This window comes from Copadichromis virginalis, linkage group LG3 (genome assembly GCF_057382275.1).
Source record: "Copadichromis virginalis isolate Kocher_CV1m ecotype Utaka linkage group LG3, C_Virginalis_male_GT1.1, whole genome shotgun sequence".
NCBI lineage: Eukaryota > Metazoa > Chordata > Actinopteri > Cichliformes > Cichlidae > Copadichromis > Copadichromis virginalis.
This window is the reverse complement of record NC_140620.1, coordinates 56,089,431-56,302,762: the sequence shown is the minus strand read 5'-3', so window position 1 is coordinate 56,302,762 and position 213,332 is coordinate 56,089,431. Positions and strand designations below refer to the sequence as shown.

The 213,332-nt window shown below is 39.5% G+C and overlaps 3 protein-coding genes and 3 pseudogenes across 12 annotated transcripts; 5 read left to right on the top strand and 1 right to left on the bottom strand.

The window, feature by feature from the left end:
* The first annotated feature begins 2,439 nt into the window (after window positions 1–2,439).
* On the top strand, window positions 2,440–97,445 carry afap1 (actin filament associated protein 1). 5 transcript variants are annotated; one of them, XM_085451762.1, is made up of 18 exons: window positions 2,440–2,564; window positions 56,096–56,224; window positions 57,064–57,146; window positions 74,686–74,794; window positions 74,943–75,154; window positions 75,244–75,423; window positions 79,490–79,576; window positions 80,668–80,743; window positions 85,222–85,374; window positions 85,899–86,110; window positions 86,614–86,759; window positions 87,063–87,177; window positions 87,949–88,188; window positions 88,906–89,035; window positions 89,770–89,934; window positions 90,015–90,205; window positions 93,501–93,668; window positions 94,478–97,445. In XM_085451762.1, exons 1-18 carry the CDS (start codon window positions 2,540–2,542, stop codon window positions 94,502–94,504), a joined length of 2,448 nt encoding a protein of 815 aa, XP_085307888.1. In that variant the 5' UTR covers window positions 2,440–2,539; the 3' UTR covers window positions 94,505–97,445. The 5 variants fall into 5 exon arrangements, with proteins under 5 accessions (XP_085307888.1, XP_085307887.1, XP_085307885.1 ...); XM_085451761.1 differs by lacking the exon at window positions 2,440–2,564 and adding an exon at window positions 44,024–44,272 and having other exon boundaries at window positions 80,671–80,743; XM_085451759.1 differs by lacking the exon at window positions 2,440–2,564 and adding an exon at window positions 44,024–44,272.
* A 1,404-nt stretch (window positions 97,446–98,849) lies between these two features.
* LOC146715348 (PC-esterase domain-containing protein 1A-like) lies at window positions 98,850–102,773 on the bottom strand. Of its 3 annotated transcripts, none has more exons than XM_085451756.1 (7): window positions 102,442–102,773; window positions 102,088–102,169; window positions 101,193–101,272; window positions 100,731–100,963; window positions 100,369–100,519; window positions 99,512–99,776; window positions 98,850–99,377 (listed from the first exon to the last, which is right to left on the bottom strand). In XM_085451756.1, exons 1-7 carry the CDS (start codon window positions 102,442–102,444, stop codon window positions 99,241–99,243), a joined length of 951 nt encoding a protein of 316 aa, XP_085307882.1. In that variant the 5' UTR covers window positions 102,445–102,773; the 3' UTR covers window positions 98,850–99,240. The 3 variants fall into 3 exon arrangements, with proteins under 3 accessions (XP_085307882.1, XP_085307883.1, XP_085307884.1); XM_085451757.1 differs by having other exon boundaries at window positions 99,488–99,581; XM_085451758.1 differs by lacking the exon at window positions 98,850–99,377 and having other exon boundaries at window positions 99,502–99,581; window positions 99,670–99,776.
* A 10,834-nt stretch (window positions 102,774–113,607) lies between these two features.
* Window positions 113,608–113,716, top strand: LOC146715347 (5S ribosomal RNA; annotated as a pseudogene).
* Window positions 113,717–115,164: 1,448 nt separating this feature from the next.
* On the top strand, window positions 115,165–115,283 carry LOC146715346 (5S ribosomal RNA; annotated as a pseudogene).
* A 1,169-nt stretch (window positions 115,284–116,452) lies between these two features.
* Window positions 116,453–116,571, top strand: LOC146715345 (5S ribosomal RNA; annotated as a pseudogene).
* A 1,666-nt stretch (window positions 116,572–118,237) lies between these two features.
* LOC146715344 (kinesin-like protein KIF2C) lies at window positions 118,238–136,255 on the top strand. 4 transcript variants are annotated; one of them, XM_085451751.1, is made up of 23 exons: window positions 118,238–118,358; window positions 118,540–118,620; window positions 118,726–118,814; window positions 118,903–119,004; window positions 129,890–129,938; window positions 130,019–130,054; window positions 130,810–130,956; window positions 131,241–131,363; window positions 132,454–132,551; window positions 132,674–132,769; window positions 132,874–132,928; window positions 133,048–133,210; window positions 133,377–133,467; window positions 133,619–133,682; window positions 133,759–133,850; window positions 133,952–134,094; window positions 134,230–134,443; window positions 134,549–134,659; window positions 134,746–134,813; window positions 134,922–135,000; window positions 135,082–135,162; window positions 135,294–135,387; window positions 136,043–136,255. In XM_085451751.1, exons 2-23 carry the CDS (start codon window positions 118,560–118,562, stop codon window positions 136,102–136,104), a joined length of 2,118 nt encoding a protein of 705 aa, XP_085307877.1. In that variant the 5' UTR covers window positions 118,238–118,358; window positions 118,540–118,559; the 3' UTR covers window positions 136,105–136,255. The 4 variants fall into 4 exon arrangements, with proteins under 4 accessions (XP_085307877.1, XP_085307878.1, XP_085307880.1 ...); XM_085451752.1 differs by lacking the exon at window positions 130,019–130,054 and having other exon boundaries at window positions 118,239–118,358; XM_085451753.1 differs by lacking the exons at window positions 118,238–118,358; window positions 118,540–118,620; window positions 118,726–118,814; window positions 118,903–119,004; window positions 130,019–130,054 and adding an exon at window positions 124,011–124,078.
* Window positions 136,256–213,332: the final 77,077 nt, after the last annotated feature.

Here is a 213,332-nt window from a genome sequence, read left to right as displayed (position 1 = left end):
AGAGTCTGCACTGTGAACTTGCAAGGTTGACAGCAACCTCGCCTAAAACATGTAAAGCATTTCCTGTAACGAAAGAAAAACTCCCTGATAAGAGAGCAACAGTAGTTCTTTATCATTTTGAGCCTATCTCTCTACTCTGTTACATATTGCACATGTACCTACGTGTGGTACTGTGTGAGAGTGTGTGTGTGGCAATTGTGATCGCATGTGGGAGCCTGTCTTGGCAGCCTCCCTAGATGCTGCCTAGCCCCTAACTACAAAAAAAAGAAAAAAAGAAAATCTCAGCTGCTGTGGCTCTAGCTGCTGGCGCTGCACACCCAGAGCTCGGCCAGGGGGCCCTCGCTGCAGCGCTCCACCAGGCGAGTGAGTTCCTCCGGACATCGTGGGCCTCTGGCTGTTCCCGCTAACGCCAACCGTTGTCTGGCAGAGGGTCGTCTGTGTCATGTATGTCTATGTGTCAGGTCAAGTCTTAGACTCCCCTTAGAACATTTCAGGATCCTCCAGGTGTTGGGCCGCACTCCCTGCCAGTGCCTCAAGCCCCCACCCACTGGTGCATTGGTGGTTCCCCAGTGTCCTGTGCTGGATGCTCAGGTGTGTTTGGTATGGATACCAAAATTTGTAGTATCGCACAGCACTACATCAACACTCAGTAACTCTGTAAGTCTACATGGCCTCCCATTCATAGTTGCTTCCACTTTGCAATAATACCACTTTTTGTTGGAATTTTCGTAGAACATCAAGGAGGAAAGAAAGAAATTCCCAAACTGTTACAATACCATGGTCAAATTCAACAAGCTCTTTCTAAACTTCTTAGGGTTCATGAATTTATTGTCAAAGAATTGTGGTTTCATTAATATTTAATATCCCTTCTAGTTAAATCCAAACTGGAAGTGCAGTGCCTTTAGGGGAGATCCAGAGATCTGTTGCATCAATAAATAATTTCCTTAGAGACTTAATTAGAAAATGAGCTTGTTCTATTTAACATAAACTATCCAGCCAATCACTACAAGTCGTTTTCTCCGTCCTTAGTGTTCAGCCTCACATTCAACTCACTATATGCTCTTTCTTTTGTCTTTGCCACTTCTCTCTTTGCTGTATGACTTGTCTTCGAGTACTCCTGTCTACTTTCTCGGACAATCCTACTTTTGCTTTGCTAAGATATTACTTTGAATGCCTGCATTTCTTCATTCCACCATCAAATTTTCTTGTCTTCTTTTTTCTGTTCAGAGGATTTTCTTTCTTGACAGTTTCCCCCACCATTTCTGCTGTACTTTCCCAGTCATTTGGCAATTCTTCACTTTTTACTCAGCTCCTCCCTGAACTCTGTGCAACATCTTTCCTTCAACTTCAACCATTTAATCGCTGCCTTCACTCTCCTCCTCTTCTTGACTTTGAAAGTCATGCTACAGATTAACTTCCAGTGCGCTCTAGCTACATTCTCCCCTTTGATTTCCAACTCACAATTCCATCTGACGCTCTCTTCGACTCCACAAACCTATTCACATGTTCTTCTTTCAAGATGACTCCTACTCTATTTCTCTTCCTATCTACACCATGATGTAAGGCAAAGGAACGTAGTTAAAGCTATGACTGTAAAAAAAAAAGACTATAAATGGCAAATAACTATAAATATTGTCTCTTTTTCTTACGTTTAAAAAAAATAATATTATAGAATTATTTTCCCCTTTAAAAATTGTCTCATTTCCAGACATGGACCTGAGAGGTGATGATGAATAAAAAAAACTGTCAGAAACACAAGCTTTATAAAATACATGGTATTGTTTTGCTAAAGGTTGAATAATTTTCCTAAACCTATTTTTTGTTTTTGAGATGAAGCCTCACAGAGTTAAATACTTTCTAGTTATTTATCTATGTGTTAAGATTAAACATTAACTGAGCATTTTTTTATTTTTTTTTTACTATTTAATTTGTAAAAATGTGTATACACACACACACACACACACACACACGTAGGAAAATATTTAGTATACACATCCAGAAATGCATACACTATTATATATTGTACATATATTTATTAGTTTCAGGTTGGCCATTCTTGTATTTTGCTCGTTTGTGTTGTTGTGTTTGCACATCTCTGTTGCTTGTGGGGCTCGCACACAAGAATTTCACTCGCATGTGCTGTGCCAGTGTGCCTGCACATGTGATGTGACAATAAAAGTGATTTGATTGATTTATGAGCTCTATAGCTTCATAGTTTGTGTGGGCAAAGAGCAGCAGATTTTTTTTAGGTTTTTTTTTTTAGGTGTGCTTTGGTGCTCCAGTGTGCTGCGACTGTATATGCCAAACAGCTTTCACTTGCTTTCACACACTGGCTACACAACACGTTCTACAGGCCCACGTGGCCACGAGACCCGCCTCCCGCGATACAGCCTGCGATTGGACGGCGCTCCTATCACTCACTTCCTGTCAGAACAGGGTGGAGGAGACGGAGAGGGGGTGCTTGACGGATGCACCCGCCCTTCCTTTATTGTGACCGGCTGGAGAGGAGTTATCAGTTATCCATGTTGTCCGTTGTAACATGGATAAGGAGAAAAACGACAAAGGTAAGCTGCTGGATTCAAACGACCTCTGGTCGTAGACTTTATTTAACGAGTTGCTCCCAGTTCGTCTGGGTGTGTTGCTGAATTCATTCAAACAATTGATGGAAGCTGTGTGCTGGGCTTTATTTACTGCCTACATTTTTAAATAACGCTTTAATGACACTAAATTCCTATTGGTTCGTTTGTGATATTTACTGTCCCCAACTCTCTGCAGTTGTACCTTTTAGTAGTCTTTTGGTGCGTGCGTGCGTGCGTGCGTGCGTGTGTGTGTGATACTGTGTAGTGACTACGCTGTCTTCAGTTGCATCTACTCTGATATTTTCATTTCATTTTCCTATTTAGACATTTTAGTGTATTTTCTTTAAAGTATTTTTTACGTGTTTTGTGTTATTGGTAAATATTAGAGGACATTAGAATAAAGCTACAAAGGGCCATGTGGTAACACAGACGAAGGCAGGAAAAGGAGGAGGCAGGGAGAAAGAGGTGTGATTAATTGGTAGACCTTGGGTGTGTGATGCCTGTGTTTGGATACTGCAGGCTGCTCTCAGCATCAGCAGCCCTGCAGGAGGAGGAGGAGGAAGGAGGGGGTGAAGAGGGGACCAGCTGGGAGCATGGATCTCTGTCAGCTTTCCCAGCTGTGACTTCCAGACAAGTGGTCGTCATTGAAATGAAAAGAGCAAAGAGAGGCCAGTTAACAGACTGATTCATTAAATTAAGATTTCTCAACATGAAAAAAACGCTCGGGAGAAAGTCGTTTAAGGCAACGTTACTGTTTTTTAATCCACTTTTGATCGATTAGAATGATATATCCAAAGAAAAACAAGTTCATGTTTATCAATGTATTTATGGTTATATGCCATCTAGAATCCAAACATATCAGAGGTGATTTCCATATTCGTTTTAAATTTTGAACACATTTGTTTCAAGAGGGTTAAGACATTTTGCTAGTGTTGCCTCGTGTCTTAAAGAGAGGCACAGGCATCAGCTGATCTGGCAACCCCCACCCGGATGCAGTTATTCAAATACAACAGAGCAATTAGACAGACGAAACATGAGATGAAGAATAATTAGGATGGAACAATTAATAGGATTAAAAAAGTCAGCTTGCACCGGAGATGACTTCTAATAAAAATGATCCCTTTAGTCACCTTTGAAAATGTTGAAATTGTAGTGATCAGTTACTCAGCCAGTTTGAAGAAACCCCAAATCAGCTGTTTTGTATATTAATGTTCATTTAATGAAGTCCTCTAAAATTTTTACTTTTTTACAATTGTTTACTTTGTTCCTCAACAAACAAATCTTTATGATGACCGATTCAAAGATATACTTCAAATGAGAAGCACTGATTCTTTGTCTTTGTGTATGAAAAGTTGTAACCATTTTACACACGTTCATGTTCACATTACATTACATTTGAACAGTCACCACATGGTTTAAGTTTTAAGAATTTCACAATTTTTAACTTATTTCTTTACTTCTAATCTGGCGTGTCTTTATCATTCTGTGACATTAACCGAGGGAGAAAGAACGTCAGAACAAATGACAGAGAGAGGAGAATATTTCCAGATATTATTACATCCAAAGAACCATGATAGACATAAAAGGCCCCGAGTAGTTGCTGTGAACAGGGGTTGTGGCCAGTAATTCCTTGCCTATTCTGTCATTTCCATGTTAATTTCTATGTTTACCATTAAAAGCCCCCCTATTATTTATAATACTATTAATTCCACAGCTCAAAATCCTATTTAGTAGTAATTTGTTAGTAATTGAGTTATTTAGGTTTGTGAGTTATAAGTAGATCAGTGTTTACAAATAACAGAAATCATATTAAATAACAACCAGTATAAATAGCTGATGATTATATGAGCAGCACCATATACAGGATGGGGCCATTGCCATCTACAAGCTGTGTACTTTAGACTGCTTTTCCAGTCTGTGTATAACTGACAGTTTGGTACCCATTTGATATTCAAATAGACACATATGCTGTGGTACCTAAAATATCAGTAACCCAGTAACCTTTCAGATAGCAGGCATCATGCTGGCCTACACAGACATTTCTGACTTCTGTTTTGTTTGTGGGTTAATCATGTACAGTTATTCCCAGACTCCTTCTTGCTTTTTTTAAACCCCTGTTTGTATCTCTATCTGTCTGATTTTTGTTGTGTCCTGGATTAGTTCAAAGGACAGACCAGCTTCCCCACAGCCAGTTACTGTGTGACAACAGACAAAGGCAGGCAAACAATCTGTAAACATCCTGTAGACTGAATGGAGCTTTGAGCCAACAATGTAACCTGCACATGCGGAGGAAAGGTGAGAGGTGAGATTTGTAGCACACACTTTGTAGTTTCACTGGAGAGTTTTAGAATTCCTACAACAAATGTTACTAATAACTGGAAAAAGCTATTGTATAATGGCAGAAAGAACCTTAGTGAACTGGTATACCAGTTCTCACCACTTGTTATGACTAAAACAAAGCAGTGTCTGAGAAACTTGTCAAAGTTTGCCTTAAGTCAGTGAGGTGTTTACAGTTAATGATTTAAATTTGTTTTGTTGCTTCAGTTGAACATGTTCTAGGGCTTAAAATATAGTCATTAAAGAATAGGAGTAAGGCTTCAGTCTTAGAAACCAGTCAGCAACTACCAGTCGCTAGGAAAAAAATGTCTTCTCTGTTGTTGGTAGTCGCTAAGTGAAACTAGTCACAACCCTTACTCACGCAAGTTGTGAGTGAGGGTTGAGGCAACTGAGAAGGAATCTGTAATTGCTCACCTTTATGTGAGCAATTTCACATTGCAACTGTCAGCAGTCACTCACCAAACAGCTGGGGGCAGCAGCTGGTCTCCAAGCCTGTGAATGAATCTTCACCCAGTTTGGTTCAGGCACAAGGTCACGATTTACTTACTGGTTGGGTTAGGCATTAAACCCTACATCGTTAGAGTTTAAAGACCAAATCATTCTTCATTTACTTACATAGTTATAAATGCAGCTGCCTGTAAGCTGCAAGGATTGATAAACATTGTTCAGCTTTCCTCTTTTGTCCATTGTCCAGACTGCTGAGGCTATAGCTTAACAGAAACCTGACTCTGGCATGAAAGCCATGACGACAACAACAGAAAACAAATGAAAGAAATAGTAGTCACCAGTATTGACGGTGTATGTGTGAACGAGTGAACAGTATTCTGCCAGACTGGTGAAAAAAAATAAGTTCCAGTGGGACAGAGGAAGAGCAAATATTGATCATTCAGAAACACAGGGCCCAGGTGTCTCCATTTACCCTGATGCTATGTTCCCCCAACTACTGGAACAGCCTGAAGAAACACACATAAACAGGACAGAGCAAGAGGAAGTAGTGTAAGGACTCTTGACTGATGACTAATTAAGTATTACCTTAATCCAACGTAGTGTTTTTGTTGGTTTTTAAAATTCCTTTACATGCAAGTTCAAAGAACCCATTAGTCCTTCGCTGGATGAGGTACAAATACTGCCACGTCTTCAACGTCCTAATGCAGATTTTGTCATTCTGCTGTTATCTCTCAGCAGCCCCTATCTGAATCATTCAGAGGCTTAATTATAGCTTGAACTATTCCTTTGCTCACTTCTAAGAATGCAAACTTAAAAAGTCGAGTATAGCAAAATTCCAACGAGGAAAAGTTCAATGTAATATACATCATCTTTGGCATATCTTTTCAAACACTGTGGTTCATATATTTATTCCTATTTACACTCACTGGTTTTGAGTCTTAATTACCTCAGCTCTGTTAATGCTGTTGGTTCTGCTAGTGACATCATCACTATTGGACATCTGGGTCTGTTTGGGTTTGTGTGTTGAGGTGTAACAATGCAAGATATAATTCAAGCATGCACGATACATATTTATCTTGTTACAGGACTCAAACCACTGCTTTATTTATTTATTTTGGGTTTCCTTGATCAGGTAAAAGTCATTTTCTAACTAATCGGTGTGCCCTCCTTGTTTAACTTTGAACAGCTGTGTTTCTTTTGACCTCTCTTCTTCTTCTTCTTCTTCATCCTCAGCACAATTTCCTTTGTCCTCTCTTTTGTCCATTTCCTCCTTTTGTTGGTTCTCTCTCTCTTAAACCCCCCAACCCCCACCTTTGGTATGTGTACCGTACTGTGCTTAGCTTTAGGCCAACATTTCCAGTCTGCTCCCTATCCTCCAGTGTCTCTCTCAGTTTGTATAAATCTCTGTCTTCAATCCTGCCTGCAGGTGGGGACTCTACACTCATAGTTAAAAGTCAGGAGGAAAAAAAGAAAAGATGAAATATTTGCTCTGCAGTGTGTGTCTGTGTGTAGTGAATTACAACCTGCTAATGGCCTCAACAAACAAAGAGTCAATTATAGTCAATGACTGGATCTTGAATCTGAATCTGAAAAAGTTGCTAACAAGCTCTTAGAGCAGAACAATACGTCTAAATAATTGTTTCCAACACGAGGAGGCATCCACAGAGCACAGCTGCCTTCCTGCCTCACTCTCTCCTGATGTCTGCTTCTTCTGGCCTGTCAGTGCTTGTGAGAAGACTGAAAAGAAATGAAAGAAATGCATGATTGTAATGCCTGTGCTGCGCAGATAGACTGCCTAATTTCAAGTCGGGACACGGCCGGGATCTGCAGCTCACAAGTAATGTGTTTGGATAATTCAGTGTCTGTCAGTATGAGCCCAGAAAGCCATCATTCCTTTTCATTGCTTAGGTGGTGGTTGCTGGTGGAGGTTTGTAGCAAAACTGAAACATCTATTTATTTGACAACCAGATGTTTTCCAGATATTCAATTTCAATTCTATTTGTGGAGGAAGAGTGGTGTATGTTCACAGCATTGTACAGCGCCATGAAAAAGTATTTGTTCCTTCCTGAGAGCCATAGTTGCCTATATTCTTCACCTTATCCCTGCATGAATGATTCAAGCAACCCATCTGCAATCACACTTAAACAGGCACATACACAAATGCTTACATCAACATTTGTTCCAAATGCACTCATTTACGTGACCACGCACATAAACTGAAATCCTATATTTTCCAACAACTCTTTAAGTAGCGATAAAGAAATATAGAAAATAAAAATGACATTGGTGAAATAGCAGCAAAGTGTGTGGCACCTGAGATGATCATCTTCTAGGTGAGCGATTGAAGCAACTATGAGTGAGATTGCAGATCTATGACCTGGTAGTAAATACCAGAGCCATTTACCAAGAGGCTCTGGTGAATCTGAGCCCTAGAATATCAGGTTAATTAGTGATGGGCCATGAATGTGAGGCTGATAAAGTGCTTGGAGTGTATACACTAAAGCACTATTAGGAATATAAGGTGAAGTCTGATGTATAGTGTTTTGTCAGTTCAGTTCAATTCATTTCAATTCAATTTTTATTCTTACAGCACCAAATCACAGCAACAGTCACCTCAAGGCGCTTTATATTGTAAGGTAGAAGCTACAATTATACATACAGAGAAAAACCCAACAATCATATGACCCCCTACGAGCAAGCACTTTGGCGACAGTGGGAAGGAAAAACGTCTGGCAGAACCAGGCTCAGGGAGGGGCGGGGCCATCTGCTGCGACCTGTTGGGGAGAGAGAAGGAAGACAGAATAAAAGACATGCTGTGGAAGAGAGACAGAGATTAATAACAAGTATGATTCAGTGCAGAGAGGTCTATGGACACATAGTGAGTGAAGAAGAAATACTCAATGCAGCATAACTAAGGGAGGATTCAGGGTCACCTGATCCAGCCCTGACTCAGTTTTAAGCCTAATCTTAAAAGTAGAGATAGTGTCTGTCTGCTGAAAACTCTGCCTCCCATCCTTCTTTTAAATACTCTAGGAACAACAAGTAGGCCTGCAGTGTGAGAGCAAAGTGCCCTAATAGGGTGATATGGTACTACAAGGTCATTAAGATAAGATGGGCCCTGATTATTTAAGACCTTGTAGGATTCTGAATTCTGGATTTAACAGGGAGTCACTGAAGGGAAGCCAATATAGGAGAAATCTGCTCTGTCAGGACTCTTGTTACAGCATTTTGGATTAACTGAAGTCTTTTAAGGGAGTTTTTAGGACATCCTGATAATAATGAATTACAGTATTCCACCCTAGCAGTAATAAACGCACAAACTAGTGTTTCAGCTTTACTCTGAGACAGGATATTTCTAATTTTAGAGATAGAAAAGTGCTATATAATGGCCAGTTCATTGCATATTTGTTTTGGTGTTATTCATATCCGTATTAAATTATAAAGTTCAGTGTGAAGTTTTCTATGTTTGGTGAATAACTCTAACAAAATGTGATGTAAGTGCAACAGCTGGTTGAACCAACATGAATAAATGCTACAATCATCATTTTTGATTTAACTTGCCGTATTTAATTTACTAGAACAGTAAGTCCATTAATAAAGTAGCTTTTATAAATTTTATTTTAAATCGCTGAGCTCTTTTTAATCCTGTCTTTTAAAGATTTCAGTATATTAATGAATTAATTGATTATTTTAAAGATGTTGTTCCCTTTAAGGGTCACCACAGTGGATCATCTGTCACCCTGTGCTTTGCATCTTCCTTTGTAACACCAAATCTTCCTTTACTACAACCATGAATCCTCTCTGTGGTCTTCCTCTTTTCCTGCTGTCTGGGAGCTCTATATTTAGCATCCTTTGTCCTGTATTTAGGCAGTATAGCCACTATCCCTCCTCTAAATCACCCCAGTCTCGCCTTTTAACTTTGTCTGTAAACTGCTCAACCTGAGTTGTCTCTCTGATGTTGTTTCTCATGCCATGTTCATTTTGTTTACTACCAGTGGAAATTGAAGAAGTCACTTGGATAAGTGACAAAATGTTTCTACCACTGAAAACACTACGTTTGAAATTTTTTTTTCTGAGTTTTCCTGATTTTCTTACCTGGATGTTTGAGAATGCAGCTTTCTTTACAAACTCAGTGATGCTGAAAAAACTGTTCATGTATTTATTACATCTAGATTCAACTAGTGCAATTCAGTATTTGATAAAGCATATATCTAAGGTTGGATCGGGTGACTGTGAACCCTCCCTTCGTAATGCTGCAATAAGTTGAGGCTGCTTCTCATGATATACTGAGCATTTCGTCTTCACTCACATTTTTTTAACTCTATGTGTTTGTACAACACTTTGCATTTAATCATTGGATATGATTACTTTCTAGCTTCTATCATGTCCAATCAGTTGCAGCAGATGGCTGCCCTTCCCAGAGCCTGGTTCTGCCAGCAGTTTGTTCCTGTTAAAAGGGAGTTTTTCCTTCCCAGTGTCTCCAAATGCTTGCTCATAGGTGGTTGTCTGATCGTTGGACTTCTTTCTCTATTATTGTAGGGTCTCTAGCCTACAATATAAAGAGCCTTGATGTAGCTGTCAGTGCTTTTACTACAGCTCTGCACATCACCCCTGTTCTTGTACCAGTACGCGTCTCCCTCATTTCTTAGAAATCCTCTCACTCTCCAAGTTTGTATTAAACAGTCTGAATAAGAAGTCTTCTGCACTCTCTCCAGGACAACTCCATACATCCACAGGTATCTGGTCTAACTGCTTTAACACTCTTCATCCTCTTCATAGCTGCCCTCACTTCATTCTTACTAATCCTCTGAGAAGTGAATATAGTAAAAGCATTTATATCTATACATGACCTATGTTTATGATTTATAAAAAATGTAGATGTTCTTGTGCAAGATTTTTAATCCCAAAGAATCTTTCAAATGCCGTATGAAGATAAATAGTAGCTTCAGGTGATAAAGACTGTCTAAGTCAACATTTGCTCAAGTGTAATAGAGTTGCATGTATGTGTAATAAGTCAGCATGTCAGTGAACCAGGTTAGGGGGAGTTCTTCTCCATTAATATGTCAGATGCTATCCAGATTGTGCTGCAGGGTACGTACACGAAAAGCATTAGTGAGAAACACTGGAAAGGGGAGGGTTTCATCCTATGTGTTTGTGTAAAAGCAGAATATGTGAAGAGTTTTAACAGATGAAAAACTGCTGGTGTGAGTCACAGTCTTAGGGGGTATGAGCTGAGTGTTGAGGTGTCTATGACTGTGTAGTCTTCCCACAGTTCAGCAAGGTTGGCACACAGGAGTGCCTTTGTCTTAATCTTCCTCTGTCTTTCTCATCCACTCTATAAAATCTGCCCATCAGAAGTCCTCACAGACTACCAAGATTTCCATTCAGTCTCTTTGCCTGTGACCTCTTTTCACGTTTACTTCTACTCCACTTAAGTCTTATGTTGTGAATTTTTTTAGGTGCTGTGTATAGTATTTTAGAGATAATGCATATGAATAGGGTATAAAAAAAGAAGAGTCCATCCAAAACAGACTAATATTTAGACAAGCTTGATAAATCTCTACAGTATTATGGTAATTTTGGGCTCTTGATGATTTCTTTGAGCTTTGAACCATTGTGGAATAGTTGTGCAGCATATACTAATGACTTTAATGCATGCATAAATGTAAAGACTTTTAAAAACAAGAATTAGGCAAACAAGTTAAAATAAATTTTATGAAATAGAAATAGACATAAATCCCAACTAATATTTGGTAAAATGTCCTTGTACTCTACAGTTCCAATTATGAGAAACCGTTGCCGTTGGCAACCATCACTTGCTAGTCAGGAAAGGTTTCTTAATCAAGTACTAGATCACGCTTTCCTTTGGGATCAAATACTTAATTCACTCTATGGCAGGCAAATCAGTTTATAACTTTTATTTAATGTGTGTGTTATTTTTTAAATTGGTTGATATTCTATTTCCATTTGATATTCAATTTCTCCACATTATATGATAGAGGGCCACCAGAAAAAAAGTTTTTTCTTCTTTTCCAGAATTCTAAAAAAACTCAGAGTTCTGAGATTAAACTCAGAGTTCTGAGATTAAAGTCAGAATTCTGAGATTAAAGTCAGAGTTCTGACTGTTTCTTCAGAATTCTGAGTTTTTTCTCAGAATTCTGACTTTTGCATTGCACTTCTCACAAGAGGAAGTCTGTGGCTAATAATGCTGGCAAATGTGAGGCAGAGAGAAAAGCAAAGTTAGCACAAGGAATACATGTTGCAAAAGGAACACAAAACCGGGACCATGACATGCTGAGGTGTCATCGTTACTGGTGATGACCATACCCGTAATCTTAACCATATGCTATTAGAATATCCTTGTTTTACATTGTTCTCCCAAGTCTTTTTAGTGAAGGGACAAGGCCTAGATTTGTGGCTAATACTGATAATGGCTTTAGACCTCCGAGGGTTAATGAATCTTCTTGTACACAAACCTTCCCTTACTAGAAAATCCAGGAAGGACATGTAAAGGGCATCTAGCACATGACTAAAACTTTCTGTTTTGAACTGTTTTTCAACCAAAATGAGATCTTTTAAAAATGCAGTTCCAATTGCTGTACAAAGAATAAATGGGTAGGATCAGCTTTGTTATTAGAGTCTGATCACAGATAAAGGCTGTTTATTAAAAGCCTGCAGGGGGAAGACTATGGAAAAAAGTAACTCTAGTCCCCCACAGAGAATGTAGACTAAGCCTCAACTCAGACTGAGAGTCAAAGAGACAGAGAGTATGGATGCACACACAAATCTTAGCTCATACCTATCTCCTTTGCATTCCTTTAGACCACATGCAGATGGAACAAGACATGTCTTTCCTGAGGCTGGAGTGTACTGACTGGATGGAATGTGATCCAGCAGATTCATGTCATCCAGTTCACTTCTACATGGGGATGAAATGCAGGAGATTCTCATGAGAACACAGACTATATTTAAAAAGAATGCACATAGAGCGTGCCTTGATTTTGGTGTGGGGACGTGTGTGTGTGTGTGTTACGCCCCCCTGCAGCCCCTAATCTCATTGCAGTGCCATTTTTTTTTACTGTTATTATTATTTTTTTAAATATAAGTGACCCTGGGGCTAGAGAAGAAGGCCACAGCGCCTCGTCTAGCTCCTCAGTCTGACACACAAAGTTTCAGGATGTATAAAACTGAAATCAGTTAGATAATTTAAACAGAAGCTCTTTATTTACTCACGATCGCCCTTTCAGGATTCTTCCGCTATTTTAATTAACCCGAGAAAGGCAGCAATCAGTTTGCTAAATGTTTCTGGACAAAAAAAGATACCAGCATGTGGTTAACTTAGTTTAACATGAGCCTCACCAGGAATCTTGATTTTTCTTGGGCCCTGTCATGCCCTATAAAGCAGAGGTCCTTATGCTTTTTCAGCTCAGGACCAAACAGGTTTTTCATTTATCTTCCAAAATATGAGACTCAAATGCAAAGAGCCTCCAAGATATCTTTAAAAAAACAAACAGTGGGGAGCTTTTTTTGTCCAGGTCTGGGACACACTGAGGTTACAGACAGTAATGAATTACTTAATTCCTTATAAAACACACAAGATTCATTTCAGTTCATATCAATAATATAAAATGGTATCAAACACACACATAATGCAACATTTTCAAAGACATTCGGTTATTTCTTCTTCTTTTTTCCTGGAGTCTGTTGCTTCCGTAGCTTCTCTGGAAACTGATGCGTTCCTTGAACAGTAGATGCTGATCAGTACTGTTAGTGTTGTATTCCTCCTTTTGCAGAGGTCGATTCCCACTGCAAAATCAGGTGAATTTGTCATTTAATAAATGATTTTTCACAGACAGCCTTCTTAAATTCAAAACTGAATACTGCAGAACTAAATACCTTTTGAATGACTTAAGTCCCAACCCAGTTTTACTCTGTTGCAATCACCACAAGGTCGACAGGAATACACAGACACACAGGGTTATCATTTTTACATTCAGACGTTGTTACTGTGCTCCTCATTTCGATTACTGATTCAGAAAGAAAACAACATGCTAATAAGAAAGTGAGAAATCGTATTAAAAGTGCAAGAAACAAAACAAAACCAATAAAACACTGCCACTGCAAAGTGATTAGGGGCTGCAGAAGGGCCTAACAGTGTGTGTGTGTGTGTGTGTGTGTGTGTGTGTGTGTGTGTGTGTGTGTGTGTGTGTGTGTGTGTGTGTGTGTGTAGTGGGACTAACAGTAGGCAGGGAGATGACGTAGGAAAAGGGAAAATTTCAGTCAAAGAAGTGTTACAATTGCTGTAGGTCGAAATATCACTTCCTACTGTGATGACTCACTAATTACATTTCACCAGTTGTTTAAATAAATGAGTCAGCCCTCTCTCTATCAGTGGTTTCACTGTTTTTGTTTGATGTAGTAAGCATCACTAAAAACACTAAATAGTAGTGCAGTGCTTTTATTGGCAAATAAGGTATGAATTTGAAACAGATGTAGAGTAAAGCGTATAATTGCTGTAGTAGGTATTTCATTTGATAAATATTCAATAAAATTAGAAATAGAATTTATGCGAAAAATTATTTTTAATTGCAACATTAGTGTGATCTGCCGTTGGTGTGGTCTGCTCTGCCTCCTGAAAGATATCTTTTTGTTCATGCCACTGCCTCCAAACCATACATCATTGCAGCAGATCTCACTACCATCTTGTAAACCTTCCCTTTCATTCTTCTGCTGTCCTTCTGTCTTAAATCACCTCCAACAACGATCTCTACCTACTCCACCCTGCATGTTTAGTCTTCTTTGCTTCTTTTATACACCATCCAATATGGATGGCTACGCACAGGTATTTGAAACTCACCTATCTGCTTATTTCCACTGCTCTTTAGATTGCATTAGTTATTGTTAAAATACGCTGATTGTGACTTTGTTTATGACTTAGTGCATTGTTAGGATTTTCCCTTCCCACTGACGCATTATTGCAATTGTGCTGTCACTTGGGCTTTGTTTTTTGATCTTACTAACATTTTGCACATATAAAACGTATCTGCCCAGCCGATAATCTATATTGCACATAAAAGATGTAAATGCTGTAGAGTTAAGGTCATCCTGCATCTAACAGTAAGATGCAATTAACGTGATAAAACAGTATTAAACATGTAGTCGGTTTTTTATTTTTTTTTAAAGAAGGATCATGGTTTGTATTTTTGTTGACACCAATTTCTCTTTTTAAACTTGCTGAATTGTTTCATTTTTTAAGGATTTACGAATACATTGTGGTTTGGGCTAAATGGTACTTGTTTAAACAATAACTTTGCACACTGAAAATTGACAAGCTGAAAGTGGCAGACACCTCTCACTAATGTCCTAGCAAGCATTCACCAGGCTGTATCAGCTTCTTTTTGTGTAAATGCACAATTGCAATGGCATGCCTACTACTAACTGTAACACTACTGAGTCTGTTAACTTTAGTGGCAAAGTAAACTGGTTACTAGACTGCTGTAGAGAAGTGCACTGCAAGGTCAGAATACATATTTGCAGTGGGAGAGGAAGTCCTGAAATAACAAAAATTACCAAGAAATGATGATGATCATCTTGAACAAATAATGACGTATATCATTAAATACACCATTAAATACACATCCTTTCCAATTATTTGTTCATTTAATTCAATTCAGTTTTATTTTTGTAGCACCAAATTGCAACAACACTCATCTCAAAGTATGCATTGTAAAGATCTATGTATGTAACATGAACAGCGGTGAACCATGTAGTTTTCACTGCATATAGAGTGTCTGAAAAAGTAGCAGGTTCAGATGAAAGAGCAGTCCATCGCAGTGGGCCATACGTGTAAATGAGAAAAGTGTGTGTGATTGTCCAAGGTCTGATCCTGACCTGGTCTCTCTACCATCTCAGAGAGAGACCCCCAGATGTGTTGGGTGCCCATTAGAAACAGATGTGACGAGGGAATGAAGCACACACAATCAAACAAGTGTTTCTACTGTATCATTCAATACTCCCTCAAAAAAGATTTTTTAGAGCTTATCAATTCTCAAGGCCATTATTTGTAAGTACATAGTTCTTTTTTTTCTCCCTCTTTCTTTCAACACTTTGTATTGGCCATGTGTGTCTTTTTGGCAAATTTAGTAGATGTTAATTGGCAGGACCTGGCATTTCTTTCCATTGTGTGTGTGTGTGTGTGTGTGTGTGTGTGTGTGTGTGTGTGTGTGTGTGTATGCATATGTTTCTGTCTTTCGACTACTATTGGTATATGTGTGTCTTTAGCTGGCAGGCCTGTTGAAGTCATTACTTATACGAGGCCCGCGTGCTAACTGCGAGGCTGAAAGTCAATTTCACGCAAAGTTTCCATTCTGTTATTATTGTAACCCACTGCATTCCTCCTCTCTCTTCATGCAAATGTCAGCTATTTTGGGGCTCCCTTCACCATATTTACCCTGAAAATCAGTGTATCACCCCCTAACAAAATAAATAAAAAAATAAGAGGTAGAAGAAAGAGAAAGCAGGAAAAAAATCATTGGATACACCTGGGAAGGGCAGCTGTGGTATTCCCATCTTGTTTTTTGTAGTGTGTGCTTAGTATTTCTGAAAATACACTGCTCAAAAGAATGCATCCGATCTCAAATCAAGATATAGATAGAAAAACAGCTAATGTACCACCGAAAACGTGATCACCAGCGTCTACTCCCCGGACTTTCAATTTGTGACTGTTGCAGGCTCATATTTCTGCTGTGGGAGTTTAGTGTCATACTGCTAACTGCTGTTTACATACTACCTGATGCTAGCATAGTGCAGATATTGGGCACATGTATGAGAGAGCACATAACTGGAGGCTGCTTACATTATAGCTGTGGACTTACTCATTCAAGGACAGGGCTCTCTAAATTTCACCAGTGTTCAACCAGGGGAGCAATACAGGGTTAGGGTTAGAGCACAAAAGCACTAACTCTCCTTGGTCAGTCTGACCATATGTCCCTGCTTCTAGCATACACCCCAGTCAGGAAAAGGGCTCCCACTAATTAAGATTACAAAAACATGGCCTGAAGCTAACTCTCACCAGCTGCAGGAATGTTTCCAAAAAACAAATTGTATAGTTTTTAACCACTAGAGGACTACACAGCTGCAGATTTGGGCTACACCAAATTCTCCGTGGAGTCAATGTGAAGAGAGGCATATTTGAGGATAAGCCAGCTTACAGCCTGAGGACAGAGGACCACCTAAACAGCAAAAACAACACACAGGTATGGTGAAGGATCCACCACATCACTGGCTACAAGTCTGGCAACCTTTCAGCTACTGAGGGCAACGCCTTGCTGGCAAAAGAGTTAAAGCTGTTCTTTGCCCACTTTGAGGCTGTCTCAGCACCACTCCATCACCCACACCAGTCTGAAGCTCCAACACATTTATGATGAAGGAGTGTGCAGTAAGCCGAATACTGAGCACAGAGAACACTAGGAAAGCTCCTGGACCTGATAGTGAGGCTGGATGGGTGCTGAAAGACTGTGCAGACCATCTGGCTAGGGAATTGACCATGGTTGTCAACCATTCGCTCACTCTTGTCACAGTCCACCATTCCACTCTTCTTAAAGTCCTCTGTCATTATCTCCCTGCCACAAAAGTCCACTGTAAACAGATTAAATGATGACCATCCAAGTGGCACTCACATCCTTTGTCATGAAGTGCTTTGAGTAAAGTCACATCATTGCCAGCAAGTTCTTGAGCGATCCTTGGACAAACATCAGTTTGTCTGTAGCACCAGCAAATCTAAAGAGGATGCTGTTGCCTCTCTCCATTCTGCTCTGGTCCACCTGGAGCACCAAGAGGTGTATACAAGGCTGCTCTTTGTGGATTGTAGCTCAGTCTTTAACACGACCCTTCCACCATAGACTGGTGTCCATGATCAGAGCCTCTATGCTGTCCTTTGAGCCCGCCATTCCTAGCCACTGGCTGGATTTCTTGATTTCTTCATCCACTTCCTCTAAATGTTGGTAATACATCCCATATTGTCCATAATAGTAATAGCATGTGTTTTTTTTTTTGGAGCAGTTCATTTTAGGGGGGGTATCTTCCTTATGTATTCGCAGATGCTCAGTGCTTCATCTTGAATTGTGGTATGGACACTCACTAATCCTTAAGTAGGCTCTCTTTGCTTTGTTTATAGTGCCTCAGGGTAGGGCTGTTCGATATAACGATATATATTGGATGACGATATAAAAACGTCTATCGTTTCATTTTACGCTATCGTTTGTTTCGTGGTGTCGCAAAATAAACTGTTTACGGCAATATTTTTTTCACCGTTTTGATGGTCACTGTAGTGGCTATGTTCATTTGTTAAAGTTCTCTCTTTCTCTTATATTTAATATAACCAAACTCTGGACGGACAAGAGCCTGTGTTTATGCGTTGTCGTTAGCAACAACGACAGTAATACGGAGCCCCGCAAGTGACATGGGAGGAAAAAAAATTAAGACAAACTTTTGCGTGTCCGCTTGTTTATTTTCCACATAAACCTTTCAAAATAAAGCTCAAGATCCTGTTGAGACTTTTCAAAATAAAATGAATCACGTGAAAGAGTATGCAGAGTGTTTACGGATGAAAACCAAAAAAGAGCCATCAGGTGCTAAGAAATAAAGCTTGGACTCAAACGTTAGAACAGGCTTTTCCCCGCAGCACACCGTGTAATAAATACTCACAAAGAAAACGACGGCCGTTACAACTTATGTCTAAAAATGTATAGTTTCATGCATCGGTTAAAACATTCGACTCCAGGTACACGACGCCCAGCTGAAAACACTTCACGCAAGTCGAGCTGCCCAAGATTCACAGAATTTACAGAAAATGTTAATTTTTGTGATTTATATTGTTATCGGGACGATAGATGTCTTATATCGGGATATGAGATTTTGGTCATATCGCACAGCCCTACCTCAGGGTGCTTTAGGTGGCGACCTCCATGCATTATGAGGAGTTTTCGCATGTCAACATCACTATCTCCCTCTGTGGCTACCTTAATATTCCAGCTAGGTATCCGGTGAATTGTAGGGTATATGTATTGATGACTTCTTATTTCTACCATTCAGCTGGCCTCTCAGTACCTGTCTTACCTTTTGGAGGTATTTGGCGGTGGCAGTGGTCTTTGTGCATCTTTATGACCGCTCCCATTGGCCTATGACAGTCCTATAGATCTCCTTTTCTGCCTTCTGCCAACTCCATCCCTTCAGTCTGGATCACCCTCTCTTTGCACCTATTAGGTCACACTTATCCAGTCCTGATGTCCTCGCTGTAGATCCAGGTGAGTTGGATAAATGAGTTAATGTGTCAAGCTGTTCTCTTGACGTAAGAGGACCTTCTGTAAGAGGGCTACAGATGCAGTGGAGGAAGCACACTTGGAGGCAGGAATTTTAATCACCTGATATGTAATTTATTTACAAATGCTGACAACAAGGCTGCTCAGGTTGGTGGTATGGACAACAACAGACTAAAAGTATACAAAAAAAACTTAAAACAGCTGAGAAGAAACTCAGAAATTAATTGAAACAAAAAACAAAGCTATGCCCATGGCAACTGGGCTATTAGCCAGCACTTGAGTGTTACAGTGCCACCTTAAACTCTCCCTCGGGACTTCAGCTAAGGCTTATAAAGCTTAAACCGCTCCCCAGATTAAAGAATGCAAGGATTTATCAATGAACTCACTTAATAGATATTTTTACACAAAGCATGACAATATTTTATTTACCACATCTGAGGCTTTTACAAATAACCACAAGTACACAAGATTGTTTACAATGTTTAAAAGAGTGATCATGACCATCATTAGATAACTGTCATAGCTGTGTTATGTTAAAGTGGTTATTGAGCCATTAAATTCATAAACAATGGTTTTAAAGCCTGTATTTGCAATGCAACAGTTTTCATTAGCAACTGAGTGAAACCAGAGTACCACTAAGCCGAGGGCAGTTAGAAATGTCATAATGCCAGTGTCTGTGAAGGTTCTCAGTCATCCAGGTCATCACAGTCTAAGGCAGTGGTTCCCAAACTTTTTTTGCTGAGCCCCCCCGTTTTACACGATAAATGTTTGCGCCCCCCGCGTGCACACGCACGCACACATCCTCCAACCACACACCCATATTTTGCTCCATTGCGTTTTATTTCACACCTCAAACATTTAGTAAACAATTAAGCAAATACAAGTAATCTGCAATAAATTACAGGTAGTAATAAAATAAACTACTAACTCTTTTATGTTACGTCCACACCTACACGGGTATTTCTGAAAACGCAGCTGTTTCGTCCACACGTAAACGGCATTTCGAATCACCGAAAACAGATTTTTTTAAAACTCCTTTTTTGCATTTACGTGTGGACGAGGAATACAGAGTTCGTCACGCAACGTCAAAGGTATGTGCCTTTTTCACGTCATGCTGTACATCAGGTTATTGTTTATATGAGATGAATTGCAGAATGGCAGATAGAGACAAAATACTGTTAATCTGACTATCTGCAGGTTTTACACGCTTACATACACACGCAGTTACTGTCCCTCCATTTGCAAAGGCAGAGGCGTCATGGTGTAATTATTTTACGTGTAGTTTTTTTTCCTGTGTAATAATATTCAACATTGCTATCTAGAGCTGGGCGATATAAGATTTTTTTCATATCACGATATGTTTTTTTCATTTCAGACGATAACGATATCTATCACGATATAAGCCAAATAACTATATTTGTAAGATTTAAATGTGCCGTTGCTCACAAGTAAAATGTGAAATAATCAGCAGCTTGTTTTTATTTAAATATTTATTTCCCATAATAAGTTCAACAGGGTAGATGTACTTAAGGAACATGAGACTTTTTCAGATAAATAAAGGCAAATATTGCAAACTACACAAAAGGCAGCCGCTAAAGCGTTTAAGTTTCAAAATAGAACAAACGAAACAGACTACTAAATTGTCGATTCCACTTAGAAACAAAATATTAATTCTAAAAATAAATCTTAGTTTGTTTTACAGAAGAACAGACAAAACTGACTAACTTTTGTCAATATCAAATAAACTGAGAACTAAAAGGAAATTCTCAATCTCTCCTTGTTGTATAGCTTAGCTTTTCAAACAGTTTTAACAGTTACTTTAATCTGACAAAAGCCGAATGACGAATTAGCGATTCCAGTCAGAGACTGAGGCTACGTCCACACGTACACGGGTATTTTTGAAAACGGAGATTTTCCGTTTTCGGTTTAAAAAATAATCCCGTCCACACATAAAGGCAGAAATGAAGGAAAACGCTGCTATGAACATGCCAAAGCAGCAGGTGGCGCTAGATTCCTAACTGTGCAGAAATGTTGGCCAATCAGAAGTCTAGAAGCCTCGGTGGGAAAAAGTAAACAAAGCTGGGGCATAGAAGCAGAACAGAGTCGTATGTGTGGAGGGACAGTAACTGTGTGTATATGTAAGCATTTAAACACTGCAGAGAGTAGAATTAACAGTAACAGTATTGTAGAAATTCATTTCACTGAAACAATAATGTGGCGCACAGTGTGACGTCAAAAAATGCGCACACCTTTGACGCTGCGTTTTCTCCGTTTTTCTAGTCCACACGTAAATGCAAAAACGGAGTTTTCAAAAATATCCACCCTGGCTGGAGTTTTTGAAAATCTTCGTTTTCAGTGACCAAAAACGCCGTTTACGTGTGGACGAAAGGTGCAAACGCATAGAAAAATCTGCGTTTTCAAAAATACCCAGGTACGTGTGGACGTAGCGCATGCACCAGTTTATTGTATTTCCAGACTTGCTTTCGGCACAATTTACAGTTTACGCTACTCTGTTTTTGTCAGACTTGAAATAGCCGAAATACCTTCACACTACGGAACTTCTCTGGCTCTTCCGTTCGACAATCTCTCCGGCATTGGAACCATCATCTGTTTTCTCTTCGGTAACCTTCGGTCACGCTCGGTTGATTTTTCTAGTCGGCACACTCATTTCCTCCATTACCTGGGCGGTACGGTGGCTGGCTGCTTCCCAAACAAATACACATGTGCGGCTTGGCACTTGTGCTGTACGTAACAAGTCACGTGACGTGACACTGCGGCTGTGATTGGTTCGGCTCTGCGCTACTTAATTTGGATTGGCTGTTCTTTTTTTTCTTTTTTTTCTTTTTTTTTTAAGAGGACAAGAGCGGCGAGGTCTATCGCGATAGTTTAATTTTTCTATCGAGAAAAAGTTATATCGCGATACATATCGTTATCGTTCTATCGCCCAGCTCTAGCGCTATCAATACATTTTTCAAAAAATGCCTCTCTGTGCAAAATAGGTTTAAAAAAATAAACAGCTGTGGGATACTGTTTGTCTGAGATTTAGACAGGGGGAACAAATCGTGGCAGGCTTAGCCTGATATTATTTGTATCCCACTGTAACTTTACTGTATAAAGTACCCGTCGTGAGGACCAAAAAACTGTGGAGCAACGAGGCTGTGGAGGAGCTTCGCACGTGTTTGGAGACCACAGACTGGGACACAATGAAGGCTGCTTCTAACAGCTTGGACGAGTTTACGGACACTGTCACCTCCTATATCCACTTCTGTGAGGACAGCATTGTGCCATCACACACCAGGGTGAGTTATAACAATGACAAACCCTGGTTTACCCCTAAACTCAAAAAGCTGTGGCTGGAAAAGAGTAAGGCGTTCAGAAGCGGAGACAGGGACTGCTACAGAGAGGCCAAGTACAGGTTCACTAAGGAAGTGGACATTGCCAAACATCAGCACTCTGAGAAGATGCAGCAGCAGATCTCAGAGAATGACTCGGCCTCTGTGTGGAAAGGTTTTAGGAATATCACAAACTACAAGCCTAAAACCCCCCACTCCACTGATGACTTGCTCTTAGCCAACACCCTTAACGACTTCTACTGTCGTTTTGACGAGCCATCAGGCAGCCTTCACACCTCCAACGACCCCAACAATAGAGGCACTTTGGACACTCATTCCCCCACCTCTCCCCCCTCCATAGAGCCATCACCACCTTCAAACTGTTCACCTGCAACACCCGCCCCCTCACCCCACACAAAAGAGGATTTCACACCACCTCCTCCGACCACAACTCTTCATATTCATGAAGCAGATGTGAGGAAGCAGTTTAGGAGTCTGAATGCTCGGAAAGCTCCCGGCCCAGACGGTGTGTCTCCTGCCACCCTCAGACACTGTGCAAACGAGCTGGCCCCAGTGTTTTCTGGCATCTTCAACTCCTCACTGCAGGCATGTCATGTGCCTGCCTGCTTCAAGTCCTCTACCATAATCCCTGTCCCCAAGAAACCTAGGATCACTGGACTAAATGACTACAGACCCGTGGCTCTGACATCTGTGGTCATGAAGTCTTTTGAGCGCCTGGTTCTCTCCCATCTCAAGACCCTCACGGCCCCCCTCCTGGACCCCCTGCAGTTTGCATATAGAGCCAACAGGTCTGTAGACGACGCCATCAACATGGCCCTACACTTCATCCCGCAGCATCTGGACTCCCCAGGAACCTACGCCAGGATCCTGTTTGTGGACTTCAGCTCTGCCTTCAACACCATCCTTCCAGACCATCTCCGAGGCAAGCTTTCCCAGATGAATGTGCCTGATCCCATCTGCCGGTGGATCACTGACTTCCTGACGGACAGGAAGCAGCACGTGAGGCTGGGAAAGAATGTCTCGGACTCCCGGACCATCAGCACCGGCTCCCCTCAGGGCTGTGTTCTTTCTCGTCTGCTCTTCTCCCTGTACACCAACTGCTGCACCTCCACCCACCAGTCTGTCAAGCTAATCAAGTTCGCAGATGACACCACCGTCATTGGGCTCATCTCTGACGGGGATGAGTCTGCCTACAGGAGGGAGGTTGAACGTCTGGTGTCTTGGTGCAGCCACAACAACCTGGTGCTGAATGCCCAGAAGACAGTGGAGATTATTGTGGACTTCAGGAAGCACACAGCCCCACTCCCCCCCATCATCCTGACTGACACCCCCATCACCTCTGTGGACTCATTCCGCTTCCTGGGTACCACCATCACCCAGGACCTGAAGTGGGAGCCCACCATCACCTCCGTCATCAAGAAAGCCCAGCAGAGGATGTACTTCCTGAGGCAGCTGAAGAAATTCAACCTGCCAACACGGACGATGATGCAATTCTACACTGCAATCATCGAGTCCATCCTCACCTCCTCCATCACCGTGTGGTACGCTGGAGCCACTATCAGGGACAAACAGAGACTGCAGCGTGTTGTGCGCTCTGCTGAGAAGGTGATTGGCTGCAGACTCCCATCTCTGCAGGACCTGTACACCTCCAGGACACTGGGGCGTGCAGCTCGGATCTCAGCTGACCCTTCTCACCCTGGACACAGTCTGTTTGACCTGCTCCCCTCAGGCAGGAGGCTCCGGTCCATTCGCACCAGAACCTCTCGCCACAAGAACAGTTTCTTCCCCTCTGCTGTTGGACACATGAACAATAACCACATGACTGTCCCCGCCACTAACACATGACCCTACGCTGTGTCACTGCATCATTTCATGTCTGGCACTGATCACCACCTGCACTCATGTATATATCTTTCAACGTAGCACTCTTAATTCTTATTCTCATGTATATATGTTTGGCACTGATCACCACCTGCACTCATGTATATATCTTTCTACGTAGCACTCATAATTCTTATTCTCATGTATATATCTCATGTATATCTCATGCACATATCTTTCTTTCTACATAGCACTTTAATTCTTATTGTCTGCACTGAAGCACCGCAGCAATTTCCTAATGTTGTAAACCTCAACATCTGGCAATAAACCCATTCTGATTCTGATTCTGATAGTATAGTATGTATATCTCCAAAATGTCAGGAGTAGTTAGTCATTACAAGAAGTGTTTGTGAACTAAAAATCACGAATGTGGGATACTGTTTACCAGAACCAAATTCCTTGTATGTGTCTGCACATATACTTGGCCAATAAACACGATTCTGATTCTGATACTGTTTGTCCGTTATTTAAACAGCCCAGCGCTGCTCCCTACAAAGGTAAAACCAATTCTGCAGGGGAGACCTACCTTGGCACTTGTGCAGGTGAAACCAAAGGGAAGATATGCTTCACCATATTTTCTAGTCTTTGGCTTAGAATGAAGTTGGTTTGGAAACATATTCGGCGATGCTTCATCTCCTGCTTTGCGTTTCTGTAGGCGCCCGTGCTAGCAGTGTCCAAGCGTTTTGTCCCCCCCCCCCCCTTTCATCCCGCGCCCCCCCTGCCATGGCTCTGCGCCCCCGCTAGGGGGCGGGCCCCACACTTTGGGAAGGTCTGGTCTAAGGAATTTGGAAAGACAAGCATTTGGACTTGTTAAAGTTTCTTCTTTAAGGCCATTTGACCTTAGTAAATCACATGATAGGTTGGGGTTAGGTTTCACAATGGGTTCACCCAAAACCTTGGTTGATTGTGACCCACACCCATTTTCACACCTTGACTCTGTGATTAGGTAGAGGAATTAATAGGGGGTCTACGACCTCCTTGGGGACACTCCCATAGGGCTTAAATCTAGGACTCTCCACCAATGACTCTTAGAACTGAAGAGGTTTCTTGGATGAGAGGTGAAAAGTCCCAACACTTTTCTTTCCTATTCATAATGTCAGTGTTTGCAAAGTGATGATCTTGTAATGGTGCCCATTTAAACTGAGATGCAGCCACTTACTTAGGAACATATGATAAAACAGTATACATAATCAAGACCAAGAATCTCTAAATTTAAGTAAATGAAATGATTTGGGGCAATCAGCTAAATTCCATTAAATGGTAATGAGATGGCAAGAATTTGCAGCAGATATAATGTGAAATGGTCTCATCTCCTTTCACGTACCCATGTTCTTTCACCCTTAGCTGGAGAAACGGTCTTGGGTTGTTTAGACTACCATTCTGCATCCTTGTGATTATGTGGTTTTTAAAAGCTGCAGTGCGGTCTTTGTCATGCACTCTGTCCTTCTGTCTATGGCAAGACATATGAAAGTCATCACCATTTTCATTACCTCATCATCTTCTCTCTAATACTCCTTTTGCCTCTCATTAGGTTGTAAATCTGAGGCTGAGCTCTCAGGATTTACTGCATAATTTGCGTCTTCAAAAATATGTGTTTCCTTTGGCGGTGTGTCTTCACCTCAAATTCTTGCCAAGGAGGAAAATAACAAAATCTTTTCAATGTTTGGACTTGTTTTCTCAGTGTTGGCTTTTCAAATGGAGTTACCATGGTGTTAAAATCACCTACTGAAAGTAACCTGCCAGGCTGTCTCATAGTGAACCTTGCGTGTCACGTCATTATCTTAAACCCTTCCTATCCTTTGAACCTACAAGACATCTAGCTATGTTAGTTCGTAAATATGTACTCTGTGAAATGTTATATCCTCCATGGTAATTATCTATTGCACTGGATTTATTGCAAGCATTGGCGGAGCAGCAATGGAATCAATTTTCAAAATAAAAACTGTCTGTTTTTCCAACATATTCAACTCGTATTGAAAGAGGTTCTGTCAGAAAGACATATTTTGTTTGTGCCAATGCAATATGCCATCCACCAGTTCTCCACCATTCATAAGGGTTGGGTAGTGGATCTGTGAGTTAAACAAGTTGGCTTGGACAGCTTGACACCCCTGTCCATAGAGCATAACAGGGCATATCCACAGGAAGGCATACTGATCAGATGCCTAAACTACTGTTTGTGTCTGTGTCACAAAGAAGATGGTGATTTATAATTGATTACTTTGCTACTTTATTGTTAATACAGATAACTGAAATATTTTACTATGAGAATGTATGTTTTTTCACTACAGTTCACCCAAGCATGGTGCATTTGGTTAAACTCTTGAATCAGCTATTTATGAAACTTGTTTTTGTTTTGTACTTTAGAACTAAAGGAGACTACAGCGAGGCCTCTAATAGCAAGAATATAGGCATTTAAGCTTTTAATCAGATAGAGTTGTCCTTACATGGTTTCGGCTCCTTTGTGGGGTTTTTAAGCTACTTTCTTTGATACTTCTAGAACATGTGGTTCCTGCGCAGTTATGTACGTGTTTTATATTACACTGGTTTCCAGTTTATGCCATGTTTGAGATTAGATCTAAACTTCAAACTAATGTTTGTTTTCTTACTATTTCTTGGAAAAGACCAACAGGAGAGTGTGTACAGAAAGAAAAAAAGGCTAAATGTCTGTGAGAGGTTTGTGTGCTCCCACCATATCTGTCGACTGCCTAAAAACGTGATTTCTAAAGGGGTTTTTTTGTTTTGTTTTTGTTTTGTTTTAAGTTTTTTTTCAGTTGCACATTAACTGACTTAATGGTGCAGTGTGCACAAAAACAAAGCTCATGGAAAATGCATTTTGAAACCAGTTTCTACAGTGCTGAAAATTCACTCTTTTGGCATTTGTATAAACATGGGGAAAAAACATCTTGAAGCTGCTGGTCAAAGACAGAATTGGGGTTCATCTTCTTTGGAAAATAAATGTGTTATAATCTCTATGAGAATCAGAAAAAAAGTCAGTTTGCTGATCTGGAGCATGCAGCTTTGTGTTAATACAATGCCAAAATCTTTGGTACATGCCAACAAATTCAGCCCAAAGGTCAAACCATGGAATGCTAAGAGAAATTACAAAAAACCCAAGAGCTGCATTTCAGACTCTACAGGCCTCGCTTGACATGTTAAAAGTACAATTAGAAAAAGTTGCATCTGAACAAACGCACAGATGAGGCCAATGTTAAGTTGTTTGCCCATACATATTTGTAAAAACCAAAAAAGTCAAATGTGAGGACATCCGTCCCATATCTAAAGGTTTGAATTAAATTAGGTCATGCATCAGGACAATGATCCCATACACAACACCAAACCTGTAGTGGGATGGCTTAAAAAGAAAGATTCAATGAAGTTGACGTGCCCTATGAAGTTTGTGCTGTAATGAGCCTGTTTTTTTCTTGCCAAAAGAATATTAGCTGGAGTATTATTTTATAACCTGTCAGCCCCTCTTTCCAATCCAAATATGGTCACATCTGATCTGGATTTTATTAGCAAGTACTAGCATACTTCTGCTGTTACCTTTAGGGGTTTCCTCAGTGGGTGATCTGCCTCCATCTCAGCCTATCCATAGCATCCTTTTCTGTCACACTGCATGTCTCCCTAACTACATCATCTGTGATCTTCCTCTTTTCCTCATTCCTGGCTAGGCCTGTGCAATATGACCAAAATCTCATATCCTGATATAAGACATCCATCGTCCCGATAATGATATAAATCACAAAAATTTAACATTTTCTGTAAATTCTGTGAATCTCGGGCAGCTCAACTTGTGTGAAGTGTTTCCAGCTGGGCGTCGAGTGTTTTAACCCATGCATGAAACGATACATTTTTAGACATAAGTTGTAACGGCCACCGTTTTCTTTGTGAGTATTTATTACACGGCGTGCTGCGGGGAAAAGCCTGTTCTAACGTTTGAGTCTAAGCTTTATTTTTTTAGCACCTGACGGCTCTTTTTTGCTTCTCATCCGTAAATACTCTGCATACTCTTTCACGTGATTCAGTTTATTTTGAAAAGTCTCAACAGGATCTTGAGCTTTACTGTGAAAGGTTTATGTAGAAAATAAACAAGCGGACACGCGATGGTTTTACCGTCACTATTGCTAACGACAACGCATAAACACAGGTGCTTGTCCATCCGTAGTGTGGTTATATTAAATATAAGAGAAAGAGAGAACTTTAAGAAATTAATGTAGCCACTGTCACTACCCGATCCGTACCGGAAACCCGATCGGTACCACGCATGTGCAAAAGGCCACTAGTTCCGCTCGAAGCATTTTACGATAGTTACGGGTCAGAGTATCTGTTAAGATGTTAAGAATAATAAGTATCTCTTAAAATGTTTGCAATAATGAAACATTTCAATATAATGTAGACAAAAATGAAAAATAAAAAGATAGTTACAGATCAGGACTCGCCGATCCTTACTGCGCATGTGCAGTACCTTTTTGCGATGGGGATATTGAATCAACAGAACATTTATTTTGTGATTGTATATTCTGTAAAGCCCTGTGGATCGATGTGCACTACTGGCTTTTCCCAAAGATTCCAAACTTACTTGAATTTTCTAAAAATGATTTTATCTTTGGATCTCTAAGAAAAGAAAAGAAGCTTGAAAATGTTTTAAATGTAGTAATTATTATGGGTAAATTCTTCATTCACAAATGTTGTTTTCTGAAAACAAAGCCGTCCTTTTATACTCTTCACAAAGAACTCTGCCTCTTCTTCTCATCTATAAAGTTTATGCACAAAAAACAAGCTCTGGATCTGTATCATATGATTAATGAAATAAATCTGTTAGAAAAACCCCTAAGGTATAATCTCTTTTATGTCTTTTAGTTATCTTTTGTTTTGTTTTTGTTTGTTTGTTTTCTTTGCTTTTGCTTGGGGTTTTATTTATTTATTTGTTTGTTGTTGTTTGTACTTCCTGTTCATATAGAAGATATCTTTTATATGTTGGAATACAGCTTGTTCTGATACTATTTCAAGTTGGAAAAAAAATCTTTGTAGAGATTGCCATATTTGTTGTACATTATATTTTTGTGCAATAAAAAAACCCAAAACATAACTGTCGCAATGTTGGCAAAGAGAGGAAGTGACGTAAGATTTGCACATGTGGTACTGATCGGGTTTCTTGTACGGATCGGGTAGTGACAGCCACTACGGTGACCATCAAAACGATGAAAAAATATAAACAGTTTATTTTGCGACACCACGAAACAAACGATAGCATAAAATGAAATGATAGACGTTTTTATATCGTCATCCGATATATATCGTTATATCGAACAGCCCTCTTCCTGGCAGCTCCATCTTTAACATCCTTTGGCCAGTATATCCATTATCCCTCCTCTGCATATGTCCACATCATCTAAACATGTTTCTCTAATCCTGCCCATCATGGTTTTCTCAGAGAAAACCTCAACACCTTCAGCTCTGCCTTGTGTGTTTTTTTCAGCATCACCCTGTTGAAATGTACCTCTTCCTTCTCACTCTTGCTGCTGTCCGTCTGTCACAAATCACTCCTAACACTTTCAATACTGCTGGCTCCTTGAACTAGCTTCAACAACTCTTTTGCAAAGCTTCATGATATAGCGTATAACCTTTATCCTCTGTATTTGCTGCATTCTTCATAGCTGTCCTTCATAAAGTACTCAACACACTATTCTACATTTGTTCATTATATTTAATTTTTTTCCAAAAATTTATCTTTTATCATTATCCTATATGTAGGGTTAGGGTAAGGTTAGAGTTAGCATCTATGATGACTTAGACCTTAAAGGGTTAAAGTGTGTCTAATAACATATACTTTAATTTACAAATTAGAAGCATCATTGTACATGTCATATTTATCTTACAATGTTAATAGTCAGAATGTGGGTAATTTTATTAAATTTGAATGGTATCATTTGGTATCATGACCTATTGGTATGAAAAATGCTTATGTGCTTGTATGAACTCTGGAACCTGGTTTCCAGACAGGAAATACAACTGGAATTTGGCTAAATGCTGGCTGGCTGGATGGAGCCTGCTCTGATTATTTAGACCCCAACAGAATGCCCTCTAGCTCGCACACAGAATTACTTTGGTTGGTTTCGAGCTGTTCAATTTTCTACCTGCATGCCAATCAGTGCTGTTTGCCAGCATAATGAGTAATCCTGGGTATAAAGGTCAATATGTCCTGCACGGGTTTCATATCTCTCTCTCCAATCTCCAAACACACACACACACACACACACAATTATTTCCAGCAACGTCTGCACTATAAATACCATATGACAGTAAGCTGAAGAAGCATGATGAAACCTAACTCTGCTCTGTGTCCCACCTGCTCCACCCTTAATTCTCCTCTTGCACTCAGTGGAAAGAAATGAAGTCATTTCACTTCATTCCATCTCTGGGATCACCCACCACATTGTTGGAGCATATGGCTTTTATATTGGACTGGTGTGATTCCTTGTGCATGATGGATAGTGTTGCATGTATGCTGCACTGTAAAAAAAATCTCTTCAATTTAGATGACAGATTTTTTTTTAATAATCCAAATTAGCATCAAGGGAAAAGCAAATTTGTTCAATGTAAGGCCTTAATAACAATATAAGGACTGGTTCCTTTGGAGCAGGAAGTTTTTGTTTCCTGCTGTCCCCAAGTGCTTGCTCATAGGGTGTTGTCGTTGATTGTTGGGGGTTTTTTCTCTTATTGGAGGGTCTTTAATTTATGACATAAAGTTGCTGTGATTTGGCACTATACAAGGAAAACCAAATTTAATGCTGGGGCCCACACTGGATTGCCCACTGTGCGCTGTGTGAGCAAATGGTAAGTGGACTGAGCTTACTGCACTTTTGGCCGTACTATAAGTTTTTAAATCATGTTAGTGGCATTTAAAATAAAATAAAGTGTTAAATTAAAATGAGTTCTTCATTCACACTTAAGTTTTTATTCAAAAGAAAGATGGATATTTAGATTATATTTACAGAACGGAATTAATTCTAATAGCCACACTGTTTCAATAATGCAAATAATCCAAACTTTAGGGGAGCCCAATCCATGACTGATGGTGTTCTTGTGTGCATTGGCAGTGTGTTTAGGATCATAGTCACACTGAAAAATGACACCATTGTCAATCAGGTGCTTTCCAGATGGCATTCCATGGAGAATGATGATGGTATTTTTTTCTAAACTATAACACTCTACTGTGTTTTACAGACAATTATAGATGCTCCCTGTTCAACCTCCCCCCGATCTCCTTCATAGATAGTAACCAAAAATGTCAAATTTGGATACATCGCTCCATAACCCCCTTTGCTGCTGATTTTTAGTCCAGTTCTTCTGTAATTTGGCATAACTCGGCCTTTCCTCCCTGTTTCCATTCCTTAAGAACTGTTTCTGCCTGTTTTTAAGGAGATGACTTTCAGATACAGTTTAAATGTCTAGATAATATTAGGCCTGCCACTTGTTCTGTTGCAGATCAAGCCAAGATATAATAATAATAATGGATTGGATTTATATAGCGCTTTACAATACCACTATTCATTCACTCTCACATTCACACACTGGTGGAGGCAGCTACAGTTGTAGCCACAGCTGCCCTGGGGCAGACTGACAGAAGCGAGGCTGCCATATCATGCCATCGGCCCCTCTGGCCAACACCAGTAGGCAAGTAGGATAAAATGTCTTGCCCAAGGACACAACGACCAGGACAGAGAGCCCGGGGATCGAACCGGCGACCTTCCGGTTACAGATACGATTCCCAACCCCCTGAGCCACGGTCGCCCAAATGTGCCCAATATGCCACGTTTCAGCTAATATTTCCTGGGAATCACCTTGTTGACGCAAAAATATTATTTTATTCCAGTCAAACTCAGTTATCAGTTAAGTTTTTTGTATATTCAGCTAAAGAAATTGCAAGAAATTATTTGTTTTTGTGACAAACTGCTATTAACAAATTGCCTTATGATACAAATTAAAATGGGTTATTTGCTCAACTGTTTGTTATGTGTTGACAAAATCTTCATCTCTTAATTTAAGAGATGAACTTTCCCTTTTTCATCTTTGAATGACACACAGCTCGGTGTTATGTGGCTTAGGAAAAAAATCCTCTGAAAATGTTCGAGACTGGACTGGAAATTACTGAAAAAGCAGGCAATCCCCAAGCAAAAGTGTGGAAAACTATTGCTCAAGACTGCAAATTAGAAGACAGTCTGGCTTTTGGGAAGCAAAATATAAAGAAACAAGAACTGGCCTAAGACTTTTGCACAACACTGTACCTAGCCTTGAATAAACTCATACTTCGTCTTCTTTTTTTTTTTTTGCCTGTCCCATTTGGTTCTTTAGCCGTCAGAATTGTTGTCTGAAGACCAACAAGGATACCCAGTGGATTTACTTTGCCAAATGGATCATCACGGCCTTGCCGTATTGGTCCATTTGATCGACCTTTGTTGTTATTATTTATTTTATTTTATTTTCAGTTGTTACAGACGGGACAGACATGACTGAGGGATAGGAAAGGGAGAAAGAAAGAGGAAGGAAAAGAAAAACAGAAGGGAAGAGGGACAGTGAGAAAGGGCACTTAAAAAATCTCCTGGATCACCTGTTGAGAGAAAAAGAAGAGAAAACAAGCAAAAAAAAAAAAAAACCAGAGCAACATACTAAACACAACACCATCACGTTAATCTAGCTAAATGTAAACAGCAGTAAATACTAAATATTGAATGTTGTTGTGTAGCAAGCAGGACCGACAATGTTCTTGTTCCCGAGATCCAGGCTCCAGACATCCAGAGGCCCCAGAGTGCGAGAGCCCAAGGAGGACCACCGGAGGGGCATCCGTGCCACCCTCCTGGGAAGAGCCCCAGATGAGGGGTCACCCAGTAGCCACGGAGCAGAAGCCAGAGGGGGCTGCAGTGGCGTGCCCGCCGGCTCTGCCGGCAGCCAGTTGTGCCAGAGTGAACCGAGCCGCAGGCCCAGAGGCCGGAGGCCCGAGGGCCCCCTTTGCCCCGGAAGAGGCCTGACCGGGCAACAGGCACCAGGCCCTGCCAAGTAGTCACCGGGAGTGAGCTGGTACATACCTGAGCGCCCAGCCCCGGACACCAAGAACCACCAACCCACCGACCCCTGAGGGCATCAGTTACCGGCCGCCCCGATGGCCAGCAGAGAACAGGGGTGTGTGAAAACCCCAAACCTCCCTCCTCTCGCTCATGTGTAGTGTTGCTGCGTGTTGTTCTAAGGTGCATTTAAAACACGGGAGAGCATACTTCTTGTCATAAGTCGTATTACTTCTGTAGATCACAGAATGCATGTAATAAATGCACATGTACAGCAGAAAACCTAAAACTCAGAAATCAAGTATGTTTGGCGTCCAGGCCTGAGCAGGAAGCCCCATCCACTCTTCGTTCCAGGTCATCCTTCACTGAACCATCTGGCCTTTCAGAATTCATGTGTGAACACAAACGTGTGTGTGTGTGTGTGTGTGTGTGTGTGTGTGTGTGTGTGTGTGTGTGTGTGTGTGTGTAGACATACAAGTACATCTGCTGCCATTTGCAACAACCGCCAGATTTTTATTGTGTGCGTTTCCATGTGTATTTGGTTAGCTCCATTAAAAATATATGAGCAAGTAGACAAACAGCCCAACAGAAAGGGGATTATGGGTGGAGGATGCTGACTCACAATGACCACATTTACATCAACATTAAACAAGCAAAACGTGTGAATATTATGATTTCTCAGAACAGTTCAGTAGAGGAAATCCAGTCTGATCTGACAACTGGCTGAAGGGGTGCCACTATACGACATTTTATAATGTCACGAAACATTCAGATGCAAATACCACAATGTCTGTTATCATAATGTGATGTCTGCTGACATTTTCAGTAATTCTGTCTTTATCTCTTAATGAGGTCTTAATTATGAGGTTTTCTCTTGTGTGCACTGCCTGTTCAAATCTTTCAGAGCAACGTTAATCTGGGTTTTGACTCAATAATTCATTCACCTCTGATTCATCTTTTTGAGCTGAGTCTTGGTGGGTGCTCTAGTGCTCATAGGTCCTGTTGAATGGATCACTTCCAGTTCAAATGTTACTTTCACACAGATGGCTCTTAAATTATCTCCAAGCACATTTTCCTATGATGCAAAAATATAGTTGATTCATTAACTGCAAGCCAGCCTTTCCCTGAGGAAAACAGCCATAAACTACAACATTTCATCTCCATTTGTAATGGATGAAATTAATTATTCCACTAAAAACTTTGGTCACTGCCAAGTGTATCTACTATTCCCGTGGCCAAACAATATTCAGAGAAGATAATACCAAATGTCTGGTCTTGACAGTGTAATCTAACTGTAATGCTTGACCATGCAGGTTGAATTTATGCTCTCTTTCAGATTGTAGAAACATGTACTTTGACACCAACAGTTACCTACAGTGCTGAAACTGGGACTTCTCTGAGAAATTGCGGATACTACAGGCAGTGCTTGTGATTGCAGATCTATCGATATATCTATCAACCCTATTTTAAAGAATCTCATTGACCTTCCTGTAAACTCTGGATGGAAAAGAGAAGAACAACAGAGTTAGCAAAGAGTTAACTAAACAGAAAAGACGGAACAATTTTTCTTTGTTTACTGGTAAGTTAACACTTCCAGCTGGACCTGAACCTTGTGGACATTACTTCCATCTGTTTTTATGCAGGGGCTGGAGCTTTTGGAAAACCACCAACTACATTTAAAAGCAGGTACCTAAAACACTTAGATTTTTAAAATGATATATTTTCTTATTTTTATTACCTATTACAAAACAGGGTAATAGAGCTTGTTATTACAGTGATAGATAATATAGACAATCACAGTAAATCTTAACCTACGTTTGTGTGATAATTTACTAATAAGTTAATCAGCGGATTGTTTGGAGCTTAATGAGACATTTTATCCGTATATATGTGAAAACCATTTGTGCACATAGATATCTGAATCAGAGAGAGACAGAGCAACGGGAAAGCTCTATTTATGCACATACAGTACCTAAACTGCTAGATGTTTTGAGGGAGGTCCATACTGTTAAAGGACCTGGTCCATTCTTGACCTAGTTTTCCTGCCAGCAGCAGTACCCTTGTTCAGTCTGGATGAAGGCCATGGCTCCATACACTGCTGTAGAAATATCAGATTCAAGGATCACCTTCTTTAAAAGCTTTCTTACCCTGTGTATGTGCACTATTTCAAAGTTAGTCCAATTTCAGCTCATTTCAATCTTATTTATATAATGCCAAATCCCAAAAAACAGTTACCTAAAGACACTTTATTTTGTAAAGGTAAAGACCCTCAATAACACAAAGAAAACCCCAACAATCATATGGCCCCCAATGAGCAAGCGTGTTAGTGACAGTGGGAAGGAAAAACTCAATTTTAATATGAAGAAACCTACAGCAGAATCGGGCTCAGGGAAGGGCGGCCTTCTGCCCCAACCGGTTGGGGATGAGTAGATATGGAGAGGACAAACACATCCCATGGAAAGCAGCCAGAAATAATTAAATGCAGAGAGGTGTATAAACACATAGTGGAAAAGGTGACTAAAGAAGAAATACTCAATCTATAATAGAAATCCCCTAGCAGCCTAAACCTATTGCAGCATAACTAAGGGAGGATTCAGGGTCACCTGATCCAGCCCTAACTATATGCTTTATCATGAAGTAAAGTTTTATGCCTAATATTAAAAGTAGTAATGGGGTGATACAGTACTATAAGGTGATCAAGATGAGATTGGACTTGATTATTCAAGACCTTGTATGTGATGAGCAAGGCTTTAAATTCAGTTCTGTATTTAACAGAGAGTCAATGAAAGGAAGCCAACATAGGAGAAATATGCTGTCTCTTTCTAGTCCCTGTCAATACTCTTGCTGAACATTTCGGATCAACTGAAGACTTTTCAGGGAGTTTTTAGGACATCCTGATAATAACAAATTATGGTAGTCCAGCCTGGAAGTAATAAATGCATGAACTAGTTTTTCATTATCACTCTGAGACAGGATGTTTCTAATTTTGGAGATATTGCCCAAATGGAAGAAAGCGACTGCTTTCTTCCATATTTGTTTAATATGTGCATTGAATGACATATCCTGGTCAAAAATTAGACCAAGGTTCCTTCTGTTACTGGAGGCCAAGGTAATGCCATCCAGTGTAAGAATCTGGTTAGAAACCGTATTTCTAAGATTTTCAGGGTTGAGTACAATAACCTCAGTTTTATCTGAATTTAGAAGCAGAAAATTAGAGGTGAACCAGGTCTTTATGTCTTTAAGACATTCCTACAGTTTAACTAATTGGTGTGTGTTATCTGGCTTCATGGATAGATAGAGTTGGGTGTCATCTGCATAGCAGTGAAAATGTATGCTATGTCTTCTAATGATACTGGAAGCATGTATAATGTAAACAGAATTGGTCCTAACACAGAATCATGTGGAACTCCATAATTAACCTTAGTGTGTGAAGAGGACTCTCCATTTACATGAACAAATTGCAGTCTATTAGATGGATATGATACAAACTGCTGCTCCATCCAAAGTGGGATGGATGCCGTCTCTCCCATCAAGACCAGGTTTCTGCCAGAAGGTTGCCCAATTATGTGTAAAGCCCACATCACTCAGACAGCCAGCAATTTCATTTAAAGGAGAATGTGTGGCTAAGCATGTCACTCCTGGGCCCACTGGGGAGGGGACCAGAGAAAACTACAGAGTCTGACATTGTTTTGGCAACACCGTTGGTTGCACACCTTTTGGAGCCACGGCATATATTTCAAATGAGAAAAATCACACTACACCCCACCAAACAAAAATGTAACAAAAAGCAGAGCAAGAATAAGGGACTTGGCTCGGTTTGCCCCTTTTTGCTTTCTTCTGACCACTACTCATGCTAGGACCTTCATCTGGGTCTGGATTTTCTCCACGAGCCAGGTCAGATTAACTACTTTTTCAAACATTTGTCTATTGCTTTTACGCGCTGCGTTGTCTCACTCACAGCATGACTATTATGTAGTTTCTTCTTTGTCTTCTTCTGTTTTACTGGCAGTTGGCTACCCATTTAATTAGAGCAGGTAGTTGTACTGCCCTCTAGTGGAAGAGAATGCTCTGCCTGTTACTCATGCCGGTCGCTTAGGGTACTAATCAGGTGGAACCAGATAATCTTCCACGGCACACCTGATCATTTCTCACGGCACATCTATGTGCCGCGGCACAGTGATTGGGAAACACTGGTGAAGGGGTTATAGTTGGTGTCACAGATAAGCGTCGAGTAGTGAAGCTCATCCCTTAGTCAATTTCAGTTCACAGAGACCTGAATCGATTTGATTAAGTTCTTAAAATGTATAGTAAACTAATTTTAAAAAATTAAGTGACATTTCCTAAAATATACAAGTGTACACCTTTAAGGCTGAACTGCAAATATTTCCTAGTTGTCATTTGTCTCAGGTGATAGCAATAAGAATGTCGAGAGTTAAACACTCAGTTTTGGAACCTTGCCATTTATCTTCATATTTTGGGTATTTTATTATTTTGTATTTATTTATTTGTTAACAGATTAATCATTTTAAAGCAGAAAAGAAAAGGCAACAGAAAAAGACCAGACAAGGTTGACAGGTAATCCTGGATGCTGCGCCAGTTAAATAAACAGTCGTGGTTGTGCTGATGGATATTGATCTTGGGAACTGCCAATAGGGGTTGACTGCGTCATGGAGATCACTCAGAGATCTAAAGATATTTTTGGTTTTAATATCCTTTGGCTCATGTTTAGATTATTGGCATACACTGATGCAGTGCATAATGGAAATATTTGTTTTATCCGTGACCTATGCAGTGGTGCTAAATCAGCATTATGTAGGCCAATTAAAAGTTCATACCAAAGAGTACACCACACATAAACACCATATATAAAGTTGTAAAAAAATATTGAATAAATTCAATATTATATTGTATAATATTCTGACACATCTAGCAGTTTAAAGGAATTTAACATTTTTCAGTTCCGTGATGTGCATCATGTTTCCGTTTAGTTGTCCAAAATGTTCACTGGCTCTACTCTAAAGACATGATCCTTACGTAGCTATTCCGAGAGCTTTAGACCATATCCCAAGAGTTGTTATGATTGGATTGGCTATGTCAGAGTATGGTTGCCAAGGGCTGAAATAGCTTCCTTTTTTTGTGTTAACAATAATGATTTAAACTGGAAAAAAAAGAGTACTGTTGTATTTAGCCACACTGTAATGGATCTTTTCACAAACCCACACACCTACACAACCGTATGCATTAACTGTATAGGTTGACTGTAATGATGAGCTACACTCAAGTGTTGCCTTGAGTGCCACACACACACACACACACACACAGCTCACTGACTGCAATGAGAATGATGATGATAATGGGACTTCCAGACCTGGACATTAGAGCTGGCTAACTTCTCAAATGTGACGCACTGCCACCAGAGATTTATAATGCCTTGACGTCAGCATTCCTCATACACTTCCCGTTAAGAAAGGTGAGCCTGCGTGAGTGTGTGTATGAAACAATACCATTTACAGTGCTGTCCCAGCAATGTGAAGCCTAGTTGATACTGATTTACGTCTTCAAGCCGTGTTTTATTTTCAAGTACTTTCAGGCCTCAAGAAAGTAGTTACCCCTGGCCCATGGTTTGTTATGGCAATAATGTGAAACATCTGATCATTTTATGAATGCTTGCATGTACATAATCATGTAAATGAAAGTGATTGTGCCTGCTACTGGATGCATTGTGAAAGCGGCATGGCTTGTTTGATGGGGATATTGATGCACTGTGTCTGTTGTAACACAGGCAGCAGGAGGTCTGGGATCCATAGGAATTTCTCCATTCCTAACCCACAATCAAGCACAATGGATTTGAAACAGGAAAGAAATGTGTGGTTTTCATTGTGTTTTAAACTTTATCTAAAGTCTTAAGACCAATAATTCTTGATTAACTAGCATATAAAAATGAGATATTCTACATGTCTGGTTGGCAAGAAATAGTGAATATATTCCAAGTTGATTCCATTAGTTGCTGCTGTGGTCGTTTTCTTTGCTTTCTATGCCTGTGAGTGAAAATTGCTTAAAGATTCTGCAATAAAAGGAAAAACTCAGATGACTCACATAGCTGAATTTTCTTAAATATCAAAGTAGTAAGAAAAGTCCAGAAAGCAGTGCAGTCTGAGTCACCCAAGTTTATACACGAGGTTAGTGTGTAGAAATCACTGTTGCTGTTGAAGTTTCTATAAAGTTTGAACATGTTCAAAACAAAGTTAGAGTGTGGGTGCACCCACAGTGCCCCCACGGCATGTTTGCTAGGAAGGAACACACACATTTTCATGAACAATAAAATGCATAACAGCCTACCCTGACAAGTCTTTCCATTCTATTTTGGTCAAAAGAGGTGTGTGTGTGTGTGTGTGTGTGTGTGTGTGTGTGTGTGTGTGTGTGTGTGTGTGAGAGGAGGGGCTATGGCTGGGCATGTCTTAGTGCACACTGAGAGGTGCTCAGGTTGGCTGCTGTTTTGACAAGCATATCTTGAATACTTACCTTTTATCAAGTAAAGGGGGAAACACCCAGACTCAAAACAGCCAAACCACAGACACACACACACACATGTACGCACACACACACACGTATACACACACACATGGATGACCTTGCTCAGAGAGAGTTAGACCACTTTCCTTAACTCTTAGCCCTCTGATACTGCTGAAGCAACACTGATACATAAATGATCATCCTGCTATTGAGTCAACTTTGAGAAAGTTTCTCTGGTAATTCCTGTTTTTAGTGTACATTCATGATTTGAACTGTAATGATCTGGAGTATTCAGAATATCTATGGCAGCCAAGACATTGTTCATTTTTATTTGCAGTGAAGACACACTGTGGAAGAACAGTGGATGAAATTATATACAAAAATTGAAATGGGGCACTTATAGCAATTAATTGCAGATAATCTGCAGTCCCCTTCCTTCCTCATTGGTTTACGTTTTACAAAACCAGCTGGCATCAAATTGTTGGTGATTTTTTTTTACCACCAAAGAGTTACCAAGAGTTCATTTCCTTTGCCTTCTTCAAATTCAGTAAAGCAAAGAATTTCTTGACATTGTCCAAAATAACATTTTGGCTTGTTAAATATAATCCATATATAACGCCTGATAATTATGAGCAGATGTCTGATGAGTTCAGGAAGGCAGTTAAAGTGGGGGAATCCCTGGCTGTTTTTAGTAAGGATCCACAGGGGTCTCTAGCTGATGTACAGAGCTCACAAGATCTTATTTTTGTTGCAATTACCTTGCTAGTCAGTCTGCACTTTTCCTTATCAAAAAGCTTCACAATGGCATATACAATCACACCAAGTCATTCATTTAGTCCCAGTATAAGTGTTTGACTGAGTCTGGCATGATCATCCATCCTCTGGTTTGTCATAAGACCCTGACAGCACCACACTCCACCAGTGGCTTTCCACATTGCAAAGACAAGGCGAGCCTTGTCCCAAAGCCAAACCATGTGTCTTAATTCAATAACTAGAATGGGGGATGGGTTGGGGAACTGGTATGTATTCCAAGTCAGATGTCTATCTTGCGACTCTGGATTTGTCACTTGGGCTATTTGATTTAGTTTCTGAACATGTGCAGTAGGTGGAATATTTTCATTATTGTACAAATAGAGGTGGCTTGTTGCTGTTGCTTACAGTATATATATTTTCTCCCTTTTTTTCCAGGAGTTTATGATGTAATGAAAACATTTATGGATAAAATATGGTATATGAAATATTCAAAGTTAATGACTTCTGTCTGATGCCATGAATGGGTGGAGTGAGGTGAAAAGCATTCGGGATATACATTTCTAATAGTAATGCAAATGGACTTGTGCTGTGGAGTACTGTCACTAGTTATAGATTTTGATAAACCTCTATGGCATTAGCTGCCGACAGTAATAAAACTTTAACCCAAAAAAGGTACTGCATACTTAGATCATATGTGTTTGTGATTGGTTACTGGCTGTGGCTACTCGCCAGGTGAAATTGTGGGTCCTGCACATAAAAACTCTTCGTGATTGCTTTTCTGCTAGGAGGTTGCTACAGTCACTTGTAGTTTGCATGGAAGATGCCGTCTTGTCTGTAGACACTTGCTATTCACTCTCGAACTATAGTTATATTTCAATGATGTTGATGCAAACAAAGAAAAGTTGTGAAACACATTTCAAAAGGTACAACTTTTACTCTGAAGGTAAACATTCTCAGTTTCTCATATGCATTGCACATTTTGCAGTTTCACTATAATTTGGCGAGTCATTTGTAATGGTTTGACTGTCAAGCGCTGGACCTGCTAGTGACAAAGTAATCAAAAGGAGGTTTTCAGTGCAGTACTGTATACGTCATTGTGCCTATTTTCATGCTAGTGAGACCACGCAACCATCTGCAACCACTTGCTGGCTGTGGCTCAGGGAGTAGAGCAGGTCATCTGCTTATTGGCTGGTGGTTTGATCTCTGGCTACTCGGACCTGCAGTCTTTGGTAATGGATGCACTGGAGAGCAGCTTTTGTGAATGTTAGATAGAAAGCACTTAGGAACAGATAAATGTGCTTGTATGAATGAGTGAATCAGGCATGCTGTATAAAGCACTTTGAGTGCTCAGGTAGAGTAGAAAAGCCCTATATAAGAATCAGTTCCTATACCATTTATTCCCCTACCACTCAAAGAGTGGTTGCTAGGCCTGCATGAATGGGGCTTTAGAAATCAATTTTTACAACGACTGCCAGCAACCAGTTGCAACCAGTCAGGGAATACACAATTTTCCCTCATGTTCGGTACCAGATGGTTTCTAGGCTTATCTGATTGACCTCTTAACCTGCAAAATCCTCTGATCATTAAGCAGAGAAAGTGGATGTCTGATAGTCTAACTGGTCAAAACATCAACGTTTCATCATCAGCTTTAACATTTACGTGTTTGTGCATGTGTGTTTTCTCTCACTAGGGTGTCTGAATAACTTGACGGGTTGATGACTGACTTGGATAGGGAAGTGTCCAAGTTATTACAGTATCTCAATCTCTATTAGATTTAATAAAAGTAAGTGGGAAGAAGACTGATGTCACTATTGACTTTTAAAGAAACAGAGCCAAGTTAACTTTCATCTGGTATGCAGTTTCAGTGGGATCACACTTGCGCATACACATTACACAAAAGAAAAGTGTGTTTGAGACTCTAGACTTGAGTGAAGAATATACAGTCTGGTGCTTTTTCACTGTAACCCGTCAATCCTTTCATCACTTATTGCTACTCACCACAGGCTGCCTCTCCATCTCATATCTCACCCTCATAAGAGTCTCATAACTCAACCCGAAATCCTCCCACTAGATTTGTCCACTGCAGTTAACTGACTTTAGGGTCATCTAGTCTGCATACTGCCTTACAGTGCACCAACATACCTCCTGTGTTTTAAGCTCAAAAGAGTTTGGCACTAGCGAAGTTAGTTGCAATGGAGGTAAAATCCAAAGGGTTTTATGTTCACGTTAGCCTGCTGTTCATTTTGACCGGTGTGTCCAAAGCAATTGTCTCTGATAACACTGTTTTTGTGTGTGTGTGGCCTTTTGCTGTCTGTTGTGTTGAACTTGAGGCTCTATTGCCTGAGGAAAATTGGCAGCAAAACTGTGTGCGAGTGGAGAAGTTTTTTTTTTTTTAAAAAGCAACTCATATTTCTGAAAAGAAAGTTTTAGTCATAACTCAAACAAAGAGAAAATCTTCTGGTAACTTTTATATCAACAGTGGATCAAATCACTATGTGCACTGTGTAAGGGATCATCAGCTGGGAATCCAAAAGATATTATCACCCTGCTCTCGATTTTTAAATAATGGTGTTTATAATAATAGCGCTTGTTATACTTGTTTGTGATACAAAATGCTGTTGTGACCCTAAACAAATCAAGCCAATGCCAAAGTATCAAAAATTGCATTTTGTCTAGAGCCCATGTGGAGCTGAGATGTCACATTATGTGTCTTATTCTTTAGGGAAATGCACGTCAACAGCCTCTGCCAGTCTGTGGTTCTTCTTGAACTCGTGAGACCAAAAGGTGATCCGGCACATTATTCTTTCTCTCCACACTGCACACTGTTCCCTTCCTCACAGTCTCAAGTTCCACGCTGAAAAAGGGCAGGGTAGAGCAAGTCTTTCCTTCCCCCCTTCCTCCTCCCCTGATGGCAGATGGGATATTGAACTCAGACTGGCTCTTGTTTGCCCCTGGGGACTAGGACGTAGGGATCAGCAGCTTATGGTAATGCAGTGTACTGTAATTAGCGAAGGCATCCAATTCTCAAGCAAGTTTGTGGGTTTTTTTCCCTCAAAAATGAAAGAATTTGCACATACATGATTTACTACTGCAAAGAACCAACATGAAAGAGATTTCAAATCATTTTTTGTACACAGTGTGGCTCTAAAGGTGTTGACATGCGCACCAAACAAAACATTTCTGTGCTGTGGAGTGACTGCACCAGGAAACAAAATGCTGTGTAATCAACACCCCCGGCCCAGTTACACTGGGATTTCTGGAATTCTCACATTAAAAAGTCACCCTCACTCCACAAGTAAAACAATGTGGAGTGTTGCTTACCATCTGCAACTTCTGGGCCACAAGAGTCAGCAGCTGTTGAGATACATTTTCACACAATCCTAGTAATAGTTTGTATATATTCAGAGCAGATGAAATAAGCTCAATGAAAGTGCGATCAAAGCATATGTAAAACACACACATATGCTTTCAATGACACGTGTCTTTGACTCGATTAAAAAACGGAAAGAAAAGAAGCGTATTAAATTAATAAATTGCAGCATATTAAAGACAGTACTGGCATCTAAATTATATCAATCTGCCTTCATTCTGAAGTCACATAATTTCGAATAAAACAGAATAGGCCAGAATGGAGATTATAAAGAAAAGCAAAGGGGAAATCTCATAAATCCAGCAGAGCTATCAGTGCAGGAAGATTGGGAGCGAGCGAGCGAAAGAGAGCGAGAGAAGGGGGCGCGTAGAGAGGGGAGGTTAAGGAGAGGGGAGGAGAGAAGGCACAGGGAGGGAGTAGGAGAAAGATCCGGGGAAAAACTTTGAAAGGGAAAAAAAGACGTTTCAGTGGCCGCCGGTTAGCTAGGAAAAGGACAGTCGGAGGTAGAAAGAGGAGGCATAGAAGACAACTGCGTGCCTGTGTGGATTTTTACCGCTGCCAGGAAGCCGCTGGGCACGCGCCTGCTCGGGACGGGGGATTATAGATGAGCTTGACTTTAAGATGAGGAGCGAGCCCATTCTTTTCACTTCCAGCAGGGGTGAGTGGCTTACGCTGTCCTTTTTTTCCCGTGAAAAAATGAATGCAGCTTGGTTTTCTAGCAGCAATAAACCTATTAAAATGGAAGGTTGTTAAAAGCGACTTTCTTACGATGTATCTCTTGTACAGTGGGATCTCCACGACGTTCAAACTGAAAGCCAAGAACAGCATGACTTTTCCGGGGCTGCTAGTGTACTCACTAACAAAGATTACCGGTCGATAACGTTTGTTTTGGCTTCCTTGCCAGCTTTTATTATTCTTCTGTTGTAGTTCAGAGTGTGTATTGTAGAAATCTGTGTGCATGCATCAGATTGGCGCACGTGCGCCGTTCAGCACATACGCAAGCGCAGAAAAAGGCCACAAATGAATAATGTTTCTAAAAGGTATGCTGAAAGAGGGCACGGGGAAGAGACTGCGGAGAGACAGTTGGCTCCTCGCAGTGTCATTAGGGTTGTGGTCGCGTGTTAAGTGTCTATGTAGTATATGGACTTTATGCCGGACTCCGTTCAGTCATCTGGCAATTTAATGTAGCTCTGACTACAGAAATGAATCCCTTTATAAATGAGAAAGCAATCTGTTTTGGTGATTCTGGTCTTCAAGAGTTTGACCTCATAATGATGTGTAACAGTAGTTAAACTGATATAACTAGACTCAGCTTTTGGGCTGACTTCATTGCTGCCACCAGTGAAACTTGGTGGTGTTATCATACAATTGACAGAAGAATACCTTTCATTGGTTCACCTATTAAAGGTGAACCAATGGAAGGTGCTCTTAACAAATAATGTAATTAAAGCTCATTGTACTTTACAAGCACAAGCAGTACTTTTTTCAGATATTTCACCATTTTATCGGTTTTCATTTTGTAATTACCCCCTATTATGCAACCCAATTCCTTTCTTTCTGGCATGGAGCTTAAAAGCAAGTCTGTTTCTTATTACCTCATTGTTGCTAGACAGCAGATCCACATACATCAACAACATGTGCAGTATCCGTCTCTGAAAATAATCTTTAAAAATCAGAGTACTTTCAACAGTGCTCAGAAAAACTGCTGCATAATTCTGAGCTGGAGGGTTACTCTTACTGTACACTTGGAGCAGTTAGGGGATAAATTGAGGAGTATTACCCTTATCTTTGCCTGCCTGAGATTTTGAGACAACAAACTCTGGCTCTCTAGACTTGGTTGCAACAGCAGGATAACGGTAAACCAACCTATTTAGTCAAAAATAGTCACTTTGTCACTGTGTACACTAACAGAACTGTTTTTTTCATCTTCTTATCCATTTAGCTTTATACAGCTGGCAGTACTCAGACAGTTATTAAACAGTCCAGGTCAGCGTTAGGGCAACTCCACCCTGAAGTCAGAGGTTTTCTAACACAACCCTGGAATGACAACACAAATGCTTGATATCTCTCACTTGTCCTCATGTGGTTGTGAAGTGAGTGCACAATAACAGGACCAATGCTAGCAGCTGCAAGGGTTTCGGGTGGCCCGGCAGTGCTTCAGTGCCCGGCATTTGGTGAGGTTTGTACAGACATCTATTGTGTACTACTGAAGCATGCAGTATATAATATTTTTGTTTAACCAGTGTGGATATAGAAGAGCCAGTATGCAGGTATAAAATAGATATCACAACTCAGCTAGGTCTTCTAGTTTCCCAGCTCAGGATTTTCTATGATACAGTAACAACACATACTGCAGTCCTTGCTGAAATATAAATAAGGAATCTTGATTTACTCTTAATAATACTAAGAAAAACTAATTAGGGCTCCTGTAGTGGAGCTTTGTTCGGTATTCTGGAAATAAACCCAACAGGTTGGTTTAGAGTAAACATTGTCCTCATGCATTCAGAGGAATTCAAAGAATTTTTTGGGGTGGAGTAGTATTAATTTATGCTTTTTTTGTTTTTATTGGTTTATGTTGTTTTATGTTGTATTGGTTTATGATGGTGTTCACTGATTGGAACTTCTCAGTTAAAACAGTGTTGGGAACACTGTCTATTACTAACGAGGCCAGCCATGAGGTTTTACCTTCACCAATCTCCATGCTAAAAATACTTTGTCTCTGGATTTGTACAGGCTGCTTTAAACAATATGCAGGACAGTGATGATAACTATGGCATTTGTTTTTCAGGTCAAAATGGCACGCCCGATAAAGAGCAAACTTGTCATTGTCACAGACTCTCAAAATTAATCTTCTGTATCAACGTAGCTTTGAATGTATACAACATTTTAGTCAAATACCTTAAAACTGCAATTGATAGTTCTATGGTTTTTCTTATACATTAGTTTGATGATCTTCTCTGGCATGCCCCAAAAATTTTAAGTGTGGCTTCTATAATTATTTTTTACTGGGGTCATGTCCCACCATGAATTCCTGCTCCAGGGTGAAGCTGTCAAGCGTGGAGATCTACTGTAAAACACTCAGCAGAAATGACCTATTGTGACGCATACCAGAGTGCCATTGAAAAGATTTTTTGTCCAACGCAGTCATCACTCACCACCTGCCCTGTTTGTCAGAATTGCCTTCCTGCGATTTTTCTACTTCCCGAAAATGAAACCCAAGTTCTAAGACTGTCCTGACACACTGGTGGAGATCTAGTGCAAGAACAAAGGGGCATACGGGGACTTCTACAAAGTGACCTACAAATGGTAGAAGCTCAGAAAAATAGTACAGAAATGCACAAGAAGATGATCTTGAATGGAGATCAACCAAATTTAGCTCAGGCATATTTTTTCTAGATAAATCTTCTTTTTTTTTTTCCTTGCTGCAGTTGTGGCAGTTTGAAACAGTGGAACAGTGTTGATTGATACTAAACATAAAACATACAAAACTGCAGTGACATTTTGCAAACAGTAATGACTGTCTCACTATACAGCAGTTTAGTGATAATCAATGCATAGCTGTTGTTTTTGATGCTGTTGATGTTGTTTTACTAGCTTCCCTTTGTCTATGCTATCTGCCAACCCTAACCCACTGGATCGGACACAGGTCACAGCCAAAGACGTTAACCCTAACCCTATCTTAACCTGTAATCTGGGAAAAAAAGTGGATACTTTTTAAAATATCAATTAGGGAAATTTTTTGGGAGAACTGTTTAATGGAAAGCAAAATTGCATACTTTAACTATCTAGGTCAGAGTTGGGATCGTTACCAAATGTTACTTGGGTTAGCAGTCAAATTTGAGCAACTGCTTGCTTCTAAAACATCTCTGATCTAAGGGACCTGGCTTGCTTTCCTTTCTATGTTGTTTTGAGCTGGTGGTGGATTTGAGGCAATAATAGAAAACCAAAGTCAACGTCAACTGTCTCTTTTAGCAAGTCCATGCTCAATAGCTCTCCCATTTATGGGGTGCTGTGCTTTGGGGGCAAATACAAGTGTTAAAGTGTTTATTGCCACTTATTATTGCAGCTTTCCTCACAGAAACTCTGAGTCGACAAGCAATTAATTGGAGTGTGTGTGATGTGGGAACGGTGGGTGCATGGTGTCACCGTACTGGCCTGCTTCGCTCATTTGGTTCTCCTTCCCTGCCTCATTCACCCCAATAGTGATTGAAGTTTAAAAGCTTTCATCTGTCAGACGCGTGAGCCCCTTCCTTTTTTTGGTGATGGATCCCAGCAGTGGAGAGGAGAGATGAGGAGAAATGACTTTGCCATTTCTCCATCCTTCCCTGCAGAGTTGGCCTGTCAGTAAGCTGGCATGTGGGAAGAGAGACTTTAATTTTGGGCCGACTAATCATAGCCCTCCCAGCCTTACCCCTGTGTCAATATGCATCTGGAAAAACACAGGGAAAAAGAATGGGGAGCGAGTGCCAAACTCAAGCACAATTCAAAGGACCCCAGTGTATGCCAAATAGCACAGAATGATATGGCATACATCCAGCTGGCAGCCTGTTGGTAGCCTACTGATTTAACATCATCAAACAAGCATTTGCCTTTGGACTCGTACTTTAAAGAAGTTAAAATAGTTCTGCTTATTGCAAGCATATATGGTCGCCTTGAAAATTTGGATGCATTAGGAGGAAATCACTTCTCATGAGTCTCACTAGCCTTCAACAAGCTTATTGTAATAGGATGAGTGCATTCACTTGTTAGCCTGTCTGCCTTTAACAAAGCTTTTAGGATTACAGTACAAGACTAAAGCTGCCTTGGTGGGGTGTCCTAATAGGAGGATAAGGGTACAGGGAGCTGTAATTTTGTCAGTTTGAGCGTTTGGTTGTGACTGTGTAGCTGCTGTTTACACTCGCACAGATAAGAGTGCCTCTGTGTCCTGTTTCTGTAGGTGGTGTTTAATAAGTAACTGATGAAAAGACCAAAGGCTTCTATCACAGTCAGGACAATGGGTACACCTACAGGAATCTAATTTGATTTAAATCAAAGTTGGACAGGCTTTAGCTATTTCAGATTGAAAAAAGGGGCAATCATGCATGATGAATTTTGTATTTTCAGTGTTTTCCACACATAGACTTTATTTGGAGACTGAGGTTAGTATTTTATGTCTGACAGAACAACGCTGTTTGTGATCAGACAAATAGCTGATCACAGTGTTCAGCCGCTTCTAACCAAATGCCAGTTTTATCTATTGCCTGGCTCGCTGACCTGTGAGAACCTGACCAGAACCTGTAGGAAGTAGAGAAATGGTTTATGTGATGTTACTCCGAGCTCACCAAGGCTACAGAGCAGAACAAGGAACACAGCTGCCAACTTTAGCCCATGAAAGTGAAGTTAAGGTGAATTCATATACCATACACAAGGAAAACTTCAGACACAACGACTGTGTTTAACTATTAAATGGAAGTTTTTGAGTTAAATAAAAGATCTCATCCAAGGTGTCCTGGGATGAAATAGGCAGCATTGTGGAAAATTAATACCAGGGATGCCCAAATGCAGCTATAAAGTCCATATTCTAGGACCTCCAATCTTCTAGATTTCTCTTTACCAAATGTAGAAGGTGTGTACTACAGTTTGAGACTCAGTGGGATCGGTTTTTCAACTTGCTGTGACCAACCTGGTGCTAATAACAAAAGGTATGGTGCATGGCAAACAGACTGCTTGTTACAGTATATTGCTTTTTGCTAGTCTATTTGGGTAATTTATAAAACTTGCCTCATTCACACAAGATGGCCCCGCCCCTCCCTAAAGCCTGGTTCTGCCGTAGGGTTCTTCCTGGTAAAAGGGAGTTTTTCCTTCCCACTGTCGCCAAAGTGCTTGCTCATAGGTGGTCATATGATTTTTGGGGTTTTCTCTGTATGTATTATTGCAGGGTCTACCTTGCAATATAAAGCACTTTGAGGCGACTGTTGTTGGGATTTAGCGCTATATAAATAAAATTGAATTGAATTGAATTCATTTATTAGATGACATGTGCTGCTTCCTGAGCTATCACAACCTGTGGAAAATCGGAATTTTCCTGTGAAATTACTTTGTGTTGAATGTTCATGAGTTCTCAGATAGTAAATCAGAGACGTGTGCCTGTGAAAACTCCAGTCCACTACCTATATCTGAATTGAGCCATTTTGTGGATGAAACAAATGATGATGCTTAGTAGACCTACAGCCTCTATATCCTCACCAGTCAAAAACCATGTATAATGTGACACTCATTTCTCACACCCATGCAGCTACAATTCCCAGTCCAATCAAGAAAACCTCATGTCCTCCATTCCCACCAGAAGATCAAAACTACAAGCAGGAGTGTCTCCCCCTCCACAACCCTTCACCCCATCTTTCTTTTTGTCCAATGGTTTTTAGCTGAGCTCCCTCTAATTATCTTTTTAAAAGACATACCAAAGGGCGCATCATTACTATCCCCAAATATTGTTTGGTTTTAGAGCTTGCTTTGGGACTTCTCCCACCATATTTCCACCTCTCTTATCTTCTCTACACCTCCATCAGCACTTCCCTATCCCATCACCTTTCTTTTCTTTTTTTTTCTCCTTTTCACATCAGGGTTTTGCAGATGTGTGTTTGCGGTCTGGGAAACATCTGCTTCTACAGTAAACCACCTGTACAGTTCGATAGCAATCAGCCCCCCTCTGTGATGTTTGCTTGGCATGCCTGATGGAAGATAGAAAACACACAAACCTCATAATTACAGACCTGAGAAATGGGGCGGGAGCAAGGCAGCTTGTCTTTCATCATAAGTTAATGCAGCATCACCCATCCTCTGATCTGTTCAGAACTCTCCCTCTCGCCTGGTGCTCATCCAAGTTGAGGCTTTAAAAGTCTTTATGAAACATTTATGACTGGTAATAGCACACAACTTTCACAGCTTTCCACTAGAAGTGGGAAGGGAAAAAAACAGTACACAAGGCTACCAGTATAGGACTAAAATATCTGTATGTAGCGGAGGACATTTAAGAGTTATTTTTATCTGATAAATTATAAAGTGAAGCTGAGAAGGGCAGTGAAAATTCAGATGGTAAGCAGTTACCTTTACAAGTTGGAGTTACGAAGGAGTTATCAGAGTGGAAAGGCAGATGATACTCTTCCTTTTCCCCCCAAAGTATTAAGAATTTTTCAGCTTGTCTGTGTGATGGTTTTTATGTAATCATGTGACAAATAAATACCTTCCAGCATCACCCTGTGTTTTGGTGGCATGTTGGAAGCAGTAACCATGACGATGCCAGACCATAAAACCAACCTCAATTAACAATAACCACCTTCTTACTGTAACACTGAACCCACAGTGCAGTTAAGCTTCCCAAAACCGCAGAAAGTGGGTGTTTGGAACTGTAAGTCTCTGGCTTCTCATGCATCTTTTAGGTGCACAAGGACTCCTTTAAAATCTGTTACGTGCCACAAAATAGCAGTTCTGGTTGAGCTGACCTGGTATGGCAGACAACATATTCAGCTGATTCAACTTTGGATAAGAATCTGAACTGTCAGGTCCATGAAAAAATAGTCTGAAAACATTATTGCGTCAAGCCTTGAAGTTTGAAGAACAAACAAAGGAAATATACTAGAAATCAATGTATGTGTTTGTTCCTGACATTATTGCTTTTATTACAAGTAAAGCTAATTAGAATCATCATTTTCTATGTTCTTGGTATATTTTGTATTGTTTTGCCATTCAAAGCATTTTATGGTTTTTTGTTAGAAATATAAACCCTACTCCTTGTTCACTTTTGGCACAGTGCATTTATACTCCCATCCAAGACTTAAAGACCTTTACCAAGTTTGTATGGCCCATTTATCCAAGTAAACTGAGCCCATGTTGATTTACAAAAGTGGCATGGCTTTATGATTATGACAATGGTTTGGTATTAGAGTGACTTGGACCATTTTCTTAAAGGAAAAAAAACAATTCAGTTCAATTCAGTTTTATTTATACAGCGCCAAATCACAACAACAGTCACCTCAAGGCATTTTACATTGTAAGGTCGACCCTACAATAATACATACAGAGAAAAACCCAACAATCATATGACCTCTATGAGCAAGCACTTTGGCGACAGTGGGAAGGAAAAACGCCCTTTTAACAGGAAGTGCCGTCCGGCAGAACCAGGCTTTAGGAAGGGGCGGGGCCATCTGCTGCGACCGGTTGGGGTGAGAGAAAGAAAACAGGATAAAAGACATGCTGTGGAAGACAGCCAGAGATTAATAACAAATATGTTTCAGTGCAGAGAGGTCTATTAACACATAGTGAGTGACGTAAATTGACTGAAGAAGGAATACTCAATGCATCATGTGAATCCCCCAGCAGCCTAGGCCTATTGCAGCATTACTAAGGGAGGATTAAGGGTCACCTGATCCAGCCCTAACTATAGCAAAAAGGAAAGTTTTAAACCTAATCTTAAAAGTAGAGATAGTGTCTGTTTCCCAAATCCAAACTGGAATAATTCCAGTTCTAATAGTTGCATTGCATTTCAGCAGTGTGTGTATGTTGAGGCAAATCCTGACCTGAAGTCCTGTCAGATAATCAAACTAAACACGTCTTCGAAGTGTTAAAGGCGCTGCTGGTAACAAGAAACAGACCCCTGGAATATGTGGTGCGGGATAGCAACTGTCAGTGTTCCGTCAATCATAACAGCTGTATTCCAGGAAGAGGGCAGAAAGCCCTCCTCCCTCTAACCTTGCTAAGCATTTTTGCACAATAACAAAGCCGCAGGCTCTCAAGTTTTACATGAAATCCAAACGTGACCCCGTTGTCTCGTTCAAACACAGTCCTCACTTAGGAAAATCCCCTTTGATCTGAATACCTGGCAGTGAAAACATCCCTGTGAGTTGTCTAGGTGTTTTTAGTGTGTGTGTGTGTGTGTGTGTGTGTGTGTGTGTAGGGATTGATGTTTTGGAAAGAGCACGTATTTTTTGTCATGCAGACCGAATGCTAACACAGCAGATGTGGTTTGGGGTACATATGATTAATGTATGCAGATATCAGAAAACTGACTAAAATATTTATGGCATTAGAATCAAAAAGCTAGAATACATGACACAAACACATGCACTGCCTTTTATGTTGAGTACAATGAAGGGCATTATGGAAATGGAAAAATGAGGCTGAATGAACAGGGTGAGATGGGGAAGAAAGGATGTGGGCAGTTTGTTTGCACAACATGTTTTTTTTTTTTTTATTATTTTATTTTCCTGCGTGCCCTTAGGCCTTCTTTGAGGGTGGTCCTTGCCTCCACCTCTTCATGTTCTCTGCCATCTTTGGTGAACTGGGGAGCTCACTTTCGGTTGTTAATGGCACACATGCGCACAGGTTGTGTTTTTTGGCCACCCCTGTGGAGGTAAAGTATTGCACACGTTGCACAAAGCTCTACGAAGCAGTAAATGGAGCAGTAAATAGCTGCTTGGCTGTTCAGAGTTTAGTACAAAATCAGGTAGTGCTGAAAGTGATCCAGGGAGCGTGTACCTTCGCAGTGAGGGATGTTACTACTTGTTTATCTGCAAGTACAGAGTGATAGTATAGGTGAAGTGCAAGTAATCTTTCTGCTGTAAAAGGATTTAAAGCACTCCGACTTACAGATATTTGGGGTTGATTGTTGGGTTTTCTCTGTATTATCATAGGGTCTTTACCTTACAATGGAAAGTGACTTGAGGCTTTGAGATTGTGATTTGATGATATATAAATAAAACTGCATTGAAATATGTTTTTCCATTGGTGGCTCAGGAGTTAAATATTTTCTGTTGTTATTGTCATCGTTAATTGCAGTTTTAGTGGTATTACATGCACAAACGGAGGAAACATGTTACTCCATGTTAGTCTCCCCATCACCCTCACTTTTTCTGTTTATCTTTCACTCCAGCCCCCTTTTCCTCACCGGACTCTCCTGTAGTATAATCAGATTATGTGAGGAATGTGGGAAAGTGTCTGTGTATTCAGTGTCAGAGCTGCTCTCTAACAGTCAAGCAGCAATAAAGATGAACCGTGGCTGCACTGGATACAAACATCTATTGATTTTATTGTCATAACGCTGAGATATTAATATGAAGAGCATTAATGCTTTTTGCCAGCTACCTGCACCATCATCTGTTTTTGTTTAGTTAAATGCTTGTGGGAATTGTGATTACATGTGGTATTCAGACCTGTTTTGAATAGACCCTCCAACTCGGGCCCAGTGGCATGGGATAGTGGAAGAAATTTTTGGAATGGAAAGACTTACCTTTGTCCTTAGACTTGAGCTTGAGAAATTCAAGAAGCTCTGGGAAAAATGGATTGTGTACTCCCTTTGTACTGAACAATTAAATATTACCATGATGTAAGTAGATACTAATGTTGAGACTGTGTATGTCTTCCATGCTGACCTAAAGTTTTGTATTCTCGTACTGTAAATTAATAAATAAAAAGTTATTAAAAAAAAGACCTGTTTTGAATGAGATATATGAGGTCTGCTACTTCATGACTTATGTCTGTTATAAAATAGCCTGAAATAGTCTTAATGGCATGTGACATGCTAAACTGCTGTGACATTTGGCACATGGGTTAGCCATTAGGCCAGCTTATCTCCTGTGCCTGTTGCTCAGATATCGGTTAAGCTGATTTCATGTGATTATATGGAAACACAAACATATCACAGCTTGCTTGGAAGCAAGTCCTGTCTGTATGTTTGATGCTAATGTCTCCCATAAAGATTAGTGTACATTTTTGTGTGTGTCATGTAACACAAGTTTAACTTTTCAAAGTCACTATAATCAAATGAAGGTAAGGGTCAGCGTTATTGGTCATTTAGTTTTGAATAGTTTTGAACAAAATGTGAATGTTTTTGAAAATTCCAGACTTTTAAATTCATACACAGTTGTTTGGCTTGTAGTTTAATTACTTCATCTTCAGTTCCTCGTGCCTCTTTTCTCGTTTTGGGCCTGGAGAAGTAGATTAAAGTCAGGTTCAGTGTCGTCACTAAGGCTACGTCCACACATACCCGGGTATTTTTGAAAACGCAGATTTTTCTATGCGTTTGCACCTTTCGTCCACACGTGGACGTAGCCTAAGATCTCACTAAGAAATTTCCTTCTGCAGCCCCAGAAAACAAAAACAGTAATCTATTCTCTGACGGGGAGAGTTTAAAACCTAAAAAAACAAAAACAAACTAGTTTGTAGATGCACAAAAAGTCAGATCCAGTAAATTTGCCAGGTTAGTCTGCTCAGCAGCTGCTCTCAGATTGTTTCTGAATCACGCTCAGACATTCAGTGACTCGACGTTGTCACAAAGGGCAGTAACCACAGAAAGTCCTCATTAACTCCACTTAACATTTTCAGTCTGCAGCTGCTGTCCAGGATGATGCAGTGCCTTTTGATACAATCAGGTGTTAACAAAAAGCTTCACTGAGCTGGGACCCTCATCTTGAGACAGTGCTTCTTATCTGAGTGTCTGTGCAAAGCGTGGCATCTCAGAGTCACGCTTCTGAGCCCAATCAAATGCTCTCAGATCAAGTGTGTGGAGATAGACTCACTGATACCTTGCTCCCATACCTATCTGCGAGCTATGTTCTGTATTCGGTTTCCCTGCTTTTGTTTTGCTCTGTGTGGGAAGCTGCTGGTGTATTTTTCACCTGCGGCTATAATTCCATCAGGTACATTGCCAGATCTGTCCCTGCCCAGCACCTATCAGCTTGCTGGCTCTGTGCACTTGAAGGACTGTCAGCGCTTGTGATTGATTTACTTGAAAATTCTGTTTTCCACAGGGCCACCTGGCTGCCCACTTATGTTACATAACAGTATTTTGTGCTTTTCCAGTATCTGTTTAATGTTGGTTTGTTGCACAGGGCCAAAAAATACTTGTCAGTGTGTTTTAACTGAAACATGCGCTACATTGGGACTGATTAATGAGCAGCTAATGCTGGGGCCTGTTTGTGTGCCACCAAAAGGTTGTTTGGGAAGCCCAGCACTCACTTTTCACATTCTGAAACACTCTGTTTCACTCAATACAGTATTAAATTGGTATTAATCCACAGGTCAAAATAGTTCAAAGAAAATAATAATCTCTTACAATGTAAGCATTAGAATGTCATCATCATTTTGGGTAAACGCTTACCAAATATGACTCGTGAATGAAAACTATGGTACAGTTGTGCGGTGTTGTAGTGATATAGTCTATACTGCTCTTCATCTGCAAACACAGTGCATTAGTGTTTCTGTTGGCTGATGGTGTACATCTGCTCAGTTAAACAAAGGTAAACAACTAACTAGTCTTTGATTTCTCACCCAGCTCTTAATTGCAGACAGTGAAAAACAGAAAAGCAAGCTGTAAGAGTAACGTTCCACAAATTAGTTGTTTTCAGTATTGGTGCGATCACACAAAGATAAAGTAGCGTAGGTCTCATTCCAATTAGACTAGAGTTCCATAACCTGACTCTTTGATATTTGTGTATTTGTTCTCCAGCAATGGAGGAGCTGGTGTGTGAGCTTCGTCTGTTTCTGGACCTGCTGGACAGAGAATATCTGAGTGCTGGGGTCCGAGAGAAGAAGATACACCTCTCCAATATTCTGCACAGAGTACTGTCCGACAAAGGTGAGGATTAAACTTATACTGCACCTTCTGAAACACTTTAAGGGACTCAGAGCTGGAGTAAGTCCATTAGGTGGTCAGATATTAGATACAACACCTGACCTTACTATGGCTGACTGCAGGAGTTCCATGAGCAGTCTGGTACATACACAAAGAATGTAGACCACAATAAGCTGGTCCTAGGTCAGTGTGGGATTGAATTGTTTGGTTGCTGTCATCATAGAGTTATATTGGTATACATTTACTTATAAAACCCTTTACTTGTAAGCTAATATAGCCAAAAGTTGTTTATGACAGATTAAAAGAGTTAATTTCATCAGTTTGATGTTTTCTGAGCTTTTCTTTAACACAGACTTTTTTCTTTAAGATGTGTGTGGCTGCCATTATTGAAATAAAATTCAAATGCAAAAACATGTTTATATTAAAATCTGGATGAATCGAACATGAAAAGAAAATTTTATTGTATTTTTGTTTCTTGTTTGCATCCTTAAACGCGAAGATTGTTTTAGTGCTATACTGGAAGCCTCAAAACATGAGATTATTCACACAAATTCATAATGACGTTTCAGTTTTCTATCAACAACAAAATGTCACGTGTAGAAATATTTATTGGAGATTTTGCATTTTAACATTAAAAATCTCCACAAAGGGACCTTGTAATGAGGAGCAGAAGTGAAGCGCATTAAAATCAGAGAAACACAGAAGCACAGTCTATTTGGTTCTATAATTTTAAGAAGGGAAATTACGACATTTTATTTTTTGTCACTACTTAGATTTGACACTAGTGGCACTGTAAAGCATCTTCTTGTTTATATTCATAATAGCCACTTGATTTCTTCTAGAGCCTTCATTCAAGTCAGAGATACACAGCGGACTGCCTGCTCCACCTCAGATGCCACTTCCAGAGATCCCTCACCCCTGGATGGTAAGACTGAAGTTTATTTAGATTTATTAATTTTAGTTCTCTGTAATTTGGCCATGCTGGAACTTATTGCAAGCAGTGCTCACAGTAAGAGTTATACCGAGTTCCAGTATGCGTTCTGGTTGTCTGACTAAAGAGAGTTGTTTCTACAAATACCAGATAGCCCTGTGTCATTCTGCTTCCGCTGCTATGGGTCATCCTCTCAGCCCAGCTGCTTTAATGCAAAACCAAGCAAATCAATGGTGAAGGACAAAAGAATACTTTATTTTCAGGACACTGCTGAGTAACTACATTTTGAGCAATGAAGTGCAAGTCACATGTAATTTATGTGGCATAAGTAAGTGATAAATAAAGGAAAGACAGCTCATTTTCTTCCTAACGTTTCTGTATACGACCCAATTTGATCCCAGCGTTAAATTAAAAGCGACAATATTGACATCCAGGACGAAACTAGAAATTACTATTTTAAATAATACATTAGGCCTTATAAATAAAACATTGACTGACATGTTAGTGTCAGTGTTAGAGGCTTTACTTTATAGTGCTGCTATTTGCAGTTGCACTACTTTCCCCAAACTAGCTAATTTTGTCACATCATCTGTTCAAAGCTGAACATTACCTCCCAGTTTGCATTCATTTACAGCATTTCATTGAATTTAGGTCCAATTTCAAATCCCCTTTGGATATTTTTGGGTTTTGTTGTGAAGAAGGCAAACTTCTGATAGTAACAACTGTGTTATGTAACAGAAATAACTTCATCATGTTAACACTACAGGAATATTTAACATTCATGCAGGACTGCTTACCAGTAACACACAACTGGTGCTAGTAGAAACTGCAGAGAAATGACCAATAACGCTGACCCTTACCTTCATTATTATCAGATGGTGAACTTGTTAGCAATACACTGAAGTTCTGTGCACAAGTTTTTGTGACACCCTGCACCTGAATGGTGTTAATCACGCAAATGCCAGCGCTACCAATGCAGCAGGACATAGAAACCATATGAGATGTGTTTTACAGTCACTTGTAAAGCAGTTGGAAGGCCTGTCATGGCTTCAGTATGTTTTCCTCTCTCGTACTGCGCCTCACATCGCCATGACAGTCAATGAGGACCGTAACATCTCTGTTAAAACAGTGATGTGTGTGTCATTATTGTGAAAGTGAGATGTGCATGTAAAAAGACCCAGTGTGAAGAATAACAGTGTGTGTCTGCCATTATTGTGGGAACAGATGCCTGTGATAAAAAGCAGGTGGCTGTGATGGCTTGCAAAGCCTTTATTTCATAGCAATAAGCCACAACACCTTGTTCTACATCTTACTCACACACACACGCAGGACACGCACACATTCCAAGGCACAAGGCCTTACAGTGCAGTTTGTAATTAGAACCAGTCGTCAGCCTCAGCCTCCTCTGGTGACCCCAGTGTGTGTCTGGAAATCACAGCCGAGGGTTTCCCAGAAAACTAGGCGAGTGAGGAGGAGGAGTTTCTGATGTTTCTGTGTCTCTGCTTGTTGTCTCTCTTCTCTGCTGCCCCAATCAGAACCAGTAACATAAGAAAATACATAGCAGAGCCTTGCACGACACCCCAGACTCTCGGGCCTGTTCGGTGCTTACCGTACCTTTATTTAAACAAAGCACATAGGCACACAATTACACAACTCTTTCTGTCTTTTATGGAAAGAGTGAAGTTTTTAGCAGGTCTTCATCACTGGCTGAAGGAGACCCACTCAGGACTGGGTTGAGCATTTTGATTTTTAACTTACTTTTTGTTGAATTTTGTATTTGTTGTTTGGTCGAGCGTGTGAGACGGATAAACACTGGAACAGCCTGTAAACACGGTTATAGCGGAAAAAAGACGCCAGCTTCTCCTTGTTTCCCTCCCCACCATTGTGTGTTGTTTTAATTTAAATAAAATGTTTATGTTTTTTTCTGAACATAGACTACTGCCTTTCTTTCCGTTATGAGTTTGAGTGAATAAATCGCCACGTTTGGGCGCACTCTCAGGAGGGTGCATTTGCTTGCAACTGGAAGAGGATGCCGTTAAACAGTGCTATTATTTCTTCAGTTGACTCCTTCTCTTAGCCTCAACCAGCATTATTAGCAAACTTACTCATGGGCAGATAAATAGATGAATAAATCTCTCTTAGTTGATATATTCGTCCAAAATCATCCAACCATACTTTATACACTTTATCCAACAATATCATGCTCTGGACACTGGCTTTATATGTGTACAAAGTAATCATAATACTAACGACAGCATAAGCTGTGACAAACATTCAACAGCAGGGATTTTCATCAGCAGAAAAGAAAGCAGCTAAAATATATTAAGTGGTTAAATAGAGCCATTCACATTAGAACAAAACCTCTCTGAGTAATATATGTGCAGGGTTTGCAGAGTCGCAGCAGTAAAGTATAATTCTCATAAATATACTTGGATGGAAACCCAGCTACTGTCTTTTATTTTGTGCCAGCTCTCTGTCTCCCTGTTGCCGTCTCTGCTCTGAAATTACCATCTATCACATTTCCACACTGACCTCTGGAGAAGCTGTCCAGACTGAGGAAAAAAGTGTTGTGCTCCCTTTCTCCACTCTTCATTTCTTGCAAAATTTCCACCGCCTGCAAATGAAACAACGGACAAATGGTTAAGAGGAAAAGAGAGAGGAGGCGGCTAGAAAGAAAAGAGTAAACAGGGTAGAGAGTTAAAGAAACAAAGATTTCATGTTGATCAAAAACAACCTTGTTAGTCAGGAGAAGTTGCAGTTATTTGTGTTATACGGCATCAGTCTTTAGTTGGTCTTGGTGAAGAAGTGGAACATGGACTAGAGCAATCTGGTGAAATAATAGACAAGGAAGACAGTCACTTTGTGACCCGTCGAGCCTCAAAGCCAAACCGACACTCACGTACACAAAGAGCCTGTGCCTTTAGAAGCTGAATCAGTCCTTAGCTTCCACATTTTGATTACTAACAGTTACATAAGGAATACTTAGTTTAGAGTAGCTCACTTGATGTACAATACTTAATCAGAGGACAGTGGTATTGGAATTTATTACTCAAACCCAAACAATATGCAGATTGAAGACTCTTCCAGAATATTCTGCTAGTATATGAAGTGCAAAAGAAGACAAATGGCTTTGCACAGACTTCCACGATAAGTTTATTTACTGCTGAATTGTTCTGGAGTGTGTCATCACATTTAGTCCATTTCAGAACTTATTCGCTTGTTAAAATAATTTTATTTCCAGTTGTTTGTGGCATTTTTTTTTCACATCTTAAGGCCTTTGTTCAAGAGTATATACGATCTTGAAAAGACATTCTTAGTGTTTTTACAAACTTAGTGGGGCATGTTAACACAGTGTAGCTCTTAGCAGAGCATGACAGTCACATGTGTGACACCCGTTAGCCTTTGCATGAGCAGAGGAAAACAAAGAAACAAAGACATGATGTGTGTAAACTACTCCAATTCTTTCCCAAGGGCAAACTTGTGATTGACTCTTACACACACACACACACACACACACACACACACACACACACACACACACACACACACACACACACACAGCAGGATATCCACTAATCAAACAGACTTCCACTGGATCCTGTTTTAGTTTATCAAGCTGAAACTGGTCTACTTTGAGCCACTATATTGTCTTTCCCTAATTGTATATGCATATAAAGTTGGTCTTTATATATTTATATAAAAGCACAACAAAAAGGGGGTAGTGTCCACTTTAAAGACAAAACAACGAAGCAATTTATAGAAAGTTAGAAATTATGCCAAGCCTTTAATCCGTACAAGTAGTGGGTTTGCTGACAGAGCAGCTGAACCCTTTTATGTCAGATTGATCCTTTCCACAACACTCACCTTATAAATCTCTACGTTCCTCCATGGAAGAGGATCACAGCACCATTTTACAATGTGCTACATGCCACACGTAAATGCACAGAAACAGTAAAAACAAGGTCTGGCTCTGATTGGATCATAATGACTAATAAGTATGACGAAATCCCACTGAAGTCCTCTTCTTGTCATCCTGTCACTTTTCATATTCAGGATTTATGTTACATTAATATTTCTCTTTTATCTTTGGCATGAAGTACATTGCTGTCATCAAAAAGCTTGCCGCTTCAGCCACATGAATGGTTTTCATCCAAAATTTGAGCAGTTTAAAGAATACTGGAAAATAAAATGTAAATTGTGCGTGTTTCCATTAAACTCCTTTAAAGAAAACAAATGGACTTCCAGATGGAGAATGGAGCTCCACCCAACATGAAAAATAGTAAACATCTGCCTAAAATGTTTCTGCATTGTTCATGCTTCGTGTTGTCACGTGATGAAAAAAGGAGGTGAGATATTTAAAGTCATCTGTTGTGGCAGTGCACCATTGATTTGTGTTTTTTCTTTTAATTTTAATAGCAATGGAACAAACATTCAGTTTTGATGAATCTGAATTTTAACTTTGGTCTCAAGCTTTTTTTGTTTTACTACTCACAACTACTTTTACCAACATTTCGAGCACACAGCGGTGAAGAACTTTTTTGGGTCCAAAACAATTTCCCCAGTTGCTTTGACAGTTCATTCGACATTTATGTTACAAAAAACAGTTAAAGCTGCTCTTAAATGTCCCGCAAGCCCAAGGTAAAGGTTTGTGTCTAAGATCCCCACACCACAAAACAAATACTGTAAACCAGAGAGAAGAAGAAAATTCTTAGACTGCAACCTCAAGTGTTAGGAATTTTTGTTGATTTTTTTGAGTTCTAATGTTTGCTGCAGTCACCTTCAAGTCAGGATTCGTTTCCTCGGCTGTATCCTAAGGGCTGCACTGTTCGAGCAGAATGTGAACCAGTCCTCCTGCTAGTTGAAACACAAATGATTTCCATCTGTGTTGATGTTGGAGAACAGTGCCACCTCTCCCTTTCTCCTCTCTTCCCTTGCTTTTCCCCTGACACAGACACAGCGGGAGGCACACCATTAGTTACCCATGTAATGCACACTAAAGTTAGTTGTATCATGCATGAGAAACTCACGCCGAGCATCCCGTTCTTCCGTGCTTCAAGCATTCACGTCACAGAAGTGTGCTCACGTGGTCGACGTGCTATACACGGTAACAGGGCTGCATCATCCGTAGATCCGTATGTCTAGAATTCATTTGGAATTCATTTTCTCCTCTTCTCATTTTGATTCAGACATCCCTCCCTCCCAGGTCTTTTTTAAAGATGGATATTCATCTCAGCACAAATGTAGCTAGTACTATAACCATACAGTATTCTGTATGGTTATGTATTACTGGAAGTTGTGAGGAATCTTTGTTTTTTAAACCACCATCTTCTCTGAGTGTTTTTTACTCACTTATAAAACATTGTGTATTGCTGTATGTCTGTGAAGGTTCTCAGTCATCCAGGTCCTCAGAGTCCAAGGAGCATCTGGACTTCTTTAAGTTTCCTTGAAGACGTTTCACCTCTCTTCCGAGAAGCTTCTTCAGTTCTAAGAGCGTGGGTAGGTAGAGAATCAATAGGGGGGTCCAAGACCCTCTAGGGGACACTCCCATAGGGCTTAAATCTGGGACTCTTCACCAATTGCTCTTAGAACTGAAGAAGCTTCTTGGATGAGAGGTGAAACGTCTTCAAGGAAACTTAAAGAAGTCCAGATGCTTTTCTTTCCAAGCTCCTTAGACTATATTGCTGTATATTGCCAAACCAAATTATTCCTAGCCTGAAGGGGAAACACTCACCCAACTAAGTGTGTCACTGTACAGTGTCAAGCTACACGGTGCGTGCGTGGCAACAGTTGGATTGCTATCAAACATATTGAGTTGAACCAGCCCTGTTTTACTTTTGTATGGCCTCAGAAATTATTTGTCTTCAGGAGTTTTTCCACGCAGTGTGTTTTTCATTTGGTGCTGATGAATCTGTTTTCATATTTGACTTAATTCCTCTGTGGGGTTTCCCTACTTTGTGGCTTGGTATACCACAGCAAAGCATTTCGTGACATCAGCAGTATTGTGTCATTGACTTGTGACAGGAAATGAAGTTGTTTAACAGATTGTATTGTAAGGTGTCACGCTTTGTCACTGGGATAACCAAACAAGTGGGAAATTGGAGATTGAATAGGTCTTAACTGCAGAAAGCAGTAGGCCTTTGCTTAATGACACATGCACACAACATGGTTAATCTTAAGGGCCAGAACTGTTTCAGTTACTAACACTCTTTGGAAAAAGTCCCCACTGAGTAACTGGAGCATGGATGGAAAACCTATTTCACAACTTTTTCCCCCACTCTAGTGCATTTGAAGGCTTTTTACAATGCCAAGTTTCTTTTTTTTCTTCCTGACACATGATGTGATTGAAGTGACTAAATAAAGCACGGAGGGAAAATTGAGTCTATTTCTGCAGTCTAGTAGAGAACTAACAGAATTTACAATTGAACCAAACAAAAGTTAGGGGTGCTCGGTAGAAAAATAGCTTTTGTGGTTACTAACTGATAGGTATTTGACCAAGATGCCCATTAACCCATGAATTCATACTACAGTGTACTCTATACACTGTCGGACTATTGTTCAGTGACTCTGATCACAGCATGTATACAAATGGGAATGGTTATTGGAGCATGGAAAATGAATAGCCAAATTCCTTTAGTGGCCTAAAGAGATAGTGGATCTGATTGATAATCCCATGTAGTTCCTGCTGCTATAAATTCACAAGAATTGAATTGAATAAGCCTGAAGAGCTTCTAAATTACAATTTTAGGTTTTCTCTCAAAAGGTTACTGGCAGTATGATATCATGCTTGTAGCTATATAGATATAATTGAGTGATCATGTCATAAAATCAGCCAGTCCATTTAAGGGTTAATCTTAAATACCACACACTTCCTTTTGTGTTTTATGAATTAATAAACATTCAGAGAACTGCATGCGGTGGAGGTGAAGTTTAAACTTACCTTGTATTCAGTTGGCTGTTAGCAGTAGTGACAGCAGCTTGCAGAACGAGGGTGGTCTTTAATCTAGTGTTTTCTTGAAGGCACCACCTAATGGCCATTAAAGAAACTGCTTGTTCGCAGAAGATGTTGCAACCCTATTTTAAAACTCGACAGTTTAGCAGTTAAGTCCTTGGCTCAGTTATCACAGTAATTGTGATTATTTGTTGGAAATAGTCCTGCATAGCCAGACTTTTAACTGGAATGAAAGAAGTCTGGGAAAAGGTCCTTTTGTCTGAGCCAAACGCTGACAGTCAACTAGCAGTATAGGCTAGAGGGGCTGATCATGATAGCATATCATGGTATTGGTACTGAAATGTCATTCTTTCAGAACAGAAATGCAGATGGACCACATAATATCAGGTAATTTGAAAACAATGGGGGACTTATTAGATAGCTTATTGAACAGAAAACACTGGCAAATGTATTTTCCAACTGTAAAATGTTTCACTTTGTTGCAATCAGATTAGTTGAGTTCATACCCAGACAAAGAGCAAATGTGCAGAGCACTTCTATAATATGTCTAAATATTTTCATGAAACTCTGCTTCACTGAGGTGACTTCTTACTTATTTGCAATACAGAACACTATTTAGATATGACAGGCTGGCCCACCTCATCCTGCTTTCCAAAATTGCAGACCACCAGCTCATGCTGGCTTCCACTGGCTCCTCATTGTGAGGTGTGAGAAATGGAGGAAATGCCCAACCCTGTCTGAGTCTCACTCTGGTTATTTTTTCAGGCAAGGTGGCACTTCCTCCAGTAACGGCACTCTGGTGAATGCACCTGTCCTGCAAAACGCACATTTTACTGGCCCAGCTGAGGCAGGAAAAAGTAAAAAAACGATGCGGGGGAAGCAAAGAATGAAGTTTCAAAAATGGGAGTTGTGTGAAAGGTTTTGTTTTGTCAGAGGTAACACTAGCATGGGTGGTTCATGTATAAACAGGGAGCTGGAAATCTTAGATATGTATCACAGAGGCTGGAAGACACTGAGCTTGGTCCTGCAGTCCTGCAGAGAGAGTTTTTAGGTTTCGTCCCATATTACTGTGTCTCTTGTTTGAAATGTTTAGCGGTTTGCTAATCACCTGACTTCCAGATTGAGTTCCCCTCTCAAACAATGAAACTTTCAGTGCTGCTACTGGACAGAAGCCACTCCTCTAGCCACCATAATGTATGCTGTGGTTGGTTTCTCACAAAACTCAAATTGGCTACGGTGCTGCATTAAGGTTTCATAATCTTTCAAAATGTTATAGGTGTGCTTGGTAAGACTGCTTCAGTAAATGTAGATTGCAGTGACATTGGAATCTGAGCAGGAGTCTCTGGATAAATAAAGCTGGAATAATCATGTATTCAGCTTCAAATAAATCTCTTTTGGTTTTAAATGTCCCCCAAATTATGGTTACCAAAGTCTTTGTATTTCTGTTACCTTTAGGTTTGAAGTGTGTATGTTTTATGAAGTAGACACTGAAACATTGAATACCCATCAGAGTTGGATAAGCTTCTTTTTTCAAAATGTTTTTTTTTTAATTCAGTCAAATCATCACCCCCCCCAAAACAAAAAAAAGAACAAAAAAACACTGTCTTGGGTAAATGATATACTAAAACACTACCCAGGCCTGTACTTTAGCATTCTCAAGAACCAGATATTTCTAGTGCTTTGGAATATTTTTTGTAATGATGACACAGTGAGAGTTTGGAAGTTCTCCAGGAAGTCAAGTCACTTAGAAAAATCTTTGGAGAAGATTAAAGGAACATTTTACTTCAGTTTTCTGGGTATATTCAATTAATTCTTTCAATTAATGACAAAGCCACGGCTTCTTTAGAATTGTGAAACTGTTCTTTCAAATCTTTTTTGCCATCATGGCCAAACGTTTTGGCAGTGGCTCAAATTTTGTTTTTCATAAACATTTCTCAATCTGTTTCTATGATATACTGATGAACAAACATAAATATTTCTTATGCTTTAGGCCTTTATTAGCCAATAAAACAAAATTCAGTTTCGATAGGGGTGTCACTGTCAAAACCTGTAGCTACTACTGCAGTTTTCCCTTTCCAGATCCTTTCCTAAGGGAGTTGCTTTCGTATGTCCAGTCAGTTTATCCATTCCAGTGTCCTGCTGGCAGCATGGCAGAAACATTATTCAGGTCCAGTCCTCCTACTCAGAGCAAAAATGGATACTTGGCATAAATGTTTAGATGTGAGTTTCAGGTCAGTGCCTGAGCAGCAGACAAACCTCCCACTCAAAGTCTCCAAACCAAGGTCAGGACTTCTTTACCACTATCTAATTACACATTATGACTGTGGAATTCTGGTATTTCGGATCCACATCCATGGACATGAGCTGATGTAGGCCGTGATGGGTCATGAAAACTCCCTTTACAATTTTAATATAATTGCTTTAAGCAAATTGGGAGTTCTTTGCAATATAAAGTATAAGCAACACTATAGAAAGTATAAATATATAAAGTATAAGTATAAAAATAAGTATAGAAATACTGAAAATGATGAAAATAATGAAAATTACTGGTAATAGTGATTGTGCTTTTCACACAATCAGTAACTTTGATGGCAAATTTGTCTTTTCTTTCATTTCACAACTTTGTGTGGAAACCAAACAGATTAAAAAAAAAAAAAAGAATTCAAACTAACATGAAAATAAATAAAAATACAAAACTATAATAGCTCTGACTATGACAATGTAAGCGACTTGGTAGTGGCAAACAAGAACTGCTGGAGTGGAAATCAGGGCCTTTGTGTTGTCCACTAGGGCTGGGCCATATTATACCGTTCACGGTAATACCGGTATAATGTTAGGCAACGATAGGAAAATGAAATATCGCGATAGAATGGGAGTAAAACGCGCATGCGCAGTGCCTTTGTTTTCATACGCACATGGCCGATTGTTGAGTGAAACAGATGAACCAGAATTGGTTTGTAAAAATGGTGCAACTTCCGTGATGTGGAACTGGTTTGGTGTTTGTCCGTCAGATACACAACAAAGCACATTTTTTTGCAGAACATGCAAGCGGCCGTTGTTATTGTCATATTTGTCGGACTAAGATGCTCTTAAATCTGGGAGTAATCTGGGTCCTAAACTCTGTATGCTTCAGGTCAAACAACACTGCAGCATCACTTAGAGTTAAAAACTGTCTAAATTCTTTCATCTTTAATAAAACGATCAGCATTGCTGCTTTACCAGGTGTAACTATAAAGTTTAACTTCCAGGCATCCATGAAAACAAAAGTTATTACATTTAACGGAGTTAGAAGTTAGCAGGAAGCTAGCGGAAGTTAGCTCGCTAGTTTCGCTAGTTACCTAAGCATGATATAGCATGTTCTGACTGAGAGATTTCTGAAAAAAATCAAACGTACAGCTCTGCTATCACTTCCAACATAAATGAAGACAGGAAACTAAACAGCAGTGATGTTTGTAGGGTTACTGAAGTTGGGCTAGCTGGTATATAATGATGTGCTACGTGATCGCTAGCGACACAGCTATGTTAGCATAACATAAACAGTGAAGCTGGAGGACGAACACTAACACTTTTCCACTTATAAAAGTTAACGTGAAGGTTCTTCATGGTTAGAGACAAATGCAATCGCATGGCAGGATGCTGTAAACGGACCAAACTTCAGTCAGGAGAACAACTGAGATAATCCATCCACAATGCGAGGTTAGTCATTAATATACTGCAACAACATGGGAATAGAGCAGCTGCCAGAGAATTCAACATTAATGAATCAATGGTACAGAAGTGGAGGAAGCAAGAAGAATGAGTTTAATAAAGTTTGATTTATCTGACTGCTTTGTTTCGCTTAATGTGCCTTATAATCCCGTGCACCTTATGGTCCGAAAAATGCATACTGCACACTGCAGTTTAATGTTGCAAAGCACCTCTTTTTAACTTCAGTGGATACTATACATGGTTATGCTCAGGATATGTCAGCCCATTTCTACTGGAAATGCCTTTTGGTTAAACTTTCAGCAAGGAATTTGCATTTGCACTGTTAAATTTTTATAAAGCTTTAATGTACATAAAAACCAGCTTCTTGTTTATGTGAAAATAAATGGAAGGTTGTCTTTTTGCACTAGTAATGTTGTGGAGTTGTATTTTGTCTCGCATCAATTATATCGTCAGTTATATCGTTATCGCAAATTTTCAAATATATATCGTGATAAATATTTTTGGCCATATCGCCCTGCTCTATTGTCCACCCACACAAGCAGCATGAGCTGGGTAACTGGTGCATGTATGTGACTCGCGAGCTATTTCTTCCCCAAACTGTGGTCACCTTTATACTAAGAAAAAGGTGAAATAGCATGACACACAGGCATACACGGAAATTAAAACAACACTCCATAAACATCAATTCATTCCTATGATTTGGTGATTAAGGGATACAAATGACTCACGTGCTCATACACAATTTATTCAGACATTGTTTTAGCTTTGTAAATTAAATTATCATCAATTTTGGCTGTTTTCCAAGTCTCCCTACTTTTTGACAAGTTGATTTTTTTTAATAAAAAAAATATATATTTTAAAACCTGCAGTCAGCTGAGACTGAAGAAGCTCATCAGATGATGATAAAATAGTAATTAGGTCTATAAAAAACAGCAAAATGCAACACTGCAAATAAGATGAGTCTAGTGCTGCAGAAAAACTGGTGATTAATCACACAGAGAGGGGTAAAATAAACATTTTCTTCCTTATAATTATTTTATTGGTGAGGGCACGCGGTTTACTTCAGAATGCATATTAGCGTTCTGAACCCTTAAACTGAATACATTACTGTATACAACACTATAAACATCCTAATACTGTCTACTAATAAAGGAGATGTGGAAATTCCTTTAGTTTGTTGTCAGATCAGGGGGATGTTAATTTGATTGATTCAACTGTGTTCTAATTGCTGCAATTCCACTGGTGTAAAATAGACGCATCAGCACATTAGAACCAAGTATTAAAACATACAAATTCGGAAACAGCAAATTAAAACATTCTGCTCATTCTTTTGACATTAATCTCTGTCTCTCTTCCACAGCATGTCTTTATCCTGTCTTCCTTCTCTCTCCCCAACCGGTTACAGCAGATGGAGGTTTCTTCCTGTTAAAAGGGATTTTTTCCTTCCCACTGTCGCCAAAATGCTTCCTCATAGGCGGTCATATGATTGTTGGGTTTTTCCTTGTATGTATTATTGTAGGGTGTATACAATATAAAGCACCTTGAGGCGACTGTTGTTGTGATTTGGCGCTGTATAAATAAATTGAATTGAATTGAATATTGTGATTTATCCAGGTAAATAGTGAAAACTTTAAGCTTTATATAACGCACTATGACATTCATTTTGCTTTGTAGTACACCCCTCTGAGGGATAATGGGAATTAGACACAGTTGGGAAGAAATAAAACACAGATGCAAACGATCAACCAAATCACAGGAAGTAAAACTGAATATACAGAAAAACAACTAACAAAGTAAGATAAGGAAGTAAGCAACAATACCTAAAGAGAGAAACAAAGGCACAAAAATAAACTTTCTATTGGGAAAATGGAGGGAAAAATCTAACTCTAATTTAAAGAGGAACTAGAACTAAGAACTTAAGATTAAACATTTAAATAAACACTAAAAACCAAATGATAAAAATCTAATATTAAAAACATTATGTTAAGTCACAATCACAACAGGCTGTTTTAGAAATCTGTGGAACAAATGATCTGCCACGTTCTCCATGTGAACATGGAGTGTGTGTGTTTTTCATTTGTTTATGGTTAACAGATGGGTTATATACATTGTGACAACAGTCAGCTCATCTTCATTGTGCTCCTGTATTGCAGTGTAGTTAAGCTTCAGGTCATTTGTGTGATACAGCTAAGATGTTGTGCTGTGACTTGTGTAAGTGCACAGGTGTATATTTGTACACGTGTGTGCGTTTGTGTGTTTCATGTGTGCTAATGCTCTTTCTTCACCAGTTGTTGCAGTGTCATGGGGTCACATTCTCGCTGGTGTGATACTGCACTCAGGCAAAATGCTTAGCCAAACAATCGACTTCTGTGTGATTATTAATGGTGTTATTGCTGCTCAAGGGTCTTTAAAAGGAAGTTATTGTGATGTGAGATATGGCGCTGCAGTTTCCATATCAAAAGTCTTTCTCCACCAGCACAAACAAGTCAAGTTTCTAAACCATATATTATTCCCTGTTGTTAGACTGTCTGGGCAGAGTGCTTTCATTCTTTTTCTTTCTCTGCCTTTCTTTTCTTTCTGTCTTCTTCTCCAGGGAGACATTTTTTTCCTTTGTTTTTTTTAGGGCTGGGCTAGGGTGGAGAACGCTAGTGTTGCTGGCGTTTAACAGGGCAGCACATCCATGCCAAAAAGTGAGTTCACCAAACTGCTGTTTCCCCAGAGGAGATGCAATAAGATTTCTGCTAGAGGCCCAGCCAGACACTTGACTTATAGATGAAAAAGGAGACGTGGGGAGGATGAACAACAAGGATTAGGGGGTGAGGATGAGGGTGTGTTTGGGGTGAAGAAAAGGAAACTTGGTTTGCTCAACAAAAATGAATTTCAGATAACACAAACTGGATATTTTTTCATCTGAACATTAACAGGTGGATGGGGAACTGTGGTTTGGCTTGAGAAAGGAAAACCTCATGAATGAAAGTGTCAGGTCCCAGAACTTTGAATAATTTATAATTGATTATTTTGTTTTTAAGTGTTTATATTTCATCTTTTCGACCCAAAATGCCTCATTTCTTCTAATGATTCAAGGATGAAGAGTTGGCTTGGCTCAGTTATTAACATAAGAATTTCGCCAATATTATGTTTTCAGTGTTAGTCAGTGTTGGTCAAGTTACTTGAAAAAAGTAATCAGTAACTAATTACTGATTACTTCCCCAAAAAAGTAATCCCGTTACTTTACTGATTACTTATTTTCAAAAGTAATTAATTACTTAGTTACTTAGTTACTTTTTAAAAACACAATTTACAACCTGAAGAGGTGATAAAGCGATAGATCTTTCAGCCCAATTCTACTTTTTCTACATAATCCATCATACAAAATGTAATCAAATGGAAAAGTCTCTTTTTAAAACTTGTTTTATCAGTTTTAATCTTTTAACTTTATGCATCAAGCAAATATTTAATTATATGCAACATTCTCTGACTGGAAGGAATTTGTTTAATATTTAAACCTATTTTCTGCACATTCCAGCACATAAAATAAAATATTTTTTGTGTTTACACTCACTCCTTCAAATAGATGCAAGTAAAACACAGCAGAAAATAAATAAAGTCAAAGACTCAGCGGTCCTGTTGCTCTATTTTCACCTGTAAAGCAGGACTGCGGTAGGCGGAGGTTTACCCTGGTGCAGGTGTGCCGCGGTCAGTTGAAGAATCCGCGAGTTTCTCTGTGAGTTTCCCATTACGTCGTTGCGCACTCGGTGCTTGCTTGGAAGTTTAGGGGGTTTTTTTCGCTGTAAAAAGAAGTTTTCTTCCCACGCACGATGGACACTAATGTTTTTGTCACTTTTTATGGAATCAAACTCAAAGTAAGGTCAGTGCTTCCACGCTTTAAACGCTGCACGCTCATACTCTCTCCCACAATCGATATGTGATCCATTGTTGATCTGCACACAGCTGTTGTCACTAACGGCGCACTCGCTTACGTCACTGTCATGAGACATTCTCGCAAAAAAATCACGGTTTTAGTAACACAGTAACGCAGCGTTCCTACGGGAAAGTAACGGTAATCTAATTACCGTTTTTGCAATAGTAATCCCTTACTTTACTCGTTACTTGAAAAAAGTAATCAGATTACAGTAACGCGTTACTGCCCATCTCTGGTGTTAGTGACGTGTTAAACGTTTTACGAGCATTGACACTAGGGCTGCACGATTAATCGTTAGAAAATCGCGATCTCGATTCATACTTATGTGCGATCTCATTTCCAAATGACAACGATTTAAAAAAAAAAAAAAAAAAAGACGACGACGACGATTGTACCGCATTTTGATCCGGAACGTACTCTGCATGAAAACAAGCTCTCACTCTTCCTGCTCAACAAATGACAAATAAAAACAAATTAAGCCTACGTGAAAGTGGCAAAAACTGCAGTCCTTCGAGGTGCCTTTTGAGGCTGGCTTCAGTCAATTTCCAGACTCCGATGTTAAAATGCCTATCTTTGCAGCAGTGAAAAGCAAAAGTACAAAAGTGATGTTGTACTTCCTCCCCTTCATAACAAACCCGAATGGGCTAAAAAGTTATTTTTATAACTACCTGTATCTGTTGGATCCTTTTGGAGCATTTTAGAAGGGATTATTTGACTAATATTTTAGCTTGCTATGGAGATACAGACCATCACACAAGTTTATACTTTGGCTTCAGTGAGTGACTTTTAGCATATATGTGTGTTTGTATGTTTGAGTCACGATTTCTACTGTCTTACCAGAGAAAGGAAAAAAAAATCAGAACAGCCCAGGTTTAAGTCCAAGTCGAGCCCCTTTGCTACAACTCTTCCCCACTCCCTCCCAGCTTTCCTCTCCACTCAACACTAGAGATACTAGAATATAAAAATGACGAGAAGGATACTCAAAACAGAATGGCTTTTTCTTGGCATCTTAATTCACTAATAGACATGTACAACCAAAATTCAATAGTGCTCTTTCATTACAGAAATGCCATAATTATGATCAACGCTGTGATGTTGGACGGTGCACTGTCATGTTGTAGTGACACACACTTTCTGTGCTTTGAGAGCATGAGCCAAGTCCTTTTTATGTCCCAGGTTGCTACAGTAATGGGTGCTTACATCAATGCAGCCCTGACACCTGATTGGGCCGGCTGTAACCTATGGCCCATAGCACATAGACTTAGACTGCACTTATGATGTTTCTCCCATCTATAACTGGAAAATCGGCAATACCATCAGTAAAGAAAATAAAAAGGGAAATCAAAGAGGTTTTCCATAAGTGTGCAGCCATAGCAGCCGGGCTTGGTCTTTTTTAAAAGTGCTTTCAGGGACGCTTAGAGTGTGGCCTTATAAGGTCTTTACAACTTGACAACATGTCATGCACTTTCAGTTTCTCTGGCTTGTATTCGGTGTAGGCTGCTTATTAAACTGAGGCTCTAGAAGAAACATTAATAAGCTATGCTACACTCAGCTGGGTCATATTAGTGATTTAAAAGAAGGGTTATGTTTTTAAAGCGTTTTGAAAACATCTATATTACTACTTATGTGACATCACCAACATCAAAATAGAGAACCTCAGAATCCATTAAACACAACAAGGACACACTCATCAAAAAGCTGTTCCACAGAAGTCGTAGCACTCCATGGGGAACTTTCAAAAACTCCCAACTCCACAGCAATGGAAAAAATATATGTACATTGACGTATGCCGGCCACTAAGCTATTTGTTCCAGTGTTAAACCACATTATCAGATTTGATGTTTGTAGCCACAGTGCTGTTTTAGTACGAGGTGAAATGTCTGAGAAGTGCGACGCAGCCAAGATGGATCACGTCAGGCTGCGCAGTTGATCCCTCACCCTGTTGACTAGATTTGTAGGACTGTGCAGTGCCAACGAGAACACGTCCAAACAAAGCACGTCTCACCCCCACCCTTCAGCTTCACTGCTCATGAGCTCTGCAGTATAATGGCATGAAAATATTTTAACTCCATTTAAGACCACAGTTAATCATTGTGGAATTATGTCAGTATCTTTCTGTTGGTATAATTTCAGCCATTTTTAGTGTCTTTAACACAACTTCGGATTTGATTTCTTTTACCGACACTTTCTTGTTTTCTCTTTCAGACACTGTCTAATTATATTGTCTCGTCTTTCTACCTAATATTTTCTGATTTTGACCTGAAAAGTGAAAGACTCCTCAGCAAAACAACGGCAACCACTGTGCCTCTGTTTTGCTCTGTCAGTGTCTATTAAGTGACACTTAGTAATGAAGTAGGCTCAATGCTGCACTGACAACATTGTTAATGGCTTCCTCTAAGTTGTATTGGACCAGAAGAATATCTCCTTCTTCATGTTACAGCAGCTAATTACTTCCTTTTTGTAGTTCTGACAGTGATTAAAGGCAGATGGGGAGATTAATCATTTTGAATTATCGTCACCACCTTTAAAGACTGAAGACAAAAGATCATGGCTGGTATCCTTAATTCCCCTTTGTGTTTGAGGCATGATGGGTAGAGTTTTGTATGAATGAGAATGTATGAAAATATTGATACATTTGAATGTAAAACTGGTCTTTTATCTCCTCTCATTATTGATGATAAGAGGAAATAAAGGAAATAATCCCAGGAATAGTGTATAGCATTTTTGTTTGAAAAAACATCTCTGCACAGAAGAGCCAGGCGTCATGAATGAAAGCAATTGATGTGCCTGGTGATTGCTAATGTAGAGGGCTGTTGTTTTGTCAGTTGAATTGCAAGTGCTGAAATGATTGAAGGTTCTAGACCAGATCAGTTCAGTGCCATGTTTCAAAGCAGCTAAAATGTCATTTGAAGTTTCATTATTAAAAGTAGAGGAAACCTGTGTTCACTCTGCAGACTCCAAATAACGGGCCCCCTCCCCTGCCCAGCTCATCTCTTCCAGAAGGCTACTATGAGGAAGCGGTTCCTTTAGGTCCTGGAAAGGCTCCAGAATACATCACCTCCAGTAAGTGACAAGCTAATATATAAAACACATCAATCATGTAACAGTAGTTATGTTACAGACTTCTGAAGAAAAAAGTGAGTGTGTCCCAAGTTTTTGCGTTACCTGATTTGAATATAAAATGAAGGGCAGTCTATTCATACCCTCTCAGACTATGACTCGGATGCCATGAGCAGTTCCTATGAGTCGTACGATGAGGAAGAGGAGGATGGGAAGAGCCAGAAGATGCGTCACCAGTGGCCCTCTGAGGAAGCGTCCATGGACCTCGTGAAGGACGCCCGGATTTGTGCATTCCTGCTGCGCAAGAAGCGCTTCGGCCAGTGGACCAAACTCCTATGTGTCATCAAAGACAACAAACTGCTGGTGAGAAACACTCAGGCATGTTACTGTCTGTGTACGTACAAATGGTGAGCATAAACTGCACTACAAACAGAATCTTTCTCTTCATGCAGTGTTACAAATCCTCCAAAGACCACACTCCCCAAATGGAGCTGAACCTGTCAGTGTGCAGCATCACACACATCCCTAAAGATGGCAAGAAAAAGAAGCACGAACTAAAGATTGTCCACCAAGGTGCAGACGCCCTGGTGCTGGCTGTGCAGAGCAAAGAACAGGCCGAGGAGTGGCTTAAGGTACATCAATAAATCTCAAAACTACTGCTTTTACCATCACACTGGATAGAGACGGTGTTTGTTTGAACTCTTTTTCCCATAAAGATGGAATTTGTACCAATAATGACGAGCTTTGACATCTTTATTGATATGTATCAATAAAGTTGTGGTTTGACGACCATAGTTTCTGGATTTTTCAAGGGTGCACACCCAGTCTTTTTTTTCTACTCAAACGACTCAGTTGAGAAGGGAACTTCAAAGGTTATGCCTGGCAGGCTTTTAAGGGGTAAAGAGTTAATCAGTAGATAAAGAGCATTCTGTGTGGCCCAACTTTGAAGCTGACAAGAACACCAGTGCAGCATACTAGCTTTTCTTGGAGCTTTACTAGCTTTACTTGATTGCTGAACATCTAAAATATCTTGGGATCAGCCTTTAAGTTGCTTTCACATGTTTTAGAGAGTGGGTTCAAGTTACTTTTAAAGAATAAAGGGTGTAACTGTCTTGGCTTTCTTCCTCAGGATGGGCCTTTTCCTCGTATTGTATGACTGGTTTGTTGTGAACAGGTGGTTCTGCTGGTTTCTCTCTCATGTGGAGATGTTTGGTTTGCAGTCCTCTGAGTCCTTTCTTCTGCTTCTCTCTCACAGACTCCCCCCCCCCCCCCCCCTCTTCCTTCCCCTGTCTTCTCTTTCACTCTCTGATCTTTCCTTCTGGCAGCTCAACAAGTCCACAAAACAAACCCGCCCCGCTGACATCAAATAAGCTCCGGTACTGCTTTTCTATCCCTGCAACCATTTGTTGTTGGAGAGCACCTCTGTGCTCTGTCTGTTTCAGTTACATTGATGGTGGGTGTCATCTGGTCTTTTTGTTTTAAAAGGAAACCCCCACCCCACATTCTTCCCTCTCATCTCTGCTCCCTTCAGATCTCATATGTATCTCCTGAAATTTATGGTTTCTCAACAACCTATCGTGTGCTATTTTAAGATGCCTCCTAGCGCATTTGTGTGATGGTATTTTTTATAAACATTTGTGGCCTCCAGCAGTTCCAGTGGACTTTTAGACTTGAATATGTGATTTGTCTTCTTGTTTTCCTCCTTGTTAAGAAAACAATCCCTCAAGCATATTTTCCCCATGTACTGATGGAAACACCAGTCTTACTATATGCAGTGTTTCCTTTTGGTCTTTCTCTGGAAGTTTCAGCTGTAGCATGTTTATTGCAGTCAGGAAACAAAGACCCAAACAGTTTGGATTTTTTCTTCTTCATTCAATTACTTGCTCGGCATGGTAATTAGATGTTGTTTATTGATTGGCTGGTGCAGGTAACCTCATCGGGGGGCTGAAGTATCTGCAGGCGGTTTCAACCAGACCCATGAAAATATACAAATCCCTCAACCATCCGAGTGATGGTAATGAGTGCACAAATTGTTGCTTGGAGAAACTGGGTCTGGACACATATTTAGTCAGGTGTCGGGATTGTGGAAACAAATTGAACTGATAGTGCCGTGGCAGGTATTTTGTAACTCTAGCAATTGCTCTGGGTTTTTTTGTTTACTTAATTGATGCACATGTAGTTCGTCATGCCACTACAGTTGGCTTTGTTACATGCAGGGTTACGTTCCTTGGCTGGTCTGTGTTCCCTTCAGCTGTGGGGTGTGTAAGAGTGGCATCAAGTCACACAAAGTGGATATGTCCCAGTGTGTCTGCTGCCCCCCTCCCTCTTTGTCTCTTTGTGGTTGCCACAACTGAACATGCAGACTACAATTCAACTTACTAAAACTGCTGGACAGGACAGGTTATTAAAAGAAGAAGGAAAAAATAGTAATTGAGACTGTTTTTGGATATTTTAAGTATTCGTTGTTCCCCCTTAAATTTATTTTTGTCTCTTGAGCTTTGTGTTTTTTGTCCACCTCTCACAAGCTCATCTTTACCCAGAGAGACATTGAGCTTCAGTAACAGTCATTCTTGAATATTATCGATCTGAATCAAAGAAGTTCAAATTTATTTGGATATTTTTCCCCCACTGGCCAACAGTGAAATAGAAGTCAGCATGAAGTCAGCATGTGAAATAGAAGTCATCGGATTCAACAGAAGGAGCAGCTCTGCTTTGCTCCACAAAAGAAGGAGAGGAAAGAAATGAAAGAAAGCAGGGTGAAGGGAAAGCTGGGAGAGTACCTGAGGCTTTCCAAAGCCCATAGTTTACAATAATGACTCTCCCAGACCCTGTAGGCTAACGATGTGTTTATGGAGCACACATGTCCATATTGTGTCATTGCTTCATTTTCCTTTTCAGTGTTTTTTAATTGTATGGATTCCCCACGCCCTAACTCCTTCTTTGTCTTCATCTTTGCCTGCTGATATAGTCTGACCTCATTTCTTTGTCTCGCTGACTGACTAACTTCTCTTTTCTTTTCTTTGCCTGCATAAATTTTGGGGGAAGTAAGTGGAATGTGCACTGTTAGTCACAGCTTATCTGCTCAAGTTTCCATTACAGTCCAACCCCTTGTGCAAACTCCTTGACAGTGTATGGTTGTCCTGTGCATGGCAATGCCTTCATCACTTTCAAGATAAGCATTTACAATACATTTATAGCTTGAGCTGTAATGCAACTATTCCAGCATGAGCCTTTAAAATAGGCCTCAATGAATTGTCAAAAAAACAAAAAAAACAAACAAACCCTGAGACAGACAGATTAGTTTATTTTTAGTTTTGTTTTGGTTTTTTTGCATCAATTGGATAAGTGCTGCCAAAAGCAATCACTCAGAAAACAAAAGGTTTGTGTTGGTTGATTATATCATTTTTTTCTTTTATCTTTTGCCAGACAAACAAACAGACAGACAGACAGAAAACTTTATTTCAAATCCCTTTTAACAGGAAGAGAACCAGGGTCATGGAGGGACAGCCATTTGTAGGTTTGCAGATATTGTAAAGAATGGGTTTCACGTCTATTAAATGCTTCAAGTTGCTTCATCTGTAAAGAAATCAAGCTGTTTTTATACCATAAAATTGCAAAATGTGCACTGCAAGGAGGTGAACAAGCAATGAGCAACAAGTCATCAGTCAACACTATTTTCTTTTTTATTGCAAGTTGTGTTTCAGCACCCATAGTTATAGCCTCCAGTCTCACCACCTCCTCCTCTTTTTGATTTGTAGTGCATTATCAGACCTACGTAGTACACTGGCATGGCAGCAAAAGCTCTCCGAAGGAAAGATAGACATGATGTTGCTGTCTATCCCATTCTCTGGCCTCTTAGCTGCTCTCAGAGCCAAACCCATGGAGCCACAGCCTGTCATTTCCCCCACGAAACCCAGTTATGCTCCTTCCAAGCCAAAACCAATGAGTTGAGGAGCCCAGCGCAGCTAGAGATGGTTCAGACGAGTGGGAGTTTGTGTGTGTGTGTGTGTGTGTGTCTGCATGTGTGTCAGGGAGTGCATTAGCCAACTTGCGCACACAGCGGTTCAACTGAAATCTCATTTTGCTATACCCACTGTTCATCTGCACTCTCTGTCACTGCCACATGTCTGGGATTGCCAGATCCCATGGTGGGTTGCCAGGTCAGACATCCAATGAGGTCATGGTAAAGCACGCTGGCGCCCTATTCACAGCTCTGCAGATCTCATTCACCCCTACTGGACCTTATTGTGTATGGATTCCATGAATGCAGGCAAAGTCTTTGTGTCTCATGTTTGTTACAGACCTGCCAACCCCCACCCCACCACCAACTACTGCCACACACCACATGCATGCATGCTCTCCCTCCTGCAGTTCATGCACTGCTTGTTGCTCCCTTGGCTGTGATTCAGTAGCATGATGAGATGTGAGAGAGTTCACCATACATGTGGCCTGCATTACCCCAGTCAAACCTTCTAGACTGAAGGAATGAGCTTCTTAATCATGTGGCAATTCAGCGAGGAAATATTTTAGGATTTTTAAATTAGGAATCCACCCACATGGTATGATCAGCAGTCAGGAGCCGTTACAGATGGCGGCATCTGATCTCCCACAGCGGCAATCAAATGTGTGACTGTGGACTTGTTTAATGTGAATGGCAGCCACGTTAGCTAATGGCGTATTTCCTTGTGGTGTTCCTAGGTGATGAGAGAGGTGTGTGTTAATGGGAGCATAGATTTGGATGGAGTTGGATCTGGATCTCCACTGCATAAACCTGAACTGGAAAAGGTAAACAGAACACACTCACACTGATAGATGATAGTCATTTTAACAGCTTGTTGTATTTTGTTATTAAGCGTTGCTTTTGTAGGGTTTGAATCAGGTTTCAGGTTGGTAGAAGATTTGCGATTTGCGGTTTTATCTATCTATCTATCTATCTATCTATCTATCTATCTATCTATCTATCTATCTATCTATCTATCTATCTATCTATCTATCTATCTATCTATCTATCTATCTATCTATCTATCTATCTATCTATATATATATATATATATATATATATATATATATATATATGTATATATATATATATATATATTGTGCGTGATGTCATTCAAATGGTACCTTAATTTATTAGCCTTGGCTTACTATTATTTGTGCAATAGATAACTTCATGGAATAGCAGTGTTTTGAATCAAATATCTGTCTTCCCACTGTAATTAACACCAGTTTAGTTTAATAAAATGTGCTTCCAGTGTCAATAAAAGGTTACACGTACTTAATCTGTTAAACCAGGATTTGTTGCTGTTTTTTGAAGCAGACACTTGCTTCTTATGAGCAATTTTCTTTTTTTTCTGTTGACACACTACTGCCTTTCCAATGAACACAGGAAGGAGAAAGATGACATAAGGCTATTGGCCTTAGCCAATAAATTTTCAAACGTCAATAATAGATTATTTGGTTCCAAAACTCCTTAGATGAATGTATTCTTGTAGACATAACCTTGTATTTTCAAAATCACAGTATGTTTTCAGGCGGTGTCTAAAAACATTTACTTCTATATGGCACAGACAGGAAATTTGGCTTTCATGGGAAAAAGCAGGTAAAAAAGCAGGTAAAATCACTGTGGACAAACTGCACTCGGCACATGTATGTGTGCCTGACAAACCTCTTCCAACTTGGCATGGCAAACGTAAGCCCAGCCTAATCTCATCTGTAACATGTTGCAGATGTTACTGCAGTGTAATTAGCTGTGTTGATTAGCTTCTTGACTTGTCTGTCCTCAGGAAAGTACAGTTTTGTTCACTATGTACCTTCCTGTACACCCATTCTTTTCTTTCTTCTTCTTTTTTTCTCTGTGGTTGTCCTGCCTCCAGAAGACATCGTGTGACAGGCCAAGCTCAGATGGGGAAGCAACCCATGAGAACGGTCACAGCGACTGCAAGGACCAAGGTGAGAGTCACAACGACAGTTGCTACCAGAAATGAATCATTTTCATCCATTTTAGTTTGTGCTTAAAACAAAAAGGTCTGAACAATCTCTGTGTTATGAGTAACAACAACTACAACAACTGCAATTCTGGATCTCTGGTCAAGGTGAATGAAGACCAGTAGTTGCCCTTTATGGTGCCAAACAGAAAGTATCTTTTCATCTGGATGCCATGGATTAAATAAAATCAGCTTTGAGCTTGCATGTCAACAGATCCATGACAGATGAACAATCTAATGAAGACTGTGTGATTGAGCTAAAAGCTTGTTTTCATAGTGCCATTCCGATCACATTGCATTCACATAGTACCTTTAATCATAGCCCCATGGCACAGTACAACATCAATAATAAAATTCAGTGAGGGACAGGAGTTATTAAAACTGGTGTTTCTTGGAACCGTAAAGAATTGTTCTCAGGCTGAATGGCTGTCTTTCTCACGTAATCTCCCTCATAATTCAGAGAGGAATCTCCGCAAGCTGTGGAAAGGTCAGCCTTTATTGAAGGCTGAAGAATGAGCATTTGGATTTATTTAACATGCTTTTTCATGGGGATGGTCTTTCCTCACTCAACTAAAAGCCAAAACAAAGAGATACCGTTGAAATATTCTCAGATTATTTACTGTGTGTTTTCTCAGCTGGCACAATTCTTCTGGGAGAGAAAACTCACTTTACTTGTCAGCTCAGTTATTTGGATTGTCAACTAAAATTTAACACTCTTATTTTTTTGCTCTGTTTAGATTGGTGAATTTTTCCAGAATTGTATCTGAAACAAATTTCCCACCAGCAGTTGATTTAAAGTCTAACAACCAATTGGGTTTCGAGATTTGAAAACATTTGGTTGTGCAAGACATTTTTCTGTGTTGCTTCCATGAAATTATGAGATCTGGGGTAATATCCAAGATGTGTACTGAAAAAAGAGTGCATCTTTGAACAATGAAGTACGCTTTGGGGTGGTTAGAATTAATTGGATCCCAAAGACCTACATGCTGTTACTGACTCTGTGATAATTTGCTATATAGTAAACATTAGCATTCCATTAATAATAATAAAAAGATCTCTCTCTCTCTCTCTGTCTGACTGTTTTAGCACAGCTTTTCCTTTGCTGCACTACATTTACTCAAATTTAGAATATAGGTCCTCAGCCCTGCTTATAAATAAGTTGCTATTATTTCAACCTGGTCCTGTGATCTCCTTTCCTGGTGAGTTTATGAACTCAGTCACTTAATTTGGGTCAGATTGAAAACAGCATTTATTTGATCAATCTGGTCATTGTAAGAGCCATAAAGGGGCATTATTCATTATATGGTCATTGGTTAATGACCTATGATTGAAAAATTGCTAGTAAAAATTAGCATGTGGCATCAGGGTCAGATCAACGCCTCATTCTGGTTTCAAAACACCACGATGGTGTCATGGTAGATTTGTCTTTCACGCTGTCCACGATACTAACCCAGAAAGAGGGAAGAAAAATGAATCCACTTCCACTCCAACAGTAGTAAAGTGCATAACATAGTTTTAGAACCAACATTGTGAGAAAATAATTCAGCGACTACCAATGTTCCCTCTAATTTTTCACGTGTCTGAGCGAACACACAAACTCCCTGAGCGACATCAGACGTGTGCACTGTGGTCACGCCAGCATCTAATCCATCCAAGTTACATGGTTTATTAAAATAATCAAATTACAGCATTTACATTTATGTTAGACTACTTTTAAACTGCTTCAGCCCATTTACAATGAAAATGTAAAAAAAAAATCTAGCCATTGGCCTGTGTAGTATGTTAACACTATTGGAAGTAAAAATGACTTGAACTCCAATTTCGAAAAAAAAAACCCAACTTTCTTTTTCTTTTTCTTTTTATAAAGCTCTGACTTGTATTATGAGTCTGTGGTCTGGGAGAGAGTCCTGTAACTCTCTGTATAATTATATAGTTACTCCTCAAAAAAGTAACTCAGTTTGGCAAACAAAGTTTTTTGCAGCTATTTTTTTAAAATGCAGCCGAGGCATTTTTAAATAAACATTTCAAACTATTTACAGAACAATCAGCTGTTCTGCATCAAATTTGATGCCACACAAATTATTTGTGACACTCCAAAAAATAATTTCTGTCCACTAGATAAAGGAGAACAACAGCCTGATACCTGCAGGCCTGACAACAGGAGATGTATCACTGCTGTAACACCTGTAACATTCAGCAGTCGCCTCATTGTTCTGACGCACACAACAAATATATTGACTACACTACACACTAACTACACAAGATTTGAGCTAAACGTCTCAAATCTCTCACATCTCAAAATACCGCCGTCACTCCTAAAATTTCCCCCCGTTTCTAACTAGTTGCCACGTTGCCATACCATTTTTTTGATTGGTCGACATGGTACTTTTTTGGACGAATAGGAAAGAAAGAGGGGGGTGGGGGTTTGTTTTTGCTCACATACAGAGAGTGCTTTCGAGCCTTTTTCCTTATAAAACGCCGTTTTTACCGTTTCTTCCTGCAGTAAATATAAACAATGACAGTATTCAGGAAGGAAACCAAACATTGCAGATATTTTTATCATAACTCTGGTTTTACGTGGCCTATCAACACAATTTAAAAACTGGTAGAAAGTCCACACTTTTTCCGTCAATTGTTCCGTCTGTCCTGCTCACATCTCCAATGGTTGTACACGTTGTCATTAACGTGGCTTCACTCCACATCAGCCACGCCGCTTTGCTAGTTAAAACGCCAGTGTCGGCACATAAGGACGCTGTCATAGCCTGTCAACCACGTTGATTGGCTGCGTATAAAAATGTGAATCACATTATCGGCTGGACTATGGGATAAGGTGGCATCGTTCTAATCCCATACGGGAGCAGCCAGTCACTTACTGACTAACACTGCAAAACAGAATTGTTAAAGTTTTATTTTCAATTCAGGTTAGTTTTTTTTTTTGTGCGCAATGCAGATTTTCTGTGTGCAGAAACCGTGCCTGCAGTGCGCAATTGCGCACGTGCGCAGCTTAGAGGGAACATTGGCGACTATTAATGTGACTTCTGTCACACCAAAATTTATTGCAAACCATGTTTAAAGTCTTCAGGAAGTTTTGGATGTGGTTTTTCTCTGACTGATTGGGGCAGAATTCACATATATTAATCATGCAGTATCGTCACAGCAACATCATCAGCTGTAATAATTGCCAAAAAAATAGTTAGTAGTTCTCATCCTTTGCTCCTTCTCTTATTCAGTCCAAGAACTCTCATAATCTTAATCAGCCACATTCTTTCCATGGCTGGTAACAAAAAAAGCTGATTTACTGGAATTAAATTAGCCTGATCAGAGTTTTTTTTTTAAATTACTTTTACAACTGTGTGTCTACGCTCCACCTCAGCCCTGCATTGTGTCTTTGTATTCTTTTGTTATTGCAAGAAAGACCCTGCATCTTAAATTGACTGCAGACAGCTTACTGTTTAATTAAGACAGTTGCCATGGTAATTGTCATCTTGCATTCGGGGAGGAAAATGCAATGTGGGAAAAATGCCAAATCGGGAATTTTTGACTGCAAAGAGGAAGTTAACACAGGGAGTTGCTGTCATTATATCATATCAGTTTGGACTGCTATTCACTGTTTTCAGCAGCCAGGTGCTGATTCCTCTTAAGTATTAATGGGTGTGTGTGTGTGCAAGTGCAAGTGCAAACTGGCCTCAGTGATTATACAGATCTCACATGTGTGTTTAGAGTCAGTCCAGACGTTGGCTATGACATAAGTGAAGGGGAATGCTTTATATTTCCCTCCCCCGCTTGTTCTCCACTGTCTGTTTTGCCTCGATGTCTGACAGTACAGAGAGGTTAAAAGTCAAGCTTTTTTTTCCTTTCTAGTGTAGAGATACAAACACATTAAAACACACATCTTTCTTTTGTCTTTCTTATATTTTCTCACTCTCTTTTACACTCATTCAGATACATCACAGATCAGAGTATCAGCAAAGCAAGAGAGTCAAGCAGAAGCTATTTTCCTTACACAGACAGAGCGACTCAGACATAGCCTCTCATGGCCTTTTTTTTTTCACTGTTAGCCCTCTTTCCAGCAGAATGTGCACAGTCATTCAACTCTCTTTTGCTATTTGAATAGAAACTAGGGCAGCTCAAATCAGAACACTCAGACCAGAGGGAATGTTGGGATTTTGAAATGAGTTTAATTCTCCAACATTGCTTTTTTGAACACAAGGGTCTGATTAAACCCGTTCGGAACTCGGCGTTGTTTATAGTAGAATCTAAGGTTTCTCTTCTTTTTTACATTATTACAAAAGCATCCAAACATAACTGAATCAACATCTATCTTGGTATTTTCCTGTGCTGAGATCAAGATCATAGATTGCCTTCAGCAAGGATCGTTAGAGTTCTTTTTACTAATTTACTCTTCAGTGTAAAAAAGGAATTAATTTCAAAATGTTCTCTCAGGAAAAGGAAAGAAAAATACAAAGTCGGAGCAGAAGACTGGCACTGTGGGGAAGGGAGCAAGTAAGAAAATCACTAAGATCATTGGACTTGGAAAGAAGAAGCCCTCCACGGATGAACAGACATCATCAGCTGAAGAAGACGTACCTACATGTGGTAAGAGAGAGAGACGCAAATATCCTGACATGGTAGAAGTATGGCTTTTATATGGATCTTGATTGATTGACCGGTCTATAAATGCATTTATGTCCCAATGAATCTTTGGAATTTTGGTTAATTAAGAAAATGTTTCAAAGTAATGCCAGAGGCGTTTCAGAATGGCTGCTGAGTGGTGCGACTCACTTCTAGGAAGTTTTTTCTTAAGATTGCTATGTTAGGGTCCTGAAAGTAAACAGTTCAGACAGGTTGCTTTGATTTCCTTATGCTTTCAGACGTATTATAAAACATAAAGATTCTAAAAGTTTCTTTAAAAAATTCATTTAGAAGTGCACCCCATTGTGTGCAATGAGGACCAGTGATGGACAAACAAATAGAAATGCCTTTTATGTCTTATTATTTCCTTCATTTAGGCTCAAATAGGTACGACTGAAATGTCTCCCAACTAGACAGGCCTGAAAAAATATTGCCACTGTAACGACTTCTTTAAGATGGTATCCTCCTGACTGTGTTTGCTCTGACAGGCTACCTGAATGTTCTCTCTAATAACCGCTGGAGGGAGCGCTGGTGCCGCCTCAAGGACAACCAGCTGCTCCTTCACAAGGACCGGGATGACCTGAAAAGCCACATAGCTTCACTGCCCCTCCGAGGCTGTGAGGTCAGCCCCGGCCTCGATCACAAACACCCCTTTGCCTTCCGCCTCCTTCGTAACAGCCAAGAAGTGGCCGTACTGGAGGTGAGTTTGATTACGTACTTGAGAGATTTTCATAGAAAAAAAACTTTGTTGAGGGAATTAGAAATGCCTCAAACACCACTAAATCACACTTAGGCTGATGCAAGAAAAGATTGCTCCTTATTTTTTTATCTTCCTCTCGAGTGCTCAATATCTCCTCCACCCACAGTGATTTTTGTGTTTAATGTTGTTGGTCTTCACAAACTTCCTCCAATTGCCATCCAGTTTGTTTTGATTCTATTTCCTCACATAGTCTGCACGCTATCCTTAAACAATCCAATTATTATTATCTTCATTTAAACAGATAATAATAATAAGGAATTTAAAGTTTATAAGGATCCTCTTCTTGTTTTGGCTGGTCTTTTTGGGGGATCATTTGCCTCCATCTCACCCTGTTTCTACTGTCCTCCTTCACTAAATCATAAACCTTCTCTCTTTTTTAACATTTAACTCTTCACAGACACTGGCGGGATTGCATATTCTGTAACTCTGACTTTTGCCTTCAGGCCTCCTCCTCTGAGGAGATGGGTCGCTGGTTGGGGGTTTTGCTAGCTGAGACTGGATCTACCACAGACCCAGCCACCTTGCACTATGACTACATTGATGTTGAGACCACTGCTAACGTCATCCAGCTTGCCAAACAGTCCTTCTGGTGAGAGATGCATCCACATCATTTCACATGAATCTTTTTCTCTCTGGTTAATACCTGGAAGAATTCTTAAAGAATTAGTGCTTAATGTGTTTTATTTCTTATTTCATTAGCTCACAATGACTTATATGTTGAAACGTAGTATGTCTGGCTATTTTCCATTTTCCTGTTTTTATACGATCGTTACAACCGTTAATGATCCATTTTTAACTATTTTGTAGACTAAGAGATACAAAAATCCCAGGTAATGAAGATATATGAAGGGCACTGTATTTTTAAGCCTAAATCGTGATGTTTTATGTTTAGTTTCACCAGTAAGCGTGCCGTGTCTCCTAACCCATATCTGGACAACCCAGTCAGTGGCTATGCCTGCCCCACTGGTATGGCACTACACTATGATGATGTGCCCATAAATGGAATGGTAAGGACACAACTGCTTACTGATGTTGCATATGTACTGCAATGAAAAAGTGTGAGATAATTCACTTCAACACCCTCTAGTTTGCTTACAAACTCTTGGCTGATTCTTTCTTTGCTTTTCATTTTTTGCATATCATTAACATATTATTGGAAAATGTGTCATTTTTGTTATGACACTTTCAGAAGTTCCAGTGAGCCTGCATGATATAAATCTTTTTCTTTCCTAAAATCAAATTAGACCAGTTAAAGTAACGGTATGTACTTTGCTATTTGCAATAATGGTGCTCGGGCCCCTTGCATACCACAGCTTTTACCTTCTGCACTCATTGACCTCCTGACAGATTTACATATGAACCTGAGGGCTGAGTCAGTCTGCACCCAAAGAAGAGCAAAATTACACTGTTGCATGATAATAATGATATAAAACTAATAAAGACAAGCAGACAGAGAATATAACATTGTTTATTCATAAAAGATGCTATAATAAAGGAGTAAAGAGTAACCTGTGATTTAACGTTATAGGACTTGGATAAAAGCTCATCAACAATTAAAAAGAGGAAACATTAAATATGTTTTCAGTCGTGGAGCAGTACTCTCCATTTTGGGAAGCTAAACTAAATTTGTTAAGTATTTCACATACTGCAGTAATGCTGCTATCATCTTCTTCCTTTCTGTTCTCCTTATCCCCCCCCCCCCCCCCCCCCTTTATGGCATCTCCTTATTCTTAAATCCTGTCTTCTGCTTATTGCATGCTCACCTGGTCTAACCCAAGGACCCAGAGATGCAGTACTCCACTCCCAGCACAGGGGGGCGCCAGCGGAAAGAGGAATTGCACTATGAAAACACTGAGCTCTATGAGAACATGCCCTCACCCAAGCTAGTCACCAGCTGTCCTCCCAAGCCTTCTTCTTCTACTGCTGCATCATCTTCTGCTTGTCACTACAAAACTCCTGTTTCTAAAATCTCCTCTAAGTTCCTCTCTGCTGATTCTAAAACTAAAGACTCCGCTCAGGTGACTAACACTGCTGCATAACCTTCATGTTTCTTTTTGCATTTCTGCATATTAACTGTCTAACAGTTCAGGGTTTGTTTTAACCTCCTCTTAACTTTTAGTGTTTTTAATTCTCCTTCGCTGTTTGTTTACTTTATGTATTTAACTGAACTGGAGTTTGTTTGCTGATTTTCTTCCTGTGTCATTATGAACACCAAACAACAAAAGTAGAGATGATGCCTGTCTCCTGAAGCCGAAAAGGAAACTGTCTCCTGTGATCTGTTAGGATAATAAGGTGCAGTCGTTTAGATATGTCTGATAATGCAAGAGAAGGATTTAAATTCAATTCTGAATTTAAAAGGAAGGAATGAAAAGAAGCTAATATGGGAGAAATGTAGTCTCTCTTTCCAGTCCCAGTTAGTGATTTGGCTGCATTATTCTGGATCAGCTTAGACTTTTTGTGAAACTTTTGGAACAAAGTGATAACTGAATTACAGTAGTCCAGTGTAGGAAAATTAATGAAATAATAAAAGTGTTTGTAACTTTTGTGATATTGAGTGCAATCCAAGTAGAAAACCTGTGGCATAAACAACAGTGACACATTTTTCTTTGAAATGTTTTTTGTTTTTTATTTTTATGGAAGAGCATGTTGGTACAGTTTTGTATGTGTATAGCTTATATGCATTGCTAACATCTATTTGAAGGGTCATTTGAATTGTGTCTTTCCTGTTTGTTCAGCTAAAGGGAAAGAAGGGAGCAACAACCAATGGGGTGGCATCAAAACAGAAGGCAGAGCCAAAGAACCAGCCAAAGAAGAATGGAGTCATTGCCACAAATGGGACTGCGTCTCTGAGGCGCAACAACTCCAGTAAGTTTTGAGATTTAAAGATACCAACAGGAAGTCATCTTGAATTGAAATATCACCCACCTTTCCCAGTCAGATCTTGCTCTGTAAGGAATAGCAGACAGTGTGTCTGGCTTCTCACCGCTGATTGCTTTCAAGCAAAATTCTGTTCCACAGCAATGTGGAAAATGCAGGATATCTAAATTACAGTTGGTTTAAGTAGAGGGGAGTAAATAACTGAAAGCCTTTAAACCTATCCTACCCTCGAGACAATCCATGTGACACATGTGGGCCAGACTTGAGCCTCCTGCCAACTCCAGGGTAAGAGGCACGATAGCAGAAACAGACCCTAGCTCATTGGAAGAGAGCGAAATGTGGTCGAGTTAATCCTTGTGGTTCAGAAAAATATTTTTTGCCTAATGTGTGAACGAGGAGGGTTGTAACCACTTAGTGTAGCTTGCAATTCCTCCAAATGTCAGAATGGAAACACCAAATGTTTCATGTTGGGTTTAGAGTACCACAGATAAGAGTGCTAAATTTGAAACTATTAGCAGCGGTTTATATGACTGATTCTTCATAATTATTCACAATGAGTGTATTTTTCACGGAAACATAGGCCTGGCAATTAATTCCTGCGGAAGGCACTGAGGTCAATGGGTTTCTAAGCAGTTCATCCCCCCCCCCCCTCTCTCTCTCTGCTAGCAAATGACCTCAGTCTCTAGCTTCTAACTTTTTGAAACCCGACTTTTCTTGTGTAGATGGGGACCAGTGTAAGTATGGGAAGAACCGTGTGGAGGCTGATGCCAAGCGACTGCAAGCAAAGGAGGAAGAGATGATGAAGAAGAAGCAGGAAATCAGAAACCACCTGACCCAGCTGAAGAAGGAGAGGAGAGACCTTCGTGCTGCTGTGGAGGCAGCGGCTGGTAAGAGAGAGAGATAGAAACGTGCTTGTCATTAAAAGACGAGTTTAATAAAGTAATATTTCTCCTCTCTCTCACATTAGGCAAACGCTCACATATTTCACTATCAGAGCGCCTGAAGAAGTTGGAAGAAGAGTGCAAACTGAAGGAGGAGGAGCGGGTGAACCTGGAGCTGGAGCTAACTGAGGTGAAAGAGAGCCTGAAGAAAGCCCTTAGCGGAGGTGTCACCCTGGGCCTCACCATCGAGCCGAAAGCTGGCTCCTCTGGCCTCCAGGTGAGTATGAAGTTACTTTATAAGTTTGTGCTGCCACGTTAGTGTACTTGATAGGTTAGTAGCTTGAACCTATTTCGCTGGAACGTTGAAGACAATATGTCTGTGAAGGTTCTCAGTCATCCAGGTCAGGCACGTGCAGAGGGTGGGTCTAGAATGGCTTGAGCACCCGCCCCTTTCCTGATGGGTGCCCAAAGTGCCCTTTTGTTGAGGCAACTTTTTAAAAAAAAATTATTATTATTATTTTTTTTATGTGTGTGTGCGTGCGGAGTCCTGTCTGTGCCCCTCAACAATAATATTTAACTATTAATCACAGTTTTGCTAAATAAAAGGATCTGGCTTGCATCAGTCACATGATCACATTTAACCAATGATCGCCCTTGACGGCAGAACGCGCTGGTTATGAGCCGGGAACGAGCTCACAAAGAGCACGCGCATTTTTAGCGGTCCGGAGCTGTAGGAGAGACACAAGTTAACTCAGAGACACAGACTGATGCCACAAAACCAGTAAGTAGGTGTACAGCGTACACTGTAGTGTGTAGCACCCAGGAGTATTGGCTTATTACGTACACGTTGGTAAGCTGTCTTGTGGCAACTGACGAACTGAAACAAACGAGCGTGCTGTGTGTGCAACAGCGCGACAAACATTACCTGTCCTTTTATTAACTGCACAAGTAGTGCTGGTCATAGCTGCTGGCTACCTGGCTGTCATGGGTCTGTAGCTCTGTCACCGTTTTAGGGAACATATTTAGTTTTAAAGTAAGTTTCCGGGCTTTTCCTGCCTTTCTGGAGGGATTATATTTCACTAAAAAACGATCTAATATGCATGTCCACATAAAAATTATTATAATTATAATATATTTAAAAACACAAGCTGTATTTTAAAGAACATACATTAAGAAGCAGATTATATCAGATTTATATTTTAAATAAGACAAAATTTGGATTTTACAGTAGTAAAATTATTGTATCTCTACAGTTTTAAAAATGTAATAAGCTTTGCCCCTGCACAGAGTGGATAGTGAAACAAATGGAATCATCATAATGACATTATTTCATATTTATTACTTCCCCCTCCTCATTGCTTTATTATTGTAGCTCTAGTAATAAATAATAATGTAAGGATTCTGGATCAGCACCGTGATGCCCATAGTATATACAGTATTCTGAAGAAGGTCTAAAATGTCACTGTGTGTGCGTGCATGTGTGTGTTTTATGTATATGGATTTTCTAAAAAAAATATTACTCATGATATAACATTGTCCAGACATGGCTGGTAAGGACATGAGGAGGAAACAGCAGGAGCTGTGTGAGGCTACTAAAGGCAGGGCTATAACATTTTTCTGTCATCATTTTATTATAGATTAAGTGCTGGAGTTGTTAGGTGTGGATAATTAGATTATAGTTTATTGCAACAGCAAGTTGTGCCTTGTTCTCACATAGCAAGTGGAGAGTGATATATGAAATGATGGGATGGAAGGAAGAAGAGAAGCAAAGAGTGATTCACAGGCAGAGCCTAAATTATTTCTCACAGTTTTTGTTGCCTTATGGTTCCAAGCGCTGTCACCAATCTTTGCATTTTGTTATTATCTCATGACACTTGTTTAATCAGCTACCATCTCTCCTATGGACTCTTTAATGTCTACAGTCTCAGATCAACACAGCCCTGCCCTTCCCATATTAGATTCTTGATGAATGTGTGTTGTTGTTATTCAGCCTGGTTCAATGTGCCCCTTTTTAACTTTGAGCACCCGCCCCTTTAAACCTCTCTGCACGGCCCTGATCCAGGTCATCGTAGTCAAAGGAGCTTGCAAAGAAAAGCGTCTGGACTTCTTTAAGTTACTTGAAGACGTTTCACCTCTCATCCGAGAAGAAGCTCCGGCAGCCTCGCCTCTGTCAGTGCGCCCCAGGGTGGCTGTGGCTACAATGTAGCTTGCCATCACCAGTATGTGAATGTGTGTGTGAATGGGTGGATGACTGGATATGTAAAGCGCTTTGGGGTCCTTAGGGACTAGTAAAAGCGCTATATAAATACAGGCCATTTACCATTAGCGTGTTTTGCATATTAAGTTTGCTTAACACCTGGCTCTGCCAGGAGCCTGCATATATACCATCATGGCCTGGAAAACAAGATCTGGAAGTGAAATCAAACTTCACACTTGTAAACAATTGTATCATAAGAGCAATAAGCATTCAACATCAGCAAGACAAGTGTCATGTGCAGGTTTTCTCAAATCAGTAAACTACAACTATTACCATAATTCGCCTCAGACATTGATCATCCCATGTACTCAGTCAACATTAATGTAATCGGTGACTTCCCTTAAGCAAAGTCACTCCACTCATATATTACTAGGAGCTCAATAGTGGCCAGCTAATGATCCCCATACTAAACTATTCCATAAACACTGCATCTCTTATTTGTTTTTCTCTTAGAAAAAACAAACATTAGCAACAAACATTGACCATCGGTGGTCAGGCACAGGTCGACAGGTTCCAGAGGTGCCATAAAAACACCATAAAGTTAGCCATCCATAGCTGTGGAAAGAATGTTATTCACATCACCAAAGTAACCTTCACATTTTCCCAAAAACACAGTGTAACAGCATCACAAACTCATAACCTGTAAACACAGTTTCTTCACACATAAACCCAAAAATTCTGTAGTAAAAAAACCATTAACTAGTCCTCTTATAAATCACATGATCAAACACATGAAGAACTGTAATGCTGTAGAAAAGAAAATGCAAATGTTAGCGCTGCGCAGGCGTATGCATACTTTCTCACAGTGATCTCTGTGAGCAACACAAGGTAGTGAATAACACCCCTGGTAGATGCACAGACACAGAAAATGGCATTTAAAAGGTAAAACCATCACGCAACCTCGAATGTTGCTGTCAGCCTTCTGCTCCTGTAAAAAGAAACACACATACACTGCACCTTTGTCAGGTGCGAAGTCGTGTTACTGATGTAACACGACTTCGCACAGTCGTGTTACATCAGTAAAGTCTTGTCAGCTTTTACCAGTCAGTCAGTTTTTTTCTCTTTCACTCATTCATTCATACATTCTTTCTTTCTTTGCTGATAGTGGAATCGATCGTCGCATTTAGTTTCCACTCTTAGCAAAATGACGTCATTTCAAAAAGAAAAAGAAGAACTTTAGCTCGGATTACATCGCTGAATCCTTTTTGGGCAGGGACTCTCATTTTCTAATTGCATCTCCCAATTTACTATATTAACAACTAAATTAGTTGTACTCACAGTACTCATGTTTCCTTCATATTTTTGTCTTGTATAGTCACCAGCAATGCTGCGACGGACACACGAGTCTTCTCCATTCTCCAGCTGTGACACCAGTGACACCGAGTCCTGCTCGCTGCCGGTCAACAGCGCCTCACTGCTCTACCGGCAGCAGGGCAACCAGAAGCCCTCAGCAGTCCGGGGACATGTCCTCAGGAAGGCTAAGGTCAGAGGTCACGCTACACAACGCGACTGGCACCAGTCTTTCTCTGAGAATATGATGTGCCTTTAACTTTACATCTCTGACTAGCTCTGTCTTTTGCAAAACTTCAAACTATGCTGGGACCTTTTTGGAAGCACATTGTTTGATCCATTGTTTGGTGTGGACAGGGTCTTTTGTTTTTGAAATCTGGTTTTATTGTCTTTGACTTCCCTGTTTTGTGTGATGTGGCTCCAACAGTAGGCTGAGTATTTTAAGCAATCAACTTCTTGGAACCTTCTGAAAGGCTCTGATACATCTAAAAGATGCATTCCTCGACTTAAGATCGACATATTTAAATATGAATGTAACGTTAGTATCCCCATTCTTTTAGTCATATGTAATATATGTAATTTTAATTACATTTGTCTTGAACCTGTGTGGTAGCAGTGGAAACAGTGTGAGTTAGCTCATAACAACTTGCATAAGAATGATCGGGTCAGCAGCGTTATGGTTCAGGATTCCTGCAGTGCAGAGAACAGCTGTGTGTGTGTGTGTCAAGGTCCACAGAGGAGTTCCACCAACTAGATAACCAGTGAGGCTAATAAAGATGGTTAATAAAGTTTGTATTTCACTGCATGCTACAGTGAACTACAAGCGAGTTTAAGTACTCCACAAACACGTACACAAGTGTGATGTAGTTGCTCATTTGATTTGGTACTGACTAGCAATGAAAAATGCATTGAGGTAGTAAACAAATGAGAGAATCCCAGTAAATGCAAATACTTGCAATCTGTATACAAGTATGCAAACCAAATCTTTGTGTTTGTTTGCAGGAATGGGAACAGAAGACCGGCACATAAACCCATCACATACACCCTTGCATCAGTCTTCCTCCAATCTCTTTTTTTGAAATTGTGTATATATTTATTTAAAAAACAAAAAACAAAACCTGTTCATACCGTCAGAAGGTGTGCTGAGGAGGATACATGCATAGCATTCACATGTACTAAAACACATGCCTAGTTTGAGTATACGGTAAGTACCACAACATAAACTTTTATACTATTGAGCATGTTCAGTGTACTTGGTTGTGCAACTTGTGTTTTCCGCTTTGACATCTTTTCAAGCAAACACCTGTCTTTATTTTTCCTCTCAAAATGTGTTCCAGCCATTTGAAGTTAAAAAGGTCCAAGGTCAAAACCAAGTATTTATTTGTAAATGTTAAAGGAAATACTAGCTTCCCTGTGTTTATTTATGTTGACGTATTTAAAGTATTTTCGTAGAGTCTGTGGCTTTGCTCACACTCCATTTTCCCACAACATAATTGGTCATCAGTCATGATGCCTCTGTTGTAGTAACGATAATTGTAACACACACCAGCCTGGCAACAATGTAGCTCCTCTCTCATTGATGTTTGAAGAAGTACAAATACAATTGTCCCAACTGTCAGAAACACCGACTCATGGCTAGCAGAAGATTTTGTTAATTGTGTTAAGTGTTTTCACACACAGATCATGATGAATCACACTTGAAGTGTGTTTTAATATGAATGTCCATATTTTATATCTGTGACTTTATTGCTATGGGTAATCCAATGGTAAGTTTGTGTTGGTTTGGTAAGTTCCTTGTTTATTCTGTTTGTTTCAGCTTTTCTTTTTGCATTAAAACAACCATGACTGAATACAGACGTGTGGTCTGGACAACTTCCAAAGAGATGTCTTTTTCTGCCAGTTTAGAGAAGTTTATGAACAGAAAGCTGACCATCTAACTGAAAGTAGATTAGATGCTGAGTCAAATATAAATATAACCTGTTAAATTCACATATTCGATTTCACATATAAGATTTTTTTTTTTTTTGTTTTAATATATGTGGTGAAATATGTGAACATTGTTAATATAAAGAGTAGGCGGGGCAGAAAAGACAGGAAAGGTGTAACACTTAAAGAACAACAGGATGCCTTACAGTTAGATTAGATTGTTATAGCCAACCATGTTACTAAGTGAAATTAGTGTGCATGGCATGGGAAGCTCGCTCATTCTGTGAAGGCACCATTAATGATGTAAACAAGTTTAGGAACAACATACAGTCAGGTGACATTTTTTAAGAGTACCTGCCAGCAGTCCAGACTCTCACTCACTGGTGAAAGTTAAAATTGAAAATATGACAAATTAGACCAGTTTATCAAGAAAGGCCAAACTGGTGACAGACCCAAATAAAATACATATTATACAGCCTATATGTTTATTAAAATGTTTCTAATTAAGGCCTCACTAAGAGCATCATCATCCATGCTTTGTAATAGTTGTATTGTTAATGGAGAACTTGCGCTTCTTTCTGTGTGTGTGTGCTTGTGTTGCTCAGAGATGTCTTCATGGCACATTGCAAATCCTTCAACATTACACTGACTAAAAGGGGGGCACTTGTAAACTCACACTGCTGTGTGTTCTGCTCAATCAAAGACTGTGAGTTTGATTTCCACACTGTTAAACACACATACATTCATCAGTGTCACACTGATAATGGTGTTTCTTTTCTGTTGTTGTTGTTTTTGGACGATGTTTCACTGCCTAAGCTTTGCTACTATGTATATAAGGCTAATTTACTTTATGGGGAGTGTTGACAGATGTAGTGAAAGCATGCACTCAGTTTGGAACTCATTGAACACACAGACACTCACTGGTTCGTGGTGATGTAAATATTTCCTGTCTCCTGCCTGCCGGAATGATATCCCGAAGGTTTTACAAGCATGTTAGCTTAAAGATGGGACAAGAGATGGTGGTCAGCAAGTGTTGACCTGCAACAAAAAAGGATGTCTGATGTCAGTAAATGTGAACCTGCTGTACATAGCTTGGTAAATGTAGTACTGTAGAAGGGCGGGAGGGCTTTGAATTTTTTTTCTTTTTTCTTTTGCACCATATACATTTTCTCTTGTTTTATATCACAGACAGTCTCCAACTCGGGGACAGGCACACTTGTACATAAATTAATAAACCTCCGAACAAACCGGCCTCGGACTTTGTGCCTTATTGTTGGTTCTTTTCAAAAGTAATGTAATGTAATGCAATGTAATGACCACAGAACAGTTTTCCAATCGTTTTAAATGAGCTTTGGCCCAGGGCAAATGGCAGTGTTTCCAGACCTATTCACATCTGGCTTCTTCTTTAAATGTTAGAACTTTAACCTGAATTTGTAGATAGATCTAGATATAAACTTTTCATAGACATTGGAAGGAACACTTCCAGAAATCAGTGTTCTACAGGTTATGCACATCCAATACTCAGAATCCATCATCATTCCTAGCATTAAAAGTGTAAGAGGTTAGAACTTTTCTAGTGACAGAGTCAGAGTTGGAAATTTTCTTTAAATTTGTCAGTAGAGTTTCACTTTAGTCATGTGTATGGTAGAGCTAGTCTATAGAGCTTCATCAGGACAGAGTAGATTTCACGGTTCTACAATTCTCATGTCAGAAGAAGCTTTTATGTTGTTCTTTGATGGTCAGTGTACGTTCACAATTATTTTAATTTTGTTGACACAGACAAAAGCAGAAATTTTCTCAATGTATATTTTGCAAAAATGGAAGTTTTTTTCTTCCAATTTTTGTTTTTTGATTAATTCAAGCCATCAAACCCAGCAAGATTTAGATAGTTTGTGTGTAGCTGACTGACAATAATGAATCCATTTAGAAAATAATTGTACTTTTTAATAGTGAGAACGTAGTGATGGATGTTTACTGATTAGTGGATGACTGGAATGTATAGTGTATGATTGTAATTTACAAAATATAACCAGAGGTGATGTGATGCTTGTGTGATTTTTTTTAACAGGACCCTACAGTAGGATGAGTACCCTAAGTTCACCAACCTTTTGATGGCTAGGTGTGCAGTTCCTGCTTTAAATGCATTCACTTTTTACATTCAGAAATTTAAATCAAGAGGCAAGAAATGTTTGCACACACTTATGAACTTAAATCAATAAGTGTATTGATGTATGCTCAATCATCCAGGTAAGGAAATCTTAAAAAGTTGATTCTGTTCATCAAGTCTTATCTTTTTTTAGTGGGAGAAACATTTTGTCACTCATCCAAAAAAGGTACATAAGATGAATAGAATAAACTTTTGCCGGTTAGAATAATAGTGTCACTGCCCTCTGCTAAGACTGGAGATAATATAAGGAATGAGAGAATTGACAGCTATTGTGTTATTTCGCCCTGTCATCGTTCTTTTAACTCTAAGTATCATAAAGTAATGTGGTGACATGTGGAAGGATGTGTTTCCAGACAGCATTTTAGGCACGAGTTAGGCTGTAGGTTGCAGGCACTGATCTCACATTGTGTAAGTGTAGCTGGTTCTAATAGTCTGAGCTGCTTGAAGCTTTATTCGTGAAGAGCACATTAACTTACAAAAACCGTTGCTAGCTAGTTCAGCTGGGTAATATTTTCTTAGAACAGCGGGGCTACATGCGGTGATGCTAGAATTAGCCATGGTATCAAACTACCTTCAACAGGTGGTCAAGCTGAGTCCACAGGCGCACTACGTTTCCCCGGAGAGCTCCTTCATTCTTCATATATCCGTGTCGGGCAAGAGTGTAAAGCCCGCGGCTGAATGGCCTTTGTTCAAGCACTCAATCATGCGCGTGAAGGAAACGCGGGGAGCGAAAGAGGGAAAAGAGAGTGAGAGAGTGTGTCATGGGTAGAGAGGACGACCGGGAGCAGCGTTCTAACGGGCTACAGGCTATGCAGTGTGCAGTACTGTTATTAAAGCCTCATCTCTTCAGTACTCTCCGGTGCCTCGGCTGATTTCTGTCTGCCTCACTACTCCACAAAAGTGAAGGGAGTTAACCCCGAAGGAGGACAAACTTCGGCCCTGGAGGAAGCATCTCCCCTCGTGTCTCCCGACCACGGTCAGGGGACTGACGGCGAGGAATGGTTAACACTGGGTTTACGCTGTAGGTCAATGAAGGACTGGTTAGGCAAGTTTTCATGAACTGTTGATCAGATTTCAAGAAACAAACAGTGTATTCAGATCAATCTAAATCTCTGTTGCAGACTAAAACTGCAATTGAATTCTAAACCCATATCAGTGGAGTATTTGCTTTTTCTTTTAGGCATAAAAAACATCCACGACCAAAACAAGAAAATGTATATAAAAACCTGCTTTTGAAAAATACAGTAAATACAGCAAAGAGCTCCTCTTGTTTGTGTTTTTATTTTGAAAAGGCTGTTACATTCCATCTCTGCACAAAAATGCTTTCAGTTTCCAAACTAAAGCGCCCTACAGCGGAATTGAAACATACAGAGCTGCTCCCTGTCGAACTTCAGGCAAAAGTAAAACGAAAACTTTAGATTTCAACAAGCATTTGGTATCAACTCTCGCTTCTGAATTACATGGAGACACACCCTGAAAGCAGAATTAGGGGTATCACCGCACACACTGGAGTGTAAACAAGTGGAAATCCTCAACTTGCCCCTTAAAAAATTACAATGACTAAAATTTAGGAATACGCGAGATCGGGCACACTCGGAAAGCGTCAACTTTGCACTTTGGGAAACACGATATCTGATCTTCTTTCGAAATTGGTCCCCGAAAAATCAATTATTCAAATTAAAGTATTTCTAAATATATTTATCCGTTCAGGTAGTACCGTGATGAAGAAGGTGGTGGAACTGGAGCAGGATGAATAGGATGAATAGGCACTGTTATAGGTTGGCTGTTCCTCAGCAACCTCCGTGTGATCTACACCCAAAAAAGGGGAGAAAAAAGGTGAAGTTCAAACCCTGCAGAAAGCTTAGACACCAACAAACCACATTTTATCCTAGAAGTGCAAAATATTTTCCTGCATGTACGTGCGACTCCTGACTTCCTTTCACCATAGACAGTCACAGGACAGGGCAATATCACAGGACAGGGCAATATCACACCCCAGGCCTCTGCAGCGTGCTGTAACAGAAGAGAAGTTATCTTGCGATGAGCAACTGCGTTCCAGTGGACTCTGTCCTTCATTCGATGGTGCAGTGAGAATCTGAACTGGAAATGGAGGTCCAACACATCCATCCCATAGACATCGGCCAGAGTTCCACTGTAGAAGTTGGCTTCAATCACATCGTAGCGCAACTGGGGTGCCTTGTGCTCAATCTGAGGCAAATAAGGGGCTTTAAGGCTCAAAACAGAAGATGGTAAAATAAAAAAAATTAAATAATTTTTAAATAATTTAATAATTTAATAATTTTTTAAATACTTAATTTATAAAGTAAGTATTTAAAAAAAACTCAAAAAAAAACTACAGATCGCACCATAATATATTTATTAAAATTTATAAAAGAAATTTAGGCATCCCCACTTTGACACAGTAGCATCTGCTGTAATAGTTACACCTCTGATGAAGTCTCAAAAGCTTTATTTTGATACCAAGATTGCAATTACAACTCTGAATAAACAAAGAAATACTGACATATCCAATATACTATTAATTTTGGGCATGTCATTTCAAATAGAAATGACCCTTGGGGTTTCAGATGTTAATGCTATTCGATTTCTGCTGTTACTCAGCCTCTAAAAGCACTTGGCTGAGAGGACAGTGGCATCACATTATCCACTACAGGCACATGGCTTATGCAAATTTTTTAGATCAGCTTTCCCCAGATGACAAGAGACTTTTGACATGCAATGTGTTTAACACGATCAGATTAGTGTTAAATCATAATATAAATGGGACTTGCTAACGGACCTCAGGCACCAGGAAACCGCCTTTGATCCTCTCTCCTAAGGGCATGGTGAGGTTCCACACAACCAGCGTTTCCTCTGGCAGAGCCTCACGCAGCTCGTCGAAGAACCTATGAAGGTTCTCCTTGTAGTCATCAACCCAGCTGCAACTGTATCTAGAACACCCAGTGCAGACATAAACAGGAAGAACAAAAATCACTACAGTGGGAGGAATTCAATTGGGAAAACAAAACGTTGTGCTATGATTCTTCTGAACTGATAGATGCACACAAAAAACTCCATCACTCTCACTTCTGACTCATCTCACATTATCTCTTTAATGAAATCAAATCAACAGCCTTATTAATAGTTACGCAATATACTCACCTTGAAATATCCCAAACACAGGAGTTAACAAAAACCACATCTGGTTTCAAACCATGGCGGAAGTCCTCCAGGATGCTCTTCATGTAGCGAGAATAGATACGCGTCACTAAGTAAAAACGGACCAGATGGTGGGCGGACTGAAACTGTCGAACTTCCTTGTACTCTGTGCCGTTGTGCATTTGACCCAGACAGCCCCCTTCCACCAGGCAGTCCTGTTCGAAGCTCATCTCACCCTAAAGAAGAAGTGTGAGGACAACACAAACGAGGAGGTGAACAGATATAAAGCACGTCATTCAAATACACCCATTTTTTTACATTACAATTTAAATGACACCAGTGGCATGATTACAAACTTTATATTGCATAAGTTAGCTGAGGTTTTAACTGGTAGCATGCACATGGTTATACACCCTGCACGCTTTTTTGTATCAGTGTATAAAACTGGTAAATTTTAGCCCTTGCCTTGCTCCGCAGTTGTCTCAAGGAAAGATATTTCTCTTTTTGTACCAGCAGAACAAGATCCTTGTACACTGCCCGCTGAACTGAGGAAGAAATAAAATGATAGATTAGAAGTAGTCCCCATAGATTAGTACATTACATTATACAGATTCGATAGTAGTCCTTTCATTGGGCACACCTTTCCAAGTGCACTTTAATATTTAATTCATCACTTAGCAGAAAATGGGCTGGTTTTAGCATTTTAGAAATTGCTGATAAACTGAACTTGATTACTACCATCTATTTGAGCCAGAGAATGGTTTAGAAAGGGAAAAATATATACAAGACTTCTGGATAAAAATGTCTTGATGACAGCAGTTGACACTGGGGCACAGGATACATTGAATAAGGTCAGAATTTAGGGCTTAGAACATTGAGTTTTCGTAGGGTTAACAACATGAAAACATGGATCCATCCTGGATTGGGTGAACAATTTAACCTGGTTGTGGCAAAACACTCATCTGGGGTAATTTTAGTGCTGCCCCATTAAATTACACATATTTGCAAATACACTGCAACATACCTGAGTGTAGTTACTGACCATGTTCATCCCTATGATCACAGTGAACAGATATGGTTACCACACTCTTGTATAATAAAGATGCCACACACAAATCTGCGTGTCTGATGCCATTATTTGAACTTGAACAAATGTCATGAAGAACTAGCCTATGTTATTTATGAAGGTAAACGGGTATCAATTCCAGCACAACCAAACTGAACCTAATGAAGTGGATGTGAACGGTACATACAGTTTATTCACAAAACAGTCAACGTTGGGCAAACAAGAACACCTTAAGTATAAATGCACAAGATAATGTAAATACCGATTCATTAATTTTGTCAGCCAGCTACTCACTGGAGTCTCCCAACACCACCATGAACTTGTTATGGAGCAGCTGGCTGGCCTGCAGGTGGCTCACACTCTTCATGATCTCCCGCTGTTAAATTACAAAGTCAAACACTGTTGCGTCTTTCTATGGGCTCAAATTGCGGTCATAAATACTTTCCACTAAAAATGCCTAAATGTGTAAACTCAAAGGTGAGGTAGTTTTTCCAGATGAGATATTGACCGGACATCAGTTTCTCTACCATACTTCCAAGCTTCTCGCAATAACATTAGCTTACTAATGACCAACAGTGGTTAAAAAATAAATAAAATAGCTGGCTATTTTTCTGTTGGCTTAAAATCACTTATGTAATAAACACTTACCATATTTGAGTTTAGATGCAAACTGTACCACTAATTCCAGCCCCTTGTAAATGCTATATGTGTTGGTGTTCAGTGTTATTTTTCAACCAGCTTAGCTAGCGTTTAGCTAGCGTTAGCCAAATTTCCTCTGAAGTGGCTCTTGCGCCACTAAGTTTTTAGTTTCAAGACCCGAAGTTGCGACAGCCTCCTCAACCACTTAGTGTTTTAAAAGTTTAAAGTTGGTGTGAATTTAAAAAAAAAAATATTACAAATATTTCACTCCGGAGTTTCAAGCACACCCCCAAACTGCAGGTGTCGCCAATTAAATGGTGCTTTTAACGACTGTGCACTACCTTAATGGGTCGACACTAATTTTAAAATAAAAAAGAAATTACTTAATAAATTTTTAAAAAAATTAATTTAATATTAGAGAGATATTAGATGCTTTTAAAAAAAAGATTTTTAAAAATTAACAATATGAATTGTTTTGTTTTTTTGTTTTTTTTTTAAATATACGTGCACATATGGAATTACAACCACGCCTCTTCTTGTGCCTGTTAAGCCATTTCCTACTTCAAAAACAATGCCTTTACTGTGATAACACTAGCTGGCCCAAGGTTTTATGTGAGTGAAGTTGCCCCCCCCCCCCCCCACCTTCTTCAAATCCAACAAAAGTGGTATCAAACGTTTGTGCTACATTTGTGCTGGTTTGTGCTGCAGAAATTTTTGTTTGTGCCGCTATTATTTTAAAGATATTAACAAAAATTTCTAGAGGTCAACCAGCCCCCCCATATTAATGGAATCAAACAAAATTGATGTCAAACGTTTGTGCTGGTTTGTGCTGCAAAAATGCTTGTTTGTGCTGCTAACATTTTAAAATTTTTAATAAAATAACGTCTTGATGCGTGCTTAATCATCCAGGTAAGTAAATCCCAAAAGGTTGATTCTGTTCATCTGGACATTTTCAGTTGGAGAAACGTTTCGTCACTCATCCAAGTGACGAAATACTGCGTTTTAACAACAACTACTGAGATTTGCTTGAAATACTATGATTTAGAAGAAATACAATGACTCCATACAAATACGATGCTTTGGCACAAATACTATGATTTGGCACAAGTACTATCATTTAGTACAAATACTATGATTGGGCAGAAGTACTATGTTTCAGTACAAATACTATGATTTGGCAGGAATACTCTGGTTTAGCAGAAATACTCTGATTTAGCAGCAGTACTATCTTTTGGTAGAAATTCCTGCTAAAAGGTACTATTTCTGCGTTTTAGCAGAAATACTGTAATTTGGCATAAATACTATAATTTGGGGTAAATACTATGATTTGGCACGTATAATATATTCAGCACATATATTATAAAATAACAGAAATATTATGATTTGGCCCCAAAACCATGATTTTGCACAAATACCATGATTTTTGCAAAAATACTATGATTTAGCAGAAGTACTAAGATGTAGTAGAAGTACTTTGCTTTAGCAGAAATACTATGATTGAGGAGTAATACTTAAACATAGGAGAAATATTGATACACAGACACACATACACAGACAGTAAAGGGAACAGGAGCTGTTGAGAGTCTGGGCTTGGTATATGTAGGTCAGTTAAATTAGCTGCACCTGCTGTAGTCAGCCCTTACACACACAGACACAGAGAGAGGTGTGTTTTCTTCAGTGTATTTCTGACATTCAGGATTCCCCTCGAACAAATGGCCATAATTTCCTAACCGTAGAGACTAGAACGTTCATTCAGACATCGTTTTGTTCAGAAGAGATGGGGGAAATCTTCAGGTCTTCATAATTCAGAGATAAAATATAAATTATTAAAGATATATGACTTGTAATACACTGTAACTGAGTAGAGGCGAAGCAAAAACTGCCTTGACTTGCCCTCAAACAACCTTTGGTAACTCTAAATCTATATGGAGCATCAAAATCGTTCTTTCACCGTAAGAAACAGCAGGCTTTGGTGAACAGTCATGGAAATTTTCAGGGCTCTGTGGAAATCCATCAAAAAGATATGATGAGAGAAAAAAGTCCCTCATTTCCAGAGTTTGAAATCTGAAGAAATCTGAGCGAGGGACAAATTTCCTACCCTCAAACAAGTCTAACTCATCTCAGAACGGTAATAGGTGAGAAAATAATTCTTGAATTGTGAGCATCAGGAGTGTCTGAAGATATATCGGGACAAGCCTCATGTCTTAATTTCGCTTCGTTAAGGAGATATGACAATTTGAAAATGCCTCTCATTAGAGAAATCCAGCGGTGATTTTGAATAAACTCTCCATTGACTTTCAATGGAGAGTTTTGAGACTTATTGTTGCTCTGAGGAGATTTGCAAAAAATCTGTAACTCCCACAACAATGATAGTGACATTTCCTGAAAGCCAGCAAAAATACCTACGTTTTGATGTATAATTTGTGGAAGTTGAGTGGAAATTGAGCGAGTAGCAAGAAGTTGTTTGGACATGAAGAGAAAATCTGCTGAAAAAAGCTGAAAAAGTTGAAACCCGTTTTCAAAAATACCCGTGTACGTGTGGACGTAGCCTCAGTCTCTGACTGGAAGCGCTAATTCGTCATTCGGCTTTTGTCAGACTAAAGTAACTGTTAAAACTGTTTGAAAAGCTAAGCTATACAACAAGGAGAGATTGAGAATTTCCTTTTAGTTCTCAGTTTATTTGATATTGACAAAAGTTAGTCAGTTTTGTCTGTTCTTCTGTAAAACAAACTAAGATTTATTTTTAGAATTAATATTTTGTTTCTAAGTGGAATTGACAATTTAGTCTGTTTCGTTTGTTCTATTTTGAAACTTAAACGCTTTAGCGGCTGCCTTTTGTGTAGTTTGCAATATTTGCCTTTATTTATCTGAAAAAGTCTCATGTTCCTTAAGTACATCTACCCTGTTGAACTTATTATGGGAAATAAATATTTAAATAAAAACAAGCTGCTGATTATTTCACATTTTACTTGTGAGCAACGGCACATTTAAATCTTACAAATATAGTTATTTGGCTTATATCGTGATAGATATCGTTATCGCCTGAAATGAAAAAAACATATCGTGATATGAAAAAATCTTATATCGCCCAGCTCTACTTAAAGCCAGCAAAAATACCTACGTTTTGATGTATAATTTGTGGAAGTTGAGTGGAAATTGAGTGAGTAGCAAGGAGTTGTTCAGACATGAAGAGAAAATTCAGAACGGACGAGTGTGCACTGGGAGTTAATTGCATAGCAACCATAGCAACGCATGTATTTTCTGAAAAATCACAAAGTTGCAACTGAAAACTTAAAGAGTCATTACATGAAAACGGTAACAGATATGAAAAAGCTGAATCACACAGGAATAGCCCAATCATTTGAGAACATTTTAAAGTTTGAATGGAGTTTCTAGGTCAAAGTATGAGGCAGTAGTTAAGTTTCAAAGACAAGAAAGTTTTAGCAGAATTGTGGAAGTTTCCCATTCATTTCAATGGGACAAATTAAAGGAAAAAAGTGTAATATTTTAAATAGTATAATAGCAATAAACACCAAAAGATATAGCTGGAATTAGCAGAAAGAGCAGAACAGTTTAGAGTTTGAACGGAGAAAATCGGCTGAAAACTGAGGGAGTAGTTAAGTGCCGAAAAACGCGGAGCAACTATAAGAATAAAGTTTAAAGAGAAACAGGATCTCAATAGTGTGTGTAGCGAACCCCCCCGAATGAAGGATGACACTTTACTGATGACGTTTTGAAGGTTTAATGGCAGTAAACCATCAATCTCACCGTAAGAGCTGGGGATGTATACACAGAAACAGCGTGTAAGCAAAATAATCCACACTCTTACAATCGTAAACCTTATAACATGAAGTTCGTTTCAACGTAACATTTAACAAATGTAGCGACTGTCACAAAAACATCTAAACGTCTCCTTATTTACATCATAACCATACCTTGTGCCTCTATCAAGGGGGCTGCTAATGACAAAAGAAATCACCATAGGCTCCGTTAAGCCATCACTTTTCTAAACTCCCGCGACTGCTGCTGAAAACTGCGCCAAAAACTGTTTTACAGGAAATCGTCCCATCAAAATAAAAGCTTCTACACACGGACAGGAAGTTGGTAGTAGAAAACAGGAATGAGTGCCAAAATAAGGTGCAAAGAAAGGCATTCAGGGTTATTTACACTCCCACCAAAATTACGAATAATTGGTTTACATAAGAACCAAAATGAATAATTTTCCCAAACAAAATAACCCATGTAGGAGTTACCTTAGGAACTTTCTAACAACAATACAAGTTTTTGTACTGGACGCTCAACAACTGATAGTTTAGTAGAGCGTTGACCTTTATTATTGAGTCTCTTTTCTCCAAGTGAGATCTTTACCCTTCGCACAAGTCCATCTTTTCCACTGACAGTCTCTACAACTCTTGCAAGTCTCCATTCCCCTCTGGGTGCCAGTTCATCCATTTCCAACACAACATCACCTACTTTTAGATTCCTCTTTGGTGAGTGCCACTTTTGCCTTGAAATGATGTTGTGAATGTATTCTCATCTCCAGCGGCTCCAGAACTGCTCTGCAAGGAACTGCACGCGGCGCCACCTCTTCTTGCTGTACAGGTCCTCATTTGAAAAGGCACCAGGTGGGGGCAACGGTGCATTGGATTTCATGTGCAGCAGATGATTGGGCGTGAGCGGTTCCAGGCTGTTGGGGCTATTCAAGTTATCTATAGTCAAGGGTCTGCTATTGACTATAGCCATGGCTTCGTAGAATAACGTCCGTAATGAAGCATCATTGAGTCTGTCGTGAGCCAGTGACAGAGTGGTATTCAGCACACTTCTGACAGTCTTTATCTGACGTTCCCACACTCCCCCTGCATGACTAGCATGGGGTGCGTTCATCACAAAGTCACATTGTTTTTCAGTCAAGTATGTATTTAGTCTCTGAGTGTCTAGCTCATTTAAAGCTGCTTTAAACTCATTCTGAGCACCAACAAAGTTCGTTCCCTGGTCACATTGGATGTGTCGAACTGCACCTCTGATTGAAATGAAACATCTTAATGCATTAATAAATGCATCAGTAGACAAGTCCTCTAAGAACTCAATGTGAATGGCACGAGAACAAAAGCAAGTAAGTAGGAGTCCATACCGTTTGTGTTGTTTTCTTCCCTCAGTTGTCACAAATGGACCAAAACAGTCCATGCCACAGTGTGTGAAGGGAGGAGAGGGCTCTAAGCGATGTGGAGGTAGGTCACTCATCCTCTGACCCTCTGGAGCTTTGCGGAGTCTGCGGCAGATCACACATTGTCGGATGAATGAGGCAACTGTTTTACTCATTCCAGGAATCCAGTAGCCACTGGATCTGATTTCATTTATGGTGAATCCCTTTCCTTGGTGTTTTACTTTGTCATGACAGTGAGATATTATGAGTTTGGCTGTACAATGTTCTTTTGGGATCACGATCGGGTGTTTGAAGGTGTCACTCGTTGCATGCTGGAGTCTCCCTCCCACCTTGAGGAGACCATCTGTATCCATGAAAATGTCCAGTTTAAACAGTTTGTTATGATGTGGGAGCTGTTCTCCTTTCTTCAGCTGTTTTATTTCCTGTTCATACGCTTGACTTTGTACACGTCGAATGATCACAAGTTCAGCATTTTTCTGCTCACTCACTGTAGCTGATGCATTTGACTTGATGTGTCTAGCCCTTCTTATGAGACGTGCTACAGCTTTAATTGCTTTGGACCAGGAGGAGAACTTACTTAGACATTCAGCAAGACTTACAGTGTCTGTGACTTTAGTTAACATTGTCTGTATTTTTCTGACTTCTGGATCTCCTATGGTCAGATCCAGCTCAACAGGTTGTGCTGTGGGCAGTTCATTTTTCCACAAAAAGGAGGGGCCAGTGAACCAGATAGACTTATTTAACTCATTGACAGTTACACCTCTCGAAGCACCGTCAGCTGGATTCAGTTCTGATGGCACGTAAAACCACTGCTGAGGGCTTGTACTTTCCCTGATCCTCTGAACCCTGTTAGCTACAAAGGTGTGGAAACGACGTGCATCATTGTTTATGTAGCCCAGCACCACCTTTGAATCAGTCCAGAAGTACTCCTTTGCACCATAACACAGTTCTTCCCGTAACATGTTGCTGACTGAGACTGAAACTACAGCTGCTGTTAGTTCAAGTCTGGGGATTGTGGTCAGTTTAGTTGGAGAAACTCGAGCCTTTGCTATTACCAGAGAGCAGTGAACTTCACCTTTAGCGTTCTTTGCCCTCAGATAGCTACATTGTCCATAACCACTTGAGCTTGCATCTGAAAAGTGGTGCAACTCTATTTCTTTAGTTTCACCAAAGTTAGCAGGCAGGTAACAGCGAGGTATGTTTAGCTTGTCTAGATTTACAAAGTCACTTTGCCAACTCACCCACCTTGGCTTGAGTGCATTAGGTATGGGGTCGTCCCACCCGACACCATGCTGACACATTTCTTGCAAGATTTTCTTTCCATTCAGCACATATGGCGCTAAAAATCCAAGTGGGTCGTAGATTGACGCGACAGTGGATAGAATACCTCTGCGTGTGGCTGGCTGGACTTTCAGTGTGTTGTCAAATTTGAAACAGTCCTTTTCAATGCTCCACTGGATGCCTAGTGCTCTTTCTTGTGGCATGTCTTTGAATGTCAAGTCTCTTATGTTAATATTTACAGCACACTCTGATGCAGGTATACTTTGCAAAACAGTGTGATTGTTAGAAACAAACTTGTGGAGACGCAGGTTACCTTTGCGGCAGATTTCTCTGGCTTCTTGTGCCAACTGCATTGCTTCTTTCACTGTGTTTGTGCTCGTAACTCCATCGTCGACATAAAAGTCTTTCTCAATGAACTGTGAACCTGCTGGGTGCGAGTGGCAGTGCTCTTTGGCTAAGTACTTCAGTCCATAATTTGCACAGCCTGGAGATGATGACGCACCAAAAAGGTGTACCTTCATTCTGTATGTTTGAGGTTGTGTGCTTGTATCACCGTTTTTCCACCAGAGGAAACGTAGATAGTCCCGGTCCCTCTCACTGACGTGGAACTGGTGGAACATCTTTTCTATATCGCACATTAAGGCAATAGGATGTTGCCGGAATCTCAAGAGAATGCCAGTCAGATTGTTTATTAAGTCTGGCCCTTGGAGGAGATGATCATTGAGACTTGTTCCATTGTGTTTGGCTGAACAGTCAAATACGACACGCAGTTTTGTGGGCTTTTTGGGGTGGTAAATCCCATGATGGGGGATGTACCATTGTTCACCTTGTGTTCCTTCGTTGTGTACTTCTTCCACGTCTCCTCTTTCAATTATGTCATTCATGTATGCAACATAATCATTTTTGTAGTTCTCATCCTTGTTCAACCTTCTCCTTAAGTGTTCCAGTCTGATCTCTGCAAGCCTTTTGTTGTCTGGTAAGTTTGGCCTTTGCTTGAATGGAAGAGGCATCTCACAGTATCCTTGTTCATTTTTCTTTATCCCTTCCTTAAGTTTTTCCAGAAAAACGACATCCTCTTGTGAGACCGTTTTGTCACATGCCTTTGTGTCCTTGAAATCTGATTCAAGAACATTGATCATGTCCATTGGTGTTACAGCAGGCATTTCCTTTACCATGACCCTATGGCACAGACTTGTTTCAGTTTCATTTGACTCTGATGAGCCACCAACAATGCTCCACCCTAGGTCTGTCTGTATGGCAAATGGCTCATTGTCTTTTCCGAGTAGAACCTGTTTTGGAGCTAGAGTTCTGGGACAGTTAAATCCAATGAGTAGTCCAACATCACAACTCAGGAGAGGGGGTATCTGATCAGCGATCTCTGACAGATGGGGCCATTGCCTTGCAGTTTCATTTGTGGGTATGTTGTCATAGTTAAATGGGATGTAGTCCTTTGTGTAGGAGGGTGGAAGGTCGATGTGAACATCTGAATTATAACCTCTCACACGTAACCCTGCTACTCTCTGGCTTTTGACTGTCATGTGAACTCCCAGCATCGTGGTTAGTTTTAGCTTAACTGGATGGGATGCTGCTTGTAACTGGTTAGTTACCTCCTCACTGACAAATGTGTTGTCACTTTGTGTGTCTAATAAAGCGTACACAAGCTGCTCTTTAGATGGACTCTGAGTAGTGGAAACCCACACAGGAACAATCATGGAGGTACTACCTGATTGACCCACCTTAGTAACATTCAGAGCTGTGGCTGCCATGGTGTCATTTTCTGTGGTTGAAGCGACGTTTGTAGAGCTCTGAGGCCTTTCATTTGCCATGTGACTCTCATTGTGCAAACAGGTGGGGTGTCGTCCTTTGCAAGTGTCACATTTGTGGCGATGACGACAGTCTCTGGCATTGTGGCCCACCTTTAAGCACCCGTAGCACAGTTTATTTTCCTTCACAAATGTCCGTTTGTGGTCTAGTGACTTCTCTGAGAAGCTTGGGCACTTTGACAACTGATGACTTTCATCTTATGAAAGTCATCAGTTGCATCTTTGGTAGTTTTCTGCCAGTAAGCTGGAGTTCCTCTGAGTGGCTGCATAAATCTGATTGCATCTTTATTTCTTACCAGCTTCTCTACTTCTGTCTTACTTTGTAACATTCCTGATGTGATTTTGCGTCCATCTTTCGTCATAGTTTTACCTTTCCTTAGCTGTATTGTCATGCTGGAATTAGCCAAATGTATTTCAGTGACAAACTGTGAGAAAAACAGGTAATTTGTGTCTTTAGCAAATCTTGCATCAATGTTGAAAAGCCTTGACTTGAAGTAAGCACTCGGTGTGAGTTTAAGAAGTCTCTTTTCATCCAGTGTATTCTGACCAGTAGGAAACTGCACAGGAAATGCCATGGCTTCCAAATGAGGAGTTCTGAAGAAGCTAACAGGATTGTTTCTTTCTGCAGGAGCCACACAATATGTGTTATCAGTGAAACAGAGAATCTCTTCTGAAATGTCAACAGGCTGCAGACAACTTTCTAGAGCAAAACCTCCATTGTTCAAATCACTTTCTGGTTCCTCTGGATTGATTTCCTCTGGTTGTTCATCACAGGATTGCATATTAATAGCTTGTTCACTTTCAGACTCACTTTCGCACAAAAGGGCATCTTTTTCATAGTTGTCAATTTCCATTAGATCTGCTTCATCATAATCATCACTTCCCATGCTGGCTTCATCACTGCTGTCATCATCAGGTAACGTTGGATCACAAAGCAATGCTTTGTCCTGATGATATGAGGTTTTGTGCATTTGAAGGAGCTAAATGGAAAAATGAGAAAATAAAGTAAGTTTCAAAATTTCTTCAAAATTGATTTCTCACTAGTTAAAAACAGCAAAAAACTATACTGTTGAATTATTATCAGTAGTTTGTGAAAACATTGTATTGCAGTTTAAATCAATTGATTATCTTACCAGTGACTGCAGTAATGCTGACTCCACTGCTTCTGACGTTCTCAAACACAGAGTAGAGAGTGAATGTGTATTGAGTTCCAGCAGTGAGAGATGAGAGTGTTTGATTCAATGGTCCATTTCCAGCTGGTGCACTGATGCTTGTCTCTGTACCATTAAACTGGAGAACAAAGCTGACATTGTTGTTGACTTTATTCCACTGCAGAGTGATGCTGGTTTCATTTTGTCCTGATGATATGAGGTTTTGTGCATTTGAAGGAGCTAAATGGAAAAATGAGAAAATAAAGTAAGTTTCAAAAATTCTTCAAAATTGATTTCTCACTAGTTAAAAACAGCAAAAACAGACTCTGGCTAAGGCAATCTACACCACACCAGGGCCTGAGTTGCCGGCTGGGGTCAACTACACCACACCAGGGCCTGTGGCTCTGGCTGAGGCCACCTACACCACACCAGGGCCTGTGGCTCTTGCTCAGGCCACCAGGGTCTGTGACTCTAGCTAAGGCAATCTACACCACACCAGGGCCTTAGTTGCTATTGAGGCCACTTACACCAGACCACGGCCTGTGGCTCTGGCTGAGGCCACTTACACCAGACCTCGGCCTTTGGCTCTTGCTCAGGCCAATTACACCACACCAGGGCCTGTGGCTCTTGCTCAGGCCACTTACACCACACCAGGGCCTGTGACTCTGGCTAAGGCAATCTACACCACACCCGGGCCTTAGTTGCCGGCTGGGGCCACCTACACCACAGCAGGGCCTGTGGCTCTGGCCGAGGCCATCTAGACCACACCAGGGCCTTAGTTGCTGGTGAGGCCACTTACACCACACCAGGGCCTGTGGCTCTTGCTCAGGTCACCAGGGTCTGTGACTCTGGCTAAGGCCATCTACACCACACCAGGGCCTGAGTTGCCTGCTGTGGCCACCTACACCACACCAAGGCCTGTGGCTCTGGCTGAGGCCATCTACACGACACCAGGGCCTTAGTTGCTATTGAGGCCACTTACACCAGACCACGGCCTGTGGCTCTGGCTGAGGCCACTTACACCAGACCACGGCCTTTGGCTCTTGCTCAGGCCAATTACACCACACCAGGGCCTGTGGCTCTTGCTCAGGCCACTTACACCACACCAGGGCCTGTGACTCTGGCTAAGGCAATCTACACCACACCCGGGCCTTAGTTGCCGGCTGGGGCCACCTACACCACAGCAGGGCCTGTGGCTCTGGCCGAGGCCATCTAGACCACACCAGGGCCTTAGTTGCTGGTGAGGCCATGTACACCACACCAGGGCCTGTGGCTCTTGCTCAGGTCACCAGGGTCTGTGACTCTGGCTAAGGCCATCTACACGACACCAGGGCCTGAGTTGCCTGCTGTGGCCACCTACACCACACCAAGGCCTGTGGCTCTGGCTGAGGCCATCTACACCACACCAGGGCCTTAGTTGCTAATGAGGCCACTTACACCACACCAGGGGCTGTGGCTCTGGGTGAGGCCACTTACACCACACCAGGGCCTGTGCTTCTGGCCGAGGCCATCTTCACCAAACCAGGCCCTGTGCTGCTAGCTGAGGCCATGTACAACATATCAGGCCCTGTGCTGGTTCCTGAAGCAATCTTCAACAATCCAGGGCCTGTGCTGCTGGATAAATGCTAAACTGAGTCTTTGGGTTAGGGTATTATGCAAGCATGCAGGTAGGGTTATAGGATTGTGTTCGTAACTTCAGGTACTTGCCACTTAATCACTTGAATCCATAAATTGAGACATTGTGCTGGGGTCAGCAGCTTAGAGCCATGCCACCCTGAGCACGCCTGACCTCGGAAGCTAAGCAGGGCTGGGCTTGGTTAGTACTTGGATGGGAGACTTCCTGGGAATACCTGGTGCTGTAAGCCTTTTATTTTCATGTCATTGAACTGCTTTTGAACCAGATAAGGGGTGTATTAAAAGACCCAAAGCAGCTGCCCATTAATGAGGGCACAATAACGACATTGCGTTTCGCTTTTTACCAATGTCTTGTGCTGCTGGCTGAGGCCACCTACACCACACCAGGGGCTGTGACTCTGGCTAACGCAATCCACGCCACACCAGGGCCTGAGTTGCCGGCTGGGGCCACTTACACCACACCAGGGCCTGTGGATTTGGCTGAGGCCACGTACACCACACCAGGGCCTGTGGCTGCTGGCTGAGGCCACCTACACCACACCAGGGCCTGTGGCTGCTTGCTGAGGCCACTTACACCACACCAGGTTCTTAGTTGCTATTCAGGCCACTTACACCACACCAGGGCCTCTGGCACTGGCTGAGGCCACTTACACCACAACAGGGCCTGAGTTGCCGGCTGAGGCCACTTAGACCACACCAGGGTCTGTGGCACTGGCTGAGGCCACTTACACCACACCAGGGCCTGTGGCTCTTGCTCAGGCCAACTACACCACACCAGGGCCTGTGTGTGCTGGCTGAGGCCACCTACACCACACCAGGGCCTGTGGGTGCTGGCTGAGGCCACTTGCACCACACCAGGGCTTGTGGCTGCTGGCTGAGGCCACTTACACCACACCAGGGCCTGTGGCTCTTGCTCAGGCCACTTACACCACACCAGGGTCTGTGCCTCTGGCTCAGGCCACTTACACCACAACAGGGCCTGAGTTGCCGGCTGAGGCCACCTACACCACACCAGGGCCTGTGGCTGCTGGCTGAGGCCACTTACACCACACCAGGGTCTGTGGCTGCTGGCTGAGGCCACCTACACCACACCAGGGCCTGTGGCTCTGGCTTAGGCCATCTACACCACACCAGGGCCTGTGGCTCTGGCTGAGGCCACTTACACCACACCAGGGCCTGTGGCTCTTGCTCAGGCCACCTACACCACACCAGGGCCTGTGGCACTGGCTGAGGCCACTTACACCACACCAGGGCCTGTGGCTGGTGGCTGAGGCCACTTACACCACACCAGGGCCTGTGGATCTTGCTCAGGCCACTTATACCACACCAGGGCCTTTGACTCTGGCTAAGGCAATCTACACCACACCCGGGCCTGAGTTGCCGGCTGGGGCCACCTACACCACACCAGGGCCTGTGGCTCTTGCTGAGGCCACGTACACCACACCAGGGCCCGTGGCTCTGGCTGAGGCCACTTACATCACACCAGGCCCTGTGCTGGTTCCTGAGGCCATCTTCAAAAATCCATGGCCTGTGCTGCTGGATAAATGCTAAACTGAGTCTTTGGGTTAGGGTCTTAGGCAGGCATACAGGTAGGGCTATAGGATTGCGTTCGTAACTTCAGGTACTTGCCACCTAATCACTTGAGTCCATAAATTGAGACATTGTGCTGGGGCCAGCAGCTTACGGCCATACCACCCTGAGCACGCCTGACCTCGTCTGATCTCGGAAGCTAAGCAGGGCTGGGCTTCGTTAGTACTTGGATGGGAGACTCCCTGGGACTACCTGGTGCTGTAAGCCTTTTATTTTCATGTCATTGAAGTGCTTTTGAACCAGAGAAGGGGGGTATTAAAAAACCCAAAGCAGCTGCCCATTAATGAGGGCACAGTAACGACATTGCTTTTCGCTCTTTACCAATGTCTTGTGCTGCTGGCTGAGGCCACCTACACCACACCAGGGCCTGTGGCTGGTGGCTGAGGCCACTAACACCACAACAGGGCCTGAGTTGCCGGCTGAGGCCACTTAGACCACACCAGGGTCTGTGGCACTGGCTGAGGCCACTTACACCACACCAGGGCCTGTGGCTCTGGCTTAGGCCATCTACACCACAACAGGGCCTTAGTTGCTATTGAGGCCATCTACACCACACCAGGGCCTGTGGCTCTGGCTGAGGCCACCTACACCACACCAGGGCCTGTGGCTCTGGCTTAGGCCATCTACACCACACCAGGGCCTTAGTTGCTATTGAGGCCATCTACACCACACCAGGGCCTGTGGCTCTGGCTGAGGCCACTTACACCACACCAGGGTCTGTGGCTCTGGCTGAGGCCACTTACACCACAACAGGGCCTGAGTTGCCGGCTGAGGCCACTTAGACCACACCAGGGCCTGTGGCTGCTGGCTGAGGCCACTTACACCACACCAGGGCCTGTGGCTGCTGGCTGAGGCCACCTACACCGCACCAGGGCCTTAGTTGCTATTGATGCCACTTACACCACACCAGGGCCTGGGGCTCTTGCTCAGGCCACCTACACCACACCAGGGCCTGTGGCACTGGCTGAGGGCACTTACACCACAACAGGGCCTGAGTTGCCGGCTGAGGCCACTTACACCACACCAGGGCCTGTGGCTGCTGGCTGAGGCCACCTACACCACACCAGGGCCTGTGGCTCTTGCTCAGGCCACTCACATCACACCAGGCCCTGTGCTTCTGGCCGAGGCCATCTTCACCAAACCAGGCCCTGTGCTGCTAGCTGTGGCCATGTACAACATACCAGGCCCTGTGCTGGTTCCTGAGGCCATCTTCAACAATCCAGGGCCTGTGCTGTTGGATAAATGCTAAACTGAGCCTTTGGGTTAGGGTATTATGCAAACATGCACGTAGGGTTATAGGATTGTCTTCGGAACTTCAGGTACTTGCCACCAAATCACTTGAATCCATAAATTGAGACGTTGTGCTTGGGCCAGCAGCTTACGGCCATACCACCCTGAGCACGCCTGACCTAGTCTGATCTCGGAAGCTAAGCAGGGCTGGGCTTCGTTAGTACTTGGATGGGAGACTGCCTGGGAATACCTGGTGCTGTAAGCCTTTGATTTTCATGTCATTGAACTGCTTTTGATCCAGAGAAGGGGTGTATTAAAAGACTCAAAGCAGCTCCCCATTAATGAGGGCACATTAACGACATTGCTTTTGGCTCTTTTCCAATGTCTTGTGCTGCTAGCTGATGCCACCTACACCACACCAGGGCCTGTGATTCTGGCTAAGGTAATGTACAACACACACGGGCCTGAGTTGCCGGCTGAGGCCACTTAGACCACACCAGGGTCTGTGGCACTGGCTGAGGCCACTTACACCACACCAGGGCCTGTGGCTGCTGGCTGAGGACACTTACACCACACCAGGGCCTGTGGCTGCTGGCTGAGGCCACTTACACCACACCAGGGCCTTAGTTGCTATTGAGGCCACTTACACCACACCAGGGTCTTTGGCTCTTGCTCAGGCCACTTACACCACACTAGGGTCTGTGCCTCTGGCTGAGGCCACTTACACCACAACAGGGCCTTAGTTGCCGGCTGAGGCCACCTACACCACACCAGGGCCTGTGGCTGCTGGCTGAGGCCACCTACACCACACCAGGGCCTGTGACTGCTGGATGAGGCCACTTACACCACACCAGGGCCTTAGTTGCTATTGAGGCCACTTACACCACACCAGGGCCTTAGTTGCTATTGAGGCCACTTACACCACACCAGGGCCTTAGTTGCTATTGAGGCCACTTACACCACACCAGGGCCTGTTGCTCTGGCTGAGGCCACTTACACCACACCAGGGCCTGTGGCTCTTGCTCAGGCCACTTACACCACACCAGGGCCTGTGGCTCTTGCTCAGGCCACTCACATCACACCAGGCCCTGTGCTTCTGGCCGAGGCCATCTTCACCACACCTGAGTTGCCGGCTGAGGTGCTGTTAGCTGTGGCCATGTACAACACACCAGGCCCTGTGCTGGTTCCTGAGGCCATCTTCAACAATCCAGGCCCTGTGCTGTTGGATAAATGCTAAACTGAGCCTTTGGGTCAGGGTATTATGCAAACATGCAGGTAGGGTTATAGGATTGTCTTAGTAACTTCACGTACTTGCCACCTAATCACTTGAATCCATAAATTGGGGGGGGGAAATTAACCAAAACAATGTTGTAAATCAAAGGGCTACAACTGATATGTGAGACAGATAAAGTCATGCAGAAATATATTGCTAAACCATTGCTGGTTGTATAATATTTTATATCATGTTTATTTTCAGTTTCAGTTAAGGTTTAGAAAATAAAATTTAGTTGAGTTCACGATAAATATCAGTGATGAGTATTTGGTAACTTTAACTTTAATTGTTACATTCCTTTATCATTAGCATTAGCTTTATTTACTATAGCCCACGGTTGTTTTATTTATATATATATATATATATATATATATATATATATATATATATATATATATATATATATATATATATATATATTAAATCCCGTACTGTATGATGTGTATTTCTTGTAAACCACTTGTCTGTTAAGATAAATGTTTTTCTGCTTTTGTTTGCTTGCGTGGATAAAACACAATATTTCATTAAAGTCAGCAACATCTTATTGAGCTGGTCTGGTTGAATTAATGTATCGAAGTTCTTTCATTTGCACAACTGTAGCGGTTCTTCCTAACTTGTCCGATGAGTGGCAGTGTAACATCAATTTAAATACCACCTATAAATCCGTAGAAGAAGAACGCTGGACTCTATGAAATGACGAAGACCAATCAGATTCTTAAATACTCGGAAATAACGCCAGTTTACATTCTGGACGCTGTTGAGTTTGGCACGGGTGAAAGGTAAGTGTGATTTTATCTTGAAAGAAACTAAAAATAAACAAATGGAAACAACTGACGGTTTGGTTTTTATCAAACTTTACGTTTCCATGAAAAGGCGGCATATTTTCACAGCGACGACAGCACAACTGGTAGAGAATGAGTTGGATACTTAATACGCTAACGTTACCTTCATTATTTTCAGCTTTTTAAGAAGGCGCTATCATGGAGAACAGCCTGTCCCGACTTCTCGTTGGACTCTCTGTCCAGATCAGCCGCAGTGATGGTGAGCTCATGTTGCATTAAATCCGTTCGTATTATGTGTTTTTGTACTTCCCGTGTGCGGTGAGTTTAACTCAGGCATGCTTTTTTTTTTATGTACGTGAACTAGGTCGAGTCCATTCGGCCACCGTGAAATCCGTTGACAAGTCCACAGTTATGGTTGAGTGGCATGAGAGGAACATGTGCCGTGGAAAGGGGGTCAGTAATGTCGTAACTGAGGTGATATCAACCAAGTATACATTAAAATATCCCATATGCTGAGTCTGCTTCTTCTTCTGTGTTTTAGATTGATCTAAGTGAGTTATGTATACTCAATCCAGAGGTTTTGGACCCTATAAATTCAATCACAAGCTCAATGCCTGACCCATCGACTCATGTTCCAGAAAAGGTGAGTGCTAGCCTACATTGTTTTTTCTCATAATTTATTACATTAACCTTGCTGTCAGTCACCAGATGACAGGTTAGTTTCATCCTAAGGCTGACGTTAAAGTTGCTGCTGATGCCATTTTTAAAGTGGTACACAATCTGCAGACTCTCTCACCGGATGCTCCTAATTTTATTCTCGGTGATTTTAACAATTGTAATCTTAAGAAATCACTGAACAATTTCTTTCAATATGTCACTTGTCCTACAAGGCATAACAAAACGCTGGATTTGTGTTATGGACCAATTAAGGGGGCATACAAGTCTGTGGCCGGACCTGCGCTAGGTTCTTCGGATCACAATGTTATTCACCTCCTCCCTGCTTACAGATCTGTGATTAGGAGGGAGAAGGCCTGTGTGAAGCGGACTAATGTCTGGACAAAAGACAGTTGTGTTGCCCTTCAGGGGTGTTTTGATTGCACTGACTGGTCCGTGTTTCAAGAGAGCACTTCTGATTTGGATGAACTCACTGATGTGGTGTGTAGCTACATCTCTTTTTGCAAAGACTCTGTGGTTCCAGTCAGAGAATTTAAGACTTTCCCTAATAACAAACCGTGGCTCTCTAAAGATATTAAGGATCTGATTCTTAAAAGGAAAATTGCTTTTAACGAGGGAGACGTTCCCACTGTGAGAATATTGAGGAAGGAGGTGAGGGCTGCAATAAAGATTGCCAAGATGAGGTATTGAAATAAGATTGAGGCAGAACTCAGCAGTAACAACCTCAAAAGAGCTTGGCTTGGTATGAAAACAATGGCAGGGCTACAGACGAAAGGTAAAAACAGCATTACCTTAGAGGGGTTTACCTCTGACAAACATCTGGCAGACAGTCTTAACAGTTTTTACCTTCGTTTTGAGAACTATGATTGTTCTAGGCAGACCAGCACACTGAGGGAAAAGACCATCACTCCCCCATCTATTTGTATTGATGAGACAGGGGTAGCTAATCTTTTTAGACATACCAAAAGCAAGAGTCCTGGACCTGACAACATCTGTGGACAGGTACTGAGAACTTGTGCTGATCAGCTGAGTGGGATTTTTCACTATATCTTCTCACTTTCTTTAGAGCTACAGACTGTGTGCTGTCCTCGCCCTGAGTCTCTTAGTTTCACCAGCTAGACAGCGAGATAACGATGCTCCAATAACCAGACTTATTTTCCTTTTTGCGCTGATTTATTGAAGAATGGCCTCTGACCATTGCCTTCTCTTTGACCATCGTAAAACTGAAAGTACAAAATACTGTATTAGCTAACTAACATTGTAAACTATCTTGTTACCCTCTTACTGCAAGCTAACAAGATAAAACTTTCAAATGTACAAATTATCGTACCATTTTTACACAAAACAAAAGAATAATTATTTTATCGACACTCATACTTACAGACATATCTTGTCCAAGGCAACAACATTTTAAGGTCCGTATCAGCTTAGAACGATAACATTACGGTATCACTTTCCGCCATCTTTTATTTCTTCTTCACGTTCTCATTTTTTTCCTTTCCCAAAGTAACCGAACCCAAAGCAGCCACTAGAGGGAGCTCTAGGGCAGCTTACAACTATAATATCCGATTTAAGTTATAAAAGGCAGAACACTCCCCGCCTGGTACAATATAATTGTGCCACTAGAACAAACTTTTCTAATAAACATTTTGAACAGTTTAGGGCTATTTCAAACACTTATTTATCACTTGATAAAAGCAAAACCATATCAGCGATGGGTCTCAAAAACACTTTTTCATTTCCATCTTTCACAGTCTTTACTTCTGCTTTTCGAACCTTATTGTCCTTGCTCTCAAATGTTCTTACAACTTTTCCCATGGACCAGTCATTTCTGTGTGCGAGAGCATCTTTCAATAACACAACATCACCAACTTTTATGTTTGTTTTATCATCAGTCCATTTTCTCCTTTGCTGTAGTGTTGAAAGATATTCACTTTTCCACTGTTTCCAAAAAGAGTCTGCCAAACACTGTACTTGCTTCCATTGCTTTGAGTAGAGGTCTGGCGGTCCAAAGCTTCCTGTTGGTGCAGATAATGCATTGACCTTTTGTGTAAGGAGCATTGCTGGAGTGAGGTTTGGTTTGTCTGGATCTGTTGAGACTGGTACAAGTGGTCTTGCATTCATTATTGCCATTACTTCTGCCATGAATGTACTTAACACTTCATGCGTTAGTTGGACATGTACGGCTTTCAACAGAATACCATCTAGGATGCGCCTTGCTACTCCAATAAGTCTCTCCCACGAGCCACCCATGTGTGACGAGTGTGGGGGATTAAACAGCCATGTGCATCCTTTCTCTTGCAGGTATGAGTTTAGTTCTGTGTCCTTGTGATCAATTTGCAACTCATTGCATGCTCCAACAAAATTTGTACCTCTATCAGATCTGAGTATTTGAGCAGGTCCACGGATGCAGAAAAATCTCCTCAGCGCATTGATGAAGCTGGATGTTGACATTGTTTCAATGAGCTCAATGTGCACAGCTCTCGTGGACATGCAGGTGAAAAGCACAGCCCATCGTTTACTGTCTGCACTCCCTCCTCTGGTGCGACGTGTGGTGACCGTCCAGGGTCCAAAGACATCCAGTCCTACACTAGTGAACGGTGGCATTGGTGTCAGCCTGTCCACGGGTAAATCTGCCATCTTTTGGGTCTGAAGTCGTCCTCGAAGCTTTCGACAGAGAACACACTTGTAAATAACAGAAGAGACGAGCCGTTTACTGCCAATAATCCAAAATCCAGCACCTCTGAGCGCTCCTTCTGTTAGGTGACGCCCCTGATGCGCTACCTTCTCATGATAGTATCTAATAAGAAGGATGGCTATATGATGAGCATTTGGGATAATGAGTGGATGTTTCTCATCTTTTGTTAGGTTAGCAGGTGCCAATCGACCTCCTAGTCTGAGGAGCCCATCTTCATCAATAACTGGATTTAACCTTTGAAGGCAGCTTTGTTTTGGAAGTGGCAGATTTTCTTTTATGCATCTGTACTCTTCTTTGAACGTTTCACTTTGTACTGTGTGAATGATGAACTTTGCTGCTTTAGACACTTCATCTGTGGTGTTATTTTCACTGAAACACTTCCAGCCTTTACCTTCTGTGTTTGTTTTCTTGAATGATACTGCCACACGCTTTAGTGATGCAATAGTGCGACACAATCTCATCCAATGAGAGAATCTTTCAAAACGGCATGGCTCTAGCTGTGTTACTGAGGCTTTGGTAACAAAACTTGTTATATCAGGTCTGATCTCTGCATCTGTGTCAGGATCGATCAGTGTGAAATAGGGCTGCCACAAACGATTATTTTGATAATCGACTAGTCACCGATTATTTTTGCGATTAGTCGACTAATCAGATCATCATCCATTGGACGTACAGCTTATTGCACCAGCAGCATCTGGTCTTATATAACTATCATTAGCTTACAGCTTGAAGTGTTTGTGCTAACTAAAAATAAAGACAAGATGGTAGTTTATTAATTTTTAATGAAATTTGCAGATTGTTTCGGTGAAGTTTAATAAACTCCTTGCTTTCTAAAATATAACAGGACACCGGAGTATATTCTCCAGCGTCTCACACTTCTGATAATCAGCTGTCTGCTTGACAGTTTTAGCTGTGCAAAAACTATACCTTTAATCTCAGCCAAACCGATTTACTCAGGAACAAATAAATACTGAAAAAAGCCAAACAATAACATTTAAGTTATCTAAGTGACTTATATATATGTTTAACCTGACTAGCGAAAGACGGCGGTGGGTTTGAAAACGATTTGCCAGGAGTCCGGTGTTCTCACGGCTCTAGTTAGCCTTGCCCCCGCCTAGCTAACGAGCTAGTGGGTAACAGACGTCTCCGAAAACGTCGGAGCGCTTTTGAAAATATGCGGTGTCTTGATAAACTGAGCAGATATTTGAGGTTTACACAGCTACATTCTCGCCTGAAAATATGTTAAACGTTTATTTTGTGACCCAGAAAGAATAATAAGAGTAAAGTTAAAACTAACTAGCTGCCGCCATTGTTGACAACTGCGCTGGGCTGCGCTATGAATTCTGGGACACAGCTTCTTCTTCTTCGGGGTTTAACGGCAGCTGGCATCCTTGGACATGCAGTGCTGCCATTTTCTGTTTCAGTCCGTTATTACACTCTTAAATCCTACTACTCATTCCTGCGTCCTTTGTGATCTTACAAAGCTTCAAACGATGCGTCGACTATTAAATTAGTCGTCAACGATTTTAATAGTCGACATAATCGTGACTAGTCGACTAATCGTGGCAGCCCTAGTGTGAAACTATCACAGTGAGACTTCTCTATGTCGTGTTGTGTCAAAAAGGAAGGACCACTAAACCAGTTTGTAGAAGCCAATGCAGAAGCTGCAATTGGTCTAGTGGCTGTGTCTGCTGGATTGTCACTAGTGGCTATGTAAAACCACTGTGCTGGATGTGTAGTCTTTCTGATTCTAATCACTCGGTTAGCCACGTAAGTGTAGAACCTCTTTGTGTTGTTGTGTATGTAACCAAGAACAATTTTACTGTCTGTGAAAAATCTGACAGTGTCTACTTCAATGTCAATCTCATCTCTAATGAGTTCGTACATCTCTACAGCTAACACTGCTGCACATAACTCCAATCTAGGAACAGTGTGGGCGGGTCTTGGGGCTACTTTGGACTTGCCCATGATGAAACCTGTGTGCCACTGACCTTCACCATCAATAGCTCTCAGATATGCCACTGCTCCTATGGCCATGGTGGAGGCATCTGAAAATATGCACAGTTCTTTTTTCACAGCAATGGCCTGGGAGAACGAGAGGTAGCACCTCGGTATCTGAAGCCACTGAAGATCCTTCAATGAGCTTCTCCATCTGCTCCATTCATCTTCTCTTTCTGCAGGAAGTGATTCATCCCAGTCCTTTTGCTCTGAGGTCAATTCACGGAGAAGAGCTTTTCCCTGCATTGTGATGGGTGACACGAAACCCAGCGGGTCATACAGACTGTTAACAGTGGCCAAGACACCTCTCCTGGCGAACGGCTTTTGTTCAGTGGTGACGTGAAAGGTAAAACAGTCCTCTTTAAGATTCCACAGTACCCCCAAGCTCCTTTGCAGGGGTATGTCGTCCAACTCTAAATCCAAGTCTTTTAGATCCTTGGCTCTCTCGGCAGCAGGAAACGCTTCCACTACTTTGTGGTCATTAGAAGCTATTTTATGTAGCCTTAAGTTTGACTGTGCCAGCATCTTTTGAGCGCTTGTGAGTGTCTCAACAGCTTCTTCCACTGTTGCTGTGGATGCGAGACCATCATCAACGTAAAAATGTCTCATTACAAACTGCTTTGCATCATGTCAGTGCTTTTCTTCTCCCTCAACTGCAGCACGCCTCATACAATAAATAGCCACAGCTGGAGAAGGGCTATTCCCAAAAACATGAACCCTCATTCTATAGTCACAAATACCTTGGTCGGGATCATTGTCTTCATACCAAAGGAATCTCAGATAATCCCTATGATCCTCTCTCACTTCAAAACAATAAAACATTTGTTGCACATCAGCTGAAAATGCTACAGGCTCTTTCCTAAAATGCATAAGGACACCTAGTAGTGTGTTATTTAGGTCAGGTCCACTTAATAAGACTTTGTTAAGGGACTGTCCTTCAAATTCTGCACTTGAGTCAAAGACTACTCTCAGCTGATTAGGTTTTTGTGGGTGGTACACACCGAAGGATGGCAAGTACCAGTGTTCTTTGTTTGAGTCCAAAGGTGGAGCGACTTCTGCATGGTCATTGTCCAGCATGTTTTGAATGAATTCGATATATTGTCTTTTCATTTCAGGGTTCCGGTCCAATGTCTTTCTGAGAGATTGGAGGCGCTTGAATGCTTGCTCTCTGTTACTCGGAAGCTCTGGTCTTGGAGAGCGGAATGGCAAAGGCGCCACCCAGCTGTTACATTCATTTTGATACACCTCCTTCTCCATGATGTCAATGAAGTCTTTGTCCTCTACTGACAGTGCTGGTTTGTCATCATCTTTTGTCCTGTCAAAAACAGTTTCTCCCAGTTGATTGGTGTTTGTGTTTCCCCTGTCCTTTTTGGGGTTAGGTGTGGTGTTTAACTGGTCTTTGAGTTGAAACGTGTTAGGACATGGGTAGAGGTAAGAAGCACGGCTATTCTGAAGAATATGTGTTTTGAGAACACTCACACTAGGGGGCTTATGCGTCTTCCCCATGCAGGCTTCTCCAACTATAACCCAGCCTAAATCCAAACGCTGCGCGTAAGGTGTATTGTGTGGCCCATTGATTCTCTCTCTGACTTTGTGTACCTGTATAATGTCTCTTCCCAAAAGCAACAGAATAGGTACTTGTTCTTCTACAGGAGGTACTTTTTCAGCTATCTTCTGTAAGTGTGAGAACTTCATGGCCACTTGTGGAGAGGGAATCTCTCTCCTGTCGTCTGGAATCATGTCACATTCAATCAGGTTTGGAAGTGGGAGCTTTACTTTACCATCCATTGACTCAATCATGAAGTTTACTGCTGTTCTGCCGACATTATCTGACAGTCCTGAGCATGTTCTGAGCTTGTAAGTCTCTGAGCGTGTCTTAATATTAAAGAGCTCAAAAAACTGAGACTTAGCTAGTGACTTGTTACTTTGTTCATCAAGCACTGCATACATCTTTCTAGCCTGTTCTTTTTCGCCTTCTGGATAGACTAACACAGGACTTATTTTTGAGCACGAATGTGGGCTATCTTCATCACCACAGACTTCTGTGCATTTGGAAACAACTGAGGCATTTGCATTATCCTGTGTCTCCCCGCCATCATCTTTATCAGCTCCAGAGCTCTCAGCTGGAGCAGGGGGTGGACCTGGATGTAGCACTGCTAAATGCCTGTCGCTACCACAGTCCATGCATTTTATTTGAGCCCTGCAGTCCCTTGCTAAATGTTGAGTAGAGCCACAGCATTTAAAACAGATTCTGTTCTCTTTTAAAAATGACTTGCGCTCATCTATGGGCTTTGCTCTAAAACTCTTGCACCTTTTAAGAGGGTGAGGCTTCTTATGTATTGGGCATACCTTGTCAGGGCTTTCTATAGGCTTGCTGTAACTATTTTGAGGTGAACTAGTGTCTGTAGGAATGTCCGTTTTGTGTACACTAATCACTTGCCTGTTACTGCCTCTGAAGCTTTTCTCCTTCTTGAAGCTTGTGTCGGCAGGAGGTGTGATGACAAAGCTTGGGTCGTTTCTTATTTTGGCTTGTTGTCTTACAAACTTTGAAAAGACACTGAAAGGGGGGAAAACAACTTTATGTTCTTCTTTGTACTTTGCTCCTGTTGCAATCCATTTTTCCTGCAGTCCATATGGTAACTTTTCGATAATGGGGTTGACTCCGCGAGCTGTGTCCAAATATGAGAGGCCTGGTAGGTATCCTCCATCTTTTGCACATTCTATTTCCTGCAGAACGTCACCCAGCTCTCTTAACTTTGTGTTGTCTCTGTTGTTTAGTTTGGGAAACTGTTCAATCTTTTTTAACAGTGCATTTTCTACCACTTCTGGAGATCCATAACATTCCTCGAGTCTTTGCCACACAAGGTTGAGAGCTGCCGCTGGATTAAAGACATGGACTGATCGGATTCTTTTGGCCTGGTGACCAGACTCAACTCCAAGCCATTTGACCATTAAATCTAGCTCCTCTTGAGCTGTAACATGCAAGTCTTTAATAGCACTTTGAAATGATGCCTTCCACGCCCAGTAGTTTTCTGGGTGGTCATCAAACTGCAAAAGTCCAGTACTTAACATTTCCCTCCGTGTCAGGTACCTTGTAATATCCTGGACACCCTGTGTCTCTGTTGATGTTTGAAGAGTGTTGTACGGATAAGGTTTGGGGGAATCCAGTCTCTCTCTCTGTTGTGTTTGGAGTTCCACTTTAACATTAGCCTTTTGAGCACTGTGTGAGCCGTCATTGTCTATATCTGCATTCATAGCCATTTCGCATTGTTCACGTGCAGCTTTGTGGCAGGCAAGTGGATCTACTTTTAATTTGAATCCTTCAAGGCAAATATCTGAGTGTTTTTGTACATACTCTGCTGTGCATTGCTTTGGACTGGCGGGTGGTCCCACCAATGGATAGCGCAGTTCACTTTTTGAGAGTCCCTCCTCTTCTTCATAAACTGCAACCTCTGCTTCTGCAACTGCAACAGCCTTTTGGCAGCTCAAAACATGTAAATTAGCCTCAAGTTCAGTTTTTTGTTTCATTATAGCTGCTTCTCTTTCTGAATACGCCAGCTGTGCACGTGCAGCCTCTGCTCTTGCTCGTGCTTTAAGTGCTGCAGAACTTGTGGATGAACGCTTGGATGTACGCGAGCGTCTAGACTCCGCCTGTGTGTCTGCGTTGCTTGCATTATCCTTGTTCTCCATATCCTCTGCGTTGTGCACTTGTTTTGTTTCTCTTTGGTCTGGTGTTTCTTCCTCTTCTGGAAGATCCAGTTGATATTGCTTTCCTGACCGTAGACTCATAACTGATGTGCTGAAAATAGCTCCTCGTGGTTGTGCCCGCTGCGCTAATGTCTTTTTACTATGCTGTCCTCGCCCTGAGTCTCTTAGTTTCACCAGCTAGACAGTGAGATAACGATGCTCCAATAACCAGACTTATTTTCCTTTTTGCACTGATTTATTGAAGAATGGCCTCTGACCATTGCCTTCTCTTTGACCATCGTAAAACTGAAAGTACAAAATACTGTATTAGCTAACTAACATTGTAAACTATCTTGTTACCCTCTTACTGCAAGCTAACAAGATAAAACTTTCAAATGTACAAATTATCGTACCATTTTTACACAAAACAAAAGAATAATTATTTTATCGACACTCATACTTACAGACATATCTTGTCCAAGGCAACAACATTTTAAGGTCCGTATCAGCTTAGAACGATAACATTACGGTATCACTTTCCGCCATCTTTTATTTCTTCTTCACGTTCTCATTTTTTTCCTTTCCCAAAGTAACCGAACCCAAAGCAGCCACTAGAGGGAGCTCTAGGGCAGCTTACAACTATAATATCCGATTTAAGTTATAAAAGGCAGAACAGACTGTACCTAAAATTTGGAAACATGCAATCATTGTTCCTGTTCCTAAGGGCAGTTCTCCTAAGGCACTGAATGATTTTAGGCCTGTGGCTCTGACTTCTTTAGTGATGAAGACATTTGAGAAGATAATTAAGAAGGAGATTTTAATGCATGTTGAACACCATCTTGACCCCTTCCAGTTTGCCTATAGAGCAGGGAGAGGTGTGGAGGATGCTGCTGTCACACTCCTGCATCTCTTGTATAAGCATCTTGAGGCCCCCCACACCCATGCAAGATTATTATTTGCTGACTTTTCATCTGCATTTAATACAATTCAACCCCTCTTACTTGCTGACAGCCTTTACAATCATTTCAAGCTTGACACTAGTCTGGTCTGCTGGGTGACAGACTTTCTGACTAATAGGTCACAATGTGTGAGAGTAAATCATGTCTTTTCTGATGTGCTCTCCTCCTCTACTGGATCACCCCAGGGTTGTTGCCTCTCTCCCCTTCTGTTCATTCTGTACACAAATGAGTGTCGCAGCAATTTCACAAACAGACACATCCTGAAGTTTGCTGACAACACAGTGATCGTCAGTCTTCTAGTGGGGGACGAGTCAGGCCATGGACAGGTTGTAGATGATTTTGTGAATTGGTGTGATGAGTCCTTCCTTTCACTTAACGTGTCAAAAACGAAAGACATGATTATTGATTTTAGGAAGTCCTCTTCTAGCTCATCACCCACTATCATTAAAACTGCCGATATTGGGATCGTTGAGAGTTATAAATATCTAGGTGTGGTACTTGACCATAAACTGTGTTTTGAATCTCATGCTGATGTCACTACTAAAAAAGTTCAACAAAGACTGTTCTTTTTAAGGAAAATGAGATCTTTTAACGTCTCATCCGAGATGTTGTCCTTGTTTTATAGAAGTTTTATCAAATCTGTGATGTCTTTTTGTATCGCTGCCTGGTTTGGTAACCTGACGGTGAAGAATAAGAATCGGTTGGGACTTCTGGTAAAAACTGCTAGCAAAATTTCAGGGCGCTGGCAAGATGGACTTTTGGCCATTTACAATAGAAATGTGCTTAGAAAGGCTCATTCTATTATTAATTGTGTGAACCATCCACTTCACAGTGAGTTTGAGTTGTTGCCTTCCGGCCGCCGTTTTAGAGTACCTCCGAGGAGGACTAAAAGACTCCAGGTCTCTTTTATCCCTACTGCGTCTTGTCTCCTTAATGGCAAATAATTGTCCTTGAATTTTCTATCATTATTATTGTTTTATAGTATTGTTCTGTTTGTTCTTATCCTCCTGCTGCTAAACTAATTTCCCCTTGTGGGACAATAAAGAAATTGAATTGAATTGATGTTCCTGCTTCCTTGTGTAGCCTCTCCTGTGACATTAAGTTGACCCTTATTTCAGGTGAGGATGCATGTGAGTTGAATTTGAATGTTCAGTAGAAGCCTTATGCTGTATGAGGTGTAATCCAAAAGGAACGCAACTGTAGTTGTAAATGAACACTTCCCATGAGCAAACCTGAAGCAATGCTCTACTCCACACGTTGATGACAGTGGATTAATTCAAATTGAGCATTTTTGTTTGTTTTATAAGTGATAAACGCCAGATGATGATTTTTAAATACATCATCTGGATTTAAAAATCTCCCTCTGCTTTTATACTGTTTGATGTAACTACATGCAGAATGATGTTCTAATAACTTACATTACACATAAGTACACGGTGCTTCTTATGAGAGAGTTAAGTGGCTGACTGGACTGGGCATTATACAGTTTTCTTTCTGTTTTTATTCTGTAGAAATACGAGGGTCGACTGCGCTCCTCTAGGATTCCTGCACCTGCCTCCTGTATGTAAATATTGAGTCTCTGTGTGTGTCAGGTGTAAATGTGAAGTACTCTTGCCTAATGGCTTCTTTCCTTCCAAAAGCTTCTACTACAGCAGTCACCAGAACTGAAGAGTCAGGTCGGCACGGCGTGCATGTTTTTTGTTAAAGCAAATCTAATCTGTCCTGTTTTGGTTATGGGTGCAAGGGCGAGGAGTGACAGTCCTGCAAGAGCTGAACTCTGCTCCCAGATTTTAGATGTACATTAGATTAATGATAACGCACAAGGGATGGAAATCAACACACTTAGGTGTTGGGTGATTGTATATGCATATGCAGCAATGTTTGTTTTTTTTTTTTTTTGTTTTTTGTTTTTTTTGTCTCTTCGTCCTTAAATTCTGCCTGTTGAGAAATAAGATCGTGCTATAAAAAGGACCGCTGATTGTTATCACTGGTTGATCAGTTCATTGGAGAATAAACAGTGCATGTACAGTGGCCTCTAAATCCTTTTTTTTTTTTTTTTTTTTTTTTTTTTTAGGACTTAGAACCATTTTAATGACCAGCACATTAGTGTTTCATATCTTTGTTATTCACTTAAAACACACTTTTCTACCACTGTGGATGTCTGATTTGGTTGTTCTGTTTTCAGAAAAATAAGTGGTGAATTTACTGTTGGTGTCACTTGTGTTTTGCCAGACAGCCTCGTACAGCTTTTTTTTTTTTTTTTTTTTTTTTTTTTTTTTTTCTTTTCCTTCTTCTTCTTCTTCTTACCTTTTTCTCCTCCATTTTACCAGTAGTGGCTGTCTTAATCCAGATCAATAATGCTGGTAATAATCAGTCTGAATTGCATAAACTCATATTTCAGCAGTTTGACTTGGTTTTGTGTCACTTTCAGTTGCTACTCGGTCCCAGGCTCGGCAGACGTGTATGTTTCAGGCCCCAGGTTCTGTTCAAGGACCAGTCTCAGCTACAGAATCCTTTTCAGCTAACCCAGAAACCATACATCCCGAGCCCCCACCATCATCAGTCCTCAAAAACTCTGGTTGGTTGTGATTTACTTATTCATTTAAAACAGAAAACAAAAAGATTTTTTTTAAAATGCATAATGCATTTTAAAAAATCACAACAGTGCCACATCTGTTTCATTTAACAACATGTTGTTGGTGACCATGCCATATTCATTTGGTTATCTGCAGGGTACAAAGTCATATCATGTACCTGTTAAAATGTATTTGAATAAGTTTCTAAGTACTTTAAATGTATGAAGAAATATTTTGGTCTTTTTCTTCTGTTAAATCTGAATTATATTTGTTTTTTGTCATCTAGTATTTCCGAATCAGCAGCGTAAAAAGAATGATACACAACCAGCGACTTTGCAGCCTTTTGTTCCTGAGGCCATAAAGCAAAATGATGAACCTGAGAAAATGCCTCCTCCATCCACAGTTAGAGGTATGTAACCCATTTTATTGGTATTAGGTGTTAACATCTCATTTATATGTGTGTGTGTGTGTGTGTGTGTGTGTGTGTGTGTGTGTGTGTGTATTAGTTTTTACCGAATGCCTAAACACTAACTGTGATTCCTGTAGCACAATTTCTAAAACTAGTCAGACTTATAGCAAAACCACTCACTGAGTGTGCAAAACTAAAAGCACAAAAACTGCTTTGCACTCAGTTTGCAATTTTGTAACACACACTTTGCAAGACTGTAGGCACAATTCACTGCACAACACTCAATTTCCAAATTTCCAACACACTCCTAGCAAAAGTATACACATGTATGGCTATCATTAACACTAATTTGCCAACTGTCTGGCACACTTTCACATGTGAAAACGTTCTTAGATAATTCGTTCACTTTGCAATCAGCCTAAGCACTATAATACAGGTAAGCTGTGTGTGCGGAGTACAATGGTGGGAGCAGAAAGAGTGAGAAGTAGAGGAGGCCGAGGAAGAGGACGTGGAGGTGAAGAAGTAGGATGAAGAGGACGACAAGGACAAGGAGGAGCAAGAGGAAGACGAGGAGGGGGCAGAGGAAGCATGTTCACTGCAGACCACGTAACCCATATAGTCATTATGGCGATTGCAAATAATCCTATACTTGGAAATAAACACTTGTGTTTGTTTTGATGTGTTTGACTAAACACCAGTACTTGAAGTTTGGATCCCTCCATGCTTATGGATCTATGACAGAAGTATGAGCTCAAACTGACATAGCCTGCCTTGTGCACAGGGAAGGCAAACGCCAGATGTGTTTTGTATTCATACCATCGGTGTGCAGTTGGCGCATTGTGTGCTTAGTAGATGATGGCTTGTGTGCACTGTTTGATACGGAAACACCATTTTTACAAAGGTGTGAAGAGTTAATCTAGCTGTGTTTGCTTTTGCAAGAGAACTAAAATGTTTGGATAATTGGGTGACAGGTTGTTTTATTTGTGTGTAGAGTTTTGCTAAATTAGCCAATAGTTACATAACATGTGCTTAAGCAATCAGAAAAAACTGTAAGTGTGTATATTGTTTGTTTGTTTTTTTCACATTTCAGGCAGGAGGAAACCTGTGGCTCCCGTGGAGTTGAACAAAGGCAATAAAAGGCTCTCTTGTGTTATAAAGCCCCCAGATATGCAAACCAAGAGGGGAAAGGTGAAAGATTTCTTCAACCATTATTTATTTATTTTTTTTATTTTATAATGTAAATTGTTTTAAACATGAGCAAAACTACTCCTCATTTTGTTACAGTACCTTTTGTTTGCTTGTCTTTATAGTTTCTGGAAGGTTCCCGGCCCAACCAGAAGTTCTTTGAGATGATTCAGGATTTCAGAGCGACTTTGGAAATCACACCCTTATCAACTACTGAAACGGTAGGTTTGAACATGGACTTAAAATGTTCCATCCAGAAAGTTTTATTGTAGCTTTGCAAACTGTAGCACAGTCATTTCTCTGCACATCTCTTGCCTTTTTTAAGATTGAGCCCCAAAGGATTTGTGTGTGCGTTCGCAAGCGGCCCTTTAACAAGCAGGGTAGGTCAGGAATAATTTGTAGATTCTCTATTCTATCATCTGAATATAAAGGAGTAATTAAGGGAGAGAAAACAGTTGCCATGTTTATACACTAACTCCGATACTCTTGTGTATTGTAGAGATTAATAAAAAGGAGATTGATGTGGTGTCTGTACCTGGGAAAGGTGCGTTACTGGTCCATGAGCCAAAACACAAGGTGGACCTCACCAAGTACTTGGACAATCAAGTCTTCCACTTTGACTACTCCTTTGATGACACCGCCACCAATGAACTTGTCTACAAGTAACTACCTAATTTTTCCTTTAAGCCAACAGTGGCTCTGATTGTACATTTTCTAACTTACAACTGGGACATTAACCAGTACAATGGAGACTCGATGTATACTTTTATACATGCTGTAATTTTCCTGTTAATGTTATGATGACTAAAATTCTGATTTTCCTTTTAGGTTCACAGCTAAACCTTTAGTCCAGTCCATTTTTGAAGGTGGTATGGCAACATGTTTTGCCTATGGCCAGACAGGAAGTGGTAAGACTCATGTAAGTCTCCCCTTGATCTAAGACTTTGAATAAATTCCACATTTGCAAAATTGTGCTTCAACCCCCCCCCCCCCCCCCCCCAAAAAAAACCCCAAACAACAACAACAACAACAACAACAAAAAACCCTCAAAGCCTTTATTTGTTTTTAAGACAATGGGAGGTGATTTCACAGGGAAACAGCAGAACAGTGCTAAAGGCATCTACGCATTAGCAGGTAGGACCTTAAATGAAACAACTGGATTTTGTACAAAAAACAGACTTTGTCATAATTTGAGTCTATTCACTTCTAGCCCAGGATGTTTTTGCCTACCTCCACCACAGGAGGTATGCTAATTTGGATCTCTCTGCCTACGTCAGCTTCTTAGAGATTTACAACGGCAAGGTAGGAAGACGTGAAGGGAACACCCTTCACTGAGAAGATATCTATTGAATCCACGTGTTCAATTAATCCATATAGCAAACTAGACATTTATTTTTATTTAGGTGTATGACCTGCTGCATAAGAAGGCCAAGCTGCGTGTTTTGGAAGATGAACGACAACAGGTTCAGGTGGTCGGCCTCGAAGAGGTCTATGTGACCTCAGCAGAGGAGGTCATCAAGATGATACAGATTGGCCGTTCATGCAGGTAGTTTAGTATCAAGAATGTGTTTGATGTTTCCTTGTTCATTTTTCTTTGTGCCTGAAAGAGCACAAAAACATATTAATTGCCCATTAGTGTAGGTAGGCAAACTCCAAGTTAGAATCTCACTGTCTTTTCCAGAACGTCGGGCCAAACCTCAGCCAATGCCAACTCATCCCGCTCTCATGCAATCCTTCAAATTGTTCTTCGGCGCAATGACCGTGCTACCACGCTGCACGGCAAGTTTTCACTGGTCGATTTGGCTGGCAATGAGCATGGTACAGATGCCAGCAGCAATGACCGGAGTACTTTAGTTGAAACTGCCAAGATCAACCGCAGCCTTCTGGCTCTCAAGGTAATCGATGGCTGATTAAAAGGCAGAAGTACTCTGTTTTCTCTCCATTAAATATGTCTGCACAGCAACTCAAAACACTGGTGTTTCCTCTCTTGTATCCTGTAGGAGTGTATCCGTTCACTGGGAAAGAACAGTGATCACATTCCTTTCCGAATGAGCACTTTGACCAAAGTCCTCAGGGATTCTTTCATTGGAGAGAAGTCCAGGACCTGCATGGTATGTTACCACACCAAATTTGACTTCCTCTCAGCATTGGATATTTTGAAATCCACATCAAATAAATTTTTTTCTTTGTTTCACAGATTGCTATGGTGTCTCCAGGTATGACCTCATGTAAATATACAATGAACACATTGCGCTATGCTGACAGGTATGTATTTAGCATATGAAGCTCTGAATCTGTGGGCTTTTTGTTTTTTTTCTAATGGGAATTCTCAGTTGCCTTATTGTATGATGAAGCTTCAAACATTTTCTGCAGAGTGAAGGAACTTAATGGCAATTCCAAAGCCAGTGAAGCACCTAAGACACAGGAGCCAATGAATAGCTCCTCAGAAGAGGTAAGCTTGCACAGCATGAATCCAGTTATAACCTGTGTGGAAGTTTCTCAGATTTAACTTGTCACTCTTTTTGTGATGTAGGAATCAGTTTTGGATACCGGTGTGTATGATGCCATATCTCAGGTGGCTGAGCTGGAGGAGAAAGTTTATTCAGAGCTCAAGGTAGAGTTTTCCTAACTTTGTATGTTTTTTTTTTTTTTCGTTTTTTTTTTTCTTTTTCCAAGATTTAAGTTACAATGTCATTTTATTTTTTTAAATTGGTAATTTCGCCTATTTTTTTTTTTTTTACTCAGAGGGCAGGTGACCTCGTACAAGAAATGGGCCAAATCTCATACAACATCGAGGAAGGACTCCCCAATCTGGTTGATCATTCCAAAAGGTTATTGGGTGTGTACCAACCAAAATATTGCTCATTTGTTTTGTTAATGTAATGTACTAAATCTGCTTGCTCATTACACAAAACTTTACCCCTTCTAACACAGCTCCAGCCTTTTTTCTTTTATTTGTTTTTTGTTTTAAATAAAGGTGTAGACTCTGTCTTAAATTTCTATTCTTTTTAATGGCCACCAGGGGGCAATACCTAGGGCTTGTAAAAAGAGTTTTGTTACTATAGAAAGAAAAACAGTTTCCAAACGTGACCTCTCTAAACACTTTCCTGCTGTATTTAATCATTTTTCTCCCAATCTCACCCTGAAAATAATGACTAAGTAATGGTCAGAAATGGAGAATTGTTTCAAGTAGTTTGCCAATGAGCATGCAGTTTGACGGTCCAATCTGCCCTTTTCATGATATCTGATTTTTAAAAGACCAAGATGGTGATGGAGAAAATGGCTTGTATTGAGGATTTAAAAACGAGACAGTGGGTTACATCGGCCAAGTTCATGTTTTGTTTTCTTTCATTTTTTTAAGTGCATTTAAAAAAACAAAACAAAAAACAAAACAAATGCATAGCTGCCAAACAGTCATCTTGTTTTGTCAAAATGAAATGTATAGCCTGACAAAGGATTAAGAAAGGATTTACATTCATCTGTTTCATCCACAGAGACAGTGATGGCTTTGCAGTCTGCTGTGGATCAGGAGCAATCAGCGAGGCTGAATCACTAAATCAAGTAGAAAACCTTCTCTTCTGAATAACGAGCTGTTTTATTAGAAACTTGTTTGTTCTTACTATATTTGTTTCATTGTAGTAACTTCTGTGTATTCAATAAAATGTTTTTGAACACTATTCATTAAATATGTGATTTTATATATTTTAGGCAGACAGCTCATTTCTAGTGCAGAATTGGATACATGTACATTAAAAAACGAGACAAGTTTTGGAGGGCTCATTCTTGATGGAATTGGTCATTGAAGTTGTCTATGCACCTCATTAAATAAATTATACCACTACTAAGAATGCAGTAACCAGTTGCATAATGAAAACCTATACTTTGTTTCAGGTGAGTTTCCCGATCAAATGCATGTAACAGTGAGAAACGCACTGTCTTGGCGAAAGAAAGCGTTTTTGAACAACTTCATATAAATCGCTGTAACTTTTGATAGAAGACTCAGACAAACATGTTTATGGCTTTATCTTACAGAACTCAATATCCCCGTGCTGGGCAAACAGGTTTTGCAGCTGTTTGAGCTAAGATTTTAAAATTATTCACATAATGAAAACCTATACTTTGTTTCAGGCGAGTTTCCCATTCAAATGCATGTAACAGTGAGAAACGCACTGTCTTGGCGAAATAAAGCGTTTTTGAACAACTTCATATAAATCGCTGTAACTTTTGATAGAAGACTCAGACAAACATGTTTATGGCTTTATCTTATAAAACTCAATATCTCCGTGCTGGGCAAACAGGTTTTGCAGCCGTTTGAGCTAAGATTTTAAAATTATTCACATAATGAAAACCTATACTTTGTTTCAGGCGAGTTTCCCATTCAAATGCATGTAACAGTGAGAAATGCACTGTCTTGGCGAAATAAAGCGTTTTTGAACAACTTCATATAAATCGCTGTAACTTTTGATAGAAGACTCAGACAAACATATTTATGGCTTTATCTTACAGAACTCAATATCCCCGTGCTGGGCAAACAGGTTTTGCAGCCGTTTGAGCTAAGATTTTAAAATTATTCACATAATGAAAACCTATACTTTGTTTCAGGCGAGTTTCCCATTCAAATGCATGTAACAGTGAGAAACGCACTGTCTTGGCGAAATAAAGCGTTTTTGAACAACTTCATATAAATCGCTGTAACTTTTGCTAGAAGACTCAGACAAACATGTTTATGGCTTTATCTTATAAAACTCAATATCTCCGTGCTGGGCAAACAGGTTTTGCAGCCGTTTGAGCTAAGATTTTAAAATTATTCACATAATGAAAACCTATACTTTGTTTCAGGCGAGTTTCCCATTCAAATGCATGTAACAGTGAGAAATGCACTGTCTTGGCGAAATAAAGCGTTTTTGAACAACTTCATATAAATCGCTGTAACTTTTGATAGAAGACTCAGACAAACATGTTTATGGCTTTATCTTACAGAACTCAATATCCCCGTGCTGGGCAAACAGGTTTTGCAGCCGTTTGAGCTAAGATTTTAAAATTATTCACATAATGAAAACCTATACTTTGTTTCAGGCGAGTTTCCCATTCAAATGCATGTAACAGTGAGAAATGCACTGTCTTGGCGAAAGAAAGCGTTTTTGAACAACTTCATATAAATCGCTGTAACTTTTGATAGAAGACTCAGAAACACATGTTTATGGCTTTATCTTATAAAACTCAATATCTCCGTGCTGGGCAAACAGGTTTTGCAGGTTTTGCAGCAGAAACGCACTGTCTTGGCTAAATAAAGCGTTTTTGAACAACTTCATATAAATCGCTGTAACTTTTGATAGAAGACTCAGACAAACATGTTCATGGCGTTATCTTATTGAACTCAATATCCCCGTGCTGGGCAAACAGGTTTTGCAGCCGTTTGAGCTTAGATTTTAAAATTATTCACATAATGAAAACCTATACTTTGTCTCGGGCGAGTTTCCCATTCAAATGCATGTAACAGTGAGAAACGCACTGTCTTGGCGAAATAAAGCGTTTTTGAACAACTTCATATAAATCGCTGTAACTTTTGATAGAAGACTCAGACAAACATGTTTATGGCTTTATCTTACAGAACTCAATATCCCCGTGCTGGGCAAACAGGTTTTGCAGCCGTTTGAGCTAAGATTTTAAAATTATTCACATAATGAAAACCTATACTTTGTTTCAGGCGAGTTTCCCATTCAAATGCATGTAACAGTGAGAAACACACTGTCTTGGCGAAAGAAAGCATTTTCGTACAACTTCATATAAATCGCTGTAACTTTTGATAGAAGACTCAGACAAACATGTTTATGGCTTTATCTTATGCCATTAATTAATTCTTCAATCTTAAATATGATCAACCTATCTCTAATAATCGGCTATGTACCACAGGCCTTCAAGCTGGCTGTAGTTAAACCTTTACTCAAAAAGCATCTCTAGACCCAGCAGTCTTAGCTAATTATAGGCCAATCTCCAACCTTCCTTTCATATCAAACATCCTTGAAAGAGTAGCTGTCAAACAGCTAACAGATCATCTGCAGAGGAATGGCTTATTTGAAGAGTTTCAGTCAGGTTTCAGAGCTCATCACAGCACAGAAACAGCTTTAGTGAAGGTTACAAATGATCTTCTTATGGCCTCTGACAGTGGACTCATCTCTGTGCTTGTCCTGCTAGACCTCAGTGCAGCGTTCGATACTGTCGACCATAATATCCTATTAGAGCGATTAGAACATGCTGTAGGTATTACAGGTACTGCACTGCAGTGGTTTGTATCATATCTATCTAATAGACTCCAATTTGTACATGTAAATGGAGAGTCCTCTTCACGCACTGAGGTTAATTATGGAGTTCCACAGGTTCAGTGCTAGGACCAATTCTGTTTACACTATACATGCACCCCCTAGGCAGCATCATTAAAAGATATAGCATACAATTTCACTGCCATGCAGATGACACCCAGCTCTATCTGTCCATGAAGCCAGATAACACACACCAATTAGTTAAACTGCAGGAATGTCTTAAAGACATAAAGACCTGGATGGCCGCTAACTTTCTGCTTCTTAATTCAGATAAAACTGAGGTTATTGTACTCGGCCCTGAAAAGCCTAGAAATATGGTATCTAACCAGATTCTTACTCTGGATGGCATTACCTTGGCCTCCAGTAACGCTGTGAGGAACCTTGGAGTAATTTTTGACCAGGATATGTCCTTCAACGCACGTATTAAACAAATATGTAAGACTGCGTTCTTCCATTTGCGCAACATCTCTAAAGTTAGAAATATCCTGTCTCAGAGTGACGCTGAAAAACTAGTTCATGCTTTTATTACTTCCAGGCTGGACTACTGTAATTCATTATTATCAGGATGTCCAAAAAACTCGCTGAAAAGCCTTCAGCTAATCCAAAATGCTGCAGCAAGAGTACTGACAGGGACTAGAAAGAGAGAGCATATTTCTCCTGTTTTGACTTCCCTTCAAACCCAGAATTGAATTCAAAATCCTGCTCCTCACATACAAGGTCTTGAATAATCAGGCCCCATCTTATCTTAATGACCTTGTAGTACCATATCACCCCATTAGAGCACTTAGAGCACTGATCCTGAATCCTCCCGTAGTTATGCTGCGATAGACGTAGGCTGCCGGGGATTCCCACGATGCATTGAGTTTTTCCTTTCCAGTCACCTTTCTCACTCACTATGTATTAATACAGCGGTCCCCAACCCCCGGGCCTCGGTACCGGTCCATGAGTCGTTTGGTACCGGGCCACGAGAGTTGAGAGTTGAGGCTCAGGTGTGAAATGTATGGTTTTCAGGATTTTTATAGTTTTTTTAGCGTTATTTTGTTATCGTTTTTATCGTTAACTCGGTTTTCCTGGGTCTTTTCACGTGTGTTATGAATAAATCTTCTTTTTTACGGTACCGGTACTAGGCCAGTCCGTAAAAATATTGTCGGGCATGAACCGGTCCGTGGCGCTTAGGGACCGCTGTGTTAATAGACCTCTCTGCATTGAATCATATCTGTTATTAACCTCTGGCTCTCTTCCACAGCATGTCTTTTATCCTGTCTTCCTTCTCTCACCCCAACCGGTCGCAGCAGATGGCCCCGCCCCTCCCTGAGCCTGATTCTGCTGGAGGTTTCTTCCTGTTAAAAGGGAGTTTTTCCTTCCCACTGTCACCAAAGTGCTTGCTCATAGGGGGTCATATGATTGTTGGGTTTTTCTCTGTATCTATGAAGCCCCTTGAGGCGACTTTTGTTGTGATTTGGCGCTATATAAATAAAATTGAATTGAATTGAATTACGGACTAAACCTGGGACATTTGTGGCCCCAGTGCATGTGCCCTATCTGCCTTGTTGGTGTCCTTGATTTTTAAAAGTAAAATGTCTTATTATGCTATAAATAAAGCCAGAGAGTGAAATCTGTGCTACACACAGTGGGACACTGCCATAGACTGGTGACCTGTACAGGGTGTACCTTGCTCAGTCTGTGACAGCTGCTCCAGCCCTTCATGACCCTGAATCAGATACACCATTAAAAAGGGGGTGGATGGATTGACAGGGGATCAGAGGTATGGTGGACTGTAAATAAATAATTAAATAGAAAAAAATTAACTGTAAAAATAAATCTGTTAGGGTGCCTGGGTTCGTTGACCCAAAATTTTGAGTTTTACATTATTATTGAACTTTGATTTTGCCATTATTTATCATTTCTAGTCTTTTGGTTTCTTAGAGTTCTGTCTTCTGGTTTCTGTCTCTGTGTTACATAGTTGTTCTGTCTCCCCCTGTCTGCTGTATCCCCTCGTCAAGTCCGCGTTGTCTGTGTTATGTTTCCTGTTTTACTTTGAAAGTCCATGTCTCATGTTAATGTATCTGGATTTGCTTCCCTTGTCTCGCTACCCTTATTTGTCCCAGCTGTGTTTCTCTGTTGTCTCCCATTCTCTGATGGTTCTCTCTGGGTATGTAAGCCCTGAGTTTTCTTTGGTCTTTGTCGCGATCTCCCTCATCCTATGCTGTGTGTTCTGTTTGGCTGCCTGTGTAAGTTTCTTTTGGTATTCTTGCTTTTGTTATATTTGTGTTTAGCGTTAAAGCTGTTTTAAGTTCACACTTTTACCTCCAAGTGTCTGCACATTGGGTCCACAGTTCCTGCCTGCACACAGCACATGACAAAATCATTGTGTAAAAACAAAACAAAATGCTGTCTTCTTTATTGACCATTTACCGTCAAACACATTTCAACTATAAGCTTTCATCAGTGCAAACCAAAGCCACATCCCCAGATATAGAACCATGGGAGGTTTAAACACTAATTAGTGTGAATGCTTGAAAAGTTAAATCAGAAGAGCAGGCTGTCTTTACACTGTCACCACGTCCATATAATAAACTCCACAGGCATGAAAAATGAGAATTCAGTAGACATGACATATGTGAGTGAAGTTGCCCCCCCACCTTCTTCAAATCCAACAAAAGTGGTATCAAACGTTTGTGCTGGTTTGTGCTGCAAAAATTTACATTTGTGCTGCTATCATTTTAAAGAAATCCATACAAATTTCTGGAGGTCATCAGAGGTCAACCAGCCCCCCCCCACACACATTAATGGGATCGAACAAAATTGATGTCAAACGTTTGTGCTGGTTGGTGCTGCTAAAATTGTTGTTTGTGCCGCTATCATTTTAAAGATATTCAAGAAAATTTGTAGAGGTCATCAGAGGTCAACCAGCCCCCCCACATTAATGGAATCAAACAAAACTGGTGTCAATCAACTGTGTTACGTTTGTGCTGGTTTGTGCTGCTATCATTTTAAAGAAATCCATACAAATTTCTGGAGGTCATCAGAGGTCAACCAGCCCCCCCCACATTAATGGAATCAAACAAAACTGGTGTCAATCAACTGTGTTACGTTTGTGCTGGTTTGTGCTGCTATCATTTTAAAGAAATCCATACAAATTTCTGGAGGTCATCAGAGGTCAACCAGCCCCCCCCACATTAATGGAATCAAACAAAACTGGTGTCAATCAACTGTGTTACGTTTGTGCTGGTTTGTGCTGCCTCTGTTTTAAAGATATTAATGAAAATGTAAAGGTCAACCAGCCCCCCCACATTAATGGAATCAAACAAAACTGGTGTCAATCAACTGTGTTACGTTTGTGCTGGTTTGTGCTGCCTCTGTTTTAAAGATATTAATGAAAATGTAAAGGTCAAAAGGTCAACCAGCCCCCCCACATTAATGGAATCAAACAAAACTGGTGTCAATCAACTGTGCTACGTTTGTGCTGGTTTGTGCTGCCTCTGTTTTAAAGATATTAATGAAAATGTAAAGGTCAAAAGGTCAACCAGCCCCCCCCCCCCCACATTAATGGGATCGAACAAAATTGATGTCAAACGTTTGTGCTGGTTTGTGCTGCTAAAATTGTTGTTTGTGCCGCTATCATTTTAAAGATATTCAAGAAAATTTGTAGAGGTCATCAGAGGTCAACCAGCCCCCCCACATTAATGGAATCAAACAAAACTGGTGTCAATCAACTGTGCTACGTTTGTGCTGGTTTGTGCTGCCTCTGTTTTAAAGATATTAATGAAAATGTAAAGGTCAAAAGGTCAACCAGCCCCCCCACATTAATGGAATCAAACAAAACTGGTGTCAATCAACTGTGCTACGTTTGTGCTGGTTTGTGCTGCCTCTGTTTTAAAGATATTAATGAAAATGTAAAGGTCAAAAGGTCAACCAGCCCCCCCACAGTAATGGGATCGAACAAAACTGGTGTCAATCAACTGTGCTACGTTTGTGCTGGTTTGTGCTGCTATCATTTTAAAGAAATCCATACAAATTTCTGGAGGTCATCAGAGGTCAACCAGCCCCCCCACATTAATGGAATCAAACAAAACTGGTGTCAATCAACTGTGTTACGTTTGTGCTGGTTTGTGCTGCCTCTGTTTTAAAGATATTAATGAAAATGTAAAGGTCAAAAGGTCAACCAGCCCCCCCACAGTAATGGAATCGAATAAAAGCCTTCAGTTTTCAGGCCCCTCTTCTGTGGAACCAGCTTCCAGTTTGGATTCAGGAGACGGACACTATCTCTACTTTCAAGATTAGGCTTCAAACTTTCCTTTTTGCTAAAGCATATAGTTAGGGCTGGACCAGGTGACCCTGAATCCTCTCTTCGTTATGCTTCAATAGATGTAGGCTGCCGGGGGATTCCCATGATGCATTGAGTTTTTCCTTTCCAGTCACCTTTCTCACTCACTATGTGTTAACAGACCTCTCTGCATTGAATTATATCTGTTATTAACCTCTGTCTCTCTTCCACAGCATGTCTTTTATCCTGTCTTCCTTCTCTCACCCCAACCGGTCGCAGCAGATGGCCGCCCCTCCCTGAGCCTGGTTCTGCTGGAGGTTTCTTCCTGTTAAAAGGGAGTTTTTCCTTCCCACTGTCGCCAAAGTGCTTGCTCATAGGGGGTCATATGATTGTTGGGTTTTTCTCTGTATCTATGAAGCGCCTTGAGGCGACTTATGTTGTGATTTGGCGCTATATAAATAAAATTGAATTGAATTGAATGTTTCATTAGAGTGGATGTGGCACACTTAATCAAAATGATTTGCCAGTGGGACTGTTTGAGGAAAAAAGCCTCATCGGGTGAGGGATTTCTACGTGCGATCAATGGCACAACTTGTCAAGTCCCAATCCTTGGAAGAAGCAGAGGTCCTAATACGCAGCATTGCTATTGTGGCATTAAGTGAGACAGAAGGCTGTGACAGTTTTGGAAACCTCATTATGTCAGAAGTGTCCAAATCAAATCTGAAAAGAAAAATTTCAGATGAGACTATGTCTGTTTCTGATGACAAGGAAGAAGAAGACATTAGATTGGATCCATGCACAGAAATAAACACCGACTTAAGGCAGTGGGTGGCAGATATTTGTGAGGGGAGCAGGTGCCATGCTGAAGATCATGGTGATCGAGACAATATGCACTATCTACCTGAGCTCGTCCCACACCTAATTAGATTGGGAGGATACCTACCACTCTGGACTGGAGAAATGGTTCCCCTATTTCAGAGCAAAAAACTCACTGCAACTTTAGCTAATGTTGAAGCAGAGTTCAAGAACATTAAACATGGTCTGTTCAAGCATGAAAATCTCCCTATAAGGATAGATAAATTCATTGCACGTCATCTTGGTTTTATTGAAGGGAACATGCGGATCTCTTCTGCAAAACAAATACGAAAAGAAGCAGAGGTTGCCAGACAGGATGGTACAGTGAAGCGTCAGTATCCACACAAAGCCTTTGTGGAGCAGGAAGTGGATGATAACCCCTCTCAGGAGCCCAAAATTGACACAGACATAGACATACAGGAAGGGCACGAAGTACTGCAGTGCGTTTCACGTTGATATCAGGCGCCTCCTAAAAAGGGAAAAGAAAAGTTCATTTAAGGCAAAGTTTTCAGGTGTCATTCTTTGGGGAGAATACATGTTTATGAAACTGCATGACATCAGACTCTACCAAATTTTGGAGACTTTTCTTTTAAGATACAACCTTTCTGTCTCTTGTGACAGAGAGTCTGTTTCTTAATCATTTGACAAAAACCCTACACAGTATTTTAAAATAGTGTTCTCCAGATCAGAGCTGTAATCTATATAGAACATGGGGTTCAAAGCAAGGAAAAATTATGTGTTTATCAGTGAAACCTTTAATTTGTGTTAATTATAAAATTAAAAATTAATTATTTCATATATTGATAATGATAACATTATCAACATTATCAATATATGAAATCTTCACCTTAAGGGACTTAATGAATGGTTTCTTCTAAAAATTAGAAATGATTGAGTCATTTCACATCATATGAAAATATTAATTTTTAATACAAATTTGGCCCTACAAAAATGGAAACTCAGTAACAAAGATAATGGAGATTCTCTAAACACGAGCAAATATCACAGTAAAGTTGTTGATTGTGATTTACACATTGGATGTATCCTCAGTGATTTGGTACAATTATACAACATTTTATAAGAACTGAACAACTGATGAAACTAATTATAGGCCAATCTCCAACCTTCCTTTCATATCAAAAATCCTTGAAAGAGGATTTTTGTTAGCTGTTTGATCTGTTTGATCTGTTAGTCAAACAGCTAACAGATCATCTGCAGAGGAATGGTTTATTTGAAGAGTTTCAGTCAGGTTTCAGAGCTCATCACGGCACAGAAACAGCTTTAGTGAAAGTTACAAATGATCTTCTTATGGCCTCTGACAGTGGACTCATCTCTGTGCTTGTCCTGCTAGACCTCAGTGCAGCATTCGATACTGTCGACCATAATATCCTATTAGAGCGATTAGAACATGCTGTAGGTATTACAGGTACTGCACTGCAGTGGTTTGTATCATATCTATCTAATAGACTCCAGTTTGTTCATGTAAATGGAGAGTCCTCTTCACACACTGAGGTTAATTATGGAGTTCCACAGGGTTCAGTGCTAGGACCAATTCTGTTTACATTATACATGCTTCCCTTAGGCAGCATCATTAGAAGACATAGCATACATTTTCACTGCTATGCAGATGACACCCAGCTCTATCTGTCCATGAAGCCAGATAACACACACCAATTAGTTAAACTGCAGGAATGTCTTAAAGACATAAAGACCTGGATGGCCGCTAACTTTCTGCTTCTTAATTCAGATAAAACTGGCCTTCAGTAACGCGGTGAGGAACCTTGGAGTCATTTTTGACCAGGACATGTCCTTCAACGCACGTATTAAACAAATATGTAAGACTGCGTTCTTCCATTTGCGCAATATCTCTAAAATTAGAAATATCCTGTCTCAGAGTGACGCTGAAAAACTAGTTCACGCATTTATTACTTCCAGGCTGGACTACTGTAATTCATTATTATCAGGATGTCCAAAAAACTCCCTGAAAAGCCTTCAGCTAATCCAAAATGCTGCAGCAAGAGTACTGACAGGGACTAGAAAGAGAGAGCATATTTCTCCTGTTTTGGCTTCCCTTCATTGGCTTCCTGTTAAATCCAGAATTGAATTCAAAATCCTCCTCCTCACATACAAGGTCTTAAATAATCAGGCCCCATCTTATCTTAATGACTTTGTAGTACCATATCACCCCATTAGAGCACTTCGCTCTCGCTCTGCAGGCCTACTTGTTGTTCCTAGAGTATTTAAAAGTAGAATGGGAGGGAGAGCCTTCAGTTTTCAGGCCCCTCTTCTGTGGAACCAGCTTCCAGTTTGGATTCAGGAGACGGACACTATCTCTACTTTCAAGATTAGGCTTAAAACTTTCCTTTTTGCTAAAGCATATAGTTAGGGCTGGACCAGGTGACCCTGAATCCTCCCTTAGTTATGCTGCAATAGACATAGGCTGCCGGGGGATTCCCATGATGCATTGAGTTTTTGCTTTCCAGTCACCTTTCTCGCTCACTATGTATTAACAGACCTCTCTGCATTGAATTATATCTGTTATTAACCTCTGTCTCTCTTCCACAGCATGTCTTTTATCCTGTCTTCCTTCTCTCACCCCAACCGGTTGCAGCAGATGGCCCCGCCACTCCCTGAGCCTGGTTCTGCCGGAGGTTTCTTCCTGTTAAAAGGGAGTTTTTCCTTCCCACTGTCGCCAAAATGCTTGCTCATAGGGGGTCATATGATTGTTGGGTTTTTCTCTGTATCTATGAAGCGCCTTGAGGCAACTTATGTTGTGATTTGGCGCTATATAAATAAAATTGAATTGAATTGGGTCCAACTCCTGCCTGCCGCACAGCGATTCATGACACGGGTCTTTTAACCTAAAAATGTTTTAATGGCCATGAAGAAAGGACTCTTCAATAGATTTTTCAACTCACCTGTGTTTACTGTCTCCACCTGAAATTAATTGCAGTCTGAATTTTTTTTTTCTTCTGTCCTTTTGTCTTCGGTCTTCAGCCTTGGAAGGAAAAAATAAAAATATTGAAAACCTTATTAGCACACTAAATATACAAAACCTTGCTATATTTCAATTGTTTTAGATTGAAGTTGCCACTGCTAGCTAAGTCAGTTTTGAATCATGCTAATGAGAAGAAGAAAAAAAAACCTGCCGAACAATTAGGCTGCTGTTGTAAAAACGCCAACTTTCTTGTGTTGGCAAGTGGTCGTTAAAATGTCATTAAGACCCTTTCTTTTTATGTAATTCTTAGTAAAACTGTTTTAATCGGTTAAAACTGACGACATAATCTATGTTTGAAAAACAGCGCGAACAACAGCGAACCACTATTCACCACCTGGGTCTGTGCTTTTTAACACAACAGCGCATTCGAAATCGAAGTTCTTGCCTGCAACATATTAATATACTTGCTTTTTTACGGAAAAAATAAACATAACGAAGGTTCCGTTTTACTTACAAGTTTCTCCAAATGTGCTCTCCAGTCGCTCGAGAAGGGCAGCCATATTGAACAGAATTTTTTGTCAACGTCGTTCAGGTTAGAGAGAAAACGTCATGACGTAGTTGACATACACATGCGGAGCTCGGAAAAAAAACATTTACTCAAAAATCATAATTAAGAAAGCAGTATTTACTCTTAACTTCTAAGCCATGTACAATTATAACTGTTTGAATCGTTAACAGAACAAAAGTTTTAAGTTCTTTCAACTTTGAGGAATTTCAATTGTTATATCCACAAACTTTATAAGTCAGGTAGACTGTTGGGGTTTACAGTGCAGTAAAACTTGGCAAAGGACAATACTGTGTCATGAACACCTGTGCCTTTGATGCCTTCTGTCAAAGTCTGTGCTGCGCTTACTGTGACAGTCGTACTGCTCAAAACATGTTGAATAGTTCAGAGGAGAACAAAGTATTCCAGCTTGTGAAATCCCTTGCTACAAAGGGTGTCACTCAACATGCCTATTCATTGAGGGCAGAGGTGCTGAGCTCAATATTCTGCCCTGTTCAGTTGAAGACTGGTGTTCATCGTGTTGATGCACAGTGCCATGTGTCCACAGTAATTCAAAAAACAATGACGGAAAATCCAAGTGTTCACTTCACAAGACAGTGTTCCTCCCAGTACTGCAAACTTTACACACCAAACACAAGGCAAATACCTTTTGTTTCCATTGATCTGTCAGTCCTCTCAGCTTCTGGCATAGCTCACCTTCAGTCTGCTGTTGAACAAGGGCTCAACCTTCCAGCATCGCCATGCCTAAGACCAATCGAAAGTCCTGATGCATCTCCAACAGCATTTAAAACAGATTCATCAGGAAAGCAACTTTGCACAGGGACTGTTTGTCACAGTTTCACCCTGAGAGAGCTTGTATGGATTGACACAGACCTTGGAAAATGCTCTACAGAAACTCTGGAGCACAGTTTTCACAGTCCAAAAAGGTTTTTGCTTACTGAATTCCCATCCACTCTGCTACTTCAAGGAGAGAAATTCACACTGAAAGCAGTCATTACATTTCAGGAGGGCCCAACACCAGAAACACTCGGGCATTATATGACATTCTGTAACAGGACCCCGTACATCTGGGAGATGTATGATGACCTAAGAAAGGATGTAACCATAGCATCTGAAAACACCAGCGTATGTCCGCACACTGTGCTCTACACAAAGGAATGATGGCAAGATCTCATGAAAGAAAGTCCTTTTCTAGTTTGTGAGTTAGATGATGGAAATAGCTGTTATTTTTCAGTTATTGTATTAGACTTGTGAGGCTCAGACAGTTCAATGTATTTACCTTTTCTAACAGGAAACATATATACTACATTGTTCTCGTAGTTTTGTATTTTGTTACCAGCAAATAAAGTTTTTTCTCTAACCGAATGCATTAATTATTTTAAATGCTATATTTAACCTAGTTTTTAAATAAGTTATTGCAGTTTGATTACTAGGTTTAAGAGTGTGATCATAAGAAAAAAATATCCAATGCTGGTTAATATCTCTCAATTTCTTTACGGTAAAGAAAGTGGCTGGTTGAGCTTTAGAAACTTTTGGTAATATCTTTAAAATGAAAGCGGCACAAACGACAATTTTAGCAGCACAAACCAGCACAAACGTAGCACAAACGTTTGACACCAGTTTTGTTTGATTCCATTACTGTGGGGGGGCTGGTTGACCTCTGATGACCTCTAGAAATTTTTATCAATATCTTTAAAATGAAAGCGGCACAAACGACAATTTTAGCAGCACAAACCAGCACAAATGTAGCACAAACATTTGACATCAATTTTGTTCGATTCCATTAATGTGGGGGGGCTGGTTGACCTTTTGACCTTTACATTTTCATTAATATCTTTAAAATGAAAGCGGCACAAACGACAATTTTAGCAGCACAAACGTAGCACAAACGTTTGATACCACTTTTGTTGGATTTGGGTAATGTTGGGGGGCTGGTTGACCTCTGATGACCTCTAGAAATTTTGATTAATATCTTTAAAATGATAGTAGCACAAATGAAAATTTTTGCAGCACAAACCAGCACAAACGTAGCACAAACGTTTGATACCACTTTTGTTGGATTTGAAGAAGGTGGGGGGGCCAACTTCACTCACATGACTTTTCTGTTCATTTTAAGCAGCAGAAGTGAGGCGCATGTCTGTGTGCGTGTGTATGGAGCCATTGGGTGCAGTCACTATAGCAACCAGGCTCACACCTGCCTGCTTAACTAGCTCTGTCTCTCACTCTGCCAAGATTCATCTTAAACACTTCTCTTTCAACTGCTGCTGTGTCCTCAGTGTTTGCTCTACAGGTATGATTTTACCCTCAAAACGTTGCCATCGTTGTTCTCTTTCCAACACCTTGTCTTTCAAAGCTCAGACATTTAAAAATTTTAAACTGTGTGGATCCAAGTGGAGGGATCACATTTTAGTCATTCAGTGACTCAAAGAATATGAACTTTTAATATTCATTCAGAGATTTTCTGACTCTAAATTTTCTTTTCTCATTTCTAAGGTTTTTCTAATTTACAATTAAAACATTTTCAGCTTTTTTCCAACTTCTTCTTCTGTGTAAACGTCAGCTTTTAGCACTTCAGCACTTTTGTTTTCAGATTAAATTCTTTTTCTTTTTATCTCATTCAAACTTTTTAACTTAAAATTCAGCAATTAATTCATTTCAATGCATACATTCAGATTCAAGCATTCACACTGCAGTTTCTTCAGAAAATGCACTTTCTAGTTGACAACTAGAATACATACTTACATCATGTATGGACCAATGAAGAGGAAGCCATGAATCAAGCCAAAGTTAGAAACTTAAGAAAACCTTTTTTTTTTCCTTTTCTTTTTTTTACCAATGTTTGTAATTAGGGTGCACAAAGCTACATCATCTGGGGCTGGAAAAGAAAAGCAGCACTGAGGTGCTGAAAGATGCAGGTCCAATAGTGGCCACTTGAGGCTGGGAATCATGGGTGTCCCATGTTAAAATGTCCAACTTTAAACATGGATAGTTTCTGTCTATGATAACTGAACTCTTTCTCAGAACTAAACTGCTTCAGTTTTGCTGAGGCTTAAAGTTTGGGTGCATGTCCTCTTTGATGAACTCTTTGGCTTCCACTAATACACTGTGGCTGAACTGAACTGTGTTTGTGCTCATGGTGCCTTTTGGAGTATTTTTTTTTATGACAAATAGTCTGGCCTGCTAACTGCTACAAACCATCCACAAACCATCTACTTCAGTTTTGCTGAGTAAAATGCTAGTATTTTATTCATCTGTTTCTTTGCTTTAAAAGAGTCTTCACGTGACATCAGAGCTACTGGGACATGCACACATGAAAGTCAAAACAGTAGTGCAGTCCTTTGCTCTCCAGCCATCTTATGAACGTCTTTGAGTTTAGCCAAAATGCCGGATCGCTGCTGCCTTTTCGTGTTTCTTTACAGCGCCCAGAAGGGCGTAGAATATGGCACCAACATGTGAACACACCCCTCCTGACCCTGCCTTACAGGTCAAATCACGCCAATCCCTGCATTTCCACAGTAACCTAGTCTGTCAATGGAGGCTCATTTAAACTGTAGGACTGATTCACTGTAAAATTCCAAGTCAACAAAATATAAGATTTACACGTGATCATTCATTTCAGCAAACAACAATTTCTTGTTCTTCACCTCTCTGATGACAACCATATTTACCCATCCAGATCGAAAATGCACGTAGATGTCCGTACTTTGAAAGCTTTGATCTTGGTACCAGTGTAAGGTGATCGAGCCATATAAGACGCCACCAAACTGGAGCTCTGGGAGAGACATTGATTTAATTTAAAAGTAGATAAAGCTGCCAGTGAAAAGTATGGCTCACAAGTCCCAAAATCCATAGTTTCTCTGAATGCAGCTTGCTAACGTTAGCCTAGATTTGTGACTCCAAAAATCCAACATGGATTAACCTTATGCACTCCAACATTATGCACACTTAACATTATGCACTCCATACTGTACAGTAACGCCACTGTTTTGCACATGTCTCACTCTGTATATTTTATTTTATTTATTTTATATATTCTATTCATTGTTTACTCTATTTAATTTGTAAAATATGTGTACACACACACACACACACACACACACGTAGAAAAATATTTAGTATACACATCCAGAAATGCATATACTATTATATATTGTACATATATTTATTAGTTTAAGATGTAGCCATTCTTGTATTTTGCTTGTTTACATTATTGTATTTTGCACAACTCTGTTGCTTGTGAAGCTCGCACACAAGAATTTCACTCACATGTGCTGTACCAATGTACCTGCACATGTGATGTGACAATAAAAGTGATTTGATTTGATTTGATTTGACATGGTGGCCATGTTGTTTTCTTTGCAGGGTCCTGAAATCAGTGTGAGATGTCCATGTGACTACAAACACATCATAGTCTATGAATGATAGAAAATAAAATCTAAACCATAGCAACATGACATTACACCTGTGATATCTTTAGCATTGAAGGTGTCTTTATTTGGTATTCAGTAAATGTATCTCCTCATCTTTGTTAATGCTAAAAAATTTTTAACTACCATTTGTTGTTACCATGGCAATGATTCCCTTCAATAAAGATTGTTGTTGTTGTTGTTGTTGTTGGCATCATCCAGCACCACAGGCCCTGGTGTGCTGATGATGGCCTGACAGGAAGCACTGTCCCTGATGTAAAGTATATGGCCTCAGCCAACAACAGTGGCCCTGCTGAAATGTGGATGGTATCATCGAGTAGCACAGGCCCTGGTGTAATGTGGATGGAATCATCCAACAGTACAGTCCCTGGTGTGGTGAAGATCGCCTCACAGGAAGCACTGTCCCTGATGTAAAGTGTATGACCTCAGCCAACCACAATGGCCCTGGTGAAATGTGGATGGTATTGGCCAGCACAACAGGCCATTTTGTAATGTGAATGTCCTCACCAGTAGACCAGGCCCTTGTTTACTGTGGATCGCATCAGCCAGCAACACAAGCCCTGGTGAAATGTGGATGGTATCAACGAGCAGCACAGGCCCTGGTATAATGTGGATGGCCTCATCCAGCAACACCACAGGCCCTGGTGAAATGTGGTTGTTTTCGGCCAGCAACACAGGCCTTTGGGTAATTTGGATGGCTAGCAGCACAGGCCCTGGTCTGGTGAAGATGGCCTCACAGGAATCAAATCAAATCAAATCAAATCACTTTTATTGTCACATCACATGTGCAGGCACACTGGCACAGCACATGCGAGTGAAATTCTTGTGTGCGAGCCCCACAAGCAACAGAGATGTGCAAACACAACAACACAAACGAGCAAAATACAAGAATGGCCAACCTGAAACTAATAAATATATGTACAATATATAATAGTGTATGCATTTCTGGATGTGTATACTAAATATTTTCCTACGTGTGTGTGTGTGTGTGTGTGTGTGTGTGTGTGTGTGTGTGTGTGTGTGTGTGTGTGTATACACATTTTTACAAATTAAATAGTAAAAAAAAAATAAAAATAAAAATAAAAATAATAATAATAATAAAATATATAAAATATACAGAGTTGAATATGTGCAAAACAAGTGGCATTTATATACAGTGTGGAGTGCATAATGTTGAAGTTCCAGTAGTGAAGCTGAGGTGTCTATGACGTGTTCAGCAGTCTGATGGCCTGATGGAAAAAGCTGTCTCTCAGTCTGCTGGTACGGGACCGGATGCTGCAGAACCTCCTTCCTGATGGAAGCAGTCTGAACAGTTTATGGCTGGGGTGACTGGAGTCCTTGATGATCCTCCCCGCTTTCCTCAGGCAGCGCTTCCTGTAGATGTCTTGGAGGGAGGGAAGCTCACCTCCAATTATCCGTTCAGAGCACCGCACTACTCGCTGGAGAGCTTTGCAGTTGTAGGCGGTGCTGTTGCCATACCAGGTGGTGATGCATCCAGTGAGGATGCTCTCAATGGCACAGTGATAGAAGGTCCTGAGGATGCGGGGGCTCATGCCGAATCTTTTCAGTCTCCTGAGAAAGAAGAGGCGCTGCTGCGCCTTCTTCACTGTTTTGTTTGTGTGTACTGACCACGTAAGATCCTCAGCCAGATGTACTCCAAGGAACCGGAAGCTGCTCACTCTCTCCACAGCAGCGCCGTTGATGGTGATGGGGGTGTGTACTTCTCTGCACCTCCGGAAGTCCACTATCAACTCCTTTGTCTTTGCGACGTTGAGGGTGAGATGGTTGTCTTGACACCAGTGGGTCAGGGCGCTGACCTCCTCCCTGTAAGCCGTCTCATCACCGTTGGTGATAAGACCCACCACTGTAGTGTCGTCCGCAAACTTCACAATGATGTTGGAGCTGTTAGTGGCTGTGCAGTCGTAGGTGTAGAGTGAGTACAGGAGAGGGCTCAGTACACACCCCTGTGGAGCACCAGTGTTCAGTGTGATGGGGGATGAGGTGATGCTGCCCAGTCTGACCACCTGGCGTCTGTCAGACAGGAAGCTAAGGATCCAGCTGCAGAGGGAGCTGCTCAGTCCTAGATCCTGGCCCTGGTGTATTTTCGATGTCATCAGCAAGCAGCACAGACCCTGGTCTAGTGAAGATGGCCTCACAGAAATCACTGGCCCTGGTCTATTGTGGATGGCATCAGCCATCAACACAGGCCCTCGTGAAATATAGGTGGCCTCAGGCAGCAACACAGTCCCTGGTCTAATGTTAATGTCCTCAGCCAACACCATTGGCCCTGGTGTAATGTGGATGGTATTGGCTAGCACCACAGGCCCTTGTATAACGTGAATGGCCTCATCCAAAAACACTGGCCCTGGTGAAATGTGGATGGTATCGGCCAGCACCACAGGCCCTGGTGTAATGTGAATGTCCTCAGCCAGTAGCACAGGCCCTGGTGTAATGTGGATGGCCTCAACTAACAACTCTGTCGCTGGTGAACTATGGATGGTATTGGTCAGCACCACACACCCTGGTGAAATGTGCATGATATCGGTCAGCACCACAGGCCCAGGTGTAATGTGGATGGCATCAATGAGCAGCAGAGGCCCTGTTGTGGTGAAGATGGCCTCACAGGAAGCACTGTCCCTTGTGTAATGTGTATGGCCTCAGCCAACAACAGTGGCCCTGGTGAAATGTGGATTATATTGGCCACTACCACAGGCCCTGGTGTAATGTGAATATCCTCAGCCAGTAGTAAAGGCCCTTGTGTTTTGTGGAACGCATCAGCCAGCAACACAATCCCTGGTGAAATGTTGATGGCCTAATCCAGCAATACAGGCCCTGGTTTGGTGATGATTGCCACACAAGAAGAACTGTACCTGGTGTAATGAGGATGGCCTCATCCAACAGTACAGGCCCTAGTGTTGTGAAGATGGCCTCACAGGAAGCACAGGCCATGGTGTAATGTGGATGGCCTCAGACAGCAGCCAGGCCCTGGTGAAATGTAGATGGCCACAGCCGGCAACATGCGTTCTGGTGAAATGTAGTCTGCCTCAGCCAGTAGCACAGGCCCTGTTGTGGTGAAGATGGTCTCACAGGAAGCACTGTCCCTGGTGTAATGTGTATTTCCTCAGGCAACAACACTGGCCCTGGTGAAATGTGGATGGTATTGGCCAACACCACAGGCCCTGGCGTAATGTGAATGTCCTCAGCCAACACCACTGGCCAAGGTTTAATGGGGATGGTATCAGCCAGTAGCACAGGCCCTTGTGTATTGTGGATCGCATCAGCCAGCAACAGCAAGCCCTCGTGAAATATAGGTGGCCTCAGACAGCAGCGCAGGCCCTGCTGTCATGAAGTGGGCCTCAGAGGGAGCACTAGCTGTGGTATAATGTGGATGGCCACATTCAGTAGCACAGGCCCTGTTGTAATGTGGATGGCCTTATCTACCAACACTGTCCCAAGTGAAATGTGGATGGTAATGGCCAGCACCACAGACCTTGGTGTAATGTGGATGGCCTTAGCCAACACCAATGGCCCTGGTGAAATGTGGATGACATCGGCAAGGACCAATGGCCCTGATGTAATGTGGATGGTTTCAACCAACAGCACAGTCCCTGGTGTGGTGAAGATGGCCTCACAGGAAGCACTGTCCCTGATGTAATGTGGATGGCCTCAGCAAACAACACTGGCCCTGGTGAAATGTGGATGGTATTAGCCAGCACCAAGGGCCCTGGTGTAATGTGAATGTCCTCAGCCAGTAGCACAGGCCCTTGTGTATTGTGGATCGCATCAGCCAGCAACACAAGCCCTGGTGAAATGCCAAGCTTGCTGTAACTTTTGATAGAAGACTCAGACACACATGTTTATGGCTTTATCGTATAGAACTCAATGTCCCCGTGCTGGGCAAACAGGTTTTGCAGCTGTGTGAGCTAAGATTTTAAAATTATTCACATAATGAAAACCTATACTTTGTTTCAGGCGAGTTTCCCATTCAAATGCATGTAACAGTGAGAAACGCATAAGATAAAGCCATAAACATGTTTGTCTGAGTCTTCTATCAAAAGTTACAGCGATTTATATGAAGTTGTTCAAAAACGCTTTATTTCGCCAAGACAGTGCGTTTCTCACTGTTACATGCATTTGAATGGGAAACTCGCCTCAGACAAAGTATAGGTTTTCATTATGTGAATAATTTTAAAATCTTAGCTCAAACAGCTGCAAAACCTGTTTGCCCAGCACGGAGATATTGAGTTTTATAAGATAAAGCCATAAACATGTTTGTCTGAGTCTTCTATCAAAAGTTACAGCGATTTATATGAAGTTGTTCAAAAACGCTTTCTTTCGCCAAGACAGTGTGTTTCTCACTGTTACATGCATTTGAATGGGAAACTCGCCCGAGACAAAGTATAGGTTTTCATTATGTGAATAATTTTAAAATCTTAGCTCAAACGGCTGCAAAACCTGTTTGCCCAGCACGGAGATATTGAGTTTTATAAGATAAAGCCATGAACATGTTTGTCTGAGTCTTCTATCAAAAGTTACAGCGATTTATATGAAGTTGTTCAAAAACGCTTTCTTTCGCCAAGACAATGCGTTTCTCACTGTTACATGCATTTGAATGGGAAACTCGCCTCAGACAAAGTATAGGTTTTCATTATGTGAATAATTTTAAAATCTTAGCTCAAACGGCTGCAAAACCTGTTTGCCCAGCACGGAGATATTGAGTTTTATAAGATAAAGCCATAAACATGTTTGTCTGAGTCTTCTATCAAAAGTTACAGCGATTTATATGAAGTTGTTGAAAAACGCTTTCTTTCGCCAAGACAATGCGTTTCTCACTGTTACATGCATTTGAATGGGAAACTCGCCTCAGACAAAGTATAGGTTTTCATTATGTGAATAATTTTAAAATCTTAACTCAAACGGCTGCAAAACCTGTTTGCCCAGCACGGAGATATTGAGTTTTATAAGATAAAGCCATAAACATGTTTGTCTGAGTCTTCTATCAAAAGTTACAGCGATTTATATGAAGTTGTTCAAAAACGCTTTATTTCGCCAAGACAGTGTGTTTCTCACTGTTACATGCATTTGAATGGGAAACTCGCCCGAGACAAAGTATAGGTTTTCATTATGTGAATAATTTTAAAATCTTAGCTCAAACGGCTGCAAAACCTCTTTCTTTCGCCAAGACAATGCGTTTCTCACTGTTACATGCATTTGAATGGGAAACTCGCCCGAGACAAAGTATAGGTTTTCATTATGTGAATAATTTTAAAATCTTAGCTCAAACGGCTGCAAAACCTGTTTGCCCAGCACGGAGATATTGAGTTTTATAAGATAAAGCCATAAACATGTTTGTCTGAGACCTCTATCAAAAGTTACAGCGATTTATATGAAGTTGTTCAAAAACGCTTTCTTTCGCCAAGACAGTGTGTTTCTCACTGTTACATGCATTTGAATGGGAAACTCGCCTCAGACAAAGTATAGGTTTTCATTATGTGAATAATTTTAAAATCTTAGCTCAAACGGCTGCAAAACCTGTTTGCCCAGCACGGAGATATTGAGTTTTATAAGATAAAGCCATAAACATGTTTGTCTGAGTCTTCTATCAAAAGTTACAGCGATTTATATGAAGTTGTTCAAAAACGCTTTCTTTCGCCAAGACAATGCGTTTCTCACTGTTACATGCATTTGAATGGGAAACTCGCCCGAGACAAAGTATAGGTTTTCATTATGTGAATAATTTTAAAATCTTAGCTCAAACGGCTGCAAAACCTGTTTGCCCAGCACGGAGATATTGAGTTTTATAAGATAAAGCCATAAACATGTTTGTCTGAGTCTTCTATCAAAAGTTACAGCGATTTATATGAAGTTGTTCAAAAACGCTTTATTTCGCCAAGACAGTGTGTTTCTCACTGTTACATGCATTTGAATGGGAAACTCGCCCGAGACAAAGTATAGGTTTTCATTATGTGAATAATTTTAAAATCTTAGCTCAAACGGCTGCAAAACCTCTTTCTTTCGCCAAGACAATGCGTTTCTCACTGTTACATGCATTTGAATGGGAAACTCGCCCGAGACAAAGTATAGGTTTTCATTATGTGAATAATTTTAAAATCTTAGCTCAAACGGCTGCAAAACCTGTTTGCCCAGCACGGAGATATTGAGTTTTATAAGATAAAGCCATAAACATGTTTGTCTGAGACCTCTATCAAAAGTTACAGCGATTTATATGAAGTTGTTCAAAAACGCTTTCTTTCGCCAAGACAGTGTGTTTCTCACTGTTACATGCATTTGAATGGGAAACTCGCCTCAGACAAAGTATAGGTTTTCATTATGTGAATAATTTTAAAATCTTAGCTCAAACGGCTGCAAAACCTGTTTGCCCAGCACGGAGATATTGAGTTTTATAAGATAAAGCCATAAACATGTTTGTCTGAGTCTTCTATCAAAAGTTACAGCGATTTATATGAAGTTGTTGAAAAACGCTTTCTTTCGCCAAGACAATGCGTTTCTCACTGTTACATGCATTTGAATGGGAAACTCGCCCGAGACAAAGTATAGGTTTTCATTATGTGAATAATTTTAAAATCTTAGCTCAAACGGCTGCAAAACCTGTTTGCCCAGCACGGAGATATTGAGTTTTATAAGATAAAGCCATAAACATGTTTGTCTGAGTCTTCTATCAAAAGTTACAGCGATTTATATGAAGTTGTTCAAAAACGCTTTCTTTCGCCAAGACAATGCGTTTCTCACTGTTACATGCATTTGAATGGGAAACTCGCCCGAGACAAAGTATAGGTTTTCATTATGTGAATAATTTTAAAATCTTAGCTCAAACGGCTGCAAAACCTGTTTGCCCAGCACGGAGATATTGAGTTTTATAAGATAAAGCCATAAACATGTTTGTCTGAGTCTTCTATCAAAAGTTACAGCGATTTATATGAAGTTGTTCAAAAACGCTTTATTTCGCCAAGACAGTGTGTTTCTCACTGTTACATGCATTTGAATGGGAAACTCGCCTCAGACAAAGTATAGGTTTTCATTATGTGAATAATTTTAAAATCTTAGCTCAAACGGCTGCAAAACCTGTTTGCCCAGCACGGAGATATTGAGTTTTATAAGATAAAGCCATAAACATGTTTGTCTGAGTCTTCTAGCAAAAGTTACAGCGATTTATATGAAGTTGTTCAAAAACGCTTTATTTCGCCAAGACAATGCGTTTCTCACTGTTACATGCATTTGAATGGGAAACTCGCCCGAGACAAAGTATAGGTTTTCATTATGTGAATAATTTTAAAATCTTAGCTCAAACGGCTGCAAAACCTGTTTGCCCAGCACGGAGATATTGAGTTTTATAAGATAAAGCCATAAACATGTTTGTCTGAGTCTTCTATCAAAAGTTACAGCGATTTATATGAAGTTGTTCAAAAACGCTTTCTTTCGCCAAGACAATGCGTTTCTCACTGTTACATGCATTTGAATGGGAAACTCGCCTGAAACAAAGTATAGGTTTTCATTATGTGAATACTTTTAAAATCTTAGCTCAATCGGCTGCAAAACCTCTTTCTTTCGCCAAGACAATGCGTTTCTCACTGTTACATGCATTTGAATGGGAAACTCGCCTGAAACAAAGTATAGGTTTTCATTATGTGAATAATTTTAAAATCTTAGCTCAAACGGCTGCAAAACCTGTTTGCCCAGCACGGAGATATTGAGTTTTATAAGATAAAGCCATGAACATGTTTGTCTGAGTCTCCTATCAAAAGTTACAGCGATTTATATGAAGTTGTACGAAAATGCTTTCTTTCGCCAAGACAGTGTTTCTCACGGTTACATGCATTTGAATGGGAAACTCACCCGAGACAAAGTATAGGTTTTCATTATGTGAATAATTTTAAAATCTTAGCTCAAACGGCTGCAAAACGTGTTTGCCCAGCACGGAGATATTGAGTTTTATAAGATAAAGCCATGAACATGTTTGTCTGAGTCTTCTATCAAAAGTTACAGCGATTTATATGAAGTTGTTCAAAAACGCTTTCTTTCGCCAAGACAATGCGTTTCTCACTGTTACATGCATTTGAATGGGAAACTCACCCGAGACAAAGTATAGGTTTTCATTATGTGAATAATTTTAAAATCTTAGCTCAAACGGCTGCAAAACCTGTTTGCCCAGCACGGAGATATTGAGTTTTATAAGATAAAGCCATGAACATGTTTGTCTGAGTCTTCTAGCAAAAGTTACAGCGATTTATATGAAGTTGTTCAAAAACGCTTTCTTTCGCCAAGACAATGCGTTTCTCACTGTTACATGCATTTGAATGGGAAACTCGCCTGAAACAAAGTATAGGTTTTCATTATGTGAATACTTTTAAAATCTTAGCTCAATCGGCTGCAAAACCTCTTTCTTTCGCCAAGACAATGCGTTTCTCACTGTTACATGCATTTGAATGGGAAACTCGCCCGAGACAAAGTATAGGTTTTCATTATGTGAATAATTTTAAAATCTTAGCTCAATCGGCTGCAAAACCTCTTTCTTTCGCCAAGACAATGCGTTTCTCACTGTTACATGCATTTGAATGGGAAACTCGCCTGAAACAAAGTATAGGTTTTCATTATGTGAATAATTTTATAATCTTAGCTCAAACGGCTGCAAAACCTGTTTGCCCAGCACGGAGATATTGAGTTTTATAAGATAAAGCCATGAACATGTTTGTCTGAGTCTTCTATCAAAAGTTACAGCGATTTATATGAAGTTGTACAAAAATGCTTTCTTTCGCCAAGACAGTGTTTCTCACTGTTACATGCATTTGAATGGGAAACTCACCCGAGACAAAGTATAGGTTTTCATTATGTGAATAATTTTAAAATCTTAGCTCAAACGGCTGCAAAACCTGTTTGCCCAGCACGGAGATATTGAGTTTTATAAGATAAAGCCATAAACATGTGTTTCTGAGTCCTCTATCAAAAGTTACAGCGATTTATATGAAGTTGTACAAAAACGCTTTCTTTCGCCAAGACAATGCGTTTCTCACTGTTACATGCATTTGAATGGGGAACTCGACCGAAACAAATTATAGGTTTTCATTATGTGTATAACTTGGAAATCTTAGCTCAAACAGCTGCAAATCCTGTTTTCCCAGCACAGGGACCTTGAGTTCTATAAGATAAAGCCATAAACATGTGTATCCGAGTCTTCTATCAAAAGTTACAGCTATTTATATGAAGTTGTACAAAAACGCTTTCTTTCGCCAAGACAGTGCGTTTCTCACTGTTACATGCATTTGAATGGGGAACTCGACCGAAACAAAGTATAGGTTTTCATTATGTGTATAACTTGGAAATCTTAGCTCAAACAGCTGCAAATCCTGTTTTCCCAGCACAGGGACCTTGAGTTCTATAAGATAAAGCCATAAACATGTGTATCCGAGTCTTCTATCAAAAGTTACAGCTATTTATATGAAGTTGTACAAAAACGCTTTCTTTCGCCAAGACAGTGCATTTCTCACTGTTACATGCATTTGAATGGGAAACTCGCCTGAAAAAAAGTATAGGTTTTCATTATGTGAATAATTTTAAAATCTTAGCTCAAACGGCTGCAAAACCTGTTTGCCCAGCACGGAGATATTGAGTTTTATAAGATAAAGCCATAAACATGTTTGTCTGAGTCTTCTATCAAAAGTTACAGCGATTTATATGAAGTTGTTCAAAAACGCTTTCTTTCGCCAAGACAATGCGTTTCTCACTGTTACATGCATTTGAATGGGAAACTCGCCCGAGACAAAGTATAGGTTTTCATTATGTGAATAATTTTAAAATCTTAGCTCAAACGGCTGCAAAACCTGTTTGCCCAGCACGGAGATATTGAGTTTTATAAGATAAAGCCATAAACATGTTTGTCTGAGTCTTCTAGCAAAAGTTACAGCGATTTATATGAAGTTGTTCAAAAACGCTTTCTTTCGCCAAGACAATGCGTTTCTCACTGTTACATGCATTTGAATGGGAAACTCGCCTGAAACAAAGTATAGGTTTTCATTATGTGAATACTTTTAAAATCTTAGCTCAATCGGCTGCAAAACCTCTTTCTTTCGCCAAGACAATGCGTTTCTCACTGTTACATGCATTTGAATGGGAAACTCGCCCGAGACAAAGTATAGGTTTTCATTATGTGAATAATTTTAAAATCTTAGCTCAATCGGCTGCAAAACCTCTTTCTTTCGCCAAGACAATGCGTTTCTCACTGTTACATGCATTTGAATGGGAAACTCGCCTGAAACAAAGTATAGGTTTTCATTATGTGAATAATTTTAAAATCTTAGCTCAAACGGCTGCAAAACCTGTTTGCCCAGCACGGAGATATTGAGTTTTATAAGATAAAGCCATGAACATGTTTGTCTGAGTCTTCTATCAAAAGTTACAGCGATTTATATGAAGTTGTACAAAAATGCTTTCTTTCGCCAAGACAGTGTTTCTCACTGTTACATGCATTTGAATGGGAAACTCACCCGAGACAAAGTATAGGTTTTCATTATGTGAATAATTTTAAAATCTTAGCTCAAACGGCTGCAAAACCTGTTTGCCCAGCACGGAGATATTGAGTTTTATAAGATAAAGCCATGAACATGTTTGTCTGAGTCTTCTATCAAAAGTTACAGCGATTTATATGAAGTTGTTCAAAAATGCTTTCTTTCGCCAAGACAATGCGTTTCTCACTGTTACATGCATTTGAATGGGAAACTCACCCGAGACAAAGTATAGGTTTTCATTATGTGAATAATTTTAAAATCTTAGCTCAAACGGCTGCAAAACCTCTTTCTTTCGCCAAGACAATGCGTTTCTCACTGTTACATGCATTTGAATGGGAAACTCGCCCGAGACAAAGTATAGGTTTTCATTATGTGAATAATTTTAAAATCTTAGCTCAAATGGCTTCAAAACCTGTTTGCCCAGCACGGAGATATTGAGTTTTATAAGATAAAGCCATAAACATGTGTTTCTGAGTCCTCTATCAAAAGTTACAGCGATTTATATGAAGTTGTACAAAAACGCTTTATTTCGCCAAGACAGTGCGTTTCTCACTGTTACATGCATTTGAATGGGGAACTCGACCGAAACAAAGTATAGGTTTTCATTATGTGTATAACTTGGAAATCTTAGCTCAAACAGCTGCAAATCCTGTTTTCCCAGCACAGGGACCTTGAGTTCTATAAGATAAAGCCATAAACATGTGTATCCGAGTCTTCTATCAAAAGTTACAGCTATTTATATGAAGTTGTACAAAAACGCTTTCTTTCGCCAAGACAGTGCATTTCTCACTGTTACATGCATTTGAATGGGAAACTCGCCTGAAAAAAAGTATAGGTTTTCATTATGTGAATAATTTTAAAATCTTAGCTCAAATGGCTGCAAAACCTGTTTGCCCAGCACGGAGATATTGAGTTCTATAAGATAAAGCCATAAACATGTTTGTCTGAGTCTTCTATCAAAAGTTACAGCGATTTATATGAAGTTGTTCAAAAACGCTTTCTTTCGCCAAGACAATGCGTTTCTCACTGTTACATGCATTTGAATGGGAAACTCGCCCGAGACAAAGTATAGGTTTTCATTATGTGAATAATTTTTAAATCTTAGCTCAATCGGCTGCAAAACCTGTTTGCCCAGCACGGAGATATTGAGTTTTATAAGATAAAGCCATAAACATGTTTGTCTGAGTCTTCTATCAAAAGTTACAGCGATTTATATGAAGTTGTACGAAAATGCTTTATTTCGCCAAGACAATGCGTTTCTCACTGTTACATGCATTTGAATGGGAAACTCGCCTAAAAAACAGTATAGGTTTTCATTATGTGAATAATTTTAAAATCTTAGCTCAAACGGCTGCAAAACGTGTTTGCCCAGCACGGAGATATTGAGTTTTATAAGATAAAGCCATGAACATGTTTGTCTGAGTCTTCTATCAAAAGTTACAGCGATTTATATGAAGTTGTTCAAAAACGCTTTCTTTCGCCAAGACAATGCGTTTCTCACTGTTACATGCATTTGAATGGGAAACTCACCCGAGACAAAGTATAGGTTTTCATTATGTGAATAATTTTAAAATCTTAGCTCAAACGGCTGCAAAACCTGTTTGCCCAGCACGGAGATATTGAGTTTTATAAGATAAAGCCATAAACATGTGTTTCTGAGTCCTCTATCAAAAGTTACAGCGATTTATATGAAGTTGTACAAAAACGCTTTCTTTCGCCAAGACAATGCGTTTCTCACTGTTACATGCATTTGAATGGGGAACTCGACCGAAACAAATTATAGGTTTTCATTATGTGTATAACTTGGAAATCTTAGCTCAAACAGCTGCAAATCCTGTTTTCCCAGCATAGGGACCTTGAGTTCTATAAGATAAAGCCATAAACATGTGTATCCGAGTCTTCTATCAAAAGTTACAGCTATTTATATGAAGTTGTACAAAAACGCTTTCTTTCGCCAAGACAGTGCATTTCTCACTGTTACATGCATTTGAATGGGAAACTCGCCTGAAAAAAAGTATAGGTTTTCATTATGTGAATAATTTTAAAATCTTAGCTCAAATGGCTGCAAAACCTGTTTGCCCAGCACGGAGATATTGAGTTCTATAAGATAAAGCCATAAACATGTTTGTCTGAGTCTTCTATCAAAAGTTACAGCGATTTATATGAAGTTGTTCAAAAACGCTTTATTTCGCCAAGACAATGCGTTTCTCACTGTTACATGCATTTGAATGGGAAACTCGCCCGAGACAAAGTATAGGTTTTCATTATGTGAATAATTTTAAAATCTTAGCTCAAACGGCTGCAAAACCTGTTTGCCCAGCACGGAGATATTGAGTTTTATAAGATAAAGCCATAAACATGTTTGTCTGAGTCTTCTATCAAAAGTTACAGCGATTTATATGAAGTTGTTCAAAAACGCTTTCTTTCGCCAAGACAATGCGTTTCTCACTGTTACATGCATTTGAATGGGAAACTCGCCTGAAACAAAGTATAGGTTTTCATTATGTGAATACTTTTAAAATCTTAGCTCAATCGGCTGCAAAACCTCTTTCTTTCGCCAAGACAATGCGTTTCTCACTGTTACATGCATTTGAATGGGAAACTCGCCCGAGACAAAGTATAGGTTTTCATTATGTGAATAATTTTAAAATCTTAGCTCAATCAGCTGCAAAACCTCTTTCTTTCGCCAAGACAATGCGTTTCTCACTGTTACATGCATTTGAATGGGAAACTCGCCTGAAACAAAGTATAGGTTTTCATTATGTGAATAATTTTAAAATCTTAGCTCAAACGGCTGCAAAACCTGTTTGCCCAGCACGGAGATATTGAGTTTTATAAGATAAAGCCATGAACATGTTTGTCTGAGTCTTCTATCAAAAGTTACAGCGATTTATATGAAGTTGTACAAAAATGCTTTCTTTCGCCAAGACAGTGTTTCTCACTGTTACATGCATTTGAATGGGAAACTCACCCGAGACAAAGTATAGGTTTTCATTATGTGAATAATTTTAAAATCTTAGCTCAAACGGCTGCAAAACCTGTTTGCCCAGCACGGAGATATTGAGTTTTATAAGATAAAGCCATGAACATGTTTGTCTGAGTCTTCTATCAAAAGTTACAGCGATTTATATGAAGTTGTTCAAAAATGCTTTCTTTCGCCAAGACAATGCGTTTCTCACTGTTACATGCATTTGAATGGGAAACTCACCCGAGACAAAGTATAGGTTTTCATTATGTGAATAATTTTAAAATCTTAGCTCAAACGGCTGCAAAACCTCTTTCTTTCGCCAAGACAATGCGTTTCTCACTGTTACATGCATTTGAATGGGAAACTCGCCCGAGACAAAGTATAGGTTTTCATTATGTGAATAATTTTAAAATCTTAGCTCAAACGGCTGCAAAACCTGTTTGCCCAGCACGGAGATATTGAGTTTTATAAGATAAAGCCATAAACATGTGTTTCTGAGTCCTCTATCAAAAGTTACAGCGATTTATATGAAGTTGTACAAAAACGCTTTCTTTCGCCAAGACAATGCGTTTCTCACTGTTACATGCATTTGAATGGGGAACTCGACCGAAACAAATTATAGGTTTTCATTATGTGTATAACTTGGAAATCTTAGCTCAAACAGCTGCAAATCCTGTTTTCCCAGCACAGGGACCTTGAGTTCTATAAGATAAAGCCATAAACATGTGTATCCGAGTCTTCTATCAAAAGTTACAGCTATTTATATGAAGTTGTACAAAAACGCTTTATTTCGCCAAGACAATGCGTTTCTCACTGTTACATGCATTTGAATGGGAAACTCGCCCGAGACAAAGTATAGGTTTTCATTATGTGAATAATTTTAAAATCTTAGCTCAAACGGCTGCAAAACCTCTTTCTTTCGCCAAGACAATGCGTTTCTCACTGTTACATGCATTTGAATGGGAAACTCGCCCGAGACAAAGTATAGGTTTTCATTATGTGAATAATTTTAAAATCTTAGCTCAAACGGCTGCAAAACCTGTTTGCCCAGCACGGAGATATTGAGTTTTATAAGATAAAGCCATAAACATGTTTGTCTGAGTCTTCTATCAAAAGTTACAGCGATTTATATGAAGTTGTTCAAAAACGCTTTCTTTCGCCAAGACAGTGCATTTCTCACTGTTACATGCATTTGAATGGGAAACTCGCCTGAAAAAAAGTATAGGTTTTCATTATGTGAATAATTTTAAAATCTTAGCTCAAATGGCTTCAAAACCTGTTTGCCCAGCACGGAGATATTGAGTTCTATAAGATAAAGCCATAAACATGTTTGTCTGAGTCTTCTATCAAAAGTTACAGCGATTTATATGAAGTTGTTCAAAAACGCTTTCTTTCGCCAAGACAATGCGTTTCTCACTGTTACATGCATTTGAATGGGAAACTCGCCCGAGACAAAGTATAGGTTTTCATTATGTGAATAATTTTAAAATCTTAGCTCAAACGGCTGCAAAACCTGTTTGCCCAGCACGGAGATATTGAGTTTTATAAGATAAAGCCATAAACATGTGTGTCTGAGTCTTCTATCAAAAGTTACAGCGATTTATATGAAGTTGTTCAAAAACGCTTTCTTTCGCCAAGACAATGCGTTTCTCACGGTTACATGCATTTGAATGGGAAACTCGCCTAAGACAAAGTATAGGTTTTCATTATGTGAATAATTTTAAAATCTTAGCTCAAACGGCTGCAAAACCTGTTTGCCCAGCACGGAGATATTGAGTTTTATAAGATAAAGCCATGAACATGTTTGTCTGAGTCTTCTATCAAAAGTTACAGCGATTTATATGTAGTTGTACGAAAATGCTTTCTTTCGCCAATACAATGCGTTTCTCACTGTTACATGCATTTGAATGGGAAACTCACCCGAGACAAAGTATAGGTTTTCATTATGTGAATAATTTTAAAATCTTAGCTCAAACGGCTGCAAAACCTGTTTGCCCAGCACGGAGATATTGAGTTTTATAAGATAAAGCCATAAACATGTTTGTCCGAGTCTTCTATCAAAAGTTACAGCGATTTATATGAAGTTGTTCCAAGACGCTTTATTTCGCCAATACAATGCGTTTCTCACTGTTACATGCATTTGAATGGGGAACTCGACCGAAACAAAGTATAGGTTTTCATTATGTGTATAACTTGGAAATCTTAGCTCAAACAGCTGCAAATCCTGTTTTCCCAGCACAGGGACCTTGAGTTCTATAAGATAAAGCCATAAACATGTGTATCCGAGTCTTCTAGCAAAAGTTACAGCTATTTATATGAAGTTGTACAAAAACGCTTTCTTTCGCCAAGACAGTGCATTTCTCACTGTTACATGCATTTGAATGGGAAACTCGCCCGAGACAAAGTATAGGTTTTCATTATGTGAATAATTTTAAAATCTTAGCTCAAACGGCTGCAAAACCTGTTTGCCCAGCACGGAGATATTGAGTTTTATAAGATAAAGCCATAAACATGTTTGTCTGAGTCTTCTAGCAAAAGTTACAGCGATTTATATGAAGTTGTTCAAAAACGCTTTCTTTCGCCAAGACAATGCGTTTCTCACTGTTACATGCATTTGAATGGGAAACTCGCCCGAGACAAAGTATAGGTTTTCATTATGTGAATAATTTTAAAATCTTAGCTCAAACGGCTGCAAAACCTGTTTGCCCAGCACGGAGATATTGAGTTTTATAAGATAAAGCCATAAACATGTTTGTCTGAGTCTTCTATCAAAAGTTACAGCGATTTATATGAAGTTGTTCAAAAACGCTTTCTTTCGCCAAGACAATGCGTTTCTCACTGTTACATGCATTTGAATGGGAAACTCGCCTGAAACAAAGTATAGGTTTTCATTATGTGAATACTTTTAAAATCTTAGCTCAATCGGCTGCAAAACCTCTTTCTTTCGCCAAGACAATGCGTTTCTCACTGTTACATGCATTTGAATGGGAAACTCACCCGAGACAAAGTATAGGTTTTCATTATGTGAATAATTTTAAAATCTTAGCTCAAACGGCTGCAAAACCTGTTTGCCCAGCACGGAGATATTGAGTTTTATAAGATAAAGCCATAAACATGTGTGTCTGAGTCTTCTATCAAAAGTTACAGCGATTTATATGAAGTTGTACAAAAACGCTTTCTTTCGCCAAGACAATGCGTTTCTCACTGTTACATGCATTTGAATGGGGAACTCGACCGAAACAAATTATAGGTTTTCATTATGTGTATAACTTGGAAATCTTAGCTCAAACAGCTGCAAATCCTGTTTTCCCAGCACAGGGACCTTGAGTTCTATAAGATAAAGCCATAAACATGTGTATCCGAGTCTTCTATCAAAAGTTACAGCTATTTATATGAAGTTGTACAAAAACGCTTTCTTTCGCCAAGACAGTGCGTTTCTCACTGTTACATGCATTTGAATGGGGAACTCGACCGAAACAAAGTATAGGTTTTCATTATGTGTATAACTTGGAAATCTTAGCTCAAACAGCTGCAAATCCTGTTTTCCCAGCACAGGGACCTTGAGTTCTATAAGATAAAGCCATAAACATGTGTATCCGAGTCTTCTATCAAAAGTTACAGCTATTTATATGAAGTTGTACAAAAACGCTTTCTTTCGCCAAGACAGTGCGTTTCTCACTGTTACATGCATTTGAATGGGGAACTCGACCGAAACAAAGTATAGGTTTTCATTATGTGTATAACTTGGAAATCTTAGCTCAAACGGCTGCAAAACCTGTTTGCCCAGCACGGAGATATTGAGTTTTATAAGATAAAGCCATAAACATGTGTGTCTGAGTCTTCTATCAAAAGTTACAGCGATTTATATGAAGTTGTTCAAAAACGCTTTCTTTCGCCAAGACAATGCGTTTCTCACGGTTACATGCATTTGAATGGGAAACTCGCCTAAGACAAAGTATAGGTTTTCATTATGTGAATAATTTTAAAATCTTAGCTCAAATGGCTGCAAAACCTGTTTGCCCAGCACGGAGATATTGAGTTCTATAAGATAAAGCCATAAACATGTTTGTCTGAGTCTTCTATCAAAAGTTACAGCGATTTATATGAAGTTGTTCAAAAACGCTTTATTTCGCCAAGACAATGCGTTTCTCACTGTTACATGCATTTGAATGGGAAACTCGCCCGAGACAAAGTATAGGTTTTCATTATGTGAATAATTTTAAAATCTTAGCTCAAACGGCTGCAAAACCTGTTTGCCCAGCACGGAGATATTGAGTTTTATAAGATAAAGCCATAAACATGTGTGTCTGAGTCTTCTATCAAAAGTTACAGCGATTTATATGAAGTTGTTCAAAAACGCTTTCTTTCGCCAAGACAATGCGTTTCTCACTGTTACATGCATTTGAATGGGAAACTCGCCTGAAAAAAAGTATAGGTTTTCATTATGTGAATAATTTTAAAATCTTAGCTCAAACGGCTGCAAAACCTGTTTGCCCAGCACGGAGATATTGAGTTTTATAAGATAAAGCCATAAACATGTTTGTCTGAGTCTTCTAGCAAAAGTTACAGCGATTTATATGAAGTTGTTCAAAAACGCTTTCTTTCGCCAAGACAATGCGTTTCTCACTGTTACATGCATTTGAATGGGAAACTCGCCCGAGACAAAGTATAGGTTTTCATTATGTGAATAATTTTAAAATCTTAGCTCAAACGGCTGCAAAACCTCTTTCTTTCGCCAAGACAATGCGTTTCTCACTGTTACATGCATTTGAATGGGAAACTCGCCCGAGACAAAGTATAGGTTTTCATTATGTGAATAATTTTAAAATCTTAGCTTAAATGGCTTCAAAACCTGTTTGCCCAGCACGGAGATATTGAGTTTTATAAGATAAAGCCATAAACATGTGTTTCTGAGTCCTCTATCAAAAGTTACAGCGATTTATATGAAGTTGTTCAAAAACGCTTTATTTCGCCAAGACAATGCGTTTCTCACTGTTACATGCATTTGAATGGGAAACTCGCCTGAAAAAAAGTATAGGTTTTCATTATGTGAATAATTTTAAAATCTTAGCTCAAACGGCTGCAAAACCTGTTTGCCCAGCACGGAGATATTGAGTTTTATAAGATAAAGCCATAAACATGTTTGTCTGAGTCTTCTATCAAAAGTTACAGCGATTTATATGAAGTTGTTCAAAAACGCTTTATTTCGCCAAGACAGTGTGTTTCTCACTGTTACATGCATTTGAATGGGAAACTCGCCTCAGACAAAGTATAGGTTTTCATTATGTGAATAATTTTAAAATCTTAGCTCAAACGGCTGCAAAACCTGTTTGCCCAGCACGGAGATATTGAGTTTTATAAGATAAAGCCATAAACATGTTTGTCTGAGTCTTCTATCAAAAGTTACAGCGATTTATATGAAGTTGTTCAAAAACGCTTTCTTTCGCCAAGACAATGCGTTTCTCACTGTTACATGCATTTGAATGGGAAACTCGCCTGAAACAAAGTATAGGTTTTCATTATGTGAATACTTTTAAAATCTTAGCTCAATCGGCTGCAAAACCTCTTTCTTTCGCCAAGACAATGCGTTTCTCACTGTTACATGCATTTGAATGGGAAACTCGCCTGAAACAAAGTATAGGTTTTCATTATGTGAATACTTTTAAAATCTTAGCTCAAACGGCTGCAAAACCTGTTTGCCCAGCACGGAGATATTGAGTTTTATAAGATAAAGCCATAAACATGTGTGTCTGAGTCTTCTATCAAAAGTTACAGCGATTTATATGAAGTTGTTCAAAAACGCTTTCTTTCGCCAAGACAATGCGTTTCTCACTGTTACATGCATTTGAATGGGAAACTCGCCCGAGCCAAAGTATAGGTTTTCATTATGTGAATAATTTTAAAATCTTAGCTTAAATGGCTTCAAAACCTGTTTGCCCAGCACGGAGATATTGAGTTTTATAAGATAAAGCCATAAACATGTGTTTCTGAGTCCTCTATCAAAAGTTACAGCGATTTATATGAAGTTGTTCAAAAACGCTTTATTTCGCCAAGACAATGCGTTTCTCACTGTTACATGCATTTGTATGGGAAACTCGCCCGAGCCAAAGTATAGGTTTTCATTATGTGAATAATTTTAAAATCTTAGCTCAAACGGCTGCAAAACCTGTTTGCCCAGCACGGAGATATTGAGTTTTATAAGATAAAGCCATAAACATGTTTGTCTGAGTCTTCTATCAAAAGTTACAGCGATTTATATGAAGTTGTTCAAAAACGCTTTATTTCGCCAAGACAGTGTGTTTCTCACTGTTACATGCATTTGAATGGGAAACTCGCCTCAGACAAAGTATAGGTTTTCATTATGTGAATAATTTTAAAATCTTAGCTCAAACGGCTGCAAAACCTGTTTGCCCAGCACGGAGATATTGAGTTTTATAAGATAAAGCCATAAACATGTTTGTCTGAGTCTTCTATCAAAAGTTACAGCGATTTATATGAAGTTGTTCAAAAACGCTTTCTTTCGCCAAGACAATGCGTTTCTCACTGTTACATGCATTTGAATGGGAAACTCGCCTGAAACAAAGTATAGGTTTTCATTATGTGAATACTTTTAAAATCTTAGCTCAATCGGCTGCAAAACCTCTTTCTTTCGCCAAGACAATGCGTTTCTCACTGTTACATGCATTTGAATGGGAAACTCACCCGAGACAAAGTATAGGTTTTCATTATGTGAATAATTTTAAAATCTTAGCTCAAACGGCTGCAAAACCTGTTTGCCCAGCACGGAGATATTGAGTTTTATAAGATAAAGCCATGAACATGTTTGTCTGAGTCTTCTATCAAAAGTTACAGCGATTTATATGAAGTTGTTCAAAAACGCTTTCTTTCGCCAAGACAATGCGTTTCTCACTGTTACATGCATTTGAATGGGAAACTCACCCGAGACAAAGTATAGGTTTTCATTATGTGAATAATTTTAAAATCTTAGCTCAAACGGCTGCAAAACCTCTTTCTTTCGCCAAGACAATGCGTTTCTCACTGTTACATGCATTTGAATGGGAAACTCACCCGAGACAAAGTATAGGTTTTCATTATGTGAATAATTTTAAAATCTTAGCTCAAACGGCTGCAAAACCTGTTTGCCCAGCACGGAGATATTGAGTTTTATAAGATAAAGCCATAAACATGTTTGTCCGAGTCTTCTATCAAAAGTTACAGCGATTTATATGAAGTTGTACAAAAACGCTTTCTTTCGCCAAGACAGTGCGTTTCTCACTGTTACATGCATTTGAATGGGGAACTCGACCGAAACAAAGTATAGGTTTTCATTATGTGTATAACTTGGAAATCTTAGCTCAAACAGCTGCAAATCCTGTTTTCCCAGCACAGGGACCTTGAGTTCTATAAGATAAAGCCATAAACATGTGTATCCGAGTCTTCTATCAAAAGTTACAGCTATTTATATGAAGTTGTACAAAAACGCTTTCTTTCGCCAAGACAGTGCATTTCTCACTGTTACATGCATTTGAATGGGAAACTCGCCTGAAAAAAAGTATAGGTTTTCATTATGTGAATAATTTTAAAATCTTAGCTCAAACGGCTGCAAAACCTGTTTGCCCAGCACGGAGATATTGAGTTTTATAAGATAAAGCCATAAACATGTGTGTCTGAGTCTTCTATCAAAAGTTACAGCGATTTATATGAAGTTGTTCAAAAACGCTTTCTTTCGCCAAGACAATGCGTTTCTCACGGTTACATGCATTTGAATGGGAAACTCGCCTAAGACAAAGTATAGGTTTTCATTATGTGAATAATTTTAAAATCTTAGCTCAAATGGCTGCAAAACCTGTTTGCCCAGCACGGAGATATTGAGTTCTATAAGATAAAGCCATAAACATGTTTGTCTGAGTCTTCTATCAAAAGTTACAGCGATTTATATGAAGTTGTTCAAAAACGCTTTATTTCGCCAAGACAATGCGTTTCTCACTGTTACATGCATTTGAATGGGAAACTCGCCCGAGACAAAGTATAGGTTTTCATTATGTGAATAATTTTAAAATCTTAGCTCAAACGGCTGCAAAACCTGTTTGCCCAGCACGGAGATATTGAGTTTTATAAGATAAAGCCATAAACATGTGTGTCTGAGTCTTCTATCAAAAGTTACAGCGATTTATATGAAGTTGTTCAAAAACGCTTTCTTTCGCCAAGACAATGCGTTTCTCACTGTTACATGCATTTGAATGGGAAACTCGCCTGAAAAAAAGTATAGGTTTTCATTATGTGAATAATTTTAAAATCTTAGCTCAAACGGCTGCAAAACCTGTTTGCCCAGCACGGAGATATTGAGTTTTATAAGATAAAGCCATAAACATGTTTGTCTGAGTCTTCTAGCAAAAGTTACAGCGATTTATATGAAGTTGTTCAAAAACGCTTTCTTTCGCCAAGACAATGCGTTTCTCACTGTTACATGCATTTGAATGGGAAACTCGCCCGAGACAAAGTATAGGTTTTCATTATGTGAATAATTTTAAAATCTTAGCTCAAACGGCTGCAAAACCTCTTTCTTTCGCCAAGACAATGCGTTTCTCACTGTTACATGCATTTGAATGGGAAACTCGCCCGAGACAAAGTATAGGTTTTCATTATGTGAATAATTTTAAAATCTTAGCTTAAATGGCTTCAAAACCTGTTTGCCCAGCACGGAGATATTGAGTTTTATAAGATAAAGCCATAAACATGTGTTTCTGAGTCCTCTATCAAAAGTTACAGCGATTTATATGAAGTTGTTCAAAAACGCTTTATTTCGCCAAGACAATGCGTTTCTCACTGTTACATGCATTTGAATGGGAAACTCGCCTGAAAAAAAGTATAGGTTTTCATTATGTGAATAATTTTAAAATCTTAGCTCAAACGGCTGCAAAACCTGTTTGCCCAGCACGGAGATATTGAGTTTTATAAGATAAAGCCATAAACATGTTTGTCTGAGTCTTCTATCAAAAGTTACAGCGATTTATATGAAGTTGTTCAAAAACGCTTTATTTCGCCAAGACAGTGTGTTTCTCACTGTTACATGCATTTGAATGGGAAACTCGCCTCAGACAAAGTATAGGTTTTCATTATGTGAATAATTTTAAAATCTTAGCTCAAACGGCTGCAAAACCTGTTTGCCCAGCACGGAGATATTGAGTTTTATAAGATAAAGCCATAAACATGTTTGTCTGAGTCTTCTATCAAAAGTTACAGCGATTTATATGAAGTTGTTCAAAAACGCTTTCTTTCGCCAAGACAATGCGTTTCTCACTGTTACATGCATTTGAATGGGAAACTCGCCTGAAACAAAGTATAGGTTTTCATTATGTGAATACTTTTAAAATCTTAGCTCAATCGGCTGCAAAACCTCTTTCTTTCGCCAAGACAATGCGTTTCTCACTGTTACATGCATTTGAATGGGAAACTCGCCTGAAACAAAGTATAGGTTTTCATTATGTGAATACTTTTAAAATCTTAGCTCAAACGGCTGCAAAACCTGTTTGCCCAGCACGGAGATATTGAGTTTTATAAGATAAAGCCATAAACATGTGTGTCTGAGTCTTCTATCAAAAGTTACAGCGATTTATATGAAGTTGTTCAAAAACGCTTTATTTCGCCAAGACAATGCGTTTCTCACTGTTACATGCATTTGTATGGGAAACTCGCCCGAGCCAAAGTATAGGTTTTCATTATGTGAATAATTTTAAAATCTTAGCTCAAACGGCTGCAAAACCTGTTTGCCCAGCACGGAGATATTGAGTTTTATAAGATAAAGCCATAAACATGTTTGTCTGAGTCTTCTATCAAAAGTTACAGCGATTTATATGAAGTTGTTCAAAAACGCTTTATTTCGCCAAGACAGTGTGTTTCTCACTGTTACATGCATTTGAATGGGAAACTCGCCTCAGACAAAGTATAGGTTTTCATTATGTGAATAATTTTAAAATCTTAGCTCAAACGGCTGCAAAACCTGTTTGCCCAGCACGGAGATATTGAGTTTTATAAGATAAAGCCATAAACATGTTTGTCTGAGTCTTCTATCAAAAGTTACAGCGATTTATATGAAGTTGTTCAAAAACGCTTTCTTTCGCCAAGACAATGCGTTTCTCACTGTTACATGCATTTGAATGGGAAACTCGCCTGAAACAAAGTATAGGTTTTCATTATGTGAATACTTTTAAAATCTTAGCTCAATCGGCTGCAAAACCTCTTTCTTTCGCCAAGACAATGCGTTTCTCACTGTTACATGCATTTGAATGGGAAACTCACCCGAGACAAAGTATAGGTTTTCATTATGTGAATAATTTTAAAATCTTAGCTCAAACGGCTGCAAAACCTGTTTGCCCAGCACGGAGATATTGAGTTTTATAAGATAAAGCCATGAACATGTTTGTCTGAGTCTTCTATCAAAAGTTACAGCGATTTATATGAAGTTGTTCAAAAACGCTTTCTTTCGCCAAGACAATGCGTTTCTCACTGTTACATGCATTTGAATGGGAAACTCACCCGAGACAAAGTATAGGTTTTCATTATGTGAATAATTTTAAAATCTTAGCTCAAACGGCTGCAAAACCTCTTTCTTTCGCCAAGACAATGCGTTTCTCACTGTTACATGCATTTGAATGGGAAACTCACCCGAGACAAAGTATAGGTTTTCATTATGTGAATAATTTTAAAATCTTAGCTCAAACGGCTGCAAAACCTGTTTGCCCAGCACGGAGATATTGAGTTTTATAAGATAAAGCCATAAACATGTGTTTCTGAGTCCTCTATCAAAAGTTACAGCGATTTATATGAAGTTGTACAAAAACGCTTTCTTTCGCCAAGACAATGCGTTTCTCACTGTTACATGCATTTGAATGGGGAACTCGACCGAAACAAATTATAGGTTTTCATTATGTGTATAACTTGGAAATCTTAGCTCAAACAGCTGCAAATCCTGTTTTCCCAGCACAGGGACCTTGAGTTCTATAAGATAAAGCCATAAACATGTGTATCCGAGTCTTCTATCAAAAGTTACAGCTATTTATATGAAGTTGTACAAAAACGCTTTCTTTCGCCAAGACAGTGCGTTTCTCACTGTTACATGCATTTGAATGGGGAACTCGACCGAAACAAAGTATAGGTTTTCATTATGTGTATAACTTGGAAATCTTAGCTCAAACAGCTGCAAATCCTGTTTTCCCAGCACAGGGACCTTGAGTTCTATAAGATAAAGCCATAAACATGTGTATCCGAGTCTTCTATCAAAAGTTACAGCTATTTATATGAAGTTGTACAAAAACGCTTTCTTTCGCCAAGACAGTGCATTTCTCACTGTTACATGCATTTGAATGGGAAACTCGCCTGAAAAAAAGTATAGGTTTTCATTATGTGAATAATTTTAAAATCTTAGCTCAAATGGCTGCAAAACCTGTTTGCCCAGCACGGAGATATTGAGTTCTATAAGATAAAGCCATAAACATGTTTGTCTGAGTCTTCTATCAAAAGTTACAGCGATTTATATGAAGTTGTTCAAAAACGCTTTATTTCGCCAAGACAATGCGTTTCTCACTGTTACATGCATTTGAATGGGAAACTCGCCCGAGACAAAGTATAGGTTTTCATTATGTGAATAATTTTAAAATCTTAGCTCAAACGGCTGCAAAACCTGTTTGCCCAGCACGGAGATATTGAGTTTTATAAGATAAAGCCATAAACATGTGTGTCTGAGTCTTCTATCAAAAGTTACAGCGATTTATATGAAGTTGTTCAAAAACGCTTTCTTTCGCCAAGACAATGCGTTTCTCACTGTTACATGCATTTGAATGGGAAACTCGCCTGAAAAAAAGTATAGGTTTTCATTATGTGAATAATTTTAAAATCTTAGCTCAAACGGCTGCAAAACCTGTTTGCCCAGCACGGAGATATTGAGTTTTATAAGATAAAGCCATAAACATGTTTGTCTGAGTCTTCTATCAAAAGTTACAGCGATTTATATGAAGTTGTTCAAAAACGCTTTATTTCGCCAAGACAGTGTGTTTCTCACTGTTACATGCATTTGAATGGGAAACTCGCCTCAGACAAAGTATAGGTTTTCATTATGTGAATAATTTTAAAATCTTAGCTCAAACGGCTGCAAAACCTGTTTGCCCAGCACGGAGATATTGAGTTTTATAAGATAAAGCCATAAACATGTTTGTCTGAGTCTTCTAGCAAAAGTTACAGCGATTTATATGAAGTTGTTCAAAAACGCTTTCTTTCGCCAAGACAATGCGTTTCTCACTGTTACATGCATTTGAATGGGAAACTCGCCCGAGACAAAGTATAGGTTTTCATTATGTGAATAATTTTAAAATCTTAGCTCAAACGGCTGCAAAACCTCTTTCTTTCGCCAAGACAATGCGTTTCTCACTGTTACATGCATTTGAATGGGAAACTCGCCCGAGACAAAGTATAGGTTTTCATTATGTGAATAATTTTAAAATCTTAGCTCAAACGGCTGCAAAACCTGTTTGCCCAGCACGGAGATATTGAGTTTTATAAGATAAAGCCATAAACATGTTTGTCTGAGTCTTCTATCAAAAGTTACAGCGATTTATATGAAGTTGTTCAAAAACGCTTTCTTTCGCCAAGACAATGCGTTTCTCACTGTTACATGCATTTGAATGGGAAACTCGCCTGAAACAAAGTATAGGTTTTCATTATGTGAATACTTTTAAAATCTTAGCTCAATCGGCTGCAAAACCTCTTTCTTTCGCCAAGACAATGCGTTTCTCACTGTTACATGCATTTGAATGGGAAACTCGCCCGAGACAAAGTATAGGTTTTCATTATGTGAATAATTTTAAAATCTTAGCTCAATCGGCTGCAAAACCTCTTTCTTTCGCCAAGACAATGCGTTTCTCACTGTTACATGCATTTGAATGGGAAACTCGCCTGAAACAAAGTATAGGTTTTCATTATGTGAATAATTTTAAAATCTTAGCTCAAACGGCTGCAAAACCTGTTTGCCCAGCACGGAGATATTGAGTTTTATAAGATAAAGCCATGAACATGTTTGTCTGAGTCTTCTATCAAAAGTTACAGCGATTTATATGAAGTTGTTCAAAAACGCTTTCTTTCGCCAAGACAATGCGTTTCTCACTGTTACATGCATTTGAATGGGAAACTCACCCGAGACAAAGTATAGGTTTTCATTATGTGAATAATTTTAAAATCTTAGCTCAAACGGCTGCAAAACCTCTTTCTTTCGCCAAGACAATGCGTTTCTCACTGTTACATGCATTTGAATGGGAAACTCGCCCGAGACAAAGTATAGGTTTTCATTATGTGAATAATTTTAAAATCTTAGCTCAAATGGCTTCAAAACCTGTTTGCCCAGCACGGAGATATTGAGTTTTATAAGATAAAGCCATAAACATGTGTTTCTGAGTCCTCTATCAAAAGTTACAGCGATTTATATGAAGTTGTACAAAAACGCTTTATTTCGCCAAGACAGTGCGTTTCTCACTGTTACATGCATTTGAATGGGAAACTCGCCTGAAAAAAAGTATAGGTTTTCATTATGTGAATAATTTTAAAATCTTAGCTCAAATGGCTGCAAAACCTGTTTGCCCAGCACGGAGATATTGAGTTCTATAAGATAAAGCCATAAACATGTTTGTCTGAGTCTTCTATCAAAAGTTACAGCGATTTATATGAAGTTGTTCAAAAACGCTTTATTTCGCCAAGACAATGCGTTTCTCACTGTTACATGCATTTGAATGGGAAACTCGCCCGAGACAAAGTATAGGTTTTCATTATGTGAATAATTTTTAAATCTTAGCTCAATCGGCTGCAAAACCTGTTTGCCCAGCACGGAGATATTGAGTTTTATAAGATAAAGCCATAAACATGTTTGTCTGAGTCTTCTATCAAAAGTTACAGCGATTTATATGAAGTTGTACGAAAATGCTTTCTTTCGCCAAGACAGTGTTTCTCACTGTTACATGCATTTGAATTGGAAACTCACCCGAGACAAAGTATAGGTTTTCATTATGTGAATAATTTTAAAATCTTAGCTCAAACGGCTGCAAAACCTGTTTGCCCAGCACGGAGATATTGAGTTTTATAAGATAAAGCCATGAACATGTTTGTCTGAGTCTTCTATCAAAAGTTACAGCGATTTATATGAAGTTGTTCAAAGACGCTTTATTTCGCCAATACAATGCGTTTCTCACTGTTACATGCATTTGAATGGGGAACTCGACCGAAACAAAGTATAGGTTTTCATTATGTGTATAACTTGAAAATCTTAGCTCAAACAGCTGCAAAACCTGTTTGCCCAGCACGGAGATATTGAGTTTTATAAGATAAAGCCATAAACATGTGTTTCTGAGTCCTCTATCAAAAGTTACAGCGATTTATATGAAGTTGTTCAAAAACGCTTTATTTCGCCAAGACAATGCGTTTCTCACTGTTACATGCATTTGAATGGGAAACTCGCCTAAAAAACAGTATAGGTTTTCATTATGTGAATAATTTTAAAATCTTAGCTCAAACGGCTGCAAAACCTGTTTGCCCAGCACGGAGATATTGAGTTTTATAAGAGAAAGCCATAAACATGTTTGTCTGAGTCTTCTATCAAAAGTTACAGCGATTTATATGAAGTTGTACGAAAATGCTTTCTTTCGCCAAGACAGTGTTTCTCACTGTTACATGCATTTGAATGGGAAACTCGCCCGAGACAAAGTATAGGTTTTCATTATGTGAATAATTTTTAAATCTTAGCTCAAACGGCTGCAAAACCTGTTTGCCCAGCACGGAGATATTGAGTTTTATAAGATAAAGCCATAAACATGTTTGTCTGAGTCTTCTATCAAAAGTTACAGCGATTTATATGAAGTTGTTCAAAAACGCTTTCTTTCGCCAAGACAATGCGTTTCTCACGGTTACATGCATTTGAATGGGAAACTCGCCTCAGACAAAGTATAGGTTTTCATTATGTGAATAATTTTAAAATCTTAGCTCAAACGGCTGCAAAACCTGTTTGCCCAGCACGGAGATATTGAGTTTTATAAGATAAAGCCATAAACATGTTTGTCTGAGTCTTCTATCAAAAGTTACAGCGATTTATATGAAGTTGTACGAAAATGCTTTCTTTCGCCAAGACAGTGTTTCTCACTGTTACATGCATTTGAATTGGAAACTCACCCGAGACAAAGTATAGGTTTTCATTATGTGAATAATTTTAAAATCTTAGCTCAAACGGCTTCAAAACCTGTTTGCCAAGCACGGAGATATTGAGTTCTATAAGATAAAGCCATAAACATGTTTGTCTGAGTCTTCTATCAAAAGTTACAGCGATTTATATGAAGTTGTACGAAAATGCTTTCTTTCGCCAAGACAGTGTTTCTCACTGTTACATGCATTTGAATGGGGAACTCGACCGAAACAAAGTATAGGTTTTCATTATGTGTATAACTTGAAAATCTTAGCTCAAACAGCTGCAAATCCTGTTTTCCCAGCACAGGGACCTTGAGTTCTATAAGATAAAGCCATAAACATGTGTATCCGAGTCTTCTAGCAAAAGTTACAGCTATTTATATGAAGTTGTACAAAAACGCTTTCTTTCGCCAAGACAGTGCATTTCTCACTGTTACATGCATTTGAATGGGAAACTCGCCTGAAAAAAAGTATAGGTTTTCATTATGTGAATAATTTTAAAATCTTAGCTCAAATGGCTTCAAAACCTGTTTGCCCAGCACGGAGATATTGAGTTCTATAAGATAAAGCCATAAACATGTTTGTCTGAGTCTTCTATCAAAAGTTACAGCGATTTATATGAAGTTGTTCAAAAACGCTTTCTTTCGCCAAGACAATGCGTTTCTCACTGTTACATGCATTTGAATGGGAAACTCGCCCGAGACAAAGTATAGGTTTTCATTATGTGAATAATTTTAAAATCTTAGCTCAAACGGCTGCAAAATCTGTTTGCCCAGCACGGAGATATTGAGTTTTATAAGATAAAGCCATAAACATGTGTGTCTGAGTCCTCTATCAAAAGTTACAGCGATTTATATGAAGTTGTTCAAAAACGCTTTCTTTCGCCAAGACAATGCGTTTCTCACGGTTACATGCATTTGAATGGGAAACTCGCCTCAGACAAAGTATAGGTTTTCATTATGTGAATAATTTTAAAATCTTAGCTCAAACGGCTGCAAAACCTGTTTGCCCAGCACGGAGATATTGAGTTTTATAAGATAAAGCCATAAACATGTGTGTCTGAGTCTTCTATCAAAAGTTACAGCGATTTATATGAAGTTGTTCAAAAACGCTTTCTTTCGCCAAGACAATGCGTTTCTCACGGTTACATGCATTTGAATGGGAAACTCGCCTAAGACAAAGTATAGGTTTTCATTATGTGAATAATTTTAAAATCTTAGCTCAAACGGCTGCAAAACCTGTTTGCCCAGCACGGAGATATTGAGTTTTATAAGATAAAGCCATAAACATGTTTGTCTGAGTCTTCTATCAAAAGTTACAGCGATTTATATGTAGTTGTACGAAAATGCTTTCTTTCGCCAATACAATGCGTTTCTCACTGTTACATGCATTTGAATGGGGAACTCGACCGAAACAAAGTATAGGTTTTCATTATGTGTATAACTTGGAAATCTTAGCTCAAACAGCTGCAAATCCTGTTTTCCCAGCACAGGGACCTTGAGTTCTATAAGATAAAGCCATAAACATGTGTATCCGAGTCTTCTATCAAAAGTTACAGCTATTTATATGAAGTTGTACAAAAACGCTTTCTTTCGCCAAGACAGTGCATTTCTCACTGTTACATGCATTTGAATGGGAAACTCGCCTGAAAAAAAGTATAGGTTTTCATTATGTGAATAATTTTAAAATCTTAGCTCAAATGGCTGCAAAACCTGTTTGCCCAGCACGGAGATATTGAGTTCTATAAGATAAAGCCATAAACATGTTTGTCTGAGTCTTCTATCAAAAGTTACAGCGATTTATATGAAGTTGTACGAAAATGCTTTCTTTCGCCAAGACAGTGCGTTTCTCACTGTTACATGCATTTGAATTGGAAACTCACCCGAGACAAAGTATAGGTTTTCATTATGTGAATAATTTTAAAATCTTAGCTCAAACGGCTGCAAAACCTGTTTGCCCAGCACGGAGATATTGAGTTTTATAAGATAAAGCCATGAACATGTTTGTCTGAGTCTTCTATCAAAAGTTACAGCGATTTATATGAAGTTGTTCAAAGACGCTTTATTTCGCCAATACAATGCGTTTCTCACTGTTACATGCATTTGAATGGGGAACTCGACCGAAACAAAGTATAGGTTTTCATTATGTGTATAACTTGAAAATCTTAGCTCAAACAGCTGCAAAACCTGTTTGCCCAGCACGGAGATATTGAGTTTTATAAGATAAAGCCATAAACATGTTTGTCTGAGTCTTCTATCAAAAGTTACAGCGATTTATATGAAGTTGTTCAAAAACGCTTTATTTCGCCAAGACAATGCGTTTCTCACTGTTACATGCATTTGAATGGGAAACTCGCCCGAGACAAAGTATAGGTTTTCATTATGTGAATAATTTTAAAATCTTAGCTCAAACGGCTGCAAAACCTGTTTGCCCAGCACGGAGATATTGAGTTTTATAAGATAAAGCCATGAACATGTTTGTCTGAGTCTTCTATCAAAAGTTACAGCGATTTATATGAAGTTGTTCAAAAACGCTTTATTTCGCCAAGACAATGCGTTTCTCACTGTTACATGCATTTGAATGGGAAACTCGCCCGAGACAAAGTATAGGTTTTCATTATGTGAATAATTTTTAAATCTTAGCTCAATCGGCTGCAAAACCTGTTTGCCCAGCACGGAGATATTGAGTTTTATAAGATAAAGCCATAAACATGTTTGTCTGAGTCTTCTATCAAAAGTTACAGCGATTTATATGAAGTTGTACGAAAATGCTTTCTTTCGCCAAGACAGTGTTTCTCACTGTTACATGCATTTGAATTGGAAACTCACCCGAGACAAAGTATAGGTTTTCATTATGTGAATAATTTTAAAATCTTAGCTCAAACGGCTGCAAAACCTGTTTGCCCAGCACGGAGATATTGAGTTTTATAAGATAAAGCCATGAACATGTTTGTCTGAGTCTTCTATCAAAAGTTACAGCGATTTATATGAAGTTGTTCAAAGACGCTTTATTTCGCCAATACAATGCGTTTCTCACTGTTACATGCATTTGAATGGGGAACTCGACCGAAACAAAGTATAGGTTTTCATTATGTGTATAACTTGAAAATCTTAGCTCAAACAGCTGCAAAACCTGTTTGCCCAGCACGGAGATATTGAGTTTTATAAGATAAAGCCATAAACATGTGTTTCTGAGTCCTCTATCAAAAGTTACAGCGATTTATATGAAGTTGTTCAAAAACGCTTTATTTCGCCAAGACAATGCGTTTCTCACTGTTACATGCATTTGAATGGGAAACTCGCCTAAAAAACAGTATAGGTTTTCATTATGTGAATAATTTTAAAATCTTAGCTCAAACGGCTGCAAAACCTGTTTGCCCAGCACGGAGATATTGAGTTTTATAAGATAAAGCCATAAACATGTTTGTCTGAGTCTTCTATCAAAAGTTACAGCGATTTATATGAAGTTGTTCAAAAACGCTTTCTTTCGCCAAGACAATGCGTTTCTCACGGTTACATGCATTTGAATGGGAAACTCGCCTCAGACAAAGTATAGGTTTTCATTATGTGAATAATTTTAAAATCTTAGCTCAAACGGCTGCAAAACCTGTTTGCCCAGCACGGAGATATTGAGTTTTATAAGATAAAGCCATAAACATGTTTGTCTGAGTCTTCTATCAAAAGTTACAGCGATTTATATGAAGTTGTTCAAAAACGCTTTCTTTCGCCAAGACAATGCGTTTCTCACGGTTACATGCATTTGAATGGGAAACTCGCCTCAGACAAAGTATAGGTTTTCATTATGTGAATAATTTTAAAATCTTAGCTCAAACGGCTGCAAAACCTGTTTGCCCAGCACGGAGATATTGAGTTTTATAAGATAAAGCCATAAACATGTTTGTCTGAGTCTTCTATCAAAAGTTACAGCGATTTATATGAAGTTGTACGAAAATGCTTTCTTTCGCCAAGACAGTGTTTCTCACTGTTACATGCATTTGAATTGGAAACTCACCCGAGACAAAGTATAGGTTTTCATTATGTGAATAATTTTAAAATCTTAGCTCAAACGGCTGCAAAACCTGTTTGCCCAGCACGGAGATATTGAGTTTTATAAGATAAAGCCATAAACATGTTTGTCTGAGTCTTCTATCAAAAGTTACAGCGATTTATATGAAGTTGTTCAAAGACGCTATATTTCGCCAATACAATGCGTTTCTCACTGTTACATGCATTTGAATGGGGAACTCGACCGAAACAAAGTATAGGTTTTCATTATGTGTATAACTTGAAAATCTTAGCTCAAACAGCTGCAAATCCTGTTTTCCCAGCACAGGGACCTTGAGTTCTATAAGATAAAGCCATAAACATGTGTATCCGAGTCTTCTAGCAAAAGTTACAGCTATTTATATGAAGTTGTACAAAAACGCTTTCTTTCGCCAAGACAGTGCATTTCTCACTGTTACATGCATTTGAATGGGAAACTCGCCTGAAAAAAAGTATAGGTTTTCATTATGTGAATAATTTTAAAATCTTAGCTCAAATGGCTTCAAAACCTGTTTGCCCAGCACGGAGATATTGAGTTCTATAAGATAAAGCCATAAACATGTTTGTCTGAGTCTTCTATCAAAAGTTACAGCGATTTATATGAAGTTGTTCAAAAACGCTTTCTTTCGCCAAGACAATGCGTTTCTCACTGTTACATGCATTTGAATGGGAAACTCGCCCGAGACAAAGTATAGGTTTTCATTATGTGAATAATTTTAAAATCTTAGCTCAAACGGCTGCAAAATCTGTTTGCCCAGCACGGAGATATTGAGTTTTATAAGATAAAGCCATAAACATGTGTGTCTGAGTCTTCTATCAAAAGTTACAGCGATTTATATGAAGTTGTTCAAAAACGCTTTCTTTCGCCAAGACAATGCGTTTCTCACGGTTACATGCATTTGAATGGGAAACTCGCCTAAGACAAAGTATAGGTTTTCATTATGTGAATAATTTTAAAATCTTAGCTCAAACGGCTGCAAAACCTGTTTGCCCAGCACGGAGATATTGAGTTTTATAAGATAAAGCCATAAACATGTTTGTCTGAGTCTTCTATCAAAAGTTACAGCGATTTATATGTAGTTGTACGAAAATGCTTTCTTTCGCCAATACAATGCGTTTCTCACTGTTACATGCATTTGAATGGGAAACTCACCCGAGACAAAGTATAGGTTTTCATTATGTGAATAATTTTAAAATCTTAGCTCAAACGGCTGCAAAACCTGTTTGCCCAGCACGGAGATATTGAGTTTTATAAGATAAAGCCATAAACATGTTTGTCCGAGTCTTCTATCAAAAGTTACAGCGATTTATATGAAGTTGTTCAAAGACGCTTTATTTCGCCAATACAATGCGTTTCTCACTGTTACATGCATTTGAATGGGGAACTCGACCGAAACAAAGTATAGGTTTTCATTATGTGTATAACTTGGAAATCTTAGCTCAAACAGCTGCAAATCCTGTTTTCCCAGCACAGGGACCTTGAGTTCTATAAGATAAAGCCATAAACATGTGTATCCGAGTCTTCTAGCAAAAGTTACAGCGATTTATATGAAGTTGTTCAAAAACGCTTTCTTTCGCCAAGACAATGCGTTTCTCACGGTTACATGCATTTGAATGGGAAACTCGCCTCAGACAAAGTATAGGTTTTCATTATGTGAATAATTTTAAAATCTTAGCTCAAACGGCTGCAAAACCTGTTTGCCCAGCACGGAGATATTGAGTTTTATAAGATAAAGCCATAAACATGTTTGTCTGAGTCTTCTATCAAAAGTTACAGCGATTTATATGAAGTTGTACGAAAATGCTTTCTTTCGCCAAGACAGTGTTTCTCACTGTTACATGCATTTGAATTGGAAACTCACCCGAGACAAAGTATAGGTTTTCATTATGTGAATAATTTTAAAATCTTAGCTCAAACGGCTGCAAAACCTGTTTGCCCAGCACGGAGATATTGAGTTTTATAAGATAAAGCCATGAACATGTTTGTCTGAGTCTTCTATCAAAAGTTACAGCGATTTATATGAAGTTGTTCAAAGACGCTATATTTCGCCAATACAATGCGTTTCTCACTGTTACATGCATTTGAATGGGGAACTCGACCGAAACAAAGTATAGGTTTTCATTATGTGTATAACTTGAAAATCTTAGCTCAAACAGCTGCAAATCCTGTTTTCCCAGCACAGGGACCTTGAGTTCTATAAGATAAAGCCATAAACATGTGTATCCGAGTCTTCTAGCAAAAGTTACAGCTATTTATATGAAGTTGTACAAAAACGCTTTCTTTCGCCAAGACAGTGCATTTCTCACTGTTACATGCATTTGAATGGGAAACTCGCCTGAAAAAAAGTATAGGTTTTCATTATGTGAATAATTTTAAAATCTTAGCTCAAATGGCTTCAAAACCTGTTTGCCCAGCACGGAGATATTGAGTTCTATAAGATAAAGCCATAAACATGTTTGTCTGAGTCTTCTATCAAAAGTTACAGCGATTTATATGTAGTTGTACGAAAATGCTTTCTTTCGCCAATACAATGCGTTTCTCACTGTTACATGCATTTGAATGGGAAACTCACCCGAGACAAAGTATAGGTTTTCATTATGTGAATAATTTTAAAATCTTAGCTCAAACGGCTGCAAAACCTGTTTGCCCAGCACGGAGATATTGAGTTTTATAAGATAAAGCCATAAACATGTTTGTCCGAGTCTTCTATCAAAAGTTACAGCGATTTATATGAAGTTGTTCCAAGACGCTTTATTTCGCCAATACAATGCGTTTCTCACTGTTACATGCATTTGAATGGGGAACTCGACCGAAACAAAGTATAGGTTTTCATTATGTGTATAACTTGGAAATCTTAGCTCAAACAGCTGCAAATCCTGTTTTCCCAGCACAGGGACCTTGAGTTCTATAAGATAAAGCCATAAACATGTGTATCCGAGTCTTCTAGCAAAAGTTACAGCTATTTATATGAAGTTGTACAAAAACGCTTTCTTTCGCCAAGACAGTGCATTTCTCACTGTTACATGCATTTGAATGGGAAACTCGCCCGAGACAAAGTATAGGTTTTCATTATGTGAATAATTTTAAAATCTTAGCTCAAACGGCTGCAAAACCTGTTTGCCCAGCACGGAGATATTGAGTTTTATAAGATAAAGCCATAAACATGTTTGTCTGAGTCTTCTATCAAAAGTTACAGCGATTTATATGAAGTTGTACGAAAATGCTTTCTTTCGCCAAGACAGTGTTTCTCACTGTTACATGCATTTGAATGGGAAACTCGCCCGAGACAAAGTATAGGTTTTCATTATGTGAATAATTTTAAAATCTTAGCTCAAACGGCTGCAAAACCTGTTTGCCCAGCACGGAGATATTGAGTTTTATAAGATAAAGCCATAAACATGTTTGTCTGAGTCTTCTATCAAAAGTTACAGCGATTTATATGAAGTTGTACGAAAATGCTTTCTTTCGCCAAGACAGTGTTTCTCACTGTTACATGCATTTGAATTGGAAACTCACCCGAGACAAAGTATAGGTTTTCATTATGTGAATAATTTTAAAATCTTAGCTCAAACGGCTGCAAAACCTGTTTGCCCAGCACGGAGATATTGAGTTTTATAAGATAAAGCCATGAACATGTTTGTCTGAGTCTTCTATCAAAAGTTACAGCGATTTATATGAAGTTGTTCAAAGACGCTATATTTCGCCAATACAATGCGTTTCTCACTGTTACATGCATTTGAATGGGGAACTCGACCGAAACAAAGTATAGGTTTTCATTATGTGTATAACTTGAAAATCTTAGCTCAAACAGCTGCAAATCCTGTTTTCCCAGCACAGGGACCTTGAGTTCTATAAGATAAAGCCATAAACATGTGTATCCGAGTCTTCTAGCAAAAGTTACAGCTATTTATATGAAGTTGTACAAAAACGCTTTCTTTCGCCAAGACAGTGCATTTCTCACTGTTACATGCATTTGAATGGGAAACTCGCCTGAAAAAAAGTATAGGTTTTCATTATGTGAATAATTTTAAAATCTTAGCTCAAATGGCTTCAAAACCTGTTTGCCCAGCACGGAGATATTGAGTTCTATAAGATAAAGCCATAAACATGTTTGTCTGAGTCTTCTATCAAAAGTTACAGCGATTTATATGAAGTTGTTCAAAAACGCTTTCTTTCGCCAAGACAATGCGTTTCTCACTGTTACATGCATTTGAATGGGAAACTCGCCCGAGACAAAGTATAGGTTTTCATTATGTGAATAATTTTAAAATCTTAGCTCAAACGGCTGCAAAATCTGTTTGCCCAGCACGGAGATATTGAGTTTTATAAGATAAAGCCATAAACATGTGTGTCTGAGTCCTCTATCAAAAGTTACAGCGATTTATATGAAGTTGTTCAAAAACGCTTTCTTTCGCCAAGACAATGCGTTTCTCACGGTTACATGCATTTGAATGGGAAACTCGCCTCAGACAAAGTATAGGTTTTCATTATGTGAATAATTTTAAAATCTTAGCTCAAACGGCTGCAAAACCTGTTTGCCCAGCACGGAGATATTGAGTTTTATAAGATAAAGCCATAAACATGTGTGTCTGAGTCTTCTATCAAAAGTTACAGCGATTTATATGAAGTTGTTCAAAAACGCTTTCTTTCGCCAAGACAATGCGTTTCTCACTGTTACATGCATTTGAATGGGAAACTCACCCGAGACAAAGTATAGGTTTTCATTATGTGAATAATTTTAAAATCTTAGCTCAAACGGCTGCAAAACCTGTTTGCCCAGCACGGAGATATTGAGTTTTATAAGATAAAGCCATGAACATGTTTGTCTGAGTCTTCTATCAAAAGTTACAGCGATTTATATGAAGTTGTTCAAAAACGCTTTCTTTCGCCAAGACAATGCGTTTCTCACGGTTACATGCATTTGAATGGGAAACTCGCCTAAGACAAAGTATAGGTTTTCATTATGTGAATAATTTTAAAATCTTAGCTCAAACGGCTGCAAAACCTGTTTGCCCAGCACGGAGATATTGAGTTTTATAAGATAAAGCCATAAACATGTTTGTCTGAGTCTTCTATCAAAAGTTACAGCGATTTATATGTAGTTGTACGAAAATGCTTTCTTTCGCCAATACAATGCGTTTCTCACTGTTACATGCATTTGAATGGGAAACTCACCCGAGACAAAGTATAGGTTTTCATTATGTGAATAATTTTAAAATCTTAGCTCAAACGGCTGCAAAACCTGTTTGCCCAGCACGGAGATATTGAGTTTTATAAGATAAAGCCATAAACATGTTTGTCTGAGTCTTCTATCAAAAGTTACAGCGATTTATATGAAGTTGTTCAAAAACGCTTTATTTCGCCAAGACAATGCGTTTCTCACTGTTACATGCATTTGAATGGGGAACTCGACCGAAACAAAGTATAGGTTTTCATTATGTGTATAACTTGGAAATCTTAGCTCAAACAGCTGCAAATCCTGTTTTCCCAGCACAGGGACCTTGAGTTCTATAAGATAAAGCCATAAACATGTTTGTCTGAGTCTTCTATCAAAAGTTACAGCTATTTATATGAAGTTGTACAAAAACGCTTTCTTTCGCCAAGACAATGCGTTTCTCACTGTTACATGCATTTGAATGGGAAACTCACCCGAGACAAAGTATAGGTTTTCATTATGTGAATAATTTTAAAATCTTAGCTCAAACGGCTGCAAAACCTGTTTGCCCAGCACGGAGATATTGAGTTTTATAAGATAAAGCCATGAACATGTTTGTCTGAGTCTTCTATCAAAAGTTACAGCGATTTATATGAAGTTGTTCAAAGACGCTTTATTTCGCCAATACAATGCGTTTCTCACTGTTACATGCATTTGAATGGGGAACTCGACCGAAACAAAGTATAGGTTTTCATTATGTGTATAACTTGGAAATCTTAGCTCAAACAGCTGCAAATCCTGTTTTCCCAGCACAGGGACCTTGAGTTCTATAAGATAAAGCCATAAACATGTGTTTCTGAGTCCTCTATCAAAAGTTACAGCGATTTATATGAAGTTGTTCAAAAACGCTTTATTTCGCCAAGACAATGCGTTTCTCACTGTTACATGCATTTGAATGGGAAACTCGCCTGAAAAAAAGTATAGGTTTTCATTATGTGAATAATTTTAAAATCTTAGCTCAAACGGCTGCAAAACCTGTTTGCCCAGCACGGAGATATTGAGTTTTATAAGATAAAGCCATAAACATGTTTGTCTGAGTCTTCTATCAAAAGTTACAGCGATTTATATGAAGTTGTTCAAAAACGCTTTCTTTCGCCAAGACAATGCGTTTCTCACTGTTACATGCATTTGAATGGGAAACTCGCCCGAGACAAAGTATAGGTTTTCATTATGTGAATAATTTTAAAATCTTAGCTCAAACGGCTGCAAAACCTGTTTGCCCAGCACGGAGATATTGAGTTTTATAAGATAAAGCCATAAACATGTTTGTCTGAGTCTTCTATCAAAAGTTACAGCGATTTATATGAAGTTGTTCAAAAACGCTTTCTTTCGCCAAGACAATGCGTTTCTCACTGTTACATGCATTTGAATGGGAAACTCGCCTGAAACAAAGTATAGGTTTTCATTATGTGAATACTTTTAAAATCTTAGCTCAATCGGCTGCAAAACCTCTTTCTTTCGCCAAGACAATGCGTTTCTCACTGTTACATGCATTTGAATGGGAAACTCGCCCGAGACAAAGTATAGGTTTTCATTATGTGAATAATTTTAAAATCTTAGCTCAATCGGCTGCAAAACCTCTTTCTTTCGCCAAGACAATGCGTTTCTCACTGTTACATGCATTTGAATGGGAAACTCGCCTGAAACAAAGTATAGGTTTTCATTATGTGAATAATTTTAAAATCTTAGCTCAAACGGCTGCAAAACCTGTTTGCCCAGCACGGAGATATTGAGTTTTATAAGATAAAGCCATGAACATGTTTGTCTGAGTCTTCTATCAAAAGTTACAGCGATTTATATGAAGTTGTACGAAAATGCTTTCTTTCGCCAAGACAGTGTTTCTCACTGTTACATGCATTTGAATGGGAAACTCACCCGAGACAAAGTATAGGTTTTCATTATGTGAATAATTTTAAAATCTTAGCTCAAACGGCTGCAAAACCTGTTTGCCCAGCACGGAGATATTGAGTTTTATAAGATAAAGCCATGAACATGTTTGTCTGAGTCTTCTATCAAAAGTTACAGCGATTTATATGAAGTTGTACGAAAATGCTTTCTTTCGCCAAGACAGTGTTTCTCTCTGTTACATGCATTTGAATGGGAAACTCACCCGAGACAAAGTATAGGTTTTCATTATGTGAATAATTTTAAAATCTTAGCTCAAACGGCTGCAAAACCTCTTTCTTTCGCCAAGACAATGCGTTTCTCACTGTTACATGCATTTGAATGGGAAACTCGCCCGAGACAAAGTATAGGTTTTCATTATGTGAATAATTTTAAAATCTTAGCTCAAATGGCTTCAAAACCTGTTTGCCCAGCACGGAGATATTGAGTTTTATAAGATAAAGCCATAAACATGTGTTTCTGAGTCCTCTATCAAAAGTTACAGCGATTTATATGAAGTTGTACAAAAACGCTTTATTTCGCCAAGACAGTGCGTTTCTCACTGTTACATGCATTTGAATGGGGAACTCGACCGAAACAAATTATAGGTTTTCATTATGTGTATAACTTGGAAATCTTAGCTCAAACAGCTGCAAATCCTGTTTTCCCAGCACAGGGACCTTGAGTTCTATAAGATAAAGCCATAAACATGTGTATCCGAGTCTTCTATCAAAATTTACAGCTATTTATATGAAGTTGTACAAAAACGCTTTCTTTCGCCAAGACAGTGCGTTTCTCACTGTTACATGCATTTGAATGGGGAACTCGACCGAAACAAAGTATAGGTTTTCATTATGTGTATAACTTGGAAATTTTAGCTCAAACAGCTGCAAATCCTGTTTTCCCAGCACAGGGACCTTGAGTTCTATAAGATAAAGCCATAAACATGTGTATCCGAGTCTTCTATCAAAAGTTACAGCTATTTATATGAAGTTGTACAAAAACGCTTTCTTTCGCCAAGACAGTGCATTTCTCACTGTTACATGCATTTGAATGGGAAACTCGCCTGAAAAAAAGTATAGGTTTTCATTATGTGAATAATTTTAAAATCTTAGCTCAAACGGCTGCAAAACCTGTTTGCCCAGCACGGAGATATTGAGTTTTATAAGATAAAGCCATAAACATGTTTGTCCGAGTCTTCTATCAAAAGTTACAGCGATTTATATGAAGTTGTTCAAAGACGCTTTATTTCGCCAATACAATGCGTTTCTCACTGTTACATGCATTTGAATGGGGAACTCGACCGAAACAAAGTATAGGTTTTCATTATGTGTATAACTTGGAAATCTTAGCTCAAACAGCTGCAAATCCTGTTTTCCCAGCACAGGGACCTTGAGTTCTATAAGATAAAGCCATAAACATGTGTATCCGAGTCTTCTAGCAAAAGTTACAGCTATTTATATGAAGTTGTACAAAAACGCTTTCTTTCGCCAAGACAGTGCATTTCTCACTGTTACATGCATTTGAATGGGAAACTCGCCCGAGACAAAGTATAGGTTTTCATTATGTGAATAATTTTAAAATCTTAGCTCAAACGGCTGCAAAACCTGTTTGCCCAGCACGGAGATATTGAGTTTTATAAGATAAAGCCATAAACATGTTTGTCTGAGTCTTCTATCAAAAGTTACAGCGATTTATATGAAGTTGTACGAAAATGCTTTCTTTCGCCAAGACAGTGTTTCTCACTGTTACATGCATTTGAATGGGAAACTCGCCCGAGACAAAGTATAGGTTTTCATTATGTGAATAATTTTTAAATCTTAGCTCAAACGGCTGCAAAACCTGTTTGCCCAGCACGGAGATATTGAGTTTTATAAGATAAAGCCATAAACATGTTTGTCTGAGTCTTCTATCAAAAGTTACAGCGATTTATATGAAGTTGTTCAAAAACGCTTTCTTTCGCCAAGACAATGCGTTTCTCACGGTTACATGCATTTGAATGGGAAACTCGCCTCAGACAAAGTATAGGTTTTCATTATGTGAATAATTTTAAAATCTTAGCTCAAACGGCTGCAAAACCTGTTTGCCCAGCACGGAGATATTGAGTTTTATAAGATAAAGCCATAAACATGTTTGTCTGAGTCTTCTATCAAAAGTTACAGCGATTTATATGAAGTTGTACGAAAATGCTTTCTTTCGCCAAGACAGTGTTTCTCACTGTTACATGCATTTGAATTGGAAACTCACCCGAGACAAAGTATAGGTTTTCATTATGTGAATAATTTTAAAATCTTAGCTCAAACGGCTGCAAAACCTGTTTGCCCAGCACGGAGATATTGAGTTTTATAAGATAAAGCCATGAACATGTTTGTCTGAGTCTTCTATCAAAAGTTACAGCGATTTATATGAAGTTGTTCAAAGACGCTATATTTCGCCAATACAATGCGTTTCTCACTGTTACATGCATTTGAATGGGGAACTCGACCGAAACAAAGTATAGGTTTTCATTATGTGTATAACTTGAAAATCTTAGCTCAAACAGCTGCAAATCCTGTTTTCCCAGCACAGGGACCTTGAGTTCTATAAGATAAAGCCATAAACATGTGTATCCGAGTCTTCTAGCAAAAGTTACAGCTATTTATATGAAGTTGTACAAAAACGCTTTCTTTCGCCAAGACAGTGCATTTCTCACTGTTACATGCATTTGAATGGGAAACTCGCCTGAAAAAAAGTATAGGTTTTCATTATGTGAATAATTTTAAAATCTTAGCTCAAATGGCTTCAAAACCTGTTTGCCCAGCACGGAGATATTGAGTTCTATAAGATAAAGCCATAAACATGTTTGTCTGAGTCTTCTATCAAAAGTTACAGCGATTTATATGTAGTTGTACGAAAATGCTTTCTTTCGCCAATACAATGCGTTTCTCACTGTTACATGCATTTGAATGGGAAACTCACCCGAGACAAAGTATAGGTTTTCATTATGTGAATAATTTTAAAATCTTAGCTCAAACGGCTGCAAAACCTGTTTGCCCAGCACGGAGATATTGAGTTTTATAAGATAAAGCCATAAACATGTTTGTCCGAGTCTTCTATCAAAAGTTACAGCGATTTATATGAAGTTGTTCCAAGACGCTTTATTTCGCCAATACAATGCGTTTCTCACTGTTACATGCATTTGAATGGGGAACTCGACCGAAACAAAGTATAGGTTTTCATTATGTGTATAACTTGGAAATCTTAGCTCAAACAGCTGCAAATCCTGTTTTCCCAGCACAGGGACCTTGAGTTCTATAAGATAAAGCCATAAACATGTGTATCCGAGTCTTCTAGCAAAAGTTACAGCTATTTATATGAAGTTGTACAAAAACGCTTTCTTTCGCCAAGACAGTGCATTTCTCACTGTTACATGCATTTGAATGGGAAACTCGCCCGAGACAAAGTATAGGTTTTCATTATGTGAATAATTTTAAAATCTTAGCTCAAACGGCTGCAAAACCTGTTTGCCCAGCACGGAGATATTGAGTTTTATAAGATAAAGCCATAAACATGTTTGTCTGAGTCTTCTATCAAAAGTTACAGCGATTTATATGAAGTTGTACGAAAATGCTTTCTTTCGCCAAGACAGTGTTTCTCACTGTTACATGCATTTGAATGGGAAACTCGCCCGAGACAAAGTATAGGTTTTCATTATGTGAATAATTTTAAAATCTTAGCTCAAACGGCTGCAAAACCTGTTTGCCCAGCACGGAGATATTGAGTTTTATAAGATAAAGCCATAAACATGTTTGTCTGAGTCTTCTATCAAAAGTTACAGCGATTTATATGAAGTTGTACGAAAATGCTTTCTTTCGCCAAGACAGTGTTTCTCACTGTTACATGCATTTGAATTGGAAACTCACCCGAGACAAAGTATAGGTTTTCATTATGTGAATAATTTTAAAATCTTAGCTCAAACGGCTGCAAAACCTGTTTGCCCAGCACGGAGATATTGAGTTTTATAAGATAAAGCCATGAACATGTTTGTCTGAGTCTTCTATCAAAAGTTACAGCGATTTATATGAAGTTGTTCAAAGACGCTATATTTCGCCAATACAATGCGTTTCTCACTGTTACATGCATTTGAATGGGGAACTCGACCGAAACAAAGTATAGGTTTTCATTATGTGTATAACTTGAAAATCTTAGCTCAAACAGCTGCAAATCCTGTTTTCCCAGCACAGGGACCTTGAGTTCTATAAGATAAAGCCATAAACATGTGTATCCGAGTCTTCTAGCAAAAGTTACAGCTATTTATATGAAGTTGTACAAAAACGCTTTCTTTCGCCAAGACAGTGCATTTCTCACTGTTACATGCATTTGAATGGGAAACTCGCCTGAAAAAAAGTATAGGTTTTCATTATGTGAATAATTTTAAAATCTTAGCTCAAATGGCTTCAAAACCTGTTTGCCCAGCACGGAGATATTGAGTTCTATAAGATAAAGCCATAAACATGTTTGTCTGAGTCTTCTATCAAAAGTTACAGCGATTTATATGAAGTTGTTCAAAAACGCTTTCTTTCGCCAAGACAATGCGTTTCTCACTGTTACATGCATTTGAATGGGAAACTCGCCCGAGACAAAGTATAGGTTTTCATTATGTGAATAATTTTAAAATCTTAGCTCAAACGGCTGCAAAATCTGTTTGCCCAGCACGGAGATATTGAGTTTTATAAGATAAAGCCATAAACATGTGTGTCTGAGTCCTCTATCAAAAGTTACAGCGATTTATATGAAGTTGTTCAAAAACGCTTTCTTTCGCCAAGACAATGCGTTTCTCACGGTTACATGCATTTGAATGGGAAACTCGCCTCAGACAAAGTATAGGTTTTCATTATGTGAATAATTTTAAAATCTTAGCTCAAACGGCTGCAAAACCTGTTTGCCCAGCACGGAGATATTGAGTTTTATAAGATAAAGCCATAAACATGTGTGTCTGAGTCTTCTATCAAAAGTTACAGCGATTTATATGAAGTTGTTCAAAAACGCTTTCTTTCGCCAAGACAATGCGTTTCTCACTGTTACATGCATTTGAATGGGAAACTCACCCGAGACAAAGTATAGGTTTTCATTATGTGAATAATTTTAAAATCTTAGCTCAAACGGCTGCAAAACCTGTTTGCCCAGCACGGAGATATTGAGTTTTATAAGATAAAGCCATGAACATGTTTGTCTGAGTCTTCTATCAAAAGTTACAGCGATTTATATGAAGTTGTTCAAAAACGCTTTCTTTCGCCAAGACAATGCGTTTCTCACGGTTACATGCATTTGAATGGGAAACTCGCCTAAGACAAAGTATAGGTTTTCATTATGTGAATAATTTTAAAATCTTAGCTCAAACGGCTGCAAAACCTGTTTGCCCAGCACGGAGATATTGAGTTTTATAAGATAAAGCCATAAACATGTTTGTCTGAGTCTTCTATCAAAAGTTACAGCGATTTATATGTAGTTGTACGAAAATGCTTTCTTTCGCCAATACAATGCGTTTCTCACTGTTACATGCATTTGAATGGGAAACTCACCCGAGACAAAGTATAGGTTTTCATTATGTGAATAATTTTAAAATCTTAGCTCAAACGGCTGCAAAACCTGTTTGCCCAGCACGGAGATATTGAGTTTTATAAGATAAAGCCATAAACATGTTTGTCTGAGTCTTCTATCAAAAGTTACAGCGATTTATATGAAGTTGTTCAAAAACGCTTTATTTCGCCAAGACAATGCGTTTCTCACGGTTACATGCATTTGAATGGGAAACTCGCCTAAGACAAAGTATAGGTTTTCATTATGTGAATAATTTTAAAATCTTAGCTCAAACGGCTGCAAAACCTGTTTGCCCAGCACGGAGATATTGAGTTTTATAAGATAAAGCCATAAACATGTTTGTCCGAGTCTTCTATCAAAAGTTACAGCGATTTATATGAAGTTGTTCAAAGACGCTTTATTTCGCCAATACAATGCGTTTCTCACTGTTACATGCATTTGAATGGGGAACTCGACCGAAACAAAGTATAGGTTTTCATTATGTGTATAACTTGGAAATCTTAGCTCAAACAGCTGCAAATCCTGTTTTCCCAGCACAGGGACCTTGAGTTCTATAAGATAAAGCCATAAACATGTGTTTCTGAGTCCTCTATCAAAAGTTACAGCGATTTATATGAAGTTGTTCAAAAACGCTTTATTTCGCCAAGACAATGCGTTTCTCACTGTTACATGCATTTGAATGGGAAACTCGCCTGAAAAAAAGTATAGGTTTTCATTATGTGAATAATTTTAAAATCTTAGCTCAAACGGCTGCAAAACCTGTTTGCCCAGCACGGAGATATTGAGTTTTATAAGATAAAGCCATAAACATGTTTGTCTGAGTCTTCTATCAAAAGTTACAGCGATTTATATGAAGTTGTTCAAAAACGCTTTCTTTCGCCAAGACAATGCGTTTCTCACTGTTACATGCATTTGAATGGGAAACTCGCCCGAGACAAAGTATAGGTTTTCATTATGTGAATAATTTTAAAATCTTAGCTCAAACGGCTGCAAAACCTGTTTGCCCAGCACGGAGATATTGAGTTTTATAAGATAAAGCCATAAACATGTTTGTCTGAGTCTTCTATCAAAAGTTACAGCGATTTATATGAAGTTGTTCAAAAACGCTTTCTTTCGCCAAGACAATGCGTTTCTCACTGTTACATGCATTTGAATGGGAAACTCGCCTGAAACAAAGTATAGGTTTTCATTATGTGAATACTTTTAAAATCTTAGCTCAATCGGCTGCAAAACCTCTTTCTTTCGCCAAGACAATGCGTTTCTCACTGTTACATGCATTTGAATGGGAAACTCGCCCGAGACAAAGTATAGGTTTTCATTATGTGAATAATTTTAAAATCTTAGCTCAATCGGCTGCAAAACCTCTTTCTTTCGCCAAGACAATGCGTTTCTCACTGTTACATGCATTTGAATGGGAAACTCGCCTGAAACAAAGTATAGGTTTTCATTATGTGAATAATTTTAAAATCTTAGCTCAAACGGCTGCAAAACCTGTTTGCCCAGCACGGAGATATTGAGTTTTATAAGATAAAGCCATGAACATGTTTGTCTGAGTCTTCTATCAAAAGTTACAGCGATTTATATGAAGTTGTACGAAAATGCTTTCTTTCGCCAAGACAGTGTTTCTCACTGTTACATGCATTTGAATGGGAAACTCACCCGAGACAAAGTATAGGTTTTCATTATGTGAATAATTTTAAAATCTTAGCTCAAACGGCTGCAAAACCTGTTTGCCCAGCACGGAGATATTGAGTTTTATAAGATAAAGCCATGAACATGTTTGTCTGAGTCTTCTATCAAAAGTTACAGCGATTTATATGAAGTTGTACGAAAATGCTTTCTTTCGCCAAGACAGTGTTTCTCTCTGTTACATGCATTTGAATGGGAAACTCACCCGAGACAAAGTATAGGTTTTCATTATGTGAATAATTTTAAAATCTTAGCTCAAACGGCTGCAAAACCTCTTTCTTTCGCCAAGACAATGCGTTTCTCACTGTTACATGCATTTGAATGGGAAACTCGCCCGAGACAAAGTATAGGTTTTCATTATGTGAATAATTTTAAAATCTTAGCTCAAATGGCTTCAAAACCTGTTTGCCCAGCACGGAGATATTGAGTTTTATAAGATAAAGCCATAAACATGTGTTTCTGAGTCCTCTATCAAAAGTTACAGCGATTTATATGAAGTTGTACAAAAACGCTTTATTTCGCCAAGACAGTGCGTTTCTCACTGTTACATGCATTTGAATGGGGAACTCGACCGAAACAAATTATAGGTTTTCATTATGTGTATAACTTGGAAATCTTAGCTCAAACAGCTGCAAATCCTGTTTTCCCAGCACAGGGACCTTGAGTTCTATAAGATAAAGCCATAAACATGTGTATCCGAGTCTTCTATCAAAATTTACAGCTATTTATATGAAGTTGTACAAAAACGCTTTCTTTCGCCAAGACAGTGCGTTTCTCACTGTTACATGCATTTGAATGGGGAACTCGACCGAAACAAAGTATAGGTTTTCATTATGTGTATAACTTGGAAATTTTAGCTCAAACAGCTGCAAATCCTGTTTTCCCAGCACAGGGACCTTGAGTTCTATAAGATAAAGCCATAAACATGTGTATCCGAGTCTTCTATCAAAAGTTACAGCTATTTATATGAAGTTGTACAAAAACGCTTTCTTTCGCCAAGACAATGCGTTTCTCACTGTTACATGCATTTGAATGGGAAACTCGCCCGAGACAAAGTATAGGTTTTCATTATGTGAATAATTTTAAAATCTTAGCTCAAACGGCTGCAAAATCTGTTTGCCCAGCACGGAGATATTGAGTTTTATAAGATAAAGCCATAAACATGTGTGTCTGAGTCCTCTATCAAAAGTTACAGCGATTTATATGAAGTTGTTCAAAAACGCTTTCTTTCGCCAAGACAATGCGTTTCTCACGGTTACATGCATTTGAATGGGAAACTCGCCTCAGACAAAGTATAGGTTTTCATTATGTGAATAATTTTAAAATCTTAGCTCAAACGGCTGCAAAACCTGTTTGCCCAGCACGGAGATATTGAGTTTTATAAGATAAAGCCATAAACATGTGTGTCTGAGTCTTCTATCAAAAGTTACAGCGATTTATATGAAGTTGTTCAAAAACGCTTTCTTTCGCCAAGACAATGCGTTTCTCACTGTTACATGCATTTGAATGGGAAACTCGCCTGAAAAAAAGTATAGGTTTTCATTATGTGAATAATTTTAAAATCTTAGCTCAAACGGCTGCAAAACCTGTTTGCCCAGCACGGAGATATTGAGTTTTATAAGATAAAGCCATAAACATGTTTGTCCGAGTCTTCTATCAAAAGTTACAGCGATTTATATGAAGTTGTTCCAAGACGCTTTATTTCGCCAATACAATGCGTTTCTCACTGTTACATGCATTTGAATGGGGAACTCGACCGAAACAAAGTATAGGTTTTCATTATGTGTATAACTTGGAAATCTTAGCTCAAACAGCTGCAAATCCTGTTTTCCCAGCACAGGGACCTTGAGTTCTATAAGATAAAGCCATAAACATGTGTATCCGAGTCTTCTAGCAAAAGTTACAGCTATTTATATGAAGTTGTACAAAAACGCTTTCTTTCGCCAAGACAGTGCATTTCTCACTGTTACATGCATTTGAATGGGAAACTCGCCCGAGACAAAGTATAGGTTTTCATTATGTGAATAATTTTAAAATCTTAGCTCAAACGGCTGCAAAACCTGTTTGCCCAGCACGGAGATATTGAGTTTTATAAGATAAAGCCATAAACATGTTTGTCTGAGTCTTCTATCAAAAGTTACAGCGATTTATATGAAGTTGTACGAAAATGCTTTCTTTCGCCAAGACAGTGTTTCTCACTGTTACATGCATTTGAATGGGAAACTCGCCCGAGACAAAGTATAGGTTTTCATTATGTGAATAATTTTAAAATCTTAGCTCAAACGGCTGCAAAACCTGTTTGCCCAGCACGGAGATATTGAGTTTTATAAGATAAAGCCATAAACATGTTTGTCTGAGTCTTCTATCAAAAGTTACAGCGATTTATATGAAGTTGTACGAAAATGCTTTCTTTCGCCAAGACAGTGTTTCTCACTGTTACATGCATTTGAATTGGAAACTCACCCGAGACAAAGTATAGGTTTTCATTATGTGAATAATTTTAAAATCTTAGCTCAAACGGCTGCAAAACCTGTTTGCCCAGCACGGAGATATTGAGTTTTATAAGATAAAGCCATGAACATGTTTGTCTGAGTCTTCTATCAAAAGTTACAGCGATTTATATGAAGTTGTTCAAAGACGCTATATTTCGCCAATACAATGCGTTTCTCACTGTTACATGCATTTGAATGGGGAACTCGACCGAAACAAAGTATAGGTTTTCATTATGTGTATAACTTGAAAATCTTAGCTCAAACAGCTGCAAATCCTGTTTTCCCAGCACAGGGACCTTGAGTTCTATAAGATAAAGCCATAAACATGTGTATCCGAGTCTTCTAGCAAAAGTTACAGCTATTTATATGAAGTTGTACAAAAACGCTTTCTTTCGCCAAGACAGTGCATTTCTCACTGTTACATGCATTTGAATGGGAAACTCGCCTGAAAAAAAGTATAGGTTTTCATTATGTGAATAATTTTAAAATCTTAGCTCAAATGGCTTCAAAACCTGTTTGCCCAGCACGGAGATATTGAGTTCTATAAGATAAAGCCATAAACATGTTTGTCTGAGTCTTCTATCAAAAGTTACAGCGATTTATATGAAGTTGTTCAAAAACGCTTTCTTTCGCCAAGACAATGCGTTTCTCACTGTTACATGCATTTGAATGGGAAACTCGCCCGAGACAAAGTATAGGTTTTCATTATGTGAATAATTTTAAAATCTTAGCTCAAACGGCTGCAAAATCTGTTTGCCCAGCACGGAGATATTGAGTTTTATAAGATAAAGCCATAAACATGTGTGTCTGAGTCCTCTATCAAAAGTTACAGCGATTTATATGAAGTTGTTCAAAAACGCTTTCTTTCGCCAAGACAATGCGTTTCTCACGGTTACATGCATTTGAATGGGAAACTCGCCTCAGACAAAGTATAGGTTTTCATTATGTGAATAATTTTAAAATCTTAGCTCAAACGGCTGCAAAACCTGTTTGCCCAGCACGGAGATATTGAGTTTTATAAGATAAAGCCATAAACATGTGTGTCTGAGTCTTCTATCAAAAGTTACAGCGATTTATATGAAGTTGTTCAAAAACGCTTTCTTTCGCCAAGACAATGCGTTTCTCACTGTTACATGCATTTGAATGGGAAACTCACCCGAGACAAAGTATAGGTTTTCATTATGTGAATAATTTTAAAATCTTAGCTCAAACGGCTGCAAAACCTGTTTGCCCAGCACGGAGATATTGAGTTTTATAAGATAAAGCCATGAACATGTTTGTCTGAGTCTTCTATCAAAAGTTACAGCGATTTATATGAAGTTGTTCAAAAACGCTTTCTTTCGCCAAGACAATGCGTTTCTCACGGTTACATGCATTTGAATGGGAAACTCGCCTAAGACAAAGTATAGGTTTTCATTATGTGAATAATTTTAAAATCTTAGCTCAAACGGCTGCAAAACCTGTTTGCCCAGCACGGAGATATTGAGTTTTATAAGATAAAGCCATAAACATGTTTGTCTGAGTCTTCTATCAAAAGTTACAGCGATTTATATGTAGTTGTACGAAAATGCTTTCTTTCGCCAATACAATGCGTTTCTCACTGTTACATGCATTTGAATGGGAAACTCACCCGAGACAAAGTATAGGTTTTCATTATGTGAATAATTTTAAAATCTTAGCTCAAACGGCTGCAAAACCTGTTTGCCCAGCACGGAGATATTGAGTTTTATAAGATAAAGCCATAAACATGTTTGTCTGAGTCTTCTATCAAAAGTTACAGCGATTTATATGAAGTTGTTCAAAAACGCTTTATTTCGCCAAGACAATGCGTTTCTCACGGTTACATGCATTTGAATGGGAAACTCGCCTAAGACAAAGTATAGGTTTTCATTATGTGAATAATTTTAAAATCTTAGCTCAAACGGCTGCAAAACCTGTTTGCCCAGCACGGAGATATTGAGTTTTATAAGATAAAGCCATAAACATGTTTGTCCGAGTCTTCTATCAAAAGTTACAGCGATTTATATGAAGTTGTTCAAAGACGCTTTATTTCGCCAATACAATGCGTTTCTCACTGTTACATGCATTTGAATGGGGAACTCGACCGAAACAAAGTATAGGTTTTCATTATGTGTATAACTTGGAAATCTTAGCTCAAACAGCTGCAAATCCTGTTTTCCCAGCACAGGGACCTTGAGTTCTATAAGATAAAGCCATAAACATGTGTATCCGAGTCTTCTAGCAAAAGTTACAGCTATTTATATGAAGTTGTACAAAAACGCTTTCTTTCGCCAAGACAATGCGTTTCTCACTGTTACATGCATTTGAATGGGAAACTCACCCGAGACAAAGTATAGGTTTTCATTATGTGAATAATTTTAAAATCTTAGCTCAAACGGCTGCAAAACCTGTTTGCCCAGCACGGAGATATTGAGTTTTATAAGATAAAGCCATGAACATGTTTGTCTGAGTCTTCTATCAAAAGTTACAGCGATTTATATGAAGTTGTTCAAAAACGCTTTCTTTCGCCAAGACAATGCGTTTCTCACGGTTACATGCATTTGAATGGGAAACTCGCCTAAGACAAAGTATAGGTTTTCATTATGTGAATAATTTTAAAATCTTAGCTCAAACGGCTGCAAAACCTGTTTGCCCAGCACGGAGATATTGAGTTTTATAAGATAAAGCCATAAACATGTTTGTCTGAGTCTTCTATCAAAAGTTACAGCGATTTATATGTAGTTGTACGAAAATGCTTTCTTTCGCCAATACAATGCGTTTCTCACTGTTAATGCATTTGAATGGGAAACTCACCCGAGACAAAGTATAGGTTTTCATTATGTGAATAATTTTAAAATCTTAGCTCAAACGGCTGCAAAACCTGTTTGCCCAGCACGGAGATATTGAGTTTTATAAGATAAAGCCATAAACATGTTTGTCTGAGTCTTCTATCAAAAGTTACAGCGATTTATATGAAGTTGTACGAAAATGCTTTCTTTCGCCAAGACAGTGTTTCTCACTGTTACATGCATTTGAATTGGAAACTCACCCGAGACAAAGTATAGGTTTTCATTATGTGAATAATTTTAAAATCTTAGCTCAAACGGCTGCAAAACCTGTTTGCCCAGCACGGAGATATTGAGTTTTATAAGATAAAGCCATGAACATGTTTGTCTGAGTCTTCTATCAAAAGTTACAGCGATTTATATGAAGTTGTTCAAAGACGCTTTATTTCGCCAATACAATGCGTTTCTCACTGTTACATGCATTTGAATGGGGAACTCGACCGAAACAAAGTATAGGTTTTCATTATGTGTATAACTTGGAAATCTTAGCTCAAACAGCTGCAAATCCTGTTTTCCCAGCACAGGGACCTTGAGTTCTATAAGATAAAGCCATAAACATGTGTTTCTGAGTCCTCTATCAAAAGTTACAGCGATTTATATGAAGTTGTTCAAAAACGCTTTATTTCGCCAAGACAATGCGTTTCTCACTGTTACATGCATTTGAATGGGAAACTCGCCTGAAAAAAAGTATAGGTTTTCATTATGTGAATAATTTTAAAATCTTAGCTCAAACGGCTGCAAAACCTGTTTGCCCAGCACGGAGATATTGAGTTTTATAAGATAAAGCCATAAACATGTTTGTCTGAGTCTTCTATCAAAAGTTACAGCGATTTATATGAAGTTGTTCAAAAACGCTTTCTTTCGCCAAGACAATGCGTTTCTCACTGTTACATGCATTTGAATGGGAAACTCGCCCGAGACAAAGTATAGGTTTTCATTATGTGAATAATTTTAAAATCTTAGCTCAAACGGCTGCAAAACCTGTTTGCCCAGCACGGAGATATTGAGTTTTATAAGATAAAGCCATAAACATGTTTGTCTGAGTCTTCTATCAAAAGTTACAGCGATTTATATGAAGTTGTTCAAAAACGCTTTCTTTCGCCAAGACAATGCGTTTCTCACTGTTACATGCATTTGAATGGGAAACTCGCCTGAAACAAAGTATAGGTTTTCATTATGTGAATACTTTTAAAATCTTAGCTCAATCGGCTGCAAAACCTCTTTCTTTCGCCAAGACAATGCGTTTCTCACTGTTACATGCATTTGAATGGGAAACTCGCCCGAGACAAAGTATAGGTTTTCATTATGTGAATAATTTTAAAATCTTAGCTCAATCGGCTGCAAAACCTCTTTCTTTCGCCAAGACAATGCGTTTCTCACTGTTACATGCATTTGAATGGGAAACTCGCCTGAAACAAAGTATAGGTTTTCATTATGTGAATAATTTTAAAATCTTAGCTCAAACGGCTGCAAAACCTGTTTGCCCAGCACGGAGATATTGAGTTTTATAAGATAAAGCCATGAACATGTTTGTCTGAGTCTTCTATCAAAAGTTACAGCGATTTATATGAAGTTGTACGAAAATGCTTTCTTTCGCCAAGACAGTGTTTCTCACTGTTACATGCATTTGAATGGGAAACTCACCCGAGACAAAGTATAGGTTTTCATTATGTGAATAATTTTAAAATCTTAGCTCAAACGGCTGCAAAACCTGTTTGCCCAGCACGGAGATATTGAGTTTTATAAGATAAAGCCATGAACATGTTTGTCTGAGTCTTCTATCAAAAGTTACAGCGATTTATATGAAGTTGTACGAAAATGCTTTCTTTCGCCAAGACAGTGTTTCTCTCTGTTACATGCATTTGAATGGGAAACTCACCCGAGACAAAGTATAGGTTTTCATTATGTGAATAATTTTAAAATCTTAGCTCAAACGGCTGCAAAACCTCTTTCTTTCGCCAAGACAATGCGTTTCTCACTGTTACATGCATTTGAATGGGAAACTCGCCCGAGACAAAGTATAGGTTTTCATTATGTGAATAATTTTAAAATCTTAGCTCAAATTGCTTCAAAACCTGTTTGCCCAGCACGGAGATATTGAGTTTTATAAGATAAAGCCATAAACATGTGTTTCTGAGTCCTCTATCAAAAGTTACAGCGATTTATATGAAGTTGTACAAAAACGCTTTATTTCGCCAAGACAGTGCGTTTCTCACTGTTACATGCATTTGAATGGGGAACTCGACCGAAACAAATTATAGGTTTTCATTATGTGTATAACTTGGAAATCTTAGCTCAAACAGCTGCAAATCCTGTTTTCCCAGCACAGGGACCTTGAGTTCTATAAGATAAAGCCATAAACATGTGTATCCGAGTCTTCTATCAAAATTTACAGCTATTTATATGAAGTTGTACAAAAACGCTTTCTTTCGCCAAGACAGTGCGTTTCTCACTGTTACATGCATTTGAATGGGGAACTCGACCGAAACAAAGTATAGGTTTTCATTATGTGTATAACTTGGAAATTTTAGCTCAAACAGCTGCAAATCCTGTTTTCCCAGCACAGGGACCTTGAGTTCTATAAGATAAAGCCATAAACATGTGTATCCGAGTCTTCTATCAAAAGTTACAGCTATTTATATGAAGTTGTACAAAAACGCTTTCTTTCGCCAAGACAGTGCATTTCTCACTGTTACATGCATTTGAATGGGAAACTCGCCTGAAAAAAAGTATAGGTTTTCATTATGTGAATAATTTTAAAATCTTAGCTCAAACGGCTGCAAAACCTGTTTGCCCAGCACGGAGATATTGAGTTTTATAAGATAAAGCCATAAACATGTGTGTCTGAGTCTTCTATCAAAAGTTACAGCGATTTATATGAAGTTGTTCAAAAACGCTTTCTTTCGCCAAGACAATGCGTTTCTCACTGTTACATGCATTTGAATGGGAAACTCGCCTGAAAAAAAGTATAGGTTTTCATTATGTGAATAATTTTAAAATCTTAGCTCAAACGGCTGCAAAACCTGTTTGCCCAGCACGGAGATATTGAGTTTTATAAGATAAAGCCATAAACATGTTTGTCTGAGTCTTCTATCAAAAGTTACAGCGATTTATATGAAGTTGTTCAAAAACGCTTTATTTCGCCAAGACAGTGTGTTTCTCACTGTTACATGCATTTGAATGGGAAACTCGCCTCAGACAAAGTATAGGTTTTCATTATGTGAATAATTTTAAAATCTTAGCTCAAACGGCTGCAAAACCTGTTTGCCCAGCACGGAGATATTGAGTTTTATAAGATAAAGCCATAAACATGTTTGTCTGAGTCTTCTATCAAAAGTTACAGCGATTTATATGAAGTTGTACGAAAATGCTTTCTTTCGCCAAGACAGTGTTTCTCACTGTTACATGCATTTGAATTGGAAACTCACCCGAGACAAAGTATAGGTTTTCATTATGTGAATAATTTTAAAATCTTAGCTCAAACGGCTGCAAAACCTGTTTGCCCAGCACGGAGATATTGAGTTTTATAAGATAAAGCCATGAACATGTTTGTCTGAGTCTTCTATCAAAAGTTACAGCGATTTATATGAAGTTGTTCAAAGACGCTTTATTTCGCCAATACAATGCGTTTCTCACTGTTACATGCATTTGAATGGGGAACTCGACCGAAACAAAGTATAGGTTTTCATTATGTGTATAACTTGAAAATCTTAGCTCAAACAGCTGCAAAACCTGTTTGCCCAGCACGGAGATATTGAGTTTTATAAGATAAAGCCATAAACATGTTTGTCTGAGTCTTCTATCAAAAGTTACAGCGATTTATATGAAGTTGTACGAAAATGCTTTCTTTCGCCAAGACAGTGTTTCTCACTGTTACATGCATTTGAATGGGAAACTCGCCCGAGACAAAGTATAGGTTTTCATTATGTGAATAATTTTTAAATCTTAGCTCAATCGGCTGCAAAACCTGTTTGCCCAGCACGGAGATATTGAGTTTTATAAGATAAAGCCATAAACATGTTTGTCTGAGTCTTCTATCAAAAGTTACAGCGATTTATATGAAGTTGTTCAAAAACGCTTTCTTTCGCCAAGACAATGCGTTTCTCACGGTTACATGCATTTGAATGGGAAACTCGCCTCAGACAAAGTATAGGTTTTCATTATGTGAATAATTTTAAAATCTTAGCTCAAACGGCTGCAAAACCTGTTTGCCCAGCACGGAGATATTGAGTTTTATAAGATAAAGCCATAAACATGTTTGTCTGAGTCTTCTATCAAAAGTTACAGCGATTTATATGAAGTTGTTCAAAAACGCTTTCTTTCGCCAAGACAATGCGTTTCTCACGGTTACATGCATTTGAATGGGAAACTCGCCTCAGACAAAGTATAGGTTTTCATTATGTGAATAATTTTAAAATCTTAGCTCAAACGGCTGCAAAACCTGTTTGCCCAGCACGGAGATATTGAGTTTTATAAGATAAAGCCATAAACATGTTTGTCTGAGTCTTCTATCAAAAGTTACAGCGATTTATATGAAGTTGTACGAAAATGCTTTCTTTCGCCAAGACAGTGTTTCTCACTGTTACATGCATTTGAATGGGAAACTCGCCTGAAAAAAAGTATAGGTTTTCATTATGTGAATAATTTTAAAATCTTAGCTCAAACGGCTGCAAAACCTGTTTGCCCAGCACGGAGATATTGAGTTTTATAAGATAAAGCCATAAACATGTGTGTCTGAGTCTTCTATCAAAAGTTACAGCGATTTATATGAAGTTGTTCAAAAACGCTTTCTTTCGCCAAGACAATGCGTTTCTCACTGTTACATGCATTTGAATGGGAAACTCACCCGAGACAAAGTATAGGTTTTCATTATGTGAATAATTTTAAAATCTTAGCTCAAACGGCTGCAAAACCTGTTTGCCCAGCACGGAGATATTGAGTTTTATAAGATAAAGCCATGAACATGTTTGTCTGAGTCTTCTATCAAAAGTTACAGCGATTTATATGAAGTTGTTCAAAAACGCTTTCTTTCGCCAAGACAATGCGTTTCTCACGGTTACATGCATTTGAATGGGAAACTCGCCTAAGACAAAGTATAGGTTTTCATTATGTGAATAATTTTAAAATCTTAGCTCAAACGGCTGCAAAACCTGTTTGCCCAGCACGGAGATATTGAGTTTTATAAGATAAAGCCATAAACATGTTTGTCTGAGTCTTCTATCAAAAGTTACAGCGATTTATATGTAGTTGTACGAAAATGCTTTCTTTCGCCAATACAATGCGTTTCTCACTGTTACATGCATTTGAATGGGAAACTCACCCGAGACAAAGTATAGGTTTTCATTATGTGAATAATTTTAAAATCTTAGCTCAAACGGCTGCAAAACCTGTTTGCCCAGCACGGAGATATTGAGTTTTATAAGATAAAGCCATAAACATGTTTGTCTGAGTCTTCTATCAAAAGTTACAGCGATTTATATGAAGTTGTTCAAAAACGCTTTATTTCGCCAAGACAATGCGTTTCTCACGGTTACATGCATTTGAATGGGAAACTCGCCTAAGACAAAGTATAGGTTTTCATTATGTGAATAATTTTAAAATCTTAGCTCAAACGGCTGCAAAACCTGTTTGCCCAGCACGGAGATATTGAGTTTTATAAGATAAAGCCATAAACATGTTTGTCCGAGTCTTCTATCAAAAGTTACAGCGATTTATATGAAGTTGTTCAAAGACGCTTTATTTCGCCAATACAATGCGTTTCTCACTGTTACATGCATTTGAATGGGGAACTCGACCGAAACAAAGTATAGGTTTTCATTATGTGTATAACTTGGAAATCTTAGCTCAAACAGCTGCAAATCCTGTTTTCCCAGCACAGGGACCTTGAGTTCTATAAGATAAAGCCATAAACATGTGTATCCGAGTCTTCTAGCAAAAGTTACAGCTATTTATATGAAGTTGTACAAAAACGCTTTCTTTCGCCAAGACAATGCGTTTCTCACTGTTACATGCATTTGAATGGGAAACTCACCCGAGACAAAGTATAGGTTTTCATTATGTGAATAATTTTAAAATCTTAGCTCAAACGGCTGCAAAACCTGTTTGCCCAGCACGGAGATATTGAGTTTTATAAGATAAAGCCATGAACATGTTTGTCTGAGTCTTCTATCAAAAGTTACAGCGATTTATATGAAGTTGTTCAAAAACGCTTTCTTTCGCCAAGACAATGCGTTTCTCACGGTTACATGCATTTGAATGGGAAACTCGCCTAAGACAAAGTATAGGTTTTCATTATGTGAATAATTTTAAAATCTTAGCTCAAACGGCTGCAAAACCTGTTTGCCCAGCACGGAGATATTGAGTTTTATAAGATAAAGCCATAAACATGTTTGTCTGAGTCTTCTATCAAAAGTTACAGCGATTTATATGTAGTTGTACGAAAATGCTTTCTTTCGCCAATACAATGCGTTTCTCACTGTTAATGCATTTGAATGGGAAACTCACCCGAGACAAAGTATAGGTTTTCATTATGTGAATAATTTTAAAATCTTAGCTCAAACGGCTGCAAAACCTGTTTGCCCAGCACGGAGATATTGAGTTTTATAAGATAAAGCCATAAACATGTTTGTCTGAGTCTTCTATCAAAAGTTACAGCGATTTATATGAAGTTGTACGAAAATGCTTTCTTTCGCCAAGACAGTGTTTCTCACTGTTACATGCATTTGAATTGGAAACTCACCCGAGACAAAGTATAGGTTTTCATTATGTGAATAATTTTAAAATCTTAGCTCAAACGGCTGCAAAACCTGTTTGCCCAGCACGGAGATATTGAGTTTTATAAGATAAAGCCATGAACATGTTTGTCTGAGTCTTCTATCAAAAGTTACAGCGATTTATATGAAGTTGTTCAAAGACGCTTTATTTCGCCAATACAATGCGTTTCTCACTGTTACATGCATTTGAATGGGGAACTCGACCGAAACAAAGTATAGGTTTTCATTATGTGTATAACTTGGAAATCTTAGCTCAAACAGCTGCAAATCCTGTTTTCCCAGCACAGGGACCTTGAGTTCTATAAGATAAAGCCATAAACATGTGTTTCTGAGTCCTCTATCAAAAGTTACAGCGATTTATATGAAGTTGTTCAAAAACGCTTTATTTCGCCAAGACAATGCGTTTCTCACTGTTACATGCATTTGAATGGGAAACTCGCCTGAAAAAAAGTATAGGTTTTCATTATGTGAATAATTTTAAAATCTTAGCTCAAACGGCTGCAAAACCTGTTTGCCCAGCACGGAGATATTGAGTTTTATAAGATAAAGCCATAAACATGTTTGTCTGAGTCTTCTATCAAAAGTTACAGCGATTTATATGAAGTTGTTCAAAAACGCTTTCTTTCGCCAAGACAATGCGTTTCTCACTGTTACATGCATTTGAATGGGAAACTCGCCCGAGACAAAGTATAGGTTTTCATTATGTGAATAATTTTAAAATCTTAGCTCAAACGGCTGCAAAACCTGTTTGCCCAGCACGGAGATATTGAGTTTTATAAGATAAAGCCATAAACATGTTTGTCTGAGTCTTCTATCAAAAGTTACAGCGATTTATATGAAGTTGTTCAAAAACGCTTTCTTTCGCCAAGACAATGCGTTTCTCACTGTTACATGCATTTGAATGGGAAACTCGCCTGAAACAAAGTATAGGTTTTCATTATGTGAATACTTTTAAAATCTTAGCTCAATCGGCTGCAAAACCTCTTTCTTTCGCCAAGACAATGCGTTTCTCACTGTTACATGCATTTGAATGGGAAACTCGCCCGAGACAAAGTATAGGTTTTCATTATGTGAATAATTTTAAAATCTTAGCTCAATCGGCTGCAAAACCTCTTTCTTTCGCCAAGACAATGCGTTTCTCACTGTTACATGCATTTGAATGGGAAACTCGCCTGAAACAAAGTATAGGTTTTCATTATGTGAATAATTTTAAAATCTTAGCTCAAACGGCTGCAAAACCTGTTTGCCCAGCACGGAGATATTGAGTTTTATAAGATAAAGCCATGAACATGTTTGTCTGAGTCTTCTATCAAAAGTTACAGCGATTTATATGAAGTTGTACGAAAATGCTTTCTTTCGCCAAGACAGTGTTTCTCACTGTTACATGCATTTGAATGGGAAACTCACCCGAGACAAAGTATAGGTTTTCATTATGTGAATAATTTTAAAATCTTAGCTCAAACGGCTGCAAAACCTGTTTGCCCAGCACGGAGATATTGAGTTTTATAAGATAAAGCCATGAACATGTTTGTCTGAGTCTTCTATCAAAAGTTACAGCGATTTATATGAAGTTGTACGAAAATGCTTTCTTTCGCCAAGACAGTGTTTCTCTCTGTTACATGCATTTGAATGGGAAACTCACCCGAGACAAAGTATAGGTTTTCATTATGTGAATAATTTTAAAATCTTAGCTCAAACGGCTGCAAAACCTCTTTCTTTCGCCAAGACAATGCGTTTCTCACTGTTACATGCATTTGAATGGGAAACTCGCCCGAGACAAAGTATAGGTTTTCATTATGTGAATAATTTTAAAATCTTAGCTCAAATTGCTTCAAAACCTGTTTGCCCAGCACGGAGATATTGAGTTTTATAAGATAAAGCCATAAACATGTGTTTCTGAGTCCTCTATCAAAAGTTACAGCGATTTATATGAAGTTGTACAAAAACGCTTTATTTCGCCAAGACAGTGCGTTTCTCACTGTTACATGCATTTGAATGGGGAACTCGACCGAAACAAATTATAGGTTTTCATTATGTGTATAACTTGGAAATCTTAGCTCAAACAGCTGCAAATCCTGTTTTCCCAGCACAGGGACCTTGAGTTCTATAAGATAAAGCCATAAACATGTGTATCCGAGTCTTCTATCAAAATTTACAGCTATTTATATGAAGTTGTACAAAAACG

Bases quoted from the DNA above. Each gene is read 5' to 3' on its own strand.
- afap1 (XM_085451759.1), top strand. From the start codon at position 44,236: ATGAGGAGCGAGCCCATTCTTTTCACTTCCAGCAGGG. The intron at 74,795-74,942 runs GTAAGTGACAAG...ATACCCTCTCAG, and splicing joins TCCAGAATACATCACCTCCA to ACTATGACTCGGATGCCATG. The intron at 89,036-89,769 runs GTAAGTTTTGAG...TTTCTTGTGTAG, and splicing joins TCTGAGGCGCAACAACTCCA to ATGGGGACCAGTGTAAGTAT.
- LOC146715348 (XM_085451756.1), bottom strand. The intron at 101,273-102,087 runs GTGAGTAGCTGG...TTTCTTCCTCAG, and splicing joins GGTGGTGTTGGGAGACTCCA to TTCAGCGGGCAGTGTACAAG. The intron at 99,777-100,368 runs GTCCGTTAGCAA...TATTTGCCTCAG, and splicing joins GCGGTTTCCTGGTGCCTGAG to ATTGAGCACAAGGCACCCCA.
- LOC146715344 (XM_085451751.1), top strand. From the start codon at position 118,560: ATGGAGAACAGCCTGTCCCGACTTCTCGTTGGACTCTCTGTCCAGATC. The intron at 133,468-133,618 runs GTAAGTCTCCCC...TTTGTTTTTAAG, and splicing joins CAGGAAGTGGTAAGACTCAT to ACAATGGGAGGTGATTTCAC. The intron at 134,814-134,921 runs GTATGTATTTAG...CATTTTCTGCAG, and splicing joins ACATTGCGCTATGCTGACAG to AGTGAAGGAACTTAATGGCA.